The following is a 232,509-nucleotide window of genomic DNA, read 5'->3' on the forward strand; positions in this document are numbered from 1 at the left end:
AGGAGATAGAAACGCACAAGATAGTTCTCATTTTGCATATTCCATAGTTCACAGTATTGAAGGTCTTCTTCGACAAACCCCACTGAAAAAAGTTTGTTGATTTCACCGTCGCCGTGGCTAAAAGCAGCGGCTCGTCCCCACGCTATGATTGTTCCCTTCTGCGCTTTCTCTTCCCCTTCTGTTTCTCTTCCTGAGGGGTCCAAATTGGAAACTTTTTTTGTCCCGCAGCCCACCATAAGGGTTCATTCTGTGAACCTGTATCTATTGCATACCTGCTTGCCTAACAGTTCTTTCCCCAAGAACCAAACATTAAGTTCCTCTTATCAGCACAGTAAATCTTCACAGGCTAATGTGTGTGTGTGTGTGTATTTTTTTTTTCTTGATACAGAGTTTCGCTCTTGTTGCCCAGGCTGGAGTGCAATGGCACGATCTTGGCTCACTGCAACCTCCGCCTCCTGGGTTCAAGCGATTCTCTCACCTCGGCCTCCTAGTAGCTGGAATTACGGGCACCTGCCACCACGCCCAGCTAATTTTTGTATTTTTAGTAGAGACGAGGTTTCACCATGTTGGCCAGGCTGATCTCGAACTCCTGACCTCAGGTGATCCACTCGCCTTGGCAGCCCAAAGTGCTGGCATTGCAGGCATGAGCCACCGTGCCCAGCCCACAGACTAATATCTTTAAGGAACTTCTAGAAATCATCTCTGGCAGAGTCATCCAGGCACAAACAAGAGGTTCTGGGCTGATATCAAGGAGAACAAGGGGAAGATTCGGCAGTTACACAGCCAGGCTCAGACTGAAGGGATTCGTATGAATATTAACATTAGCTCCATTTACTGGTTTCTTTAACTCTGTGCCAGGCAGGTAATTTGCTTGATATGCATGATCTGATTTAATTTAGTTCTCATAGTGATCTTTCTGAAACAGGTACTGCGATCCCCACCTTCACAGGGAGAAAGGAAGCAAAGTAAGTTGCTCAAAAACACAGCTAGTCAACACCCCCTGAATGTACCATGCCAAGGGTGAACGCTCATGTAAACTGTGGACTTTGGGTGATAATGATGTGTCAAGGTAGGTTCAATGATTGCAACAAACGCACCACTCTGCTGTGGGATGTTGACCGTGTGGGAGGCCGTGAGTTGGGGTGATGGAGGAGAACTCTCTGTACTTTCTGATTGATTTTGCTGAGAACCTAAAACAGCTCTAAAAAAAACAGTCTATTTACACACACACACACACACACACCCCTAGTAAACAACAGGACCGGGAGTCAAAACTATGTCTGTCTCCTTAGGGGATGGTGAGTTACTATCAACAACATGTTGAACTCCACCGTACAAGTAGCATTAATGACGTGTGTGCACGCGCGTGTGTGCGCGCATGCGTGTGTGCGTGTGTGTGAATGTGTGTGCATGTGTGTGCATGAGTGTGCACGCGCGTGTGCGCATGTGTGTGCGTGCATGCATGTGTGTGCATGTATGTGTGTGCGTGTGTGCGTGCATGTGTGTGTGCGTGTGTGCACACACGTGTGTGTGCGCGCTTGTGTGTGCGTGTGTGTGTGTGCACGTGTGCACATGTGCTGTACATGTATTGAGGATTGGGGGGGTCTATGTTAAGAAAGAATTGGAAGGAAGAAATTTCAAATTGAGTCCTGGCTCCATCACCAGCTGTGTAATCCTGGACAGGACACTTTGGTTTTAGCTTCCTCATCTGTAAATTGCTACTGGGTCATCGTGAAGATCAAATCAAATAAAATATGTACAAAGTACTCTGAAAGCATAAAGTACTCTGAAAGCAACTATTCCTGTGTTAGTTTTTCTCTATCTCTCTGTCTCACACATTCCGATGTACACATCTGTGTGATTAAGGGGATAGTCAGGAAGCTCATCTCGCAAGTCTCTAGTCCCACCTTAACACTGAACTGCTTCTCTCATTTGTAAAATGAAGTGGTGGTTGAACTGGTACCTCCATTGGAGGGTTTGTTGTGGTTTTCTTGAGACTCTAAGCTCTGATTTCCATCCTCTACTCAGAACTCCATTCCTACGCTTCCACCCAGTCTTAAAGACTTGGCTGCTGTCTCTTCTGTCCACTCTCCACTGCCATCTTCAAGCTTGCATCCTCTCCTCCCCACACCCGGACCAGAGTCCCCTGTGCAATTTGAGACATAGTGCATCAGTGACATTCAGACATATCTGTCTGAGGAACACTTTGTGGTTTCCCTGCCATTTAGAAAAGCTTTTAGTTATAGAAATTTTCCAAGATACACAAAAACAGAGTAATATATCTTAATGTACCCAAAACCCATTTTCAACAATTATTAACACATGAGCAATCTAGTTTCATCTGTATTCCTACTCACCACCCTACCACTGGATTATTTTGAAGCAAATACAACATATTGTTCCATCTCAAATAATCTCTAAAAACAATGACTCTTTTTATTAACATAGCCAAAATACCATATATCACCTAAAGTTAACAAAATATCCTTAATAATATTAGATACCTAATCAGTATTCAAATGTCCCTGGTTATCTGGTATAGGTTTTATTATTCAGTTGGTTTGTTTGCAACATAATCCAAACAAAGTCTATACGCTGTATTTGGTTGCTATGTCTCTTAGGTGTTTTTTTTCTTTTTTTTTTTTTTTGAGATGAGTCTCCCTCTGTCACCCAGGTTGGAGTGCAGTGACATGATCACAGCTTACTGCAGCCTTGAACTCCTGGGCTCAAGCAGTCCTCCCAACTCAACCTCCCTAGTAGCTGGGAACTACAGCTGCTTGCCACCACACCAGGCTAATTTTATTTTCCAGATGGAGTTTCACTCTTGCCACCCAGGAGGGCAATGGCACGATGTTGGCTCACTGCAACCTCCGCTTCCTGGGTTCAGGCAATTCTCCTGCCTCAGCATCCCGGGTAGCTGGGATTACAAGCATGCGCCATATGCCTGGCTAATATTTGTATTTTAGTGAAGATGGGGTTTCACCACATTGGCCAGGCTGGTCTCAAACTCCTGATCTCAGGTGATCCACCCACCCCAGCCTCCCAAAATGCTGGGATTACAGGTGTGAGCCACCATGCCCAGCCTAGGCTAATTTTAAAAAATTATCTGTAGAGACAGAATCTCCTTGTGCTGCCCAGGCTGGTCTTGAACTCCTAGACTTAAGTGATCCACCTGCCTCAGCCTCCTGAAGTGCTGGGATTATAGATGTGAGTTGCTGCACCCAGGCCCTGTCTCTTAAGTTTTCATCTATGAATTCCTTCTTCTTTTCTTTTTCCCTCTAATTTATTTGTTGAAGAAACCAGGTCAGGTTGTTTGCACTGTAGAATTTCCCAGCTTTAATCCATCCCTGAGTATCTTTAATATACTCCTATCTTCCCTGTGTTTCCTATAAACTGGAAATTAGAGCTACAGCATATTCAGTTTCAATATTTTTGGCAAGAATGCCTCATAGGTGGGGTGTCTGAGGAACACTTTGTCAGTAAAAAAGGCCCTGTGGGCCAGCATCCTGTCATGCCTAGATAAGTGGCTGTAATTTTGACTGTGCTTTGTAAACCTTCTTTTTCCTATTCTTTTTTTTTTTCTCCTTATTTATTTACTTATTTTTATTTATTTTGAAGGAGTTTCACTCTTGTCACCCAGGCTGGAGTGCAGTGGGTCGATCTTGACTCACTGCAACCTCCGCCTTCCGGGTTCAAGAGATTCTCCTGCCTCAGCCTCCCAAGTAGCTGGGATTACAGGCGTCTGCCACCACGCCTGGCTAATTGTGTGTGTGTGTGTGTGTTTAGTAGAGACGGGGTTTCATTATGTTGGCCAGGTTGGTCTTGAGCTCCTTACCTCAGGTGATCCACCCACCTCGGCCTCCCAAAGTGCTGGGATTACAGGTGTGAGACACCGCCCTGGCCTTTTTTTCCTGGTTTAAATATCACTTCCAGACTTGAAACCTCCATCCAATTTTGTGTGTCTTGGGGTTGCCCAGCCCACACACACCAGCCCTTAGAGGCTTATCGCCCATGTCCCCTGAGCAGAAGTCCATTGGTTCCCAAGAGGTGCCTTGAGGGGCAGCTTGAGAAATGGAGCGGGGCAGTTGTCGGGGGTGGAGGGGACGGGACAGATAGGGCAGAGCTGGATGTGACTCTAGAATTCGAGCAGCTTCCCTTTAATCTGCTTTATGTTCACTTCCACGTAAGATCACATTTAAGAGAAGGATTTCTCATCTTCCAAAAGTTTGCAAACCACTGATCTCTGTCTCTCTCCTATCACTAAGAAGAGATCAGCTATTCCTCTCCCTTAAGCCACCGAGAGTGCCAGGCACCTTTTTTTTGTTGTTTTTTGAGACAGAGTCTTGCTCTGTTGCCAGGCTTGAGTGCCGTGATGTGATCTCGGCTCACTGCAACCTCCCTGTGCCGGGTTCAAGCAATGCTCCTGCCTCCGCCTCCCAAGTAGCTGGGACTGCAGGCGCGCACTACCACGCCCAGCTACTTTTTTTGTATTTTTAGTAGAGACGGGGGGGGGGGGGGGGGGGGGTCTCACCATCTCGGCCAGGCTGATCTCGAACTCCTGACCTCGTGATCCACCCCCCCCACCCCCCAGCCACCCAGAGTGCTGGGATAACAGGCGTGAGCCACCGTGCGGGCCAGAGGCTCTGTTCTTAATCATTCATTGAACAGTGAGTCACAGTTAAAATCCCCCTCCTCTGGGAGCGAAAGAGCGAAGGGAAATTTTACTCACCACCACCAAGAGCGTGCCCAGGCCTCAGGGGCATTCCCACAAGACTGTGTGCCTGACTTCTGACCCAGGCGTGAGCAGCCTGAACAGAAGTGATACATACGCAGTGACAGAATTCTAAATGTAGAATTTTGGTCGATAGTTCCACTGGCCAATAGGGTAGCTACTAGCTACTTAAATATGACTACTTAAATGTGAATTCAGAGGCTGGGCACGGTGCTCACGCCTGTAATTCTAACACTTTGGGAAGTCGAGGTGGGCGGATCACCTGAGGTCGGGAGTTTGAGACCAGCCTGGTCAACATGGTGAAACCACATCTCTACTGAAAATACACAAAAAAATTAGCGGGGCATAGTACACGCCTGTAATTCTGGCTACTCGAGAGGCTGAGGCATGAGAATTGCTTGAACCCGGGAGGTGGAGGTTGCAGTGAGCTGAGATCACACCAGTGCACTCCAGCCTGGGCGACAAAGTGAGACTCTGCCTCAAAAAAAAAAAAAAAAAAGGTGAATTGAGGCCAGCTGCAGTAGCTCACGCTTGTAATCCCAGCACTTGTGGCGGCTAAGGCTGTGGATTACTTAAGCCCAGGAGTTCAAGGCTGCAGTGAGCTATGATTGTGTACTATACTCCAGCCTGGGTGACAGAGTAAGACCCTGTCTCTAAAATAAATTTAAAAATAAATAAAATCAAACTATGTGAATGTATTGAAACTAAATCGAATTTAAAACTCAAATTCTTACTCAGCCAACCAAGTTTCATGTGCTCGATTGGCTATGTGGCTAATGGCTACTACATTGAAGAGTGAAGATGGAGACGTTCAATAACACTGACTGCACTACCGGCTCCCTCCACAGACCCTCAGAAAGCCTCCCTTTGCCATCCCTGCTGGCCCTGGGATTCCTGGAGAAGTGAATTTGAAAGCAGCTGAGTTAATGTGTACATGGGCATAAGTGATTTTGTAAGCATGTTCCATAGTCCGCTTTTATTCTCACTTCTGTATCTTGTTTGACGCGGGTCTGCCCTACTCAGTCTCCATTAGCAGAGGCAACAGATCGTGGTAATTTTCCCTAAAATTTTTCTAATTACATAAATTTTCCATCAGGGAGGGTCTTATTGGTAAAATTAAACTAAAAGCATTCGATTCTTCTTGCTCTGTTTCAATGTTTTAAAAAGCCAATAATTTCTAGCCCTCAACTTTTACACACTGAAATTTAGACCTGTATCTGAGATCTTACACTGTTACACAGGAAGTATTTAATAGAAACTTTTTTTTTTTTTTTTTTTGAGACAGAGTCTCGCTCTGTCACCCAGGCTGGAGTGCAGTGGTGCCATCTCGGCTCACTGCAACCTCCACCTCCAGGGTTCAAGCCATTCTCGTGTGCCTCAGCTTCCCAAGTAGCTGGGATGACAGGCATGCACCACCATGCCCAGTTAATTTTTGTATTTTTAGTAGAGATGGGATTTCACCATGTTGACCAGGCTGGTCTCAAACTCCTGACCCCAGGTGATCTGCCTGCCTCGGTGCTGGATTACAAGTGTGAGCCACCACGCCTGGCCAAAACACACATTAGAAACAGAATTTAAGAGCTGGAAGGAATCTTAGGAATCACTCTTTTGATAGCTTCACATTCACAAAGAAGAATGTAAACCCCAGAGAAGTTAAGTGACTTGCCGAAAAACACAGTGACTCAGCACACTGAGAGGAACCCAGGCCGCCTGGCTTTCACCCTAGAGCTTTTCCCACACTTCAAAATTAAAGGATCTTCTTACTGCCGCCTTCTTGAGTATCCTTCAACAATGCTTTGCTCCTTCTACAAAGCAAGATCCCTAGGGCCTCATTGTAGGCCCCTCATTCCATGAAACCAGACTTGGAGTGGTTTCTGAGTCACTCTGAATGTCTACTTATCTATAAGTTCAAGGATATTCTAAAATATACTTTCCAAGAGACAGTCTCCCTAAAAATGTCCCTCTGGCTTTACACCACAAAAATCACCCTGGCAGTACAGAAAAAGAGAAACCATTTCCGTCCACAGTGATAGCTTCCGCGTAGGTGCAGTTTCAGTACCAGCCAAATGTCAGCAACACTCTCCCCTACAGATTCCCTTGCCATCGAGTGTCTCACCAGGGCACGCATGTGGTGCTTTTATATCCCCACAGCGTTTAACCCAATATCGACGTGGTAGAGACTCAGCAGTTGCCTCTCAAGTGGGAATTAGACTTCAAAGACTCTGATCAAATTCTAGAGCAGCGGTCAGCAGACTACAACCTGTGGAGCCAACTCTGGTCTGTTTTTATATCTGATTCGTTCTGTAAATAAAGTTTTATTGGAACACTCCCACACTCATTCATTTACATGTTGTCTATGACTGTTTTCACATTATTATAGAATTGAGTAATTGCAGCAGAAATCATATGACTCACAGAGGCTAAAAAATATTGGCTCTCTGGCCCTTTACAGAAAAAGTTTGCTGGCTGGGCACAGTGACTCACACCTGTAATTCCAGCACTTTGAGAGATCAAGGCGAGCGGATCGCTTGAGCTCAGGAGTTCGAGACCAGCCTGGGCAACATGGCGAAACCCCTGTCTCTACAAAAAATACTGAAATTAGCCAGGCATGGTGGCACGTGCTTGTAATCCCAGCTACTGGGCTGGGGGTTGGGGCCTGAGGTGGGAGGATCACTTAAGCCCAGGAGGTGGAGGTTGCAGTGAGCAGAGATTGTGCCACTGCACACCAGCCTGGGTGACAGAGTGAGATCCTGTCTCAAAAAATAAAAATTAAAATTAAAAAGCGTCATATAGCAATTTGAATTTTATAAAAAAGTGAAATGAAAAAGAAAAACTTTGCTGGTCCCTGGTCCAGGGTTACAGGCGGTAGATATGGTAGATAAACCATTTTCCAAAGCCTTTTTTCTGTTTACTTCCAAACGATGCTTGTGAGATGGGGAAAGGTCCAAATCCAGAAAGATCTTGCCAAACCAAAACCATTATTATAACCAATTACAGCTGTTTCCTTTTCAAACTAATGTGCTTATTAATAGGAAATTTTTTGAAATATATTCAAGTACTTTTCTCTTTTGCATTTTTTTTGTTCCTGTTTCCCTCTATTCAGCCAGATGTATCCATATTTTCTAAAAGATAATGAGGATTTTCACAACAGGAGTGCAAAGAGAAAGAAATAGTTAATATTTTGCTTCTGGTATCCAAAATAAGGTTTTCCAGCAAGATTTTTTTTCTTTTTTTAAAGACATGGTCTTGCTCCATCACCTCAGGCTAGAGTGCAGTGTCATGATCATAGCTCACTGCAACCTTGAGCTCCCAGGCTCAAGCAGTTCTCCCACCTCAGCCTCCTGAGTACCTGGGACTACAGGTGCTGCAAGCTGCCACATGTAGCTAAATTAAAAAAAAATTTTTTTTTGTAGAGACAGGATCTCACTGTGTTTCCCAGGCTGGCCTCGAACCCTTAGGCTCAAGTGACCCCCTGCTTCTACTTCCCACAATGCTGGGATTACAGGTGTGAGCCACCAGGCCCAGCCAAAAATTTCTTGTACAGATGGGATCTCACTATGTTGCTCAAGCTGGTCTTGAACTCCTGGGCTCAAGAGATCCTTCTGCTTTGGCCTCCCGAAATGCTGGGATTACGGGTGCGAGCCACACTGCCCAGCCAAGACAATATTTTTGACAACCAGGTTTTGTTGAGAGAGAGGATTTTCTAAATTTCTTCATTTCCCTTTGAATTGTTGTCATTGAATTCTACATCAGATATATCCCAGCCAAACAGGAGAAAAAAAAAAGGAAGACACAGCATACCTTTTCTGATCCTGGATTAAGGGGACTATGGGAAGAAGTGAACTCATGGAAGAGAAAGGAGGTATTCAGACATAACGGTTCAGTTGTTCCTCTCTGAGCCAAAGTCATGGATAAGAAGATGGACTCGGAAACTAGATTTCCCAGATTTCAATCTTGGTTCAACTTCGGGCAACTTCGTAACCTCTTTGTGCCTCTGTTTCCTCATCTGTAAAACAGCAATAACAACATTACCAACTTCCCGGAATGGTTATGAAAACTCCATAAGGTGAGTAAACATTGAAGTGCTCAGAATAGGCCGGGCGCGGTGGCTCACGCCTGTAATCCCAGCACATTGGGAGGCCGAGGCGGGTGGATCACCTGTGGTCAGGAGTTTGAGATCAGCCTGGCCAACATGGTGAAACCCCATCTCTACTAAAAATATAAAAATTAGCCGAGCGTAGTGGCACACGCCTGTAATCTCAGCTACTCAGGAGGCTGAGGCAGGAGAATCGCTTGAACCCAGGAGGCGGAGGCTGTAGTGAGCCGAGATGGCACCACTGCACACCAGCCTGGGCAACAGAGCGAGACTCCATCTCAAAAAAAAAAAAAAAAGTGCTTAGAATAGTGCTTGTTACATGGTGGTGTTATTATGAGGGGTGGGGTGATAGATATTACTGGGAGATGTTTTAAGCAGTGCTGAGAAGAGTGGGTTCTAATTCCCATTTGGGAATGTGGAAGGAGATCACCCCACAGGCTGCCCTGTGCCAACTGGAGCAGCCACATCAGAGCAAACTCTGCTGGAAGTCGGGCTGAGCTTGCCTTTCCCCAGCCCTCCATCAGCAGCCGTCCGTTCCCATGTGTCCAAGGGGGCTCAGGAGCACTGGTCAAGCATCTCGCAGGAAAATTTCGAGGGGTTTATCTTAGAGATGTTGGCCACTGAGCGGATATAGTGGGATGGGGGTGCATACAAGTCAAAGCCAGGTCTCAGGACGGTCCACATTGCCATGAGCCAAGGTAGCACAGACAGCAACGGAGACCACTGGATCTCAGAAGCAGAAAGAGAATTGCCCATGAGTGACTCCAGCCCAATATCAGACATCAGCCACCAGTGCCAGCAGGAGACCCTGGAGCAGGACCTGTGTCTCCTCAGCAGTCAGCAACTCGGGCAGGCCCACGGGCCCAGCAGCTCTAGGACAGAAACGAGCAGAGATGGAGAGTTCACAGGATAGATCCAAGAACCGTCCACACCCCACCCATCCCATGCAACTAGATGCCAACTTCTGCAAATCTGAAAGACTGAGCATGTGTCTAAAGTGGACTGTTTACCATTTAAATGATTAAATCCAACTATGCTTCATAGATTAAACTAAAATATGGCCCCCATGCAATTGTCCAACCCTCCCTCACACCACTGTCCAGAGGGATGGGAACTTATAAAGGCATTTCATAGAACTGAAGAAATCACCTTTTTTTTTTTTTTTAACATTTGAATGTGGTGAGAGTAAACGTGTGACTCTGCCTGTCTTCCTCCCGCCCGCACCTCTTTAAGCCCTGAATTGGATTACAGGTTAACACCCTGCCATGCACATCTACGGACATCCCCACACCCACACGTGCGCAAGCTTGTGTCTAAACCTTGCTTCAGGAACAAGCCAGAAGAGTTTTGGGTTCTAAGGTAAACAGGAGAGGAAAAAAAAGAAACTTTCTAAAAAAAGACTCGCCCTTGGTAATTTTATTTTAAACGTAGGGAGAATACTGCTACTTGCATAAACAGGCTTCGAAGGTACAACTTCTCCCTGCTCCCTCTATGGCTAATCAAGGGAGGAGTTGAAGGAATCAAACAATTTGTCAGTAAAAACATATTGTTTACTCACTTTGTAGAATACAGCCTATGCTTTGGAGCCTATTAGGTAAACTACAATTTTTAAAAAAACTTTCAGGGATATAGGGAACAAAGCAAAGAACAACAGAAATCCCAATGCCTCAGTATTGAGATTGTGCTGGAGGTCACCCCACCCGTGGGAACTGGGGACCCCACTCAGCAGTGAAGTCAGATAGTGTTGTCCTCAGGCTGTTTTTCAATTTCCTTGATAAATATGCAGGATTTCTTTGCCAGTCGTAAAGCTCCTAGCTGAAAGCAGGCTGGTGACTTCAGAGGGCTCTGCTGGGACCGGAAGGTCACCAGAGCCACTGGTGAAAATGACGCCGTCACTACCAACTCAGAAGGCCACCTCTCAATGTGCCAGGTGCCACCTCCTGGAGCACACGCATGTGCACACACACACACGCGTGTGCCTGTGTACACCTCCCCCAGGGGCTGCAGCCAAGACGGGCATCCCACATCAGAGGGATGAATGGCAGGTCTGTCCCGCCAGCTGTGTGCTCTCTCTCCCATCCCAAGAAAGCCGCAGAGACTCAGACGGCAGAGCCTGGAGGAGCCCACGCAGTCTGTTCCCAGCACCCGGTGCGTGTGAAGGGACTTGAGGACAGTGAGATGGAATCAGAAAGAGAAATCATCAACCTTCAAGTAAGTTCTCTCTGGAAGAGAGCAGAGGGGAAATTGGGAGTAGAGGTGAAGCTGGAAGAACAGAGGGTTGATACTTTAGTCACTTGATAGTCTCCCTCCCCGTTCTCTTTCTTACTCGCCCCCTTCTCCAAATGCTCCCTAGGCTTTGTCTCTTTATTTTCTCTTTCTCTCCATTTCCCTGTCTGGTTCTTCACTTGTTTTGAAATATCTGAAAAACAGATTGGTTAAATCCCTTTTGGCCTCTGCTTCCTCTTGTCAGTCAAAGAGCTAATTAGATCCGTATTACCAGAAAATGATTTCACATTCTGAGCAGTGCTTTCCCCAAGCCCCAGGACAGTAGAGACGTCTCTCAGAGCTGCCGGGCAGTTCTTTGGAGACAGGAATGATATGAGTTTTGAGGCTAGGAAGAGAGGCAGCTGGCCAACTTTGCATTTTACAGGTTGGAAAAAACTTGAGCCGTTTCTCGGCTATCTTCACAAAGCTCTACTGTGTAGGACAGAAAGCGTCTCATTCGGACAGTGCAGGGAAAGGAAATCAGTCTGCTCTCCTAGGAAGAAGCAGAGACGTGTGTCCTTCTCTAGCTGGAATGGGCTTGGAAGGCATCAGAGGTTCCAGTCCACCACTGGAGGGGAGAGGGGTGGGCTGTTACGGTGAGAGGAGAGCCAGATTGCTGGGAGCTGCACTCCCTGACTCCCTGTCAACGGGTAGAATAGAATCAACTCTTCTATGACCACCTCTGTAACTGCTGTGTAACATTCAGACAATCAAACCAAGTGTGAAAAAGGACTTTTGAGATCAAGAATTTCTGATCCCTGAACCTGGTCCTTGAACAAAATCTTAAGCAGCCACCCAATATAGACTTCAGATTAAAGAAGAGCTGTTTTGTTGAAGCAGAGTATGTGCATGCGTCTCTCTCTCTCTCGTTCTCTGTGTGTGTTTTGGGCAGGGAGACGTGAGTCTGGCAGAGTCTCTGTCCTTGGCCCCTTCACCGTTGAGGCACCACCAGGGAACTTGCAGGACTGCTTGGTGTGCTGGATCAAAACCATTCACCAAGTACAACTGCATACCCAGTGTTGTTCTCCTGGATTGGCAGCCAGCCCCGACAGCGGTCCCACCGCGAGGCTTGCTGGTCCCTCTGTCTGCAACCTTCTTTCCCTGGCTTATCTCCTGACTGGCCCTTCCTAGTACATTCAGGTCTCAGCTCAAATGCTACTTCCCCAGGGAGACCTCCTCTGACCAACCTCTTTACAGGATGCCTCCTCCCCAATTTGTCTTTATCATTTGTTTAATTTCTTTCACAGCACTGCTCACCACCTAAAGTTACATTGCTTGTTTATCTAGTATGTATTGCCTGTCACTCTCACTAGGACACAAGATCTCTGAGATCAGGGCCTCCCCTGTTTTATTCACTGCTGTAGCCCTCGTGCATGACGCAACTCTTGGTACACACTAAGTGCTTTAGAAAACATGTGTTAAATGAATGAGTTAAGGAAGCCATGAGTTGGAGAGGCTCTGAGATAGGAATAAGGTCACTTAATTGGCCCAAGACCTCCAGTCCATGTCTTCTGTCCCTGGTGTGTGCTTTCTTCTTACTTCTAGTTCTTGCCTCTATAAGATCCTTGGTTGTTACGGAAACTGTGTTGCTGCTTATTATTCTCAGAAGAGCAACTTTCTTATATGTTAATGGGTTGAACAATCTAGAGTTACAGACTAAGGACTTTGCATCTGAACCAGAGGTTCAGAAGGAAAGAGGTGGTGGGAGGAAGGAGAAGGAAATGACTGACTAGGCTTGATGAATGTCTCTATCTCTAGCAGGTAACGAAGGTGTTAGTGTGCCTTTCTCTTCATTTGTCATTCAGTCTCTTCTAATATGCTATTTAATTCTTGTATCTAACTCACATTTTCCTTTGGTCAGAAGATTATCCGTTATTTTCTACAATTTCTTGTCCACTTTTGGCTGGGCACAGTGGCCTAAGCCTGTAATCCTAGCATTTCAGAGGCGGAGGCAGGAGGATCACTTGAGCTCAAGAGCTAGAGACCAGTCTGGGCAACATAGCAAGACCCTATCTCTATTAAAAATTTAAAAGTGATTAGCTGGGCATGGTGGCGTGCACCTGTAGTCCCAGCTACTCGGGAGGCTGAGGTGGGAGGATTGTTTGAAGCCAGGAGTTCAAGGTTGCAGTAATCTACAATCATGCCATTGCACTCCAGCCTGGGCAGCAGAGCCAGACCCTGTCTCTAAAAAGAAAACAATAACACTCTTTAGTTAAAACAATGTTTCCCCAAAATGTGTTACAATGATCACCAATGGGTAGTAAAGGTACTATCAATGGCTGACAACTTTTTATTATAATGTTTATTTTTACAGATTTTTTTTTTTTGAGACGGAGTCTCACTCTGTCACCCAGGGTGGAGTGTAGTGGCACGATCTCAGCTCACTGCAACCTCCGCCTCCCGGGTTCAAGTGATTCTCCTGCCTCAGCCTCCCAAGTAGCTGGGGTTACAGGCATGTACCACCACACCCAGCTAATTTTTGTACTCTTAGTAGAGACAGAGTTTCACCATATTGGCCAGACTGGTCTCGCACTCCTGACCTCAAATGATCCAAAAGCCTCGCTTCCCAAAGTGCTGGGATTACAGGTGTGAGCCACCATGGCTGACCATCTTTATAGTTTTAGCATCCATTAGAAAGAGCATAACAGGGCCGGGCTAGGTGGCTCATGCCTGTAACCCCAGCACTTTGGGAGTCCGAGGCGGGCAGATCATGAGGTCAGGGGTTCGAGACCAGCCTAAAATAACATTAACTTGAGCCTCCATAATCAATGTTGCAGATGTGTCTCCAGGTCAGGACCTGTGAGACTGGGATGGGTAGCAGCAGCACAGCTGGCTGTGAAGAGTGGCGCACAGCACTCAGAGCAGGTGGCCTCCACCAGCTGGATGCCTGGAGCTGCTCCTTTTCTTCTACAGCCTGTGGCTGTGGCCTCCAAGCCTCTGCCCTTCTCCCTGCCTTCACTGGTAGCCCTGCCAGGGAGCTAAGACTGCTCATCTCCCAGAGTCTGGACGTATGAAAGGAAAGGTTGAGGATGATCCCTTTCTTCCCCTCTGAGCCAGCGTTGCAACCCTGTCCCCAAGTACAGAGTTTAAGCTCCTAGCCTGGCGCCTTCTCAAAATGGAACTCCTCTTGGGCGTTCCAGGTTCCCCAGACAGATTCAGTTCTTGGGTCCTTTTTTTCTTCCTGTGCTGCATCTTGATGGAAATGTGAAGACGATCTGCTAAAAGAGGAACTAAGACTTGTCCATAGCAAATGCAAATTCAGTATAGCTCAGGTTAAGTATAGCAAGATACAGATAGAAAGAGATGGGAGTGGAGGTAAAAATACTTATGAATAGAAGAAGGTCTATAGACAAAGTACTCTGGGAGTATTTTTGTTTGTTTTGCTTTTAAAGACATATATATATATATAATATATATAAGCAGTTATATATGATATCTATATAATATATAATAGCAGTTATATATATAATAGCAGTTTTAGGTTCATGGCAAAATTGAGAAGGAAGACACAGAGATCTCCCATATAGCCCCTCACCCTACATGCATAGATTCCCCATTATCAACTTCCTCCACCAAAATGGTACATTTTTTTTACAACTGACGAGCCTTACACTGACACATCATTATGACCCAAAGTCTACAGTTTGCATGAGGGTTCACTCTTGGCGTTAAACATTCTATGCGTAATAACATGTTTCCACAACTATTGTATAGTATACTAGAGAAGTTTCACTGCCCTAAAAGTCCTCTGCATTCTGCCTGTTCATGCTCCTTCCCCTCTCAACCCCTAGCAATGGCTGACTTTCTGTTTTGCCTTTTCCAGAGTGTCATGTAGTTGGAATCATACAATATGTAGCCTTTTCAGATTGGCTTCTCTCACTCAGTAATGGCATTTAAGTTTCCTCCATGTCTTTTCATGGCTTGATAGCTCATTTCTTTTCAGCACTGAATAATATTCCAGTGTCTGGATGTACGACTGTTTATTTATTTATTCGCCTACCGAAGGACATCTTGGTTGCTTCCACGTTTTGGCATTATGTATCATTCTGTATAAAGCCACTCTGGCGGGGCGCAGTGGCTCACACCTGTAATCCCAGCACTTTGGGAGGCTGAGGCGGGTGGATCACTTGAGGTCAGGAGTTCAAGACCAGCCTGGTTATCACTAACATGGTGAAACCCCACCTCTACTAAAAATACAAAAATTAGCCGAGCGTGGTGGCAGGTGCCTGTAATCCCAACTACTCGGGAGGCTGAGGCAGGAGAATCGCTTGAACCTGGGAGACGGAGGTTGCAGTCAGCTGAGATCACGCCACTGCACTCTAGCCTGGGCAACAGAGTGAGACTCTGTCTCAAAAAAAAAAAGGATGTGTAGGTTTTTGTGTAAACATAAATTTTGAATTCATTTGGGAAGACACAATGGATTGCAATTCCTGGATCATATGGTAAGAGTATGTTGAGTTTTGGAAGAAACTGCCAAACTGTCTTCCAAAATGGCTATGCTGTTTTGCATTCCCACCAGCAACGAATGGGTGCTCCACATCCTCCTCAGCATTTGCTATTGTCAGTGTTCTGGATGTTGGCCATTCTAGCAGCTGTGCAGTGATATCCCATTTTTGTTTTAATTTGCATTTCCCTAGTGACATAAGATGTGGAGAATCTTCTCATATGCTTATCTGCTACCTTTGCATCTTCTTTAGTGAGGTGTCTGTTCAGGTGTTTTGCCCATATGTAGTGGTTTTTTTTTTTAATTTTTATTTTTTGAGATGGAGTCTCGCTCTGTCGCCCAGGCTGGAGTGCAGTGGCCTGATCTCAGCTCACTGCAAGCTCCGCCTCCCAGGTTCAAGTGATTCTCCTGCCTCAGCCTCTCGAGTAGCTGGGACTACCGGCGCCCGCCACCACGCCCGGCTAATTTTTTGTATCTTTTAGTAGAGACAGGGTTTCACAATGTTGGCCAGGATGGTCTCGATCTCTTGACCTCGTGATCCACCCGCCTCAGCTTCCCAAAGTGCTGGGATTACAGGCTTGAGCCACCATGCCCAGCGGGTCTTTTGCTCGTCTATATAAACTAACTATACAATTAGTTTGTTGATATTCACAACAGATTTTGATTGAGATTGTTTGAATCTATAGTGAGTCCTCTTATCCATAAACATGGAATATCTATCTATTTATTTTATATTTATTTATAAACGTATTTATTTATTTATTTTTATTTTTATTTTTTTTTTTATTTTTTTATTTTTATTTTTTTTTTTTTTTGAGACGGAGTCTCGCTCTGTCGCCCAGGCTAGAGTGCTGTGGCCGGATCTCAGCTCACTGCAAGCTCCGCCTCCCGGGTTCATGCCATTCTCCTGCCTCAGCCTCCCGAGTAGCTGGGACTACAGGCGCCGCCACCTCGCCCGGCTAATTTTTTATATTTTTTAGTAGAGACGGGGTTTCACCGTGTTAGCCAGGATGGTCTCGATCTCCTGACCTCGTGATCCGCCCGTCTCGGCCTCCCAAAGTGCTGGGATTACAGGCTTGAGCCACCGCGCCCGGCCTATTTTTATTTTTTTTTTGAGACGGAGTCTTACTCTGTCGCCCGGGCTGGAGTGCAGTGGCCGGATCTCAGCTCACTGCAAGCTTCGCCTCCCGGGTTCACGCCATTCTCCCGCCTCAGCCTCCTGAGTAGCTGGGACTACAGGCGCCGCCACCTCGCCCGGCTAGTTTTTTGTATTTTTAGTAGAGACGGGGTTTCACCGTGTTAGCCAGGATGGTCTCGATCTCCTGACCTCGTGATCCCCCGTCTCGGCCTCCCAAAGTGCTGGGATTACAGGCTTGAGCCACCGCGCCCGGCCTATTTTTATTTTTTTTTTGAGACGGAGTCTTACTCTGTCGCCCGGGCTGGAGTGCAGTGGCCGGATCTCAGCTCACTGCAAGCTTCGCCTCCCGGGTTCACGCCATTCTCCTGCCTCAGCCTCCCGAGTAGCTGGGACTACAGGCGCCGCCACCTCGCCCGGCTAGTTTTTTGTATTTTTAGTAGAGACGGGGTTTCACCGTGTTAGCCAGGATGGTCTCGATCTCCTGACCTCGTGATCCACCCGTCTCGGCCTCCCAAAGTGCTGAGATTACAGGCTTGAGCCACCGCGCCCGGCCTGAGACGGGGTTTCACCGTGTTAGCCAGGATGGTCTCGATCTCCTGACCTCGTGATCCACCCGTCTCGGCCTCCCAAAGTGCTGGGATTACAGGCTTGAGCCACCACGCCCAGCGGGTCTTTTGCTCGTCTATATAAACTAACTATACAATTAGTTTGTTGATATTCACAACAGATTTTGATTGAGATTGTTTGAATCTATAGTGAGTCCTCTTATCCATAAACATGGAATATCTATTTCTCTATTTATTTTATATTAATTTATAAACGTATTTATTTATTTATTTTTATTTTTATTTTTATTTTTTTTTTGAGACGGAGTCTCGCTCTGTCACCCGGGCTGGAGTGCAGTGGCCAGATCTCAGCTCACTGCAAGCTTCGCCTCCCGGGTTCACGCCATTCTCCCGCCTCAGCCTCCTGAGTAGCTGGGACTACAGGCGCCCGCCACCTCGCCCGGCTAGTTTTTTGTATTTTTTAGTAGAGACGGGGTTTCACCATGTTAGCCAGGATAGTCTCGATCTCCTGACCTCGTGATCCGCCCGTCTTGGCCTCCCAAAGTGCTGGGATTACAGGCTTGAGCCACCGCGCCCGGCCACGTATTTATTTATTAAGATGGAGTCTTGCTCTGTCACCCAGGCTGGAGTACAGTGGCACGATCTCAGCTCACTGCAAACTCTGCTTCCCAGGTTGAAGCAATTCTCCTGCCTCAGCCTCCTGAGTAGCTGGGATTACAGGTGCTTGCCACCATGCCCAGCTAATTTTTGTATTTTTAGTAGAGACAGAGTTTTGCCATGTTGGCCAGGCTGGTCTTGAACTCCTGACCTCAAGTGATCCACCCACCTCGGTCTCCCAAAGTACTGGGATTACAGACGTGAGCCACCGTGCTTGACCTCTTCATTTATTTAGTTCTTTGATTTCTTTCATCAGAGTTTTGTAGTTTTCCTCATAATAGATATTGTACATATTTTGTTAGATTTATACATAAGCATTTCATTTTTTAGGTACTAATGTAAATGGTAGTGTTTTAAGTTTCAGATTCTACTTGTTCAGTGCTGTTTCATAGGAAAGTGATCACATTTCATGTATTAACCTTGTATCCTGCAACTTTGCTATAATTGCTTATTAGTTCCAGCAGATTTTTGGTCAGTTCATTTGGACTTTCTACATAGACAATCATGTCATCTGCAGAGACAGTTTTATTTCTTCACTCCCAATCTGTAGTCCCTTCATTTCCTTTTTTTTGAAGGAACTACATTGCATTTACTAGGACTTCCTAGCAAAGATGAGGAAATTGCTAAGATTTGTTCATACTGAATGCAAATTCAATGTATGAAGCAGTGGTGACAGGAGACATCCTTGCCTGTTTCTAATCTTAGTGGGAGTGCTTCTACTTTTTTATCATTAAATATGATGTTAGTTATAGGCTTTTTATAGACATTCTTTATCAAATTGAGGAAATTCCCTATTCCCAGTGTACTGAGAGTTTTTATCATGAATGGGTGTTGAATTTTGGCAAATACTTTTTCTGCATCTATTAATATGATCATGTGATTTTTCTTTTTTAGTCAGTTGATGTGACTAATTACATTAATTGATTTTCTTTTGTTTTTGTTTTTCTTTTTTTTTTTTTTTTGAGATGGAGTTTGGCTCTTGTTGCCCAGGCTGGAGTGCAATAGCGGATCTCAGCTCACCTCAACCTCCACCTCCCAGGTTCAAGCGATTCTTCTGCCTCAGCCTCCCAAGTAGCTGAGATTACAGGCATGCACCACCATGCCCGGCTAATTTTGTATTTTTAGTAGAGACAGGTTTCTCCATGTTGGCCAGGCTGGTCTTGAACTCCTGACCTCGGGTGATCTACCTACCTCGGCCTCCCAAAGTGCTGGGGTTAAAGGTGTGAGCCACCGCACCAGGCATTAATTGATTTTCAAATGTTGAACCAGTCCTGCATACCTGGAATAAACCTCAGTTGGTGTGGTGTATAATTCTTTTTTTTTTTTGAAATGGAGTTTCACTCTTGTTGCCCAGGCTGGAGTGCAATGGCATGATCTCAGCTTACCACAACCTCCGCCTCCTGGGTTCAAGCAATTCTCCTGCCTCAGCCTCCAGTGTAGCTGGGATTATATGCATGCGCCACCATGCCCAGCTAATTTTTATATTTTTCGTAGAGACAGGGTTTCTCCATGTTGGTCAGGCTGGTCTCCAACTCCCGACCTCAGGTGATCCGCCCACCTCGGCCTCCCAAAGTGTGGGATTACAGGCATGAGCCACCATGCCCAGCTGCATCCATTTCCTTTTAATCTGTATGTCTTTTTTTTTTTTTTTTTTTGATACAAGGTCTTACTTTGTCACCCATCACCCAGGCGGGAGTGCAGTGGCACCATCTTGGCTCACTGCAGCCTGAAATGCCTTGGCATAAGCAATCCTCTCACTTCAGCCTCCCAAGTAGCTAGGACTACAGGCACACACCACCACACCCAGCTATTTTCTTATTCTTTGTAGAGACAGGGTCTCACTACGTTGCCCAGGCTAGTCTTACTCCTGGCCTCAAGTGATTCTCCCATCTCAGCCTCCCACAGTGCTGGGGTTACAGGGGTGAGACACCACACCCAGCTGATCAATATGTGTCTTTATGTTTAATGTGAGTTTCTTGTAGACAACATATAGTTGGGTCGTCTTTTTGTGTCCATCCTGACAATTTCTGCCTTTCGATTATGTATTTAGACCATTGACATTCAAAGTGATTACTGATATAGTTGGATCTACCACATTTGTTACTGTTTTTCTATGTGTTGCTCTCATTCTTTGTTCCTATTTTTGTCTTCCACTTTTTTCTGCCTTTGGTGGTTTTAACTGAGCTTTTTATATTATCCTGTTTTATCTCCATTCAGAGTGTATCAGTGGTACTTTTTTTTAACTTTTTTTAGTTATTGCCCTAGAGTTTGCAGTTTGCAACTACAACAAATCCAAGAGCACTTTCAAATAACACTATACCACTTCATGGGTCGTGTGAGTACCTTATAATAACAAAACAATCCTAATTCCTCCATCCTGTTCCATGTATCATTGCTGGCATTCATTTTACCCATATATAAGCATACATATATATGTGTATATATCATAAAACATATACATAAATATATATAATCAAATATATTGATATGCTGATTTGTTCATTTTGAACAAACTGTTAGATCAGTTAAGTATAAGGAACAAAATATTACTCTGTGTATCACAAATATATGAAATTTGTTTTTTGTCCTTTTTTTTTTTGAGACAGAGTTTTGCTCTTGTTGCCCAGGCTGGAGTGCAATGGCACGATCTTGGCTCACTGCAACCTTCGCCTCCTGGGTTCAAGCAATTCTCCTGCTTCAGTCTCCCAAGCAGCTGGGATTACAGGCTCCTGCCACCACGCCCAGCTAATTTTTGTATTTTTAATAGAGGTGGGGGTTTCACTATATTGGCCAGGCTGGTCTTAAACTCCTGACCTCAAGTCATCCGCCACCTCAGCCTCCCAAAGTGCTGGGATTACAGGCGTGAGCCATCGCGCCTGGCTGAATTTTTTCATTTGTTAATTTTAAAAAAGAATAGGAAAAAAAGTTTTTCTTTTACCTTCATTTATTCTTTCTTTGATAGTTCCCTTTCTTTACGTAGATATGAGTTTCTGACCTATTTCATTTTCCTTCTTTCTGGAAGTCCTGGCCTCAAGTGATCTGCCCGCCTCAGCCTCCCGAAGAGCTGGGATTATAGACATGAGGCGCCACGCCCAGCTTCATTTTCCTTCTTTCTAAAGAACTTCTTTCAATATTTCTTGCAAGACAGAGCTACTAGCAACAAATTCTCTTAGTTTTATTTGTCTAAGAAAGTATTTGTCCTTCCCTTTAGAGGGATAATTTTGCAAGATAGAGAATTCCAGGTTGGTGGATTTTTTTCCTTCAATGTTTTGAATATTTCACTCTACTTTCTTCTTCACATGTGTCTGAGGAGAAATCAGATGTAATTCTTATCTTTGTTCTTCAATAGGTAAGATTTTTTTTTTTCTTGTGGATTCTTTCAGTTTTTTTCTTTGTCTTTGATTTTTTTGTAGCTCTTTGGGCATTTATCCTACTTGATTTTTTCTGAGTTTCCTGTATCTATAATTTGGCATTAATTTGAGAGAAATGATCAGTCATTATTGTTTCACATATTTTTTCTGTTCCTTTCTGCCTCCTCCTTCAGTTATTTCTATTACATACATGATACGTGTTGTAGTTGTCCCACAGTTCTTGAATGTTCTGTTCTATTTTTCTCAGTCTTTGTCTCTTTGCTTTTCCATTTAGGGGCTTTCTATGAGGTATGCTTAAGCTGAGATTCTTTCCTTAGCCATGTCCAGTCTACTGATGAGCCCATTAATGGCATTCTTCATTTCTGTCAGTGTTTTGGCCTCTGGCATTTCTTTTTGGTTCTCTCTTAGGGTGTCCATCTCTCCACTTACATTGCCCACCTCTTCTTGCATGCCATCTGCTTTATTCATTAGCACCCTTAGCACATTCATCATAGTTGTTTTAAATCCTTGGTCTGACAAAGTCCAATATCCCTGCCATGTCTAGTTCTAATGCTCTCTCTTCTCTTCCAATTGCGTTTTTTGCCTTTTAGTATGCCTTGTAATTTTTCCTTGACAGGTATGTATAAGGCAAAAGGAACTGCTATAAATAGGCCTTAGTATGTGGTGGTAAAATGTGAGGGGAGGGGAAGTGTTCCACAGCTCTGTGACTGGGTGTCAGTCTTTTAGTGAGCCTATGCCTCTGGACTGAACATCACAACTGCTTCTAAGTACGCCCCCCTTAGGTGGGTCAGGATAGCTACAGTGTGCTGCAATCGGATCTTCTCCTTTCCCCAGGTCCCTTGGGCTCTAATAAAACCCCAGCAAGCCTGGCTCTGGTTAAATAGTTCTCCTGAGGTCAGGCCTTGTTAAGAAGAACCGACAGAGTGCTCTGGCCTATGCTGAAATGTTTCCTTCTCCCTTCCCCCTGCCAGAAGCATGAGGAGATTTTTCTCTGACATTTACTATAGAACTTGGGCAGCTCCTAGAGGTAAAACTCACAAAAGCATTTCCTCCAGTGCCCACCCCCATGACTGGGTCACCCTGGAGTTTTTAACTCTCAGACTTGTCCATTCTGAGCCTCCAAGCAATTTGTCAACTACAGTTCAGGGTTTCCTAGCTGGTACTGATTCCTGAGGAGAACTGCCCTTGTGAGTCTGCCCCATCAGCCACGACTCCCCGTCTTCACCCGTCTGTCCCACAGATCTTAGGGGTAGTGGTTTGCCCTATGTTCTTACCTCTCTCTTGGTTCCAAGAAGAGTTGTTGATTTTTCAGTTTCTTCAGCTTTTTACTTGTTAGGATGGCATGGCTAAGTCCATGTGCCTTACATGCAGAACCAGAAGTCTCCAGAAGTTATTTTCAAATGGAAGTTCCAGAAAACAATTTGATAGTATAATATGTGTCAAGATATCCATATATATATATATGGTGTTTTTGTTTTTGAGACTGAGTCTCACTCTGTTGCCCAGGCTGGAGTGCAGTGGTGTGAACTCAGTTCACCACAACCTCCGCCTCCCGGGTTCAAGTGATTCTCCTGCCTCAGCCTCCTGAGTAGCTGGGACTACAGGCACCCACCACCACACCCGGCTAATTTTTGTATTTTTAGTAGAGACGGGGTTTCACTATGTTGGCCAGGCTGGCCTCGAACTCCTGACCTCGTGATCCGCCCACCTTGGCCTCACAAAGAGCTGGGATTACAGGCGTGAGCCACCGCACTCGGCCAAGAAATTTTAAAACGACTTGCCAGGAGCAGTGGCTTACACCTGTAATTCTTGCACTTTGGGAGGCCGAAGCGGGTACATCACCTGACCTCAGTTTGAGGCCAGCCTGGGCAACATAGTGAAACCCCATCTCTACTAAAAATATAAAAATTAGCTGGGTGTGGTGGTGTGTGCTTGTAATCCCAGTTACTCAGGAGGCTGAGGCATGAGAATCACTTAAACCTGGGAGGCGGAGGTTGCAGTGAGCTGAGATCATGCCACTGCACTACTAATCTCACTTCTAGAATCAGCCTAAGAAAATGATCAAAGTTGTGTTTAGATATGCAAAGATGTTCACTGAAATATTATTCATAACAAAAAATAGAGAGTCCAATAATGAAGAAATGGTTAAAGTTTGATAAATCTGTAAATAAATATGGAATAATTTTTTATGTTTTGGAAGAATACTTAAGCGAATATCAAAATGCTAATCATACGTTAGGTTAAAGAAATAAGATACACAAGCACATAAACGTTTCATTTCAATTTCCTTTAAAAATCATATACAATAAATATGTGTAGGAAAACTATTGGAAAAAATAAACCAAAAAGTTAATAGTAGTTATTTCTGGATTATGGGTTTATGAATGATTTATTTTCATCCATTACATTTCTTTTCACTTTTTATTTCCTTTGCACATTTTCTACTAACCCATATATTATATTTAGAATAGAAAAAAAACTTGTAGTTTAAAAAAGAAAATTAGAGAAGCAGGTGTGCCTATATGCAAATAAGTAGATTTCATGGGCTACTATATATATACACATACACACACACATATTTATTGACTGTTTCTGATTACCATAAAAACTAAACAGTTTATACTTAACTACTGTGTATAAGTAGGCGTCTCCTTTTTTTTTTTTTTTTTTTTTGAGACGGAGTCTCGCTCTGTCGCCCAGGCTGGAGTGCAGTGGCACAATCTCACCTCACTGCAAGCTCCACCTCCTGGGTTTACGCCATTCTCCTGCCTCAGCCTCCCGAGTAGCTGGGACTACAGGCGCCCGCCACCTCGCCCGGCTAGTTTTTTTTTTGTATTTTTTAGTAGAAACAGGGTTTCACCGTGTTAGCCAGGATGGTCTCGATCTCCTGACCTCATTATCTGTCCGTCTTGGCCTCCCAAAGTGCTGGGATTACAGGCTTGAGCCACCGCACCCGGCCGGCATCTCCTTTTAAGTGGCTGTTTCACTTTTTAATAGTTTTACATAGGACAACTCTTGTTTTTTGTATCTGAATATGCTCCAAGACTAGAAATATGATATCCCAGCTGGGCGCGGTGGCGCACACCTGTAATCCCAACACTTTGGGAGGCTGAGGCGGGCGGATCGTGAGGTCAGGAGTTTGAGACCAGTCTGGCCAACATGGCAAAACCCCGTCCCTACTAAAAATAGAAAAATTAGCTGCGCATGAGCGCATGCCTATAATCCCAGCTACTCGGGAGGCTGAGGCAGGAGAATCGCTTGAACCCAGGAGGCGAAGGTTGCAGTGAGCCGAGATCGCACCACTGCAGTCCAGCCTGGGCGACAGAAACTCTGTCTCAAAGAAAAAAAGAAAAGAAAATGATAAAATCACTCCAGATAGATATATAGATAGATAGATGATAGATAGATAGATAGATAGATAGATAGATAGATAGATAGATAGATGATAGATGATAGATAGATAGATAGATAGATAGATAGATAGATAGATAGATAGATAGATAGATGGATTTGGGATGACTTCTTTGAAAAGACAGTCATTGAATGAGCTCCGAAGGATGGATAGGACTTTGACTAGTGCAAGAGTATTGCACTATTGACTAGTGCAGAGAACAGTGTGAGCAAAAAGCTGGAGGCAGGAAAACAGGGTATATCTGGGGAAGGATGAGCAGATTTGTTTAGACTATAAGGTGAATGGAGGAGAAAAGTGAGAAGAAATAGGATTATAAAGGTAAGTTGGAATCAGATTGTGATGAACCATGAAGGCCAAATTTGGTTTATTAATCGGCCTTCCAGGTCCTGTGTAGAAGTCCAACTCTGATGGGGGCATGGGGTGGCTAGATTTGCAGGTGAAAGCCAAATTTTTTATTCCTTGCCCAGACCTTTCCTGGATCTCCATCTGAGAGCCCAGGTGCCTCTGCAGAGCAAAGAACACTCATGAACACATCCATTCATTCGGTCAGTTCACCCCCGATGAATGGGTCTAGCCCGCGTTTTAAAGAGGAAAAAAATCAAGTTCCAGAGATGTATGATGTTTAACTGGGCCTTGGAATCTTCATGGCATTGGGCAGGGTATCTAATGAACAACAGGCAGACTACTCAATAAATATGTATTTGTTAGGCTGGGCGTGGTGGCTCATGCCTGTATTCCCAGCACTTTGGGAGGCCGAGGCAGGCGGATCATCTGAAGTCAGGAGTTCGTGACCAGCCTGGCCAAGATGGTGAAACCCTGTCTCTACTAAAAATACAAAAAAAAGAAAAAAAAAATTAGCTGGGCATGGTGGCGGACACCTATAGTCCCAGCTACTTGGAAAGCTGAGGCTGGAGAATCGCTTGAACTCAGGAGGAGGAGGTTGCAGTGAGCGAGGATCACACCAATGCACTCCAGCCTGGGTGACAAGAGTGAAATTCCATCTAAAAAAAACCGGGTGCGGTGGCTCAAGCCTGTAATCCCAGCACTTTGGGAGGCCGAGACAGGCGGATCAGGAAGTCAGGAGATCGAGACCATCCTGGCTAACACGGTGAAACCCTATCTCTACTAAAAAAAAGAATACAAAATACAAAAAACTAGCTGGGTGAGGTGGCGGGTGCCTGTAATCCCAGCTACCCGGGAGGCCGAGGCAGGAGAATGGTGTAAACCGGGAGGCGGAGCTTGCAGTAAGCTGAGATCTGGCCACTGCACTCCAGCCTGGGCAACAGAACGAGACTCCGTCTCAAAAAAAAATGTATTTGTTGACTAACAGACGTATCCAATTTGCCATGCACTGTGAAAGGGTCTTTCAAACACATGACGCAAACGAATCCTCCCAGCTACCCAGTGGCCGTTACTACACCTTTAATGGATGCAGAACTGAAGCTAAGGAAGGTCACAACAAGACCACAGAGCCTGGAAGCAGCAGGGCAGGACTGAAAGCTAGGTTTTCTTTTTGCTATACTCAGACTCAGTGGTTTTCAAATGTGGTCCCTGGAGCAGCAGCGCCCCATCACTTGTTAGAAATGCAAATCCTTAGACCCACCACATCAGAAACCCTGGAGATGAGGGTTTCTGCATCTGTATTTCCACAAGCCCCCTGGTGATCCCGATGCATACTAAAGTGGTTCTAGGCCTCTCAAGTCCAAACTTCTTGTTTCAGTGTGGGGTACCACCACACTGTCACCGCTACTATGTGCATGCCACATACTTGTGGGATTTACAGCCACTATGATGAGAGGTGCTTTGGGATTCCTCCAGCCTAGGAAAGAGACGTGTTTGACAGGCCCGCCACCACTAGAAAGATTAAGCATAATGAAGGGCTCGGGTGAAGATGGATGTCTCTCTCCTGTCACCCAGCCTTGTCTCTCAGGAGAGGGAAGAGAGCTACTGAAGGCAAGAGTGGGCTTTCCCACGGGGGCACCTGGGCACAAACACCTGAGGGATGGGGAAATATGCCTTTTACAGGGGTGGAAGGAAAGGAACAGAGGGGCCTAGCACCCCTGAACAGTTTGAGGGCCTTGGGAACAGGGGTTGGGAGGGCAGGGGGCAATGTGGAAGTCAGGTAGGACAGAGTGCCAGCCCAAAGTCTGGAGCATCACCTCCACGCCTCTGTGAGCGCGCTCCCAGTACCCTGGAACGGCGAGCCTCTGAGCTAGAAGTTGACCAGGCTCCACGCCAGGAGAATGGAAATCCCCGCGCCTCTCCAGAGGTGAACTCCCTGTTTCCACAGCCCTCGTCCAGGGAAGCAGGTTTGTTTACCCTCAGGTTTGAGGGGTCAGGCTTCGGTCGTTCTGTTTTGTGCGCTTGTCGTGTGCCTCGGGCATGGAGTCCAGAAACCAATTGTCTGCCCGGATACACATTTTCAGTCCTAATCTGTTCACAGCCTCACTCACACAACCAGGACCTTTCCTCTTCAGCTGTAGTTTCCTAGAAATGTGACCGCCCAGTGTTATGATTCAAACAGGGCTCAGTCCCAAGGGATCGTGGGACAGGGTGGGGTTGGTAGTGCTGGATATCTAATGCCGCACCCTTCCTCTGTTGCTGTCTTTCTCTGGTTTTCACAGTGATCTGTGTAATTGAATGCTCACCCACACTCCTTGTTGTGAACTGCCTTCACTAGGGTTGGGAAGGGGAGCAGGAATCTTGCAGAACCCATGGCCTAACCCGGTTGCTTCAAAGGCGTCTCTGTAAATGGGATCCTGGGCTGCTGCAGTCACTCCCGGGCAGTGCCTTCCTGCCCCACAGAGCTTCCAAGCTGCAGAGCTCTGTGCCTTTAGGCCCTCAAGGGGCAGTCCACAAGGTGGAAGCTCCTGTGAAAGCTGAGGCTTCGCTTCACCATGTAGGAGAAAAAAATAGCCTGGGGGCTATGGAGTCGCCTGAAGAGGAGGCAGGTGGGATGGAGGGGAGCACAGGGTCGACAAGGCTTATCCTCAAGTTGCCACTAGTATCCTCAAGATCCAAGAAATCAGTACTGCCTGTGCTGTTTCCAGAATGCTAGTCACAATAATAGTGGCTGGCAGGGGCTGTCCCTGTGAGAATGTGAGAGAATTAGGAAAACAGAGAAACCCTGTTATTTTGTTTTCCATTCTCCATGTGACCTGCAGTATTTTTCCTCCTCCCGTAAGAAGTCAGCTTCCTCCCTCACCATCCCGATGTGACCTACTTATCTGCTCCCTTGAAAGGGAGGTACCCTGGAAGCCATCCCAGTCTGGGGCGGTTCTGTCTGAGTCTCAGAGACAAGCTCTTTAATAAGGAAAATCCAGAAGCAATAAAACTGGGGGGCAAGGTATTAGGGAGGCCGGAAAACGTTGGAGAAGAAGGCACATGGAGGCCAGTGGCGCCACAGCAGAGTATTCGGTGCTGTGCCATCGGCCCTCATGGCTGACTCATGCCATGACTAAGGGAAATTGGTCATGGAGCCATCAAAGAGGGCAGATGTCAACTGCTGGAGAGAGTGCATGGACAGAAGTACAAGGAAAATCAAGTCCAGCTCTCCCAGGTTGACCACTTTGTGCCCCTACTTCACAGAGCTGTGATCTAATCTCTGAACCCTTTTCCTTATCTGCAAAATGAGGATAATAATTTTTATCTCAGAAGATTGATGAAAATACTAAATAATTTACCCTCTGTTCCTTCCTAGAGAAAACTTAAGCATATTTCAGAACAAAGGCACATAAATGATAACAGCTACCATTTATTTCTAAGTACTCATTCCATAAGAAGTCCTATATACATAGTTTTCTCACTTAATTCTGTGAGGCAACCATTAGGCTTATGGTACCAGTAAGGAATCTGAGGCCCAGAGAAGTTAAATCACTGTGCAAAGTCACACAGCTGGCAAGCAGCAGAACTGAGGTCCGTAACCATATCTGTCTGGCTCAAGGCATATACTGATTGAATGTAACATAATTTGCCTTCAAGGATTTGCCAAAAACCCTTGTCCCCAGACCTTAAGTAAATTTAGAATGCTGAGTCAGATTGGGGCCGAAGGAATCAAAGAATAATTGGGTTATATAATGCTATGATTTTATGCTAATCTTGGCACTAAAGAGACATTGTCTCGCAATCTGGAAGGCTGTAACTGCCTATCTGGTCTCTAGCCACTGGGCCTCCAGTCTGGCCTCCCTCCAATTCATTCTCCTCACTGTAGCCACAGAGAACATTCTCCTGCTTCTATCAGTGGTTCCCAGCTGCCCTCAGGATTATATCCAAACCCACTGGGGCCAGGGCTTGGCCTGTTCTTAGTAGGCCCTACCCCATTTTAAAAATCAAATGCATTAAAATATACCCATATCACTTACTAAATATGAATTCTATCATGTAAAATCTTTGAAATAATTCAAGATTTGAATTTTGGAATTAATTTAAATGTTCATTTTTCCTATGTGGGTGTCAATATCAAGTCTCAAATACTTGGGACCTTCAGGAAGCCCATAGCCCCAAGTACTGTGCATATAATATCTAATGGTGAGACAGCCCTGTGTGTAGGCCCCGTCCCCCTGCCCTGTATGCCACGCCTTTTGTAGATCCTTTTTCCTCTGCCTAGAACTTTGCTTCTGCTTCTTCTAAAACTGTACACTGCCCACACTATTCTCCCCTCCCTCCTTGCCCTGCAGTCTATTTATTTTGATGTAAGTTCATATGTGCTTAACCCGTTTCCTCATCTGTAAAGTGGGAATAGCAGTGTTATTTCATAGGATTATTAAGAAGATAGAATACATTAATACACCAAAGCCTTTCTACACAAAGTATCCTGGGAGCTTGTTGGAAATGCAGAATCTCAGGCCCCACCCCAGAGGTACTGAATCAGAACCTGCATTTTACCAAGATCCCCTGCGATTCGGACCCACATTTATACTGGAGGAGCACTGCACTCACACACCAAGAACAATGTCTGTTATCTAATAAGCAACTCGATAAATGATGGCCAGTATTAAGGTGATGAAAGGTCAGGTTTTTACAGTTGTTTCTGGTTTTCCTTCTTGCCTTACTTTAACTTGCAGACTCTAGTTCAGTGGTTCTCAAATGGTGTTCCTGGGAAACTATGGCCCCTGGGAGCCGGCCCATGGCCCTTCAGCTACTGCTGCGGCGGCAATGAAGACCATGGTTCCCGCGCTCAGGTACCTTCACTCCATCTGCAGAGGGAGACCGACAAGGAAAAGAGGAATTGCAATAGGTGGTATTATGAGGGCTATCAAAAAGGGAAGTAGAGGTGCTGGAGCATCTTGTGGGCTCAAGGAAAGTGTTATCCAAGACCCGAGAGATGAGTTGGTAACTCAACATTCCCCCCAAAAGTGGCAAAATAGTTTCCACTGGAAGAGGAGACTGACCGCTCCCGTGATGCGAGCGGGGAGCAAGTTCCAGAAAAGATGCGACCTCTTGGCCGATGGCAGAGTAGCTGCGGTAAGGCGCGGCTCCAACTACTGCCGCTAAGAACACACGTTGGCTTTGGCTTCGCGGCACAGCAGCCGCTCGGTGGCCGCACAACGCTTCATCTCTCCGAGCCTCGGTTTCCTCATCTCCAGCCCTAACATGACGACACGCCCCACAGGTCTTGGGCGGGTGACGTGAAGGGACAGAGTCGTGTTCCCGAATCGGGTGTTTCTTCCCTTCTCCCCTCCCTAGTCTGCGAGCCGCGTGGCCGCGGGGCGGATGTAGGCCTGAGGGCCGGCGCGACGGCGGCTGCGACCCTTTCTTCCGCGGCCTCGGGAGGGCCGCGCTCCCCGCCCCACGCGGCGCGAGGCTGGGAGGCTGAGAGGCTGCGACGGCGCTGAGGCTCCAGACAGCCGCGCCGCCCGGGGGCAGGGCAGGAGGGTCCCTGAGGGCACAGGTGGGGCGCTGTGGGCGCGCAGAACGGGCCTGGGTGTGCCTGGAGCCCTCGGTGGCCCTTGCGGGAGGCCTGGGCAGCTGCAGGGGGACAGCGCGGCGCAGGGCGACCGGGTCCCGAGGTGAAGGGGCCTGTCCCGGGGAGGCGAAGGTTCCTGTGCTGAGCAGGCGGCCGCGGCCTGCGGGCCCACTCGGGGGAACTGCAGGACGGCCCCGGGCGCTGGGCTGAAGAGGCCGCGGCGGCCGGGCTAGCTGGGGAGGGAGGGCCGGGCCGGCGGGCGCGGAGTGGGGCGTGGGGCGGCCGGCCCGGGAACGCGGGGCGCGCGGAAACCAGGTCAGCTGACGCGGGCGGGCGAGCCGGGGAGGGGAGCGGGGCCCCCAGCCCACTTCCCGCATCCGGTCCGCGGCGCGCTGGGGGTGGGCGCTGAGCTGTGTCACGTGGCTGCACCTCTTCCTTCCCCCGCGAGAGGCCCGGGCCGCCCTCACCTTTTCCCGACGCAAAACTCGCCTCGCAGCCCCTTCCCCTTCGTGTCCCCCACGCCCCCCACCCCCAGCCCGCCCCGTCCGCGGGCAGCGCCGCCAGCTGCAGAGTCCGGGGAGCGCCAGTCTGGGCTATTTCGGTTCCTTTTTTCTCACAAGAGCCCTTGATTTCCTGCTGAGTTTTCCCTTGGCGTCCCTTAGTTATCAATAATAATGGCCTCGGGCGCGGTGGCTCACGGTTGTAGAGGTGGGTTTTGTTGTTGTTGTTGTTTTGTTTTTTTAGTAGAGACGAGGTTTCACCGTGTTCGCCAGGATGGCCTCGATGTCCTGACCTCATGATCCATCTGCCTCGCCTCCCAAAATGCTGGGATTACGGGCATGAGCCACCGCGCCCGGCCCTGGCTCACTCCTGTAATCCCAGCACTTTGGGAGGCCGAGGCGGACGGACCTGAGGTCAAGAGTTCAAGACCAGCCTGGCCAGCATGGTGAAACCTCGTCTCTACTAAAAATACAAAAATTAGCTGGGCGTGGTGGCGGGCGCCTGTAATCCCAGCTACTCGGGAGGCTGAGGTAGAAGAATCACTTGAACTCGGGAGGCGGAGGTTGCAGTGAGCAGAGATCAGGCCATTGCACTCCAGCCTGGGCAGCAAGAGCGAAACTGTCTCAAAAAACAAACAAACAAAACTACCACTTCTGGGCCCTTTGTATGGAGCAAGCATTTTGCATAGACTCCTTTTTCTCTCTGATTTTTTAGGGCCACAGTGTAAGTATTACTAACCCCTACTTAAGATGAGAAAACTTGAAGTTCAGGAAAGTTAATGTGCTCAAGGTCACAGCTAGTCAATGGCTCAACTGGGATTCACATCTTAGACTGTCAAACCGAAACTATGTGCCCTTTTCGGCCCTCCACGCCCCAAGGGGAGGTCATGCCAGGACCATGTAGAACGACGGTGTTCTGCTAGATTCTATGCTAAAGCGGCGTTGTCCTCAAAGACAGGTATTTTCTGAGCCAGTCTAGGAGATAACCTAGCTCCAGGGCAGTGTTAGAAGAGACTTCCCTTACAGCCTGTTTTTTTGTTTTGTTGTTTTGTTGTGTTTTTTTTTGTTTGTTTGTTTGTTTGTTTTGAGATGGAGTCTCGCTCTGTCACCCAGGCTGGAGTGCAGTGGCACGATCTTGGCTCACTGCAACTTCCACCCCTCCGGGTTCGAGCAATTCTCCTGCCTGAGTAGCTGGGACTACAGGCGCCCGCCACGGCAGCAGGCTAATTTTTTGTGTTTTTAGTAGAGACAGGGTTTCACCGTGTTAGCCAGGATGGTCTTGATCTCCTGACCTCGTGATCCACCCGCCTCGGCCTCCCAAAGTGCTGGGATTACAAGTGTGAGCCACCACACCCGGCCCCAGCCTGTTTCTTTAGCACAAGAGTCTGATCAGAGCTAGTGATCTGGAATTCTTTCCTGACTTCCAGGAGAAGCATTTTGATTTGGGGCACACTCCTCCCATCCTCATGGCCTCTCCCCACCCCTTTCACCCTGAGGAGAAAAGTAGGCTTTGCTTTTGTCCAGAGACTCTCCAACTGGAACCCACCTGCACATCAACGTGGACATCAACCCACTGCCTCCTGCAAAGCAGGAGGTGGAGAGGGTGAGGTGAGGGGAGGGAAGGGAGGCAGGAGGGGCAACTCAGTGCAGCCACTTTCCCATGCCCCCTTCCAAGTGGGAAGGTAGGGCTGTTCCAGAAGGGAGAAGCAGTAGTTTTGAAAACCAGAGAGCAGTCTGCACGCAGAAGGCAGAATTTTTGTTCTTATGAGACATTAGTAGGGCAATGGCTGGTTTTCATTATTTGAAAATAGTACAAGCACATTGTCAAATAATTTCACCTCATAAACATGGTTACATAAGAGAAAAGCCTGAAAACCACCTGGAGGACCCATACCGTAAGAACTCTAGACACAGGCAAGGCAAACAATTTATGAAGATCACTTCTAACCCCAGTCTCTTAAGTTGCAGCCTTCCTTCCATTCTTGTGGGACTGAAGTTGGGAGTGGTCTGTAGTATTGGAGCCACAGTGGAGGGGTAGGAGTGGGGTGGTGGAATGGAGGTATGATTCTCCTTTTCTATATGAGTAAACAAAACACAAACAGAACAATTAAAAATAAAAATGTGGCCTAGCACAATGGCTCACACCTGTAATCCCAGCACTTTGGGAGGCCGAGGTGGGTAGATCACTTGAGGCCAGGAGTACAAGACCAGCCTGGCCGACATAGTGAAGAGACGGGGATCTCTACTAAAAATACAAAAATTAGCCCTACTTGGAATGCTGAGGCATGAGAATCACTTGAACCCTGTAGGCTGAGGTTGCAGCGAGCCCATACGGCACCACTACACTCCAGCCTGGGTGACAGGGCAAGACTCAGTCTCAAAAACAAAACAAAATAAAATGAAAACGGGACCATTAAGAGGAAAGGAGGAATAGAAGTCAAGTACCAGGGATGAATTAATGACTGTAGCTGGGACTAAAGGCCCTGCTGTCATTGAAAGGGAGGTCTGAGTGAATTGTATTGGAAGAACTACACTTTAACTTTGCTCAGGCAAGGAGCCCTGAGGCCTACCTTTTTTTAAAAGCTTCAGTTGCCACATTCGTAAAACAAGGACTTTGAATATGATGGTTCTGAAACTGCCTCCAAGTTTGCAAACTTCTGATTCTGAGATGCCAAGATATTTTCATTAAGTGATGCCCAATTCTTCCATCTCAATACCTTGGTCGTCATGTGACTCACTGCTCAGCTTTCCTGCTTTTGTGAGATCATTACTGCCAGTTCCAAGTGCATTTGGCTGCCAGGGAGCAAACATTCCGTGTGTGAACCAGGGACATATATTGCTGTGACAGTAGGTCTGCACATTGGAGGGGTGCTCACCTAACCTGAAACAGCACTAAACACAGTGTCATCTGCAGCACGCTATTCGGGGGCCTAGGCCTGGGCAAAGCCTTCGAATTTGCTTTTAGATGGCATCAATCTTTGCTCCTCAGGCCTTTGAGGAGCCAAGAATCAGAATCCTAGGAACCTTATACTTTGTACCTATGTTTCTATAAAAGTTAGCAGGTCTACCCCTGCCGCTTTCAATCAGGTGGGATTTGTTACACCTGGACCATCATTAGCCAGCTTAATCGCTGAAGTTGTACTTGATATGACGTAGGGTTGGGGCTGGAACCCGTCCTCAGGAAGCACTTGCTGGGGAGATCTATGTTTATCACTTGACTAACACAGTCACGGCAAATGGTCATGTTCTCTCAGTAGCAGCCCACACATAGTTTCCAGCAGGCATCAGTAGCTCCTTATAGGTACCTCAAACCTACAAGTCCATAAACGGAGCCACAGGTTAGGGTGGGAATGGGGATTTTTTTTTCTTTTCCGTTAATTCTTACACAGCGTTCTGAGTGCCATCACTGTGGCATACACAAAAAGTAGAAACAAAGAAAAGCACCTTCAGCATAGAGTTTAAGGACACAGACTCCTGGGCTTAAATCCTGGGTCTGCCACCTCCTTGCTGTGCTGTCTGACCTAGGGCAAGTTACTTCACCTCTCTGTGCCTCAGTGTCTTATAAGACTATCGTGAGGGTTAAATGAGTTAATTCATGTAAAGCACTGTGAACAATGACGGCCCGATATAAGCGTGACTATTATTGTGGCAAGTCCTATGGCAACTGACTTAGACATTTATTTAACATGAACTACAGTTCTTTTTGAAAGGGAAAATACAGGAAATTACTGAGTTCTGCTGCATTGGATTGTAACAAATGTCTATGACTAGGGGTACGTAGGAGGAAGGAAATAAACAGATGGATGGACCAGTCCCTTGTTTCTTTTACTTCCTGCTACATAAAGGGTTTTGTACTGTGCCTGATTGCTTTAATTTTGGGGGGCAAAATAATATGAATTGGAAATCTCTCCATGTCAGAATATGTAGATCCACCTTATTATTTTAACTGTTGCAGAGTATTACTTACTATAGATCTACACTAGGTTTTTTACATATTCCCATATAGTGATTGACACTGATCTAATGTTCCCTGTGTACTGGATGTGGGAGGGAACATGGGTGCTAAAGCAGGGTTCCCAAGAGCTTTGCAATTTTGAGGGTTTGTAATTTTGAGGGGGAATTCAAGACTTACATAAAATAATTGGAAACCAGTACAAGAACCTGTGTATAAAATATTAAACTGGATTTAAAACTAAGTGTCAATACTTCAGTGGTGGGTGAAAAGATGGGATTTAATAGGAAATAACAACACAATGCATGCATATATTGGAGTGGAGGCCCTGGCTCCTGGAAGCGCTGGCTGGAGTAGAGAGGAAATTTACCCTCTAGTTCTTCCAGCCTCCCTGAAAAATGACTCAACACAAGAAAGACAAGTCTACACTCCCTTAACAAGCTACAACACAGGAGCACACGGGTGTCTCTGCAGGAGGTGGAATGCAGCAAGCCTAGGTGCTCTCCTGCAACTGGCTCAGCAAGTGGGCAGCACCTTCCTTCTAATGCATAGGGGTGCAGGGGAGAGTTCCCACTCCCACCTTCTGTCAGAGGCCAGTGTTGTTTTCCAGTGTTGTTTTCCCTGAAGCACAAATGGTGCCGGTCCTTCAAGGTACAGTGACTCTGCTGAAGGAGCTGGAGTGAGAACTCCCTTTTGTTGAGGTCCTTAATCCTTTGTTTGGCCCTGATTCCTTGGGAAGAACTCACAGGGTTGTGAGAACAGTTGCCCCATCGGGCCAACCTGGGGACATTCTGTGCCTAGGTATTCATAAGCCAAGGCTGTATTTCTTCTACCCCACCCGTAAGCACGAATCACTAACCTAAACCAGCAACACCTGGTTGCCGCAGGGAAATGGGTTTGTCAAAGCCCACACTTAGCATTCCTTCTGCAAGTCCCTACCCACAGCATTTGGGGTATATTAATTGGGGTAAACCCTTTTTTTTTTTTGAGATGGAGTCTCACTCTGTCACCCAGGCTGGAGTGCAGTGGTGCGATCTTGGTTCACTGCAACCTCTGCCTCCAGGGTTCAAGCGATTCTCCTGCCTCAGCCTCCTGAGTAGCGTGGATCACAGGCGCCTGCCACCACGCCCAGCTAATTTTTGTATTTTTAGTAGAGACAGGGTTTCACCATGTTGGCCAGGCTAGTCTTGAACTCCTGACCTCATGATCTGCCTGCCTCAGCCTCCCAAAGTGCTGGAATTACAAACGTGAGTCACTGTGCCCAACCTTTTTTTCTTTCTTTCTTTCTTTCTTTTTTTTTTTTTTTGAGATGAAGTCTCGCTCTGTTGCCCAGGCTGGAGTGCGGTAGCACAGTCTCGACTCACTGCAACCCCCGCCTCCCAGGTTCAAGCAATTCTCCTGCCTCAGCCTCCTGAGTAGCTAGGATTAGAGGAATGCACCACCATACCCAGCTGATTTTTGTATTTTTAGTAGAGGCGGGGTTTTACCATGTTGGCCAGGCTGGTCTTGAACTCCTGACCTCGTGATCCGTCCACCTGGGCCTCCCAAAGTGCTGGGGTTACAGGTGTGAGCCACTGCGCCCAGCCAGAATTTCCTTCCTTTCTAAGCCTGAATAATATTCCATTGTATGACTATATCGCATTTTGCTTATCCATTCATCTGCCAGTGGACACCGGGTTGTTTCTGACTTTTAGCTGTTGTGAATGTGCTGCCATTGACGTCTGTGTGTGGGTACGTGAGTCCTTTCTTTCCATTTTTTGGGGGTACACACCTAGGAATGAAATTGCTAAGTCCTATGGTAATTCTCTAACTTTTTGAGGAACTGCCAAGCTGTTTTCCACAGTGGCTGCATCATTTACATTCTCACCCATCATGCATGAGAATTTCAATTTCTCTATATCCTTGCCAAAACTTGCTTTTTTTTTTTCTTTCTTCTTTCGTTTTTTTTCAAATAGTCATCCTAATAGGTAAGAAGTTGTATCTCATTTTGTTTTAATTTGCATTTATCTAATGACGAGTGACACTGAGGCTTTTTTCATGAAGCTTGTTGGCCATTTGTGTATCTTCTCTGGAGAAATGTCTACCCTAGTTCTTTCTCCTTTTTTGAATTGAGTTGTTTTGTTTTCTCGCTGCTAAGTTATAGGAGTTCTTTATCTATTCTGGATATTAATTCCTTAACAGAAATATAATTTACAAATATTTCCTCCCATTCTGTGGGTTGTCTTTTCGCTCTTTTAATTTTTATTTATTTATTTATTTTTTTGAGATGGAGTTTTGCTCTTGTTGCCCAGGCTGGAGTGCAACAGAATGATCTCAGCTCACCACAACCTCTGCCTCCCAGGTTCAAGTGATTCTTCTGCCTCAGCCTCCCAAGTAGCTGGGATTACAGGCATGCACCACCACACCTGGCTAATTTTGTATGTTTAGTAGAGATGGGGTTTCTCCATGTTGGTCAGGTTGGCCTTGAACTCCCGACTTAAGGTGATCCGCCCGCCTCAGCCTCCCAAAGTGCTGGGATTACAGGTGTAAGCCACTGCGCCCGGCCTATTTATTTATTTTTATACAGAGTCTTGCTCTGTTGCCCAGGCTGGCGTGCAGTGGCACAGTCTTGGCTCATTGCAACCTGCGCCTCCCAGGCTCAAGTGATTTTCCTGCCTCAGCCTCCTGAGTAGCTGGGATTACAGGCACCCACCACCATGCTCGGCTAATTTTTTTGTGTTTTTATTAGAGACAGGGTTTCACTATGTTGGCCAGGCTGGTCTCGAACTTCTGACCTCAGATGATCTGCCCGTCTCGGCCTCCCAAAGTGCTGGATTACAGGCATGAGCCACCACGCCCAGCCCTTTTCACTCTTTTAGTAGTGTCCTTTGGTGCACAAGTTCTGTATTTTGATGAAATCTAATGTATCTGTTTTTTTCTTTTGTTGCCTGTGATTTTGCTGTCATATTCTAGAAATCATTGTGAAGTCCAATGTCGTGAAGATTTTTCCTGTGTTTTCTTTTAAGAGTTTTACAGTGTTAACTCTTAAGTTTAGGTCTTTGGTTCATTTTGAGTTAGTTTCTGTATATGGCATAAGGTACGGGTCCAGTTTCATTCTTTTGTATGTGGGACTATCCAGTTTTTCCAGCACCATTTATTGAAAAGATTATCCTTTCCCCACTGAATGGTCTTGGAACCCTTGCTGACAATCAGTTTACCATATAGGCAAGGGTTTATTTCTGGGCTCTATTCTATTCCACTGGTCTAGATGTCTGTTCTATTGCATTTAAATAAGTATACAGGGGCCAGGCGTGGTGGCTCATACCTGTAATCTCAGCACTTTGGGAGGCCAAGGCAGGCAGATCACCTGAGGTCAGGAGTTCAAGACCAGCCTGGCCAACATGGTGAAACCCCATCTCCACTAAAAAATACAAAACTTAGCATGTCATGGCACGTGCCTGTAATCCCAGCTACTCAGGAGGCTGAGGCAGGAGGATCACTTGAACCAGGGAGGTGGAGGTTGCAGTGAGCGAAGACCATGCCACTACACTCCAGCCTAGGCAACAAGAACGAAACTCCATCTCAAAAAAAAAGAAAAAAAAAGTATATGGGGACTGGATGCAGTGATTGACACCTGTAATCCTAGCATTTTGGCGGGCCGATGGGGAAGGATTTGCCTGAGCCCAAGAATTCTAGACCGGCCTGGGCAACATGACCAGCTGCTGTCTCTATTTTTCAAAAAAGAAGCGTATGGTTTCTTCCAACCTCTTGTACTTAAACCATTCCCTCAAAGAGAAGGAGAATGAGGAGGAAAAGTCTCAAACACAAAGGAATTTAATGTTATGGTGTCCTGGGTTTGAATGTTCTGAAGATGCCAGTAGATGAGCATTAAAATGTCAGGGTTGGGCAAACATTTTATTCTGTCTTGAACTCATCCCCCCTTAATATCTTAGGTACAACCATTCTCTACATTTTCTCTCTGTGCTACTAAACTTAGAGGACCCAAGTCAGGATTGGGAGGAGACTGATTTTGTATGTGTTTGGCCTTTACTGTAGAAGAAAAAGAACTGCAACTAGGCCAGGCACAGTGGCTCACGCCTGTAATCCCAGCACTTTGGGAGGCAGAGGCAGGTGGATCACGAGGTCAGAAGTTCGAGACCATTCTGGCCAACATAGTGAAACTCCATCTCTACTAAAACTACAAAATATTAGCCGGCTGTGGTGGTGTGCGCCTATAATCCCAGCTACCAGGGAGGCTGAGGCAGGAGAATCGTGTGAACCTGGGAGGCAGAGGTTGCAGTGAGCCGAGATTGCGCCATTGCACTCCAGCCTGGGCAACAGTGCGGAAAAAAAAAGAACTGCAACTAATCAACATTTATTTATTGAGCACAACTTATGTGAGGCACTATAACTTACATAAGTTGTGCTCAACTCATGGTGGCTTATAGTCTATCAGGTGGTATATATATCAAGGCGTGACTCGTTACTTGGAGACAGAGAAATGCGAATTGAAGTAGTTGGCAAAATATCCTAAGGTGGGGTCTTTTGGTTTTGTTAAAGAAGAAGAAATTCAGATTCAGGAATGAATGAGGAGAAAACTGGGAATGAAACAGGCGGGAATGAGTAAGCTATCTGGGACAGTGCAGAGGCCTTTCTGACCAGATCAGACGGTGTGTGGGGAGGAAAGAACAACTGGATAGGTGAGGTGGGGCCAAATTATGGAGGATTTTTAAATAACCAGGCAAAGGAATGTGTACTCGATTTAGTAGACAGTAGAAAACTCAAAAATGGTTTGTTTTTTTTTTACACAGTCTCACTCTGTCGCCCAGGATAGAATGCAGTGGGGCAATCTTGGCTCACTGCAACCTCCACCTTCTAGGTTCAAATGATTCTCCTGCCTCAGCCTCCCAAGTAGCTGGGACTACAGACACGTGGCACCATGCTTGGCTAATTTTTGTATTTTAGTAGAGATGGGATTTCGCCATGTTGGCCAGGCTGGTCTTGAACTCCTGGCCTCAAGTGATCTGCCCGCCTCAGTCTTCCAAAGTGCTGGGATTACAGGCGTGGGCCACTGTACCCAGCCTCAAAAGTTTTTAAATGACGTGATTTTTTTTTTTTTTTAATGGAGGGGTGGGGCACAGTTTTAGGTAGGTTGGTTCAGGAAGGGATGCAATATAGATTAGAGGGGAGGAATTGATTCAGTTCTCAGAGAACTTCCCTGGAAAAGAAAGTCATAGATCTTTGCCCCAAGCCCAATGCCAAGCTGAGGTATATTTCACGACATTTCTGATTGAAATCTACTGACAGAAAATACACTGGATCTAAGATCTTGTGAGATCTTGCCCAAGCTTAACCCGGCCCACTAACCTTTTGTGCTAATGGCATGAAATGCCCACACTTGGTTCTGGTTTGGGCTGGCACCCTCCCCGGCTTGCCTCACTGTGGTGCCATGTTTCCAAAGCTTCCACACCCCAGAAAGGGCTATAACTTTAGTTTCCTCATTTTTACAAAAGGTCAGGTTTTCAAAAGCTTGGATTAGCTGGGATTTGTCTCTGTTGCTGAAGATACATGAAAACTGGGGGACATTGCAGTTGACCTTTAGGGCCTTCTCTCCACCCCCACCCCCATCTCCATCACCCCAGAGCTAAGCCTCCTCAGGACCTAGTACTCTTCATACAGCGGTTTCTCACACTGCTGAAAATTACCTGTGACTCATACAAGTGGTTCAGGCTGCTCAGTCCCAGACAGGAATGTTGAGTCTTGCCAGCGGACATGTTGGGGTCACAAGAAAGAGAGAGCAAGTGTCCTGTGGGCTGGAATCAGGGGAGATGCACAGACACCCTGTGAACATTCCAGAATGCAGGGCTGAGGAATGGCCTGAGAGGCAGATTGCCCTGTGGTCAGAGGCTAGCTGCAATTTTACCCTCCCTTCCCTGCCCAAACACTCCTGACACTGGAATTTCATCAAATGGCTACCGTGTTTGGTTTTCAACCAGGACAAACAAAGAAAAGAGATTTGTTTTCCTGTCTGCTTTTGCTGAATGGAATCTCTGATTCTAATTACCAGCGTGCCTTAGACACCCTGGGGCTGGTTAGGACTTTAAAACCTACGCACACGGGACTCTCGGCTTCACTGAATCTTTTTCCATATCCTGAGCCCGAGTTCAAACTTCATCCTCCCGGTCTCCCATGTCCCTTCAATCTCTGATTAATTCTCCAGTCAACTTCCTGCTAATAGTCCACCCACAAACGGCTATTTCAGCTGAACTTTCCCAAAACTTGAGCATCCTCACCAAATATCTTGGACTTCCTCACAACCTGGTTATCGTCTCATCTGCCTGCCTTTCTGGAATCATTTGGAAGTGTTAAAAAAAAAATCTCTAATTTTCAAGGGCATGCAGGAAACGCAGCCCCTAAGGAGCACTGCAGAAATCTGGAGTTCTACTCTGTTTATACCTACATCTAGCCTTCCAGGAGTTTCAGATAGTGTCCCGGAAACATTCTTAATTGAACATGGGGTGACGAGCAAGAAAGGGGATTGTGAGTTACAGTTACAAGCAGTACACACGTGACACAGGGACCGCCTTTGCATTTCTCATCTCTGATCCCAAGGATCAAGAGGTAGAGGCAGGCCGGGCGCGGTGGCTCACGCCTGTAATGCCAGCACTTTGGAGGCCGAGGCAGGCGGATCACGAGGTCAAGAGATAGAAACCATCCCAGCCAACAGGGTGAAACCCCCGTCTCTACTAAAAATACAAAAATCAGCCGGGCGTAGGGGTAGCACCTGTAGCCCCAGCTACTCGGGAGGCTGAGGCAGGAGAACCGCTGGAACCCGGGAGGCGGAGGTTGCAGTGCATGCCACTGCACTCCAGCCGGGTGATGGAGCGAGACTGTGTCTCCAAATAAGTGAATACAGTTAAAAAAAAAAAAAAAAAAAGTAGAGGCAGCTCTCAGGTGAGTAAATTCGCAGATGCCCACGCATGTCTGGAATATACCCCAGGGGTCATTAGAGACGCCCAGCAGAGGTGGGAGGATCTTCCGTTTGGTTTTCTTTCAGAACGTTTGTCCGGAGAGCATCCTGTTCTGTTATATGCATATCCACCGCCGTCTCCAAATTGCTAGGTTGAGCACAGTACTCAGTGCCTGGCATTGAGTTAGAAATAGAAAATGAGCTGATGAGTCCCGGCCCAAGGCTATGACAGGGGCCATTACTGAGCCCGTTCCCCACCAACCTTTCTGCTGTTTAACTGCGTCTCCTCCTTCCCCTCCAGATCCCAAGGGCTTGACTCCTACCTCTTCTAAGGCATTTTGAAACGTTTGCAAATGCACCCTTGATCTTAGCACGTACTTAAGCAGCAGCTCCCCCCAGAACATCTGGCGTGAAGTTGACCCCTTCTTCCTCCCCCGCCATGTGCGTCTGTGCACAGGGCCCGAAGCCTGCTGGGGAGGGCACGAGGTGGGGCTGGGGCATCTCCGCAGGGAGCCCGCCGCCCTGCCCAGGGCGCACACCCCCAGCCTTTGAGGGAGGAAACTGAATGGGGCCGGCGGGCTGCCTCTCTCTGGGATTTACATTATACAGGCTATATTTAGAAGGCCGGAGCGGTGGCTCACGCCTGTAATCCCAGCATTTTGGGAGGTCGAGGCGGGCAGATAACCTGAGGCCAGGAGTTCGAGACCAGCCTGGTCAACATGGTGAAACTCCGTCTCTACTAAAAATACAACAAAACACTAACCAGGCGTGGTGGCCGGAACCTGCAGTCCCAGCCACTCCTGAGGCGGAGGCAGGAGAATCTCTTGAACCCCGGAGAGGGAGGTTGCCAAGATCACACCACTGCACTCCAGCCTAGGCAACTAACCAAGACTCGGTCTCCAAAAAAAAAAACAAAAACAAAAACAAAATCACCACAAAAACAGAATGAAAAAAAAATAGAAGCAGCTTTCCTGCTGATAGAAAGCAATGGCCTACTCTGCTATAATTACAACTGAAGAGTCACTTTCTTTCAAAAACTCTATTTTCAGATGTTTACCACTTTCTTTAAAAAGGAAAAAAAATTTGCCTCAAAGGCAGGCAGTCCCCAGGGCATTTCTGGTCTCCTGGGGAAGGAACCTAAGAGCGGTTTGGTAAAATTCCATTTTGCTATCTTGGTGTTACCTAAGGACAGGAACTGAGGTGGGGCTTTGGTGACGGCAGGGACTGAAGAGTGTTCTTTTTCGTCGTCCAGGGTGTCCAGTTGTTTGGTTTTCTTGGGCCACACTGGAAGAATTGTCTTGCTCCACACATAAAACACAGTAACACTATGATAAACTAAAAAAAAAAAATCGCAGAAAAACTTCATATATATATATTTATATGTATATATAAAATTTTGTTGTTGTTGTTGTTGGGACGAAGTTTCGCTCTTGTCGCCCAGGCTGGAGTGCAATGGCGCAATCTCAGCTCATCGCAACCTCTGCCTCCTGGGTTCAAGCGATTCTCCTGCCTCAGTCTCCTGAGTAGCTGGGATGACAGGCATGCGCCACTGCACCTGGCTAATTTTGTATTTTCAGTAAGATGGGGGTTTCTCCATGTTGGTCAGGCTGGTCTCAAACTCCCGACCTCAGGTGATCCGCCTACCTCGGCCTCCCAAAGTGCTGGGATTGCAGGCGTGAGCCACCAGCCCGACCAAGAACTCATAAAGTTTTAAGAAAATTGACGAATTTGCTTTGGGCTGCGTTCAAAGCCGTCCTGGGCTGCACGGGGCCCACGGGCTACGGGTTGGACAAGCTTGCTAGACTGTCATGAAGTTCTGAGTAGGTGAATTGTGTGGAGAGACTTGGAAGACAGGAATCCTGGGTTGTGTTGGACTCTCCCCGCCATTGGACCTGTGCTCCCTCCACCCAGGTAGCATGGCAGTGGCCAGTGGAGAAGGGAGCCAGACTGCCTCGGTGCAAATCCCAGGCTCCTAGTCCTGTGGACCACTTACTCCTTGGGTGAACTTGGGAAGCTCCTCACCCTTTAGGCCCAGTTTTCCCCCTTGTCAAATGAAGATAATAACGGGGCCTACGTTGTAGGATCATTGTGAGGATGCAATGAATTAGCACATGAAAAGAGTGTCATTACCAGAAAGGGGTCCCGATCCAGACCCCAAGAGACGGTTTTTCGGATCTTGTACAGTAACTCTGGGCTGTTCCGTAAAGTAAAGTGAAAGCCAGTTTACTAGAGAAGTAAAGAAACACAAGAACTGCTACTCTATAGGCAGAGCGACGCTGAGGGCTGCTGGTTGGCTATTTTTATGGTTATTTCTGGATCGTATGCTAAATAAGGGGTGAGTTATTCATGAGTTTTTTGGGAAGGAGATGGAGATTTTCCCCCTCCCCCAACTGAGGACTCCTCCTTCTTTTAGACGGTATAGGATAATTTCCAGGTGTTGCCGTGGCATTTGTAAACTGTCATGGGGCTGGTGGGAGTGTCTTTTAGCATGCTAATGTATAATTAGCGGATAATGGGCAGTGAGGACCACGGGAGGTCGCTTTCATCGCCATCTTGATTTTGGGGGGTTTTGGTCGGCTTCCTTACTGCATCCTGCTGCATCAGCAGGGCCTTTGTGACCTGTATCTTGTGCTGACCTCTTACCTCATCCTGTGACTAAGAATGCCTCACCTCCTGGGAATGCCACCCAGCAGGTCTCGGCCTCATTTTGCCAGCCCCTATTCAAGATGGAGTCACTCTGGTTCGAATGCCTCTCACATAGACACATGTTATATAGGCATTACCATGGTTATGTGTTTTGCTTTCCCTGGCTGTAAAATTAGGAAATGCTGTTAATGGTTATGTTGGTCACTCTGTACCAGAGCCAGGAAGAGTGTCCATTGTGTGCCAGACACTCCTTGTAGGTGATGCTGTGAGGAGACGCAGAAGCAAGGAAAGAACTGGCTCCTTCCTACGTACTCTGAGATCGCTGTGAGGAGCCTTCCCCCTTCCCCTTTAGGAAGACTGCTCATGGAGATCTCAGACTACATGCGAAGGGGAAACATCCACACCCAGTTTTCCCTGGTGGAAAGGTGTGACACAGAAGTCTGCCAGAGGCTCGTGGCCCCTTCTCCACCCAGAGCAGCATCTCAGCTCAACCTGGGGAGCCAATAAAGCGGTGCAGGGATCCTGCAGGCTCTGGCAGACTCAGCCTTGACCTTTGGATCCAGCTCTCTGTCCCCATGGCCAGTCTTCTCACTCCCAGGCCTTCTGTCTGGCACAGGGTGTGCAGGAGGAGCCGGGGGCAGGGCGGGGAGGATGAGGCAGGGACAGGGAGAGCATAGGAAGGACTTGGCCTAGCCGATTGAGATTTTTTTTCTTCTTCTTCTTTTTGAGACCGCGTCTCGCTCTGTCGCTCAGGCTGGAGTGCAGTGGCCCAGTCTTGGCTCACTGCAACCTCCACCTCCCGAGTGCAAGTGATTCTCCTGCTTCAGGCACCCAAGTAGCTGGGATTACAGGCGTGCACCACTGTGCCCAGCTCTCGCTGAGATTTTGGCAGGGGTCTCTTGAGCAGCTGATGGGCTCCTGTCACTGTGCCCAGTCTGTCCCAGGCCATTCTGGCTCCACTTAAGCCTGGTCTTCCTGCCCCACACTCAGAGCCCAGGTCTGGGCACAGTAGTGCCATCCTTAGTGTGTGTGGTATGCTGCAGCTGTGCCCACAAAGTCTGCCCCGGCCTCTCATGAACACCCAACCCATTTGAGGCTTCAGTAATTAGAATTTTCCTTGCTTCACTTTATCTAAATCCTATCAAACTTGTCAAGGAGGCTACCTCAGTCTCACCTCCTCCAAGAAGTCTTCTCTGATTGCCCAGCAGACATCAGTCTCACTATCTTAAGTTTCCTAGTTCTCTATTTCACTCATTTAGAAATTGGAAATGTAGACATGTACTTAATTATATTCTCAAAAAATATTTGACCCCCTGTTTGATTGCAAGAAAGCGGGGATGGGTGTTGGGGCATCCATGAAAATATAGGACAGGATCTTCTAACAAGAAGCTTAAATTCTAAAAGGATGAAAAAAATTCTAAAGGCATGGCCTAGAAAATTCCTTATTGCCATATGTTGCTTTTCAGGTTGGATGCTATGAGTTAATTCAAAAATCATAGTTAACAGTTGTTAGGTGCTTGCTATGGGCCATTACTGTATTTAGCACTTTACACAAATTATTTTATTCAATTAATGTATTTTTTTGAGATGGGGTCTGGCTCTCACCCAGGCTGGTATACAGTGGTGTAATCACAGCTCACTGCAACCCTGAACTCCAAGGTTCAGACAACCTTTCCGTCTCAGCCTTTTGAGTAGCTGTAACTGCAGACGTGTCTTACCACACCTGGGTAATCTTTTAATTTTTGTAGAGACAGGGTCTCGCTATGCTGCCCAGGCTGGTCTTGAACTCCTGGGCTCAAGCAATCCTCCCGCCTCAACCTCTCAAAGTGCTGGGATGACAGGCACAAGCTACTGCACCAAGCTAAGTTATTTTATTTAACTCTTCAGAGTATCCCATTTAGTAGATACTATTATTATTATTCCTACTTTAGAGATGAGGAAACTAAGGGGCAGAAAGTTTGAGTGACTGCCTAGTATCAGCTAGTGAGAAAGCCAGGATTTGAGCCAGGCACCCTGACTCCATTGTTTATACCGTTAACCACAGCGCCAGATTTCTTCTGTGTTTCACCTTTTATGTTCGGCTAGAGTGAAACTCTTAAGTCCTGGAGAGCCCTGTGGCACTTAGTGCATCAATGCCTTTGTAGGTAGGAGGCTCTGGTAGGAGGTAGTCAATATTCAGGGATGCCTTGATGATCAGGCCCTGCGGCAGAGAGAAGAGAGTGTCCAAAGTTTCTTAGTTCTGGGCAATAGAATTGGGAAAAGCAACCAGGAGTCCAGCACCTAAATGTTGCTGTATACTAACTCTTAGCTCCCACTGCCTCCTTGCTAACGCAGCTCTTTTTCCAGGCCTACACCATGGTTCCCGTGAATGTAGCCAGCAAATGGGCTTCTTATGAATACCTCTTCACTGGGTGGACACAGGCCCGTTAGGAACAGGCCCAGAGGCCTAGTGACTTCAGACTAATGCTTGTCAGGACCCGTGAGGCCAAAACATTACCCAGAACTGAGGCTTGATATCCTGTCTCGAGGACAGACTCATCCCATCCTATCTGCCGAGTTACAGTGATTGTACTTCTGAGAGAACAGGGAACACTTCAGGCAAGAAAATATCAGTCCTCATTCAAAAGGAATGATTGTCCTAAATTTAATGAAACTCTTACAGCCTAATCCCTCACCTATCATGATATCTGTTTATTTCATATTCATTGATCATCTACTTGGTACAAGAAACGGTGGTGTCCTCCCCATAAAGGAGGTGATTCCCGTTTTAGACACACATATCTCCAAGGTGAGTCATAGGATAATGATTATCCTATCAACCATTTATTAAAAATTGCTTATCCATTCCCTCTGTGCTAATAAGTGTTTTGATAGACTCTCATTTAGTCTTTAAAATAAATCGATATAATTTTTCCACATGGTGGACCAAGCTCTGAAAAGGTACTTTATAGTAGAGTCTGCTCCTAACAACGATACTGTCCTTCTATACTGTCCGTGAGAGGTCCAGACGGTGAGGACTATGGAGAACAGAGGCCAAGGTCCCTACTGGCTTAGTTGACCAGAAGTAGCTTGCTGCAGAAGGTTCCTGTAGCTGTTCCCTCTTCTAATACCCCTACCCAATGCTTTCTTTTTCTTCAATGTAGCCTCCAGAGAACTCCCAATTAATTTTTCTAAGATACAGCTATGATCACCACAAACTCTGCTCAAAAACCTTCAGCGATTCCCCTAAACTTCCCAAACTACTCTTCAGCCTGAAATGCAAAGTCTTGACTTCACCTTGGCTTTCTGACCTTCTCTCTGTCTACTCCCTCTCCCTATGTTCTTGCCAAATAGAACTATTTGCTAGTCTGCATGTAGGTCCGCCCTGCTGCTTCCAAGGCTCTTGGCATACCATTCCTACCACCTAGAATTCCTGTTCTTCATCTTTGTCTCTCTAACTCTTACCCATCCTTCAGTGTCCAGCTCAAGTATCACTTGCTACGTGATAGTTACTAAGCTAGGGCAGTAACTTTTTTTTTTTTTTGAGACAGAGTCTCGCTCTGTCGCCCAGGCTGGAGTGCAGTGGTGCAATCTCGGCTCACTGCAACCTCCATCTCCTGGGTTCAAGGCAATTCTCCTGCCTCAGCCTCCCAAGTTGCTGAGATTACAGGCACACACCACCACGCCTGGCTCAATGTATTTTTAGTAGAGACAGAGTTTCACCATGTTGACCAGACTGGTCTTGAACTGCTGACCTCAGGTAATCTACCTGCCTCAGCCTCCCAAAGTGCTGGGATTACAAGTGTGAGCCACTGTGCCCGGCCATATATATTTTTTATACCATGTGTTGTGGTTTATATGTCATTTCCTCTACTAGACAGCAAGCTTCTTGAAAGTGAATCCAGATTTCATTCATTCATATATTTACCCATATTCCAGTATCCTGGTATATCTTTGTATTTTTCTGTATCCCCATACACTAGTATCCTAACCTAATTAGAGTTCTGTAAATATCTATTGGATAAATTGATTTTTAAAATCAAAGAGTAAAATACGTAAGCAGAAGGACTGGTCTTCCCTGCCAATCTTCCTTTGAAGTGCTCATACCTTTACACGTAGGTTTAGAGTCCTACAAAGCTCAGAGAGAATGGAACCCAGCAGGGTAACATCGTAGAGAACAATGAGTCATTTGCATAGTACGTTGTAGAGTAAGAGGATGGGACATAGAGCTCAGGGTGAGGGTAGAGGAAGGGCTGTAATAGCAAAAAATTAATTTCATTATTTGTCTTGTGCTTTTGTTTTTGAGACAGAGTCTTGCTCTGTCACCAAGGCTGGAGTGCAGTGGTGTGATCACGGCTCACTGCAGCCTTGACCTCCTGGGCTCAAGCGATCCTCCTACCTCTGCCTCCTGAGCAGCTGGGACTACAGGCATGTGCTCCACCACACCTAGCTACTTTTAAAATTTTTTGTAGAGACAGGGTCTCACTACGTTGCCCAGTCTGGTCTTGAACTCCTGGGCTCAAGCGATCCTTCTGCCTCAGCCTCCCAGAGTGCTGGGATTACTGGCATGAGCCACCATGCCCAGCCTCACTCTTTGAAATATTGCCCAACATTCTGGTATTTGAATTCACCTCCCTTGCCTGATGCACATTGTGGCACCCCAGCCAAACCTAGCAGCCTGGCCTGTCACTAGTAAACCCCAGATCCCTTCCTAGCCTATCGCCTCTCACTCATCCCAGGGTACGTGCTGGTTACTAAGTCCAAGAGCGGATTTGAACTCAAGCTGGTAAATCACAACTGGACTTTTAGATTCAGAGTTTGGATGATGAGAAAAGTGAGGTTTTGAGTGGGTGGGAAGAACCCTTCCCTGATTTTGGCTGGTACATTCGGAGACTCACAGCACTAACAGACCGGGCAGGCTGGCGGGGCAGGAGCCCTGGGGAAAGGTGTGTTCACGCAGGGCCTGAGGTGAAAGGAGAGCTGCACGTGTAGCCGTGGGGGAGGGGGACAGAGGCTGGGAGATCCTTCCTAGGGATGGGAGCCGCTTTCCACTTCAAGAACCGCAAGTCTGCAGGCTCACAGCTCCTAGGACAGAAACTTACAAAACTGTCACTGTCAGGAGGGACTGCTGGGTCTCAGATGGACTCTGTTCCTGAGCCCCTCTCTTGCTTCCATTCACCTTGCACCAGCTGCGCAGAGAACCTAGCCTTGAGCTGATGTCTGCCTTTGAAGTATTGCAGCTGAGTGCCTGCTGTCTGTTGCTGACCTGGTCTTCCAAAATCTCAGAAGCCTACAACAGCCTTTTGGGAGATGGGACACGTGGAGGTCTTGTTACAAGTTCCATGGGACTTTTAGAGCTTAGATCTATGGACAACTAAGGAAAGGCAAATTTAAACTTGTTGGAAGCAATCCACACAAGAGCAGGTTTTCCTAACCTGGGCCGGGGTCTCCATACATTCCCAAGGGAGTCCGTGTGACTTCAGGAGGTGATGAACCTGCTGAAATTATGTGACAAGTTATTCACGAAAAAATAAAAATTAAAAAAAGAAAAGAAAAGTTATCCCTGTGTGGCTACATCTAGGGTGGGGTAGGGGGTCTGTCACCTTGACCAGATTCTGAAAGGGTCTGTGGCCTGAAAAGTTAAAGCCACACGTTTTTCTAGAGGATGAAGCTGGGAACTGGGTGTCAGGGGAGTTTGGAGGACATTCTGACTCCTCCCGCTTCCCATGTGCTGCAAACATGTGTGCAGTAGGAAACCATGACAAAGACTAGGAAGTGGCAAAAAAGCACTTCTTAAAAAGGCCTTTAAACAGAATCCTGAGCATTTCCCAGATTTTCTTATAAAAGTTGTCTTCCTCTCTGTAAGTGACCCACTTTCTGCCCTTCCTTCCTTCCTTTCTTCCTTTCTTTCTCTCTTTCTTTCTCTCTCTTCTTTCTCTCTTTCTTTCTCTCTTTCTTTCTCTCTTTCTCTTTCTTTTTCTTCTTTTTTTTTTTTTTGACAGGGTCTCACCCTGTCACCCAGGCTGGAGTACGGTGGTACAATCACAGCTCACTGCAGCCTCAAACTCCCTGGATCAAGCAATTCTCCCATCTCAGCCTCCCAAGTAGCTGGGACTACAAGTGTGTGCCACCATGCCTGGCTAATTTTCTAAAAATTTTTATAGAGATGGGGGTCTCCCTATGCTGCCCAGGCTGGTCTTGAACTCCTGGGCTCTAGCAATCCTCTTGCCTCAGCCTCCCAAAGTGCTGAGATTACAGATATGAATCACCATGCCTGATTGTACGCTACTCTTTCTTACTTGTCTCTCCTTCTAGTTTGTCTTCACTGCCACAGGGGAACCTCTTCTAGTCGCTGCTATTTCTTCAAGAAGGATGTGAGGCTAGAGACCCAGGATTGCTTGTTTGGTTGGTTGGACTTAGGAGCCATGTCCAGGAAGGACTGAGTAAGTCTTTCATCTCATCCAGTGGTAGCCAAACTTTTCAAGCCTGAGTACCTCTTTAAGACTTCAAAACCTTGGCCGGGAGCGGTGGCTCATGCCTGTAATCCCAGCCCTCTGGGAGGCCGAGGTGGGTGGATCACCTGAGGTCAGGAGTTCAAGACCGGCCTGGCCAACGTGGCAAAACCCCATCTCTACTAAAAATACAAAAATTAGCCGGGCATGGTGACGCACACCTGTAATCCTAGCTACTCGGGAGGCTGAGGTGGGAGAATTGCTCCAACCTAGGAGGCAGAGGTTGCAGTGAGCCAAGATCATGCCACACTGCACTCCAGCCTGGGTGACAGAGTAAGACTCCGCCTCAAAAACAAACAAACAAACTTCAAAACCATGTTTGGATCCTTCCAAGTAATTGTAATTGTACTTTTAGTATCTACAAATGAAAAACTGCATGCTGATAAAAGCTACCATGCATTCAATAATACTTTTTACATCTATCTTAAAAATGATAGCAGCATCTCTGTGCATTTGACAAACAGCACAGCCTTTCTGTGTGAGATGCATCATCTATTTGTTCTCTAGGCAATGTTTGCTGTGCATCTGGATTCAGGGACCCCATACTGTCTGAGACCCTCTCCCCTTCCCGCAAAGTGGGGATCGCTGGTCTAGTTTAAGCTGTTTATTTTATAGATGGAGAAGCTGTGGTCTAGGAAAACAAAATTCCTAGTGAAGTAATTTGGGGCCTGTTTCCATCCAGGTCCCTTGGCTATGTCCTGGGCCCATTGCAGGATGCCCACGAGCCATAGAATGGACACCCGGCGACGACATCCAGTTTCCCACTCCCGCACCGCCTGCGCTCTCCCCTCACTAGGAGGTGTCCAAAGGGCACCTGAGGGATGAAAGGACGCTTCAGGGCTTGCCTGATCTGAGAAACAGTCAGATAAGAGGGCGACCCGTGAAACACCAGGCCCTGGCAACAAACTGGAGCACAAAGCCATGACGTGGCTGCCGTGGGCTGAGGGTGCCAAGCTGGGAGCTAAGCCCTCCCTCACTTAGTCCTCACTATAACCCTGACTGTTAAGGAACATTATCTTCACTTTACAGATGAGGAAACTGAAGCTTAGAGAGGTCAATGACAGTGTCACACTGTTACTAAAAGCTGCAGAGATAGGATTCAAAGCCAACTCTAAATCCAGACCCTGACATGGTAGTCACTATGCAATACGACTTTATGCAAGGCTGCTGGGCTCAGGATACTTGGGGCTTCTTTAGGATCAAGTAATTTTGCTACCTCTTTACCCAAGGAATCATTCTAAACCCAGCCCCAGCTCACCAAGAATGTGTGAGTCCCTCTCTTCCAGGAGACTATCTGCAGCACTAAGCATCCTGGCCACATCCTGGAAGGGCCCAGGAGGACTCCACAGGCAACACGCAACCCTTGCAGGACACAGCGTTCTTTACGTTCTAATTCTAGCTCACAGCCTGTGTACAGAGGTAGAAAGGGTGAGTTCCTGTGCTCATTCCCACCTCTCTGCTCGGTTCACACACTGACTGCAGGGTGTGCGGCTGTATACAGGTTGCCCCACTCCGTGAAGCTCTTGAGAACTAGATGAGCCCACACGGATTCTTCTCATTCCCACTGAAGCATGTTCTCTTTGGCCACTAACATAGCTGCTGCCTTTTCTCTTTTTTTGAATCACATATGAGAGTTTTATATCCCCAGCAAGCACCTTGCAAGCAGGGACCAGGTCTTAAACATACTCTGTATCCCCTACCCCAAGTGCCCAGCTTAGGGCTGGATACACCATCAACTCCTGATAAATACTTGCCAGACTCTATCCAACGGTCCTGACCATAAACTGCCTCCCTCCTGGACCACTGCTTCTAGTCACTGCTCTCCTTAAAAGAAACTGCCGGCACCCCACTCCCCAACTATTTCTCCACAAGGCACGTGACCTTTCAAAGTTCTGGGATTTGGTTTTGTTGCCCTTTCAGAAAGAAGCCTGACCTTTCTGATAAGCTCTTGTTTGTGGGAGCCCATGGAGAAGACACGAGACCGGTTTCTCTGTACCTGAGCAGGGCTCTCTGAGAGCTCTGAGAGGCCGTTGGAGGCCTTGGCTCTAAACCATCCGAGTCTAGACCCAAAGCCAGAGATGGAGGGAGTTGGGTGTTTGCGCTTCTCCACTCTTGCCACCTTCTCAAGGGCTCCTGGTAACCAAGTGCGTTTGCCTTTTGCTACCCTGGGAGGCCGAGAGCCTCCTTTTCTCTGCAGACGGAGACAGAACTTCTGCAATAAGAGGCAATTCGGCTCCTGATCTAAAACTGCAGTCTCCCTGGGGCCCGAGGCTCTGGCACTGTGACTGAAAGGGCCCCGGGCCACCGTGCTGTCAGACTGACCTTCACCAGGTCAACCCAGATCACTAACCAAAGCCTGCTGGTAGGATATATGCCTCTCTGAACCTCAGTTTCTTCCTCTGTAAAATAGACAGATCAGGCACAACCAATCTCTAAAGCCCTTCCTGTGGTTCCAAAGTCCCAAAACGCCTCTGGGCATTGAGTCCTAAAATGCTGTTCCTGGGTTCCGGAATGGCATACTGCCTTCTCACCACTCCCCGCTTACCCCTACCTCATTACCAACTCTCCATGGGACTTTTAACCACACACACTTTTTTTTTTTTTTTTTTTGAGACGGAGTCTCGCTCTGCCGCCGGGCTGGAGTGCAGTGGCCGGATCACAGCTCACTGCAAGCTCCGCCTCCCGGGTTTACGCCATTCTCCTGCCTCAGCCTCCCGAGTAGCTGGGACCACAGGCGCCCGCCTCGTCGCCTGGCTAATTTTTTGTATTTTTTAGTAGAGACGGGGTTTCACCGTGTTAGCCAGGATGGTCTCGATCTCCTGACCTCGTGATCTGCCCGTCTCAGCCTCCCAAAGTGCTGGGATTACAGGCTTGAGCCACCGCGCCCGGCCGACCACACATTTTTAACCTTGGCATTGTCCAGCCAGGAGCTCCGACGGGTGCAGATGGTCCTACCTGACAGATCAGGGTTGCTGCCACCTAGCACCCTAGAAAACTTCCAAAGGGGAAAGAGGAGGCTTTTGTGCAGTCTGACATTAAATCCGTAATCAGATTCCCCCTTATCCCTTTCAGACTATCAGAGTACGTTATTCACCGAATAATGTTAAAAACCGTCATAATAGCTGAAAATTTTACCTCTTCTTTATTGTTGATGGAGTGATTTTGCATCTATTATCTCATTGTAAAATCCTCATAATAATCCTATATAGAAGATAAGGATTGTTATTTCTATTTTGCAGACCAGATAAACCGACCAACGTACCTAAGTTAGCCAACCAGAATGATAAAGCTGAGTGTGGATGCTCTGTGTCCTAAACAGAACCACAGGGACCTAGAAGCCAGGAGCAAAACCCACATCCTCTTGTTTTTTGTTTTTATTTTGTTTTTTATTTTTTATTATATATATATGTTTTTTAATTTTTTAAACGATATATATATATATATATATTTCATCCTTCTGCAGTTTTTTTGTTTTCTGAGATAGAGTCTCACTTTGTCACCCAGGCTGGAGTGCAGTGGTGCAATCACAGCTTACTGCAGCCTTGAGCTCCCAAGCTCAAGTGATCCTTGAGCTGATCCTCCCACGTCAGCCTCCTGAGTAGCTGAGACTATAGGCACACACAACCACACCCAGCGAATTAAAAAAAAAATTTTTTTTGACAGAGTTTTGCTCTTATTGCCCAGGCTGGAGTGCAATGCAAAATCTCGGCTCACTGCAACCTCTGGCTCCCAGGTTCAAGCAATTCTTCTGCCTCAGCCTCCCGAGTAGCTGGGATTACAGGCATGTGCCACCACACCTGGCTAATTTTTGTATTTTTAATAGAGACAGAGTTTCCCCATGTTGGTCAGGCTGGTCTTGAACTCCTGACCTCAGGTAATCTGCCTGCCTTGACCTCCCAAAGTGTTGGGATTATAAGCGTGAGCCACCATGACTGGCCTTTAAAATTTTTTTTATACAGATGGGGTCTTTCTATGTCGCCCAGGCTGGCCTTGAACTCCCGGGCTCAAGCAGTTCTCCCTCCTCGGCCTCCCAAAGTGCTGGAATTGCAGGCATGGGCCACTATGCCCAGACTTCCTTTTCTGGACACTTACTTTGCTGTGAGAGAACTTGGTGTGAGCATTTGAAAGAATAACCTCAGTGTTATACAAATTATATGCAAATATCATGCAAACTTGGCTCTGGAGTGTTTGAACCAAGAACTTAGAAATATTTTACAAAGGAACAATGCAGGGTGGATTCTGTTCCTTCCCACAAGCAAGAACCGGAGGAAGCAGAAGAGATGGTGAAGGAAGAGGATATTGGGCCATTCCAGCCTGCCTTTTTTTAGCTCTGTTCTTTTTTTTTTTTGAGATAGAATCTTGCTCTGTCGCCCAGGTTGGAGTGCAATGGTGAGCTCTCAGCCCACTGCAACCTCCACCTCCCGGTTTCAAGGGATTCTCCTGCCTCAGCTTCCCGAGTAACTGAGATTACAGGCATATGCCACCACGTCCAGCTAATTTTTGTACTTTTAGTAGAGGCGTGGTTTCACCATGTTGGCCAGGCTGGCCTTGAACTCCTGAGCTCAAGTGATCCGCCTGCTTCGCCCTCCCAAAGTGCTAAGATTATAGGTGTGAGCCACCTCGCTGGCCCTACTTTTTTTCTTCTGTTTTGTTTGGTTGTTTGTTGTTTGTTGTTTTTTGTTGTTTTGAGACAGAATCTCGCTGTCACCCAGGCGGGAGTGCAATGGCATGATCTTGGCTCACTGCAACCTCCGCCTCCCGGGTTCAAGCAATTCTCCTGCCTCAGCCTCCCAAGTAGCTGGGACTACAAGTATAGCTGGAATTACAGGAATGCGCCACCACGCCCAGCTAATATTTTGTATTTTTAGTAATTTCACCATATTGGCCAGGCTGGTCTCGAACTCCTGACCTTGTGATCCTCCCACCTCAGCCTCCCAAAGTGCTGGAATTACAGGTGTGAGCCACCACGCCCGGCCTGTTCTTTCTTCTGATAACATCTGTGGGAGGGAGAGGGAAGCCTTCGGTCAGGTGGGGCCTGGGAAGACAGAAAAGAGCTGCCTGTGTTTGGCGCCATTCCCTTCCTCTTCTTGGCCTGTGGCTCTTGTCTGGAATGAGGCAGGATACGGGAGCCCCCTGGAGAACCGAAGCTATGGATTTCCCTCATGAAGCCCCGTGCCCTTGGGCGTGGTGGGGACGTCAGTACACAGCTGGGGCAGAGGAGGGGTTCCGTCTCTCTGCGGTCTCTCCACAGGCCCAGGTCTCTGGGTCCTGCCCCAGAGGAGGCTCCCTGAGAGAAAGTGGCAGAGCCATTCTCTCTAGAAAGGAAAACACTGAAAATGGCTACCAAGGTAAACTATGTAACCACCTTAACTCAGTGAAGGAAAATGAGGTGATCCTTAAGGAAGTGAAGCAGGGCTGGGCGTGGTGGCTCAGGCCTGTAATCCCAATACTTTGGGAGGCCGAGGTGGGTGGATCACCTGAGGTCAGGAGTTCGAGACCAGCCTGGCCAACATGGTGAAACCCCGACTCTACTAAAAATATAAAAATCAGCTGGACACTCCAGCCTGGGCAACAGAGGGAGACTTTGTCTCAAAAAAATAAAAAATAAAAAATAAAAAATGAAGCAAAGCCGGCATGGTGGCTCATGCCCATAATCCCGGCACTGTGGGAGGCTGAGGTGGACGGATGGCTTGAGCTCAGGAGTTTGAGACTAGCCTGGGCAACATGGTGAAACCCCATCTCACAAGAAATTAGCCAGGCATGGTGGCGCATGCCTGTAGTCCCGGCTACTTGGGAGGCTGAGGAGGGAGGTCCAGTTGAGCCTCCGGAAGGGAGAGGTTATAGTGAGCCGAGATCGCACCACTGTACTCCAGCCTGGGTGACAGAGAGAGACCTTGTCTCAAAAAAACAAAACAAAACCCAACCAAACAAAAGAAAGTGAAGCAAGGCTTTCATACACACGACTCGGTCCTACCCGGAGAAGCTGACCAGGTGAGCTCGGGGCCCGGAGAAGCTGACCAGGTGAGCTCGGGGCCCGGAGAAGCTGACCAGGTGAGCTCGGGCCGGGAGAAGCTGACCAGCTGAGCTCGGGCCCCTCTCCTGTGACTTTGTATACCATCCGGTAGGCCCAGTCAGAAAGCGTGGCAGTCCTGAGGCAGGAAAGGTACTGGATGAGGCATGAGAAGCGGTTTTTTTTTTTTTTTTTTAGCTCTCCAATATAGTGACTTTCTGCTCTGAATCCACAGGGCAGCTGTGAGGCCATAGCAGACACCACTTCTCAGAAGATAAAACCACTTTGCTCTGGCTTACCGGATGCCAGCACTTTAAACAAATGATTACATTTAGTCCTCCACTCTCTGTAAGATAGGAACTATTCTGAACTTCATTTTCCTGGGATGTTAAGGTCAACGTCACACAGCTAGCAGGTGGCAGGTCAGGGAGGTGACCCCAGAGCCTGCACTCCTGACCAGGGCACAGCACTGCCTCCACGTGAGAGCCGTGTGGATGGGACAGTGCCCAGAGAAAGAGGCACCTGGTGTTGGATGGACTTGAGTGTCAGGGCCCTGGGGTGAGCACGGCCTCTGGAGAACAAGTGACTTCAGGCTGACCTGTGAGGGAGAGGCCCTTTCTTAGGAGGCAGGGCCCCGACCTCACTGCCCCACAGAAGTTGCCCAATCTCTGTGGCTAAACAAAGAAAGCCGAGATGAGGAAACCAGAACATCCTGGGGAATGAGCACAGAGCACAGAAAACATGCCGATGCCAGCAGGGCTGAAGCTGGGAGTGCTCAGCCAGCCGGCCTTCTGTGTGGGACACCCCCGGGGAGCTCAGAGACCTGTGAGAAGCAGCACAGCAGCCTGAGCCTTTTATCCTCCGGAGCTTGAGAGCCGCACAGGCAGCCCCTAATGACAAGGCCAGGAAGAAAGGGGATGTGAACGGCTGTGCTTTGGCCAGGACACTTGCCTCATCAGCTGTCTTGGAGACGGGTCTGGAGGCAGAAGGAATGCTTGGGCCATGGATATGCAGGGGCAGGATTAGAAAGAAGGTTTCTCAGCACGCGGCCAAGGCTTTAGGGAGAAGCCTGGGAGGCCTTTGTGAGGGGAGGACATGCTCTGACTGCTGTGGGCTCTTCCCCCAGTGTCTGTCCTCTGTGGTCCTCTTAGCACGTCCCAGGCTTTACTACAACAACTTTGCTTAGGTTAGGGACCTAGGACAAGAATAGGGGGTGAACACAGTTTTTTTTTTTTTGAGATGGAGTCTTGCTCTGTCACCCAGGCTGGAGGGTAGTGGTGCGATCTCAGCTCACTGCAACCTCCGCCTCCCAGGTTCAAGCCATTCTACTGCCTCAGCCTCCCGGGTAGCGGGGATTACAGGCACCTGCCACCATGTCTGGCTAATTTTTGCATTTTTAGTAGAGGCGGGGTTCCACCATGTTGGCCAGGCTGGTCTCGAACTCCTGACCTCAGGTGATCCACCTGCCTTGGCCTCCCAAAGTGCTGGGATTATAGGCATGAGTCACTGCGCCCGGCTGAACACGCTTTTTTAAAGAACTGGAGGCAATGCTAGCTTTGCAAGTGCCTGAGATGCCAAGCTAAGCTTTTAGGGTCTTTGGATCCTTCATTGGTTCAACTAGGGATTCTTGTCTCCAGACTTAGGTCACATAAGACGCTACTGTGTAGAAAGGTGTCTCATTTCGGATAAATCTTAAAGGTACAAGAGAGGAGAACACTAGCAGTTTCCTGACACCACTCAGAAGTCTTGCTTCTAATTTATAAGTTGATAGCTAGGCTCATTTTGTAGTAAAGACCCTTTTCTTGGCATCGTGGCCTCTTTCCTACTTGGAGAGGGAATGGGGTGGGTTTCCTGGTGCTGCTGTACGACTTGTAGCACTGTCACTGTCATTACCCCGGGGACCGGAGCAATCCCATTTTTCACTGTAACGAAGCTCACGCACAGATGATTGTCTAGATTCCATCTCCAAACATTTTGTTCTGCCACCACCCAACGACCCAGTCTTATGTTCTCCCAAGACCAATCCCCTGGACCTACACACACTCCTCTCTCTCATGCAGTCTAGAATATTCGGCAGAATGTCAGAAGTCACGAGGTGTAAACCGTAGTGGGATTAGTGACTTACAGGACTTACAGGACACAGCCTGGTTCCTCAGTGCAGCCTGACACAGTTTATCCCAATGGTCAGGTCGCTACCATGGTCTTTGCTTCCTTCTTTCCTCCCCCCGCCTCTGTTCCTGGAGAAGTCCAAGTCTCTGCTCCCGGAGTTTTCCTGACTACAGGACTTTGCTTCAAAATCTAGTCCAGGCAACCCTTTGAAATGGCAATGCAGTCCTGCTTTTTTATACTCAGAAATTTCCTTGAATCGGTCCTTTACCTTCCTGAGAACTTCCTTAACCCCAACAAATTATTATTATTATTTTTTTTTTGAGACAGAGTTTCACTCTTGTTGCTCAGGCTAGAGTGCAATGGCGTGATCTCGGCTCACCGCAACCTCCACCTCCCGGGTCCTGGTTCAAGCAGTTCTGCCTCAGCCTCATGAGCAGCTGGGATTACAGGCATGTGCCACCACGGCTGGCTAATTTTTTATTTTTAGTAGAGACGGGGTTTCACCATGTTGGCCAGGCTGGTCTTGAACTCCTGACCTCGTGAGCTGCCTGCCTCGGCCTCCCAAAGTGCTGGGATTACAGGCATGAGCCATCGCGCCTGGCCCTGCCGGCAACAAATTCGTATCAGCTTTCTCTAACCACGATACCTCTGGCCCATTACAAGTCCTCCTTTCTGTAGCCCCTCACCCCAGCTAACCCTGCTGGAATGATACTCCAGCTCTCAGAGACTCTGCCTCACTTTTCCTTTCGGCCGTTTCCTCTCACACGCTTCCTACATCAACACAACCGCTCTGCTATTGCGGGGTTTCCCCTTGCTTGTCAGATGACCCGGAAAAGGGCATGTGAAGTCGTGCGAGGCACATTTCCTGTGCTTGGGAAGCGTGCAGTCCACGGGATGACAGTCCTACACGTAGCCCTCTAATCGCCCATGGTACGTGCTGCACTAGTGGAGTGAAGCAAACGCTCTGGGAGAACTGAGAAAGAGGGATAAATTTAACCGATGGGAGCTGAGGAAGGCTTCCCAAGGGCTGTGACAGTGGAGCTGGACTTTGAAGGGTAAGCAGAGTTTCTTTTTTCTTTTTTTTTTTTTGAGATAAAGTTTTACTCTTGTTGCCCAGGCTGGAGTGCAATGGCGCGATCTTGGCTCACGGCAACCTCTGGCTCCCGGGTTCAAGCGATTCTCCTGCCTCAGCCTCCCGAGTAACTGGGATTACAGGTGTGTGCCACCATACCTGGCTAATTTTGTATTTTTGGTAGAGACGGGATTTCTCTGTGTTGGTCAGGCTGGTCTTGAACTCCCGACCTCAGGTGATCCGCCTGCCTCGGCCTCCCAAAGTGCTGGGATTACAGGCATGAGCCAGAGTTTCTTAGTAGAGAAAAGAATGAGAAGCAGATCTGGCCTTTGGAAGGGATGTCAGTCATTTAAAAAGTCATGCTCCTCTTGGTAAATATAAGGTGTTCTCATTTAGCAGCCTGATCGCTGAGATTCAGATGTAGCCCCTAATGCGGCCTGCATAGCTCCTTCGAGAGCCACTCATTTATCGGAGCTGAAAGATGACGGCAGATTATTGTTTCTATAATCCATAATGAAATCAGAGAGGGTCCTCCCCTACCTTACACGTTCACACAAACCGCTCTCCCGACTCTTCAGAGAGACCATGGGAGTGCAGAATCCTCCTGGATCCTGCAGGGCCTCTCTGGCTGGCGTCAGGGACATGGGCTTGTGCGCTAAATGGAAGCAGTCAAGACCTCAAGCCTGCATCTTTTGAGCTTGGGACCACAGCCTCCGCGAGCCAGCAGTTTCCTTGTCTTTGCATAACTGCTATTTGTTTTTCATAGAGCGCTGACAACGCACACTGCCCGGCGTGTGAAGACATGGTCCTGGCCCTAGGCCTCTGGGAACCTGAGCTAGACAGACACTCAGCTCTGGGTGCAAACACAGCTCAGAAAACAGGCAAGCTGAGCCCTGAGGTGTCAGGCCTTTGTTCCCTTCTCTGGAGGAAAAATGAGCTAACTAAGTGGCTTCTCTGGATGAGAAGGAAGCAGGAATCCTCTTAGAGCACAGGTACTAAAGAACATCTAGGGATGGAGGAGGAAGACGTGTTCAGAGGCAAGTAGTGAATGCAAGGGGAAGAAGGCAGAGGGAGGGAGCCAGGCCCGGTAGGACTGTGAGGGAAGAGTGCCATCTGCTGAGCCCCCCGTGGGCACACAGGCACACCGCCCCCCCCCCCACCATGGGCATGAAGCTCACGCACAGCTGACCGTCTGATTCCATCTCCACACGTTTTGTTCTGCCACCACCAATGACCCAGACTTATGTTCTCCCAAGACCAATCCCCTGGACCTACACACACTCCTCTCTCTGATGCAGTCTAGAACATTCAGCAGAATGCAAGACGTCATGAGGTGTAAACCACAGTGGGATTAGTAACTTCCCAATACCCATGGCCCCGAACCAAGCCCTGCTGAGCAGGTGCCTGTGGAGAAGGCTGGAAAGTCAAGGCAGCAACCATCGCTAAGGATGGTCTTCTTTAGGAGGCAGTAGGACATAGTGTAAGACACGGGGTTTCCAGCCAGAGTAGCCAGGGCTCCTTCCCTAGGACCGTTCTTACTAGCCATGTGCTATGGACAAGGAACTTGGCCTTTCTCCATCCCACATACCTGTGGCTTCTGGAAGGGTTTAAATGAATAGCACCTGGAAAGAAAATGCCAGCATGGGCCCTGGCACACGGTAGAAGTACAGTCATTGCTCCTTCCAGAGAAGAAAGGCCTTTATTTATTTATTTATTTGTTTGTTTATTTATTTATTTATTTATTTTTGAGACTGCGTCTTGCTCTGTCTCCTAGGCTGGAGTGTAATGGCACAATCTTGGCTCACTGCAATCTCCGCCTCCTAAGTTCAAGCAATTCTCCTGCCTCAGCCTCCCAAGTAGCTGGGATTACAGGCGCCTGTCACCACGCCCAGCTAATTTTTTGTACTTTTAGTAAAGACGGGGTTTCACCATATTGGCCAGGGTGGTCTTGAACTCCTGACCTCAGGTGATCCACCCGCCTCAGCCTACAAAAGTGCTGGGATTATAGGCATAAGCCATTGCACCCAGCCCATTTATTCTTTAAAATGCGTGATGAGATTTAGAATTCGAGAGAAAGACCCAGAAGAAGGAGAAAAGGATACATTTTCATTTTTCTTAGGAGCCACGGATGTGCTAGATTTGACATAGCTGTCACAGGGAGTTTGCTCTTTAGCACAGGGAAACTACTCCTGGTGTGTCAGAGCACCCCAAATTGGGCCAGCCAGGGATGGCGGGGGAGAGGAGTGAACCTGGGGGTGCTGGGCTGGGGTCCATTTGAAACTCTGCCACTGAATTGCATGCTTTGGACATGTCACTAAGCCTTTCTGGTCACACCTTGCATGATGCCTTTTATCCCTTTCACCCTGATTCTGTGCTTCCATGAGGCCTGTTTAGCATCCCTTGGAAGACCCGTGGCTTGATTTACCAACCAGGCCTTCAGGCGATCAATCTGCCAATCCACCTAGCTCACCTCAGGACCTTCTATGATTGCAGTGATAGAGAGGACCCGGTGTGCCAAGGGTGTGCTGCAGACGCATGGGTCCCCTGGCTTTGGAGGATACACAGATCTTTACAAGGATCAGAAGAGACTCAGGCACTTTGGGTTACAGGTGACAGAAAGGAACCTAAAGCATCTGAGACCAGAAGAGGGAGTTTATCATAAAGTGTCAGGATCTCTCCCAAGAACCACGTGGCAGGGAGATCCGGGAGGTCATCCAAGTGCCTGGGCCAGAACCTCGAGCCCCACCAACCCAGACAGCTCCTTCCCTCTGCTTCTCTAGGGCTGCCTGGCCTCTCGTTTTTGCTTCTCCTGGTGCATCTTGATTCATGTAGTCCGTGGGGGTTGAATAGCAACAGTGAATCTCAGTTCCAGATTAATGGAAGGGAAAATCTGATTGCCCTGCTTGGACACGACTCCTGCCCCTACTCTACCCAGCCTGAGCCAGATATCCCTGGACTGGATATAATGTCACTGGCCACCTCCTAGGTGTGTGGAATTGGGGGCATCTCGGAGAACGGGAGGTTGCGACTGACCCGACACCCCACAGAGTGTTGTGTTAGGATGCAGGTTTGACTGACACAAGACTCCAAATAATAACAGCTTAGACCAAACGGAAGTTTATTTCTCGCCTGTGTGTAATCATCTGTGTGCAGACAGTCCAGGGATAATACAGCAGCTCCACAGTGTTTGGGACCCAGGCTCCTTCCAGCTTGTTGCTCTGCTCCTGGGATATGTACCTTTTACACATGATTGAAGGTGCTCACCACAATCTCCACATTCCAGCCAGGGAAAGAGGGAGGGAGGGGATAGAGAAGACATGTGCCTTCCTTTTAGGGGCACAATTCTTCTTGCTAAGTTCTCATTAGCCAGACCTTGGTCATACAGCCTTGCTGCTGCAAGAGAGATTGGGAAGTGTTGACTTTAGCTAAGTGGTCATGCATCCAGTCAAAAATTCTACTATCCCGCAAGATGGCCAACTAGACATTGGGGGGCAACCTCCTACAACAAGTCATAATGGCCTCGCCTCCTGGAAACTCCCGAAAGGTTTTGTCTCTTCTGACTTCTAGCCTTGGGAGCAGGTTATTTATTGCCAAGAGAGAGGTATGGTGGGCATGGGAAGAATATCTACACGGAAATGCTTCCAAAGGTGTGACCAGGAGGAGTTTAGACTAAATGATTTCTAAAATCCGTTTTTATTTTTATGCCACTTCAGGAAGGGCCTGGGAGCCGGGCACAATGGCTCATGCCTGTAATCCCAGCACTTTGGGAGGCTCAGACGGGCAGATCACTTGAGGTCAGGAGTTCGAGACCAGCCTGGCCAACATGGTGAAAGCCCGTCTCTACTAAAAATACAAAAATTAGCTGGGTGTGGTGGCGCACACTTGTAATCTGAGCTATGCAGAAGGCTGAAGCAGGAGAATCGCTCGAACCCAGGAGGTGGAGGTTGTAATGAACCGAGATCATGCCACTGCACCCCAGCCTGGGTGACAGAGCAAGACTCCTTCTCAAAAAACAAAAAAGAAAGAAAGAAAGACCTGGGGATGATGTGCCTCTTCCTCTATGGTAATTTAGGGCACAGAGAAGGAAGTTCTTGGGACAGATTGCGGAAGTGAATTTGGTAACACAGAGTTCTTTAAAGAATAGATTTCCAGGCCAGGTGCAGTGGCTCACGCCCGTAATCCCAGCATTTTGGGAGGTCAAGGCAGGAGGATCACCTGAGTTCAGGAGTTTGAGACAAGCCTGGCCAACATGGTGAAACCCCGTCTCTACTAAAAAGACAAAAAATTAGCCGGGTGTGGTGGCGGGTGCCTGTAGTCCCAGCTACTCGGGAGGCTGAGGCAGGAGAATCACTTGAACCGGGGGTAGTGCAGAGGTTGCAGTGAGCTGAGATCGCGCCATTGCACTCCAGCCTGGGCAACAAGAACGAAACTCCGTCTCAAAAAAAAAAAAAAAAAAAAAAAGACTAGATTTCCAGTGCTGTGATTGTCCTTGTCATAACCCAGTTCTGCTAAACAAGGGTGAGTTGAAGTTGTCTCCTTCAGATTCTAGAGCCACATATTAAGTCCCTGCCTGGTAACCCCCTCCTGCGGCTGGGCTGAACAGAGTTGCTCAGAGCAGCTAACCCACTAGTGAAGCTGTGGTGGGCATCTGCTGCAGGCAGGGCCCTGGGCTGGCAGCTGTGGGGACCCACGGGGGCAGAAGGCTGTGCTCGCTGACCCTCTTCCTCCCAGCCACCAGGCTGACCTCATTTTCCGTTGAGACTTCCTGTTCTCCAGTAATTGCTTGGTGGGGCAAGAGGCCGCAGTTCCAAGTCAGCAAATGGGATCTGAGTCATGATGTATATGGTAAGTGCGCCTCTGCCCTAGGTACCTTCACCAGATCAACACTGGGTGCTGGGCACTGGGGACGGGGCAGGGGAGGGGGCTGCCAGAGGGGCTGATTCTCACTCATGCAAATGCATTTGTTCTTTGTCTGCTGGGTGTCCGGCAATGTGTGTGCATGTGCACTTGTCAGGATGCGGAAGGCAGAAGGTTGGAAATGACTCTGCAGAGTTAGAGCTCAAAATGTTCTTTGTAGCTTTTGGCCCCAGTGATGCCAAGATGAAGTAGGCTAATAGGACAGCTGGGAGCAGAAAGAGGCCCAGACTTGGAGTCAACTTGGGATCACACTCTGGCTACAACTAAAATATGTGACCTTCCACGATCAAACATTATTTCTCCATCTTTTTTTTTTTTTTTTTTTAAGACAGGGTCTTGCCACTCTGTCGCCCAGGCTGGAGTGCAGTGGTGCCATCATGACTCATTGCAGCCTAGACTTCCTAGGCTGAAACAGTCCTCCTGCCTGAGCCTTCTGAGTAGCTGGGACAATTCCCCTATTGTTGTTGTTTTCTCCTTTTTTTTTTTTTTTTTGAGGTGGAGTCTTACTCTGTGGCCCAGGCTGGAGCGCAGTGGCGCGATCTTGGCTCACTGCAAGCTCCGCCTTCCAGGTTCACGCCATTCTCCTGCCTCAGCCCCCCTGAGTATCGGGGACTACAGGTGCCTGCCACCACGCCCGGCTAATTTTTTGTATTTTTAGTAGAGATGGGGTTTCACCGTGTTAGCCAGGATGGTCTCAATCTCCTGACCTCGTGATCGGCCCATCTCGGCCTCCCAAAGTGCTGGGATTACAGGCGTGAGCTACCGCGCCCGGCATTTTCCTCTATTGTTTAAAAAAAAGGGATGATAATGCCTTGCTCAGCTCACAAGGACGTACAAAATGGAAAAGAGAATTGGGCCATGAGCCTTGCAGAGGCCAGCTCTGCGTTTTGCTCATCTCTGTGGCTGTTTGGGCAACCAGGGTAGCACTGTGCGCCTGCACTCATTCCGTAAGCCAGTGCTGCCCAGATTGAATTAAACAATAACCCAGAAAGCACCTGGTCTGCTTTCCATATTAGAAAACAGACCCAGGGAGGGACAGGGACTTGCCTAAGGTCACACAGGCTAGCTGGGAAGATTAAACCCGGACCTGATACGTACTCTGCATTCAGTCAGCATCCTTTTCCAAGTGGCAGCATCAGGACGTAGAACCCAGATCTTTTCCTCTGACGCCTCAGCTCTTGCACCTCACCGCATTGCTGAGTTACTCATAGTTAGCTGAAGTCAGCTACCTAGTGAGGGCTGTGATGGGATTAGCTAGCAGGAGGAATGTTGCTGACACCCTGTCCACCAAGCTGCACCCGTGCCATGGCTTGGGTACTGTGGCTAAAAGGCAGGAGCTCTGGAGCCAGATCGCCTGGGTTCCGCTCCCAGCTCTGCCATTTGTTAGTTGTGTAATTTCATTTAATGCTTCATTTATGTCTCAGTTTTCTCATCTGTAAAGTGAGGATTGTCATTGTATTTGACCTCATGAAGTCGCTGTGAGAATCAGATGAATTAAAATATGTACTTAGAAAAGTGCCAGGCAGGTCGGAAGCACATTATTAAGTGTTTGCTATTATTCAAGGGCAACGTTTGGCTTTTATGGCGGTAGTGGTGGCTGCAGAGTTGACGACTGTGGTCAGCCTTCACAAGGACAGCTGTTGGATGATGGTAGGGTTTGTTGTTGCTGAATAGGATAAGATTCCTAAAGATAGTCTAAAGGACTGGGGACTCTAGCCTATAAATGCTTGGAGGGCGGGTGTGCTTGGTAAAGACTCTTAAGGGTTGAGTGCAGTGCCATGCAATTGGTGGACAATTGGAAAACAATGACTGCTAGCTCCTAGGGAAGATCCAGACCTTGGATACTCATCCTCCATCCATCCACAGCACACCGAGGGCTCAGAAGGGACACCCACTCCTACAAGCCCATTCCCTGTGAAGCCCCAGCTTGCATTCAAAGTTGCTTGCATTGGAAAGTCAACGGAACCCCCAGCACAAGGACGGTGGCTGACTGCCACAGGACTGGAGCCAGGAAAACTATGTGACAGGCAACTTTGCTTCTGCCAAGAATGAGGATGTGATTTCCTATCTCCACCCCGCAGCAGGCCCCCAGCCTCCTCTCATCCCCATTCCCCTTCTACCCCCAGTCCTATGGGCCGCAGGTTTCTGCCTGAAAAAGTAATCTGGAGCTGCTCACGCAGGATATCTCCTCCTGACCTACTTCCTGAGTGCTGGGGCAGAGTGCTTGCTCTACTGAGAAAGATGGCATTAGCTCAGCACTCCCCCAGCCAAGCATCATACCGGATCTGACTATCAATCACTCACTCACAGCCAGTGGCCACACCTGAGAAGAGTTTTCTTAATGGCTTTCCTATGTCAACACCTGGGCTGAGTCACCCGACAGGCTCCAGGAGTAGAGCTCAACCTGTTTCTTGGAATATTGCGCTTTCTGTCTTTTTGGTTGTGTGCTTGTTTTTGTAATCTGGTGCAAAGCCACCATTTGCCATGGTCCCAGGAACTCTTTTTGAGATTGTAATTCCAAAGTATTTCTACTCCAGTCATCCTCCTCCTCATCGTCCCTTACAGAATGCCTACTATGTAGTCAAATATTTTACCTATTATCCCTAATACGCTCCCTACCCTACCTTGCAGGGCGGATCTATCAGGACAGTGCTTCTCAGACTTCGATGTGCCTGTACGTCACCTGGGAATCCTGCTAAAATGCAGATGCTGGTTGAGTAGATCTGGGGGAGGCCTGAGGTTCTGCATTGCCAACAAGCTCCCAGGTTTTAATACCTTGAGTAGCAACATATCAGGAGAAATTTTTTGGTTGCAAGTGACTGAAATGCAATGTGAACTCGTTAAGCAAGACGTGGAATGTATTGCAAGGGTATCTGGTGTCTCACAAAGCCAAAGGACAGGATTGCAGCTGGGCCTCAGGAAGAGTTGGGGCCAGGGGTTCAAATGCCAGGAGGAGCCTCTTGGTTTCCCGACTGCTTTCTCCATGCGCTCAATTCAAAGTGTCGTCCTCTCTCCCTCCCTTCCTCTGCTCCACTCTTTCTTCCTTTCCCCTCTGTTCTGCTTAGTGCCAAAGCAACTTGGCCCACAGTCCTGTGGGTTCCATGTCTTCTTCCTTGATTTTGGTGGTGCACATCTTCCAGCGACTCCCTAAGAAAGTGAGCAAAGGAAGGAAAATTGTTGTGAACTAACTACAGCATGAACTTTGAAAACATTACGCTAAATGAACATCACAAAGGACCACATAGTATGTGATCCCACTGATAGGAGCTCTCCCAAATCTATACAGACAGAAAGTAGATTGGTGGTTGCCTAGGCGGGGGCTGGGGAGAAGGCAGGGATGGGCACTGGTTTCTTTTGGGGATGATGAAAATGTTCTAGAATTGATTGTGATGATGTTTGCACAACTCTGTAAGTACTAAAAGCCACTGAACGGTACGGTTTAAATAGGTGAACTGTGTGGCGTGTGAATTATGGCTCAGTAAAGCTGCTCTGGTGGAGTTTCTGGTCAACCCTCCACGTCTGACTGCAGTTCTCCAGTGTCATCACTGTTGAGTGTGCAAGGCTCCAGTGTCATCACTGTTGAGTGTGGAAGGCTCCAGTGTCATCACTGTTGAGTGTGGAAGCCTCCAGTGTGCCGTATGCATGGGCTCCTCAATCAAAACCAGATAGGACATTACAGCTGGAGTGACACATCTGTTCTTAATTGAATGGTTATTAATTAAGGGACTCCTACTGGCTTCATCTGGGGATGTCAGTACCTTACAACGGTGTTCATCAAGTTGGATAGATAAATAAACTGGGTCAGACTCTACTCCCTTATTCCCATGGAGATCATTTTATTTCATTTATTTATTTTTTTGACACAGAATCGCACTCTATTGCTCACGCTGATCTTGGCTCACTGCAACCTCTGCCTCCCAGGTTCAAGTGATTCTCCTGCCTCAGCCTCCCAAGTAGCTGAGATTACAGGCACCTGCTACCACACCCAGATGATTTTTTTTTTAGTAGAGATGGGGTTTCGCCATGTTGGCCAGGCTGGTCTAGAATGAACTCCTCGGTTCATTCTAGTGATGTGCCCACCTCGGCCTCCCAAAGCGCTAGGATTACAGGCATAAGCCACTGCACCTGGCTGTTTTTTTAAGTTAATTTTTAAAAAGATATATTTTTAAATTCATGGTAAATAATACGAAAAGCACCTACCTAGTTCCATGCATTCTAAATGAGGATGCAAACCCAATTCATGCCTTTATTCAACAAATACTGAGCATTCTCAATGCGCTGGCTTCTCTGCCAGATTCTGCAAATGCAGTAGAGAGCAAGTCACAGGGAGAGGAGCGCTAAATAATAAGTCTTCTGGTCAAGGTGGACCTACCTTTCAAAGGACGGACAGAGATCTCCCTACCAAAGGAATTGGGAGTGTTTTAACTACTGAGAGTTCAGATAAATTTCTACATATCTTGTTTTCACCCTTTGAAACCTTAAGATTGATTTTTTAAAAGTATGTAAATACTAGAACAACCCTAACAAATAGAAAAAAAGAAATTTACAACAATTCTGGGCCAGGCATGGTGGCTCATGCTTGTAATCCCAGCACTGTGGGAAGCCGAGGTGGGAGGATTGCCTGAGCTCGGGAGGTCAACGCTGCAGTGAGCTATGATCACACCATGCACTCCAGCCTGGGCAGCAGAGGGAGACAATCTCAAAACACACACACCAAAAAAATTTGCCACTCACCTTGCCTTCCATCTAATTTCAAACTGTTTCTCCACTCCACCTATTTTTAATTTAATTTTGTTTTATTCTTTCTTTATTTTTTGAGCTGGAGTCTCCCTCTGTTGCCCAGGCTGGGAGTGCAGTGGCACGATCTCAGCTCACTACAACCTCCACCCCTCGGGTTCAAGTGATTCTCCCGCCTCAGCCTCCTGAGTAGCTGGGACTACAGGCCTGCATCACCCATGCCGGGCTAACTTTTCTTGTATTTTAGTAGAGATGGGGGGGGTTTCACTGTGTTGCCCAGGCTGGTCTTGAACTCCTGAGCTCAGGCAATCTGCCCACCTTGGGCTCCCAAAGTGCTAGGATTACAGGCCTAAGCCACTACACCTGGCCTCCACCCATTTTGTAAAGCCTCTAGCTCCATTTCCCTCGTTATCTTGACCACCTTCACTGCATGTCTCCCAGCAGGACCCAGCTGCAAGGACCTCCCAAGATCACTGAGAAATTCAGCCCTGAGGAACTGAAGCTTGGAGGTAGCCAAGACCCCCCAGTGGCTCAGGCGTTTGGAAGGAGTAAAGGAGTAAATGTGAATCTCAGTGCCAATTTGCTTCTGGGCACATTCCTCAGACTCAGAAACCAGGCAGGGGAGGGCTGAGTATCAGGGTCCTGGCAGCTGGGCAGAAGGAGGTGGGCTGGGCCAGAACTGCGCAAACCTCGGTATCAGAGCTCTCCTGAGAGCACGGCTGCTCCTGTGCCCAGAGACGGACAATGTGAACACTGGCACCATGGTGAGTCACTGGGGGCATCTCGGGGAGGAATGTGAGCCCCCCGGGCATGCTGGGGTGCAGGTCTGACCAAGCTGAGGAGGACAGGCAGTAGGCCAAGTGCAGTGGTGGGGCTGGAAGCGCCCCCACACTTCCAGACTTGCTGGGACTGAGTGGTCCTGATCTCCCAGCTCTACTGAGGCAAGTCAGGGTTCAAATCCCAATGAGGCCATCAACATGCGTGGCATCCTGGTAAGTCTCTTAACCTCTCTGAGTTGTTTTCTCACCAGTAAATGGGGGGGCTAATCCCCCCTTGCAGGACGTTGCAGAGATCATGTCGTGAACTCTTACACAGCTCCGCTGCTCAACGCGTGATGGCTTGCACTGTAGCTAGGACACGCACCCTTTTCTTGGGGGCTATGACCCCCACTAAATGTCTAAGATTTAGCTTTGTTATTCTCATTTCTTATCCACTAACAAATTAACTGGAGCGGGGGGAGGAATATTGTTTTTTTTGAGACGAAGTCTCGCTCGCGTCCCCCAGGCTGCAGTGTGTTGGTGCAATCTCGGCTCACTGCAACCTCCGCCTCCCGGGTTCGAGTGATTCGCCTGCCTCAGCCCCCACCGAGTAGCTGAGATTACAGGCACCTGCCACCACACCTGGCTAGTTTTTTGGTATTTTTAATAGAGATGGGGTTTCCCCATGTTGGCCTGGAATACTTTCTAAATTTGTGCTTTATTTATTTCAGTATTTCTCTCTTTTTCGGCTGGTACAAGAAATACATCCTTGTAACAAAAATACAAGCATTGTAGGCCAGGCACGGTGGCTCATGCCTGTAATCCCAGCACTTTGGGAAGCCAAGGTGGGTGGATCACTGGAGCCCAGGAGTTGGAGACCAGCCTGGCCAACATGGTGAAATCCCGTCTTTACCAAAAATGTGAAAATTAGCCGGGTGTGGTGGTGCACACCTGTGTTCCCAGGTACTTGGGAAGCTGAGGTGGGAGGATCGCTAGAGCCCGGGAAGTCGAGGCTGCAGTGAACCATGACTGTGCCACTGTACTGCAGCCTGGGTGACAAAGAAAGACCCTGTCTCAAAAAAAAAGTTAAAACTAAAATGTTGTAGAAAATAATATTAAACAGGATTTTAAATTTTCCTTAATTCTATCGGCCACAGATAATTGCTATTAACAGTTTGATGTCTATCAGGTGTACCTCAAATGACTCTAATTAGGTTCCATTGATGACCAGGTTTTAAAGTCTCCCTCCCTTTCTCTGCATTTCCCACAGCCCACGCTGAGTCATGGGCGAGCTCCTTCGAAAGTGGCCTGTGGCCAGGTCCGCAGTGCTCACACCTTAGACATAGCCCTGTCTGGTAAGACGGGCAAGCTCGGGCAGCCCTCTCCAGTCCTCTCTGGAATCCACTGCCAGTTTCCTCCCTCTGGGCAGAGGAAGGGCAAGGAGGAGGGTAGAGGCGGAACGGAGCTGTGGACACAGCTCCCTGCTCAAAGTAGATCCGCACTTACCCCCTGGGGAAGTGAGTGAAAACACCTGTGAGGCAGCCAAGTCTGGAACCATCCTTGCACATACCAGAAACAGGGTGTTGGCAAAGTGTTGTCTGTGCATATCTATACACACACACACACACACACACACACACACACGGATTATACACGATGTGTGTGTGAACAGCGCTTCCCTTTCCCACCCGTTAACAAGCTCATTTGCTTACAGGAAACTTATCCACAGATGCTTGTGTTTATATAGGAGAGACCAAGCTTTCTCCTCAGGGGACCTCCTACCTACACAAATGAGCCCAGAGTTACAAAGAAAAATCCTACTAGAGATAATAAATGGTCCTTTATACCAGAAGGATCCGGCATTATTCTAGAGGGCTTCTACCAGGCAAAGGCCTCTGGTGCCTCTGGCCTTTTAATTGCCCGGCATTCCCCGAAAGCAACAATGCCCCAGACCCTCCACACCTTCAACGCAGAGTTGGTTGTACTGCAAAGGTGCAGCCTCCCACGACACTTCTTGGTGTTCATTGTTAATGGTAACTCCCACTAATACGTTCGCCTCTTCGGCTTCTAAGATTCTATCTCCTCCATGAAATGTTCTTGGCCAATGGCAAGAGAAGTAGAAATTTCACTTGGCCCTACTTTGCCTCAAGGTACAATGTCTTCAAGACTTCTTCAGTTCATCATATACAAGGAACAGCTCCTTGGTTTTATGTAACATGAATAATATGTGCTGCCTTTATTCTTTGATTTGTCTGATCTATTTTCACTTGCTTGTTCCTGATCATCTTTAAGTCTGTCCATGTCAGACTATGTTCTCCTGTGTCACCATGCTCTTAGTACAACCCTTAGTATCCTGGGCAAACAGTGGAAATCTCACAAGCCCATCTATAAAAAACTTATAATAATAGCAACACTAAGATTTATTGAGTGCTGCACACTCTTATAAGTACATGCATTAACCCATGTCATGCTCAGAGCCACCCTGTCAGGAAGGTACCATTATCATTTTCATGCTACACGTGAGGAAACTGAGGCACAGAAAGGTGAACTGACTTGCACAAGGTCACACAGATGGTGGAACCAGACATCACCCAGAAACCTACAACCGCTAACCATTTAGTGTCTCACCTTCTATTTTTCCCCTTTGTATATAAAGGCATTTTGTTTTATTTTAGAAAACTGGGATCATAATTGTACTTAATAGGTGTGTTATTCGGTTTAGGGTATAAATTTGTAATAGTTGTGACATGACTTTTAAAAAGTTTTTCATGTGACAGAAGTTTAACTTTTTTTATGTTAATTAATCTTTTCCACTGTGAATTCTGCCATTTTGTTTTTGTTTTTGTTTTTTGAGATGGGGTCTCACTCTCATCGTCCAGTCTGGAGTGCAGTGGTACAATAACAGTTCACTGCAACCTCGACTTCCTCGGCTCAAGTGATCCTCCCACCTCAGCCTGCTGTAACTGGGACTACAGGCACACGCCATCACGCCCGGCTAATGTTTTGTATTTTTGGTAGAGACAGGATTTTGCCATGTTCCCCAGGCTGGTCTCCAACTCCTGGCCTCCAGGGATGCCCCTGCTTCAACCTCCCAAAGTACTGGGATTATAGGTGTGAGCTACCGCACCCAGCTTGCCACTTTTTTATATCTAGGAACTTTTTCTCCATTGAGTCACTCTCTTGTCTTTGGTTTTATTGTTTGTTTCTTTCTTTTTAAACTTTATTATTTTAGAGTAGTTTTAGATTCACAGCAAAATTCACAGCAAAATTAGGAGGAAGGTACAGAGACTCCCCATATGCCTCCTGTCCCTGCATATGCACAGCCGCCCCCATTATCGATGTCCCCCAGCAGAGGGGTCCATTTGTTGCAGCTAATGAGGCTGCATCGACACATCATTACCATGCAACATCTATAGTTTACGTTAGAGTTCACTCCTGGTATGTTGTACATTCTACAGTTTTGGACAAATGCATAATGGCATGTTTCCACCGTCATACTATTCTACAGACTATTTTCATTTTGGTGGCTTCCAAGTTTTGGCAATTATGTATAAAGCTTCCATAAACATCCATGTGCAGATTTTTGTGTGAACATAAGTTTTCAGTTCATTTGGGAAAATCCCAAGGAGCGTGGTTGCTGGATCATATGGAAGAGTATGTTGAATTTTGGAAGAAATTGCCAAACTGTGTTCCAAAGTGGCTGTAGCATTTTGCATTCCCGCTGGCAATGATCAAGGATGTCGTTCCACATCCGTGTCAGCATTTGGTATCGTCGGTGTTCTAGATTTTGGCCATTCTCATCAAATTGTGGTTTTAATATGCACTTTCCTGATGACATATCATGTGGACATCTTTTTATATACTTACTTGCCATTTTACATCTTCATTGATGAGGTGTCTGTGAGGAAGTCTTTGGCCCATTTTTTCAAATCAGGTTCATATTCTGATTGTTGAATGTTAGAAGTTTAAGAATGTACATATTTTAGATAACTGTCCTTTATCAGAAGTTTTGTTTTGTTTTGTTTTCCCAAGACGGAGTCTCGCTCTTGTCCCCCAGGCTGGAGTGCAATGGCACAATCTTGGCTCACCGCAACCTCCGCCTCCAGGGTTCAAGCGATTCTCCTGCCTCAGCCTCCCGAGTAGCTGGGATTACAGGTATGCACCACCTTGCCTAGCTAATTTTGTATCTTTAGTAGAGACGGGGTTTCTCCATGTTGACAAAGGCTGCTCTCGAACTCCTGACCTTGAGTTATCCACCTGCCTTGGCCTCCCAAAGTGCTGGGATTACAGGTGTGAGCCACCACTCATGGCCAGTGTTTTTTGGAAATACTTTCTCCCAGTCTGTGGCTTATCTTCTGATTCTCTTGATATTGTCTTTTACCGAGCAGAGGGTTTTGATTTAATAAAGTCCAGTTTATCAATTATTTCTTTCATGAATTGTGCATTTAGTGTTGTATATAAAAAGTCATATTGTCATGACGTAATAACGTAGGATGGAAATTCTATGTCATCCTATCCCATGTTATGTTATGTCATCTAGATTTTCTCCTGCTACTGTCTCGGAGTTTTATAGCTTTGCATTTTACATGTAGGTCTATGATCCATTTTGAGGTAACTTTTGTGAAGAGTGTAGGTCTGTGTCCAGATTCTCTTTTTTTTCTTTTTGCGTGTGGATGTCCAGTTATTGCAGCACAATTAGAGTATCTTTGCTCTATTTTGTTATCTTTGCTCCTTTGTCAAAGGTCAATTGACTGTATTTATATGGGTCTATTTCTGGACTCTATATTCTGCTCCATTGATCTACTTGTCTACCCTTTTGATAATATCACACTGTGTTGATGACTGTAGCTTTGTATTAAGTAAGTCTTGAAGTTGGGGAGTGTCAGTCCTCTGACTTTATGTTTTTTCTTTAATATTGAGTTGACTATTCTGCATCTTTTGCCTCTCCTTGTAAACTTTAGAATTGGTTTGTTGATATCTACAAAATAATTTGCTGGGATTTTGATTGGGATTGCATTGAATCTGTAGATCAAATTAGGAAGAAGTGATGTCTTGACAGTATTGAGTCTTTCTATTCATGAACATGGAATCTCTCTCTATTTATTCCGTTGTTTTCTTTCTTTTTCTTCTTTGTTTTTGTTTTTAAATTGAGACAGGATCTTGCTATGTTGCCCAGGGTGGTCATGAACTCCTGGACTCAAGTGATCCACCCACCTTGGCCTCCCAAAGTGTTGGAATTACAGTTGTGAGCCATAGCACCCAGCCCAGTTCTTTGATTTCTTTCATCAGAGTTTTGTAGCTTTCCTCATATAGATCTTGTAAATATTTTGTTAGATTTATATGTAAGTAGTTCATTGTTATTGATATATAATATCTGCACCTATTTATGGGGTACATGAATAGTTGATTTTTTGAGCACTAATGTAAATGGCATTGTGTTTTTAATTTCAGATTCTACTTATTCATTGATGATATACAGGAAAACAATTGACTTTTGTATATTAACCTTGTATCCTGCAACCTTGTAATAATTCCTTATTAGTTCCAGGGATTTTCTTTTTTTTTTTTTTTTATTATACTTTAAGTTCTAGGGTACATGTGCATAATGTGCAGGTTTGTTCCATATGTATACTTGTGCCATGTTGGTGTGCTGCACCCATCAACTCGTCAGCACCCATCAATTCATCATTTATATCAGGTATAACTCCCAATGCAATCCCTCCCCCCTCCCCCCTCCCCATGATAGGCCCCGGTGTGTGATGTTCCCCTTCCCGAGTCCAAGTGATCTCATTGTTCAGTTCCCACCTATGAGTGAGAACATGCGGTGTTTGGTTTTCTCTTCTTGTGATAGTTTGCTAAGAATGATGGTTTCCAGCTGCATCCATGTCCCTACAAAGGACGCAAACTCATCCTTTTTGATGGCTGCATAGTATTCCATGGTGTATATGTGCCACATTTTCTTAATCCAGTCTGTCACAGATGGACATTCGGGTTGATTCCAAGTCTTTGCTATTGTGAATAGTGCCGCAATAAACATACGTGTGCATGTGTCTTTGTAGTAGAGTAATTTATAATCCTTTGGGTATATACCCAGTAGTGGGATGGCTGGGTCATATGGTACATCTAGTTCTAGATCCTTGAGGAATTGCCATACTGTTTTCCATAATGGTTGAACTAGTTTACAATCCCACCAACAGTGTAGAAGTGTTCCTATTTCTCCACATCCTCTCCAACACCTGTTGTTTCCTGACTTTTTAATGATTGCCATTCTAACTGGTGTGAGATGGTATCTCATTGTGGTTTTGATTTGCATTTCTCTGATGGCGAGTGATGATGAGCATTTTTTCATGTGTCTGTTGGCTGTATGAATGTCTTCTTTTGAGAAATGTCTGTTCATATCCTTTGCCCACTTTTTGATGGGGTTGTTTGTTTTTTTCTTGTATATTTGTTTGAGTTCTTTGTAGATTCTGGATATTAGCCCTTTGTCAGATGAGTAGATTGCAAAAATTTTCTCCCATTCTGTAGGTTGCCTGTTCACTCTGGTGGTAGTTTCTTTTGCTGTGCAGAAGCTCTTTAGTTTAATGAGATCCCATGTGTCGATTTTGGCTTTTGCTGCCGTTGCTTTTGGTGTTTTAGACATGAAGTCCTTACCCATGCCTATGTCCTGAATGGTACTACCTAGATTTTCTGGATTTTCTTTATTATTTTAGATTTTCTACATAGACGATCTTGTCATCTGTGAACAAAGACAATTTTGTTTCTTTCTTCCCAATCTGTATACATTTTTTTCTCATCTTATTGCATTAGCTAGGAGTTCCAGTATGATGTTGAAAAGGAGTGGTGAGAGGGGAGATCTTGCCTTGTTCCCCGTCTTAGTGTTAAAGCTCTTAATTTCTCACCATTAAGTGTGATGTTAGCTATAGGTTTTTTTGTAGACATTCTTTGTGGAGGAAGTTTCCCTCTGTTGTTTCTTTTTTACTTTTATTTAAGCTATTTGAAATTTATTTGATAACTAATTTGCCCCCTTCCCTGATAAGTTTGTGGTGATGCTGCTGCTGCTGCTTTTCCTTCTTCTTCTTCTTCTTTCTTCTTTTCTTCTTCTTCTTCTCTTTTCTTTCTTCCTCTTATGCTTACACTTCCTCCTCCTCCTCCTCCTCCTCCTTCTCCTTGTCCTCTTCCTCCTCCTTCTGCTCCTACTCCTCCTCCTTTTTGAGACAGGGTCTCACTCTGTCATCCAGGCTGGAGGCAGTGGCACAATCACGGTTCACTGCAGCTTCAACCTCCTGGGCTCAAGCGCTCCTCCCACCTCAGCCTCTTGAGTAACTGGGACTGCAGGTGTGCACCACCATGCCTGGCCAATTTTACTTTTTGTAGACACAGGGTTTTGCCCTATTGCCCAGGCTAGTGTCAAACTCCTGGGCTTAAGTGATCCTCCTACCTCAGCTTCCCACAGCGCTGGGAAGGTGTGATGAAGCTGGGAGCTTCATCACAGGCATGAGCCACTGCGCCCTGCCTCTAATGCTTCTTTAACACTCATTGGGTTTTAAGATCTGTTTTTGGCCAGGCGCGGTGGCTCAAGCCTGTAATCCCAGCACTTTGGGAGGCCGAGACGGGCGGATCACGAGGTCAGGAGATCGAGACCATCCTGGCTAACACGGTGAAACCCCGTCTCTACTAAAAATACAAAAAATTAGCCGGGCAAGGTGGCGGCGCCTGTAGTCCCAGCTACTCGGGAGGCTGAGGCAGGAGAATGGCGTAAACCCGGGAGGCGGAGCTTGCAGTGAGCTGAGATCCGGCCACTGCACTCCAGCCTGGGCGACAGAGCGAGACTCCGTCTCAAAAAAAAAAAAAAAAAAAAAAAGATCTGTTTCAAAATTGACTGGATAGTAATGTTGACGTATCGCAGGGAAATTCTTGCCTTTTTATTCTTTTCTTCCCCTGAGTTCTTAGTAATTGTGCCTTAATATTTTACCAAATGAACAATATAGTCATTACACCAAGTCAGTATTGCAATAAACCTAATACATTGAGAATGGTTCCTATATTTAACATAGATTTCTGGATTTTTTTCCATTAAAAATATCTTCTTTCCTACTATATTTATAACATCTGTATCAACTCTACTTTTGTCTATTCATTTTTTTCCCTATTTTTTTTTTCTTGATTGCATTTTTAGGGAAAGGACTTATTTTACTTTTCTTTAAAAAAAATCCATTACATAGTTTTGTTTACTCAATCTACTGATATCCTTGTAACTCACAAATTTCTGTAATTATCTTAATTTTGTTCTTCTTTGCTATTTTCCTAAGGTGTGTTTAATTGTTCTTTTCATAACTTTTCTGAGATGAATTTCAGTTTGCTTATTTTCACTATTTTTTATAATGACAGTATTTATCCCTGAATAGAGCTTGAACTTGGATTACATTCCTTAGTATGCTCTGGTTCTTACAACTAACCAAATAATCTGTAGTTGAATATTATTATTATCTTTTTTGAGATGGAGTTTCACTCTTGATGCCCAGGCTGGAGTGCAATGGCATGATCTTGGCTCACTGCAACCTCCACTTCCTGGGTTCAAGCGATTCTCCTGCCTCAGCCTCCCAAGTAGCTGGGATTGCAGGCATGCGCCACCTCGCCCAGTTAATTTTGTATTTTCAGTAGAGACGGGGTTTCACCATGTTGGCCAGGCTGGTCTTGAACTCCTGACCTCAAGTGATCCCCCGCCTCGACTTCCCAAAGTGCTGGGATTACAGGAGTGAGCCATTGTGCCCGGCCAGAGAAGCTAGTTATTCTGTTTCTTCATAATCTGTGCCCAATATCTTTCTTCTTTTGTTCAACACCTTTTTGTTGGATATTCACAAGAATGTACCATGACGGGTCCACTCTGGACCCCTCCAGCAATGATAACTCCCTCGTGTTATCTAGCACACACCGAACTATTTTAAATAACGTTTCCTACTGTTGTCCCAGCGACCCAGCGAGATAGGGACTATCTTTTACCCCATTTTGCACTTGGGGACACAACGGCTCAGACAACTTAACTTGTCCAAGGTCACCCAGCTAGCAGGTAGTAAAGCCAGACTTGACCCCATTCTGACTTCAAAGTTCCCATTTTTCATCTGTCACCGATTAATGGAAAGTTCACCAAGAATGCAAACAAGATATGCGTTTGGCTACAGCCTGGTGGCTGGGGCTCCAGGCCTTCAGGCTAAAGGAACAGTTGGAAGGATGAGCAGAGCAGAGCAGGAGGGGCAAGGGGGTGACCTGGGAAAAATGCCGGGGGGCTCTCTGTTTGCTCAGAATGGACTAGTTAAGTCACATACCATACCTGCCACTGGACACTTCGCTCTCTCAGAAGGTTTTCCTGTGCAAACGAGGCCTAGAACCTGGGAAATATCTCTGAAGAAACACCCTTGGCCCTCGCAGCCAGCTCCCACAAAGCCTGGCAGCACCCCCAGCCCAGCTGCATGATAAGATAAGACGTGCCCAAGAGACCTGGGGAGAGAAGCCAGACTGGTGACACTGCACTGCTCCGTCCGTGACATCTGTTCACAGTAGACACTGTCCTTCCAGGGACCTGGAGCTCAGTCAAAAGGCTTCTGGTTTTAAGACCAGCTCTGTGGAACTCCTCTAGCACTGCCCATCCAGAGGGCTTCTGCACTCAGAATTGCCCCCAACCCTCGGACCAACATAGTAGACGCGTCAGCACTCAGTCCTCGGCAGCAGGTGGTAGTAGCCATGACGAGGAGAAAGGGCCCTGCATCAGGAGAGTGCACAGCCCCAGACTGTTGTGTGTGCAGCTGGGCATGAGTGGCAGGGCTATTTCTGCCCAGCTAAGTGCTGTCAGCAAGCAGGAGGTGAGGGGAGATGCTGCCGGGAGTTGTAAGATCTAGGCCTGGCACCGGCCGCTTGAATCCTGCTGAGGACCCAACACACTGTGGTACCTAAACTGCCCTGACGGTTGGTTCACACAAACCACGTGAAGGTGAGAGGCCCTAACAACACTGAATCCAGAAACAGGAGCCAGAGAACCTAGGGACTGTCATACCGTTTTGAAAAGAGGCACCGCTCTCACTGAACTTCTTTTCTCTGCTGCCTCCCTATAACCTTGACAGTAAGTGGTGGTGTCCTGGGCTCCGATCAGCAGGAAGCATCAGCCTCAAAGGACTATGCCCTTGACAGGTTTCCGAGTGCCCCAGGCAGTGGCTGGGCAGCCTGCTGTAATCCACACCAGGCAACTGTGTCTGTGCAGATTACCAAGGTGCCCCTTTTACACAAGAGCCACATTCCTGGAAAGTTGTTCATCAACTGAGTCCTGCTGGGGCTGCAACGCAGAGGGTGCGTTTTCAGACTGCGAAGGCACAATGTTGCCACCGGCCAGAAGCCCGGGATGTCGTCCTCCACCCCTCCCTTTCCCACACCCTCAGCATCCAATCGCTCACCCAGTCCTGCCAGTTCTATTTCCTCACCCTCTCTTGGGGCGGTCCCGTTTGTATACCCACTGCCCATGCTGTGCTGCAGACCCCCAGCAGGGCTCCCCGTGCACGGCTCTCCGCTCCAGCCCATCCTTCAAGCTGCTTCCATCATGTTCCTGCTAAAATGCTGCTGCAGCACATTGCGAAGCTGAGGCAGGAGGACCACTTGTTTGAGACCAGGAGTTCGAGACCAGCCTGTGCAATATCGCAAGACACCATCTCTACAAAAAATAACAAAAATCAAAAATGAAGTGTTGCTCTAAGGATGCCACTAGCTGAGGAAAAGCTTCCTACTGCTCCCTGCCACCCTCAGGGCAAAGCCTAAGTCCCTCACCAGCCCCTGCCCGATCCGCTGCCCCACACCGCTCCACCTCTGCCTTCCACCCACACCCGAGGGCCCCTCGGGTCCTGACAGTGAGCCCCCCACCCTCTCTGAGACGGCCGCCACAGCAGCCCATCCACCTCATCCCACGGAGGAAAACTGAGCCCAGGAGACAATCCTCCCCCAAACTTACCATCTGTTCCCCATTCCAGAAGTTTCTTGAGAGCAGGCGCCATATGGATTCGTCTCTGCATGCCCAGCCTGAGACATCAGCGCCTAGGACTCAGGCGCATACCCAGCACGTGCTTGTAGAACAAAGAAGTAAACAGGGAAGGGTGGGGTTTTTTTTTGTTGTTGTTGTTTTTTTGTTTTTGCTATTTCTCGTACATTTAATTTCATCATTATTATATTTTTCCTGATTATAAAAGGATGATGTCTTAGTTGTGAAAAATTAGAGTTGGAAGGATTACAGCTCTTTTAGAATTTGTCTAGCCGGTTTCCTGGTTTTTACTGAAACCAAACTCCCATGAGAAAAAAAACCTACAATTGGGAAAACATCTAACTTAGAAAGAAAGGGAAAGTCCTTAGTGTGATATAAATTCCTCCCATGTTTGTTTCCTATGCTTATGCTAATGCATAGAAATATAAAGCAGATCCTCTGAATATTTTGCTTTGTTTTTACCAATATAGAATCATATCATGTTCTTACCAACTCGCTCCCCACTGAATACATTTTAGATATTTTCTGTATCTGTACTTGGGGATCCCTCATTCTTTTCGTTTTGTTTCATTTTGTTGATTGTTTTTTACTGATCGAACAAGAACACCTGTCTCTTTTCAAAGACATATGTCGTATTTAATTGTGTGGGTGTAGGCCAGTTTATTTAGCCCACATGCCATTGATTACAATTTGGCTCATTCTCAGTTTTTGACATTGTCAGTAATGATGCATTGAATAGCTTATCTTTTTGAGCTTTGGAGAGCATTTTCTGTGGGAGACTTATTCTGCGGGAGGCTCCTAGAAGTGGACTTACTAGGTAAGACTATTTTAAATTTTAAGAGATAATTGTCAAATTGTCCTCCACAAAAATGATTGTAACAATGTTGGTACATTTGGTAGTAATTTACATTTCTACCAAGTCTGTGAAAGTGCTCGTTTAGCCATGTCTTCACCAACACTGAGTGTTATCAGTCTCTTAAATCTTCAGCAGTCATGTAGGCTATGCATATATCTTATACACATTCGTGATGTTTCTTCAGGGGCTTGCTTGTTTGTACTCTATTTTTCTGTTGACTCACTTTTAAGGCCTCCACAGACTTCAGGAAAATCAGTCCTTTGTGCTCTGTGCAGCCGTGTTTCCCCCATTTGTCTTTGTCTCCTGATTTTTTGTGGTGTGTGGCGGTCGAGGGAATGGCTGGAGCACACGCTCTGAAGGCAGGCTACTTGGTCACCCTGGTTTTGTCTGCGACTTACTAGCTGAACGACCATAGTTCAGTTACTTAACCTCAGAGTCCCTCAGATAAGGACAGTACTTACCCTATGGGATTGTTACGAGAATGCCATGACTTCAGATGTATAAAGTGTTCTGTGCAGGGTTTGACATGAAATAAGCGCTATAAGGGGATATGCTATTATTATTTTGCATTCAACTAATTTTAATTGTATGCAGTCAAATGCATTGATCCTTTATGGCTTCCAGATTTGATGTCACGCTTATAAAGGTTTTCCTCATTCTAAGATTAGAAAGATATTCACAAAGGGAACTATTTGAAGGAGACTGCGGGGAGTCCATTTGCAACATGGCTCCTCCTCCTTTCCTTCCCTCCCTTCTCTCCCTTCCCTTCCTTCCACCATTTTGCCGTCTTGTAAATTGATTTGGCTTTTCACATCCTGGGAGTTTTTTTCAAGGGGAAACCTATCTAAGTTTACATAGTGGAAGGACGACACACGGGTCTGGGGACTGTGGTGGCTGTCGTTTCAGGTCTAAAGTGCAGGCCTGCTAGGTCATCCCCTCCCTTCATGGATAAAACAACTGCTAGTTGTCAGTAAGTGCCAGCCTCACACTACGGCTCCTACCCTGAAGGAGTTCACCGACGAGTGAGAGGACAGATAGTGACCCAGTGGGAGATGTCCTCAAGGCCCTGTGGTGGAAATAACCAGCTTAATGGAAGGAAGAGCTTCCTGGGTGGATGGCAGGAGGGGCCTGGAGGGCATTTCAAACACGGGGGATGGGGTGTTCAATCCACTCTACAAATTCTGGTGACCTGCCTATGATGTGCGGGATCCCTGGCCACCCCCACAGAGGCCCCAGGACAGGGAAGAATGTCCCAGCACTGGGCAGGGTGAGATGGAGAGTGGTCAGAGGCCAGACCACCAGCATCAGACCAAGACTAGGAAAGCCCAGCTCCCATCCCAGCTCTAGAACTTCACTGGTCAGAGAGCCTAAGAGCCCTAAGAAAGGGACTTCATTCCTCTGGGGCTCCCTTGGCATATCCTTACAATGCAGCCTCAGCTTCTGTCCTCAGGCAGCTGTGCAAATTCTGTAAGACGGCAGGTGCAGACATTCCGTCCTGCACAATAAACAGTGGACACCTAGGGGCACTTTCTGCTGCCGCATGACTGGGAGTTGCTCCTGCCATGGCGACTGTGCTGTGGGTTCAGCCTGTCTGCATTCCCCGGGGCTCCTGGACCTGCTTCCTCTGGAGGGGCAGCTTCACCCTGGATCCAGACCTCCCCGTTTGCAGCCCGTCCTGGTAAGCTGGCTCTTGCCTCCTGCTCCCCTAGTCTTTTTGTTGACCCAGGTCAGGACTCTAGACCATTACTATTGAACCCTGGCAGAGACGCTCCTCAAGAAGGGCTGAATCTCCTCCTCCCACAGGTGTTCAGTGGCAGGAAGAGAAACTGCGCTTCGGAACCCACTCTTTCCCTTTGGCCCTTGTTTCTCCCTGATGTTGGCAGGAGCCCCTCTTGGCACGGGCAGGGCTTCTACCATCTCCTCACACTAAGGGTTAAAGGCCTGCAGGGGACCGTGAGCTCTTCCACCCAAACTTCAACTCCGTCCACGACACCAGAGCCCAGTGAGTGGCGTCCCCTGTGGGCCGCGGTGATTCTCACGCGAGCAGGGCCCCGAAGGCGAAGGTCACTGCGCAGGGATCGCACACCTGGGTCCCTACCATCCAGTCAGAGGGCACAGGAGGGCACCTGGCTGCTGGGGAAGGGGCCCTGGTGGGAGCCACAGAAGCCTTTGTCCAGTTCTGTTGCCTTGGAGACGCCCCTTGTCCCGATGGTTCTGTGTCCTGACTTATAAGACGGGAAGGTTGGACATAGGGCTGAAACGCATGCCCTGTCGGCGGATGGGAGCTTGTGCACTTTGAGGTTGGATGCCTTTGAGTGGGTGTGCGCTGCCCAGGGAGGAGCAGTTCCCACCCCTTCCAACAGTGAAGGCCTTGGCCTTTGCATTTTGCGCTGCTCCCTGGCCCTGACTTTTGAGAGAAGAACCAGCAGCCTCTGGCCTTGTTGACACCATCATGTGAGGCCACCAGAGGGAAGGGCTAAGGACAGAGCCAGATCTGGCTGGGCCATCTCACCTTCGGGAGGCTGACCTTGATCCAGGATGGAAACAAGGAAGTAGTCACTGGCTTTCCCAAGGCCTGCGATCCTCTTGATAACCAGAAATCCCAAATTCTTATCTCCTGCTCTTCCAGGTAGGCTGGGCTGGCTTTCCAGGGCCTGCTTAGGAGGGCCCTGTGCTGAGACGCGTCCTGCATTTGGTCTAATGCTCTGCTTTGGCCATCTTGAAATTCTGAATCTTTTTTTTTTCCTGTTTTAGACTTCATTCCTGAGGCTCACTCTTATGGGTTTGAAGTAGGGGCCCCATATGTTCATTTTTACTGGGCCACGCAAATTATTGTGAGTTACATTAATACTCATTTGGAAACCTGTTACCAGTCTCCTCTATTAGGCAGAGCTTCGGTGATTACCAGAAGAACACTCTGAAGGAGGCTTCTTGTCTGTCTGGAGCCAGCTGAGATGGCCCTGAGATCCACAGAGCCTCCTCCACGCCCTTGGATGGAGGCGCTCCTGCTCTTCCACCCTTCGTATCTCTCACTTGGCACCCATTCCTGTCATTAATCACAAACTCCGTCTGAGCTATTCCTCTCTGAGCCATGCCCTCTGTACTCTGACTTGCCCCAAATAGACAGATGCTCAATAAATATTTGCTGATTGGCTGGAAAGCAAACAGAGCTATCATCTCAGCACAGAGTTCAGGGCATTGCACACAGTGGGTGCTTAATCGACGCTGCTGACTCATCCGCGGAGCAGGCCAGGGTGCTACACAGTGTGGCTGTGCCTGTGCTCAGTCCAGGCTTCACATCTCCCTGCAACCATTGCCTTCCTCCAACCATTGCCTACCTGATGAGCACAGAACTGACCCTGAAATCCTGGGCGACGCTGTTGAATTATGGGGCTTCCTGGTGTGGGATTGTCCCCGGCGAGCCTACTCTTTCCCTTTGGCCTTGTTTATTCCAGAAGTTGGTGTGGACCCGTCTTGGCATGGGCAGTTCTACCATCTGCTCACGCTAAGGGTTACAAGCCTGCAGCAGGGGAGCCCGGAGCCCCAGAGCCCAGGACAAACAGCACCAGAGCCCAGTGCATGGCGGGGAGAGAATCACTGGCGGCCGCGGTTCTCTCATGTGAGCAGGCTCCTGCAGATGAAGGTCGCTGCAGAGAGAGCCTCCATTTCATGGCGGTGGAAATGGGGCCTTAGCAAAAGAAAGATTTACTTTTATTTATGTGTTTATTGAGACGGACTCTCGCTCTGTCATCCAGGCTGGAGTGCGATGGTGCAATCTCAGCTCACTTCAACCTCTGCCTCCCGGTTGAAGCGATTCTCCTGCCTCAGCCTCCCAAGTAGGTGGGGCTACAGGGGCCCGCCACCACGCCTGGCTAATTGTTTTTTATTTTTAGTAGAGACAGGGTTTCACCATATTGGCCAGGCTGGTCTCGAACTCTTGACCTCGTGATCCACCCGCCTCCGCCTCCCAAAGTGCTGGGATTACAGGTGTGAGCACACCCCTGGTCTGCTTTTATTTTTAATTAAATTTTTGTTTTTCTTTTTGTTTTTGTTTTGAGAGAAGTCTTGCTCCATCCCCCAGTCTGAAGTGCAGAGGCACAATCTCGGCTCATTGCAACCTCCACCTCCCGGGTTCAAGTGATTCTCCTGCCTCAGCCTCCTGAGTAGCTGGGATTACAGGTGCCCGCCACCACACTCGGCTAATTTTTGTAGTTTTAGTAGATACGGGGTTTCACCATGTTGGCCAGGCTGGTCTCAAACTCCTCACCTCAGATGATCCACCTGCCTCGGCCTCCCAAATTGCTGGGATTACAGGCAGGTGCGACCATGCTCGGCTGATTTTTTTATTTTTAGTAGAGATGGGGTTTCACTATGTTGACCAGGCTGGTCTTGAACTCCTGACCTCAGGTGATCAGCCCACCTCAGCTTCCCATAGTGCTGGGATTGCAGGCATGAGCCACTGTGTCCAGCCAAAAAAAGTTTTTTATGGAGACAGGGTCTTGCGATGTTTCCCAGGCTGGTCTTGAACTTCTGGGCTCAAGTGATTTGCCCACCTCAGCCTCCCTAAGTGCTGGGATTAAAGGTGTGAGCCACCGCACCTGGCCAGGAAACTATTCTCTCCCCATCCCTGTAGTTCCAAAATGCCCTTGGAGAAAATTATAAGAACTATTTACATTTGCAAAGAACTGTACAGTTTGTAAACCCATCATAAACATGATTCTCAAACTCTCCTGTAAGTCAAGACAAATACTTAAGTACTAATTATATGGCTGTTGCTTTAACATTTTGGGTTTTTTTACTCCAAATGTTCATTGAAGAAAAATTAGAAAACAGATGAAGCAAAAAAAGAAAATAATATCTGATATCCTATTGCCTTGAGATGATGCTTAATATTTTAGTCCATATCCTATCAGATTGATCTAAGTATATAAATATAGATCTTTAAAAACAGGTTAATATTATCACTGTTCTGTAATCTTATGATCCCCATTTTTAGTAGGTGACTGAGAGAGGTCCCAAGCCATGCAGCTATGAAGGGGCAGTGACAGGTCTCAACTCCTTGTCCTGGCTCTAAGTGTCCACGTCCCCAAGCCAGGCTGCGACTCACACTTCGAGGTTTTACGGGAGTTGACTGCCTCCATTTCATGGCCGTGGAAATGGAGCCCCAGCAAAAAAGAAGGGTTTGCTTTGATTGGACTCGGAGTTAGAGACCCCCAAGTTGTCCTGGCATCCCACAGTTCAGCATGAGCGAGGCTGGGCCAAGCCTCCTGGCCGCCCAGGAGTCCCCACTTCTGCCAAACTGGACTTCGCCTTGCAGTGAAGTCACAGGGATGACAGGGGTCAGCTGTCGGGCGGGAGGCCCAGAGGCAGCAGATGCCAGGTGGCAGCCTTGGGCTGTGAAGGACTGACCCCGGAGAGCAACTGGATATCTGTTTGGTGGCCTTGGAGGTCTGCCACTCATTAGTATTTTTAGAAAGAGGGTGAGGGCCCAGCAGGGACCTGACACTTGCCTGGCTGCCCTGGGGCATCACCCTGTTCTGTGGAAAGGGCGCTTCTAGCCTGGATCTGGGCCAGCGCCAAGGGCAGGACTAGCCTGCCTGCCTGCCTGCATCCATCCATTCAGTCACTCCTGAGCACACGCTCCCAGCCGAATTCTGTGTTAGGCACTGGACGAAAGGTTTCCCCAGGGCCCTGGCCTAAGAGCTGTGGGAGGAGTTTGAGCTGTGGCCTCAGACAGACTCGGGTTCAAATCTTGCCTCTGATCTCCTAGCCATGTGACCTTGGGTAAGTTCTGTCCCCTCTGGAGCCTGTTTCCCCTCACAGGGCCTCTGCAAGAAGTGAAGAGGGATGCACGGGGAGCCTGGCAGCGCATGGGGTCAGTGCAGGGAGCCAGGGAGAGGCTGTGGATTGGAAGCCCTCTGGGGCTGGGCTGTTTGCGAGTTCAGCATGTACGGAGAATCTGGCTCTCAGGACACCTTGGGGCTGAGTCAGACAACGCCTGGGATTTGCTGAGGGTTTTGCTGAGTTTGGCAGCAGCTCACCTATTTCACCAGATACTAGCTTCTCACCATGAGAAGGAGCGGGGTGTCTCCTCTTTTTATAGACAAGTGAGCTGGGGAGCCCCGAAGCTGCGTGAGTTGGGCGGCCTGCAGCACAATCGGATCCCTGCACCCGCCTGCCGGCCCTCCCCCACTCACCTTCTCCCCAGACCAGACCCTGGCCCACTTCACAGAGCTGCTGCTCAGGTGCAGGTGTGGGCGCTGGGAGGATGTGTGAGTGGCCACCTTCGAATCATGAGAGAGAATAGGAGAGCCACGGTGTGAGGACCCAGGCTGGACCTGCTTTGCTGGCAGCGAAAAGGCTTGAGTCCTGGGACCAGGGCAATCCAGACAGGCTGGTTCCAGGCCCAGACCTCCTTGGATTGGCTGAAGCTGGCAGGGGCAGCTGATTCAGGCTGGTCCACCGATCAGGAGGGGCTTTGATCCCCGGGCTCTGCTCAAGGACTTCACTGTTGTGATCTCCTTGGCCCCCTGAGCTCCCTCCGGACAATGCATCAGTAACCCTGCCTTGTCTGTCTCATCTATGGGTCTATGGCCAGGACCCAGGAGACTGCTGAGCTCAGGGACAATAGATATACACACCTGCACACAGACACATGTACACACACAGATACAGACACACAGACACATACACAAGACACACACACACATTCACACAGACATATGCACAGACACGGACACACACACAAACACATGAATACACACAGGCACATGCACACACACACAGACACATACAGACACACAGACACATGCACACACATGCTCATGCACACACAGACACATGGACACAGACATCCACACAGACACACACATGCATACACACACAAACATACACACAAACACACACACACACATACACACATTCACACAGACATACGCACAGAGACACACACACATGAATACACACAGGCACATGCACACACACACATGCACACACACAGACGCTCACGCACACACAGACACAGACACATAGGCACATACTCATTCACACAGACACACACACACAGACACAGAAACCACACTGTGGCTGCACTGGTGTATGGAGGGGGTCAGCAGTGCAGTCGAGGTGTTTGTGTTCTACAGCCATTGATGGGCAGCCCCAGAAGGCACCACAGGAGAGGTTCGCGGAGTTCAGCTCGCCCTGGTCCTGCCTTTGAAGTCTCTTCTGAATGAATACAGTGAATGACAAATGGATCCTTTCTTTTTTTTTTTTTTTTTTTTTTGAAGAGAGGGTCTCACTCTGTCACGCAGGCTGGAGTGCAGTGGCGTGATCTTGTCTCCCTGCAACCTTTGTCTCCCAGGTTCAAGTGATTCACCTCAGCCTCTGGAGTAGCTGGAATTACAGGCGCCCACCACCACATCTGGCTAATTTTTGTATTTTTAGTAGAGACGGGGTTTCACCATTTTGCCCAGGCTCGTCTCAAACTCCTGACCTCAAGTGATCCGCTTGCCTCGGCCTCCCAAAGTGCTGGGATTACAGGTGTGAGCCACTGTGCATGCTGACAAGTGCATCATTAATTCACTCCTTCATTCACTCAGCACTCCAGGCTAGGTGCCCCCTTTTTCCCATGCAGCTTTTCCCATTGGGGCGGGATGGATGCACTCTCTTTATCTCCTGGCTTCCCCCTTTATACACTTATTCTCTGCTAAGCTTTGTCATTTTAGGGTATTAGGAGAATAGGATGTAAACTGAAATGAGAGATTTATTTTGCCAAGGTTGAAGGTGAACTCAGAAAAAAGAAACACCGTAAGATCTGTGACCTGTGCTTTTTCCAATGAGGATTCTGGGAATTTCAATATTTAAAGGGAAAGAGCAAAGCAAGAGGGGAAGATGTTTTAAAAGGAGGGTGGGTAGGCTGCAAGGCTACGGTTACCTTCCTGTGAGGCTCGGCTAGTGCTCCATGAATCTGCATTTTACGTGTGAAAAAGAGGGAGTGGGGGCGGCTCAGTTATGTATTTGTCCTGGGCTCAGTGAATCCGCATTTTATGTAAGGTAAAGTAAGCCTGTGAAATGACTGCTGTTTGGGAACACAGGGAAGGCAGTTTTGTCTTTTGGTTTTGGTTTTTTTTGTGTGACTCCATGTCTAAGCTTCACTTTCTCTTTGGCAGAGTGAATTTGGGGGTCCCAAGATTCTAGTTTTCTTTCACAAGGGCTTTGGGAAGGCAGAGATCTTTGTTGTCTCCTAGGTGCCTAGCTCAAGCTAGGAGCTGGAAACAGGTTTGCGGAACTGAACTCAACAGGAATCTTGGCAGGCTGTCTGTGGGGCTGGGTGGGGTGGGAAATTCACCACCTTCCCTTTTTCCCATCTCACTGTCAGATCTGAGCTACTTCATGAGGTCTCACCTGGACGATAGCCAGGGACGGTAGGCTCAGCTCTCATTGCTTCTTATTCTAACTGCCTTAAATCCCGAGGAAATAACTCTCACCTTTTGGAAATGAATAATCTGGTGAGGACGTACAAAACTCATAGACACCCTTATGTGGAATGTTGATATTTTGCTTCATGATAATTGTTCTGAAAGTCCTTTCCACTTACCTGTGTTTAGGTTTCCTGTCTGGAATTAGGCTCCACCACAAAATCTAAGGTTCCGTAAAAACAAGAGAGGCTCTAAGTGCTTCTGAGTGAGGACATGAAAAGCATCTGTGAAGAAAAGCGCTAGACCCTAACAGATCTGTGAGGAGCGGCAGCCGGCAGCACCGGGCTGGGGAGACAGGAGCTGCTGGGGCTTCTGGCTGCTGGTTCGAAAGATGGTTTTGATCCATTCACTCCTCTCTGGAATGATCTAGATATGCTATCTGTAAATATTTTAGACTGGTCCCCATCGTTGAGGGACTTACACAGCCTATGCTTCCAGGGCTGTAGCAGTTAAGGACACTGGTCCCTATCGTTGAGGGACTTACACAGCCTATGCTTCCAGGGCTGTAGCAGTTAAGGACACAGAATCCAGAGCCTGCCTGGGTTCAAAGTCCAGCTCTAATACTTAAAAAATGGATGATCTCGGCCAGGTGCAGTGGTTCCTGCCTGTAATCCCAACACTTTGAGGGTGCAAGATGAGAGGATCCCTTGAGGCCAGGAGTTCAAAACCAGCCTGGGCAACATAGTGAGACCACATTTCTACAAAAAATGTTGTAAAAATGTAGTGTAGTGGTGTACACTTGTAGTCCCAGCTACCCAGGAGGCTATGGCAAGAGGATCCCTTGAGCCCAGGAGTTTGAGGCTACAGAGAGCCATGATTGCACCACTGCACTCCAGCCTAGGTGACAGAGGGAGACCCTGTCTTAAAAAAAAATAAATAAAAATAGGCCAGGCACGGTGGCTCATGCCTGTAATCCCAGCACTTTGGGAGGCCAAGGTGGGCAGATCACGAGGTTAGGAGATCACGACCATCCTGGCTAACATGGTAAACCCTGTCTCTACTAAAAATACAAAAAATTAGCCAGGCGTGGTGGCGGGCGCCTGTAGTCCCAGCTACTCGGTAGGCTGAGGCAGGAGAATGGCATGAACCCAGGAGGCAGAACTTGCAGTGAGCTGAGATCTCGCTACTGCACTCCAGCCTGGGCGGCAGAGCGAGACTCTGTCTCAAAATAAATAAATAAATAATAAATAAATAAATATATAATAAAAATAAAAGGGTGATCTCAGGGCCTGGTGCAGTGGCTCACTCCTGTAATCCCAACAGTTTGGGAGGCTAAGGTGGGGGAATCACTTGAACTCAGGAGTTCGAGACTAGCCTGGCCAACATGGTGAGACCCCATCTCTACAAAAATTTTAAAATTTTTCATTTCTAGTAAATTTTCAGGTGATGTTGCTGCTGCTACTTCAGGGACCACATGTGGAGAACCACTGGTATATAGGAGAAAAAAACGCAGGCTTAGGATTTAGACAGTGGGGCCATCCCTTAATATCTGGTGACTTTGGGCATTTGATCTCTTTGAGCCTCAGTTTCTTCACTTGTAGAATGGAACTACATCCCAGCTACTTGGGAGGCTGAGGGAGGAGAATCGCTTGAACCCAGGAGATGGAGGTTGCAGTGAGCCAAGCTCATGCCACTGCACTCTAGTCTGGGCAACACAGCGAGACTCTGTCTCAAAAAAATATGTATATACATGGGAGTACAGTTGCTTCTCAACTTATGATAGAGCTAGATTCTGATAAACCCATAGTTGAAAATATCATAAGTCAAAATGCATTTAACACACTTAGCCTACTGAACTTCATAGTTTAGCTCAGCTTAACTTCAGTATGCTCAGCCCACTTACACCAGCCTACTGCTGGGCCAGATCCTCTAACACAAAGCCTCCTTTATAACAAAGTACCGAATATCTTCTGTAATTTATTGAATAATGTACTGAAAGTGAAAAAGAGAGTGGTTGTGTGGATACTAGAAGTACAGTTTGTAAAGTTTATCGCTTATGATGGTGAAAAACCGGAGTCCATCCGTATTCATACCTGCTTTGTGGAGTCATGCCTGGCATACAGCATTATTGTTATTTAATTACCACTGTTTACATTTTAGCAATTTTGTTAGTCCTTGAGGGATGAGCAGGACTGAAGTCAGCAGAGACTGGCTGGGGGCGCTTGGGGAATGCCGAAGTGGGCGTAGAGCAAAGAGCAAAAGGCCAGACGGGTCTGGAAGGCCCAGGACAAGGCGCTGATTGGGAAAGTGCTCTTGCTTAGGGTGGATATTGAGAGGCAGCAGATCGATTCTTTGGAAATGTCTGTGTGGTGGGTAAATCCATGATTAACTTTGAACCCGGAGAAGACAGTCTTTTCTGAAAGCCACTGACAAAGTGACCTCTTGCAGGGGAGGTGGAAACTGCTCCCTAAGAAAGAGCAAGGAGGCCGGCGGGGGTGGCTCACGCCTGCAGTGCTGGCACTTTGGGAGGCTGAAGCAGGAGGATCGCTGGAGCCCCTGGGGTTGAGGCTGTGGTGAGCTCTGACTGGGCCACACACTGTAGCCTGGGCAACAGAGCAAGACCCTGTCTCCAAAAAACAGTAACAACTAAAATAAAAAAGCAAGCAGGCCCCTCTGAGCTCCCGTTTCAACGCACCTGCTTTCCTGTTCTTCCCTACACGCCCTGCTTCTGTTTGCAAGCTATGGCCCCCTTTTGTTGGAGGGAAACCCGTGCACCTCCATATCACAAAGGGGTCAAAGCCCGGGGAACGCCCGCGCTGGCGGACGCTGTTTCCTGGCGCCCCCTGGTGGGCAACGGCAGCGCCGCAGGCCTTCCGGGACGCCGCTCCCCACGTGGCCTCTGGGCGCTGCAGCCTAGGCCTCAGTGTGCAGCTCCGGGCAAGGGCTGGAACTCGCAGTGAGACTGTGCCCAGGGCTCGGAGGAGGTTTCTGGACCAGTTACCTGTTATTGCTGGAATAACACGCAAAAGACACCCCACCCCGACGTGGATTAAGACTGTTGATTTTTAAGGGAGAGATCACCGCTCTTGGCAAGAGGAAGGCTGCAGTCAGGGAGCCTGCATGCGGCCTGCCCCAGACAGACGGCCTCAGGGGTCTGAGCTTTTACAGCTTTTGGCCTGAAGACCAGCTGCAGCTTCCAGCCCCAGTCATTCATTCCCTGAGGCTCCCTCAGGACTGCTGAGCAAAGGCAGGATCTAGGGAAAAAAGAGCTCTGTCTGCCGTGGGGGCGTTTATTTTAAGAGCAAAGATTCACTTCGCAAATTTCTCTCCCCCACCCAGAAGCCATTGTGCATGAAGCCCCACCCTTAAAAAACCTGACTTTTGCCTTTTTTGAAAAAGCTCTCTCATAAAAATTCAATGCAATCATCATTCATTGTGCACCTATTGTGAACAAGGTGCTGAGCTAGGCCCCATGGGGACTCAGGCCTGTGGAGATGGGGTCCATGTGCTAAAGTGGGCAGCAGAAGGAGCCGTCTCAAGAGGTCTCAACAATGCCAAGGCCAGCACAGGGCAGGGAGCAAGCGACCTTCTTTCAAACAGGGCCTTGGTGGAGTGCACTTGGGGACAGGTTCTAGAAAGGAGGGAAGGCTTTCCCCAGGGGGAGCATGGCGAAGAAAGAAAGGCCTTTAGTCCCGGAGCAGAGCAGGAGCAGCTGGGAAGGGTGGGGTGTGTTCAGGGAACAGTGAGTAATCTGGTGTGGCCCCGCACGTCTGAGCATCACAGAGTCTGGCACAGGGTTCGCTCTCCAGGGGTGGGAGGAGGAGCTGGGGACCAGGCTAGAGAGGTGGGTGGGGGCCCCAGGAGAGAGGACTACACTTGAGTAACAATGACCCTGGAGACCCAATGCAGGCGGGCTTGTGTGAGCATTTCTCTTCCTGCTGGCGGCTCCAAGGTGAGAGCCAGCAGGAGTGAGGAGAGAGGCTGCCTAATGGGTACAGGAGGCACGTCAAACACAGTGGAAGTTGTTAGGACCATAAATGGTGACTACTTCGAAATTGGGGCTGGGACGGGCCCTGAGTCACAACACAGTATTTAAAATGCCTCTAGGCCCACACGTGGGAGTATAATCCTGTGTGGAATAGATTTCCCTCTCGTCTCATATTTGTTTAATACTTCACAGTTTTCAAAGCACATTCACCCACATTATCCTATTGATCTTTCTAGCAGCCCTTTGTGCTAGACAGGGCAGATATTATTCCCACTTCAGAGAAGGACCAGCTAGGGTCTGGGTGAGATGAAGTCATAAATTCGGTTTTGTTTTAACAAGTTTATTTTAACCACTGGCCTTTTGCAGGGTATGCCTTGGTTTGTTTTGTGTTGCTGTAACAGAATAACTGAGACTGGGTAATTTATAAACAATAGAAGTTTATTTGGCTCATGGCTCTGGAGACTGGGAAGTCTAAGAGTATTGCACTGGTATCTGGTGAGGGCCTTCATGCCACATCCTTCCCTGGTAGAAGGTGGCAGGGCCAGAGAGCTCGCAAGCACAAGAGAGAGGAAGGAAGCCAAGATCATCTTTTATTTATTATTATTATCATCATTATTTTTTATCAGGAACCCACTCCTGAGATGACTTGACCCGCCGCCATGATAATGGCATTAATGCATAAATGAGGGCATAGCCCTCATGACCTGACTGCCTCTTAACATTATTACAGCAGGGATTAAGTTTCCAACCCACAAACTTCAGGGGGCACATTCAGGCCATAGCAGAGTGTGTATTTGCTTTTGTTACCAATTTATTGATTTATTTATTTTTGAGATGGAGTCTCGCTCTGTCACCCAGCCTGGAGTACAGTGGCACAATATCAGCTCACTACAACTTCCCCCTACACCTGGCCTATTTATTTATTTTAGAGACAGAGTTTTGCTCTTGTTACCCAGGCTGGAGTACAGTGGCACCATCTCGACTCACTGCAACCTCGGCCTTCCCAGGTTCAAGGGATTCTCCTGCCTCAGCCTCCCAAGTAGCTGGGATTATAAGCATGCACCCAGCTGATTTTGTATTTTTAGTCGAGACGGGGTTTCATCATGTTGGCCAGGCTGGTCTCGAACTCCTGACCTCAGGTGATCTGCCTGCCTCAGCCTCCCAAACTGCTGGGATTACAGGCGTGAGCCACCTTGCCCGGCCACAAATTTATTTTTTAAGATAGTTCATTCACACGGTTCAAAACTCAAAAGGTACAGATAAAATTCCCTCTCTCAACCCTATTCTTCCAGTCACCCAGGTCCCTTCTTACCAGTTTGAACCCAAGCCTTTTGCCTTTGGGTCTAGTGCCCCTTTTGCAGCAGCAGACAGCTCCACTGCAGATTCAGGAAAGCCTCGGGCAAGTTTCACTTAGGTAGAGGTTATGCCTCCTCTTAGTAAGTGTGCATGTGTACCCTATGGGACTAGTCTTCTTTCATCTTAGGCTGTATATGTTTTTGTTTTTTATCTGTTTTTTTTCTTTGAGACGGTGTCTTGCAGTGTTGCCCAGGCTGGAGTACAGTGGCGCAATCTTGTCCCACTGCAACCTCCACCTCTGAGGTTCAAGCAATTCTCCTGTCTCAGCCTCCTAAATAGCTGGGAGTCTAGGCATGGGCCACCACACCCAGCCAGGCTGCATGTGTTTATCTTTAGATCTTAAACTCCTTGGAGTAGGAAGTATGTCTTCTACTTCTCGGGGGCAGTAGAGTAAGGGTGAAAATTACAGGCTCTGGGCCTGGCGTGGTGGCTCATGCCTATAATCCCAGTACGTTGGGAGGCCGAAGCAGGTGAATCACCTGAGGTCAGGAGTTCGAGGCCAGCCTGGGCAATATGGTGAAACCCTGTCTCTACTAAAAATACAAAAATTAGCCAGGCGTGGTGGTGCACACCTGTAATCCCAGCTACTCAGGAGGCTGAGGCAGGAGAATTGCTTGAACCCAGGAGGGGGAGGTTGCAGTGAGCCAAGATTGTGCCATTGTGCTCCAGCCTGGGCAACAAGAGTGAAACTCTGTCTCAAAAATAAATAAATTAATTAATTTAATTAAATAAATAAAAATTACAGGCTCCGGCCCATAGAGGATTGGAATTAAAAACTGTGTTGTGTGATCGTGGGCAAGTTACTTAGTCTCTCTGAGCCTCTATTTTCTCAACTGTGATGACGATACCCTCACCTACTTTGCAGAACTGTTGTGAGGACTACATAAGGTGACTCATGTTCTGTGTTTAACCCTGTTCCAGGCACAGGGTATGTCATCTGTAGGTGGGAACCACCATTGTTCCCATGCACTGAGAGCCCACTATGTGTGTGCACAGCGGGACAGGCCCAGGCACCCTTCCCAGCTGAATTCTGACAAGGGACTGACACCGAATTAAAAGCTCACTTAAGCCCCTTCCTTTGAACACATCAGTCTTCCCAGGCTGGGACCCACCTTTCCCTTTGTGAGAAATCAGCTTTCCAAAAGCCTAGGTCGCCACTGTCTCCTTCTCCAGGGAGGCCTTCCCTGCCCGGCTTTCCCGGGCAGTCGGTCATTTAGAGGCCACCAGAAGGGCCACTGGCCCCTGTTCCTCTGGGCCTGTCTAGTGTGTAGCCCTGAGTGTGAGCTGGCACACAGGACGCTCCCACGCGGGTCTTCTCAGGGCTGGCAGGAATGACTCGAGAGGGTCACCCATGCCCTGCAGCTGCCTCTCAGCGATGTCCTCGGCCCCCGGGATTCTCCACTCGGAGCCGGCTTTCCCATCCCTAGACCACTCCGTGCTAGGAAGGACCCAAGGAAGCCTGTGTTCCAGTCCCTTCAGTCTCACAGATAAGAAAAGGAGTCCAGTGTTCCGGGCCCCGCCTTGTTCACTCATTAAAGCAGAGCTGGAATGTGGTCAAGGTGCCTTTGGTGACACCCTCCAGGCTGCTACAACTCCCCCTCACTAGCCTACACCTTCCCTTGGGACACACGCTGCCTGCCACAGGCCCCAGGGCCTAAACACACTGATGTGTGGGCTCCATGGCTTTTTGGTAGGGCAGTTACTTACCACTCTGGGGGTTACCCAACCTCCATGGCCCTCTGGGAGAACAGCCCTGTAATCTTGTTTCCAAGAAAGAGCAGAATGATCTGTTGGAGCTTATGGTCTCCACTGACCATACTGTCGATAAACAACGTAAAAACATGTTTACTTTTCTGTCAAAAAAGACATTCCTTTCCTATCCAACCTAAGTTCTGTAAATAAACAAAAATATAGGCCAACAAGGATTAAGGGATAAAGGGCTGTCTGGGAGAACAATGAAGCAATCCTTGACTTCAAGGGATGGAATTGCACCAGCCTTAGGAGCTGGGACTTGGCAAGAGGCCTAGGTGACAGGGAAGTCTGAGCTGGAACGAGAGAGGAGGGTGTGGAAGAGGGAGGAAAATGACTGTGCTGGGCAGGCCCAGGAATGGGGCAAACTGGCAACCGCTGGGTCTGTGGTGTCCCCCACCCCCCTGCCTCATCCCATGCCAATCACCAAACCCATGCCCTCTTGTTGCCCAGGGGCCCAGAGGCGTCCAGATCAAACTCTGGATCTACTCCCACCTTCCCTGCACTCGCCGTGCTCCAGCTTCCTGCCGCCCCAAATGCCCCGTCTGTCGTCTGGGTGTCATCGGTTGGGCAGATTTTGATGGGCAGCCTTTCCCACAGGCAACCGCGCCTGGAACAGGGACTCTGGGAGCCCAAAACAATGAGTCTTGGGTCAGCGTCCTGCTTCCCTTGAGTGGCAGGGGAGGGGTGAGCAGGGTGGGGCAGAATGAGACCAGAGCCAGCCTCATTGAGAGGGGGATCTCAGGCTGGGAAAATGGGAACCGTTTGGATTCTGTCCGTCCTTCTGTCTGTCCGTGGCCTCTGCCCTCCACAGACAGGATTTTCCTCCAGTTTTATAGATGTGGAAACTGACCACCAAAGTGCCAGGCCCAGAGGCAGAGTTGGGCCCGGAATCCTAGCCCACCGGTCCCCTGCTCCTCGAGGATCAACACGAAAGGAGCCAGGAGTGGGCAGAGCCCTGTGTGCTTGTGGCGGGTGGAGGCCACCAGCCCACCCGGGCCAGCTCTGCAGGGAGGGCGCAGAGGCCAGGGCCAGGGCCAGGGGAGGGCGGCAAGCGAGAGCCAGCTGGGAAGAGTCCGGTGAAACACGAATGACTCATGCGGGTGGCTCTGCTCCTCAGTCCAGCCCACATTCCCGGGTCTCTGTTCCCGACCCGCCTGGGCCTGGCCTTAAAGGGCCAGCTCCTCTGAGCAGGAGCGGGGGCCACCCAGCTGCGCTCCCCACGCCTCTGTCACCCTGGTCCCTGTGGAGTTGCTCCCAGTCCCTGGCTGTGGGCGAAAGGATGGCCCCCTGCAGGATTTAGGGCTTTATCTGATCCGCTCCTCCCACTATAAGGGAGGGCCCTCAGGTCATTTCATCCATCCCTCTGCCTCTGAGCAGGGCTGCACGTAAACTGGCCCGCAAGGATTAGAGAAACCAGTTCCCTGCTTTTAAAGACGTTGCAATGAAACGACCCCTTTCCAGGCACCCAGGTCCAGGGCCTCTGCCGGCCCTTCCATGCGCCGGCCCCGGGCTGCAGGTGGCGCCGGAGGCCCCGCCCTTCTCGTCTCCCCACCCCACGTGGCTCCACTTCAGCTCTGGTTGATTCTTGAACTCTGGCTTGACACACGTGTTTGGTGCGTTTTAGTTCGGCTCATTCGGACTTGCGGGCGAGGCTCCTGTCCCGGGCCTCGGAGGGCTCCAGGTTTCACACTCCCTCGTCCTGCGCGTGGGTTCCCCGGGCTGGAGACACCGGTCCCGTCGCTTCCCCGGACCCTGCGCGCCACCGTGTGGACACTCGGAGAACTGGCACCTGCGGGGCAGAGACCCCGCCCAGCACCCGCAGTTCAAGGCAGTCCTGAGTCGGCCTCAGAGAGAGGAAAGGGTGAGGCGCACCCCCTGAACACACTGCGAGCCTCACATTCTCTGTGAGACAATGGCTTTTAGATTAATTTAACAACAAAAGCCAACCAGCTCTGTTAAACCTTACAAATAGCAATACTTTCCAGAGAGGTTTGGGAAGACCTGTGTCGCCCAAGTACTCACCCCTTCCACCCACTGCCGCCTCTTCCCCCACTAACTGGTCAATGCTCAGCACCTCCCACCAGAGGTTTGGGTTTAAGGTTTTGTTCACTGTTAACAAACAAATTTGGGGGGAAGGGGGTCTGTCTTCCTCTAAGCTAGACCAGGAAGGAGGAGAAAGGGCAAAGCTTGCTGCTACTGGACAAACTGGAGGATGGGCAAGAGGAGGGGTGGCACAGTCATGGGGCAGGGAGGCCATGGGGCACAGTTGAGCCTGGGCAGAGGCACTTTGAATTTGGGGGCAGGGGGTGAGACTCTCTTGCCTAATGAGTGCTCTTGGGGACCGAGGACAAACCTTCACCAAACGGGCTATGGCCACAGGTTGCCGCCTTGGTGCTGACAGTGACCATGGGCCTTTGTGGAGTGTTGGCCCTGGGATCCCTGGCCCTAACCAACCAGGCCAGCTGGCCCTAGACAAGCCGGCCTTGCTTGAACTGGATTTCCAAAGGCCCTGAATGCTGTGTGTGGCCTCCCAAGTCCTCGAAGCTCCTCACTCGCCCTCTATCCCTACCTCCTCCAACCTCACTGGCTGCCCCCAGCACCAGCCAAATCAAACACAAAGGAAGACAGTGGAGAGATAGTGAGCACTCCATTCCTTTCGTGCCTACGGACGTTTTCCTTATTTCTGTGGGCCCCGGACCGCAGCCTGATTTTGGTGGCCGTCAAAAGGAGCTTGCCAGGGCCTGTTGGGAGCAGCCTGTGGCCCAGTGCTTACCCAGGATCCCAGGAAGGGGCAGCAACTATGCCTTGTTCGGCATTGGGGTCCTCCCTCACAGCCCCAAGCACCGCCTGGCATGTACACTCAACCTATTGAATGAATGCTACCCACTGGTCTCCATTCTAGTCTCCCAGGGGAAGTGTTTAAATTGCTCCACTGGCCAAAGTGCACACTCCTGATTACCGTCGGCGAGTCCTGCCCCGACCAGAAGTTGAGGACACTTGGAATCTTGATACTGAACAACCCAGGTGCAGGGAACTGCCCCGTGTAGGAAGCTAGCAGCCTGGAGTGTGGTCAAAGTGAAAGAGCCACTCCTGTGTGCTTGATCCTCCAGTGACTGGTCCACAGAGTCAGAGAGGAGCAGCCTGTAGGGCACAGGCTGCCAGGGGGGATTCCATCAGAGCAGGTGCTGTTAGCACCCGTGACCACCCTGTGTCTCTTGAATGTGTCTGTGCGTGCACACCCTCCTGGCAAACAGAGCAAAGGGCCAGGAGCTCGGAAAGGAAGCGAGAAGAGCAGTGTGGAGACATTAGGCTGAGTTTTGAAGGCAAACTTTAGGAGAAGGACTGGGGAAGAGAGGCCCCCTTCTGTTGGCCTAGGAGAGGACTGGTCCAATCTGTAGCCAGGCATGTGGATTAGAGCTGGGTCTCCAAAGACGAGTGCCCAAGACCATATTGTAGGATAAGAAAATTAAACTTCTATTTATATTGAATGTTGTGTAATCCTCTCAAATGTTTCTACTTTTTACTATATATAAGTGCCATAAAAAGATGTATAATTGATAATGGAAGAATGTACATGTATTGAGGATGCATGGCCAAAACAGTTTTTAATGCTGAGATGACACTATCAAGAAAGTCTGGAGACCACTGCATTTCAGAGTTTTGTTTTGAGACAAAGCTGTCGCCCAGGCTGGAGTGCAACGGCGCAATCTCCACTCACTGCAACCTCCACCTCCTGGTTCAAGTGATTCTCCTGCCTCAGCATCCTGAGTAGCTGGGATTACAGGCATGTGCCACCACACCCAGCTAATTTTTTTGTATTTTTAGTAGAGATGGGATTTTGCCATGTTGGCCAGGCTAGTCTCAAATTCCTGACCTCAAGTCATCCACCTGCCTTGGCCTCTCAAAGTGCTGGAATTACGGGCATGAGCCATCGCACCCGGCCTCATTGCAGGGTATCCTCATAGAATCCAAAGGTTCTGAGAGACAGGCTAAATCAGTTAGCCTGTATGTAAATCAACTGTCCTCTGTGTAATGAGGTACAGGGAAGTGAAGCGACTTACTGGGGTTGCACGAAGTACAAGGAACATTCCAGACCCTCTGAGACCTGCCCATCCAATCATCCACGCATCCATCCATCCATCCATCCACCCACCAATCTCTCCATCCATCCCTTAATCCATGACGCTTTATACTTCGAAACAAAATCAAATGTAAATTATGCTTCAATAAATCCTAGCCAAAAAAATTAAAAACAAATGAAGAGTGTTTAACTAGTATGCATCACTGTGCATATATCGGCATGCATCCATCTATCCATTCATCTGTGCCCACTCAGCAGGTATCTGTCCTGTCATGGTGATCTGCTGGGTCATCTTCCCTACCTCCAGGCTGTAGCATCTTTCAAAGTCCTCCATTCCTTCCTTTCTCACCTTGCTCCACTTCAGTTCCTTTTCACTCTAATCCTAAATCAAGACTGTAACTTTTAAATGACTCTCCCTGCTTCTAGCCCTTCCTGGCCCAATCTGTTCCAAGCAGCACTGCTAAATCAATTTTCCAAGTACTCTGGAGTGACTGCAGATTGCCCCTGGCCATGGTGCCCAGTCTGAATTTCTTGGCCGAACCCAGACGCCCACAGCGCATGCCCTATATTGTGATTCTGTCTTTTGGAGTTAGTGGCTTCTTGAGAAGCTTTAGTTTTACACTTCAAAATCAAATCGAATGTAAATTATGCTTCAATAAATCCTAGCCAAAGGTAATAATTAAAATGAATTAAGAGTGTTTAACTAGTATGCATTACTGTGTGTACACACTCATGCATGCATGTGTATGCTGACAGTGTGTGCCTGAGCGGGGTGGCAGCTCCAGTGCTCCTGAGGGATGGAAATCCAGCCGATGACCAGCCGCTGAGCTGTGCACCCTGCCTTGGAGGCCACGGCGTTATGGAGAGGAGGAGCCTTTCTCTATCTCACCCGAAGCCACCAAGCTCCTTTTATTGTCTTCTCAAGTGCTTTCCTCTCAAAGGAAAAGAAAAACAGCCCAAAGCTGAGGCCTGGCCCAGGAAAAATAGTGAATAGGATGAGGAAGGTGCATTTTACCAGCAGCAGAGAACCCTTTCCGCTTTCTCCAGCCAGGTGTGCGAAGGTGTGAGGGAGGTGTGAGGGAAGGTGTGAGGGAAGGTGTGTGAAGGTGTGAGGGAAGGTGTGAGGGAAGGTGTGAGGGAAGGTGTGTGAAGGTGTGAGGGAAGGTGTGAGGGAAGGGGTGAGGGAAGGTGTGTGAAGGGGTGAGGGAAGGTGTGTGAAGGGGTGAGGGAAGGTGTGAGGGAAGGTGTGTGAAGGTGTGAGGGAAGGTGTGTGAAGGTGTGAGGGAAGGGGTAAGGGAAGGGGTGAGGGAAGGGGTGAGGGAAGGTGTGAGGGAAGGTGTGAGGGAAGGTGTGAGGGAAGGTGTGTGAAGGTGTGAGGGAAGGGGTGAGGGAAGGTGTGAGGGAAGGTGTGAGGGAAGGTGTGTGAAGGTGTGAGGGAAGGGGTGAGGGAAGGGGTGAGGGAAGGGGCAGCTCTCCAGGAAGTATCAACTGCAACAGGACATCATTTCAGAGTGCAGAGGTGCTTACGGATTTTCCAGTCCAACCCTTAATTTTATCAGGCCATGAAACTGAGAAGGGTGTCACTTGCCCTGAGCTTCCCACCTGGTTTGGAAAGAGCTTTAAAACCTCTCTCCTGTCTCCCACTTGTCAACTTCTTCCCTTCCAGAGCCCCCCTTGGTAAGTCTGTGCTCTCTCCCCTACAGCCTGGAAGCTCCGACCCCAGGAGGAACCAGCCCATCAACCTGAACCATTATGCCACCAAGAAGAGCGTGGCGGAGAGCATGCTGGACGTGGCCCTGTTCATGTCCAACGCCATGCGGCTGAAGGCAGTGCTGGAGCAGGGACCGTCCTCTCACTACTACATCACCCTGGTCACCCTCCTCAGCCTCTCTCTGCTCCTGCAGGTGGCCATTGGCGTCCTGCTCGTGGTCATCGGTGAGGAGTCCAGCCCGCAGTCAGGCCTTCTGCCTCGGCACCTACGGCCGGCAGAAAGGTCCCCCGTGTTCCCTGGGCCACCCTGCATTGGCGCATGCAGCTTTGCAACCACACACTGACCTGCAGTGCGCCCTCTGCTAACAGAGGCCCAAAGAACAACTTCCTGTCCTATCTCCTGGTATCCCACGCCACCCCACAAGGGCTGGCGCCCTGTCCTATCTCCTGGTATCCCACGGAGCAGACGCTCCACAGCACCTGCTGAGTGACTGTGCCACTCACCCACTCGCTAACTGCCACTCACCCACTTGCTCACCCGCTTCTTCTGTGAGCACTCATCCCCACACTTAGAAGACCCAGCTGAAGTTCCCAAATCCTGGTGGGATGACGCACACGAGGGTGCCCCATGTGCTGGTTGGCGAGGGCAGAGCCATTTCGGCCCGATGACGACCACCTTCCTGGATTTCTGCCGCATGGGTTTCTGAAGGGCCCTTCTCTCCAAACTCTGGTGGGTGTTGTGGGGGCAGCTCCGTGCTGTGGCCCCATCTCTGACCCTTCCCCCTACTCCACTTCCCTGCAGCACGGCTGAACCTGAATGAGGTAGAAAAGCAGTGGCGGCTCAACCAGCTCAACAATGTGGCCACCGTCTTGGTCTTCTTCACCGTGGTCATCAATGTTTTCATTACAGCTTTTGGGGCACACAAGACGGGCTTCCTGACTGCCAGAGCCTCAAGAAATCCTCTCTGAATACAGCCTGGGACCCAGGTGAGGGAGGATGGGGGAACACCAGCTCCAGGGGCTCCCCAGGCGGCCCTTCTCTCCCCTCTGGGGCTTTCGGGCAAGAAACAGATCCCTTGCCAAACAAAGGGGGAAGGCCTGTAGCTCCGAGAGCAAGGAGGGGATCTGCAAGAGCCTGGCCTCAGCAAGGCCTGCACAAAGCCCCACTGCTGTGTTAACGGGTGGCTCTCGGTTCTTAGGCTCAGGGTTTCCACGGTCTGGGACAGGGTAAAGGCGATGCCATTAGTGGTTAACTCTGCCCCTCCGGCAAGAGCAAAGGTGGAGACGGGGAATTTCTCCCTGCCATTGTCTAGCAGCCTTTGCTACTGACTGTGGTCCCTGGGCCAGCAGCATCCACAAACCACTCAGGAGCTTGCTGGAAATGCAGAATCTCAGGCTGTGCTCCCGAAGGGCTGCAGGCACGTGCATGTGTAAGGTGGCCAGGTGCACCCTGGGCACACTGGAGGTTGAGGGGTACCGATCTGGCCGGTCCTCCTCATTGCCTCTTCTCTGCTTCCCCAACAGGTACTGGGCCTGGAACTCCTACCTCCTTCCTCCGTGATCTGCCAGGCTCATGGGCACTTTCCACAGCCCAGGAGAGCTTCTGAAAGGACGGTATAGCTGCCCTTGCTCCCTACCCACAGCACCTGAGTTAAAAAGTGATTTTTTTGTGGTTGGTCTGAGGGACTTCCATCTTGGTCTGGAGTCCTGAGCTCAGATGCAGGTACTGCCAGCCATACCTCCCTGGTAGCAATTGCTGGACCTAAGGCATGTCTGTCGAAGGCCACGTCTGCCCAGCTTAAGGACTCTGGTTCTGACTCTACCCTACTGCTTCCTTCTGCTCCAGGCCTCAGTTTTCCCTTTCTGTAAAATGGAATCTATAGCTATAAAGGTTTCTTCAAATCCACTCTTGAGTCCACTTATTTGTCTAGTCCTGCAGGCTCAGGCATCCAGACTGGTCTCCATCTGTGCCTTGGAGAGGGCTCAGGAGAACAAACCCCAGGGCTGGAGGGTGGGAAGGCTTTTATTTTTTTATTTTTTTGAGACGGAGTCTCGCTCTGTGGCCCAGGCGGGAGTACAGTGGCCGGATCTCAGCTCACTGCAAGCTCCGCCTCCCGGGTTCACGCCATTCTCCTGCCTCAGCCTCCCAAGTAGCTGGGACTACAGGCGCCGCCACCTCGCCCGGCTAGTTTTTTTTGTATTTTTAGTAGAGACGGGGTTTCACCGTGTTAGCCAGGATGGTCTCGATCTCCTGACCTTGTAATCCGCCCGTCTCGGCCTCCCAAAGTGCTGGGATTACAGGCTTGAGCCACCGCGCCCGGCCGGGAAGGCTTTTAAATTGCTCCCTCCTCTGTGGGTTCTGCTCAGAGCCACAGTGTTCCTGGTCCAGATGGGCTTATTGTCATCTGCCGCGTCTGCTGTAGATGAGTCCACTGCAGATGGACACACACATGCACAATCTTCTCCATGAACCTGCTATAAGCTATTCAAGCTTTCAGTCTCAGCTTCCCTTAGGCATGTGTTTAAGGACTGCAAACTCACTTTAACCTTTGCCTGGGCCAAATGTAATGAGGAAGGTAGATCTGCACCTGCAAAGCATTAGCAGAGCACTGCCAGCTCAAACAGAAATGATTTTAGACGGTCTGCCGGTTTAGAAGCAGCCACTCCTTGGCTTCTCTCCGTTGCTCACCAAACCATTCTGGCTTTATATCTAGCCTTCTCCACCCAGGGCATCCATAGCTTTTCTCAGCTAAAACCACCAACCTCCATTAATCTGCCAAACAGAAAATGCCTAGTCTATTACACAGTGAGCTGCTCAGAAAGGAACAATGTTGTCTTCTTCCTGAGTAAAGCACAGCACAGAGAAGGCCATCCACACACGGTAGGCACCTGTGGTAAGGCTGGAGGGTGGCGTGGGAGGGTCCTTGGCACGCTCACCTGGGCCCCTCAGCCCAATCCTTTACATCCGTGAAGAGCAACAGGAAAAGACAAGCACTTTTTGTTTTCTAAGAAGTTGCTGTATTGAATGCTTCCCCTCCCACCATCCCACACCCTCCCCTACCCAAGACATTTCTCTAGGGAGTAGGGGCCTTACCTGGCCCTTCCTCTTAAGGCAGATGGTGTGGAGGTAACAAACATCAAATGCAAGGCACTGGCCCAGGGTGCAGGGGTGGTGGGCAGGTAGGCTGGGCTGGCTCCTGGCCGTTGGAAGTGAAGCAGGCGGGCAGTTTGGGCTGGTTCCAGCCTTCCAGTGCAATGCCCGAGGACAAGAGTGGTCCCAGAAACTGGCAGCCCCACTGGCCAACTGCAGCCCTAGCCTATGCCCCATGATCCTTCTCCAGCGGCCAGTCGGCCTCAGCAGGGCACAGAAAACGCCAGAGCCCAGGGAGCAGGTATGGCCTTCCTAAGCCACACCCTGTAACTCAAAAGTCTTTGTCCTTCATGATTCCTTAAAGGGAGGCAGGGATTCTCCCCGATCCCCAAAAGGTTTTCCACGGGCTCCATTCTCCCGTTGCCAGACTTGTGCTCCCGGGGAATGCAGAGCCCGCTGGGCAGACCCTGTAGCTCCAGTGCTGTGGTTTGGACGGCCACAGCCTGGAGCAGGGGCTCCGTGGCCTGGTCTTCTGGGCCCTGCCACCCCTCCCCAAGCCCTGTGCTCACCTCCCTAAACAGACTCTGGAGTTCAAGATCCAGCGTCCGATGCACCATGGACAAATTCACAGCAGTGGCGGAGGCAGCAGCAGCAACAGAAAAACCCCCAGCCACAAACGCACCGGGGGTATTAGTGCAAGAGAAGTACAAGGTCACCAGGTGACAGAAAGGGTGGCGTAGACTAAAAAGGCCAAGGGCTATTTTCCCTGAAACCGCCCCACCCTTCAGTTCCTCCTGCCCCCACTCCTCTCCCTGCTTCCAGGGGATATCTCAGGGCAGCGTCCTCACCTCCCCAAACCTCTCATCCTGCGCCCTTCTCCTCCTGCACCCTTCTCATCCTGCTCCCTGGTCCCTGCTCCAGGGTTTCACCCCCATACACCCTTTCCTCCTCTTCCACTCAAGGCCGGGGGGCCAGGGCTCTCCCTGTAGAAGAGAAGGTCTGCAGCAGAGCTGGACTGTGAGACTCACAGCTTCCACTTCCCTTTTCATCCCTTTCTGTCCGGCCCCCACCCGCTTCTGGTCTAAGGAAACTGACAGATACGTCCACATTCTCTTTACCTCTTCTCCGCGTCCTCTCTGGAGGCTTTGCCCACAGGCACGCCGGGAAGAGAAAGGGCTTCTCTGCCCTGCCTTCATCACCCTGCCTGTTCTGCAGGCCTGAATGTCCAGTGCCAGGGAGTGGCAAGCCCACTGCCCGCCAGCTCCCCACCTCCCAGTGCCCAAGCACCAGAAACAGCTCGTTCTGTGCTTCTGGTCTGAAGTGAGCCATCCAGAGAAGGTTAATGCCCTAATCAGTGGCCAGCTGTTTGGTGGCTACTGGGAGATGTGTGTCTCTGGAAGGCACGAGCCCGGGGTGGAGCAGAGAACTGCCCCACGTGGGACCAGCCCCGCAGCCAGGGACAATGCCCAAGGGACATAGGAGTGGGTGTGAGGTCTGCATGTGGGGACAGTCCCTCAGTGGCAGCCTCACCCCAGCTCTGGACAGCAGTTTTGGTTTTCTGTTTTAAAAATCCCCACCCCCCAATAAAATATGTCCACTAGAAGACTGTCTGGTGGTCAGCGCTTGGTGTGAGGAGCGCTTGGTGGATACGGGCGTGCACCTTCATGGATAAAGACGGTGTCGCTCAGCCAGATCTCTCCTTCCTGACCGGTCCTTCTCAGGAGCTGTCCTCATTCTCAGCTGAGCAGGTGGCCCCTCCTGGCCTCTCTCTCAAATTCCTCCCTCCTGAAGGCCCAGGAAGCAGAGACAGGAGCCCTGGAACCTGCCTCTGTGAGGGGACAGCTCCAGGTGGAGTGGGCTGTCAGCTTCGAGGCCTCTTGGGGACCAGCCGTCGCCCCACTCCCCATCCCTGAACAGCAGTAGGGCCCTGGGGAACTGCTGCTAATCCAGGAGCAGGGAGTGCTGGGCCCAGCAGACACCCTCCGGCTACAGCATCTTCATCTGGCGGCGGCTCCACATGCCTCGCTTGGAATGGAAGTGATGGAAGAAATTCCTGAGGGACAGCCGTTCCACTTCCAGGCCCGCTTGGAGGATCCTGAAGGAGGAGGAGCCAGATGAGCCAACAAAAGCACAGGAGGCAGCTGGGGGCCCCTCTGCCTCTACCACAGACCCTCTGCTCGCTCCCCACGGGGCAGGGAAGGCAGGTGGAGTGGAAGGCTGTGGGCTTTGAAGCCAGGCGGCCTGGGTTTGGATCCAGCTGCATGACTGGGTAAGTCATGCCTTCTTTCAGAGCCTGTCTGCTCATCTCCAGAAGGAGGATGATGATCACATATGTGTAATGAGAAGATAATGTGTGATAGAGAATTCTATCTATCATGACCGTGGACATACTACATACACATCAGAGATGGTGAAGACGAGAAGGATGGATGCTGAGGGCTCAGCACAGCTCCTGGCACACTGAGTGCCCCACAACTGGCACCTCCAGGGGACACGTCAAGACGGAGGGAGGCAGGGCTGCACCGGGACATCGCCCAGGCCCTCCCCACGCCTTTTCTGCATGCACAGCCTGCAGGGTGTTCCTCCCACAGGGAGGCCTGCACTTCTGGCAGGGCCGAGAGTGGCCGAACTGGATTCCTGAGCCTCCAAAAAGGCAGGAGGTTCAGGGCTGTATGGGAGCCGTGCATCGCAGCAAAAGCCCAGCACAAAGATCAAGGTGGAGGTGACTGCTGGACCTGGCTTCCCAAATCAAGGCCTCCAGCGGCCTTGGGGGCTCCTTTGATCTAAGACCCTTTTTATGAGATCCCAGTTATTTAAGTTCCTTTAACTTCCCCCTTTTCACCTCAAATTCTCTTAGTTTGTCACCCTCCTTTTCTTTCTTCCCTCAACGGGAAAAAATAATAGACCTAGTTTTTAAGCCTCCAACACTTTAGTGAGTGAGATTTGGCGCAAGTTATCAGCTTCTCTTCAAGACTCAGTCTTGCCATCTGGAAAACGGAGATCATGACGCCCACCTCACTGAGGTCTGGGGAGAAACAAACAAGGTAACGGATGTGGATGGCCTGCCAAGTATAGGGACCTGGTACCTGGTGGATGCATTTTGTCCTGCCTCTCGAGAAGCAGTGAGCATCTTCGTGTCAAGGTTCTGTCCCCAGTGCTCCTGACCTTGCCCTGTCCACCTCCTGTAGACGCTGCTCCAGCACTTAGAGCCTTCTGAAGGGTACCCTCCCTTCTCCTTTGCTCCCTCCCCATAGGCTCAGATCTCAAGGTGGCATCCTCTCTCTGCCCCTTCTCTTGGCAGCACTTTTCTTGAAAGAGGAACCTCACACAGAATGGCCTCCGCCTCCTCAGCACCCATGGCCTGGTGTCCCCGCCCAATCTTGCTCTCCTTGTCCACCTGCCAGGGCAGCAGCTTGTACTCTGTCCTCCTCTGAGGCTTTTCCTCTCATTGGCCCTTTCCTCCTGCTCCAAACCCCCGGGTCCCTTGGTGTCTCATGACTCGGCACCTCCTGGATATCCTCTTGCCCTTTAGTGGTCTCCACTGTCTCTTCTGCTGGCCCCCAAGTCTTTCCTGACCTTTGTCAGGTCTGCTTATCCATCCCCACAACTCTGGGCTCCCCGCTCGGCAGCTGAGGGAGGTGCACTACCCTCGGGCCGGGGAGGACGCAGTCTCTCCCACAGTGCCCTGCTTGGTGCTGAGAACGTTACGGTTTATGTCTACACTCGATATACCTGCTACACAGTGTACCAGGCATGTTAATTTTCACACCAACTCTGTGACACAGACAGAGGGCGAATCACACCTCTCTAATAGAGAAACTGAGTCCCAGCGAGGCCAGCGATTTGAGGGCGTCCTCCGAGTTCAATGCTCTTTACCGCGCACTGGGACTCCGCAGCCGAGGGGGACGGCCAGGCTGCCTGCCTAGAGCGCCTGAAGGGACGGAATTCCCAGGCCTCGTGGATGCCCTCCTCTTCCCAGTCACCTGTCCAGCAGCTCCCAGTCTTCCCCGCCCCAGCGGTCTCGGAACTCCTTGGTGTTCATGCCCCCAATCCTGTCCAGGTCAGACTTGTAGATGCCAAGCAGCCCGAACCCATTCACCTCCCAGTAGCCTGTGGACAGACAGGAGCTTCGGGTGAGATGAGCCAGAGACCAGGAGGAGGAAGGAAGGAGGCTCCCAGGCTGTGTGCCTAGAGCCTCTTCTGAAAGTCAGAGGCTGGGGGTGGGGGAGGCTGAAAACTGTCTTAGCTGAACAAGTACTTTGCCTGTTTTGGAGGAAAACCCCCTAACTAAGGTTCAGGACTCAGCAGTGATTCCAGACTGTGCCCACGGGCTGACGACGGCCCCACAAAGGGATCGGACAGTGGCAGCCACTGAAGACACAGCTGTGTGTCCGTTTACCTGCCCATTTCCCTTCCCACAGGCAGGGAGCCTGCCTTTCCATCTTTGGATCCTCACAGGGCATAGCATCTGGCACACAGCAGTGCTTAGTAAACATGTGATGAACGAATGAAGAAGACGAGGCAGGAGGTGTGCACTGCTGCACCTGCTGTGTGGCTGTCAGCTCAGCCCAAGGGGACCCTGTCTGGTGAGTTTTCCAGGGGAGTGAAGGCCACAGGAGGGCAGGGAGGGGCAGGGGAGGAGGATGCTGACAGTCACAGATAGGACTGCTCCCAGCTCTGGAGTTAGGAGCCAAGATCAGGGAATTCTTTCCTCCCTCCCCAGTCTGAGCAGGGCTCACCCTCAGGCCACTGGGGGGTGGCCCCACAATGCAGCCTCATCACCATGGGAGCAAAGGCCATCTTCCCCTCCACACAGTGCTTCCGAACAGTATCGATGACTGCAGCTGGGAAGTGGATGTGGAGGTCACAGAGGAAGATGATGCTGTGTGGGTCCTGGGGACAGAAGTGGGCAGGGTCAGCAGACCCCGCAGACCAGAGCTGGGCGGTCAGGCCACCCTCTAGGAGAAGCCTCGGAGTCTTCCCTATTGAAGTGATTCACAAACTCCCACAAAACCAACGGCTGGGCAGAGATCCACAGTGCTGAACGTCGGAGCACAGTTCTTAACCAACAGAGTGAATTCTGACTCCTCCCCACTCTTTATGGGCTCCAAGGACCCTGGACAACAGGGTAAATGCTCCATTGCAATCTGCTGGTCCCAACCCCGCACTGGCCTGCAGCACAGCAGAGAGGCGCTCCTGTGTCCTCACTCCTGTCCTCCCTGAGGGGCTCACCACCTCATACACCCCAAATGTCTACCTCTTAACCAGCCTTTAATTCCATCTTGCAAGCCCCATCCAGGCCCTTTACCGTCACGAGGTCTATGCCAGCCTGAAGTCCAGCTGAGCGTTCAAAGTTTCCACTTAGCTTCACGTACTGGTAGCTGCAGGAAGGGGAGAGAGGGCTGAGTGTCAGGACTCAGCTGTGGTGGTCCCCTGGAGGAAGTTGGCAGGCATAGAATAGAGATGATGTGTGCTCCCGGGAAGGGATTATGGGCAGGTGAGCCCTCTGGGAAAAGTTGGAGACTAGGAATGAGGAAGGCTGGGCAGGACTCCTGACTCTCCCCTGGACCCAGCAGCCCTAGGACTTTAGGACAGACGTGGCCCACGCCACCCCCCTGGCCGGTGGTCCCCTCACCTCCGCAGCTTGGACCTCTTCAGTGCCATCTCAACATCCATGTCCTCACTGCTATAGTCAGTGATGATGATGTTGAAGTGTGGGTCGCCGGTGACCAGGAACAGGTTTTCCATGTCTTTGATGAATTGCTGCACCCAGCGTGCCTGGTTCTTCACTACCCCAGGGGGCCAGGCAGGAGAGAGAAACGCAGACAAGGCAAAGATGAGCCGATGAGGGAACTCACCAGTTCCCACGTGAGTCAGGAGGGCCCATCAGACCTCGGCTGAGGGGACAGTGCAACTCTGCAAAACCATTAGCAATGCACCACAGAGACACGAGGCAGAGGGAGTGCTCACCAGTTAAGGGGGCCTCTGCATCCTGCTCCCCACGTACCCTCCTCCCAGGCAGGGGGCCCACAGGAAGGCCTTGGCTGGGGCTCATCGTCAGGAGCCCTGCCATGTTCTACTAGTGAAACCGTTACCTGTCCTATCCCCATCGTGCTATCTCCATTGTTACACTCCCGCCTGTTGTATGTGCCTCCTTCTCATATAAAACCCTGCTAATCACTTCATTAAGTACTCTCCCTGTCTTACTTCCCCAGACCAATGATCATCCCCCATGATAGCAGCCCCAGTCATCAAACCCAACCCTGAAACCCAGTGTGACAGAGCGAGCACTGGCCTATGAGGCAGGGTTTGTTTTTAGCACCAACATTTACTAGCCACATAACCTTAAACTAGTGACTTTCCTGCTGTGAGCCTCAGTTTCCTCGACCATAAGGTGCTCTTTCTCAGAATGATGCTTATGGGATCAACTCAGTAAAAGCAGATGTGGGCGCTCCCGACAGTGCCAGGACCCTTCCCTGAGAATGCCGAGGCTCGGCTCGAGGCTCACCAGGCACAACGAAGTGGACCACGGCTCGGTGATTCCAGGAGAAACCCTGGGGCCAGCACAGCCTGGGTTCTTGGGCCCGGGTATTCAGGACCTGTCTCCGACGGCTGTGTGGGTCCCAGACCAGGCCTTGCAGGTTCCGGGCCTCAGCCTCCTCCCCACCAGCTGGGTTGATGCCCTGCCAGCCTCGCGCAGACACATACTCCGAGATCCGCACCACGCGCTGGCCTTGTTCCAACAGTTCAAGCTCCAAGAGGTAGCGGCCCCCACGCAGCTGGTCCTGACGTTTCTCCACGTTCACAATACGCTGTAGCTGGTACCTCCTACGGCAGAAAGCGTGGGGAGGTTGAATAATTCCTTTCCACACTGTGAGGGTAGCATATTGTGTCAGAAGCCTGCAAGGCTAATTGTCGGGAGACCCTGGTTTTTGTCCCAGCTTTGCCACTGGTTTAGGGCCTCAGGCAAGATTCGCAATCTCTCTAGCGTTCGCTGCCTCGGTCTTTAAAAACGTACCTACCGAACTGTGATGATCTCGAAGGTCTTTCACAGCTCCAAGATTCTAAGCACATGAGGTAAGAGGGGTCAACACTGAAGAGGTTCCTTGAGAAACCTCAATAAAAATGGTCGAATCAACATTCCATGAGACAAAAGCAGTTATAAGATAAATGTCAATTGGTTGGCTCTAAATCATTAGTCAGTAGAGAAATAAAAATCAAAACCACAAGGTGATACCATTTCATACTCATCAGGATGGCTATCTAAAACAAAACACAAGGCCAGGCGCGGTGGCTCACACCTGTAATCCCAGCACTTTGGGAGGCCGAGGCGGGCGGATCACGAGGTCAGGAGATCGAGACCATCCTGGCTAACATGGTGAAACCCCGTCTCTACTAAAAATACAAAAACTAGCCGGGCGAAGTGGCGGGCGCCTGTAGTCCCAGCTACTCGGGAGGCTGAGGCAGGAGAATGGCGTAAACCCGGGAGGCGGAGCTTGCAGTGAGCTGAGATTGTACCACTGCCCTCCAGCCTGGGAGACAGAGCGAGACTCCATTTCAAAAAAATATATAAATAAAATAAATAAATAAATAAATAAAACAAAACCAATGAAATGAAAAGGAATAAGTGTTGATAAGGACGTAGAAAAACTGGGATCTTCATACACTGCTGATGGGAATGTGAAATGATGCAGTTGATTTGAAAAGCAGAGGGGCAGTTCCTCAACATGCTAAACAGAGTTACCATATGACCCAGAACTTCTGCTCCTAGATATATACCCAAGATAACTGAAAGTATGTTCACATAAAAGCTTATGCATGAATGTTCATTGCAGCATTTTATTTGTAAGAGTCAAAAAGTAGAAACAACCCAAATGTCCTTCAACTGATGGATGGAAACACAAAATGTAGTCTGTCCATACAATAGAATATCACTCAGCAACACAGAGGAATCAAGCATTTCAGACATTCTTTTTTTTTTTTTTTTTGAGACGGAGTCTCACTCTGTCGCCCAGGCTGGAGTGCAGTGGCGCCATCTCGGCTCACTGCAAGCTCCGCCTCCGGGTTTACGCCATTCTCCTGCCTCAGCCTCCCGAGTAGCTGGGACTACAGGCGCCCGCCATCTCGCCCAGCTAGTTTTTTGTATTTTTTAGTAGAGATGGGGTTTCACCGTGTTAGCCAGGATGGTCTCAATCTCCTGACCTCGTGATCCACCCGTCTCGGCCTCCCAAAGTGCTGGGATTACAGGCTTGAGCCACCGTGCCCGGCTGCATTTAAGACATTCTACAACATGAAGGAAACTTTTGCTAAGTGAACTTTCTGCTAAACACAAAAAGCCAAATATAAAGGCCACATATAATATGGTTCTATTTGTATAAAATGTCCAGAATAGGAAAATCCAGAGCTAGAAAGGAAAGTAGTTATTGCCAGATACTACTGGGGGTAAGAGGAGGAATGGGAAGTAACCACTAACATATATGGTTTCTTTTTTTTTTTTTTTGAGACAGGATCTCGCTCTATCGCCCAGGCTGGAGTGCAATGGTGCAATCTCAGTTCAACTCCTGCCTCAGCCTCCCAAGTAGGTGGGGATACAGGTGTGTACCATCATGCCTGGCTAATTTTTGTATTTTTAGTAGAGACAGGGTTTCACTATGTTGGTCAAGCTGGTCTCAAACTCCTGACCTCAAGTGATCTGCCCGCTTCGGTCTCCCGAAGTGCTGGGATTACAGGCGTGAGCCACCACGTCCGGCTAACATAGTTTCTTTCAAAGGTGACGAAAATGTTCTGGAATTTGGCAATGGTGATGGCTGCACAACACTGTGAACACACTTTTAAAACCACTGAAAGGTACACCCTAGAATGGTGATTTTAATGGTATATACATTTTATCATAAAACATGCTGACTGGTTGGATGAATGGGTGCGGAATGAAAAACAAAGTACTCCAGTCAGGCATCACGCCCTAGCCCTTCCAGCCCATAGGCAGGGTCTTCATTTGTATTTTTTAGTCTCTGTTTGCCTGTTTGTCTATTTGCCAACTCTTTCCTTGGAGGAGGGGCTCTCATTGACCACGTCCTTCCAGTCCTCAACACATGTCCTGGGCCAGGCACCCAAGGACTTCAGACCCTTGCCTAACGGTGGGACAAAGACCTGCCTGGTCAAGATCCTCTCCAGGGACAGGGGCCCCGGGCACTTGTCCTTCCCAGGGACCTGAGTTGGGGGTAAAGTTCCAGCTATTTCTGCAGCAGGGAGAACCCGCTCCCCGTCCCTAGGCCCCTGCCTTCCAGGCCAGCTGGCCCCAGGAGAGCCCTTTACCTTACCCCCGGCTTCTCTGGTTGAGCTTCTTCAAGAAGACCCGCGTGACCTCAAGAGCCTCCTGCTCTGGAAGCAGCAGGTTGCCAGACGTGTTACAGTTCAGATCGATCCAGTCAGTCCTCAGGGCTTGGAAGTCGAGATTCCGGGCACTGAAGGTCTGGTCCCAGTTGACTACCGGGTCAAACACAGGTACGTACTCAAACACCTCACTCATATCCTCTTCCTCTTCCTCTTCTTCCCCCTCTTCCTCTCCCTCTACTTGTCCTTCCTGGCCTGCGGCTGCCACCACTTCCTCCTCCCCGTGCCAGCCCCTCCTGGGGCCGGAGGCTGCATCCTGTCGCCCCACCTCTGTTCTGCGATATACGACTCCACCTGGTTCAGCCACTGAGACTGCTCCAGAGTCTTCCCGGGGCTGTCACCGGCGGGCTTGGGCCAGGGCCCCCGCATCGGAGGCGGGTTCTTCGCAGGGTGCCCAGGAGGCCACTTGTCAGAATAGGGTGAATCTTGGCTGGGCTCAAGGCCGGGTTTTCGCTTCCTCTTCTCTGGCTGCTGCGCTGGAATGTTGCTGGTCCTCCCTGGGAAGGACGCCGTGGAGTTCCGTGTGAAGGGGGCCAGCAGGCCATCCCGAGGCTGAGCCAGGAGCTTCCGCAGGCTTCGGAGGTGGTAGTCGGTGACCTCTTGCTCCGGGGTGGAGGCTGCTGTCCGTCTTCCGCCGAGCATCCCGGCATTCTGGTCGTTGGAGGCAGGAGTCTTCTCGGCCCCTTCCCCATACTGGGACTCTTCTAGGCTTTGCTCAAGACCTGCTGTTAATAACAACCATTCCTCATGTCAGGAGTTTCCAGCCCTTTCCAAACAAGACATACAAGACAGAGGATGATCATATGTGTGAGGCACCATGGGGCTCCAGACTGGGGTTGAATCCAGGCTCTAATCTATCACTGACTGTGTGACCCTGGGCAAGGTACTCAACTTCAGTTAACCCCAGTTTCTTCATCTGCACAAAGGGAATAATACTGCGTCTCCCATGGGTGTGTGAAGACTGAGTGAGATAAACAGCATCACGTGCTCAGCAGGTGCACAGGCTCGGCAGGTGCACAGCACCTGAGGGACCCAACAGATGGTTCCAGCCATGCCCTAATCCCCCAAGAAAGGCCCCAGAAGACGGTGCTTCTCTACACCAGAGCCTCCCAAATGGTGCGCCAGGGACAGTGATCCCCTCCAGCAGTCCAAGGAACCTCCCCTGGGCTCTCACTCTCCTCCAGCTGACCCCAGCATGCTGCTAAAAATAGTGTCATTTTCCCCATGTGCTTGGATATGGAAGAGGCAAGAGTCATGCTCTCCACTCCCTTGGGTATGAAGGGAGAGGTCATGTGATTTGGATCCTGAGCTCCTCAGGGGCGGGGCTGGCATGGTCTGAACTTCCCCTGGAAACAGAGCATGGTCGCCCCTCTCAGTCTGACCTGGACGCCTCAGCTGTCACTCTGTACCTGGCTGCTCCGGTCCCTGATTCTCAGGCTGGTCAATCTTGATGTACTCCTGAAAGCCGAACCTGCAGGAGGAAGGGAGGTGTGCACTGGCACCAGGTGCCCTGCGGGCTCAGCCCTGGCTCTGCTGGAAGTCTCAGCAGGAGTCTGACGTTTTGCACCAGACTGGAGTGGAGGAAGGAGGCTGGGTGAGCGGTGTGTGTGTGTGTGTGTGTGTGTGTGTGTGGTGTAGTACTCAGAAGAGCAAGAGCCAAGACTCCTCGAGCTGGGATGCCACCAAGGCCACTCTGGTCCAGGCAGCTCTCCTGGCTCCTGCAGAGCCTCCTGCAAAGCCACCTTCCTGCCCCACTCCGTGTCTCTCACCTGTCTTGGTAGTAGGCGTTTTCCTGGTAGAAACATCTGTTGTGGGTCTCCATGTGGCTCAGGCGGGTATAGTCATTGGGGTAAACAAAAGACAGATGAACCTGGAAGCGGAAAAATCAGCAGCAGGAGTAAGAGAGTGAGGTCCTGGTAAGCCTGCCCCTGGCTGGGATCACACAGGGCTGCGAGGGACCCGCCCTTGACAGGGAGAGAAGGGCTGCTTTAAGTGCTGAATAAAACGTTTGGTGATGCAGATGGGGCCTTCACGCCACTCGTTACGCCAGCTCTCCTGGGCTCTGTGGACCAAATGCAACCCGAGTCAAGCCCCTGGTCCACATCTCTCCTGAACCAGCTCCCATCCCTCAGCTTCAGCCAAAACCATTCCTTCCTCCCTCTGCCACCTGATCCTCTCCTGAAACCTCTGAGCCTTTACCTGTAACCTCCCACAGCCCTAGAACAACCTCTCTTCTTATTTACTTCACTGCTTCCTTCGCCCCTCTTAAGCATGGCTTGTGGTCACCACCACCAAAGAACTTCTCCATTACACCCCAGCCATTCTCTGACCTGGTGATGTCTCCTGACCTCTTTCTTCTGCCCTCCAGCTCTTCCTTACAGTCATCTCTAGCCGGGCGCAGTGGCTCAAGCCTGTAATCCCAGCACTTTGGGAGGCCGAGATGGGTGGATCACGAGGTCAGGAGATCGAGACCATCCTGGCTAACATGGTGAAACCCCGTCTCTACTAAAAAATACAAAAATCTAGCCAGGCGAGGTGGTGGGCGCCTGTAGTCCCAGCTACTCGGGAGGCTGAGGCAGGAGAACGGCGTAAACCCGGGAGGCGGAGCTTGCAGTGAGCTGAGATCTGGCCACTGCACTCCAGCCTGGGCGACAGAGCGAGACTCCGTCTCAAAAAAAAAAAAAAATCATCTCTAAATCTGGATGGACAGAGAGTGGCCACTCTGCCCGTCTGGCTTCCACATGGGTTCTGGGTTCTTTAAAGCCAACTTCCCCTCCATCGTTTTTTTTTTCCCCAGGGCCTGGTCTCTGGTTTAGTAAGTCCTGCTGGCTGACTGGCTGGTGGGACTGACCAGGCAGGGTAGGGTTGTGTGGTCCTTGGAGCAGGAAGCGTAAGAAGCCTGAGCCAGGCCACCTCATATCATCACTGGGGCAGAGGTGGTGTGTGTGTGGCGGGGGGCCTGAGGCAGAGCTCCCACGAGCAGGCTCTGCTGGACAGACTATTCGGGGCAGTCCATCCGGGAGTGCAAGTTCTTCCCAGCCCAGGGACCCGTGAGGCTGTCCTCTCTGGTGGGATGGGATGTCAGGAAGACAGGACAGTCAGCCTCACCACCTCCCCTCCCAGTCACAGGCAGCAATCCCTCTGCCAGCCCTGCTCTCCACGACCCAGGCAAGACTTACAAACCGGAGTCCCTGGTAGCGCTGCAGAGGGAGCCCATCCACCAGATAGCTGGGTTTGTAGGGACAGTCAGGCAGGACGTGGCGGAGGAGCGACTTGGGGATCAGAGGCACTGAGGACAGTGGAGGAAGAGGAATGAGGGTGAGGGTGGGCCCAGAAACTGGGGCTGAAGTCCTCTGCCCTGAGTAGGACCCTTTCTGTATCCACAAGGGGCAGCTGTGGTCTGCCGATGTCTGTGGCTGAGGCTGCTAGCCGGAGGCTGCCCCACGGACCTAGAGCAGGGCCGTTGAGGAGCACCCTGGCAGCAGAGGACTCAGGACACAGCCCCAGGTCCAAGGCACAGTTTGACTTTAGAGTCACTGCAGGAATAGCCTCAATAGGGTCTAGAAACTTCTAAGAGGCCAGAAAGGCTCCTCCCTCGTGCAGGACCAATAACCGGATTTCCTCCCATGGACGGCTGAACATCGCCTTAGTGCCAGTTGTCATTTTTTTTGAGAGAGGTGATGAATAAAGAAACTTTGTCTTTTCTTTCTTTCTTTTTTTTTTTTTTGAGACAGGATCTCACTCTGTCGCCCAGGCCGGAGTACAGTGGTTCAATCACAGGTCACTGCAGCCTCAACCTCCTGGGCTCAAGCGATCCTCCTGCCTCAGCCTCCCAAAGTGCCAGGATGACAGGAATGAGCCACCATGCCCGGCCATCTTTGCCATCTTTTAAAATGTAAACACTCCCAAGAGGAAAAACGCATGAGACTCTAACACTGTGGTGTCAACATATTTCTCTCCTTGGATGACAAGAGCTGGAATCCAGTAAGAGGCAAGCACATGTGAGACTGGGAAAGGATGTGTGGGGGACTTCCGGGTTCTAATTCTATTTCTTGTCGTGGGTGGTGGTTCCACAAACATTCGCTCTGTCATGATAGGCAGAATTGTAAAATTACACGTAATATTTTTATACTTATTTATATACTTGCTTTTCTGTATGCATGTTCTATTTTGTAAGGAAAATAAAAGGTTCTATGGTGTTTGGGATACTGTGACAGGTCTCTCAAGTCTTCTCCACTATCAGCAGCGGACCTGGCAGTGCGGTGTCCCCAGACAGGATGCCAAGCGCTGGCCGAGGCCTTACCTCGATAGAGGGTGTCCCGGGGGTCAGGCTGAAGCATGTCAGCGGGCGGTTGCTCATCCCTGGGAAGAGCACTGGAGGAGCCCACGTGGCTGGCTGCTGTCTGTGGGATGTGGCCCACCTCATCCATCTGTAGGAACGTCTCATCTGGGCGCAGGGAGGAAAGAACAGCAAGAGGCTGTGAGGCCTGGAGCGCAGCAGCCCACTGCCCTTGAAGGGGAGGGAAGAGATGCAGACGGTGCTCCTGACTCCAGCGGCCACTGTGCAGGATGTGCGCAGCCGCACTCTCTCTGGCTCCCGCCACAGCGGTGGCTTCACGATTCATCTCCCTTCGGCCCCCTCTGCCAGGCCCATGGCTGACCCACATGACTGTGTCGTGTACTTGGAAAAAGACACCTCTTTTTGAAAATGTGTTACTGCGGACTGCTAGAAATTTGTCATTATGTACACCTAATTTATTGAACACTTACAGAGCACTTAATAATAAGCCAGGCCGTGCTCGCTTCGGCAGCACATATACTAAAATTGGAACGATACAGAGAAGATTAGCATGGCCCCTACGCAAGGATGACACGCAAATTCGTGAAGCGTTCCATATTTTTGTGTTACAAAAATAAAAACACGTAAAACTACAAAAAAAAAAATAAGAAGAGAAGCCAGGCCCTGCTTTAAGAATATCCCAAATATTAACCCATCTAATCTCTAAAAGCACCACATGCCTTCTGTGCTACTATTATTCCTAGTTTACAGGTAAGGAACTTTTGCATAGAGAATCTAAGTCATTTGCCCAACATCATACAATGGATGGGTGGCCAAGCTGAGTTTGAAGCCAGGTGATCTAGTTTCAGCGTCCAGGTTAAAGCGAGCCACAGAGAAGGGGGGTGGGGGGCTGGCTGCTTCTTTGCTCTCTGTCTCCCGGGTTCATGCATCCGTCTACACCTGCCACGGAGGCGAATGGATGGCATGCTTTTCAGTGGGGCCTCTGGATGGGAGTGTAATTGAGGAAATGATATGAAATGGAAAATGCTATTGAAGAAAGAGGTCACTTCCTGCACACTGAAGGCAGGTGAAAAGGTTTCGTCTGCCCTGGCCGTGGCTTTGCAAGAACCATGGTTACCTTATCTGTAAAATAGGGTATTGGACTGGCTCAGAGGTTTTTCTGTCTTGTTTTGTTTTGCTTTTAAGACAGGGTCTTGCTCTGCTGTCCAGGCTGGAGTGCAGTGATCCAATCACAGCTCACTGCAGCTTCAGATTTAAACTGCTGGGCTCAGTTGATACTTCCCAGTAGCTGTGACTACAGGCATGAGCCACTACACCCAGTTAATTTTTTAATTTTTTGTAGAGATGAGGTCTCACTATGTTGTCTGGGCTGGTCTCGAACAGGATTACAGGTGTGAGCCACCACACCCAGCCTCAGAGTTTCTGAATCTGGTGTGAGCCTCACAGTCTCTGGACTTCCTTGAAGTTGTATTCAAAATGTTGTGTGTGGGTGGGGAGACAAAGGCATGTTTCTGAGACAAGGGCTCAGAGAGCTTCTAGCAGGTTCTCAAAGGGGTCACTGACCCTGGGGAGTTAAGGACTCCTGGTCAGAAGGTCCCACTCTTGTTCTGGACCCCTTCATACCCGTGTCCCAAGCATCTCAAGCTTCCCTCCTCCCCTCCACCCCTGCCAAATCCCCCAGGCTAGGCTGGTCCCACCTGGCCTCCATCTCCAGGGCAGGGCCAGAGCCCACTCACTTGTGAAGAGGGACAGGGAGACGGAGTCAATGATGGTGAACTTGGCTCCGGGGTCGTTCCGTCGCCACTGGAAGAGAAGAGAGAGGGCAGATGCAGAAGGTGGGAGGTAGCTGGATTTCCAACAGGGGTCAAGGGACAAGGGGAGATGAGTGCCAGGAACTGAGCTGGGAGAGGCAGGAGCAGCAGGAAACTCACCGCAACTTCCACGTGGTCGGTGCCCTCCTCATTCTGCTTGTGCAGCACCTCGAAGTAGTACCTGTGGGAGGCTGACAGGCTGGCAGGAGAGAGGGCAGGAAAGCAGAGCGCCATCTCCATGGGCCCCGGGGTCGCGGCTCTGTCCCACCCCCTCCCAGCACCTTAAACTTCCTCATCCCTTCTCCTTGCTCTTAGAACCCCAGGAGTCCACTGCCTAGGTTCGAGCCCCCACTCTACCACTTGCTAACAGAGTGAGCTGTTTTCTCTTGGTGAGATCGGCATAATCAGAGTAGCCACTCCACAGGATGACGGGAAGAACCCAACAGAGCGCAGAGACTGTGGCAGATGCTGTTCTACATGCTTTCTGTATGTGACCTCATGTAATCCTTGTTCGTAGAGGAGAACACAGAGGCACAGAAGGCTTGGCTAGTTTGCCAGAGTCACCAGGCGATGAGTGGCGGAGGTGGGATTCCAGGCAGACTTGCCCCAGGGCCGTGCACTAGGTGCGGAGCTCCACACCAAGCATCCACTCGCAGCCGGCAGGCGAGCGCTCTTTGCAAGCGAGATTGTCTCCTTAAAATGTTTAAATGCATTTTTATTGACACGTAATGCTTGTGCATATTTATGGGGTGCACACGGTGTTTTGTTGCATGCATAGGATGAGTAAGGATCAGGTCAGGGGATTTAGGATCCCATCACCCACCTCAAGCACTTGGCATTCTATGTTTTGGGAATATTCCAAATCCTTTTCTCCCGTTGTTGGGAAATACACAATACATTGTTGTTACCACAGTCACCCTATTGTGCTGTCGAGCATTAGAGCTAGAGCGTATTCCTTCCTTCTAGCTGTGTCCGCACCCCCCTCCCCCCTCCCCGCCTCTCCCCCCTCCCCCCCGCCTCCCCCCCGCCTCTCCCCCCTCCCCCCCGCCTCCCCCCCCACGCCACGTCCTTCCCAGCGTCAGCAACGCCTGCTCCTCCCGCCTGCGTGAGCGCGCGCGGACCAGCAGGGGCGCTCTGAGGCCGGGCTACGCTCCGGTCCCCGCCAGGGAAACCGATTCCTCTCCCGGCCGACCGAGGGGTCACCGCGGGCCGCTCCCCGCAGCCCGGGCAGAGCCGTGTCCAGGGTGCCGTAGGTGTGGAGAAAAGGGGAGCGCGAGGACTGGGAGCAAGGAGACCCGTTTTCCAGTCCCGAGGGTCACTGAATAGCTGTGCGGGCCAGGCGCGGTGGCTCACGCCTGTCATCCCAGCACTTTGGGAGGCCGAGGCGGGCGGATCACGAGGTCAGGAGATCGAGACCAGCCTGACCAACATGGTAAAAACCCTGTCTCTACTAAAAATTCAAAAACTAGCCGGGTGAGGTGGCGGCGCCTGTAGTCCCAGCTACTCAGGAGGCTGAGGCAGGAGAATGGCGTGAACCTGGGAGGCGGAGCTTGCAGTGAGCTGAGATCCGGCCACTGCACTCCAGCCTGGGCGACAGAGCGAGACTCCGTCTCAAAAAAAAAAAAAAAAAAAGCTGTGTGACCTGCAATGAGTCCCGGCCTTCCGGGCCTCAGTTTCCCCACCTGTGACATGAGGAAGGATGGGCCAGTGGGTGCTGAGCCAGAGACCCGGTTGCTCGAATGTGTGCAGCAGGCGGCTGGGCTGGCGGACAGGGGTACAGCCGGCTCCACCACGACCCGGCCTCAGCACTGAGGCGCGCACAATGCCTGTCCTGACCCTTACTCACCTCACCGGCCTGGAAATTTGGCTCCGAAATTTCCCAAACTCTCCAGGCGCCGTCCATTCCTTCCCAGTCTGGAGGCGTGGAAGGGAGAAGAGGAGGGAAGGAGGGAAGCACAGAGAAAACAGGAGGCCCGAGGCGGTGAGTGGAGAGACCAGGAGTGAGAAGAAAGGAGAAAAGTGAGAAAAAGAGGAAGAGGAGGAAGATGAGAGTGGTAGGAGAGAAAAGAGAAAAGAGTGGAGGAGAGTGAGCGTTGCCCACGCAAGAGGCACCCGCCTTGCTAGGAGGCCGGAGCAGAGCAGCCGGGTGGCCTGCGGGGCGAGCCAGCACCGGCCCAGGCCAGAGGGCCCCAAAGATGCTGTGGCTGGGCCCCCCACAGCCGAATCGCGGTGGTCCTTCCCCAGCCTCAGACTCGCTCCCCGCTCCTCCCCTGTCCGCACTCTCTGCCCCACTCCTCCCTACTCGTTACTCCCAACTCCTCCCTTTCTCCCACTCCTCCTCCCCCTCCTTACTCCTCTTCCCCCCAACTCCCCCCACCTCCCTACACCCCCGTTCTCCTCCCTCCTCCCCACTCCTTTCTCCTCTTGCCCCCTCCCCACTCCTCCTTCATCTTTCTCTCCCTCCTCCTCCTCCTCCTCCCCACCTTTCCCTCACTCCCCACTTTCCCACAACTCCCCACACCTAACTCCCAACTTCTCCCCACTCCCCACTCCTCCGCACTCGTTACTCCCAACTCCTCCCTTTTTCCACTCCTCCTCCTCCCCATCCCCACTCCTTACTCCTCTTCCCTTCAACTCCCCCCTTCTCCCTACACCCCCGTTCTCCTCCCTTCTCCCCACTCCTTCCCACTTTTCCCTCCTCACTCCTTTCCCACAACTCCTCACACCTCCCAACTCCTCCCAACTCCTCTCACCTCCTCACTCCCCCCACTCCCCCTCCTCCCTACTTCTCACTCTTCCCCATTCCTCTCCCTCCCCCTCCCCCTCACTCCTCCCCATTCCTCTCACCTCCCCACTTCTCATTCCTCCCCACTCCTCACTCTCCCCACTTCTCACTCCTCCCCACTCCTCACTCTCCCCACTCCTCACTCCTCCCCCACTCCCCCACCCCTCTCACCTCCCCCTCCTCCCCAATTCTCATTCCTCCCCATTCCTCTCACCTCTCCACTCCTCCCCCCTCCCCACTCCTCACTCTTCCCCACTCCCCCTCCTCCCCACTCCTCACTCCTCCCCATTCCTCACTCCTCCCCACTTCTCACTCCTCCCCATTCCTCTCCCCCCCACTCCCCCTCCTCCCTACTTCTCACTCTTCCCCACTCCCCTCCTCCCCACTCCTCACTCCTCCCCATCCTCAGTTTATCCCTTCTAGAGGGGTAGGGGTGAGGGAGGAGACTTCTTTTCCACCCCTTCTTCCCTGCTGTCACACCAGAGATGCTATGGTAATGAGCGGCTGCTGGTGGACTCAATGAACAGGCTCCAGGAACAGATGGGAGGGCCCGGGGCTGAGCTGGCCCTACCTTGCCCACACTGGCCAGCAGCTGGAGGCCTGAGACCTGGTCATCGAGGCTCAGCCAGAACTCCGCGTTGTCATCTGCAGCAATGGCAAACTGGATTTTCCCTGGGCAGCGGGGAGAGTTTCCAGATGAGGGCAAGGAGGGCATCAGCATAAAAACCTGCAGGCTTTTTTGAGTGTCTTAGCAATTAAATTCCCTCCAAGGCTGGATGCTGTGGCTTCCCTCTCTGTTAAGTGGGGGTCTCTACATCCTCGGAGACAGTGTGAAGATGGAAAAGACTTATATAGAGAGAGGAGCTGGTTCCAGGCTACAAACCAGGGAGCGAGGCAGCAGCCTGTGGGAGTTGGACAAGACCTCAGTGTGACTCAATGTCCCCTCTCTCCCTGAGGGTGGACTAACAACAAGTTAGTCCCGTCTACCCGTAGCCTTGTGTTGTGTTCTTTGGGTCCCATGCAGAATTCTAGAGCAGGAAGAAGGATGGGTTTGGGGCTGGCCTCACCGTCAGTGAAAGGGTGCAGGTAGCCAAAGATGCGGAGGCCATAGTTGGTCCACCTGGGGGACACGGCCAGCTTCCTCAGGGTTGTGCGAATCTATGCCAAGAAAGGGGAAGGAAACAGTTACCCAGAAGAGGGAAGAGGAAATCGGTCCACCCAGGGTTGGTGGGAAGACTAGGAGGGGACTATGACAGGAGGGACCAGGGCTGTGGCTTGGTGAGTGGAGTGCAGGCTCAATTTCAGCTCCCATTTGCCACTCTGTCCAGGAGACTTGTACAGTGCACAACCAGCACAACTGTACATGGTGGCCCTGGGTATACTATATTGTGAGCCAGAGAGTCTGAAACAGAAATGATGCAGAAGATGAAATTGAAAGAATCCCTAGGAAGGAAACAAGGGAACTATTATGGGCAGACAAAAAGAGAGCTCAAAAGATAAAGGAGAAAATATGAACCAGAAAAGCAGCAAGGAAAGATGCGAGACAGAAGTGGGCAGAGGAGGCAGGTGTGGAGGGAGGTGGGCAAGGCAGCCTCAGGCACTCACGTGGGGGTACAGCGGGAAATGCAGGTTCCTCCTAAGCTGCTGGATGGAGCTGCCACACCAGTCCTCAAACACATGCAGGTTGGCACGGCCCCGGAACTACAGGGTGGAGGCACAAGTGGTGAGTGAATGTGAGCACCCCATGCCCGCCCCAGCTCCTCAGCTCCAGGAGGCTGGGCAGAGAGAGGCCAGTGCTCCTCTCACTGTGCGGGTCCGGCCCACTCTGTCCCATTCCTAGCCCAGCACCCAGCGCTTCTTTCAGGAACCTGGTGCTGATGTTCACCCCACGGCCTGGCCTGGAGGACAAGGTCTGCTCTGGCCGTGCACCCACACGCACATACTCTCCCTGGTCCTCTCATGCAGGAAGGGGGCTGGTTTTCATTCCTCAGGCAAGGGGGGGCAACGGTTCTGAGAGAATAGCTGAGAGGACAGGGAACTAGGAGGAGCCTGCTGGGGTTTCAGGAGAGAGTTGCTCTGCTCCCCTCCCCGTCCCTGATGCCTGAGGAGAGGAAAGCTCCACAGCTGTCTGCCTGGGAAACCTTATCTACCCAGTGGTCTCCACGCTTCTGGCTCCCCTTGGGAAGCAGCTGGGAGGCACTGCAGGAGGGAGCTGGGGCCCATCTGGGCTTGCCAGCATCCCGGTCTCCCACAGCTCTCGGAGGCCTCCAAGACATTCTGAGCAAGCTGTTCCTGGGACAGCCTCGGGACAGTGCCATTCGGGTGGGATCCCCTCCCTCCTCTGTAGGACTGGGCTTGGAGGCCCAGAGCAGAAGGCCCCCTTCCCCAGAAAGGGCTAAGGCAGGATCCAGCACTCTGAGTGGGTGGCGGGGCTGGAAATTTGAGAGGAGAGGGGAAGCGCGGGGACTTTGTGCCAATCATCCTGCCAGTGGGCCTCGGATCATCCCATGTCCTCCCCTCCCCCAAGACTTCTATCCAGGTTATGGGAGGTGGGGCCTGATGACTTCCTACCAGGAACCTGCCCTGGCTTCCTTGCCATGCCCACCAGATAGCAAAATCTGGACTGGCCTTCGGAGCTATGAGGGGACACCCAGATAGGAAGAAGTGGCGCAAGTTCAGCAAGAGATCTGTAGGAGGGAGGATGGGCAGGCGGGGAGAGGAGTGGGGCAGGGGATAACTCCTCAACAGGAGTGCCCACGGTCCCAGGTGTGGCTGGGAGGGTGGGCGCAGCCTCTGGGGAGCACTGCCCCAGCGCTGGATCCAGAAAGACACAGGAGAGCCTGTCTCTCCCTGCCCTCCATCAGTGTGGTGCTAATGGGGCACACTAGCCTGCTCAATGCTAGGAATGTGGGCCTTGGGAAGCAGCCCTCACTCACAGAAACCCAAGTGGGGGACTGGAACGGGGGGGAGCGGGAATGTGGGCTGGGTAGGTGGGTGGTGGGTTAAGTCTTCAAGGAAGGAAAGAATGGGGACATTGTGCTACTTCAGGGGAAAATCTTCAAGTCCAGCTTATAAGACTCAGCTGCCTCCTCCAAAGGCTTCCTTCTCCCCCTCCCTAGGAGATACGGATCCCAGGAGGGAGGCAGTTGGGGAGGGCATGCCACCAGAGAAGCCTGTTGTGTTCAGCCTGGAGGCCAGAGGCCACGGGGCACTGGGCAGGGAGAGGAGGGGCAGAGGGAGGCACTGGCTGGCCGGCTCCTGCCTCACCCTCAGGGTCTTTCTTGCCTGAGCAAGGAGATCATCAGATGCCGCAGGCGGCCCCAGGCAGACAGGGTGGGAGTGTGGGAAGAGCAGCTACCTGCACTAAGCCCAGGCCCTGACGCAGCATTAGGCTAGGCCCCAAACCATGCTTCACCCACTCTCAGGCTGTAGGTGGGGGTCTCTGAGGGGCCAGTGGGCACCCTCTTCCTCCCTGGGCCTGGGATGAGAACCCCCCCACCCCCCAAAGATTTGTGTCCCTCTGAGTTTTGGAGGCTTTGTATCTGGCGGGGACGTAGGACTCCAGCACACCAGCCCTGCCCTCTGCCCACTCACTCCATTGTCCAGCAGTGACTAAGGCCCAGGGAGGGGCACTGGTCACTCACTCCAAGCGCCAGAGCATGTCTATGGCCAGTGGTGGTTTTGAAACTTCCACAGTTCGAAGTACAGGAGAAGGTATCTGTTGGAACCCTGTCATTTTAAGGGTGAGGACATTGAAGCTCAGAGAGGTAAAATGACTCCCCAAGGACACACAGCCAGGAACCCTTGGGAAAGGGGAGAGCATCATGCAGGGGTGTGGGTCACACAGGAATATCCACTGCCCCTGCCGGGCCCTCACTGGGCGGCCGCAGAGCCTCCAGCTGGATCTCAGCTTCTCCCCCACACGGAGTCCTCACTGCCTCCAAAGCGGTCGTTCTAAAGCTCGGATCTGACCAAGTCACTCTGCTGCTTAAGACCTCCGAAGCTCCCCAGAAGGCTTCAGAACAGAGCCTCGCCCAGCACACGGAGTCTGACCTACCTTTTCCGCCTCACCTCACACCGCTCCCTGTCGCACACCTTTGCTCCGCCCACACCAAACCGCTGTCTTTGCCAAAATCGTCCTGCTGTTTCACCTCCCCCTGCTTTTACAAATGCGATTTCCTGATCGGAAGGCCCATTCATTTCCTCCTTACGTGGCAAACTCCTGCTCATCCTTCAAAGTTGTTCTCAAATAGTTCTCTCTGAGGCCTGCTATGACGTCCCCAGGCACAGGGAACAGCTCCCTCCCCGGTGTTCCCTGCACATCCTAATTATTTAAATGAACAGAGGCTTGGAGGAGCTAAGCCCAGAATGTTCCTCCATTCTACAAGCACTGAGTGTCTGCTCTGTACCCCTTCAAGAAGAAAGAGAGGTGGTCCTCAAAGGAGGCAGACATGTAAACAAAAGGGTGTCACCTGCGCCAGGGGCTCTGGCAGAGGTATGAGGTTCAGAGGGGCACGAAGGCAGGAGCTGTCAGCCTCCTCCAGGAGCACTCGGAAGCCCCTCACAGGACGTGGGCACTGACTGACCCTCTGCTTCCGCTCTACCCTCTGCTACTCAACCAGAGGCAAATTCGCAAGACCAAGCACACCTGGCTAGTGGTTCAGTTTTAACCCACCGGGCAGTGGGGCCTCCCCCGGAGGAACACAGCAGGGTGATTAGGTCACTGGTTCCTGCACACCAGGAACTCCTATGTCCTGTTCAGAGTTTCGAGGTACTCCATCTATTTTATTTTATTGTATATTTCATTTTATATTATTTTATTTTAATTTTTCATTTTATATTTTTTATTTTATTTTATTTTATTTTTAAGGTCAGGGCCTCACTCCATTGCCTGGGCTGGAGTGTAGTGGCACAATCATGGCTGTCTGCAGCCTCAAACTCCTGGCCTCAAGCAGTCCTTTCTCCTCAGTTGCCCAAGTAGCTGTAACTACAGGTGCATGGCACTACACCTGGCTAATTTTTTTATTTAGTAGAAATGGGGTCTCCCTATGTTGTCCAGGGTGGTCTCAAACTTCTGACCTCAAGCGATCCTCTCATCGTGGCCTCCCAAAGTGCTGGCATTACAGGTGTGAGCCACCACACCCAGCCTTGAATTGTACACTTTAAATGGGTGAAATGTACAGTATGTGAATTACAGTTTCATAAAGCTGTTTTTTTTTTTTAATAAATAAATAAAAGGAAAGGCTGAGAACAGGAAGGAGTCTGTCTGTGTCACAGCTCTGTCCACAAAAGACAGACATTGCCTTCTCAAAGCCTGTGTGAACAGCCCATGAAAACTCTGATCTCACTTGCTTTGATCTGACTTTGTACTCACCAAATTTCTTTCTTGTAACTATTCTGGGTTTTGGGAGTGGCCTGGCTGGCAGACACAGCATTTTGGTGAATGGATTTACCAATACATGAACAGACTGTCACTGGGGTGTGTTAATGAGTGTCTTGGGATCCGTGTCGGTGTGAGTAAGTTTTGAAACAGTCACTCCATGAAGCCCAGGCCCCCAGCCATCCAGTCTGATCAGTCGGCCTCTGGTGCACCAAGTCAAACGTCTGAGGCTGCTGAGTCTCCAGAGTGACTTCTGGCCTCAGAGACCCTGGGCTGCCAGCCAAAGCCCGGGGCAGGGAAACAGTGAAAGAGGAAGCCATTGTCATCTTCCTCATCTCCTGCCCTTGCTCACCTTTACAGCAGGGCCCTGCACTAACTCTGTGACCCTGAGCTGACCTCTCTGGGCCATTATCTGGAAGAGGGATAGCAGAACAACCTGACAGCTCCTGGACACCAGTAGATGCTCAATAAATGACCTGGATTATTAACCTGGGAACTTCCTGCTGGCCAAGGACAGGCAAGGGGATGGGAACAGAAGTCCCCACGATGTGGAGAGACCGCAAGGCTGGGCTGGAAGCCAGTTGGCACCATTATGCAGCTGTGTGACCTGCTGTGTTGTTTGGCCTCTCCAGGGCCTTCCTTCTTCTCCTCATTGATAAAATAAAAGGATTGGATCAGTGAATCCCTGAACATCCATGAAGACTGTAATGATGATTTTGTAAGCTATTTTTAATATTTTAAAAAGGAAATCAGTCATTTACCACCAAAAGGCCATACACACTTACTAAAATAGCCAATATTCTTCTTTTTTTTTTTTTTTTTTGAGATGGGGGTCTCACGCTGTCACTCAGGCTGGAGTGCAGTGGCACAATCTCAGCTCACTGCAGCCTTAACTGCCTACGCTCAAGCAGTCCACCCACCTCAGCCCCCTAAGTAGGTGGGAACACAGGCGTGCATCACCATAGCTAGCTATTTTTTTTATTATTATTTGTAGAGACAAGGTCTCACCATGTTGCCCAGGCTAGTCTGGAACTCCTGGGCTCAAGCAATCCTCCCACCTTGACTTCCCGAAGTTCTAGGATTCCAGGCTTGAGCCACCAAGCCCAGCCCAATTTTGATCATTATTTACTATTTGTTCACTGTTTTTGTTTCATTATATGTTTATACATATGTTCTCGATTAGCAAAAACAAGTGGAGAAATTAGTTATTAAGGCGGGCGGATCATGAGGTCAGGAGATCAAGACCATCCTGGCTAACACAGTGAAACCCCGTCTCTACTAAAACTACAAAAAAAATTAGCCGGGCGTGGTGGTGGGCGCTTGTAGTCCCAGCTACTCGGGAGGCTGAGGCAGGAGAATGACATGAACCCGGGAGGCAGAGCTTGCAGTGAGCCGAGATGGCACCACTGCATCCAGCCTGGGCAACAAAGCAAGACTCCATCCCCCCCAAAAAAAAAACAAACAGAAAAAGGATCCAAGCTATCCTTAAAAGGAGAGTAGGCTGGATCCACCAGACCAAATGATCTGTAAGGCAAGTTCTTTTCAAAGTACTATCTCCAGGTAGGGCGGGGCATAATTACCTGGTGATGTCATCTAGAGCAGGTGCCAGCATTGTAATCCATCCTCTCCCAGGGCTTTAAAAGGAGGCAGTTTCACAGTGTGGACAACTAACATCACATTCAGTACAATACCGCCTCCTTCACTCTTGCTCCAGAGCAAGTGGGTGGATTGGAAATAAAACCACCCAGGCTGAATGAAGAGCTCAATCGATGAGGTATGGATAAAGACAATAAGCTAGCCAGCACCACCCAGCCGAGAAAAGTAACCTGTGTCCGCCAGGCCTCGAGACTAAAGACACTGGGTTCTAAACAAGTTGTAAAATAGGAAACTCAAATTTAAAATGTTCATCCCCAAAGCACTGTGCTACTTGGAAATCTTGGCATAAGGATTTATTTACTCAAGGTGATCTCATGTATGTTAATTAACTTCCGAGCCTCAGTTTCTTCATCAAAAGAAAAACAATCTGGGGCCAAGCCTGGTAGTTCACGCCTGTAATCTCAGCACTATGGGAGGCCAAGGCAGGAGGATCGCTTGAGGCCATGAGTTTGAGATCAGCCTGGGCAATAGAGTGGGACCCTGTCTCTACAAAAAATATGTTAAGGCCGGGCGCGGTGGCTCAAGCCTGTAATCCCAGCACTTTGGGAGGCCGAGACAGGTGGATCACAAGGTCAGGAGATCGAGACCATCCTGGCGAACACAGTGAAACCCCGTCTCTACTAAAAATACAAAAAACCAGCCGGGCGAGGTGGCGGGCGCCTGTAGTCCCAGCTACTCGGGAGCCTGAGGCAGGAGAATGGCGGGAACCCGGGAGGCGGAGCTTGCAGTGAGTTGAGATCCGGCCACTGCACTCCAGCCTGGGCAACAGAGCAAGACTCCGCCTCAAAAAAAAAAAAAATGTTAAAAAATTAGCCAGGCAATGGTGGTACACCCCTGTAGTCCTGGCTACTCAGAAGTTCAAGGTGCAGTGAACTATGATTGTGCCACTGTGACTGTACACTCCAGCCTGGGAAACAGAGCAAGACCCTGTCTCTAAAAAATAAAAAACGAAAAGAAGAAACACCATCTATCAAAGCCTATAAAAATGAAAAGTATTATGATGGTTCTGATAACTTTTATTCACATGGAACTGCTTCCTGTACAAGTTTTCCAAAGCAGAGTTTCCCAGTGCATGTTCTTTAGAGCATTTCTAGGAAACCTGGGGCACTAGTTTCAGAGAGTACAACAGGCATTTCACAGAAAAAAGCAATTCAGTCTGAGACATGCTGAGCTAAACCAAGTTAAACAGATGGCTGCAGAGCTTCCCATACTCTTTCATGTGCTAATGCACATTTCCAGGAAGGCAAGGTAGTATATTACAGTTTTAAAAACGTATTTAACAATGGACTCTTTTCTTCATGGAATATCTTATGGGATTTAAGATAGTGGCCCAAGAAAGACAGTTTGGGATGCTTATCTTGAGGACTGGGGATTGGTGTGGCCATAAAAGTCTTTTCGCTTTCGTGAGCCTTGTTTTCCCACCTATAAAATGAGGATAATGACAGTTTCACAGGGCCGCAAAGCTGGGATGAGATGATCCACAAAGCCTGCCACGCAGTAGGCCTTCAGCAAATGTAAGCGTTCCTTCTCTAAAGAGAGAAATTGAATCAACCTGGAACGCTTGGAGTGAAAAATTTTCATGAAACCGCTAAGCTGGGTGCAGTCATGCCCACCTGTAATCCCAGCTCGTCAGGAGGCTGAAGCTGGAGGATTGCTTGAGCCCAGGAGTTGGAGACTAGCCTGGCCAACATAGTGAGACCCTTTCTCTAAAAACAACAGCAACAAAAAACCAACTACATAAATAATTTAAAAAATTTTTAAATGCACTAGTAGAAAGTTTTCCGTGATCTCTGGAATTATCTGTAAAAATTATGTTTAGCTCTCTCAAAGAGCAGGTGCAGTAGAAATTCCCTTACCTCTGACAGCCAGGGGACAGGCTTGTTCCACTTCAAGTAGCTGCTGTTACTGCTCCCACCTTGGTCAATTGCATGGTCCTAGTGGAAGAATGAAGAATGAACGTGGCAGGAATATGAGGATGAGGAACCGCAGGCAGGACAGGGTTCAGGCCCCTTGGAAGTGCCCGTGGGGAAGCAGAGGACCAGGAGGCACAGTGCCTGCTCTCAGGGGGTGTTGGCTCAGAGCATGCTGCCATCTGCCATTCACACCGTGTCCCTGGGAATACGTCTCCGTAGTTTCATCAATGCATGCTCCTCAGGTTCCTTCACGTTTCTAAATTTTCTGTCTTCCCCACATGGGAAAAAAGTTTACCGTCATTCGGCCAGGACCACTTGAGGGCAGGGACCTTGGCTCTCTCTTCCTCCTTATCCCCCAGTTCTCTAGATTTCGGTTCCAACAAGGGGGAGCCCCTCGGGGACACCCCAAACCCTCCCTATCATGCAGGTCCACAGGCTCAGTTTGGCTGCGGTCCAGCTCTGGGATACATGTCTGTTCTAGGCTCAGCCTTGGGGTTCCTGACTGAATGAGACTTCAGTTTCTCTCATCTGCCTCCTTAGGGACCGTCGGCTCAAGAAACACTACAGGGAAATGTTTCACTACAAGTCTATACATATCCCAGCTAAGGGCAGGGCGGGGTGTCCATCCACCTCGTCGCCTCTGGTCTCAGCAGCAAGCACAGCACAGCACAGCCCTTACCCGAGTGAGAGGCACCACATGCCACTGGTGATGGAGGTCACAGGCCCGGAGTGGTTCTGGCATGGGCAAACTGAACTAGGGGACAAGGGCAGACTCCAGAAATCCAGGCCCAGTGGCAGCCCCAGGCTTTGAGGAGCTGGATGGACATCTCTATGGCTCAGCTAGGAGGTCCCGAGGCCAGACTAGGATTCTGGGGGCTGTTTCTCCTCTGCCTCTCCTCCCAGAGTAGTGGGGGTTACCCTTAAGGCAACTGGGCAGAGTACCTGATGACCCTTGTTAAGGCACCGGCAGGGACAGTGGACTGGCCGGCCACCTACCTCGAGGTTCAGCCTCTGGGGATGGTAGAACTGGAGGTGTGGATCCACAGCTGGAATGTTCCTGCTGGCCAGAGCCTTGGCCAGTTCTCTCCAGCTGCCATATCCTGTGGAAGGGGAAGAGAGGAGCCCTCAGGTTAGATGTATGGAAACCTCATACATCTAAAAGATTTGGAAGGTTAATGGAGGGATTCATCTTCCCTTGTGCTTCTCACGTCTCTTCAGAGGGTGGGTGGGAAGAGGGCGGGCTGGGGGCAGGAGATAGCTGCACATTGGCCAAGGTCTAAAGGGCAGAGAGAGGAGATGAGCTTACATCCCATCAGCAGTCACCACCTTCCAGAAACCAGAGAAGGAGCCAGTCCCGGTGAGCATGGACCACGGGCCTCCCACTACCAGCTCGTTCTCCCCCAGTTGCCTCTGGAGGCTAATTTCTCCCAAGAGCTGCTGTGGAGAGATGGTCGCGACAGGCGGTACACTCTTCCCTTCCTGCTCAGCTCCTCTGCCCTGCGCCCAGGGAACAGCAGGGGGTTACTAATGAGTGGGGATCTCTACCATTGATCACTGGGTTGCTGGATGGAGCCAGACCTGAGAGAGGCAGGAAGGGGTGGGCCTGAGATATGGTGTCTGTCAAACAAATTTATAAACAACTGGAGGTACAAGATTAGAGGCCCTGCTACTACTGGCGTCATTGGGAGGCTGCGTGTGGCTGATGCTGTCTGTGCCCTGAAGGCTCTGGGCCAGGTTGGCTTACACACATCTGGGAAGGCAAAAAGTCAAACCATGGCGAGAGGGAGGGAGGGAACAGGAAACTGGGGGGTGCACACGCATTCACAACAAGTCAGGAGGCAAGGGGCTGCACCAGGGTGAGGGCCGGGGAGCATCAGCCCGGCGGCCGGCCACTGCTGACACTCCCAAAGGCTGGGACTCCCATTTGAAAGGAGATTGCTGGCCTTTGAATAAGCAGAACCAAACTACTGTTAGTCACAAACCAGAACCATGGACCACTGAAAGCTAGAAGAGGCTTTCGAGATCACCTCGTCCTCTCTTTGAGTGAGGAAAATGGGACCCAGACTGGTCAAATGGCTGATCAAGGCTCACTCAGAAAGTAGTGGCAAGGCTAAGACTAGGACCGCAGTGCGCAGGTGGATTTCCACTGAGCCTCCCCTCTTCCTCCAACAGCTTCACCACGATGTCCCCAGGATGCTGTGGTGAGCACTGCTTGGAAGGAATTAGCCTGACAGTCCCCGATACCTGAGAGCCAAGAGTTGACAGCAGGCAGAAGTGTCATAGGAACCCCTATGTGAGCACCAGCAGAGACACAGAGAGCCACGCGGACACAGAACACAGAGCACCGCCCACAAATATGGGCCTCACTCAAGGTGGCCACCCACGCTGTGCACGAGTGTTTACGTAACAGGCCTGGGGAGGGCGTGGGAACGGGGGCTGCATGCTGGCAGGCAGGTGTGGGGTGAGAGCGCTTTTCTTACATGGTTATGCTTTGTGTGGGCCCTTTCGTGCTTACTGAGTGTCTCACAGGCGTGATTTCATCTGAACCTTCTAAGAATCTCCTGAGAGGCCAGCTCCATCACCCCATTTTACAGATGGGGACACAGCGCTCTGAGTTTAAAGCCATGGAGCTCGTTGTTCTGCAGCCAGGATTAGAACAGCGAGCTCCTCTGTGTCACAGGCCCAGCTTTTCTCATTCTGCCCACATTTTCTCCTGTGGGTACTTTCTGGCGTAGACTTTGAGGAGTGCCAGCGCAGAGGCCTCAGCGGGGGATCTGTCTTTGGGTTTCTGCAGATGTTAACCCTCCACTCATGTTATGGTTACAGGGACTTCTGCAGCTTTATCCCTCTGTCATCAAGGTCTCTCCTGTTTCCAGGCCGGTCCAGCTGGCAGGAAGAGGTCTGGCAAGTTCAGGGCAGGGGTGTGTTCTGGTGAAGCAGGATGCTGGGGCCACTGAAGTGATGTGAAAATACGAGGAGTGAGGGAGAAAGGGAAAGAATGCTCCCAGACTCTACCCTCCATTTCCGGATGAGCTCAGGAGAAAACTGCTTGTTCATCTGCTAATCCCAACCCAAACACATGAGCTAAAGCAAGAGCTCGCCCTTCCCAGCCGCGGGGAGCTGCCGGCCAGCAGTTGTGGGTTCAGGTGTGCCTGGGTGACACATGAGTTACACTGTGGGGAGGGGGAGGACGGGCCCTGCCTTGCTCCTGCATCTGAATGACTGGGTCACCTTCACTCATGACTAAAAGCTTCTTACTCAAGAGAAGCTTGTGGGGAAACACCCACAAAATGCTGCCTGCCCCGTCAGTGGGAGTTACAGTGTGTCTCCGGTGCACATTCCTTCTCCAAGACAGTCTTCAGCTCAGCCAAAGTCCTTGACTGTTGGAAGTCACACCAAGGGGAGATGACTTACCCCTACGATCAACTAGCATTGTGGGTCTTCAGCTGCCTTTGTCCTGGCGTCTGCTGGGCAGTGACAAAGACTCTCCCCTTGACCAAACCTTAGATGCTCCTCTGAGCACTCTTTTTTATGCGACCTCATCCTTGGGCCCTGTCCTGGGCCTGCCTAGTCCAGTTTCCAGCAAGAATTCTGCTAGGACAGTTTAGCAGAACCCCCGACCCCAACATCTGACCAAGCTTCTCATCTCCCACCCTTGCTGTTAGCAAGCGTCCCATTAGGCCAATTCAGCAAGAATCCCTCCATTCTTGATGTCTCAGTCGTTTTCCAACCACTGACCCCTCAACTCTGCTGGCTGGCAATAAATCCCCAGTCATCGCTGCTGTATTCAGAGTTGAGCTCAGTTCTGTCCTGAAGCCTCTCTCCCGTGTTGCAGCAGTACTAAATAAAATCCATCTTCACGACCGGTAACTAGCGTGCAGTTCTATTTCTCTTTAACAGAAGGTAAGAGGCAGCTTTCTCAGTGACCAAAGACAAATCCATTTAGGGAGGTGAGTGGATTCCAGGTAGGAAATTCGGTGAAGTTAAACCCAGTCAGGTCTTGCCCCTGGGTAACAGGTGAGTCTAGGTGGCTGTGAGATACCTAAAACTTGGGATAGTCAACAGCCCAACCCTCACTAATTTAAGGAGTAGGAAAATTCCTTTGCAGGCCTCATGATGTAGTAGGAAGACAAGCAAGCCTTCTGAGTCAGAAAGATCTAATCGTGGCCTGGCGTGGTGGCTCATGCCTGGAATCCCAGCACTTTGGGAGGCCAAGGCATCAGGATCACTTGAGCCCAGGAGATTGAGACTAGCAACATATGGGCAACATAACAAGATCTCCCCCTTTTTTTAAAACAAAAATAAAATTTAAAAAAGATCTAATTGTATATCTACCACTTATAAACTGTGACTGCTTGAACAAGCAATTTAACTTCTTTGGCCCTGGTTTCTTCATCTGAATGGTGGAAATAAAAACACCTGCCCCACAGGGACTGCTACGGAGATTAAATTACGTGGGCCAGACCTAGCCTGGGGTCTAGACCCAATAAATGTTTTCTTCCTAAAAATTTCCGAGTTTGAGTTGGATTTAGGAGTCAGAAGATATGAGTTTCAACTGCTTTAAAAATATTCAATATTTCTCTGACTCTTTTCTCTCTATGCTTCTTTTTTTCTTATTTTTCTTTTTTTAAGAGACAGGATTACCCAGGCTGGAATGCAGTGGTACAATCATAGCTTACTGCAGCCTCGACCTCCTAAGCTCAAGTAATCCTCCCACCTTAGCCTCCTGGGTAGGAAGGACTACAGGTGCATGCCGCCATACTTGTTTAATTTTTAAAAAATTTTAGAGATAGGGTCTTTTTATGTTGTCCAGGTTGGTCTTGAACTCCTGGGATCTCCTCCCACTTCAGCCTCCCAAAGTGCTGGGATTACAGGTGTGAGCCACCGTGCTCAGCTTTCTCCATGCTTATTGACCAGAGCAGTGGGCAGTGGGCCAGGAGTGGCAGCAGGGAAATAGGTAACACCCCCTCTTTGTTTCACAGTGTTGCTCTTTGGCCCCCACCCTCCCTCATCCCCCACAAATATTCACTAAGTGCATCTCAGGTGTCAGGAGCCGTGCGGTGCATTGGGATATCTCCTCTTCCCGTATCCTTGCCTCTGTGTTAATCCTGCCAGTGAATAACCAGGCATTGCTTAGCCCCCCTGGGGGAACGTGGAGCTGAAAAATGTGCTGATTTAACTACTGACATTTGTCACTTGCCCTCTGGGAAGCGAACTCCTCCTGCTCCTAGACAGACCTCTCCTCCCAGAGCGCCAGCTGCCAGGGCCTGTTTCTGCTACAACAGGTGACACATTTGTGCCAGGAGACAGACACCCCAATCTCAGGTGACAGATAAAGCACCACCGTGGGCCTCATATTCTGCCCTCACAAAGCTGGGCTATCAAATTCACCATCAGCCGGAGCTTTGCCAACATCCCTCCTCTGTGCAATGCAGACTCTTCAAAGGCCTGACGATTACCATCTTTCTCGCTGGTAAAAATATGGCATGCATATATCCCTTTGTGCTTTTGGCTTTTTTCTAAGACTCTCACAGACGTTGTTTCATGAGCTCTTCTCAACCTCCCTGTTAGGTGTCGTCATCTCCATTTTCGAGATGAAGAAACAGAAACAGAAAAGCAAAGTCATCAGCTCAAGGCCACACAGTGACCAGCATAATCCATGGCAAGGATTTATTACCAGAACATCATCAGCCCTTAACACACGGCAGCTTATTACTTGCATTATTAGTCATGATGCTGCAGATCTGGAACTCACAATTATTTCTCCTGACGCCTGGTCTGATTCACACCCAAGAGAAAGGGAGTCTGTCGCTGCCCAGGCTGGCATTGGTGTTGCAGATTCTGTGCTGGGACTGCAGGCCTGAGCCTCCCAACTCCACTGCAGGGCTAAAACACTTCAAAGCACTTTCAACTTAGCAGGCAAAACATTCAGATTAAGTTCTCATGTTTTTTTTTTTTTTTTTTTTTTTTTTTTTGAGACGGAGTCTCGCTCTGTCGCCCAAGCTGGAGTGTAGTGGCCGGATCTCAGCTCACTGCAAGCTCCGCCTCCCGGGTTCACGCCATTCTCCTGCCTCAGCCTCCCGAGTAGCTGGGACTACAGGCGCCCACCACCTCGCCCGGCTAGTTTTTTGTACTTTTTTTAGTAGAGACGGGGTTTCACTGTGTTAGCCAGGATGGTCTCGATCTCCTGACCTTGTGATCCACCCGCCTCGGCCTCCCAAAGTGCTGGGATTACAGGCTTGAGCCACCGCGCCCGGCCAAGTTCTCATGTTAATAAAGACCCGGGACCAACTAGCTGACCCACAACATGCCAGAGCCACGGCCCATGACGGGAAAATCTCCCCTACGTCAGCCTAACACACAGCAATGCTCAAACTCCTACTAATGCCCAACAGGGCATTTTACAAGGTACGTGGCAAGATGTATTGCTTTTGCTCCTAAGTAGTTGTGATAATGGCAATATTAATAGCAGCTAACCTTTACCGAGCACTTATTACACGCAAGGCACTATGCGAAGAGTTTGACTTCACTGCGTAAAGGTGCAGATAACGTGCCCATGTGCACACACGTCACTTCATGGTAAATGACAAGGGGGAGCCCAACATATAACTCCAGAATCTGTTTGAATCGTCTGTGATCTACGCTGGGAGTAACATCATCGGCCCCAGATGAGTTAGGTTCACCTCACCCATCACTCCCCCATCTTATTGCTTGCTCATGTGGAAATGAACTTTGCCGCCTAGAGAAGTGACTGGGTGTAGACTGCTCAACCCGGTGAATGGTGCAAGTCCATCACAAGGGGAGCAAAAGGGTTAACCCCAACCCCAGCTACAAGCAAGCGCTCCGTATCAGAAGGGAACCTGGAAGCAACTCATGAATGCCAACAGGAGAGGTGGAGCTGAGAGTAAGCCGGGAAAAGAAGTGGAAGCAGTGGGTGTAGGGGTAACACCTGCAGGCAGAGACGCAGAGTCTTTCTGAAGTTCTGACTCCAGCCTTGGGGCGGGGATCCATTAGAAAGGGCTTGCTCCTGGGCAAGGGTATGCAAGAGGGGAAGGCCTGGCCCTACCAGGGCCCCAGGAAAGCGAGGGAGGAGAGGCGAGGCCTGGGAGGGCTGGTTCCACGTACACCACCACGTGCCAAGGACCCGAAGATCCAGGGTGAACGTAGATGACTGGCTTAGAAAGCCCCAGGGTCTGCAGAGAGAACTGTCACCGGACACTCAACCTGGAATGAGAAAAGGTGATGAAATCCAGAGGAACTGAACAGAAACAAAGCCCTTCTCCCACCAGAGACCAGGAGGTTGTCAAGGGAATGAACAAGAGGCCATGACATCCAGGGCACAGTTCCACAGAAGCCAGGAACCAGCACTGAGTCCCGGGATGGAAAAGCAGGGGCTGTGGCTCTGTCCTCGGAGAGCACTCGGGGCCAGTCACATGTCCTCAGCAGGGCAAAGCTGCTAGGGCTAGAAGCCAGCAGGGCCTGAACCCCACCAGAAACCTGAAGCGGCACAGAGAGTCAGGGGTGAAGCCAGGGGCCTGTCACCTGGGAGGGAGTCTCTAAGGCAGACCCAATGCTCCAATGGCAGAGTCAGGGTGTGTGGCTAAACCTATCCTTTCTAGTCCATGTTGCCCCAGGGAGCCTGATGCAAGAAAAATTATTAGTAATCCAACAGTAATAGTTAGCACTGAGGTGTTAGGCATTTATATAAACATACATAGGCCTGTTATGTTTATATTAAATGAAACATCGGGTGTTTTATTTAATCTAATAAACCTCGCTGGGTGCAGTGGCTCACACGTGTATTCTCAGCTACTCAGGAGGCTGAGGTGGGAGGATGGCTTGAGCCCAGGAGTTCGGGCTGTAGTGCGTTAGGACCGTACCTGTGAATTGCCACTGCACTCCAGCCTGGGCAATATAGTGAGACCCCGTCTCTAAAAACATTTAAAGATTAAAAATTAATAGAATAAACCTACAGGAAAGGAAGCCTTAGAGGTTAAAATTCTTCCTAAAAGTCACATAGGCCGTAGGTGACTGAGCCAGTATTTGAACCCAGGACAAAAGCCTGGGTAGTAAATGCCACTACTCTCTATGGAATGTGCTTGAGAGTTTCTGCCTGCCTCCACCATCACCCTCATTATCACCTGGTGTCAGGTACCCACTGAGTCACCAGCTACCCCTGTTCCCCATCCCCTCTCCAATGACCTCCTACTCACCCACCCACCCACACTTCACACACACACACGCACGCGCGCACACACACACACACACACACCAGACCATTTTCTTATATTCTCTCTCATTTGGCCACTAACATCTCTCCACAGAAGCCCTTCAAATGCAAGGGAGAGTGTGGAGACCCAACTACACTGCCCCCTAGTCCCAAAACAGCTGGAGAATTGGACATGAGCGCATTTGAGCATGAGCCTGCTTCCCTCTTCTCGGCTTCCAAGCTCTTCCTTCTCCATGTCAGCCACCCAGCTGTGTGTCTGCAAGCAGACGCTGCCCCTGGCCCCACCTCACGCGCCCTCACAGCACAGGTGTGCATGGAGGGGGCAAGTGAGGAGCAGTGGAAAGGTGGAATCCTAAAGCCTCCCTCTAGATGAGCAGATGGATATGGGTGGGGCCATGATAAGCCTCTTCCTGACCCTACCCTGAGCCTGCTGATGCTCACAGCCAGGGCCAGAAACCTGAAGAACAGCCAGCTGTGCTTTCCCCCAGCTTCCTGCCAAGCTAGCACCTGAGCTACTGAAATGGCTGTGTCTGCAGGCAGGCTGAGGTTCGCAAGCTACGGGCACAGGGGACTATACCTACTGCCCCATTGGGTGCCACCTAAAGGGGCTCCAAGAGAGGGCATCTGAGCCCATGCCAGGTGTCTGCCCGGGTATTTCTGCCTTGCTGTCAGTGCTCCCTGCTCACCCAAACATCCACACTGAAGCACAAAACCAGCCGGGTGTGGTGGCTCACACCTGTAATCCCAACACTTTGGGAGGTGGAGGGTGAAAGATTGCTCGAGCTCTAGAGTTCGAGACCAGCCTGGACAACATGATGAAACCTCGTTTCTTAAAAAAAACAAAACAAGGCCAGACACAGTGGCTCACGCCTGTAATCCCAGCACTTTGGGAGGCCGAGGCGGGTGGATCACCTGAGGTCAGGAGTTCGAGACCAGCCTGGCCAACATGGAGAAACCCCGTCGCTACTAAAAAAAAAAAAATACAAAATTAGCCGGGCTTGGTGGTGGATGCCTGTAATCCCAGCTACTCGGGAAGCTGAGGCAGGAGAATCACTTGAACCTGGGAGGTGGAGGTTGCGGTGAGCTCAGATGGCGCCATTGCACTCCGGCCTGGGCAACAAGAGCAAAAACTCTGTCTAAACAACAACAACAACAACAAACTAGCTGGGCATGGTGGCACACACCTGTGTTCCCAGCTACTCGGGAGGCTGAGGTGGGAGGATCCAGCCCAGGAGGTAGAGGCTGCAGTGAGCCACAAGTGTACAACTGCACTCACAGCCTGGGTGACAGAGGGAGATTCTATCTCAAAAACAAACAAACAAAAACCAAAAGCACAAAGTCTAAAACCAAGGGGGCAGATGAGGAGAGAAGGTAGGAAGAGGGGGCAGATGCCCTTTCTCTTCTGCTGCCACTGCTCTGGGAATGTGGAGTCCGTCTGGACCCAGCCTGGCTCAGTAAACAGCCATTCCTCAGGCCATGAATTCGATCAGAAGAGGCCACAGAAGGTTTCGCCAGGCCATGGGGTCACCTCTAAGATATCGTCATTACCATCATCATCATTATTCCAAAAAAAAAAAAACTAACACCTACAACATTTAAGGGCCCATTTAGTAGTAAGTGCTGTGACAATCACAGCCACAAATACAGTCCTGCGAAGGGGAATTTTGACTTAAGACCCTTAAGAAAATGCGGTGATTTAGGAAAATCTAGAGGTAATAGGGTCAGGGACTTCTAAGACCGGCCGGAGCCCATGGACCTAGCGAAGGGCCACAGAGGCGTTTCCAGGGTCCTCAGATCAGTCCTGACTTTTCTAAACCCATTAGGCTTGTCTTTTCCGATCTTCTTTCTGTCCTGGGAGAGGACAAGCTTCTGCATGCAGAGGGAAGATGTGGGGCAATCCTTTTCCTTCCTGGAGTCTTTCAAAGAGGAAGTTCAGGGGTGGTCAGGAGTAAGCGATCAGCAGGCTGAAAAAGAATAAGTTAATGAGTCCACCAACCACCAGCGGGCATTTACTGAGCACCTGCTGTGTGCTGCGCTTAGTCCCACCAGCGGGCATTTACTGAGCACCTGCTGTGTGCTGCGCTTAGTCCCACCAGGGCATTTACTGAGCACCTGCTGTGTGCTGCGCTTAGTCCCACCAGCGGGCATTTACTGAGCACCTGCTGTGTGCTGCGCTTAGTCCCACCAGCGGGCATTTACTGAGCACCTGCTGTGTGCTGCGCTTAGTCCCACCAGCGGGCATTTACTGAGCACCTGCTGTGTGCTGCGCTTAGTCCCACCAGCGGGCATTTACTGAGCACCTGCTGTGTGCTGCGCTTAGTCCCACCAGCGGGCATTTACTGAGCACCTGCTGTGTGCTGCGCTTAGTCCCACCAGCGGGCATTTACTGAGCACCTGCTGTGTGCTGCGCTTAGTCCCACCAGCGGGCATTTACTGAGCACCTGCTGTGTGCTGCGCTTAGTCCCCCAGCGGGCATTTACTGAGCACCTGCTGTGTGCTGCGCTTAGTCCCACCAGCGGGCATTTACTGAGCACCTGCTGTGTGCTGCGCTTAGTCCCCCAGCGGGCATTTACTGAGCACCTGCTGTGTGCTGCGCTTAGTCCCCCAGCGGGCATTTACTGAGCACCTGCTGTGTGCTGCGCTTAGTCCCACCAGCGGGCATTACTGAGCACCTGCTGTGTGCTGCGCTTAGTCCCACCAGCGGGCATTTACTGAGCACCTGCTGTGTGCTGCGCTTAGTCCCACCAGCGGGCATTACTGAGCACCTGCTGTGTGCTGCGCTTAGTCCCACCAGCGGGCATTTACTGAGCACCTGCTGTGTGCTGCGCTTAGTCCCACCAGCGGCATTTACTGAGCACCTGCTGTGTGCTGCGCTTAGTCCCACCAGCGGGCATTTACTGAGCACCTGCTGTGTGCTGCGCTTAGTCCCACCAGCGGGCATTTACTGAGCACCTGCTGTGTGCTGCGCTTAGTCCCACCAGCGGGCATTTACTGAGCACCTGCTGTGTGCTGCGCTTAGTCCCACCAGCGGGCATTTACTGAGCACCTGCTGTGTGCTGCGCTTAGTCCCACCAGCGGGCATTTACTGAGCACCTGCTGTGTGCTGTGCTTAGTCCCACCAGCGGGCATTTACTGAGCACCTGCTGTGTGCTGTGCTTAGTCCCACCAGCGGGCATTTACTGAGCACCTGCTGTGTGCTGTGCTTAGTCCCACCAGCGGGCATTTACTGAGCACCTGCTGTGTGCTGTGCTTAGTCCGACCAGTGGGCATTTACTGAGCACCTGTTGTGTGCTGTACTTAGTCCTCTGCTAACTGCTGTGATATATAGAAAAGTGCCAATGGAGACAGTCCACTACACCCTTCCCTAGGTGCAGTTAGGACGGATGTCCATGGACCTGTGGATGCGCTCTGGCACACATATTCATGCCCACATGCAGGGCACACACAAGCCAGTTCTGCATTATGCAAACAAGCAGACCTCATTAGACGTCAGGCCTAACTGGATGCTAATGACATGATGTCGCTCATTACGTTTCCATTTCTTAGGCCTGCAGGAACCCCGGGCAGTGTTCTGCAAACATTTTCCGGGACTGGGAAACTGGTCTTCAATGTCCTAAAGAGTCCAGGAAAAGCAACAGAGATGTAGGAAAACCCTGACTCTGGAAGACGGTCACGGAGTAGTTTCAGCAGAAACACCTTCAGAACTCACCTCAGCGTTTACCACTGAACATGGATGCTCTGAATGGTTTGGGGCCACAGTGGGACAGTAGCCCAGTAGCTGGTCAAAAGCCTGTGTTCTTCCTCCTGTTCCTTTCCAGGTGAAAGGAGGGGGGCGGTTTCCATAGTTGGAGGGCCTACAGGGACACACGCATTGTAGAAATAAAGAGAAGGAACCAGAATGAAAAAACTGAAGATTGGAAAAAGAGTGGGAGAGGAGAAGAATGCAGTCAGGAATGTGGCTTTGAAAAGGAGAAAGAGAGCATCACCTCGCCAGCAACTGAGACAGGAGGAGAGACATGGGGAATACTTGATAATTGTGTTACTGGCCGGGCACAGTGGCTCACGTCTGTAATCCCAGCACTGTGGGGGGTTAAGGTGGGCGGATGACCTGAGGTCAGGAGTTTGAGACCAGCCTGACCAACATGGTGAAATCCCGTCTCTACTAAAAATACAAAAAATTAGCCAGGCGTGGTGGCGTGTGCCTGTAATCCCAGCTACTCAGGAGGCTGAGGCAGGAGAATCGCTTGAACCCAGGAGGCAGAGCTTGCAGTGAGCCGAGATCACGCCACTGCACTCCAGCCTGGGCAACAGAGCGAGACTCCATCTCAACAACAATCAATCAATCAATCAATCAATCAATAATTGTGTTATTTATGAAGAGGCTAGACTTGTAGGCTGACTACAGTAAGATGCCAAAAGGGACCTGGGTGGGAAACAATACTGTTTACAAAACCCTCCTCCACACATTAACCCACTTAACCCACCACCAAGTTTAACAGAGGATAGTGGCAGGTTTAACACAACAAGTTTAACCCACCACATGCATTTAACAGAGGATAAACACAACAGCTAGCGAATGTGCATTTGCCCAGGGCAGTCATCATGCTAAGCACTTGACATAAACGGTCTTGTTTAATCTTCAACAATCCTTTAGGTAGGTATTAATATTATTCCCATTTTACAGATGAGAAAACTGAGGTCCTGACTGGTAAGGAGGGTGCATACCTGCCCAAGAACTCACAACATCTAGATAATAGAGCTGAGATTTAACTCGTTTCTTTTCTTTTCTTTTCTTTTTTAACATCTCTTAACAAGTATCTTACACAGACCCTTTTGTTTGTTGAATGAAAAAGCAATGGAAACCAAGGAAAGCAGAAAGAGGTATGGCCCTGAGGCCAAAAAAGTTTTCCAGGCCCACACAGGGACTGGGTTTGGGACCAGCAGCCAGGAGCCACAGCCACCCTGCCCTCTCCCCACCTGATGGCTCCTTGTGGAAAACACACTCTGATTAAGCCCTTTCTCTTTTCTGCATCAGGCTTGAAAACAAAAAATGTATGTTATCTGATCTGGAGGGCTGCCAGCTGCTAGATATGCGGGGTCTGACGATTATAACTTGCCAAAGTCAAACTGAGGTTGTTGTAACCTGTCCTTGGTAGCGATAAGTGGGACAGGGAAGGCATGAATGACAGTAACTTTGTTCTCCAAGAAAGGAATATGGGGATCTGCTTTCCTCCTCCCCATGAAACGTCATTTTAATGGAACTTCAGGTTAGCCCACCCCAGGGTGGAGGAGTGCATTGTGTATCGTTTTGTCAACCATCCCACCACGGATCGGTCTATCTGATGTGTGTTTTTTTTGTTTTTGTTTTTGTTTTTGAGACGGAGTCTCTAGCCTGGGCTAGAGTATACTGGCAAGATCTCAGCTTACTTCAACCTCTACCTCCCGGATTCAAGCAATTCTCCTGCCTCAGTCTCCTGAGTAGCTGGGATTATAGGCGCCTGCCACCACACTCAGCTACTTTTCTGTATTTTTAGTAGAAATGGGGTTTCACTATTTGGTCAGACTGGTCTCGAACTCCTGACCTCGTAAGCCGCCTGTCTCGGCCTCCCAAAGTGTTAGGATGACAGGCGTGAGCCACTGCGCCCGGCCTCTATCTGATGTTTTCCATCAGAGCTAATTCATCTTCTTATTCTTACTTTTATCCCAGTGCCATAAATCATTTCCATTTTGCGGATGGAGACATAGAGACCGGCAGAAAAGTTAATTGACTTGTTCAATGTCAAAGGGAAGCCTGTGCAAAGGACCGGACTAGAGACAAGGCCTTTGATTCCTGGCTCAGGACTTTGTGCACCACAGCACAGTACCGAGCCAGAGCTGCTGGAGTTAAGTGAGCTGCAGGCAGAGTATTCCAGGGGAGGACACTGGCTGAACCTCACCTAGGAAGGGGCTGAAAATCAGCACCATGCAGAGGCAGAAACTAGGTCTTGTTTGTTATCAGATTCTCACTGTATAAATGAGTTAAAATTAGTAGTTTCAACACATCCCCGCTTCAGAAAAGGATTAAATTGCCTGGGCCTTTATATTCTCACTATATAAAGCAGGCATTTGATACACGTGAACGAATGAAGGGAGGAAGGACAAGGAGGGTTGAGAGGCCTGGCGTACTGATCATGCTAGAACCGATTAGGCATCGTGACCAATTAGGGCACGATTCTGGGCTAGGGACCGAATGAAGTGACAGACACTGGCCCTGACATTGAGAAATGAACCACCAGCTGAAGGCCGTCCCAGCAGCCTGTGGACACTCACAATGGCACACATGTCAAAGGTACAGCCCAAAGGTGCTTCGAAGGAAGTGCTTTCTTTAGGGAGTGCTTTCTCTCTTTTTGAAATTTAATTTTTAGGGGAGTGTGTATTTAGTAAAATACCTACAACATAAAAGTTACCATTTTTTTTTTTTTTTGACACAGAGTCTCTCTCTGTCACCCAGCTGCAGTGCAGAGTACAGTGGTGTGATCTCGGCTCACTGCAGCCTTGGTCTCCCAGGCTCAAGCTATCATCCCACCTCAGCTCCTAGATAGCTGGGACCACAGGCGCATGCCACCATGCCTGGCTGATAGCTGGGACCACAGGCGCATGCCACCATGCCTGGCTAATTTTTTTTTTGGTAGAGACGGGGGTCTCTTTGTTGCCCAGGCTGGTCTTGAACTCCTAGGCTCAAGTGATCCTGCCTTCTTGGCCTCTCAAAGTGCTGAGATTACAGACGTGAGCCACCATGCCTGGCCCATTTTAACCATTTTAAAGCGTACAGTTTAATGGCATTAAGAACATTCACACTGCCATGCAACCGTCACCACCATCCACCTCCAGAACCTCCCCAACTTGCCGAACTGAAACTCTGTTCCCATTAAGCACTAATTGCCACTTTCCCTCCCCACAGCGCCCGGCAACCACCACTCTACCTTCTATCTCTATGAATTTGACTCCTCACAGGATTTGACCTCACAGAAGTGGAATCAGACAATATTTTTCCCTTTGTGTCTGGCTTTTCTCACTTCACATGTTGGCAAGGTTCACCCACGTTGTGGCATGTGTCAGAATTTCCTTCCTTCTTTAAGGCTGAATATCCCATTGTATGGATAGGGCACATTTTGGTTATCCATTCCTCTGTCATAGACACTTCGGCTGTTTCCACCTCTTGCTATTGTGGCAAATGCTGCTGTGAACATGAGCGTGCAAATATCCCTCAGAGCCCCTGCTTTCCATGCTCTTGGAAGGCACATTTTTTTAAACTGCACACAAGTAGCAGGTGCTGCAGGCCAAGGGAGGCCAGGCTGCTCTCTTTTTTGGTGGCAAAGCCCATGTTTGATGGAGAAAGCAGAAAGTCCGGGAAACCTTGGGTGGAAAGAGGAGGAGTGGCAGGTGAGTCGAGTCAGGTTGGGGCAATCCCAGCCAACAAGTTTAAAAAAAAAAAAAAGAACTTCTGAGTGGGCCTGGAGTAGGGCTCTCCCCAGGGACAGGGAGGTCCTAGTCCACTAGCCTGTGTGGAAGTCAGCAGTTCCAACGCATCCTAGCTTCAGAGAGAGGCTAAGTTACCTGCTCCCATGGAAGCTCCGGCTCAGGGCCGATAGAGGTCTGCACACTGTTGGTTGCCCGTGCTCAGTAAGGCCGGTACAGGAACTTAGAGCGAGCATGTAGAATTGATGCAATTTGACACTGCGGCAACATCAACGTGTGATGGTGGAATCATCTCAATGAACATGTAGTTTGGATGTTTTGAACCCCAGTGGTGAGTCTCATGTTGTGCAAGCTGCATACCGGGATTGTGTAGCAGGACCATGTCTCTCAGTGACGGACCAGAAACTGAAAACAGAGGCGGGAAAAACTGGTCCTTCACTGTAGTTTCTTCCAGTTAGCATCATGGGCCTGCCTCCCCGCCCTCTCTTCCTTCCTAACTCAGGCCAAGAGTAATTCTGGGAAAGACCACAGAGTAGAAATCACAGAATCAAAGACAGAACCACACCACGGGCCCCCAGAAAGGCCAGAACCACGGCAGTGATAAGAATCTCTGCAGCTACCTAGTGACCCGGCTCCAGACACCTCGGTGTGTCTCTGCTTAGGATTCAAATTCCCAGGACAGTCTGAGTGACTTTAAGATTTAAATTCCTGGGCCGGGCGCGGTAGCTCAAGCCTGTAATCCCAGCACTTTGGGAGGCCGAGACGGGTGGATCACGAGGTCAGGAGATCGAGACCATCCTGGCGAACATGGTGAAAACCCGTCTCTACTAAAAAATACAAAAAACTAGCCGGGCGAGGTGGCGGGCGCCTGTAGTCCCAGCTACTCGGGAGGCTGAGGCAGGAGAATGGCGTAAACCCGGGAGGCGGAGCTTGCAGTGAGCTGAGATCCGGCCACTGCACTCCAGCCCGGGCGACAGAGCAAGACTCCATCTCAAAAAAAAAAAAAAAAAGATTTAAATTCCTGGGAAAGAGGGTCTAAGTGACCCCAGGATTCAAATCCCTAGGTATCCCATGGTGGTGGAGGGGTCAGCCACATCAGCAGGAGTGATAATGAGAGCCCTGCTGGTAGAAGGACCGCACGTCCTTCTAACTCCATTAGAATCATGGGTGGGGAGCTGGCGATTTTCTGAATCTTCCCTGTGAAAATAGCCTAACTCTCAATAACTGATTGTTATCAGGGGTGCGACTTCTCTGAGAGTCATTATGTTTTTAATGCAAAGGCACATAAAATGCAGCTGAAGGTATCAAAGATACGAACATACGGAGTTAGTTTTACTTAAGAAACTTTGCAGGACACGTGGAAGATGGAAGAGCTGACTATTCAGAATACCCCCTGGAAAAGTGAGTTCCCACGCAGGTAGACAATGCGCAAGTATTTCTTGGAAAGTTAAGATAAAACAGTCATCTGTCAGAGCCTTTTAAAGCGACACTCCAATTCATATATACACATTGGAGACGGGAGTCTCGCTCTGTCACTCAGGCTAGAGCGCAGTGGCACAATCTTGGCTCAGTGGAACCTCCGCCTCCCAGGTTCAAGAGATTCTCCTCCCTCAGGAGAATCTCCTACCCTCCTGAGTAGCTGGGATTACAGGCAGGTGCCACCACGCCCGGCTAATTTTTGTATTTTTAGTAGAGACGGGGTTTCACCACGTTGGCGAGGCTGGTCTTGATCTCCTGCCCTCAGGTGATCTGCCTGTCTTGGCCTCCCAAAGTGCTGGGATTGCAGGCGTGAACCACTGAGCCTAGCCTCCAATTCATTTTTAATTACAGTTTTTTTAAAAAAGAAAATTTAAGAATTGTTGCTGTCCAGAGAAGCTGAGAAATCATCATTGCAAGCTCCAACATTCGACATGTTAGTAAACCGAAGCTTTGAAGACGGAGACCATCGTCTGAGGTAACAAAGCAAGTTAGAGGCAGAACCAGGACGAGAGCCCCGGTCTCCGCTCTCTGGTCTGAGACTCTTCAGCTCAGACCACACATCCAGTCTCTAACATGTGGGGCTGTTCTCAGGTTTTGAGCCTGATGAGGAATGCACAGCAGTGTCAGGAGTGGTAGTAAAGCATTTAATAGTTTGGAATCCTAAAACTGAACACAGCCCCTCTTGTGGAAACAGTCCAAGTCTAAAGAGGCAGCCTGGAGAACAAGCTTCTCTGAGAATCCGAGACCCCTACAAGCTTAAGTCCAGACTAATTATAAATCTAGAATCATTTTTTCTTTTTTTGAGACAGAGTCTTGCTCTGTCACCAAGCCTGGAGTGCAGGGAGGCAATCACGGCTCACTGCAGCTTCTAACTCCTGGGCTCAAGTTAGAAGCCTCCTGAGTAGCTGGTACTACAGGCGTGAGCCACCACGCCCAGGTAATTTTTATTTTGTTTTTTTTGTAGAGATGTAAAATATTTTATTTTATTTTTTTGCTATGTTACCCAGCTCGGTCTTGAACTCCTGGCCTCAAGTGATCCTCCCATCTTGGTCTCTCTAAGTGTTGGGACTACAGATGTAAGCCATCCCACCCAGCCTAGAATCTTTTATCACGTAAAGCAAGCTTTTGAGCTCTTCAGAAGCATAGGCCATGTAACACTCACCTCTGAGCCCTCCTTTGGTTTTAGCCTAAAAACTCTTCCTGTGCATTCACAACTGTGCATTCTTGGCTAACTGGGGTACAAGAGGCCTAGCTTTCGGCCTGTCTTGGCTTTGAACACACCCTCCTCCTCACTAAGCTTAATCATTTCCAGCTAGTGACTTAAAGCAGAGGCGTGGCACTCTCCCTGACACTTGAACACTTGGAGGCCAGTGCAGGGTTATTAATTGGCCTGATTTCAATGTTGTTGTGCCTCAGGGAAGAGGGAGGTCCGAGGAGAGGAAGAGAGGTGGGAGAACAGTCCATGAGTGGGGCAGTTGGAACACACACCACATTTATTAAGTTCACCATCTTATTTGGGTGCAGTTTGTAGCACCCCAAAATAATTACAACAGTAATGTCACAGATCACAGATTACCACATCAGATGAAATAGTAATGAAAACATCGGAAGTATTGTAGTATCACCAAATGTGACAGACATGGAGCAAGCGTGCACGGTTGGAAACAGGGCGCTGACAGCCTTGGGGTGCGCACGGTTGGAAACACGGTGCTGGGAGATTTGGTGCACGCAGGGCTGCCATGACCTTCCATTTGTAAACAAAGCAGCATCTGTGAAGTGCATAAAGCAAAGCATGACAAAACGACGCCTGTACTGCTCCGTGATCTCTAGTAACATGCTACACGGAGGGAGAAAACACCCTTTTCTGTGCACTGACAACTACTTTTTTAAATAAATGAGCAAATGCAAGTACACTTGAGAAGAGAGAGGAATGGAGACTCACTGGCTGGAAAGGAAGCTAGGAGGGAGTGCCAACAGGCAGGTCGTCGATGTTATTTATGTTTGCTTTCGACCTCTACAAATCAGAATCTGTTCACTGGACTGCAGCGTCATTGTTGAAATATCTACTTTAGTTCAGACACTATTAGTGACAATCTCATAAGATAATTTCTACTGATCCACTCTTACCTTTCAGCAATGCAATGAGACATGGACCCTTATGATGGCTGATTAAACTACTGAGCAGGGATTTTACATCCCGTACAGCTCTATATCTATAGAGAAAAGTATAATAATAGAAAAGTGAGAACTTTACTAAATCAACTGGTTATTCGATGTGTTAGTGACCATATTTTCTGAACTCAAAATCAGGATATGTGATCTGGCCATCGCAATAGAATGTCTGAAATAGTTCATCTCTCCTGGAAAACCAGGCCGGTTACATTGTGTGACACTGTTATCAGTTTCAAAGATCTCTACTGTCCTTAGTCTCTCACATTTGCTAAAATCACTGGTCAAAGGACCAGACGGGACTGCTCTATACAACTCTACCTAACCCATGTATAGCTGGGTCAACAGACATGTTGCTAAAGACACATGGATAGCTTTAGAGGATAAAAGTTTACTCCAAAACCCTATATCCCATGTCCTGTCTTGCCCCTAACCCCCAGCAATTTCTCCCACCGCTCCCTTTTCCCTGAGCCGGTGCATGAATCCAGGTCTACCTCCATGCTGGCGGGACATGACCACTGGCCCAAACCATACACAGAAGTGGAGACAGCAATAGAACCAATGCTAGGTCAACTCTATGTTGAAATTCCCCCCCACAGAGGCCATAACGAAAGGGTAGAAAGCTGAGAACATGAAAGGGGCTAACCTGGCCAACGAGAGAACACTTTCCGTGGAAAAAACCCTAGGGTGATGGCAAGCGCTGCTGAGGGCTGAGTGAGGAGCTCACCTCTGCTCACCTCTTGCTGATGAGACTGCAGTCGCTAAGTTGCTAAGAAACAGCAGTCGTTCAACTTAAATTTGTGTCCCTGATTCGGCTGAAAGAGCCTCAGTGGACCAACACATCAACAAGGTCTGGCGGGAATCAAAGAGAAAATCAAGGATATCTAAGAAGATGAGCTGACAAAAAACTGCTCGGGATGGGACGGACGACTCTGATCCTTACCAAAAAAAAAAAAAAAAGCAGAAAGGAAAAGAGAGACGCTTTGGGGAAGGAGCCAATGCTACGAGAAAGCTCCAGGATGAAAGGCGAGGGAGCCTTATTGCCAATGAGCCGGGTTCTGCCAGCAGTGAACATTTGAACCCTTCAGATCTGTGTGACTCTCATTTTACCTGCACGAGGCTTAAATGGTTTCTGAAACGTTCTCCCAGTTGGGGTATTTGTGAAGACAACTGAGGCACAGAGAAGTTGGATTGTTTTTCTTTTGGCTTCTTGAGCATAAACTTTGATATTTAATGACCTGTGATAGCTGCCGGTATCCTAGTAATACATAAAACCCTTGAGAAGCTATTAACTGTTTAGCCTTCCCAGGTCTTAGGGGAATATGTTCTCCATCTTTCAAAGAGCCTGTTGTAGGCAATTTGTGGGGTAAGATGCAAATATTCCCTTGAGTGGGCTGAGGCACTGAGCTAGGTTTCCCTGGAGTTCACCACCATATAAAAAGATACAGGCTTCTCACAAAGACTGCACAGTCTGATATTTATTTTGAATTGGCTTCTTGGATCAGTTTATTAGCATTCTGATGGTTGCACGAAATGGCTTACAGTGGGAAGGAAGCTTTAAAAGAGACCTGAAAGAGGAAGCCACATGGACAGACAACGAGCTAGATTTTCGGAGCATCTGTTATGTACATAGTCCTTGGCATACACAGGTTCCATAGGTTTCATATCCGTGGATTCAACCAATAGCAATTGAAAATATTCAGAAAAATAAAAACAAAAAACAATATAACAATAGAAAATACAAATTAAGAATATACAGCATAACCACTATTTACAATGCTATGTAAATGCAAATGCTATTGCATCATATTAGGTATTAGAAGTCATCTAGAGATGATTTAAATATATGGGAGGAGCTGGGCACAGTGCCTCATGCCTGTAATTCTAGTACTTTGAGAGGCTGAGATGGGAGGATAGCTCAGAGCCCAGGAGTTGGAGACTAGGCTGAGCAACATAACAGACCTCATCTTTACAGCCACAACCACAACAACAACAATTAGCCGGGCATGGTGGCACACGCCCATGGTACTAGAGGCTGAGGAGGGAAGACTGCTTGAGTCCCTGAGTTGGAGGCTGCAATGAGCTATGATCACCACTGCACTCCAGCCTGGGGAACGGAATGAGACCCAGAGTCTTAAAAAAATTATATGGGAGGATGTGTGTAGGTTATATGCAAATACTGCACCATATTTTATAAAAGGGACCTGAGTATCCTCGGATTTTGGTATCCACGGGGAATCCTGGAATCAATCCCCCGTGGATACCAAGAGACAACTGCATATAGCTGCCTTGTCTGGCTCTGAGTGGATGTTCGAAGATGGGTAAGAACCACTTTCAGAGCCAGAAAGATCTGGAATTGAATCCCCGCCCTGCCACATTTTAGCCTGTGGCCTTGGGCAAGTTCCTTAATATCTTAAAGCCCAGTTGTTTCGCCCCCTACTCCCAGAATTCAGCTGGAAAGATGAATTAGGTACATGAATGGGTGAATTTCCAACGCACAACAGCCCTGTAAGGTACTATGCTCCCCACTCTCCTCACGATAAAACTGAGGTTTAAAGAGTTCACATGGGCCGGGCGCAGTGGCTCAAGCCTGTAATCCCAGCACTTTGGGAGGCCGAGACGGGTGGATCACGAGGTCAGGAGATCGAGACCATCCTGGCTAACACGGTGAAACCCCGTCTCTACTAAAAAAAATACAAAAAATTAGCCGGGCGAGATGGCTGGCGCCTGTAGTCCCAGCTACTCGGGAGGCTGAGGCAGGAGAATGGCGTGAACCCGGGAGGCGGAGCTTGCAGTGAGCTGAGATCCGGCCACTGCACTCCAGCCTGGGCGACAGAGTGAGACTCCGTCTCAAAAAAAAAAAAAAAAAAAAAAAAAGAGTTCACATGATCTGTCCCAGATCTTACAGGTGGCTACAGTGGGATTCAAACGAATTCTGTTTGTGTTGAAAGACCACACTCTTCCCACTACTGCCTGGTTAATCCTCATTCCAACCCTGTGAAGCCAGCACTGTGGAGCCCCATTGGTGAGGAAATGGAGACCAAGGAGCCAGTTTGGGTCAGGCAAATAAGTCACGGCTGACGGTTCCGCATGGCCGCTAATGCACAGCTGGGCTGGAGCTCACACCCGGCCGCCTCTCCTGTGCTTTCCCCACGGCACAGCCCTGCTTCACGCAGGAAGGATGGGTTTGATAACATGACAAGTAGATAACTGCGCACTGAGTCAAGTCTCCTGGAATCGAGAGAGGCGGATCCTGGTGGTCAGGGAAGACATCATGGTGAAGTAGGTCATGAATAGTCATTTTGGGGAAGGTGGAATTGCTGGGTCTGGGAACATAAATCAATCCTGAAATCAAGCAAAATGGAAGTAAAATCACTGTCCCTAAAGAGACCTAGATTTTACAGGGCCATCTCCAACCCCCTAGCCTCCCACAAGACACCTGTCTTGGGTTCCTGACTGGAATCCAGAAGCTTTGTTTCTAAAATACAAGTAACATATGCTTACCTCCCTCCCCCTAAATCACAGAGCACAGAAGTGTGTGAAGCAGAAGGTTATGATTCTCCTGTCATCCCTGATCTTCTCCCATGGGCTACTCCTCATCTTTTTGCTAAATGTTCTTCATTTGTCCTCCCACCTTTGAACACTGGATTGCTCACCTTAGGGTCAGTCTCTGATGACTGTCTTTGCCATCAACACTGCTGCCTTGCTGATCTCAGCAGGTCTTTTGGAAAACCGTCCGTACACCGATGACTTCCCTAGCCTTAGCCTGACCACTCCCTGCACTCCCTGCTTATACAGCCAATGCTCTTACTCACTTTCTCACTTGGATATCAAAGGCATCTGAAACGTAACCTAGCTCTTGATTTTTCCTCCCAAACCTGCACCTCTCCATCCTGTAAGTGACAACTCCAGCCTTCCAACCAGCCAGGTCAAAAATCTTCAAACTACTTGATTCCTCTCCCCATATCCAATCCCTCAACAAGTCTCATCAGCCATACTTTCAAAAGCCGTGCAAAAATCTGATGACTTCTCCCTCCTCCATCTCCACCACTCCAGTCCTAGACATCATCGCTCTTGCAGTCCCCTTGTATCCACCCCTGCACCTATGGTCTAGAAGCAAGAGGGACCCCACCAAAACGTGAGTCAGGCCATGCCAATCCTTGCTTAGAACCTTCCAGTGACTTCCCAAACCACTCAAATACAATCCAAGATCCTTCTGATGGCCACTGAGTAAAGTTTCTTGGGGAAAGACCCAGTTTACACTGGTCGCCCCGACAATTACTAATAGTACCTGCTTTCACTCTCAAAACTATTCCAATTTAAACAATCAATTATATGGTTGCTCAACTAATAAGGCCTTACAGATGAAATCTCCGACCTTGTCTCCTATCTCTTTATCACCATTTCATTGCAGCTACCCTGATCTCCTTGCTGTTCTTCCAATATGCCAGGCATGCTGTACCCTGGGCCTCTGCATGTCCTCTACCTAAAACACACAAGAAACTGAGAAAGTTTCTTGCCCTTTTTACTCAGATCTCTGCTCCAATATCAGAAGACTTTCCTGATCATCCTAATAATAACACTCTACCCCCAGCCTATCACTCTATCTTTCTAACTCTGTATTATTTTTCTCAATAGCATTTATTACCACTTGACATATTATGTGTGCATGTGTATAAAATCTATCTTCTCCCCACACATATATACTTGAATACATGTTCCATGAAAGCAGGATTTTTGTCTACTTTTTGTTTGTTTGTTTTTTTGAGACGGAGTCTCGCTCTGTCGCCCAGGCTGGAGTGCAGTGGCCGGATCTCAGCTCACTGCAAGCTCCGCCTCCCGGGTTTATGCCATTCTCCTGCCTCAGCCTCTCAAGTAGCTGGGACTACAGGCGCCCGCCACCTCGCCCGGCTAGTTTTTTGTATTTTTTTTCTAGTAGAGACGGGGTTTCACCGCGTTAGCCAGGGTGGTCTCCATCTCCTGACCTCGTGATCTGCCCGTCTCGGCCTCCCAAAGGGCTGGGATTACAGGCTTGAGCCACCGTGCCCGGCCAAGGAGGGTCTATTTTTAAAATATAGATTGGCTTATACTATTACATATTATCCTGCAATTTGCTGTTTTTCCTCTCAACAATAATGTCACGAACATCTTTTCAATTATTTCAAAATTTTGCTGTTTGTGTCACATAATTCATCTGTGACCTGCTGCAGGCTTCTTTCCTGCCTGGGAAAATTGATCTGTGGCTGAAATGGGAGTGACAATGTTGATCTACCTTAACTGGCAAGAGAAGAAGAAATGATTTACAAACAAGTACAGAACCATTTCACACCCACTAGGACAGCTGTCATTAAAAAATCAGACAATAACAAGCGTTGGCAAGAACACAGAGAAATTGGAACCCTTGTACATGGCTGGTGAGAAAGTAAAAATCAGACAATAACAAGTGTTGGCAAGAACACAGAGAAATTGGAACCCTTGTACATGGCTGGTGAGAGAGTAAAATGGTGTAGCCGATTTGGAAAAATCTCACAGTACCTCAAAACATGGAGTTACTATTTGACCCAGCAATTCTATTCCCAGGTATACACCCAAAAGAAATGAAAGCCTCAGGGCAGCATTATTCCTAATAGCCAAAAAGTAGAAACAATGCAAACGTCCATCAACTATGAATGGAGAAGCAAAATGTGGTCTATCTACACAGCAGAATATTACTTAGCAATAAAAAGAAATGGGCCGGGCACAGTGGCTCACGCCTGTAATCCCCATGCTTTGGGAAACTGAGGTCAGAGGATTGCTTGAGGCCAGGAGTTAGAGATCAGCCTGGGCAACACAAGGAGATCCTGTCTACACAAAATAGTTGTGAGCTACTGTCAGAGGTGTTGGAGCAACTCCACCTTGAATAGGGGCTGGCTAAAATAAGGCTAAGACCTGCTGGACTGCATTCCCAGTAAGTTAAGGCATTCTTAATCACAGAATGAGACAGGAGGTCAGCATAAGATACAGGTCATAAAGACCTTGCTGATAAAACAGATTGCAGTAAAGAAGCCGGCTAAAACACACCAAAACCAAGATGGTGATAAGAGTGACCTCTGGTTGTCCTCATTGCTACACTCCCACCAGTGCCATGACAGTTTACAAATGCCATGGCAGCATCAGGAAGTTAACCCTATACGGTCTAAAAATGAGAGGCATGAATAATCCACTCCGTTTGGCATATAATCAAGAAATAAGCATAAAATGGGCAACCAGCAGCCTTCAGGGCTGCTCTGCTTATGGAGTCGTCATTCTTTTACTCCTTTACTTTCTTAAAAAATTTGCTTTCACTTTACTCTACAGATTCGCCCTGAATTCTTTCTTGGCAAAATCCAAGAAGGTGGAAGGTGGAAGGTGGAAGATGATGGAAGGTGGTGGAAGGTAGTGGAAGGTGGTGGAAGGTGGAAGGTGGAAGGTGGGAGGTGGTGGAAGGTGGGAGGTGGTGGAAGGTGGAAGGTAGTGGAAGGTGGTGGAAGGTGGAAGGTGGAAGGCGGTGGAAGGTGGAAGGTGGGAGGTGGTGGAAGGTGGAAGGTGGGAGGTGTTGGGAGGTGGGAGGTGGGAGGTGGAAGGTGGTGGAAGGTGGTGGGAGGTGGTGGAAGGTGGAAGGTGGGAGGTGGTGGAAGGTGGAAGATGATGGAAGGTGGAAGGTGGAAGGTAGTGGAAGGTGGTGGAAGGTGGAAGGTGGAAGGTGGAAGGCGGTGGAAGGTGGAAGGTGGGAGGTGGTGGAAGGTGGAAGGTGGGAGGTGTTGGGAGGTGGGAGGTGGAAGGTGGTGGAAGGTGGTGGGAGGTGGTGGAAGGTGGGAGGTGGAAGGTGGTGGAAGGTGGTGGGAGGTGGTGGAAGGTGGTGGGTGGTGGAAGGTGGAAGGTGGAAGGTGGAAGGTGGGAGGTGGGAGGTGGGAGGTGGTGGAAGGTGGAAGGTGGAAGGTGGGAGATGGTGGAAGGTGGAAGGTGGAAGGTGGAAGGTGGAAGGTGGTGGAAGGTGGTGGGAGGTGGAAGGTGGTGGGAGGTGGGAGGTGGAAGGTGGAAGGTGGTGGAAGGTGGTGGAAGGTGGAAGGTGGTGGAAGGTGGTGGAAGGTGGTGGAAGGTGGGAGGTGTTGGGAGGTGGGAGGTGGAAGGTGGTGGAAGGTGGTGGAAGGTGGTGGCAGGTGGTGGAAGGTGGAAGGTGGGAGGTGGGAAGGTGGAAGGTGGTGGGAGGTGGTGGAAGGTGGTGGGTGGTGGAAGGTGGGAGGTGGGAGGTGGGAGGTGGAGGTGGTGGAAGGTGGAAGGTGGGAGATGGTGGAAGGTGGAGGTGGAAGGTGGAAGGTGGTGGGAGGTGGGAGGTGGAAGGTGGAAGGTGGTGGAAGGTGGAAGGGGAAGGTGGAAGGTGGAAGGTGGTGGAAGGTGGTGGGAGGGGAAGGTGGTGGGAGGTGGGAGGTGGAAGGTGGAAGGTGGTGGAAGGTGGTGGAAGGTGGAAGGTGGGGAAGGTGGTGGAAGGTGGTGGAAGGTGGGAGGTGTTGGGAGGTGGGAGGTGGAAGGTGGTGGAAGGTGGTGGAAGGTGGTGGCAGGTGGTGGAAGGTGGAAGGTGGGAGGGGGAGGTGGAAGGTGGTGGGAGGTGGTGGAAGGTGGTGGGTGGTGGAAGGTGGGAGGTGGGAGGTGGGAGGTGGGAGGTGGTGGAAGGTGGAAGGTGGGAGATGGTGGAAGGTGGAAGGTGGAAGGTGGAAGGTGGTGGGAGGTGGGAGGTGGAAGGTGGAAGGTGGTGGAAGGTGGAAGGTGGAAGGTGGAAGGTGGTGGAAGGTGGTGGAAGGTGGAAGGTGGTGGGAGGTGGTGGGAGATGGAAGGTGGTGGAAGGTGGAAGGTGGTGGGAGGTGGGAGGTGGAAGGTGGAAGGTGGTGGAAGGTGGAAGGTGGTGGGAGGTGGTGGGAGATGGAAGGTGGTGGGAGGTGGAAGGTGGTGGAAGGTGGTGGGAGGTGGAAGGTGGTGGGAGGTGGAAGGTGGTGGAAGGTGGAAGGTGATGGAAGGCGGTGGAAGGTGGAAGGTGGTGGAAGGTGGAAGGCGATGGAAGGCGGTGGAAGTGAAGGTGTGGAAGGTGGAGGTGGAAGGTGGAAGGTGGAAGGTGGTGGAAGGTGGAAGGTGGTGGGAGATGGAAGGTGGTGGAAGGCGGTGGAAGGTGGTGGAAAGTGGAATGTGGTGGAAGGTGGAAGGTAGGAGGTGGTGGAAGGTGGAAGGTGGTAGAAGGTGGTGGAAGGTAGTGGGAGGTGGAAGGTGGAAGGTGGTGGAAGGTGGAAGGTGGAAGGTGGTGGAAGGTGGAAGGTGGTGGAAGGTGGTGGAAGGTGGTGGAAGGTGGTGGAAGGTGGTGGGAGGTGGAAGGTGGAAGGTGGTGGAAGGTGGAAGGTGGTGGAAGGTGGAAGGTGGTGGAAGGTGGAAGGTGGTGGAAGGCGGAAGGTGGTGGAAGGTGGTGGAAGGTGGAAGGTGGTGGAAGGTGGAAGGTGGTGGAAGGTGGAAGGTGGTGGAAGGTGGAAGGTGGTGGAAGGTGGAAGGTGGTGGAAGGTGGAAGGTGGAAGGTGGAAGGTGGTGGAAGGTGGAAGGTGGTGGAAGGTGGAAGGTGGAAGGTGGTGGAAGGTGGAAGGTGGTGGAAGGTGGAAGGTGATGGAAGGCGGTGGAAGGTGGAAGGTGGTGGAAGGTGGAAGGTGGTGGAAGGTGGAAGGTGGTGGGAGATGGAAGGTGGTGGAAGGCGGTGGAAGGTGGTGGAAAGTGGAATGTGGTGGAAGGTGGAAGGTAGGAGGTGGTGGAAGGTGGAAGGTGGTGGAAGGTGGTGGGAGGTGGAGGGAGGTGGAAGGTGGTGGAAGGTGGAAGGTGGTGGAAGGTGGTGGGAGGTGGAGGGAGGTGGAAGGTGGTGGAAGGTGGAAGGTGGTGGAAGGTGGAAGGTGGTGGGAGGTGGAAGGTGGAAGGTGGTGGAAGGTGGTGGAAGGTGGAAGGTGGTGGAAGGTGGAAGGTGGTGGAAGGTGGAAGGTGGTGGAAGGTGGAAGGTGGTGGAAGGTGGAAGGTGGTGGAAGGTGGAAGGTGGAAGGTGGACGGTGGTGGAAGGTGGTGGAAGATGGAAGGTGGAAGGTGGTGGAAGGTGGAAGGTGGTGGAAGGTGGGAGGTGGAAGGTGGGAGGTGGAAGGTGGTGGAAGGTGGTGGAAGGTGGTGGAAGGTGGAAGGTGGTGGAAGGTGGAAGGTGGAAGGTGGTGGAAGGTGGAAGGTGGAAGGTGGTGGAAGGTGGAAGGCGGTGGAAGGCGGTGGAAGGTGGAAGGTGGAAGGTGGTGGAAGGTGGAAGGCGGTGGAAAGTGGTGGAAGGTGGAAGGTGGTGGAAGGTGGAAGGTGGTGGAAGGTGGAAGGTGGAAGGTGGTGGAAGGTGGAAGGTGGTGGAAGGTGGAAGGCGGTGGAAGGTGGAAGGTGGAAGGTGGTGGAAGGTGGTGGAAGGTGGAAGGTGGAAGGTGGTGGGAGGTGGTGGGAGATGGAAGGTGGTGGAAGGTGGAAGGTGGTGGAAGGTGGAAGGTGGTGGGAGGTGGAAGGTGGTGGGAGACGGAAGGTGGTGGAAGGTGGTGGAAGGTGGAAGGTGGAAGGTGGTGGAAGGTGGAAGGTGGAAGGTGGGAGGTGGTGGAAGGTGGTGGGAGGTGGAAGGTGGTGGGAGATGGAAGGTGGTGGAAGGTGGAAGGTGGAAGGTGGAAGGTGGTGGAAGGTGGAAGGTGGAAGGTGGGAGGTGGTGGAAGGTGGTGGGAGATGGAAGGTGGTGGGAGATGGAAGGTGGTGGGAGATGGAAGGTGGTGGGAGATGGAAGGTGGTGGGAGGTGGAAGGTGGTGGGAGATGGAAGGTGGTGGAAGGTGGGAGGTGGTGGAAGGTAGAAGGTGGAAGGTGGTGGAAGGTGGTGGAAAGTGGAATGTGGTGGAAGGTGGAAGGTGGGAGGTGGTGGAAGGTGGAAGGTGGTGGATGGTGGAAGGTGGAAGGTGGTGGAAGGTGGTGGAAGGTGGAAGGTGGAAGGTGGAAGGTGGAAGGTGGTGGAAGGTGGTGGAAGGTGGAACGTGGTAGAAGGTGGAAGGTGGAAGGTGGAAGGTGGTGGAAGGTGGAAGGTGGAAGGTGGTGGAAGGTGGTGGAAGGTGGTGGAAGGTGGTGGAAGGTGGTGGAAAGTGGAATGTGGTGGAAGGTGGAAGGTGGTGGAAGGTGGTGGGAGATGGAAGGTGGTGGAAGGTGGAAGGTGGTGGAAGGTGGTGGGAGATGGAATGTGGTGGAAGGTGGTGGAAAGTGGAACGTGGTGGAAAGTGGAATGTGGTGGAAGGTGGAAGGTGGGAGGTGGTGGAAGGTGGAAGGTACCTAAAAAAGAAATTAGCCGGGTGTCGTGGCACACGCCTGTAGTTCAGCTGCTCAGGAGGCAGAGGTGGGAGAATAGCTTGAGCCCGGCAGGCAGAAGTTGCAGTGAGCTGAGATCTGGCCACTGCACTCCAGCCTGGGCGACAGAGTAAGACCCTGTCTCGAAAAAAAAAAAAAAAAGAATAGGCAAATCCATAGAGACCAAAAGGAGAGTCGTGGTTGCCAGAGGTGGGAGAATTGGGAGTGACTGATATGGGTGTGAAGTTCCTTTCTGGGGTGAGGACGATGTTCTGGAATTAGGTGGTGACGATGGCTGCACAGCCCTGTGGATATACCAGCACCAGTAAATGGAATACTCAGGTGGGCACTGAGAGCCTGAGGCTGGCCGACTTACAGCCTCTACTCCTCTTTCCACTTCAACATCTGGGGCTCTCCCTTCTCTCCCTTCTCTCTGCTTCCCAAAGCATCTCCACTCCCTGTTTAATTATGACCATCCCTAGAGGGTTGGCAACAGGTTTCTTTTCAAAGCAGCTCCGTAGGGTTTGCACCGCCCCTCCCTCTCATACCCAACCCCCTCCTCTTTGTACCCAGACCGTTTACTTATTAAACCAATTAAATTAAATGACTCACATTGCACCCTTGGGCATGAGGCGGGTAAACAGCTCACAAGTCTGACCTGCACTTGAAAGGGCCTGTTTCCTCCCAGCCCAGCCAACTCCCCTCATCAGCCCCCCAGCGCCCAACCCCCACCCCACCAAGTGTTTCTCAGATCACAGTAGGAAGACGATGAGGGGGAGCTGCTAGTCCTTCCCATTGTACTTTCTCACCCCCAAGGAAGGCCACACCCACCCCTCAAAGAGTTGACACAATAGCCTTCTTATTCCACTGCTTACAAAGCCAGCAGGCAGCTAGCTCAGCATCGCAGCCCTCTTGCCCGCCCTTTGCTGCCACCTCTTACCCCTGCAGCAGTACCAGTGCCATTTCTCTGGGTACCCTGCCCCTGTCAATGCCTGCTTTGAGCTGGATGCTCTGGAGATGCCATGCAGCTAGCTAGGTTAGGCAACCTGGGTCCATCGCTCATCTTGCCTGAAGAGGAAAGGGAATGGTTCCAAATATTTCTCCAGGCTCTAAGACCTGTGAGTTTTCAGTTCACTAAATGTGGACCGAACTCACTCAGCCCTGGAAGGGAACAAAGGTATGCCAAACAAGGACTCAGGGAGGGCACAGTAGGTTTCGCAGGGGTGAGTGCGTCATTTAAGTGAAATGCAGCAAGGGATGAAACTGGGTATGTGTGGAATAGAGGGTGTCCTGGTCTCCTCTCCTTCTTGCTCCCGCCACCCACAGCACACTTCTCTGCCCTGCTGAGCAGGGCACTGGGTGGGGACACACATTAACAAGTCTGGCGAGATCTTCCCTTGGCCACACTTGGAATAACCCAGCTCTACTCTCAGCACCAAACCCCACCTCGGAGGCATCCCTCTGACAGACTGGAACCCGGGAGGGAAGTGTGATTTGAGTCAGATCCTGTCCTGGAGGGAACCACATCCTCTTGCCACCCCCCTGCCCAGGCATTTCCGGCTTTGTGTATTTATAGGACTCTCTTAAACTAGGTACCAGCAAACAGGAGCGCAGACCTGATTGAGGTCAATGAAATCAGCACTTGGGAGAGTAAAGCCACCCTGAGAGCAAGTCGCTATTTTTTCTCCTATTCCATATCTGGGTTTCCGTATCATCTAAATCCTGCAGAAAGCCTCCCTCTCTCTCCATTCAGTGTTGCTTCCCAACTCTCTCCTGCCCTGGAAATCTCCCTTTTTCCTGTCCTCTCCATGTGAAGGAGTGTCCTGAAGCATAGTGGCCCCAGGCCACCTTCTAATGTTCATTTATGATTAAGTCGTGGCATTTTGCAAAGCACTTCTCAGCTCTGAACAAGCCCATCCGTCCTCTCCAGGCAGGATCTGAGTTCTCAGAGGGGGCTGGGGGCGGGGCAAAGGTACAGCAGTGGGTTAGTAGGTGCAGGTGTGCCGGTGTCCTCCACTCCCTCAGCCTCAGACACATTGTCCATCATCTCTGAAGTGTTGGATGACAGGCAGTGATGGGGAAAGCAGTGTTGTCTGAGTGTGTCTGTCTTAGACTTACCTGCTGGGTAAGAAAAACCAGCAGAGTAGGTCTCCACCTCTCCTAAGTGGGGCGCCTCCCCAGCAGGGCTCTTAAAGGCATGCGCCTCTGTCCAGGCATGGGTCACACACTGTCCTGCCAACCTCACAAGGCTGCCTGAGAGGAGAAGACCCTGGTTCCCTGGCTCCTTACTGAAAAATAATTGTGCATGGAAGGCCTGCTGGGGCACTTTGTAGCATGAGACAAAGAGAGGTGTCTAGTTCTCCCTTACTTCGGGTGAAGTCCTAAGTCTGGGAGGGTCAATCCTCAAAGTAGTATGTTTGTAATCTCTGCTTGGGCAAGAACAGCCTGGAGCTCTGCTGGAAGGGCCTGTGCAAATCAGAGGTCAGAGGGAAAAGGTCATGGGTGAAGGGTTGAACATGGGGTTTGGAAAGTGGCAAATATTAAGTGAGAGGAATAAGGCCGATCGGAGGCTGTGCCCAATTCTGGGGGACATCTGCAGAGAACCAAACCTCAGGTATAATTTAAACATTAAAAAGCTGTTTTATTGCTTGAGACCATGAGTTTGAGACCAGCCTGGGCAACACAGTAAGACCCTATCTCTATAACAAATGTTTAAAAATTAGCCAGGCACGGTGGCGCACACCTGTAGTCCCAGCCACTCAAGAGGCTGAGGTGGGAAGATTGCTCAAGCCTGGGAGTTCAAAGCTGAAGTAAGCCATGATTGCATCACCGCACTCCAGCCTGGGTGACGGAGCAAGACTCTGTCTAAAAAAAACAAAAGTTGTTTCAAAATATGTACTGGCCCTTCTGAGGTAACGGAGACACCGTGAAGGATCTGGAAGCTTTCTCTTCATTAACGAATATGAACTGGATGTCCTCCTAGGGACAGGTCTGGGCTGGCGGGGCCAGCGGAAAAGGCAGTAAGAGAAGACATTCTGTCTCCACTGGCTGTGGGACCTTGGGCCAAGTCATTTTTCAGATCTCTTCCAGTTATAATGGATGATCATCAGAAATTTCTTTCACAGGTTAATATCAACCCTCTACTCAAGCACTCCTGACAGGTGTCCACCAAGCTACTCCTGGATTTCCAGGGACAGGTGTCCACCAAGCTACTCCTGGATTTCCAGGGACAGGTGTCCACCAAGCTACTCCTGGATTTCCAGGGACAGGTGTCCACCAAGCTACTACTGGATTTCCAGGGACAGGAATGTTCTGCACGCCACAGTCGTGGGCTCTACAGCTGGATGACTCATGCTGCTACCTAGAGCTTTTCTTTGGTAGGGCCGCCTAGAATAAGCACCACCCTTTTGTGAGAAAGTGCTTCAACCACAGATGTAAACTCTTGTATACAGACACAGAGCCACTCGCAGGGTGTAGGGTGTGGGGTGAGGGATGTAGGGTGAAGGGCGTGGGGTAACGGGTCACCACAACAGCAGGGCCCCAGGCCACATGGCTCCTTTTCTCTGAGCTCTGTCAGTTCATTTACATCCATGTTCTGTGTTCCCACAGTGTCCAGATTCCAAGACAGCGGAAGCGTCAGTCTAATCCACCAGACAGCACCCAGGCCCAGTGACACTTCCAGACAGGGGCTCTGTGCCAAGGGCAGTGTGAAATGACGGGGTAGAGCCACTCAACAGAACACCGTGGTGAGTGAAAATGGTGTGGAAGGCCGCACACACTAACCCAGAAAGGTGTTCAAAATATACAGTTATATGAAAAAAGGTTGCCATATATATTACAAAAGTGACGCTATCAAAAAAACACTTAACACTGTCACGGCCAATAGGAACTTAGGGAGACCTGATGACTACAGAGGTCCCGGAACAGAAAAGGGATATCGGAAAGGAATTCAGGATACAGTATGAACTTGACTTAATAATAACATCCGATATGGGTTCATTAATCATGGCAAATGTGCCGGGGCTAATGCAAGATGCTAATAATAGAGGAAACTGGGTGTGAGCGAAGTGAGAGCTTTCCAGACTACCTTTGCAATGATTGGGTAAATGTAAAACTATTCTAAAATTAAAAATTCATTTTAAAATGCACTTATAAGTATCAGGGCTTCTATGTGTATTTGTGTAAGTATCACAGAGGCATAGAAAACACTGAGAAAGCATATTACATTTTTTATGGTGTTTACTTCTGGGAAAGTACCTTTTAATATTATATACCTTTGAATTTTTAAAAATAGAAATAAAATGTTTTTAAGTAGAAAAAAGAGATGGAAATGAAAATATGGAAGATAACCACCTTAAAATTCTGCCATATTTCACTGTTTCTGTGACTGAAAGAGCAGTGGGCTAGAAGTCAGGAGATTGAGGTTTTGGTCCATGTTCTTTCACCAGCTTTGTGATCCCAGGGACCTCCTGATCCTTGGTTTTCTTAGTTATAAAATGATGATATTTAGGGACCATTGTAAGTGTTACACTCTACGATTTGATAATAAACACACAAATGAAAGAACTATTTTCCTGTTGTTAGCAGATCCATCATGGATGCTTGAAATAATAAAGCCTTCCTAATGAATTTAAAATATTTCAGTTCCTTAAAAAAAAAAAAATCTGAACTGCATAGAATGTTTCAGGGACATAGCTATAGGTATATACTGTACCCGTGCTGTGTAAGAGGTTAAAAACATGAGAGAGATAAATTGGGTTACACTCTGATTTATAAGAAGAGTATTAGCTGATGCTTACCTGGCTCAGATCTATGCAAATGAAAGAAGACAAAAATAGACAGATGGAGTTGCAAATGGCAGCTCTCCCACTCGTCACTGATCTAGGGCTCTTCATGGGAGAGTTTAAAAACCTTGACGGGCTCCACAGAGCTTTGTCTCCAGCTCCTCGGCCTCCTCCCCCAACTCCTATCAACCCCAGAAGCAGGATAATTTGAGAGGCAGACCTATTCAGACCCCTATCTCTCTGCAGATAGCAATCCTGGGCCCCAGTAACATGAAACAAGGGTCTTCAGGACACTCTCCCCTAGGACAATGAAGTGTGGCAGGGAGACAATACTTCATGCAGTGGGAACATTCTGAAAATGGACAGGAAAGCATGAGAAAGGCCAGAAAATGCAAAAGCCAAACTCAAGCATGGGGCAGATTTTCCCCCAGGCAAATCTCAGCAAGCGCCAATTCTTGATTTCAGGTTTCTCCAAAGCCATTCTCCAATCCAAGAAGGATCAGGGTTCAAATGGCTGGGCAGACGGCCCTTCCTTTCCCCACCGGGCTTAGGGAGTCCGGGGCTGGAGGCTGCAGTGGGAACAGAGGAAAGTAGCCTGCTGTAAGGGCCACTGATGCTGCTGTCAGTTCTCTGGGCGAGGTTGGCCTGGCGGTCACTGTCCCTCTGCTCTTTCACCAGCTGTCAGTTATTCTAGGAGAAGAGTGAAGCCCCAAGTTGTCTCAAAACAGAACTACCAAATAACTAATTAATTCACTCATTACATAGTATAGAACATGTGTGAAAATTTGTGGTGAGGCCTGGTGCGGTGGCTCACGCCTGTAATCCCAGCACTCTGGGAGGCCAAGGCGGGCAGATCACAAGGTCAGGAGATTGAGATCGTGTTGGCCAACATGGTGAAACTCTGTCTCTCCTAAAAATACAAAAAAAATCAGCTAGGCATGGTGGTGGGCACCTGTAATCCCAGCTATTCTGGAGGCTGAGGCAGGAGAATCGCTTGAACCCAAGAGGCGGAGGTTGCAGTGAGCCGAGATCGCGCCACAGCACTCCATCCTGGGCAACAACAGCGAAACTCCATCTCAAAAAAAAAAAAAAAACCTACGGTGAATTCTTTTTAAGCCTACATATTCACATAAGCGTTTGTGTAGGGGAGGGCAGAAGGGTTAAGAAAGAGACAGAAGGGGCCGGGCGCGGTGGCTCAAGCCTGTAATCCCAGCACTTTGGGAGGCCGAGACGGGCGGATCACGAGGTCAGGAGATCGAGACCATCCTGGCTAACACGGTGAAACCCCGTCTCTACTAAAAAAAATACAAAAATATAGCTGGGCGAGGTGGCGGGCGCCTGTAGTCCCAGCTACTCCGGAGGCTGAGGCAGGAGAATGGCGTAAACCCGGGAGGCGGAGCTTGCAGTGAGCTGAGATCCGGCCACTGCACTCCAGCCTGGGCGACAGAGCGAGACTCCGTCTCAAAAAAAAAAAAAAAAAAAAAAAAAAAAAAAAAAAAAGAAAGAGACAGAAGGGTTAAGGGAATTAAGGGCAGAAGAGTTAAGAAAGAGAAGATTTGACAACATGGTGATGATGGTAACAATATGTGGATTTTTTTTTTTTTTTGGACAGAAGCTCACTGTGTTGTTCAGGCTGGAGCACAGGGGTGTGACTAAAGCTCACTGCAGACTCATATTCTTGGGCTAAAACTTAGCCAGCCATGATAGCATGTGCTTACAGTCCCAGCTATTTGGAGGCTGAAGTGGAAGGACGGCTTGGGCCCGGCAGGCGGAGGTTGCAGTGAGCTGAGATCCGGCCACTGCACTCCAGCCTGGGCAACAGAGTGAGACTCCGTCTCGGAAAAAAAAAAGGGGGATAGGGGTGGGGAGGTGGTTGTCGGGTGGAGAGAGGAGGCTGGATTTGAGACACATTTCATGATTGTATAGAGGTGAGAGGACTAGTGGTTTTATATTTTACTTTAATTCTGGTGTATAGTATTGGATTTCTTTTTTTTTTTTTAATTGTGGGTTTTTTTTTTCTTTATAGACAGGGTCTTGGTGTTGCCCAGGCTGGAACGCAGTGATGCAATCTCAGCTCACTGAACCCTCGACTTCCCAGGCTGAAGTGATCCTCCTGCCTCAGCCTTCACTTTTCCTTCTTTCTTTTTAAGCAATGAGCATGTATTACTTTTACACTTTTTTTATTTTCTTAATTGAGACAAGAGTCTCACTCTGTCTCCCAGGCTGGAGTGCCTTGGCATGATCTCGACTCACTGCAACCTCTGCCTCCGAGGTTCAAGCGATTCTCCTGCCTCAGCTTCCCAAGTAGCTGGGACTACAGGGGCGCGCCACTACACCCGGCTAATTTTTGTATTTTTAGTAGAGATGGGATTTCACCACGCTGGTCAGGCTGGTCTCGAACTCCTGACCTCAGGTGATCCACCCACCTTGGCCTCCCAAAATACTGGGATTACAGGCGTGAGCCACCGCGTCCGGCCACTTTTATACTTTTAAGAAGAAGGCAGTAGGTGGTCAACAGTGTCAAATGCTGCCAGGTGAGTGGGAGGCAGCTGTTCAGAGATCAGTGGATTGGGGAACTGAGGTCCACCCAGGTTCACAGACCTTAAATGACTTGCTCTGGTCATCAAGAGCTTATCTGTATGGTAAACAGTAGGAAAGGAGCAGGGCTTGGCTGTTAGGAGTGCAGGTGGGGGTGGAGGAGCAAACTGACTTTGGCGTCTTTCATCCAACAAGCAACAAGTTCCTTAAAGACGGTAATTCACTGCTCCACACAGCAAGGAGGCGTGAGCGGTGAGCCTGAGGTTCATTTTACAGGTCAGAAATCTGAGACGCAGACAGGAAAAACGCTTTGTGCAAGAGCCTGCGGAGGATTTGACAACTGATAGCAGAGAAGTCACAGCTCCCAGGAAACACAGCTTTGAGGAGGGAGGTGGCTGTCAACAGAGCAAGACAGAGGCTGTGAGTGAGTGGCGGCCCTGGCTTGGTGGCTGGGGCAGTCGAGATCAGGAGGTGTGGTCACTGCGCGGACAGGCGCGTCGGTGAGAGAACAGGTATGCAAGGCTGGGACTGGAAACCAGGGAGGCTATGCTCATGTGAGTCACTGCACACGTGCCTGCGATCCCCAGGATCTCCTTGCTGGGAAACAGGGTGGAAAACATCAGCCAGCAGCAGCAAACCCAAAACCTACTATTATTGCCTCTGTTGAGTCACCGCATCTTGTCCAGCTCCTAGTTCCTACTCAAGAACTTGTTTAGGAGGGCACAGTGGCTCCCACCTGTCATCCCAGCACTTTGGGAGGCCAAGACAGGAGAAGAGCTTGAGCCTCGGAGTTCAAGACCGGCCTGGACAACACAACAAGAATCTATCTCTACAAAAAATAAAAATACAAAAATTTGCCAGGGTAGTGGGTCACACCTGGAGTCCCAGCTACTCTGGAGGCTGAGGTGGCAGGATCACCCGACCCCAGGAATTAAGGCTGCAGTGAGCTATGATCGCACTACTGCACTCCAGCTTGGGCAGCAGAGCAAGACACCCTTTCAAAAGGACAAAATAAAAGAACTTGTTTAAACAAAAAGGAAAAAGTGCTCACATATGTCACTCCTCCTGAAATAACAGCAAGGGTTACTACCCTCTGCAAATCTGTGCTACCATCACCACCACTCACTGCCTTCCAGATTTTAACTTCCCTTGCTTTATGTCTTTCTTGGCCTCCCTCTTCCTCAGTCTTTCTCTAACATTTCATCTTTCACTCCTGCTTGCTTCTCCTTTCTTTTTCCAATCCCTTTGTATCTGTCTCTTAGCATCTGTCTCAGCCCTGTGTCCCTAACCTCTTCCCTACCCTCATCATCTGGAACTCATGCAACACCGGGAGCAGACCCCTAAGGCTGTGATATAATATTTTACCTTCAAGGGAGGCCCCAGAGTGGATAATGAGGAGGCAATGAGTGCAGCTGCCAGGCAGAAGAGGCACTCAACCAGGACAGTTGCTGCAAGTCAGAGCACCTGACGCTGAGGGCTACAGGATGCTGGGACACAGGAAGCCCTGTTAACAGGTGGCCCACACAAGGTCAGCCAACTGGGTCCATGCCCTGGGGGGATGCAATGGAGAACACCCTCAAAAACAAGTTAATCTGCCTAGCTCGGATCTCCACCTCCTGGGAAGGCAACCCAATCCTCATTCTGTGTGTCTGGTTTATTCTGAAACCCAGCAAGAGGCTCAGGCTTGTTCTCCCCTGTCCTGTGCTCCCAGCCTTAGGAGAGGCCTAGATCCCACCTCGGAGATGCAATGAGGTCTGTGACAGAGGCAGCAATAAAGGGCGAGGGGAAGGCCCTGCCTCAGCTGGCCCAGGCCCACGCACGGATTCATGTGAATCCATGGTCACCGCGGTGGACTGAGCACCGGCCTGCACGGTTCTGTGTGAAGCAGCAGAGGCAGAGATGACCAACAAGAGAACAGCATGGTTCCCAGATCCTTAATCAGGATCGTCGCAGGGCACTTGGTAAAAACAACGATTCCTGGACTCCACCGGGACCTCCTGAATTACAATTTCTAATTCTAAATGTAGAGGCATCTATATTTAACAGCCTCCCTAGGTGAGTAGCCAACTGAGCACCACCAACTCTTGGGACCCAGGGGTCATGTCACTGCGCAGTCCTCAGCCTCCAGTTCTCTGACCCCTATTTCTTCTTTCTCTTTCTTCTTTTGAGACAGGGTCCCACTCTATTGCCCAGGCTGAAGTGCAGTGGCACAAACATAGTTCACTGCAGCCTCGAACTCCTGGGCTCAAGTCATCTTCCTGCCTCAGCCTCCCGAGCAGCTGGGACAACAGGTGTGCGCTACCACACCTGGCTAATCTGATCCCTATTTCTCCAAGCCTCTGTATAAAGGTACAAAGGATGCTGTTTTCCTGTTTAGAGCATAGAACATAGTAACAGTGGCCTTATCTCAGTTACACACTTACTTTTCACAACAACCCTGCAAATAGATTAGTTTTAGTAGTAGAATTCCTCTTTCATGGAGGAAAGACCCTCTTTTATGGAGGAAGGAAAATAAGCTGAAAGACAGTGATTAAGTAATTTGTCAGTGAATACTCAGCCAAGTAAGAAGTAGAGCCAGTATGGTGGCTCACACCTGTAATCCCAGCACTTTGGGAGGCCAAGGTGGGTGGATCACCTGAGGTCGGGAGTTCGAGACCAGCCTGGCCAATATGGTGAAACCCTGTCTCTACTAAAAGTATAAAAATTAGCTGGGCGTGGCTGGGTGTGCCTGTAATCCCAGCTACCCAGGAGGCTGAGGCTGAGCCAGGAGCATGGCTTGAACCCGGGAGGCGGAGGTTGTAGTGAGCCGAGATCTCGCCACTGCACTCCAGCCTGGGTGACAGAGCGAGCCTCTGTAGCAAAAAAAAAAAAAAAAAAAAAAAAAAAAGGAAGTGAAGCCAGGATTCAACTTCAGATTTATCCAGGGGTGAGTTCAAAATGCTTACAGCACCATAATACGGGAATTGACCACTGAGAATGGATGGCAGCCCTGGCCCTGGAGCAGAGTCCTAGAGAAACACTACAGCCAGGCATGGCCCCACTCATTGCTGGATAGTACGAAGGCCTGGAGGGTCCTCGATTGGGATACCCAGGGGATTCAGGGCAGTAGCTATTTACCTCCCAATACAGAAATATTTCAGTATTTCAGCACGAGTGGAATGACCGGAAGGTGTGTACCAGCTCGATGTCCATACTGTAAAGCCACGGTTCTGCCCACTACACCATTCTGCCCAGCTCAGTTATCCTGGCTCCCACCACCTGCCCCTGGAGCTTTGTTACATGCAGGACTAGATTCAGCAGAAAGCCATTACAGAAACCAAGCCACAGCCACAATTTAAGGCATCAGAACCTTAGATTTGGTCCTCCCATGAACCTCCTATTGCAACTTGCTTTCAGGACCTTTATTCAGGTTGATAAGTGAAGGACATTTTAAAGAGTGGCTTCTGGCTGGGCGTGGTGGCTCATGCCTGTCATCTCAACGCTTTGGGAGGCCAAGACGGGAGGATCACTTGAGCCCAGGAGTTTGAGGCTGCAGTGAGGAATGACTGCTCCACAGCACTCCAGCCTGGGTGACAGAGCAAAACCCCAACACTTAAAAAAATTAAAAAAAAAAAAAAAAATCTGCTTCTCCTAAAAGTTTGTGCATCTGCTGGAGATGAAAGCCTTAAGTTAGAAGTTGCAAAATCCTAACGTTAGAGGATGCTATGCTATCAAACAAGAGAATGGCCAGCAAGCCTCAGCAAGAACAGCCCAGGGATGCAGGGCTGGGAAATGCTGGTGCTGAAAACAAGAAAAATAAAACGGCTACCTCCTGACTTTAGCTCGCTGTACTTTAGATAAATTAGAGCCAACATTTAAAACTTGGAAAATGTCACGTAAACTCTCAATTCTTGTTTCTCTTGAAAAGTAGGGCAAATGGGCAAAACAGGGCCTATAACCAAATGGAAAGTAAGGGCTGGAGCCAATAAAGTGACCGCTCCTTTATTCATTCACTTAACAAATGTTTTTTTTTTTTTTTTGAGTGCCTACCACAGGCTTATACTGTTCTAGATAGTGAGGGCACGGGCTCCTTCTGCACCACAGTCCTCACACCTCACACAGAGTATGTGTTTGCACTTATATCTGCTTCTTTTATTGAAGTTACCTGCACGGATCTTAAGTTTTTGACTTCCCTAAATTAAATACACAGAGATAAGAGTGGCCACAGCCAGGCAGGCAATTTCCATGATTCCACCCACTCACCAGCTCAAACTTCCTGAAGGGACAGCACCAACCCCTAAACGCCCCTCTGTTCTCCCCCAAAACTCTCATCTGAAATTAGACATGATGAAGGGCTCTAGGCCCTGCTCTGGAACACCCCAGCAGACTTTGTGTCCTCTCTGTGTGCCAAAGCTCCACTGTCCTGTCCCCACATCCACCAACTTGCCTTTCATCGTTGGATTTCCCAATTCTATCGCCCAGCTGACACCAGCATGGAGATTCTTTCCAGGGTAGGGCAGTGGAAACTGGGAGGCCACAGCCTGCTGGCTTTGGACATGCCCAGCCCTCCACCATGCACTAGAATTGGTGCTCTCTGACCCAGGGTAAAAACCCCTGGCTGTCCAGCGTGCTGGAAGGAACCTCTTAAAGACAGACGTGGGAACATCCAAAAAGACAAAGTTACAAACGCGGCTTTATCAAGGTAAATTCCTCCACCTTCGTTTTCCAGGTCTTCTGCCAGCTAAGGTAACCCCACATATTGCTTTTTCTCAGCTTGTCATTCCAATCTGGAACTTTTCTTCCTTCTATGGTGCCTGTCCCTCCTGCCCCAAGGCCATTATCTCACCCACACAGGGACCCTTGTCTCCTGAAGCTAATACAAAACTAGCAATGTAGGTGTGGACAAACACACAGGAATCAGAACAAAATAAAATCAAGAAGTCAACTAGAGATGGGGCCACAGATGGAGTTATTTAAATTAACCATGGTCCAGAGGGCATCATTCTAGCACACGGTAGAGGGTTTGGAGCATCCAAAGCCAGCACACAGTGGCCTCTCAGTGAGCTGCTTCTGACGTGTCTGGGCTCTGGGTGACAACTGGACTTGGGTGGACATGGTGGAGAGGGAGCTGGGGAGGGAGCGCATCAGCGGTAGGGAGAGCCAGTGACAAGGCTGGCTTCATGATACGCAATCAGAAACAGCATCGAATGGAAAGAGAGAAGAACAATCTGTCTTCAGGGCCACTGTGGGGCGCTGCCAAGGCACTAGCAAGCCCAGGAGACAGCACGAAGAACTTGGCAACCAACAGGGCATTGAAGGGGTGTGTGTCTATAAAACTAGAAGAGTAGAGGAAGGTTTGTTGATTGTTTACTCATTGAATGGGAAATTCGGGGTGGGTTTGGACGTTGCGGGTGGGGAGGCATCAGAAGAGACTAAGAAATCCAGTGCGTATCACATCCAGGAGACTTTAGGACCACAGTGGCTGTAAACAGGCTAGGAAGTGGTTAGGGTAAAGAGTCAAAGCACTTTGTAGAGTGGCTGTGCTACGGAACAAGACAGCAACAAGGGAATGGCCAGCAGGCCTTCGCAAAAACAGCCCAGGGATGCAGCGCTTGGGAATGCTGGTGCTGAAAAGAAGACAGACAAAATGACGACCTCCTGACTTAGACGCAAAGAGCAGGAGGTCAAGTATGAGGAAGAGTGACCACCTGGCTCAGTGCTCAGCAACAATGAACAAAGCCGGTGTTCCAGAAAGTTAAACAGAGTTACCATAGGACCCAGGAATTCCGCTCCTGGGTCTATACCCAAAAGAAATGAAAACAGATATTCAAACAAATATTTGTACACCAGTCTTTATAGCAGCATTATTCACAATTCCCAAATGTCCATTGACAGATGAATGGATGAACAAAACGTGGTATATCCATACAACGGAATATGATTCGGGCTTAAAAATAAATGAAGGGGCCGGGTGTGGTGGCTCACGCCTGTAATCCCAGCACTTTGGGAGGCCGAGGTGGATCACCTGAAGTCAGGAGTTCGAGACCAGCCTGACCAACATGGAGGCACCCCGTCCCTACTAAAAATACAAAATTAGCCAGGCTTGCTGGCACACATCTGTAATCCCAGCTACTTGGGAGGCTGAGGTGGGAGAATCGCTTGAACCTGGGAGGCGGAGGTTGCAGCGAGCTGAGATTGCGGCATTGCACTCCAGCCTGGGCAGCAAGAGTGAAACACTGTCTCTAAAAATAAAAAAATAAAATAAATGAAAGCCAGGAGCGGTGCCCACGCCTGTAATCCCAGTACTTTCAGCGGCTGAGGTGGGAGGATCACTTGAGGCCAGGAGTTTGAGACCAGCCTGAGAAACACAGCAAGAGCCCATCTCTATAAAAAATTTAAAGTGAGGGAGGCTGAGTTGGGAGGATCCCTTCAGCCCAGTAATTGGAGGCTGCAGTGAGCCGTGATCTGTACTGCACTCTAGCCTGGGCAACAGAGCAAGACCCTGTCTCTAAATAAATAAAATGAATAAATGAATGAAGTACTAACATGCTACACATGGATGAATTTGGAAAGCACCATGCTAAGCGAAAGAAGCCACACATAAGACTAGATAAATCCACAGACACAGAAGGCAGAATAGAGGTTGCCAGGGTCTGAGGAAAGGGGAAGGAGTGACTGGTTAATGGGCACGGGCAGAGTCTCCTTTGGAAATATTTTGGAACTAGACAGAGGTGACGGTGGTACAATATTGTATATGCACTAAATGCCACTGAATTGTACACTTTTTTTGTTTTTATTTTTTGAGATGAAGTCTTGCTCAGTCGCCCAGGCTGGAGTGCAGAGTGCAATATTGGCTCACTGCAACCTCTGCCTCCCAGGTTCAAGCAATTCTCCTGCCTCAGCCTGCCGGGTAGCTGGGATCACAGGTGGGCGCCACCATGCCTGGCCAATTTTTATATTCTTAATAGATACAGGGTTTCACCACGTTGGCCAGGCTGGTCTTGAACTCCTGACTTCAAGCAATCCACCCGCCTCGGCCTCCCAAAATGCTGGGATTACATGCGTGAGCCACCGCTGAATTGTACCCTTTAAAAGGTTAATGTTCCATGAAATCCAGCTCCATTTTTTTTTTTTTTTAAGAGTCGATGAAGATACCCAGGGAGCCCAGGGAACACGGCTGCTGGATACCAGAATAAAAAAGCAAGAGCTACAGATGGACAAGGGACTACACTGCTACCATGTGTTCGCTAATATCACAGCTCTGGATCTTTTTTCTGCCTTGATCCTGGACAGGGGACATGGCATGCCACATATATGGGCATATTTAGGGTTCTCGGCAACTCCCAAGGAGCTAACAAGGTCCAACCTTTTATGTACCTCTCAAGAAAGTGTATTCGAATACAAGGGAGGAAAATGATGTGAATCAACTTTTCTATTTATAGATGTGCATATATAAACACAGAATATACACTGTCAATAAAGTTTAATAAATGTCAACGTTCCAAATGTGTATCATTCAGGAACACTGATCTTGTAATTCTTGGTAGCTGAGCACTGGCTGCACTCCTCACACTAACTGCAACACGGCAGAGCTGCAGACCCCTGCTTCCGTTACTTCCTGAGGATACTTTTCTAAATAAAGATAAGAAAGTTACCCAAGGGCCAGACTTACCCCTAAGCCCAGCAGAGTCAGGGTTACCATTAACCCATCCAGTGTCTTTGTGCCTTCCCCCAAGGCACGCAGTTTGGCAAGTGGAGCTCATGCTAGATTCCAGTCCACACTCACCCCTAAGAAGGGAGCATCTTTGCAGTGAACAACCTGCACAGCTGTACACAACAGCCCCAAGCACAGGCCTAGAAATACAGCAGGTACTTCCAAGTGCTGAAAATAGGAGGCAGCCTTAGAGGTGATCTTATCTTATCTATTGCATGGCTGAGGTCTAGATGAGCCTTTTGTTTCTTATGGTACATTGGGCGGAGGGTACATTGATCAGTTGAACTAAGGTTTACAAAGAAAGTTAGGGGAACTAAGGGGAAAAAGAAGGTCCCAAGAATTCAAGAGGAAATGAGAAACCTCAAAGAGGGCACCTGGAAAGCCCTCCCCAGGAAACTGAACCCCTAAAGCAAACCCTTTTAGGGGCAGTACTTGAGGTGACTAGGAGCATGGGTTCTGAAGTCAGATAGACCGGGTTTCAAATCCTGGCTGTTACAGTGTGACTGTGTAACTTGAGACAAGTTATTTAACCTTTCTGAGCTTCTGTTTATTTAATCTGTGAAAGTAAAGGAAGCTCCGGAGATTAAAACGAGCTACCGTACACAAAGGGCAGCCATTGTGCCAGGAACACAGAGGGTGTTCCACACGTTCTTATTATTTAATAGTAAGATGCCAGCACTGTGCTTACGCTACGCAGAGCCACAGCAAAAACTCCAGGCCTGCTTTTCATACCCCACGTTTCCTCACTTGTAGCTAAAGGGGTAGGGGCTTTTCACATTTTCAATTTAGCGAGTGAAACCTGAGACTAAATCCTGACAATGCTCTCACTGATTCTGTTACTAAAGAATAAAGATGGCCGGGCGAGGTGGCTCAAGCCTGTAATCCCAGCACTTTGGGAGGCCGAGACGGGTGGATCACGAGGTCAGGAGATCGAGACCATCCTGGCTAACATGGTGAAACCCCGTCTCTACTAAAAAATACAAAAACTAGCTAGGCGAGGTGGCGGGCGCCTGTAGTCCCAGCTACTCGGGAGGCTGAGGCAGGAGAATGGCATAAACCCGGGAGGCAGAGCTTGCAGTGGGCTGAGATCCGGCCACTGCACTCCAGCCTGGGCAACAGAGCGAGACTCCGTCTCAAAAAAAAAAAAAAAAAAAAAAAAGAATAAAGATTTCCCCCCACACATCACGCCCCAGTCAGCCTTTCCGGCTTACTCCCCCATCACTGCCTCAGGAGCCTGCTGCTCCCATGTTTGGTGTGCACTGACAGGACTGATGACAAGGGCCAATCTGTGGGTCTTCTCCTACATTCCTGTTCCAATGTCCCAGCTTCCAGTACCACATGGGTCTCCGAGATGGGGAAAACCCTACGCTCAGGAAATTCTCCGAAGTCATACAAGTCATACCTGGGTGCTGACCTCAACACCTTAAGCTATGGTCCCACCCAATCCTAGTAGCTGGGACTACAGGTGCCCACCACCACACCTGGTTAATTTTTTTTTTATTTTTAGTAGAGATGGGGTTTCACTATGTTGGCCAGACTGGTCTCAAACTCTTGACCTTGTGATCCGCCTACTCTGGCCTCCCAGAGTGCTGGGATTACAGGTGTGAGCCACTGCGCCTGGCCTGTTGCCTTGTTCCTGATTTCAATGGGAAAGCTTTGAGTTTCTTACTACTCAGTATAATGTTAGTTGTAGGTTGTCAATATTGCTTTTCAAGTTGAGGAAGTTCCCCTCTGTTCCTAGTTTATTAAGAATTTGTATCATGAATCAGGTTGGGTGTGGTGGCTCATGCCTATAATCCCAGCACTTTGGGAGGCCGAGGAAGGCATATTGCTTGAGCTCAGGAGTTCAAGACTAGCCTGGGCAACATGGCCAAACACTGTCTCTACAAAAATATAAAAATTAGCTGGGCATGGTGGTGCACACCTACAATCTCAGCTACTCAGAAGGCTAAGGTGCAAGGATGGCTTGATCCCAGAAGGTCGAGGCTGCAGTGAGCCAAGATTGCACTGCTGCACTCCAGCCTGGGCAACAAAGCGAGACTGTCTTTAAAAAAAAAAAAAAAAAAAAAAGGAATTTTTGTCATGAATAGATGTCAGATTTTGTCAAATATCTTTTCTGCATCTATTGATATGATCATGTAATTTTTCTTCTTTTGCCTATGTGATTAATTACATGATTTTTAAGTGTTGAACCACCTAGAAAAAAGGCCATGATGTGTAATCTTTTTACACATGTTGGATTCAATTTGCTAATATTTTGTTGAAGATTTTTGCGTCTATGTTCATAAAAGATATTAATCTGTAATTTTCTTTCTTGTAATGTCTTTGTCTGTGTGGGTCTGGTATTAGGGTAATGCTGGCCTCATAGAATGAGTTAGGTAGTATTCCCTCTGCTTCTATCTTCTAGAAGAGATTGTAGAGAAATGGCATAATTTCCTCCTTAAATGTTTAGTAGAATTCATCTGCAGACCCATCTGGGCCTGGGGCTTTCTGTTTTAAAAGGTTATTAATTACTGTTTCAAATTCCTTAGTAGATATGACTATTCAGACGGTTTATTTCTTCTTGTGTGAGTTTTGGCAGATTGTGTCTCTCAAAGAATTGGTCCATTTCATTTAGGTTATCAAATTTTGGGGTGTACAGTTGTTCATAATTTTTTTTTTTTTTTTTGAGACAGTGTCTCACTCTGCCGCCCAGGCTGGAGTGTAGGGCATGATCTTGGCTCATTGCAACCTCCGCTTCCCAGCTCAAATGATCCTCCAGCCTCAGCCTCCTGAGTAGCTAGGAATATAGGCACAAGCCACCATGCCCAGATAATTTTTGTATTTTTTTGCAGAGATGGGGTTTCGCCCAGGCTGGTCTTGAACTATTGAGCTTAAAGTAATCTGCCCACTTCTGCCTCCCAAAGTGCCAGGATTACATGCATGAGTGACCATACCCGGCCTATAAATTTATTTTATTATCCTTTTAATGTCCATGAGATCTGTAGTGATGTCTCCTTTTTCACTTGTGGTATTAGTAATTTGTTTTTTTTTTTTCTTAGCATGGCTTAGAGGCTTATCAATCTTATTTATCTTTTTAAAGAAACAGCTTTTGGTCTTATTAATTTGCTGAATTGGTTTTCTATTTTCAATTTCATTGATTTCTGTTCCAATTTTCATTATTTCTTTTCTTCTGTTTTTGAAATTTAATTCACTTTTTTCATAGTTTTCTAAGGTAGCAGCTTAGGTCACTGATGTTAGATCGTTCTTCTCTTCTAATATAAGCATTCAGTGTTATAAATTTCCTTCTAAGCACTGCTATCACTGCATCCCACAAATTTTAGGTTATATTTTCATTTAGTTCAAGATTTTTATATTTCTTTTGAGATTTCTTCTTTGACATATGTGTTATTCAAAAGCATGTTTTTAAGTATCTATATATTTGAGGACTTTCCAGTTATCTTTCTGTTATTGATTTCTAGTTTAATTCCATTATGGTCTAAGATCAGACATTGTATAACTCTATTCTTTTGTATTTGTAAAGGTGTGTTTTACCACCCAGAATATGGTCAATCTTGGTAAATGTTCCATGTGAGCTTGAGAAGAATTAGTAATCTGCTATTGCTGGATGAAGTAGTTTATAGATGTCAGTTACATCCAGTTGACAGATGGTGCTGTTAGGTTCAATTATGTCTTTACCAATTTTCTGGCTGCTGCATCTGTCAGTTTCTGAAAGAGAGATGTTGAAGTCTTCAACTCTAACAGTGGATTCATCTATTCTTCTGCTTTCTTTTTGTTAGTGTTAGCATGGTATATTTTCCTCCATTCCTTTACATTTAATCTATATGAGTCTTTTTTTTTTTTTTTTTTTTTTTTTGAGACGGAGTCTTTCTCTGTCGCCCAGGCTGGAGTGCAGTGGCCGGATCTCAGCTCACTGCAAGCTCCGCCTCCCGGGTTCCCGCCATTCTCCTGCCTCAGCCTCCCGAGTAGCTGGGACTACAGGCGCCCGCCACCTCGCCGGCTAGTTTTTTGTAGTTTTTAGTAGAGACGGGGTTTCACCGTTTTAGCCAGGATGGTCTCGATCTCCTGACCTCGTGATCCGCCCGTCTCGGCCTCCCAAAGTGCTGGGATTACAGGCTTGAGCCACCGTGCCCGGCCTAATCTATATGAGTCTTTAAAGTGGGTATCTTGTAGAAAATACACAGTTGGGTTTTGTTTTTAGATGCACTCTGACAATCTCTGTCTTTTAATTGGTTTATTTCGACCATTCACAGTTAAAATGACTATTAAAATACCTGGGTTAATCATATCTACCATATTGTTACTATTGTCTATGTATTGCCCTTACGCTCTCTTCTTATTTTTGTCTTCCTTTCTTTTTCTGTATTTTGTGGGTTTTTTTTTTTTTTTTTTTTTTGAGACGGAGTCTCGCTCTGTCGCCCAGGCTGGAGTGCAGGGGCCGGATCTCGGCTCACTGCAAGCTCCGCCTCCCGGGTGGGTTTACGCCATTCTCCTGCCTCAGCCTCCCGAGTAGCTGGGACTACAGGCGCCCGCCATCTCGCCCGGCTAATTTTTTGTATTTTTCAGTAGAGACGGGGTTTCACCGTGTTAGCCAGGATGGTCTCGATCTCCTGACCTCGTGATCCGCCCGTCTCGGCCTCCCAATGTTTTTTTTTTAAGTTCTGGGATACATGTGCCGAATGTGCAGATTTGTTCCACAGGTATATATATGCCATGATGGTTTGCTTCCCTTATCAACCCATCATCTAGATTTTCAGCCCTGCATGCATTAGGTATTTGTCCTAATGTTCTCCCTCCCCTTGCCCCCCCTCGTCCCCTAACAGGCCCCAGTGTGTGATGTTCCCCTCCCTGTGTCCATGTGTTCTCACTGTTCAACTCCCATTTATGAGTGAGAACATGTGGTATTTGGTTTTCTGCTCCTGTGTTAATTTGCTGAAAATGATGGTTTCCAGCTTCATCCATGTCCCTGCAAAAAATAGGAACTCATTCTTTTTTATAGTGGCAGTCTTTTGTGGTTTTAAGTGAGCATTTTAATGATTCAATTCTTCCTCTCCTTTGTTAGCATATCAGTTATACTTTTTTTTTTTTTTTACTTTTTTCAAAAGTGGAGCCCTAGAGTTTGCAACATACATTTACAATTAATCCACATCTGTTTTCTTTTTTCTTTTCTTTTTTTCCTTTTCTTTTCACAGGGTTTCACTCTGTTCCCTAGTCAGGAGTAAAGACATGCAATCATAGCTCACTGCAACCTTGGGCTCCTGGGCTCAAGCAATCCTCCCGCCTCTGCCTCCCAAGTAGCTGGAGCTACATGCATGTGCCATTATGTCCAGCTAATGTTTAAAATTTTTTGTAGAAATGGGGTCTTGCTATGTTGCCCAGGCTGGGACATCCACTTCCAAACAACACTCCACACTGTTATAAAGTGCAAGTACTTTATAATAACAAAATATTCCTAATTCTGCCTATTCATCTCTTGCATTAATGCCACAATTCATTTCACTTATATATAAGCATACATCAGTATGAGCATACATAATTGTATATATTGTTATAATTTTGAATAAATCTGTTAGATCAATGAAGAAGAATTAAAATTTTACCTTCAGTTATTCATTCTCCAACATTCTTCTTTTCTTTATGTAGATCCAAGTTTCTGACCTATCATTTTCCTTCTCTTTAAAGAACTACTTTCAACATTTCTTGCAAGGCAGGTCTTTTTTTTTTTTTTTTTTTTTGAGACGGAGTCTCGCTCTGTGGCCCAGGCTGGAGTGCAGTGGCCGGATCTCAGCTCACTGCAAGCTCCGCCTCCCGGGTTTACACCATTCTCCCGCCTCAGCCTCCCGAGTAGCTGGGACTACAGGCGCCCGCCACCTCGCCCGGCTATTTTGTATTTTTTAGTAGAGACGGGGTTTCACTGTGTTCGCCAGGATGGTCTCGATCTCCTGACCTCGTGATCCACCCGTCTCGGCCTCCCAAAGTGCTGGGATTACAGGCTTGAGCCACCGCGCCCGGCCGCAAGGCAGGTCTACTGGCAACAAATTCCCTCAATTTTTGTTTGTCTGAGAAAGTATTTATTTCTACTTCACTTTTGAAGAATAATCTCACAAGGTTCAGAATTCTAGGTTGATGGGTGTTTTTTTTTTTTTTTCCTCTCAACTGTTTAAATATTTCACTCGACTCTCTTCTTGCTTGCATGGTTTCTGAGAAGTCAGATGTAATTCTTTTTTTTTTTTTTTTTTTTTTTGAGACGGAGTCTCGCTCTGTCACCCAGGCTGGAGTACAGTGGCTGGATCTCAGCTCACTGCAAGCTCCGCCTCCCGGGTTTACGCCATTCTCCTGCCTCAGCCTCCCAAGTAGCTGGGACTACAGGCGCCTGCCACCTCGCCCAGCTAGTTTTTTGTATTTTTTAGTAGAGATGGGGTTTCACCGTGTTAGCCAGGATGGTCTCGATCTCCTGACCTCGTGATCCGCCCGTCTCGGCCTCCCAAAGTGCTGGGATTACAGGCTTGAGCCACCGCGCCCGGCCAGATGTAATTCTTATCTTTGCTTCTCGATAGGTGTTTCCCCCCTATCTGGCTACTTCCAAGTTTTGGGTTGTTTGTTTTAGAGACAGGGCCTTGCTCTGTCACCCAAGCTGCAGTGCAATGGTGTCATCACAGCTCATTGCACCTCAACCTCCTGGGCTCTAGGGATCCTCCCACCTCAGCCTCCCAAAGTAGCTGGGAGTATGCCACCATGCCTGGCTAATTTTTAAATTTTTTTTGGTAGAGACAAAGTTTTACTATGTTTCCCAGGCTGGTGGTCTTTTTTTTTTTTTTTTTTTTTTTAGATAGAGTCTTGATCTGTTGCCCAGGCTGGAGTGCATTGGTGTGATCTCAGCTCACTGCAACCTCTGCCTCCTGGGTTCAAGTGATTCTCCTGCCTCAGCCTCCCAAGCAGCTGGGACTACCGGCATGCACCACCACACCTGGCTAGTAGTTTTTGTATTTTTAGTACAAACCAGGTTTCACCATGTTGGCCAGGCTGGTCTCGAACTCCTGGCCTCAAGTGAGCTGCCCACCTCAACCTCCCAAAGTGCTGGGATTACAGTAAGCTACCACACCCAGCAAGATTTTTTTTAAAATCTTTGATTTTCCTTAGTTTGAATATGGTCTGTCTAGGTATTGTTTATTATTTTGGTGTTTATCCTACTTGATGATTTCTGAGCTTCTTGGACCTGTGGTTTGGTGTTTATCATTAATTTGGGGAAAATTCTGTCGTTATCGTTTCAAATATTGCTTCTGTTTCTCTCTTTTCCGATATTCCATTATGTATATTTCACCTTTTATCATTGTCCCACAGTTCTTGGATATTCTGTTATTTTTTGTCTTTTTTCTCTGTGCTTTTCAGTTTTGAAAGTTTATACTGTCGTATCCTCAAGCTCAGAGATCCTTTTCTTAGCTGTGTCCCGTCTACCAATGAGTCCATCGAAGACATTCTTCATTTGTTACAGGGGTTTTGATCTCTATGGTTTCTTTTGATTCATTCTTAGAATTCCCATCTTTCTGCTTACATTATCCATCTGTTCTTGCATGTTGTCCACTTGTTTCATTAAAATGTTTAACATATTAATCATAGTTTAAAAAAAGGAAAGAGGATAAAAAAACAAAAACCAAAAACACTAGTTTGGGTTTGGAGGATGCTACATTGCTCCCAATAATGGTCCCAGACCTTTCCAGTGGCATGTGTTGTGTGAATTCCAGTGTGTTCTGAGCTCAGGTCCATCCTGTGGTGTGTGTGTGGGCTTCAGGAGATACAAAGAAGTGTGAGCGCCAGGCCGAGAACCACTGTGAAAGCTCAAGGATTTCAAAGCCTCAGCCTTCTCAGCAGAGGGTGATGGCCCCAGAGATAACCGTGGAACCTGGCATGTGCCAACAGGATGGCACTGCTTGCATTAGCAGTGGGGTAAGGACCGGTACTTCGTATCTTACATCTCAGCCTCTGAATGACCGTCACTGACAAGTGAAAGCCAGCACCTCAGGGAAGGCAGGGTGGAAAGAGTTGTGTAACTAGAGGATGCCATGAGCAGGGAGGCAGCCTGCCTGTGAAACTGGGATCGTGCGCTCCTGATGGGGTCAAGGAACGATTAGAGAGGGTGATACCTGAAAAGTAGCTGGTATGGGATTAGTTCCTCATAAATGTCCGCTTTTATGCTGATATCGTGCTTTCATATTCAAATTATTTGGACAAGAAGGAGCAGCAAGTAAAATTAGTTCCATTTTATGAACTGGGAAACAAATTAGAAAGGATTTAGTAACTGTCCTGCTTTTTCCTCCCCTATCCCACCCCAAGGCCAGCTCACTGTGCAAGTCAACTCGCCCCTCTACCATTGCAGTGTAATGGCTAGGATGTGAGCACTTGAATCTGACTGCAAAGAAGATTCACCATGAAACTGTGAACAAGGTAAGTACCTCTGAACTTCAATTTTTTCACCTGTAAAATGGCAACAATAGAACGTGTCCATTGTGAGGATTAAATGAGATCATATGTGCCAGGTGCACATAACTGGGCTATTTTTTTTTTTTTTTGTGGGGGACAGGGTCTCACTATGTTGCTCAGGCTGGAGTGCAGTGGCGCGATCTCAGCTCACTGTAACCTCTGCCTCCTGGGCTCAAACGATCCTCCCACCTCAGCCTCCCGAGTAGCTGGGACCACAGGCGCCCACCATTACACCTAGTGTAATTTTTTTTATTTTTGGTAGAGATGGGGTTTCATCATGTTGCTCAGGCTGGTGTCAAACTCCTGAGCTCAATGATTCATCTGCCTTGGCCTCCTGAAGTTCTGGGATTACAGGTATGAACCACTGTGTACAGCCAAGCTGGGCTGTTACCATAGTAGCTTTGCCATGGTTCTAATCACCCTGCCTTGTAACAGCAAAGCTACTTGTCTTTCTTCTTCCCTAACTCCTAACTCCCCAGGGCACTTTCTCTAGTTTTCTCACTTTTCTTTCTATATTTATCCATTGCTATTTAAAAGAAATATACATCTAAAGGAATATATAGGATGGTTTAAAGAATAACACCTACAACCGGGCATCCTGGCTTACGTCCATAATCCCAGCACTTTGGGAGGCTGAGGCAGTAAGACTGCTTCAACCCAGGAGTTCAAGACCAGCCTGGGCAACACGGTAAGGCCCTATCTCTCCAAAGGGAAAAACAAAAATTAGCTGGACGAGGTGACATCTGCCTGTAGCCCCAGCTACTCGGGAGGCTGGAGTGAAAGAATCACTTGAGGCCAGGGGGTTAAGGCTGCAGTGAGCCAGGATCATGCCACTGCACTCCAGCCTGGGTGACAGAGTGAGACCCTGTCTCGAGAAGAAAAAAAAAGAGAGAGAAAAGAAGAACACCTGTGTACACTTTCTTTCCTTCTGAAATGGGGTCTCACTATGTTGCCCAGGCTGGAATGTGGTTGCAGTTCACAGGCTCTATCATACATCACTTCAGCCTCAAACTCGAGGGCTCAAGTGAACCTCTCGCCTCAGCCTCCTGAGTAGCTGGAACTGTAGGTGTGTGCCATGGTGCCCGGCTGCATATGCTTAAGAAACAGACATGTTTTGAAGCCCTTTGTGCCTCTCTCCAATCCCATCCCCATCCCCCTCTCCAGAAATAACTCCCTTCCTGAACAGTTTCCTGGATTTTCTCTTTACCAAATACAGATGAATCCCCACAACGATTCTTCGCCATTGATCTTTGCCATTTGATCTATAAAGATCAAATATTGATCTTTATAGGAACTCAATAAATGTTGGATAAATGAAGGAATGACTGTCCGAACAGAACTTGAATCAAAACTGGGATTTTGACTTACTAGCTTTTTAACCTTGGACAAGCCTCTTTCAGCCTCAGTTTCCTCATCTGTAAAAAGAGAGCACAGATCCAATGCTCTCTGGGTTCCCTTCCAGCACAGGTCTACGATTAGCCAAGATGTTTCCTGAAGCTTGGACTTGGCATACAGGGACCGTAGCAAGCCACTGATGGACGGTATCAGAGCTTCCCCACGGGTGTGCTGCGGCTGCTGGTGGGCTCCAAAGGGTAACGTGTCCCAAAGTATCAACCCTCAGTGCTTGGAGCAGCAGAATCTGAGGGCTGGCTACATCCAACCACAAACCTCTTTATATCCCATGTGTGTGACAAGTATCTTTTCCTGTCATTTTCTCTGTGTACTAACAGGAAGGAGGTTGAGAAGCATTCAATTAGATTATTGGCTCGGGGTTGAGTGGGAGGCTGGATTTAGCCTATAAACCCACAACAATTTGTGGACACCCTTTTCTCCCTGTTGCCCCTACCTGCCCCATTTCAGAGGCCCACTGACCTACCGTCTAAGATGATATATCAGTGTTTTCTGGTCTACAAAGCCACCTAGGAAGAGGAGATGGTGGACAGAAATATCTTGATGCAAGAGGGAGGAAGGAAGCCTGGGAGAAAGTGGAGGCTTCAAGGCCCCACTCTCTGTGCAGAGGAACCTCATCCAGGCTTCCCCACAGCGGAGGCTGAGGAGCCTCATCCAGGCTTCCCCACAGCGGAGGCTGAGGCAGGAATATGCCCCCAAGAGCGGCCCTGGAGGGCTGTGTCCAGGGCTCCCTGCAGGGTGGCTGAGACTCCCCCCAGCCATCCAGCCCAGCTGCCTGGGCCCGGCCACAGCTGCTGGCAAGGAGTCTCCAGGTCTAAAATTAGCTCCGCTCTCCACCCAGGCAGCTCCATCATGCACTCTGGCAGACAGGGGCCCTGCGGTGAGGTAATGACTGGGGCCTGTCTGCCCAGCCTCGGGACAACACAGGGTTAGGAGCAGCAGCACAGAGCATTTCCCACTTTCCCACCGCGGCCAGCCTCAGCTGGGTGCTGGAGAAGCCACGAGAAGCACGAGTGACTGGGTGTGGGCAGCTGGACTTCTGCTTTGCCTCTGGTTTTCCTCCATGTCTGCATCCCTGGCGTCCACCCTGCCGTATCCTAAGGCTCACCAAGGAAAGGAAAGCAAACCTTCGCGGAGAGGTTGATGTGCTAGCTTTTCAACTTGCTGCCATGGCATTGTGCGGTCAGGGCCATTCTTCCCACTACACAGAGCGCCACGGGGATGCTCATCACCTTCGCTGACCTAAGACAGTGACCCGGGGAGGAAGAACCCAGAGTTCCACCACTCTTCTCTGGAGGGGAAGTCTGCTTCCTCGAGGGGCACCTCTAGCGTGAGCTCCCTCCCTCCCTGAGGCATGGCCGTGACTCACTAACTCCCACCTCTCCTTCCCTCAGCTTCGGATGGTCTTTGTGGGAGCTGCCAAAATAAGCAGCCAATTCCATGGCCAGTCCCTGGGCAGAAATCCCTCCCAGCCCTGGCTAAGCACACAGCAGGGTTTCTGTGTTGGCTGCCGAGCGGGCAGGGAGAGATCGAGGCAAGGCTGAGAGGGACTGGTGCAGTCCTTGGCCTGGAAGGGCAGAGGAAGAGGCTGTGACAAAGATGGCCACGGTCACCAGGACCTGGGGAAGGGCCCCCAAGTCCCTGCGCCTCTCCAGCGAAAGGCTCCCCAGAGATGTCTAAGGACCATCATCCATGACCCATGCAACTGCACCCCTCCTCACAGCCCCCACCTATGGAGCCTACCCTCTGATTCTCAGGTGAGAGGAGGAAGGGCGAGGAAGAGCCACGGTCCCAGGGATAAGGCTGGGCCTGGGTCCCACTCCCCGTCCTGCTTGAACGAGAAGACGAGGTCACCAATAGGAACCAGGCATCTCCCCAGGGATCCTTTCCATAGTCTTTCTCCAGCCACGGCCAACTCAGAACCCCCAGTGCTGAGGCAAATGCCATTGTCTTTGAGAATAATGTCAGAGTCAGGCCGGGCGCGGTGGCTCAAGCCTGTAATCCCAGCACTTTGGGAGGCCGAGACGGGCGGATCACGAGGTCAGGAGATCGAGACCATCCTGGCTAACACGGTGAAACCCCATCTCGGCCGGGCGCGGTGGCTCAAGCCTGTAATCCCAGCACTTTGGGAGGCCGAGACGGGCGGACCACGAGGTCAGGAGATCGAGACCATCCTGGCTAACATGGTGAAACCCCGTCTCTACTAAAAAATACAAAAAAAAAAACTAGCCGGGCGACATGGCGGGCGCCTGTAGTCCCAGCTGCTTGGGAGGCTGAGGCAGGAGAATGGCGTGAACCCAGGAGGCGGAGCTTGCAGTGAGCTGAGACCCGGCCACTGCACTCCAGCCTGGGCGGCAGAGCGAGACTCCGTCTCAAAAAAAAAAAAAAAAAAAAAAAAAAGAAACCCCATCTCTACTAAAAAATACAAAAAACTAACCAGGCGAGGTGGCGGGCGCCTGTAGTTCCAGCTACTCAGGAGGCTGAGGCAGGAGAATGGCGGGAACCCGGGAGGCGGAGTTTGCAGTGAGCTGAGATGCGGCCACTGCACTCCAGCCCGGGCGACAGAGCGAGACTCCGTCTCAAAAAAAAAAAAAAAAAAAAAAAGAGAATAATGTCAGAGTCAGGGGGCCCTCAAGAACCATGCTGTCAAGCCTTCTGTGTTTATGGAAAAGGAAACTGAGGTCCAGCAGGGCAGAGCTGGCCTGCTCAAAGTCACAGAGCCAGTTCCCACAGAGCCAAGACTGGACCCCACACAGCCTGAATCCCACAAGAGTATTCTTACCCTAACCATACGCTTAAGAGAAAAAGGACTGATTTTTTTTTTTTAATCGGTCAGTTCTGAATAGAACTCCCCATCCTGGTTGCTGCTGGTAACAAACTCCAGGATCCACTGCACTTGGACATGAGCAAAAACGAGAGACAAATCGCCCCACCACGGAAGGCCTCAGCTGAACACGGTGTTCCCCCCCAGCCTAAATACTCCATGATTCTACAACGTGGCTTCTGCCGTCCTCCTGCTACGGCAGGTCTCAGTTATCACAATTCACCAGTGACTCTCCCTGTTCCTTGGCCACACGTGGTTTCTTCCCAGGTATCACTCTTCTGGACTTTTTACCTGCACCTGACACGGTTGGTCAACTTCCCCCTTATCACGCGTCCTTAGAAGTAAGATCCCGGCCGGGCGCGGTGGCTCAAGCCTGTAATCCCAGCACTTTGGGAGGCCGAGACGGGCGGATCACGAGGTCAGGAGATCGAGACCATCCTGGCTAACACGGTGAAACCCCGTCTCTACTAAAAAAATACAAAAAACTAGCCGGGCGAGGTGGCGGCGCCTGTAGTCCCAGCTACTCGGGAGGCTGAGGCAGGAGAATGGCGTAAACCCGGGAGGCGGAGCTTGCAGTGAGCTGAGATCCGGCCACTGCACTCCAGCCTGGGGACAGAGTGACACTCCGTCTCAAAAAAAAAAAAAGAAGTAAGATCCCCTTGGCCGGGCGCGGTGGCTCAAGCCTGTAATCCCAGCACTTTGGGAGGCCGAGGCAGGCAGATCCCGAGGTCAGGAGATCGAGACCATCCTGGCTAACACGGTGAAACCCCGTCTCTACTAAAAAATACAAAAAACTAGCCGGGCGCGGTAGCGGGCGCCTGTAGTCCCAGCTACTCGGGAGGCTGAGGCAGGAGAATGGTGTGAACCTGGGAGGCGGAGCTTGCAGTGAGCTGAGATCCGGCCACTGCACTCCAGCCTGGGCGACAGAGCAAGACTCCGTCTCAAAAAAAAAAAAAAAATAAGATCACCTCCCCCATATTTCCCTAACTTCACTGTTTCTCTTCTTGGCTAACTGTAGGAGACCAAAGGTCCCGTAAGTATATCCCCTTGTCCTGCCGATGACCAGATTCAAAGTCCCACTGCCCCTACCCAGTTTGGCAGTCCAAGAACAACAGCTCAGGGAAGGGATCTGGGCAGAGTGGGACGGTGACGCCATCAAAGCCACAGCCATCACCGAACATGGTGGCACGTGCTTGTAACCCAGCTACTCTGGCGGCTGAGGTCGGATGATGGCTTGAGCCCAGGAGTTTGACACCAGCCTGGGCAACATGGTGAGACCCTGTTTCATTAAAAAACAAACAAACAAACAAACAAAAAAGCCACAGCCAAGAAACAAAATACCTTCAGCAACAGTTAAGTCACCCCAGAGAGACTGTAAGTTGTCTCCTGTGGCCTGCTGAGCTTCTGAACTCTGCTACGTCCCCTACCTGGAGCTGAGTCAGAAGCCTTGATTCCTTCAGGAGTTAATAGATTTGTCTGTGCCAGCTCCCTCCTGCCTTCGCTTCCCCTCTCTGTAAAGGAGGCTGTCACCTCTGTCTTCCCAGGGAACTCCAGGATTCATCATGCTTGGTGGGTGTCATTTTCCACTTCCATTGTCCATACGGACACCGTCCCAGATGGGTGGAAAAGGACCAAACTTCCTTCAGGGAGAAGAGCGGTAGCAACCTCTGATCCTAAAGGTAACCACAGCTGTGACTTCCCAAAGTTCTATGCGAAAACAAGGTGCTATTGTTTGCCTTCCCTTCCACCCCTTCCTTCACAAGACTGGTTCACGAAAACACTGCCGGCTGGAGAAAGTGTTCACCACCCTGGAACTTTCCAAACTTTCTCAGAGATACAAAGAATCAGAAAAAGATAGAAAAACTCTTTCTTAAGGATTTTTTTCCCTTTGAAAAAAGCTGCTAGAAGAATCACCACTGAAAATATCACAATACATTTCTATATCCCAGAAACTGAACTTCCCTATTCTTTTTTGTATTAACAAGTACCTTGGGTAGTTTATACCCATTTCTTTTTCTCAAAATGGTAAATGTTGACTTCCAATTTGATAGCTCTTGCTTCAATCGGTAAATACGTCCCCAAAAAAGACAGGTGGCATTTTGTAAGCAACCTAATTAAAGCTTTACTGCTGTAGAATTTTCTTCATGCAAATATTTTTTTCAATTTTCATGCATCAAAGCAAAATTGAATTCCTATTCAACAAGCTAAATCAAGCTTGAATATTATTTTTTTTAACCTTCTCTGTGTAATCTTTTTTTTTTTTTTTTAAAGACAGAGTGTCACTCTGCCACCCAGGCTGGAGTGCAGTGGTGCGAACACGGTTCACTGCAGCCTTGATCTCCTGGGCTCATGCAATCCTCCTACCTCAGCCTCCCAAGTAGCTGGGAACACAGGCTTGAGCCACCATGCCCGGCTAACTTTTAAATTTTTTGTAGAGATGGGGTCTTGCCATGTTGCCCAGGCTGCTCTAAAACTCCTAGGTGCAAGCAATATGCCCACAGCGGCCTCTGAAAGTGCTGGGATCGCAGGCGTGAACCACTGTGCCCACTCTAATCTTCCAAACACGTTCTGAACCTATTTGTTGCTACCTCTCTGCAAGTTTTCTTTAATCTGTCACCCATTTCACTTTTTACCCTCACATTGCCAACAATGGACTTCCATTTGCTAAGCAGAACTAGGATTATGAAAATATCTGTCCTCATCAACTTGTATATTTCTACACAGAGAGACGAATAACGGAGAAGACAACAATGTTTTAAATACATCATGAATCTGTCTACCAAAGGGCTTCATCATTTGTGTGTTCCAGGATTCTTTTGATTTAAAATCAACTTCAGGCCGGGCGCGGTGGCTCAAGCCTGTAATCCCAGCACTTTGGGAGGCCGAGACGAGTGGATCACGAGGTCAGGAGATCGAGACCATCCTGGCTAACACGGTGAAACCCCATCTCTACTAAAAATACAAAAAATTAGCCGGGCGAGGTGGCGGGCGCCTGTAGTCCCAGCTACTCGGGAGGCTGAGGCAGGAGAATGGCGTAAACCCGGGAGGCGGAGCTTGCAGTGAGCTGAGATCCAGCCACTGCACTGCAGCCCGGGCGACAGAGCGAGACTCCATCTCAAAAAAATAAATAAATAAAATAAAATAAACTTCATCTATTCATTATTTCCCATCCCTTCTCAATTCAAGAAAGTGAGATGGGAAGTCATGACTCCATTTGCCTGTTATTTAAGAAGCTGTACACTGGGATGGGCTCTGTTTCTCAGGATGGGAGTGTGCAACAAAGGAACCTGTTGGATGAAGAATGTCAAGCCTTGGCCTTTCTCTAGCATGTGAGAATTCAATTCAACATCAGCAATAGCTTCTTTGCAGGTTACTCTCCACCATCAATGCCAATGCAGGGTGTCAATGCATGGATCACCCCTAAAGGCAGCTGAGTTGGGAACATGCATGATTCACCCCCAACTGAGTGGCAATAACTTCAGCGAGCTCACTGGCAAGGAAAAAATAGATCAACAGACTTGAGGTTGGTCTATATGTGTCATAATATACTATCAGATTGCTAGGGCGGTTAGAAAAAGAAAGGACTGGGCTGGGTGCGGTGGCTCACGCCTGTAATCCCAGCACTTTGGGAGGTCGAGGTGGGCTGATCACGAGGTCAGGAGATGGAGACCCAGTCTCTACTAAAAATGCAAAAAATTAGCTGGGCGTGGCGGCGGGCGCCTGTAGTCCCAGCTACTTGGGAGGCTGAGGCAGGAGAATGGCGTGAACCCGGGAGGCGGAGCTTGCAGTGAGCCGAGATCGCACCACTGCACTCCAGACTGGGCGACTGAGCGAGACTCTGTCTCAAAAAAAAAAAAAAAAAAGAAAAGAAAAGAAAAAGAAAGGACCTTCCCTGACCTTGTGAAACGCAGACATTAAAAGGAGGCAACCAGCAGGGCGCGGTGGCTCAAGCCTGTAATCCCAGCACTTTGGGAGGCCAAGACGGGCGGATCACGAGGTCAGGAGATCGAGACCATCCTGGCTAACGTGGTGAAACCCCGTCTCTGGCTAACATGGTGAAACCCCGTCTCTACTAAAAAAATACAAAGAACTAGCTGGGTGAGGTGGCGGGCGCCTGTAGTCCCAGCTACTCGGGAGGCTGAGGCAGGAGAATGGCGTAAACCCGGGAGGCAGAGCTTGCAGTGAGCTGAGATCCGGCCACTGCACTCCAGCCTGGGCGACAGAGCCAGACTCCGTCTCAAAAAATAAAATAAAATAAAATAAAAGGAGGCAACCTCAGCAAACAAAAAGGGAACGAGTGAAGGTGGAGGGTGGGTGGCATGATGTGGTGTAAACAATCGTCTAGGCACCAGGAGTCCTACAAACTGCTCTAGGGGCAGGTTGATTAAAGCTCTCCAGGCTTTAAATTCTTTACTGGTAAAATCAGGAGGCTGGGTAAATAGATAACATTTTAAGGGGCAGCTCAAGTCAATCTGTAGTGACTGCCTGGTGAGCAATGTTGAGATGATGCTGAGACTGCACCTGAGCTCAGTAAAATAATTCCATGTTCTATTGGAGATGTCTGCCATGGGCCCAGAATAAGAAACGCAGGTATAATCCATCTCAGAATTTAAAATCTCTGAACTTCTGCTTTACTTTTGGTTTTCTTCCATGTCTGCACCCATGGGGTCCACCCTGTCCTAGGATTCTTTGATATGTGAAAGTCAGCATGCTAAAACCAATCAAAACAGAGACAGAGGGTCTTTAAAAGCTAAGTTATAATAAACAATAGCACCTAACATCTACTGCATGCATCTTCAAATCAACATTCAATTCTGGGCACATACTAGGCGCTCAGATAAGCATTTATTTATGTATTTATTTATGTATTTTTTATGAGGCAGAGCCTTGCTCTGTCACCCAGGCTGGGGTGCAGTGGTGTGATCATAGCTCACTACAGCCTCCAACTCCTATGCTCAAGCGATCCACCTGCCTCAGCCTCCCAAGCATTAATAACTAGGATTATAGGTGCACACCACCATGCCCAGCTAATTTTTCTTTATTTTATATTTTGGTAGAGATGGGGGTCTTGCTATGTTGCCCAGGCTGGTCTTGAACTTCTGGCCTCAAGGGATTCTCTTACCTCGGCCTCTAAAAGCCCTGGGATTACAGATGTGAGCCACTGTGCCCAGCCACCAGCTAACATTTATCAAACACTATGTATTATTTCACTTAATCGTCACAACAGAAACACAATGAGACAGGTACCATTAACAGTCCCATTTTACAGAGAAGAAACTGGGGCATATTGAGGCTCAATAATATGCTCACTGAGGCACAGCTTACGAAGGACAGGAGCCAGGGTGCAAAGTCAGGTAGTCTGACTTCAAAGCTTCTCACCACTATGCCACGATAAAGGAAGGGAGAAATGGAGGAGCCAAGACAGCAGCAGATGGCCTGGAGGGCACAACAGCAATGCCAGAAGTTAAGGCGGCAAGGATGGCCATGTCCATATGGAAGAAACACGGGCACAGCGAAGCCTGCGCCGACTCGATTCTAAGTGAACTGCCTGCCTCTTCCAAGCATTCCATCAATGCTGTGGAGAGAGTGAGGCAAACTGTGCTAACCAGAACTCTGGAGCCACCTTTGGCTTCTCTAACAACCTAGCTGGGATACACAAGACCAACCCAGATGAAGTAGGAACGAAAGAAAGTCAGTGCTCAATTGTAAGTTTCAGAAGTTAGGTGCAACAGAAGTTCCAAAAAGAGCCGGGCGCGGTGGCTCACGCCTGTAATCCCAGCTCTCAGGGAGGCAGAGGCGGGAGGATAGCTTGAGCCCAGGAGTTCGAGACCTGCCTGGGTAATACAGCGAGACCCCGTTCTCCACAAAAAGAAAAAAAAAAAAAAGTTCCAAAAAGAACGAGGTCAGCTGGTTCTAAAATAAAATAGTTGAGGAAGGCTTCAGGGAAGAGATGAGAGAAAAGGATAAGCAGAGTTTTGAAAGGCAAGCAGAGGGATGTCACGAGACTGGAGAACAGCAGGCACAGGGTGAAGGGGAGGCACGGCAGAGCCCAAGGGAAGAGCAAGCCCAGGGAAGAGACCCCACCTCCGGTTCTCCCGGACAGGAAGTGAGGTGAAGCTACTGCTGTCTGGATGGCTGCTTCCAGATGGATGACTTAAACACTTTTCTGCAGCTCCCAGCAGCAGGGCTCTTCCTGGCTCTCTTTCTCCCACCTAACATCTGTCCCCTGCAACTAGAGGAAGGAGATTTAATCAGGAGAATATTCCCAAGTCATCAGACTCCAAGAACTTACCACATTACCAGGCACTGGGTAAAGCTTCAGGCAGAGTTCTTAACTGGGGATCCACAGATAGGGGTCAGAGGCCTGTGTACCTCCTCCCAAAATAGTATGCAAAATATACAGGAGATGGGCAGACTTCTGGGGAGAGGGTACATCATTTCTTCATCAGATTCCTTGTTTCTTTTCTCTCTTCTCTTCCCTTCTTTTTTCTTTTTAGATAGGATCTCACTCTGTCACCCAGGCTGGAGTACAGTGGTGAGATCACAGCTCATTGCAGCCTCAAACTCCTGGGATCAAGGGATCCTCCCACCTCAGCCTCCTGAGTAGCTGGGACCACAGGCATGCACCACCATACTTGTTTTTTTTTTTTTTTTTTTTTGAGACAAGGTCTCCCTCTGTCACCCAGGCTGGAGTGCAGTGGTGCAGTCCTGGCTCACTGCAACCTCTGCCTCCCAGGCTCAAGTGATCTTGAGCCTCCCGAGTAGCTGGGACTACAGTAGTGCCACCACTCCCGGCTAATTCTTGTATTTTTTTGTAGAGACAGGGTTCCACCATGTTGCCCAAGCTGATCTTGAACTTCTGGACTCAAGCGATCTGCCCACCTCGGCCTCCCAAAATGCTGGGATTACAGGTGTGTGCCACCATGCTTGGTCGGGGCTAATTTTTAAATTTGATGTAGAGACAGGGTCTTGCTATGTTGCCCATGCTGGTCTCAAACTCCTGGGCTCAAGCCATCCTCCTACCTTCATCTCTCAAAGTGCTGGGATTACAGGCGTGAGCCACCGTGCCTGGCCTCTTCATCAGATTCTTACAGATGTATGTGATCTACAAAAGGTTAAAAATCTCTCCACAAAGGGGGAAATGCCCAGGTCCAGTACTCTAGAAACTCTCAATCTCATGGGGGAAGACACACACAGACAGAAATAACTCTGAGGCAAGGCTGACTTTGGTAAGTGCACTAATGGAGGTGTGGAAAAAAACGTTGTGAGGGAGGGGACGGGGTTAATTCCAGTCTGGCTTTCAACAGGACATCCCCCATCCCCCCATACTGGTTTTGGGATCTGGGTTTGTGATGAAGAAGAAACAGCCACGGTCATTTTCTACCCAGCCCAGATAGTCTTTAACCAGTACTTCTTTCTCAAGCACTCCTGGTAGAAAACTCTAAGTCTGAGGCTGACTCTATTCCTGCCAGCCAGGTGAAGGAGGACATTGTTTCCAGGACAACAGGATTGGGAAGGAGACGCTTATCCTGAAAACCAGCAACGACTCCGCTCTACAATGTTTTCCTCTTCTACCCAGCTCCCCTGCTCCAGGCTCCTGAGGTCTTTGTAATCCTGACACCCTTTTGGTGCACGTCCTCCAGCCCTCAGTTATCTGTCTTAGGAGTTATCTGTCTGGGAGAGCCCCCTCAACCTCCAAGCTAGTGCGATTATTGCTTCTTTTTCTTCCCAGATAGCATCACCATCTCAAATCCCGACCTGTTTACATGATCATCCTGCCTCTTCCTCACCAGAAATGCACGCTCTGTGATGGCAAGCTCTTTCAACTTCTTCTTCCCCATGATCTCCCTAACACCCAGAGCATGGCCTGGCAAATAACAAGGGCTCAGTGAACACCCTCTGACTGAATAAGCGTCTGCCTCCCCACCCTTCGCATTCTTCTGTAGGACCACCACGGTTCCAGAGAGGAAAGTACAGGGACAAATGAAGGCATTTTTTTCTCAGGAGACCATTTCTGAGATGCTGGGTGCACAAGACAACCCTTATTTAGATGATCGTGGCAGAGTACAGCCAGAGAACCATGTAGGACACCCGTAACTTTGATATTCTATCACCTTCTCCATCAACCCTACTGCCAAACTCTGTCACGTCCTGCCTTGACATGTCTCAGCTTTCATCTGCCACTCCTTCCAGCTAGGCACTCACCACCCACCCTCTGGGTCACTGCAGTAACCACCTCACTTCATCCCAGCCATCCTGCAAACTTCCAACAGCCTTATTAACCTACAGACACAAGTTCCTGGGATGTAGAAGGGGTTGGTAAGTATTTAAAGGCAGTGGGGTGGCTCACGCCTATAATCTTAGCACTTTGGGAGGCTGAGGAAAGAGGATTGCTTGAGCCCAGGAGTTCAAGACCAGTCTGGGCAACACAGTGAGGCCCATGTTTACAAAAAGTTTAAAAATTAGCTGGGTGTAGTGTGTATGCCTGTGGTCCTAGCTACGCGGGAGGCCAAGGCAGGAGGATTGCTTGAGCTGAAGAAGTCGAGGCTGCAGTGAACCACTGGACTCCAGCCTGGGTGAAAAAGCAATATCCTGTATCAAAAAAAAAAAGTGTTTGAACAATTAAAGTACAAATCAGTGGATGAAAAAAAGAAAACACTCCCTCCATAACAAATTCCTGCTTTAAACAATTTGTGTTGGCTAGACACAGTCACAGTGGCTTACGCCTGTAATCCCAGTGCTTTTGGAGACAGAGGCAACAATGTTGCTTGAGTGCAGGAGTTTGAACCAGCCTAGGCAACACAGTGAGACCCTATCTCTACAAAGAAAATGTTAAAATTAGTAGGCATGGGCCGGGCGCGGTGGCTCACACCTGTAGTCCCAGCACTTTGGGAGGCCGAGGCGAGCGGATCACCAGGTCAGGAGATCGAGACTATCCTGGCTAACACGGTGAAACCCCGTCTCTACTAAAAATAATACAAAAAACTAGCCGGATGAGGTGGCGGGCGTCTGTAGTCCCAGCTACTCAGGAGCCTGAGGCAGGAGAATGGTGTGAACCCGGGAGGCAGAGCTTGCGGTGAGCTGAGATCACGCCTCTGCACTCCAGCCTGGGCGACAGAGCGAGACTCCGTCTCAATAAATAAATTAAATAAATAAATAAATAAAATTAGCAGGCATGGTGGCATGCACCAGCAGTCCTGCCTACTTGGGAGGCTGAGGTGGGGTGATTGTTTGAGTCCAAGAGTTTGAGACTGCAGTGAGCCCTCATCATGCCACCAAACTCTAGACTGGGCAACAGACTGAGGCATTATCTCTAAAAATAAAAAACATCAGTTAATCAATAAAATAAATTTATGTTGCTCCCTACCAAGTCCAAACTCAGCAACCTGGCCCTCAGGTGAGTCCACAATTAGGTTGCAACTACCATTTCACCTTCATCTCCTTCAAGCCTCTGCACTATAGAACTTGTGTTCCCTGCAAAAGTTTGTATTCCCCAGACTTTCCACTGAGCTTACGCTATATTCCTCAAATGGAAATATTCACCTTTGCTTAGACACACACACACCCGCATAATAACAGCCTGCTGTCGCTGGAGGAGGTATTAGTAATTCAAGCCAGAGGACTTCCTTTTGGAAAATACCCACAGCAAAATATTAAAAACGCTAGATGAAGTATGACAAACTGCTGTTTTATTTACATAGTAAAGTCCTCCATAAGGTAAGAGAAATCTCCAGCAGCCAAAATATGAAGATGTAAAAATCAGAGCAGTAAGCAGATGCTAACATATTGGCAGCTTCTTGCAACCAACAATTTTAGATAATTAAATAAATTTGTTTTAAATTTTTAAATGCAGAAGAACTATGGAGTTTATTTTTATTTATTATATTATTATTATTATTATTATTTTGAGACAGTCTTGCTCTGCTGCCCAGACTGTAGTGCAGTGGTATAATCTCGGCTCACTGCATCCTCTGCCTCCCAGGTTCAAGTTATTCTCCTGCCTCAGCCTCCCAAGTAGCTGAGATTACAGGCATGTGCCACCAGGCCTGGCTAATTTTTGTATTTTTAGTAGAGACGGGATTTCACCATATTGGCCAAGCTGGTCTTGAACTCATGACCTCAGGTGATCCACCTGCCTCGGCCTCCCAAAGTGCTAGGATTACAGGCGTGAGCCACCATGCCCAGCCTATTTATTCATTTTATTTATTTATTTATTTATTTGTTTGTTTGTTGAGTCAGAGTCTCACTCTGTCACCCAGGTTGGAGTGCAGTGGCACAAAATCAGCTCACTGCAGCCTCCACCTCCTGGTTCAAGCAATTCTCCTGCCTCAACCTCCCGAGTAGCTCGGATTACAGGCGTGCACCACCACATCCAGCTAATTTTTGTATTTTTAGTAGAGACAGGGTTTTGCCATGTTGGCCAGGCTGGTCTCAAACTACTGACCTCGAACTCTGCCTGCCTTGGCCTCCGAAAGTGCTATGATTACAGGCATGAGCCACCTCACTCAGCCACAATGTAGTGTTTAAAAACCCAACAAATTTGAAATAGAACAAAATAAAACTTACAGATATGAAAAATACAGTCACTACACCAGGTGCGGTGGCTCACGCCTGTAATCCCAGCACTTTGGGAGGCCGAGGCGGGCACGTCACCTGAGGTCAGGACTTCAAGACCAGCCTGACCAACATGGCAAAACCCCATCTCTACTAAAAATACAAAACTTAGCTGGGCATGGTGGCACATGCCTGTAATCCCAGCTACTCAGGAGGCTGAGGCAGGAGAATTGCTTGAACCTGGGGGACACAGGTTAGAGTGAGCCGAGATCACACCACCGCACTTCAGCCTGAGTGACAGAGCGAGACTCTGTCTCAAAACAAAACAAGTCACTAAAATGAAAAAATGGGGTAGAGGTCTCTCCTCATTTCTCTACCCATTTTCTGTGCCTGTGCAATGTCCCCTGCCGTCTGCTGTTGGAAGTCATTCACCTGGGATGTGCGCCCCATCTCCACTGCCCTTTCCCAGGCCCTCTACTCAGCTGAAATGGAAAGAAAGGAGACCCGAGACAGAGAGGGCCTATTGTGCTGTGTGCCTGGTCCACGAGGGGATCCTCCACGTCCTCACTCCTCCTGCCCACCTTTGCTAAGAGGTGCTGGTGAGCAGTCGGGACCAGCTGGCTGGTGAGGGAGGTATGCGTGAGCACACGCTGCACACATTCGTTTGAACCTGGGCTTGGCAGGCAGGGTGGAAAGGAGCGGATCAGAGGATTTGTAAGAAGATCTCAGCAGGGAGGCCTTTAATCTTTGAGGCAACTGCTTGTACGGAGACCATGTTGTCAGAGATGACCTTGGAGACCAAAGCAGTCAGAACTACTGGGAGAGCTGCCATCTCTTGGTTCAGGCAACTGAGCCTTGAAAGACCAGTGCCAGAATGTCAAAGATACTCCTTTCTGACTGTCCCTTTCACCCCTTAGTGACATGGGCAAATCTACTCCTGCAAGGAAGCATCTCACTCCAAAGATTATGGAACTGAAGCCCTCAAAAGGACAGGAAATTAGTTACAGGTAAACTGATTTCCTGGAAACAGGAAACCAGGCAAATCAGTCACAAGGCTAGGATGTACAAGGAGATAACTGGCCAGGCACGGTGGCTCATGCCTGTAATCTCAGCACTTTGGGTGGCTGAGGTGGGAGGATCCCTTGAGCCTAGGAGTTCAGGACCAGGCTGAGCAACATAGTGAGACTCCATCTCTAAAAAAAAAAAAATTTTTTTTTAAATAAAGAAATAATGAGATAACTGCCGGGTGTTCCTGCCTTTTAGTCCCAGAAATCTCAGTGTGTACTCAGGGGCCCGCAGCAGAGTGACAGGTGATCGCTTCCCAATTGCTGTGCTTCTATGCCCTGGTACGGCCCCCAGATAGCTCTCATTCTCAGCAAAATCCTTGACTCCTAACCGGGCCCCCACCCCTAATAAAAATCTCTGCCTGGGATGGAAAGATGCAGGCATTGCTGAACATCATGGAGGAAAAAAGTGATTGAAGAATGTGTATTTGGTGGCAGGTGCTGGATATGGACGGCATAGTGATGCTGGGGTACTGGACACAGCTGTGTCATGGGCTGAGAAGTTTAAGTAGCACTGGCAAAAGGGCCAGTTGAGGAACGTGTCTATTTGCCCCCTCCTGCCCAGCCATTCTCTAATTCCTATCAGACTGAGAGGGAAGAGATGGGAACCAATATTCATCGAGCTCCTAATATGTGCTATGCTCATAAATCTCATTTAGTCATAAAGAAAGCTCTACAGGAAGAGCATTATGGTCCACTACCCAGACAAGGCTCCTGAGACTTAGAAAGGAATAAGTGCCTTCTACAAGGTCTCACCATTGGTGAGTCATAGAGCTTGAACTTGAACCTTGCCCTGTCTTCAAACGCCAGTGTTTCCAGGAATTATCGATGCTTTTCAGTCCACTCAGTCTGCCACACAAAGTGAATGCTCCATAAACATTTTGCTTTCAGTTTAGAATGAATCACTTCTGCAGCCATTCAAGGTTTGCAAAATAAATAAAGATTGCGAAATACACCACACTCAATTTCCTGAACATTGATACATAAAATCCTTGGTCAGCCTGGAATGTCATTTCTCTACTTCCACTCCCACCTCTCTCTATTCTCTTCCATTTGTGGGCCTTCTTCCTGGGTCACAGAATGTTGGCTGTGCAGAGTGAGACACACACGTAGCCTCTGCTAGGGACCACAAGAACACAGTTTCAAAGAAGAAATGGGTGGAAGAGACAGACCAAGTCTATTCCCTGGGCAGGGATTCTCAGCTGCTAACAGAGGGGCTGGATCTCTAGTTTGTGACTTTATGCATCCAAAAGCCACAGACTGGCAGCGGCCACAGATCTTCATGTTGAGGTGTCCTTGCTGGTGTGAGACGCTTCCTCCTAGACCTTTGCAGGGACGGGTGCCCACATGACAAACCAGGTTTCTGGCCTTCCTAGCCAGTCTCTCAGTTGTTCTCTCGGTAGTGTCAAGGATGAGCCCCATTTTATTGAATTTGCCTTGTACGGTGTCACTGTTTTCAACAAAAGTGGCTCAGGCCCCAACACCCGTCAGTAAATTCTAAGCTTTTGGTAGTCGTCTTTTACGGAAAGATAATTTATTTGTGGATGTGATTCAACTTTTCAGTACCTAAATAAGACCCCCAAAAAAGGTCAGGGCAATACTTTTTTTGGCTTTTTAAGTTTTTAAATCCAGACTTTTTGTCTAAGGCATCCTGGAATCCAACATATGCTTATCACACTTCATTTTTTCAACACTGTCTAGGTCAGAGTGGTGACATTTTAGGTGATTGTTCATTTCTTCTTCACACTTGTATGTATACCATAGCACTTTTGTTGATTGATTTTATGCCTTGATTCGGTCCAGGAAAAACTAAAATAGCTTACAATGAGCGTAGAATACAAGATGACATAAACTGGAAGTAGTTGGTTGTGGGGTGGGGAGATAAAACAAAGGTACAGTCGGCCGGACGTGGTGGCTCACGCCTGTAATCCCAGCACTTTGGGAGGCCGAGACTGGTGGATCACGAGGTCAGGAGATTGAGACCATCCTGGCTAACATGGTGAAACCCCATCTCTACTAAAAATACAAAAAAACTAGCCGGGCCTAGTGGCAGGCGCCTGTAGTCCCAGCTACTCGGGAGGCTGAGGCAGGAGAATGGTGTGAACCCAGGAGGCGGAGCTTGCAGTGAGCTGAGACGGCGCCACCGCACTCCAGCCTGGGCGACAGAGCGAGACTCCGTCTCAAAAAAGAAAACAACTAAATAAATAAATAAATAAAATAAAATAAAGGTACAGTCATAAAATTAGTAGAAAAGTACAGATCATAAAATCCTTTACACTTTTTTCCAGGTGAAGACAAAACTGAATCCTAAAGCTTCCTAGTAACCAACACGAAGGGAGCAATCAGAGTGATTATGCAACTTACATGACCGATAAAAATTAAAACAAACTGCTCAATAGAAGCACAGCTATTTCTAAGATCAAGACCAGAAGAGACATGTTTAGAGGGTTCTCATATGTGGACGAGCAGCAGTTCTCAATTCCACCCTGGCAGAGCGCTGCTGGAGGATTTCACAGACTATGTATCCTACAGCCTTTAGGCCCCTGGTCTTCCTTGGCCTTAGGTTATTTTATTCCTGATGCTGTGGTGCCTAAAGGCAAACAAGTACTTTCACGGAGGTTAATGTAGTCCAGATACACAGCTGTTGTCTAGTATAAGGAGCACGGATTATTTTTATCCTTATTTTATTTATTTATTTACTTATTTAAGACACCGTCTTGCTGTCACCCAGGCTGGAGTGCAGTGGTGCCATCTTGGCTCACTGCAACCTCTGCTTCCCAGGTTCAAGCGATTCTTGTGCCTCAGCCTCCTGAATAGCTGGGACTACAGGCGCCCACCACCACAGCCAGTTAATTTTTGTAGTTATAGTAGAGACGGGCTTTCATCATGTTGGCCAGGCTGCTCTCGAACTCCTGACCTCAAGTGATCTGCCTGCCTTTTGCTTCCCAAAGTGCTGGGATTGCAGGTGTGAGCCACCACACCTGGCTGCATTATTTTTATAATCATAAAGAATGTCATTTTAAAATGAGGCCGAGCACAGTGGCTCACTCCTGTCATTGAGCCCAGGAGTTCCAGGCTACAATAAGCTAAGATCACACCATTGCACTCTGGCTTGAGAGACTGAGTAAGACTCAGTCTCAAAAAATAGTTTCATTAATTTAATTTTAAAAATGGTTAATAGAGAACCACAATCTGTATTATTCCACTTATATAAAAGATTAAAATATGCTAAATTAATCTATGCTGACAGCAGTGATTCATAGCATCCCCCATTGGGGCATTGGGGTGCTGGTCATAGCGTCCCCCCATTGGGGCACTGGGGTGCTGGTAATATTCTGTTTCTTCATCACGGTGCCCACAACACAGGTACTTTCAGTTTGTGAAAACTGCTCATCCAGCTTTCTGTACATATACTTGAATAAAAAGAGAGACCACAGGGACGATTTGCATGTTTATTTTCTTAAAAGTTGGTCAGTATTAGGCCTTTTGTAGTTATGAAATAAAGAACATGTTGAACATAAAAATAAATTATATACTAAAATATTACAAGCATACAAAGAATATTGATTTTTGCGTATCCAATGGGTACTTCTAACATTCAAAGTAGCACTTGTTAACTTGAGCCTGTAAAAATGTCAAGATTTGTCATACTTTGCTCAGAATATATAATACATGCAGCCCAGTGCCCTTTGGAACCACTATCCAACTATTCTCACCTCTTCCACTCACATTTTTGTATATCGGTTAACATGTAAATCTATTAATTCTATGAATCACAAGGTCAAAGAATCGTCTGTCAACTCCACATGTGTGGTTGGCCTAGTTGAGACCACATAATCTTTACGTATCATGAAAAGTGCTTGTGGAAAATAAAAGCGTAGTTCTTGAGACTGGTGGAACACTGCAGAGGAGAACTACACCGTGAGTGGCCAACTCCAGGAACAGCGTCTAGGACCCCTTCCAAAGCAAACTCTGCTATGTCGGCTACTCTGCTCTGCTCCATAAAGCGCAGCACTAGAGGGCAAGACCAGGCTCCATGGCCTGGAAAATTACTGCAGCGTACTTACCAGAAACCAGCACGGAAGCACTTTCAGAAGACCTTGTGCTACAAAGCAGTTATAACCACGCACAGCGTCTGAGCAACTCCCAGGACAGGGAGTGGCAGACAGCCCCAGCACCACCAGCAGGGGAATGGGACCTCAACTCAGACTGAGGGTCCCTGGGTAGCAGGCAGGGTAAAGATGGCAGATGCATTGCTGAGGTTCCACCGGCCACGTCAGCACAGGGACTGAGAGACCAGGGAAAAGAGAGACTCTAAATATGGGTAAGGTCACCTACTGTCAAAAACTGCATTCCTCGTATAGGCGATGCCCAAAGAAAACACGCTTATGATTAAAAAAAAAAAAAAACCATTGATGTCTTATCGCTTATCTTCTGTATTTGTATTCAAAGGCTATTGTTGTGTATATGTATTACGGTACAGGGAACAAGAATTCCTAGGTTCTATTATTGGATCAGTCCCTGATAAACACAGTATCTGCCAGTGGAAAATATCAGGTGCTTGGAAATTCAGAGCTGACACATTCACAACCAGAAGGTACTTATCTGAGCGCCTAGTGTGTGCCCAGAATTGAATGTTGATTTGAAGACATACATAGTAGCCTGGTGACTGAAATATCAGCATAAAGAGAGGTAAACAGGACACGTCAAAAGGAGCTAGAGGTTCCCTGGGACAGAGAGGCAGCCCAGCCAGAGCGGCATGAGACACAGTCCCTGCCCACAGGAGCACACAAGGCAGCTGTGCTTGTTGCTTCACTGGGTTTCAACTCCATGCCACACTATCCCTCCTCTGCCCACACATCTGTCTCATGTGCTTCTCCCTCTCTCCCTGCCTGCGTCTCAGATTACTGCTCTGCCCTGTATTACCTCTGTTACTGGAGGGTTTGTATCCTTTCCAAATCAGAATGGCTGTGGTGGCCAGAGCTGCAGTGACTGCTTCACACTGTGGATGTGGCTCCCTCAGCCCACTCAAGTCAGCCAGAAGTCACAAAGGCCAACCAGAGAGATGTGGTACAGATAGAGGCAGGGCAATGAAAGCCGCCAGTGACTTCCTGAGCTTCAGAATACTTTGGGATCCAGCAAGTAATCCTGGCACTTAAATGGGAGATCTAAAAGAGGCCAGTACATGCCATCCTTCTGTCTTGGATTTGAGCCCAAATATCATCCCTTGGCTCTGAGGTATTTCATCTCTAGAAACCAATTTTTTTTTTTTAAGTGGAGTCTTGCTCTGTCACTCAGACTGGAGTGCAGTGGTGCAATCTCAGCTCACTGCAACCTCTGCCTGCGGAATTAAGCAATTCTCCTGCCTCAGCCTCCCCGGTAGCTGGGATTACAGGTGTGCACCACCACGCCTGGGTATTTTTTTATCTCTTTTAGTAGAGATGGGATTTTGCCATGTTGGCCAGGCTGATCTCGAACTCCTGACCTCAAATGATCCACCCGCCTCGGCCTCCCAAAGTTCTGGGATTACAGGTGTGAGCCACCACCCCCGGCCTCCAGGCCAGAACTCTGCCTTCAGATAGAATCTTTGCTGATCCAATATGAACAAATGGGTATGTAACTTGTTAAAACCTGCCTAATCGGAGAATCTTTAACTTCCAGCAACAATTTGTTCCCAGGGCTGCCTTTCAGCCAGTACATACCAGGATACCCATACCACTTATTAAAACACTGAAATCCTTATGCATGTGTTAGAACAGTGGCTGCCCCAGGCCCTCTGAGTGTCCCACTGCCACCTGGACCCCTCCCCAGGACAGCTTCATGATCCAGCAGCTAAAGAGTTAATGTTGGACTCAACAAGGGGAGCCCAACATTAACTGGTTCAGGACCCTGTCCCAGAACCACCATGCCACACGGAAAGTATTGTTACCCTTACCTGTCCCATTCTACAATGCTACTGTATTCTAAAACTTTCAACCGCTTTCTGCCAGCTACTGAATAAATACCACTCTTCAAGGTTTCTATTCGGCCTTCCACACATAGCATCATCCTCTATTCTCCTTATACCCTCTGTTTCGCCAAACTCAGCTGCTCAATCTTCAAACACAAACTTTCCCCGACGCTGGGTCTTTGTTGAGGTTACTCTTTCTGTCTGGAATAGCCTTTCTGTATCCACCAAAATCTAACCAGCTCTTCAAAATGTCCCCAAATGTCACCATTTCCATGAAACATTAGTTGGGAGAGCTGTGCCCCCATTTCGAGAGGTGTCACGGAAACATACGGGTCCTATGTTTGCAAAACTCAATGACTGCTTTATATGACAACTATTTTGATACAGGCACCTTAGCTTTCCCCCTAGATAAAGCTATAGATGCTAGAAACCACGTCCTGGTCAACACACCTACATGGCCTGGCACGATCCCTGGCTCAAGGTAAGCGCTAAGTAAATATTAGTGTAAATGAATGAGTGAACAGTCCTAATTCTTTTGTCTACTTTCTATTTGTTAAGGATTTTGCTTGTTTTTCTCTGAAGCCACTCCAGTTGTGGTTGTATCTCCTTCTGCACATGGAGCCAAACTGTACATCACCCACATCTTAAACTACTGGGTTATTTCATGAAGATAAAGAAGGAAGTATGCTCCCCTGTCATTACTGGTAACCCTGGAGTTTGTGACTGCCATCTCTCCATACTCTTCTTCCAGCACCAGATCCAGCACAGGGACAGGCAAATGAAAGGTTCCTGGTAATGGGGGCTGGCCTTACAGATGACAGGGAGCTGTGGGTGGTGGAGTGAGTTGGCAGGGATTGCTAGAGAGGGGAGGCAGGGCGGCTTGCTGGGAAGCAGAGCCAACAAGCTGGTTCTGGTTGCTGTGGTTGAGGCCAGGGGTGCAGGCCTGGGAGGTGCAGTTTTACTACCCTGGTTCCTGTTGGTATCCAAGAGTGTGGAGGCTGGGAAGGCTAGCAACCCCCTTTCCACCTCTCCTTTCCTAATGCCTCCTCCCCGGCTCTCCCTCCAAAGGAATAGCTCTGAGCTGGGAATGAAACCTACAGGAAAAGAGGGAACTTTGATGCAAGATGTCTGGGCTTCTATAACAACAAAAGGATGGGAGACAAGGAGGCAAAAACCACAGCTCCTGTCTAACTCTCATTCCACAGGGAAATCAAGAGTAGAATATAACGGGACAGCCCAGGACAAAAAGACACCCTGCACAATAGATGAATTTCAGGGTTCTAAGAGGAGAGAGGAAACAAGGTGCATCAGTGTGCAAGCTTAGCCTCCTGTTAAAATCCATGAGTAAGGAAACAGTTGATTCTGGAATAGAAGGCTGGGAAGAGTTTTCTGGATAATTGGTTTGGAAAAGAAAACAAAAAATAAGGAAACGCAGTCAGAGAGTTAAGATTCATCTGGGAGGGGAACCCAACAGACTCAAGAATTGATGGCTCGGAATGAGACAGCCAACAGGAGACAGAGGCAGAGGTCGAGCGCCAGGGTGTAAGATTATGACTGTGGCAAACGAGATCCAGGTTTAAGAAAACACACCTGAGGTAAAAGAAAAGTGAGGAGAGGGAGAAAGGGAGGTTACTGATTCCAAGGTCACAAAGCAACTGCTTTCCTCTCTGCTTTTAATTTGTGCACAAGATCCCACTGGTTAAACAAAATGATGGCTACATTGGGAACAGGTGTGGCCTCCCATGCCCCCACCCACACACACTCCAAAGGAGCTCATCCATTTAGCCCTGAGTGGCCATGGCGGGGGAGAACAGACTCACTCTCTGTCTTTCAGAAGGAAGAACAAGGCCCAGAGGAGGGAAGAATTCGCTGTGGGCAGGCAGATTGTGGTCATCAGAGGAAAGCGCTCTGCCGTGTGGGGCCGTGGCACGTGGTGGAAGCCGTGGCTTCCTGGTGATGCGCGGAGCTCTCTGGCCCTGGAAATGCTTGCGTGCAGATCAGTCTTAGTATCCAGACTGAAAGACTAGACCAAAGTCCTGATTTCCACCTGAGAAGCTGTCCTTTTTCCCTTGCTTCCCCGGCCAGTTAGTGGCAGAGCCAGTCTCCTCCAACTCACAGCCGGAATTATTTCCATCACCACAGAGAGGTTAGGCCATAAATACACATTTCCAACCTGAACCAGCTCAGCGACTGTCCCTAGTAATTCTGTCTCTTTGGCCACAAGAGAAGGCACAGCACCACACCCAACTCTGGGTAGAAAGCTGACGATAGGTCAGAGTCAGAGTATCTTCTCAGCAACTTGCTCGGCCAGTCTGTCTGAGTTTCCCCGAAGCGGTAGGGAAGTGAAGGCATGGGAGGCCATGTGCCAGAACTTTGAACCTCGGCTCCTCGTGCTTGGGTTGGGCACCTGATAGTAATGGGCGTTTCTCCATTTATTTTCCCAACTATTCCAGGATCTTTTACAGCCCCTGACACTGAGTTTTACTTTGTTAGGCCCATCCAACGTGTTTCAGTACGTTGAAAACCACCTCGCACAGCCATACCTACTGATGTAAAAAGGCAGAGACCATGCTCTCCTGTTTTCCTAGGAGGAAACTGAGGCACGGAAATACTAAGTGGCTTTGGCTAAGTTAGAAACAGAAGTAGGAATCTACCTGCTGCCCGGTCCACTGTGCTGTCCATCATCTCCTTAAACGGGGAAGTTTGCTAGATTGCTCAGGGTTCAGAAAAGTAGCAGAAGGGGCGGCCAGAACAGGAGCGCGAGGGCGCAGCGAGGAGGTGCGAGACTCAGAGGAACCGAGGCCGGGCCTGGGAGAGGAGAGGCGCAGGGGAAGCGGGGAGGAAGGGGTATGGTAAAAAAGAACCCCCCTGGAAGATGCAGCAGGAGAGGAAACAGAGTGAGCCAAAGAGCAGGGGTGGGCAAAGTTCGGGCTGCGCGGACTGGAGCGCGCGCCTGGGCGTGGACGGCCGAGGGCATCCCGCACCCGAATCCCCAGCTCGCGCGTGGACCCCACGGACCTCCTCCCCGGGAGCCGCAAGCCCGGAGCGGCTGGAGGGGCCCGGACTCCGCCAGCGTCTCGGCGGAGAGGGGGAGCCTCCGTCCCGGTCGCTCTCCGAGGGGAGCTGCGAGGAGCCCCGAGGATGCCCCGGACCCACACGGCCGGCGGGCAGGCCCGGGCTCGGGGGTTCTGCGCTCGGCCCCGCGGCTTCCCCCGGCCGCAGCGCTCCCCGGGTCCGCGCGGGGCGACGCCGGGCACCTGGGGAGAAGCGGGCGGGAAATGGGTCGGGGATGGCGTGAGACGCGGGTCCCCCCGACGCAGGAGCCGCCGCCGCCCAGCTCCGCGCCCGTCGCCCCCCTCGGCGCTACTTACTCCGGTTCAAGGGGTTCCCGCCGCCCTGGGCCGACGCCATCAGTTCCAGATACAGAGTCCAGAGCCCCACAGACACCGCGGCGAGCGCCAGCAGCAGCCGGAAGCGCCTCCGCAGCAGCTTCACCGGGCGCAGGAGGAGCTGCAGCCGCGCGGCCCGGGGGCTCCCCATGGCGCTGCTCCGAGGCGGCCGCCGCCAGCGCGGGCTCCAAACCCCCGAGCCGCCGCCCCCCGGCCGGGCCCCGCGCCCAGGGCGCCCCGCGTCCCGGCCCCGCGTCTCAGGGCTGCGCCGAGGCCGTCTCCCCCGGGCGCTCTGCAGCGGGGCGCGGGCTCATGCTCCGGGCGCCAGGGGTCTCCGGCTGCGCGGGCGCCCCGCAGGTCTCTCCGGGAGCGGAGCCCGGCTCCTCCTCCGCGCGCGTGTTCCGCGCCGGGCTCTCCTCCCCACGCCTCTCCCGTTGCCGGCTCGCGGCCGCCCTCCCTCCCTGCGCGCCCGCCCTCACTCGCTGCCCGGAGGAGGCTTCCCCGGCGCCCGCCCCTGCCCACGCCTCCGCCAGCCGCGGCACGGGCTCCGGACTCTGGGCGCTCGTGCTCGCCGCACCTGGCCCGCCCCGGCCCGCCCCGCCCGGTCCCGCCCCGGCCCCGCCCCGGCACAGGTGGGCTCCGCCTCCGAGAAGCCGGGGACGCCGAGGCCGCTGTGGCTTCCCGAGGGGGGCGAGAGGTGGGGCCGCAGAACCGGTGCCTGGTGCCTCCGCCGACTGGGCACGGGTGGGATGAGGAGGGGCGGGTGCTGGTCTGGACTCTGGTGACCGAGGGAAACGTGGGCACCACCCAGACGCCTGACGGTGTGGCTTTCAGCAGAAGCCAAGCAGAGGCTGGTTTGGGCCGCGCCCGAGGCTTTAGCCTCAGAGCCTTTCGTCGCCAACAGCAACGACCCGACTCCCCACTTGGCGAAACCAGTAGACGCGGTATTCGTCGGGAGCCACTGGACACTTATCTCAGACAAGCTTCGTTTTCCGGTTGAGATTTGAAGACCTTTGTTCCCAGCCTGAACCACATCTCCGAGAGGCCCCGGGGAAGTCACGCAGCCCCCACGGCGAACCCCAGCTTCTCCCAGTCCGGGCTGGAATGGCTGTTTGAAGACAGTAGGTGTTTGAGGGTTCCGAAAAAGAATTTTAAAAAGAAAAGAAAGGTATTCAGTCTTAGAGTTGAAAAGATCCGCAAGATAAGCCAGGTACCGTGGCTCACGGCTGCAGTCCCAGCACTTTGGGAGGCTGAGGGGAGAGGATCTCTTGATCTCTGGAGGTCAAGGCTGCAGTTAGCTGTGACTGCGTCATTGCACTCCAGCCTGGGCAACAGAACAAGACCCTGTCTCAAAAAAAAAAAAAAAAATCAGTATTCCAGTCCTCTGCTTTCAGGCAGGTAAAGCATTATTATCTTATTTCAATTAGATATAGTATCAAGGGGCAGAATGAACTGCCCAGAGTCATTCAGTAGGTTATACTGCAGTTTTCTTTTCCATTATCTCTTCTGGGAAAAGTGGTCAGGAGACTATGGGAAAAGTGAAGGGTCAAAGTGTTCCTGGACATTTTTAAATCAAATGAATATCACACAAGTATTGTTCCAAGACAGAGGTTCCCACAGAATTGAGAGCTATGTGTCCCTTCTCTCTGTTCTCACTTCAGTTGGATATTCAATAGTTTCTACAGGACTGTTCCTAATTAGCCTCCCCAACTCCAAGCTTCCCATCTCATCCTCTCCACTACCACCAGGTGGTCTTCATAAAAAGCCAGGCATTGTGACACGCACCTGTGTCCCTAACTTACTAGGGAGGCTGAGGCAGGAGGAGTGTAACGCTGGAGTGAGCCAGAATCATGCCACTGTACTCCAGCCTGGGTGACACAGCAAGACCTTGTCTCAAAAAATAAATAAGTAAATAAAAATCTCGCATATATTTACACACCTGCTCAAAAATATTTGATGGCTTCCAATGCTTATTAAGATGCACACTGTAGGCCGGGCGCGGTGGCTCAAGCCTGTAATCCCAGCACTTTGGGAGGCCGAGATGGGTGGATCACGAGGTCAGGAGATCGAGACCATCCTGGCGAACACTGTGAAACCCCGTCTCTACTAAAAAATACAAAAAACTAGCCGGACGAGGTGGCGGGCGCCTGTAGTCCCAGCTACTCGGGAGGCTGAGGCAGGAGAATGGCGTAAACCCGGGAGGCGGAGCTTGCAGTGAGCTGAGATCCGGCCACTGCACTCCAGCCTGGGCGACAGAGCGAGACTCGTCTCAAAAAAAAAAAAAAAAAAAAAAAAAAGATGCACACTGTAAATCCAGAATTCAAGGCCTTCCAGAACCGTTTCCAACTTTATGTGACCACATGAAACCTGCTCCAGCTAAAATGAGTTTATTCACTACCCTCCAACATATTTTCTTTTCTCGTTGGTCAACTTGTACCCTTTATCCAAGGTCCATTTCAGATTCTATAAAGCTTTCTTAGACCAGCCAAGTCCTGAGCAACTCCTTCCTTCTTGGAGCTTTAGTAGAACTTGCCATCTGTCTCACCATCTGATATGTTGGAACTTACTTGGAGTGTGTGAGTCTTGTTTCCCCAACCTCACTGTAAGGCTTCAAAAATGGGAGCTGCATTTCCAGTGGGTGGTACAATGTCCATTTAGCACTTAGGAAGGTTTGAGGATGGGGGTAGCACTTTGAGCAAACATCTCCCAGAACTTTCACTGTAGTTCTTTAGCAAAGGTGAATCCAAAGGACAGTTGTCTAATTGCAGCCCCTGGGAAAGGTCTCTGTGAAGTTCCAAAGCCACAGATTCCTGCACTTCTCATGTTCTTCTTTCTTTCCACAAGTCCGAGATAGGAGCAGCCAGCATGTGCACAGCCTGTGCAAGCTCGGCTGAGTCAAGTGGGAAGTGACCGGGCCCTGTAAATACAGTCCCTCTCTCATTAAGGGCAACCCAACTGGATGTTAGGCTGAGTCACTCTTAACACTTTGTCATGGAAACAGGTGGCAGCCTTGCCACAATTCTCTCCTCAAGATTGAGAAAGCTCATGCAATCACTTCAGTCAACCAAATGCTTGAGGCATCTATTATATAGGAACTGGGAGAGATCTAAAACAAGAAGCATGCTGTTTAGTTGAGGAGAAAAGATAGTCCACAGGAAAAGAAGTCTGACAGTTTGAAGGCCAAATGTATGGTCCAAACATGAATCCCAAAGAAATGTAGAAGAGGAAGGAGATCACCCTGGACCTCTTGACTTTTTGTCCTCCTCCTATTTCTACTTTGTTTTTATAACTTGAGCAGATCATTACTTTCCTGGCTTACGGTGAGAGGGTGCCAGGAGTTGAAGAGAAAAGAGGCCAGGACATTCTTGTGGCTCTCCTCTCTCCCTCGTCTGTTCCCTTCTCTTCTGTAGGTGATACTTTGCCACTGAGATATCCCTCACAGTCAGACGGCACTTGCTCCACTTCCCTTTTTGACTCCTGGTGATGTCACAGCACGGGAAGAGCTGAATTTTGAGACTCAAATTTCCCAATTAGCTCAGCTCCAGAACTAAGTATGTGGATTGAGGTATCGTGGTGGCACATTTTGGTAGCATCATATATTGTCACAAATGTCCATTCATTGTCAGCGTCAATTTACCTGGCTACTCATCAGTTCTTCTGATGGCTTTCACTGTCCTTTCACCCTCCCACTTCAGCTGTAGCACCTGACCCAGAATGGCCCAGGGTCACATTGTACAAATTGCACCAAAAAGGAAACATAATTTCCATCATACACCTGCAATAATGGTAGAAGGGCCTGGTCTTTGCGTGGCCAGAATATTAGAGGCAGGGAGTCTCTTCTCCTAAATTACACAGGCATTGTAAGAAAGTTTGACCAAAGTTTTCTAAAATGGGCCAAGGTTAGCACAGGGACCAGAAAATTCTGGTTTGTGGAGAATTCAGAAGGGGAGGTTGTTTAGTGACCTATAGGTATGGTCTGCTGTATGCACACCAAGTCTTATTCTACTCTATAGAGATATCAAAATATACTAAGTAACTCCAGTGACCCCCGTGCCACTGTCCTTTTCCCTAACACCTGATACCTACATTATAGATAGCAGCTTTGAGCTGAGAGCATTTTTACATCTATATTCCATGTGTTTTGTTTCTCACAACCATATGAGAAAAGCAGGGGAGGTAGCCTCCTCTCTTTACAAATAAGCTTTGCAACCTTAGTTTCTTCACATGACCAATAAGTGATAGAATCAGAACCGGAACCAGATCTTTAGCCTGCTGGTCCTCTTTCCATTGTCCCCAGAGACTTCCTCCTTCTGCAGTCTGACCTTCCATATCTATATCCATATCTGTCTATCTATATCTACATCTATATCTATATTTCTATCTACATCTGTCTTATCCCTGTCTATATATACCTGTGTGTTTGTTGGGCAGAGTGTGTTCCATTACTCTGAGGCAATTCCTAAGAGAGAAAAGAACAGTGCCGGAGATTTCCACAAATACATGTTCCCCAAGTGCCAGGGTCATTTTGGCAAGCATTTATTTGTTTTATCTCTTTCAACTCATGCAAATCACGTATCCTGGAAACTGTCCTTTCACTGATTCCATTTTATAGATAAGGAAATGGGCTCAGAGATGTTAAATAACCTGCCCAAGGTCACACACATGACCCTTCTCTTAGGACTCAAACTCAGGCTTTCTAACTTCAGATCCAGTGCTATTTTTCCTTTGCACATGTTGCTCCCCTGGAAGTTCCCCTGCAGAAGTATATTCACTCTGGAAACTCTGAGCTCACTTTCAGCACATCCATAACTCACTCAGCCACATGATCATTCTTCTCATCCCCCACCAACCCACCCTCCCCAGTGCTGTCTGCTCTGCTCTTTACAGAAGAGAACCTTTTTCCTAGCCCTCCTTCCATGAGTCCATCTTTTACAAATCTTTCTGCATGGTTTGCTACTATGGAGGCCAATCCCAGAAGAGGATGGATGCCCCCCAACGGAATGCTTCTTGTTAGCCACTTCTCTTGCTTTTCCAAACAGTTGGGCTCTTCTGTTTGGTTGATAGAAAGAATGGTATGAGCTCTGGCAAGATCTCAAGCCTCAGTTTCTCTCTCTGTGGTCCTAAGTAATTTTACAAACTAAACTAGGAAACAGATGAATATCCCGACAGAAGCATCCCTACAGAAGAACATGTTCAAGATTGCATGGTAAAGAGTCAAAGGAATCAGGTGAAAGGAGTTAAAGAAAAGATGAAGAGAAGGTGGAGATGTTATGCTGAGGGTCAAACTAAAGCTCATCCGCTGGGAAAAATCCCAGGCAATTCACATACTTCACCTCACTCCCAAGCAAGTGAGTTGTTGATATACTCCTCAGCAAACGGTGAGGGGTGACCCAAACCAGAACTACATGCTTTGAAGTTCTAAGTTTGGCATCTATTGCTGGGTCTTGCTTCCTCTTCCGGTCTGCATCATGAATGCCTCCAAATTATTCTAACATCTCTTTCTGCTTTCCTCCCTCAGGGAGAAGGATTCCCCAGCAGGGGACAATCATCCAGGTCAAAAAAATTATCTTTGACTTGTTCAGGCTTTTCAACTGAGCAATACCAATTATTTCCTACCACTCAGGTTTTCTTTGTTGCCGGCAAGCCCAGAAGGAGATAGTGTGAACAGCGCTCTAGTTGGCTCATTAGTTGGTGCTAAGACCATCTACACGAGCCTCCCCAAAGCTCTACCTCCTGTCTGACCACTAAACCCCACTAGAAAGACATTATCTCACACTGCTCTAGAAAGGCACTCTTCTGTCTGCACTCTGCAGTCTTCTGCTACAGATACTAGTGAGGGGGTGTGTAGCTGAAGCTAAGGCATAATGACCCACAGCTCTGAGTAGCGTCTTCCCCACTCCCAAGTCATGGCACATGTTTCATGTCTGGAAGCTGTGTGGCTCACCATGGTGCCAGGGTAGTGCCATCCCTCTGAGTGAAGTCTTAGTGTTTCCTTCCCTTCTCCCAAGGACACATCCCAGCCTTGGTCCCTACAAGATTGAGCACACACAGATGTGTGTTTGAGCACACACAGACGTGTGTCGCAGCATTTTCAGAACAGGGCATAGGTCCCTAGGACTCTGAGTGAAGCTGGATTTCCTACTGCTATTCTTCCATCCTGAAGAAAAAAACTCATACGCACCCTTCACTCTGGGCTTCACAGTTTCTCCAGCCCCTAATAGGGCTTCTGAATGACCACATCTTTTCTACATTTGATAGTCTGTACTCCTTCTATAGGCTTCAGTCCAGAAGCCCTTTAATAAATACTCTGTAGTAATCAAGAATGTCCTTACTCTGCATTCATATGAGGTTCTGTCAACTTGAACGCCCACTCATATAAGGAGGCTTCCCCTAAGAAAACAGAAATGGTCATGCCAGGCGCTGGGGCTCAGGCCTGCAATCCCAACACTGTGGGAGGCCGAGGCAGGTGGATCACGAGGTCAGGAGTTCCAGACCAGCCTGACCAACATGGTGAAACCCTGTCTCTATCAAAAATATAAAAACTAGCCGGGCGTGGCGGCGGGTGCCTATAATCTCAGCTACTCAGGAGGCTGAGGCAGGAGAGTGCTGTGAACCCGGGAGGCGGAGCTTGCAGTGAGCCGAGATCATGCCATTGCACTCTAGCCTGGGTGACAAAGTGAGATTCCCTCTCAAAACAAACAAAAAAAGACTTTGGGAGGTCAAGGTGGGCCGATCACAAGGTCAGGAGTTCGAGACCAGCCTGGCCAACACAGTGGAACCCTGTCTGTACTAAAAATACAAAAAATTAGCCGGGCGAGGTGGCGGCGCCTGCAGTCCCAGCTACTCGGGAGGCTGAGGCAGGACAATGGCGTGAACCCGGGAGGCGGAGCTTGCAGTGAGCCGTGATCGCATCACTGCACTCCAGCCTGGGCGACAGAGCCAGACTCCGTCTCAAAAAAAAGAAAGAAAAAAGAAAAAGAAAACAGAAGTGGGGCGTGGATGTTCTTCCGTTGCCTTGAACACGGTTGAATTCACAGTGGAGCGCTCGGCTGCATTCACCTCCCTCCTAGCCCGGCTTGGGCAGAACAATGGTCCTAAGCCCGGGGCATGTGCAGAGCGCCCCGAACAGCTCGAGTGCTCACGGCCCAGACAGGCTTCCTGAACAACCTCTTTGTCTAAGTTCACAGGTCCAGGCCTCTAAACGCCGCCGCGAGAGCCCCAGCGCTGCCCTCGAACCCGCAGTCACGGCGGCATCTCCGCGGCGCGCCTCGGCCTCCAGACGGCGGTGCCGGGCGCCGCGCAGGGCGGAGCTGCGGGGTTCAGGTTTCCCAGCCGAGTTATCTGAGGACCGGCTGCTGGGGATTTGATCAGGGCCGGTTCGAGAGAGAGGCAGACGCCGTCTTTGCCCCAGAACAGACTCCTCTTTGAGCTCTGCCGCCACCCGGACGGGGGATGGAAGAAAGAAAACAAAAATCCGCGCTGTCTGCGGTTCTCTGGAATTTCACTTGGCCCTGGACGGGGGAAGCAGAGCGGCCTTGAGTCTCGGCCCCAGCGCCCTCTGCAGGCGGCAAACGGCGGCGACGCTGAGCCGGGCCCAGGTTGGGAAGGGGTTGGGGTGAGAACACAAATGACTGACTGGGAAGGGGTTGGGGTGAGAACACAAATGACTGATGGGGAAGGGGTTAGGGTGAGAACAAAAACGACTGACTGGGAAGGGGTTAGGGTGAGAACAAAAACGACTGACTGGGAAGGGGTTGGGGTGAGAACACAAATGACTGACTGGAAGGGGTTCGGGTGAGAACACAATGACTGACTGGGAAGGGGTTCGGGTGAGAACACAAATGACTGACTGGGAAGGGGTTGGGGTGAGAACACAAATGACTGACGGGGAAGGGGTTAGGGTGAGAACAAAAACGACTGACTGGGAAGGGGTTGGGGTGAGAACAAAAACGACTGACTGGGAAGGGGTTGGGGTGAGAACAAAAACGACTGACTGGGAAGGGGTTGGGGTGAGAACAAAAACGACTGACTGGGAAGGGGTTGGGGTGAGAACACAAATGACTGACTGGGAAGGGGTTCGGGTGAGAACACAAATGACTGACTGGGAAGGGGTTCGGGTGAGAACACAAATGACTGACTGGGAAGGGGTTCGGGTGAGAACACAAATGACTGACTGGGAAGGGGTTCGGGTGAGAACACAAATGACTGACTGGAAGGGGTTCGGGTGAGAACACAAATGACTGACTGGGAAGGGGTTCGGGTGAGAACACAAATGACTGACTGTGAGGGGTTAGAGTGAGAACAAAAATGACTAACGGGGAAGGGGTTCGGGTGAGAACACAAATGACTGACTGGGAAGGGGTTCGGGTGAGAACACAAATGACTGACTGGGAAGGGGTTCGGGTGAGAACACAAATGACTGACTGGGAAGGGGTTAGAGTGAGAACAAAAATGACTAACGGGGAAGGGGTTGGGGTGAGAACACAAATGACTGATGGGGAAGGGGTTAGGGTAAGAACAAAAACGACTGACTGGGAAGAGGTTAGGGTGAGAACAAAAACGACTGACTGGGAAGGGGTTGGGGTGAGAACACAAATGACTGACTGGGAAGGGGTTCGGGTGAGAACACAAATGACTGACTGGGAAGGGGTTCGGGTGAGAACACAAATGACTGACTGGGAAGGGGTTCGGGTGAGAACACAAATGACTGACTGGGAAGGGGTTCGGGTGAGAACACAAATGACTGACTGGGAAGGGGTTAGAGTGAGAACAAAAATGACTAACGGGGAAGGGGTTCGGGTGAGAACACAAATGACTGACTGGGAAGGGGTTCGGGTGAGAACAAAAATGACTCACGGGGAAGGGGTTGGGGTAAGAACACAAATGACTGATGGGGAAGGGGTTAGGGTGAGAACAAAAACGACTGACTGGGAAGGGGTTAGGGTGAGAACAAAAACGACTGACTGGGAAGGGGTTGGGGTGAGAACACAAATGACTGACTGGGAAGGGGTTCGGGTGAGAACACAAATGACTGACTGGGAAGGGGTTCGGGTGAGAACACAAATGACTGACTGGGAAGGGGTTCGGGTGAGAACACAAATGACTGACTGGGAAGGGGTTCGGGTGAGAACACAAATGACTGACTGGGAAGGGGTTCGGGTGAGAACACAAATGACTGACTGGGAAGGGGTTAGAGTGAGAACACAAATGACTGACTGGGAAGGGGTTAGGGTGAGAACACAAATGACTGACTGGGAAGGGGTTCGGGTGAGAACACAAATGACTGACTGGGAAGGGGTTCGGGTGAGAACACAAATGACTGACTGGGAAGGGGTTCGGGTGAGAACACAAATGACTGACTGGGAAGGGGTTCGGGTGAGAACACAAATGACTGACTGGGAAGGGGTGGGGTGAGAACACAAATGACTGACTGGGAAGGGGTTCGGGTGAGAACACAAATGACTGACTGGGAAGGGGTTCGGGTGAGAACACAAATGACTGACTGGGAAGGGGTTCGGGTGAGAACACAAATGACTGACTGGGAAGGGGTTAGAGTGAGAACAAAAATGACTGACGGGGAAGGGGTTCGGGTGAGAACACAAATGACTGACTGGGAAGGGGTTAGGGTGAGAACACAAATGACTGACTGGGAAGGGGTTAGGGTGAGAACACAAATGACTAACGGGGAAGGGGTTCGGGTGAGAACACAAATGACTGACTGGGAAGGGGTTCGGGTGAGAACACAAATGACTGACTGGGAAGGGGTTCGGGTGAGAACACAAATGACTAACGGGGAAGGGGTTAGGGTGAGAACACAAATGACTGACTGGGAAGGGGTGAGGGTGAGAACACAAATGACTAACGGGGAAGGGGTTAGGGTGAGAACACAAATGACTGACTGAGAAGGGGTGAGGGTGAGAACACAAATGACTAACGGGGAAGGGGTTAAGGTGAGAACAAAAACGACTGATGGGGAAGGGGTTAGGGTGAGAACAAAAATGACTGACTGGGAAGGGGTTAGGGTGAGAATAAAAACTACTTCGGACCCTCTCAGCAGTACTGGAGGCGCCCATCTCATTCCTGGGTAAACGCTCCGAGTGAAGCAGTCTGATTGAAAGTTAGCTTGGTCGCGAGCACGGTGGTTCACGCCTGCAATTCCAGCACTTTGGGAGGCTGACCCCAGGAGTTTGAGACCAGCCTGGGCAACATAGCGAGACCCCATCTCTACAGAAAATAAAATAAAATAAAATAACCAGTAAAGTCAGTCTGCAAGAACTGATTGAAACAGAACATCCTCACTGGCTAAGCTGTAAAGAAAGACGATGAACCCAGTTTAGTGATTTGGGACAAGGACAGTTGGTGACACTGCACAGTCACATGGTGAGGTTTTCTGCTTTGTTTTCCTATTTTCTCATATATTTGCCACTTACACGGTGTGTGGCTGTTGGAGGGTGGTCAACACGTGTATTTGTTTCGTTCTGTTTTTTTGTTTGTTTCTTTGTTTTTTTATCTGTCATCCAGGCTGAAGTGCAGTGGCACAATCTATGGCTATTTCCAGCCTCAACCTCCCGGGCTCTAGCGTTCTTTCCGCCTCAGCCTCCTGAGTGGCTGGGACTACAAGCGTGTGCCACCATGCCTGGCTAATTTTTTTTTTTCGAGACAGGTCTTGCTCTGTCACCAGGCTGGAGTGCAGTGGTGCAATCTTGGCTCATTGCAACCTCTGCCTTCCGGGTGCAAGCAATTCTCGCGCCTCAGCCTCCCAAGTAGCTGGGACTACAGGTGCGTGTCACCACACCTGGCTAATTTTTGTATTTTTGGTAGAAACGTTTCGCCATGTTGGCCAGGTTGGTCTTAAACTCCTGGTCTCAAGTGATCTGCCTACCTCGGCCTCCCAAAGTGCTGGAATTATAGACGTGAGCCACTGTGCCCAGCCCTTGGCTAAATTTTTAAACTTTAGTTTTTTGTAGAGATGGGCTATGTTGCCCAAGTTGGTCTCAAATTCCTGGGCTCAAGCAATTCTCCCAACTCAGCCTCCCAAAGTGCTAGGATTACAGGCATGAGCCACTGCACCCTGCCAAGGCAGAAGCATCTTTTAGAAGCTCCAGGGCGCTGAAATCCCAACACTTCAGGAGGCTGAGGTGGGATGATTGCTTGAGCCCAGAAGGTGGAGTCTGCAATGATCAGTGATCGGCACTCTAGCCTGGGTCATGGAGTGAGACCCTCTATCTAAACTTAAATACATCACAAATATTCTTCTGCCTTGATGAGAATTCTGCTCTTGAGCCAGGCATCTTACTCTCAAAAGAGGGCTTCAGAGCAGGCCAGTGAGAGATGCGCATGGTAAAGCCTTGCATTGTGTCATCCCATATGTTATCCAGGTGTTTATAGGAGACATTTCACACTCTGAATTTTCCTTCAGAGAATTAGAAAGTGACCTCAGAGGCTTCACATCAGTCTCTGAATTATTTTGTTAATCTAGGTCGGAGGCCTTAGCTCTGCATTTTCAGATGCCAGCGTTATCTCAGCTTTCTAGGCTGAATACACTGCTTTCAGGAAGGTTTTCCCTTAAATGCCATACTATTCTCAAGGGAGAATAGTATGTAGAAAAGACCTGTAGAAAAGGAAACCCCACAGCATTCTTTCCACAGGGAGAGAGTGAGGTGTTGGCATCACAGACAGGAATGCCAACACCTCAGGAGAGGATGCGGGTGGCTTGTGAAGAGAGCCCGAGCCAGAACTGGAAACACCAACACTGGTGGGACAAGCAGAAGCAGCATCAGAGACCAGGAGCAGGCGAGTGCACCAGGTGCAGAAGTCAGACTAGGACAGAGACCAAGGAAGCAGGGAGAGCCAGAGGCAGTGCCAGTGCATGCTGGCGCTGAGAGAGGCGGTTCCTTACCCTAGCCTTGTCTCTTGTGTCACTCCCCAGGCTGGGCCAGCACCTGATAAGCTTCTGCGGAAAATAGCTGTGTTCTCTGTGTGCAAACAGGTTCTCTTGCTTGTTTCATGTCAAAGCAATGAACTCCTAAGCACCCATGATCAGCGCTCAGGAGGCAAAAAGGGCAGGAGACCGGGTGGGAAGCACGTCCGTGGGAGAGGGGTTCAGGAAGTTAGAGGACAGCCTAGTCCGACTGACTCAAGGTGAAATGTAGAGTCTGGTCTGGTGCCGTGCCTCACACCTGTAATCCTGTCACTTTGGGAGGTCGAGGCAGAAAGATCGCTTGAGGCCAAGAGTTTGAGACCAGCCTGGTCAATATAGCGAGACTCCATCTCTATGTAAAATTTTAAAATAAAGAAAGAAACAAAAGTGTGGGGGGGAAGAAATACTGAATGTCAAAGATGAGGACAAAGTAGTCAGGCTTCAGGAAAAGAGCAGAGACTACGTAGACAAAGAAGAATTTCCTAAGGTCATTTTTTTGGGGGGAAGGAGTTCATTGCTTTGACATGAAACAAGCAAGAGAACCTGTTAGCACATAGAGAACACAGTTATTTTCCACAGAAGCTTCTCGGGTGCCGGCCCAGCCTGGGGGGTGACACAAGAGATAAGGCTAGGGTAAGGAACCGCCTCTCTAAGTAAAAAGAAAAACCCAGGCACACCGGTTCAATCTGCACTGATTACTGAGCTTTGGGCCAAATGAAACCTTACAAAAACGTGCATGACGATACTCCTTAGGCTCATTCCTATTCGGGATCCCTCTACTTAATATTTAATTATCCTTCCCAAATGCCAAGGCAAGGTTGCCAACTAAGAGGCTCTGGAAGAGTCAACATAAGCAATATTGAAATTGTTCATTTAAAATCAGCACTGCTGTCGTTGAATGCTGAGGATGTGACAACTGTGAGCCAAAAGGGGAGGAAAATGTCACAAGCCAACACAAGGCTAATCACAAACATTGTGGTCCAATCTAGAATTCCCAGGACTCGTTAGCTGCAGACTAGCCAAAAAGGAGTGAGTCAATGATTGGGGATAAACTGGGCAAAAAGTGCGTAAAATCACTGTATTATTTATTAGACTGCATGTGAGTCTACAATTATCTAAAACATAGAAAGATGAGTTAAATCATTAAGGAGAATAAAATAAATATTCATCCAAACTGAAAAAAAAAACATATTTAGCAGACCAAATCAAGATGCGACTATTATAATGACATACATATATATATATATGTCTACTCTGTTCATGTGTCAACACAATTTATTTATTATTCATATATGTTATTTTTAAATTTTTTTTTAGAGATGGGGTTTCACTCTGTAGCCCTGGCTAGAGTGCAGTAGCCTGATCATAGCTCACTGCAGCCTCGACCTCCTGGGCTCAAGCAATCCCCCAGCCTCAGCCTCCCAAATAGCTGGGGCTATAGGCGTGCACCACCACACCCAGCTAATTTTTTATGTTTTTGGTAGAGATGGAGTCCCACTGTGTTCCTAGACTGGTCTCAAACTCCTGGCCTCAAATGATCCTCCCACCTTGGCCTCCCAAAATGCTGGAATTACAGGCCTGAGCCACCATGCCCAGCCTTAATTTTTTGAAAAATAGAGTGGCTGGTTCAGTTTGAAAAAAACAGGCCATGCAGCTGAACAGACAAAGAGAAAGAGAGCTAATATCTGCAAACAGAAACAATCATAGCTGCCACTTGGAGGTCGAGCTCCGAGAAGGCTGTTCTGGCAAGGATGGTGGGTTTCTCAGCGACTATCCGACCCCACAGTCACCTACATAGGTACCTGCGTTCACTTAGATGTGAATATTCTCATCTAGTGGTTTCCCCCAGGAAGAGCATCATCTGCGAACTGAGGGATTTCCTACACACAATAACACGGGTGCGTTGTGGTGTCATCTTCAATGTGAGGCAATTGTCATTGATCTCTAGAAGTCTAGGTTGTGTTCACGTTGCTTTTTGTGTGGCTAACTTGAAAATAAGCTACCGCCGGGCGCGGTGGCTCAAGCCTGTAATCCCAGCACTTTGGGAGGCCAAGACGGGTGGATCACGAGGTCAGGAGATCGAGACCATCCTGGCTAACACGGTGAAACCCCGTCTCTACTAAAAATACAAAAATCTAGCCGGGCGAGGTGGCGGGTGCCTGTAGTCCCAGCTACTCGGGAGGCTGAGGCAGGAGAATGGCATGAACCCGGGAGGCGGAGCTTGCAGTGAGCTGAGATCCGGCCACTGTGCTCCAGCCTGGGCGACAGAGCGAGACTCTGTCTCAAAAAATAAATAAATAAATAAAAATAAAATAAAATAAAGAAAGAAAAGAGAGAGAGAGAAAGAGAAAGAAAGAAAGAAAAGAAAAGAAAAGAAAAAAGAAAAGGAAAGAAAAGAAAAGAAAAGAAAAGAAAGAAAAGAAAAGAAGCTACCAACCAGTCCAGGAGTGGAATATTTCACAGCTTAAGCTCATAAAGCAATGTTTTCACGTAGAGATTTAAAACCCCCTTTCAAAATGTTGTCTTTGCAGGGCCTCCCTTCACTTTGCAGCCAAAGCCTCCTTCCAGCTCTGTCTCTTCACCTCCTTTTTTTCTGCTGGTCTGCCTATTCTAGGTCTTTTTTGGCTCTGTGCCCTTACCGACTTAGGAAGTTAAAAGGGCAGATGAAGCAGAATGTGACTTGCTGCGATTCTAGACATTTTCTCCCTGGCAGGCAGTTCAACTCAATAAATCCTTCATCAAGACCTACTCCTAACAACTCGATCCCTTGTCTCTTATCAGCTCCCTCCAATCTTTCCAACATTCACTCTTCTCCTCAAGTTCCCCATCACATCAATGCCCTATCTCACTTTCAGGGGAGGGTTTAACTGTATTTCCTCTGTGAAAACAAGGTAGTTACCCCTTTAGAGTTATTATAGCAACTCACCTGCTCTCTCTGCGCCCATCAGGACCAGCGCTCATTCTCCCCAGCGTCTGACCTAGCAACACCTCTCACTCTTCTGTCTTCAGTTCCCTCCTCTGGCTTTTCCCTTTCAGCCTACAAATATGGTTAAGTCTTCCCCAGCCTAAAACTATCAAAACTCCTCTCCTTGGCTTTATCAACTTTGAAGCTATTTCCCATTTTCCTTCTGGCCTTATCCCTCAACCGAATATAAGCCAACTTCCATCTCTATTTCACGAAGTTGCTCTAAATTCACCTGCTGCTAAATCCCCAAACCTCCGTTCTAATTTACATGGTTCTTCTAGAGCATTTGGCAATGCTCCCAACCACTGGCTTCTAGAAGTTCTCATTCCCTGAGCTTCCAGAACACTACGTTCTTGTTATTCAGACCATTCCTTCCTTACTGGCTACCTCTCCTCTCACTGTGAAGGTTTCCCCTCTTTGACCTTCTTCTCTTCTTATTCTGTATGCTTTTCATCTCGGATCTCATCTATATCCAATTACCTTTTATATATTAATAATTCCAAATCTTTAATACTAACTTATCTTCCAGATGTCTATTCCCAAATTTACTAGAAACAGGCTGCTTCTCCTATACATTGAAGCTCTCTTAATGGTGTCACTGGACACGTGGTACCTCAAGTCAGAAACTTTGAAGTTAGAGAATTATCTTTTTTTTTTCCTTTGAGATACGGTCTTGCTGTGTTGCCCAGGCTGAAGTACAGTGGCACTATCATAACTCGCTGTAGCCTCAAAGTCCTGGACTCAAGCAATCTTGCCTCCTTAGCCTCCTGGGTAGCCAGGACTACAGGTGCGAGTGACTGTGCCCGCCTAATTTTGTCGTTGTTGAGCCAGGGTCTCACTACGTTAGCCAGGTTGGTCTCGAACTCCTGGGCTCAAGCGATCTTCCCACTTCCTTAACTCTTCCCTGACTCTCACATGTCATCCATCACAAAGATAGGATGACCATTCTACTCCTAAATCATTCTCAAATCTGTCCCTTCCTCTTTATTCTCAATGTCTCCCTTTAGCTTAGACTCTGAATTTCTCTTCTGGATGAGGACAGCAGCCATCTTTTTCCTTCTGTCCCTAGATGCAGTGAGTGATGATGTCCCTAGATGCAGTGAGTGATGATAGTGCAATCTGCTATGTTGCAAATATTACAGTAAGTCTCAGTAGCCCAACTAACGTGATGTGGGTGGAGAGGCAGCGAGAATCATAAGACTGGACCAAAAATAACATAGCCAGAGGCTATTTTATTTTGTGAAAAATCACATAAGTTTCATGGATAAAAAGGTGACTTATTACCAAGTTACTCGTATATATATATATGGTTAAAAGAAAGTTTAAAATGCAAAGGAAATGACGATGATGATGCTTTTCCAAGATCTTTGGCACTATCCTTTGATTTGTTCCTGCAGATACTGCAATACATCCTAGTATGAAGTGATTGTGCCTTAGCTTGATCTGAAGTACAAAGATTGACCAGGAAATAAATATTTCATATATTTATTATTTCATGGTACTTCCTAGCCCCCCTCACCCCACTTTTTTTGAGACAGGGTCTTGCTTTGTAGCAGAAGTGCAAACACGGCTCACTGCAGCCTCAACCTCCCAGGTTCAAGTGATCCTCCTGCCTCAGCCTCCCAAGTAGCTGGGATTACAGGTGTGCACCACCACACCCAGCTAACTTTTGTATTTTTTGTAGATTTTTTTTTGCCATGTTGCTCAGGCTGGTGTGGAACTCCTGGGCTCTATCAAACCTCAGCCTCTCAAAGTGCTGAGATTACTAGATTATGGGTTTGAGCCACCACACCTGGCCCCCTTGCCCCTAAGTTTTAAGAAATGAGTTTGCATTTCAAATTATTTTTCATGCACGACTTCGTGTCACAAAATATTTAAGTTGTTTTTCTCCAGTTTTAAGTAATCCCAAACATTTTCAATTGATTCAAAGGGTCTTGGAATATTTAGCAGGTTTGCATAATTGTATTAAATGAAATTTCATGCTATTTATATTGTGTATTACATAACTCTGTCTCCTGTACTTGCATTTCCCCAAACATTCTGTTCTTCCTTGTCTTCATACATGTTGTCCCTCTGCCTACAAGGTCCTGCTTCTTGTCCGTCTCCAAATTCACTTTTGAGGTTCAGTTCACACGCATCTCCTGCAAGTCACCTTCTCTGTTGCTTTCTATCCTGCACACCTACAGAACTGCACTTCATTACTGAGTTTTTCTATGTTTATCTTCCCCACCAACCTTTGGAGCACAAGTATTTTAGTGTTCTCTGTAAACTTAAGATCTAGCATAATTTCTAGAACATAAAAAGCACTTAAGGGGCCAGGTGCAGTGGGATGCTTGTAATCCCAGTGTTTTGGTAGGATGAGGCAGGAGGATTGCTTGAGGCTAGGAGCTCGAGACCAGCCTTGGAACATAGTGAGACTCTATCTGTACAATTTTTTTAATTAAGTGGGTGTAGTGGCATGCCCCTGTAGTCCTAGCTACTTGGGAAGCTGAAGGGGGAGAATTGCTTGAGCCCGGGAGTTCAAAGTGGCAATGGGTTTTGATTGCACCACTGCCCTCTAGCCTGGGCAACAGAGCAAGAGACTGTTTCTTAAAAAACAAAACAAAACAAAACAAATAGCACTTAAGAAATAAATTGCTGAATGAATAAATGAATGATATTAAATACATCATGGAATCTGATTGGCAGTGGTAAGCAATTGGTAAGTCAGTTGAAGCCAAAATACAGATAATAACTAATTGTAACTGAATGCCTACTATATGCTAGGCAGCAGACAAAGTCATTTCATGGAGGTTTTTTTTTTTTTTTTAATTGATATAGGCTGGGTGCAGTGGCTCATGCCTGTAATCCCATCACTTTGGGAGCCCGGGGCGGGAGGAATGCTTGAGCCCAGGAGTTCAAGACCAGCTTGGGCAACATGGCAAATCCCCGTCTCTATTAAAAAAATACAGAAGTTAGCTGAGCATGGTGGCACGTGCCTGTCGTCCCAGCTACTCAGGGGGTTGAGGTTGGAGGATTGCTTAAGCCCGGGAGGTTGAGGCTGCAGTGAGCCAAGGTTGCATCATAGCACTCCAGCCTGGGTGACAGTGAGACCCTGTCTCAAAAAAAAAAAAAAAAAAAATTGATATATAACCCACATACCATAAAATTCACCTTTTTAAAGCATTCAATTCAGTGGTTTTTAAAGTATATTCACCACAGTTTGGGAAAAGAAACCTTGTATCCATTAGCAGTCACCCCTCATTCCCCCCTCTTCTCAGCACTTGGCAATCACTCATCTCCTTTCCATATGGATTTGCCTATTCTGGACGTTTCATGTGTACGGGAATCATACAATATGTGGCCTTCTGTTTCTGCCTTCTTAGCAAAATGTTGCAAGGCTCCCCGTAGTAGCATGTACCACTACCTCATTCCTTTCCATGACTAATAATATTCCATTGTATGGATATACCGCACTCTGTTTCTCCATTCACCAGCTCATGGACATTTGGACGGTTTCCACTTTTGGTCTATTATTGACCATACTGCTGTGAACATTTATGCACAAGATTTTGTGCGGGAGTATATTTTTATTTATCCTGGGCATGTACTTAAGGAGTGGAATTGCTGGGTCATATGGTAACTCTATGCTTAACTTTTCGAGGAACTATCAGACTGTTTTTTGAAGGGGAAGCATCATTTTACATTCTCGTCAGCAATCTATGAGGCCTCTAGTTTCTCCACATCCCTGTCCACACTTGTTACTTTTTGATGATAGCCATCCTAGTGAGCGTGAAGCTGTATTGCATTCGTCTCCATTTCCTTAATGATGTTGAGCATATCTCTCCATGTACTCGTTGGCCATTTGTATAACTGTTTTGGAGAGATGTCTATGCAGATCCCTGGCCCATTTTTGAATTGTGTGTTTTTTAATTCTGTTGTAAGAGCTCTTTATATACTCTGGATACTAGATTTTCTCTTTCTTAATCCTCACAATCACCCTGCTGAAACAGGTAGCTTTTTGTCTCTTTTACAGATGGAGACTAGAGCCTGGAGAATTTTAGTAAGAGGTGTGATTGAGTCTAGATCTGTGATTCTCCAAAGCCTGTGCCCTTTCCACTATTTTATGCTGCTTATTGGTGATCGAGTTTTAACTGACGGTGAGTTTTAAAGAGGGCCACACCAGTGGGTGGTTAATATAAAGATGAATGTTATGGAATTGAGACCAGCATGTTAGAAACACGATCCACTGATCGCTGAAGTCAATGGCAGTAGGTCTCAGAGTCATTTGTAAGTAAGTTGGATTATATGATATATAAGGTCGCTTCTTACTCCAAAATTCTCTAATTTAATACACCTTTTTGTTTTGCCAGCAACAACAAAAGTAATGGTCAGGAAAAGCCAGTTCCCTAAGTATTAGGACAGAAGGAAGAATCATCCACTCCCGTAAATCTCTCTAAGGCCTGGGAGCAGGGCACTCTAAGAATTTTTGTCCCAATTTATCAATGAAAAAAACTGATCTGCTATCACATATTTTTTCAAGAAAAGTAATAGCTTCTGCCTGCAGTACAATCACCACCTTCCTTTACACATCATTAACAATTTTAAATATGAAAACCTGGGTTCTCTCCTTTGTCCTGGGTAAATCAGAATGATACTATCTTAAGCAAAGTCCAACTTACTACCAAGAGGCTTTCTGGGTATGGAAACAATTATTTTGTCCCAAATGCAATTTGCCTAAAAACGGATAAAGTTTTAGTGTCATCCCCTTTGTACTACTTTGTTATCTCCAACACTAGATGATTTCAAAGGCGTCATTTAAAAAAACTTGTGGGCTGGGCATGGTGGCTCACGCCTGTTATCCCAGCACTTTGGGAGGCCGAGGTGGGTGGATCACCTGAGGTCAGGAGTTCAAGACCAGCCTGGCCAATATGGTGAAACCCTGTCTCTACTAAAAAAACAAACAAACAAAAATACAAAAATTAGCAGAGCATGCTGGTGAGTGCCTGTAATT

The 232,509-nt window shown here is 49.1% G+C and overlaps 2 protein-coding genes, 1 long non-coding RNA gene and 2 other non-coding genes across 5 annotated transcripts; 4 read left to right on the plus strand and 1 right to left on the minus strand.

Moving 5' to 3' along the window:
* Nucleotides 1-10,851: 10,851 nt before the first annotated feature.
* NINJ2 (ninjurin 2) lies at nucleotides 10,852-105,810 on the plus strand. The gene is given in 5 exon segments (XM_033223330.1): nucleotides 10,852-10,896; nucleotides 10,899-11,039; nucleotides 103,898-104,129; nucleotides 104,707-104,891; nucleotides 105,429-105,810. Coding segments are annotated over 4 exon segments (570 nt in total). The 5' UTR covers nucleotides 10,852-10,866; the 3' UTR covers nucleotides 104,874-104,891; nucleotides 105,429-105,810.
* LOC117091206 lies at nucleotides 81,986-82,045 on the plus strand. The gene has a single exon (XR_004440314.1). It is a non-coding gene; the product is annotated as a U7 small nuclear RNA (small nuclear RNA).
* Nucleotides 84,898-85,760, plus strand: LOC117090731. Its single transcript, XR_004440117.1, has 2 exons — nucleotides 84,898-85,229; nucleotides 85,355-85,760. It is a non-coding gene; the product is annotated as an uncharacterized LOC117090731 (long non-coding RNA).
* Nucleotides 105,811-106,899: 1,089 nt separating the features above from the next.
* On the minus strand, nucleotides 106,900-213,068 carry B4GALNT3 (beta-1,4-N-acetyl-galactosaminyltransferase 3). The gene is given in 21 exon segments (XM_033223332.1): nucleotides 106,900-109,090; nucleotides 110,979-111,105; nucleotides 111,735-111,888; nucleotides 112,304-112,376; nucleotides 112,631-112,784; nucleotides 113,504-113,823; nucleotides 116,316-116,622; nucleotides 116,625-117,113; nucleotides 117,798-117,859; nucleotides 118,158-118,258; nucleotides 119,568-119,677; nucleotides 120,692-120,835; nucleotides 122,425-122,491; nucleotides 122,620-122,698; nucleotides 124,346-124,413; nucleotides 125,856-125,956; nucleotides 126,352-126,442; nucleotides 126,890-126,985; nucleotides 134,177-134,254; nucleotides 135,230-135,333; nucleotides 212,614-213,068. Coding segments are annotated over 21 exon segments (3,003 nt in total). The 5' UTR covers nucleotides 212,783-213,068; the 3' UTR covers nucleotides 106,900-108,981.
* LOC117091303 lies at nucleotides 121,184-121,290 on the plus strand. Its single transcript, XR_004440394.1, has one exon. It is a non-coding gene; the product is annotated as a U6 spliceosomal RNA (small nuclear RNA).
* Nucleotides 213,069-232,509: the final 19,441 nt, after the last annotated feature.

This window comes from Trachypithecus francoisi, unplaced genomic scaffold (genome assembly GCF_009764315.1).
Source record: "Trachypithecus francoisi isolate TF-2019V2 unplaced genomic scaffold, Tfra_2.0 Lachesis_group11, whole genome shotgun sequence".
In the NCBI taxonomy this organism is placed as follows: Eukaryota; Metazoa; Chordata; class Mammalia; order Primates; family Cercopithecidae; genus Trachypithecus; species Trachypithecus francoisi.